Source organism: Schistocerca piceifrons, chromosome 5 (genome assembly GCF_021461385.2).
Source record: "Schistocerca piceifrons isolate TAMUIC-IGC-003096 chromosome 5, iqSchPice1.1, whole genome shotgun sequence".
Classification (NCBI taxonomy): Eukaryota; Metazoa; Arthropoda; class Insecta; order Orthoptera; family Acrididae; genus Schistocerca; species Schistocerca piceifrons.
This window is the reverse complement of record NC_060142.1, coordinates 558604885-558838751: the sequence shown is the minus strand read 5'-3', so window position 1 is coordinate 558838751 and position 233867 is coordinate 558604885. Positions and strand designations below refer to the sequence as shown.

Here is a 233867-nt window from a genome sequence, read left to right as displayed (position 1 = left end):
GCTGTTGAACCCTTCCGTATATTTGGCACCTAAATAATACCCCGTAACTCACAACTAACTGACACCAACTACCATGAGATGCGGAAACTTGGTGCACACCTCAGTACGTTCCCGTGACCAGTACCATGTTCAAAGCGCATCTCACAGATGTAGCTATCACGCAATCATCTCAGAGAAGTAGGTTGCATGATAACAGATCTATGTAGGCCTGATCCTAGTCTGCATTCATTGGGCCACGTCGAATGCATCAACTAAAGTAAACTGTAGCGTTTTCTTTTTCTTCTCCTATTTCAACTTTTTCGGCTATATTACGTTCTACTCATTTGCAAGACGCCACGCACTGTTTCCAAGTATATGACAAAGGTAGATATTCACTGGGGTGTTGAACATGCTCACTACCCCATTCTAATAACATGGCCGAATATTCAATAAGTCATGCTACAATTACTTGCTAGTAACTATAATTTTGCTAAATGGGATCATGCTACTTCTTACAAAACGCATATTTTTTGTGTAGGCCAATCTGAAGATGCCTGAATCAGGCAAAACGTGTTATTGCTAAATAACTAATAAACACATCCCTCGGGCCAAGACTATTTGTTTCTTCATCGTTTGGTACTGGTTGCTGTACCATCCCTGCCCTGTGTTGGAAAATCTATTGGAAAATACTTTAAACTTATCGTTAACGTGTTGATCTGCTGTAGCGGCTTGATAGGCTAACTCCTTTATTGATCGTCATAAATGTCGTCCATCATTCCTGATTGTTTAGTTAGTATCAGTCCATCCATTAACTACTGCATTGGCGTTGCTTTCCATATCAGTTCTCAAATAATTTCTCCTTTTTAATCATTACATATAAATACAAAACAGTATCAGAACTCTCTTTTAAAACATACTGGACATACAGCACTTGGTTTATCACGAAACCCTCCTCAGTTACTATCAACCATTGTCGATTTTTCTTGTGAAAATTTTTGGGTATTGTATCACTAAGTGTGTGTGCACCCATTTAAGGCAAGGCGATAGTTCGTAATAATAGTTGCAAACAAAAGACGTTAGTCATCTGGCTCTTGTAGATCTTTGTCGAAAAAAATAACTCGGTCATTTGAAAAAGTTTATGAGTACAAAAGCAAAATTTTTAGGCGTAGGCAAAAATTTTCCATGGTGAACCGAAACCTCAAATCAACTAGTACCATTTTATTTACATTTTGAGCTGTAGCTATCCTTCTTATAACGATGGTGAAGCAAAAGACACTAAAACGAGTTAATCTTCTTGATCATCAACGTCATTGTTTGTGCTACACCCTCTATAAGCTTTTCGAAATTGCTCACAACATTCCATATGGAATATACCTCAACACTTTGAATATATTTATGACATTCGTGGGCACTCATTTTTTCAGGACGTGTTTACTCACTGCAAAGTACAGGATCATTAGAGAACCCGCTAAGTTGTTAAAATTTATCTATGACAGAACCCTCAACGAAATGCTTTGCTTTCACTGGCCCAGAATAAATGCATCATACTCAGAAGTAATCCATTTAGAAGAGAGAAAGGAAATTTCATGTTTATTAGGAAATTTGTCCTTCCTAGGTTCTGAGAGGTAAGACTTTTTGAAACAGAAAGGCCACCACCATTTAAATGCTAATATATAAACATTATCAACAGTTTCCACTAAGAATTTGCTTGATGCCTTTTGAATCTATATGGCAGAGTCGTCAAATATATAGGTCATTCAATGATGGCTCATCAACTTCTCATAGTACTATCTCTATCATTTGAGAGAAAACTATGGCCCTAAATACGGAAGTAACGTTTCATCTTCTTAAATCTCCCAGATATCAAGCATATACAATCACAAGTCCAGACAGCACTACAGAATACGTCCATCACCTACCTCACTTCAACTAAGAATGCATCAGACTGCGCAGAGGCAAACATTCTGCCATGACAACACCAAAGGTTATTTAAATATAACGTAACTTGGAATAAAAGTAAATCTAATCTAATCTAATCTCTCCGATGTGCACATCAACGACGTACAAAAACCAAGTGACATGACCACATTACATATCCTCCACCTTCCCCCGGGGTTTGTACGAAGGTCATTTTAGGTAGGGATGAACAAGGACGGAATTCTAAGCATTATGTACAGAAACATAAGGAAAACGTGTTACAAATTCAAAGAGGAAAATTGTTTGACAAGAATAAGATTTCAATATCTATAAGCAAAGCCGTTATCCAGAATTCAAGAAAATGTGAATTTTGTATTTAAGTAATATTGGTGAGCTATGCAGTTTTTGCTTAGAGTGTCTGTATTACAGAAGGCCTACAATTCTGATGCACAGTCACATAAGGCAGTAATAAGCTGCATGGTGAGAATAAATAGAAGAGTGTTCTTGCCACCAAAGATCAAACTTCCTTTACCTCACTGCAGTAACGTCACTGTTGTGGGTCGTTATGGGGAAGTGGGCTCAGTGAGACTAAACACAGTTCTCAGCTGACAACCCCACATATGCACAAACAGTAAAATGTCGTAGTATATGCTTGAAGCAGACTGTAGATCCATTAATAACGCCAAAGGCCTCTTGTACTGTCGACGGGTTCATGAGGAAAGTTAGTTGCAGCTTGTATCAGCGTATTTGGCAGAATATGTTTCAGTATATGATCAAAAGACTTATTTCTTCTGCCTTGGCAAGAGTCAATCACTTGTGGTGAATGGTCAATCACTTACAATTTGTTGCATTTACAATAAACAATCACCTGTATTAAGACAGGAATAATAAGATTTGAGATATTGTATACATGGAATGCAGATGTAGTGTAATGGAAACAACACATATCTATGTACTTAGAATACTAAGAAAAAATGGTAACATGGTATTACGATAGTTAGATAAAGACACCTCAGGCAAGGAAATCATGTGAAACAAAGTACAATAATAAGCATGATATTAAACAATTATAATATATGCACAAAATGACCTTACAGAGGATTTTACATATATTCAAATAAATATGTTTATGGGGACACCAGTGAAATCCACAAAAGTATACAGTCCAAGGTATAAAGAGGTACATAAGGTTAGTCATCTCACACAAGAAATAAACACATAAGGGCAGTGGTCTCACACACAGACATAATAAGAACACAAATATATAATTAGTTAAAACAAGGATTAGGGAGTAATCAAGTTTCACATCAAAGAACACTTTATTCAGTCAGTAAAACGTCAGTCTATGACTATAACTAATATAGTCAGTAATTTGCATGCTATCTAATAATATTTCATCCTTCAGTTTGTGCACGTTGTAATCATTTTGCGTATAGTGTCATCAAACTTTCAACAAATACCACTATTTGCTGTACTTTTTGCTAAATTCTGTCATTTGTTTCATACATTCTCATAATCTCTTATTATTTAGATCCATTGCCCTATCTAACCGTTTGTCATCTTTGTCCTACCTAATCATTATTCATATTGTGTTGCCCTACCTAATCATTTGTCATATTTGCCCAGCCTAATCATTTCTCATATTTCGTTACCCTCCCTATAATTTCTCACATTTGCCCTACCTCATTATTTCGTTTTACATTCATCTTTGTAAGCATTCCTTAACTCTTTCTTACATTCTTCTCTTTGTTTGCTCCTTACACATCTTTCATGATTTCTTATACATCTGAAATGACTTATGAGAGCTGCCTACCGTGACTTTTGCAAACTTCGCTTGATTGTGGCGTCTTGTCGCCGACCGACTCATCCTCAGAATTTGTGTATTCATTACATATTGTTTGTTCCGTTTCATTTTTGTTCCCAAAACTGGTTAATAATTGGAACCGGGCAATTTCTAGCAATCTCATATAAACTACTAGTATTTGCTAATTGTTCAAGGAGGATCATCTCATCCTGTACCGACTCGATATTTTTCAATACCCTCTGTTTTGTTGTGCTAAGACGAGCTTTCATATTGTTTTCTGTTGTACCGGACATGACGAAATACTATTTCGCGGAAAAACTTAAGTAGTACAGCTACCAAACAAACAAAATTGTACTATCGTGCATGCAGATACTCAACAATGAAAGACATTCACACACAAACTGTACTATTATGCTAACTGTCCAAGCAACAAATCGGTCGATAGCCCTCACACGACACGAAATTTCACAAATTGAATACACAATTTTAAATGACAGCCTGAAAAAGTAAAATTAGCACAGCGGTATTTTTGCTTTCGAGAAATCCAACACTATCTGACTAGTGACTACGTATTGCCAAAGAAAGCAATGAACAAACAAAGCAGTGTCACCGTAAGTAGCCACCTTACTACAATTCGTTTGTGTATGGAATTTCGCCCAACTTTACCTACCACTATATGAAATCTACGTATTACCAAAAAGTGTACCCCCACAAACTGTTATTGAAAGTAAAGTCGTATGCTGAATTCCGACTAAACATAACGTAATATGAATTTAACAGTAACTGATCAGAATGCAACTTGTCTTTGTGTTAAACCCGCAACTAAAGTAAAAAAAAAATATCTGGCCCTAATCAGAATTTTCACTTACATAGCCTCTTCACAACTTTGTTGCAGATTTCTCGAAAGCACAGCGGTACACTGCGCAGCAGCTAAGCTGGATATCTAAGTGCTTATTTAAACTGTTCCATGTTGTAATGCGTAATTACAAACAGTAGGAGGGGAGGAGTAACTCTTCCTGTGAAATGATATTCGAAGACAACGATTTTAGAATGAAATATATATTCAAAAAGCTACTCATAATCTTCACGCATAACATAGGTCTGAGTAATTCTATGCTTAACAAAGTGAACAAGGATTTTAATAGGTTACAGCGTTAACAGAGAATTTCTATAAAATTCAAACATCTTAAATAAATTAATAGGTTAATATACGACTCAGGGAACTGGGGTGTTATTTCTCTCAACTGTTAGAAAGTTAATTAGCTGACGATAATTATTCCGAGCGTCGCAATGCTGCAGTCTTACCTCATATTCTTTCCATCGTTGAATTTACACATCATACTCATTCTTTCTGTTTATTACCTTATTCTTTTTTTGCCACATACCAACATAAGTCAACACAGCACTACTGAATACGTCCGCCACCTACCACATTTCAATTAAGAAAGCATCAGACTACGCAGAGTCGAAGGCTGTGTGTAATGTAATTTAATATATGCTATGAAGGCTTTTAATAAAATGACGGCAAAACAAAAGAGAAATAACTGTAATAAGATTATGATTACAGTTCTGTTAGATAATTATGCACTCTGTTTCTCAATGATTAATAATGCAACATTACTATTAACCCGAAGGTCATTAGCAATCAGCAAACTAGCTCAATACTGAGGGCGGTTAAAGGATTATAAATAATTAATTGTCTCTCTCCTGAATTATCACAGGTATTCCTCAGTATATATCAGAATTATAGTTAAAACGCATGTGCTTATTGCACCAGAAAATAATTCGTAGGTCAGTTCAATGTGAAGTAATAAAACAAGTAACTTCAGACCGTAGTTTCGTCTCAAATACCAATGTCAGATAACAAGAATAAACTTTTGCATCTGAAATCTTATATTAGAACCAGAAACCTGTGATCAAGCCTTTCTACCTGGGATGTTATCTCGCAACCTTGAGAAAATCTGAAACTGAAACACATTAAATTATTCGTAGCGGCCGCATAGCTCTTCGAATCTGAAAGAAAGTTTAGTGTGATAACTGGCGGCACGTCTCGAAGATGAGCTGACAGATAATTACTAATTATTTTCTAGTATGGCGCCTAACGATGGTCAATGTTCCTTTCTGGCCACGTCTACTCAGGACAAGCAAGGTTTAGGTTAACAAATAATTATAGACCATACACAAGTCTTAAGTCATGAACAACTATACTTTAGTTTCGCTTACAACTCACATAGACTGTTACAACAAGATGAACGTCAGACTATCGTTCTTTCCTCTTCGAGTCCAAGAACAGAACGAGACAAAAGAACAGAAAGTACAGACACAGATTCTCGAATGTCCTTGGAATATATTGCAACATAATGCATTCGTTGATTCTTTATCAAACATCGCCAGCTATTCATATGATAATTATCAAATGATGTCGTTTGCAATCTTCATACTCATGACCACCTCAGGAGATACAGTACATGTGCCATGACCAGACCAAATGTTATTTAATAGTAACGCAACTTACTTTCTCTCTCTCTCTCTCTCTCTGACGTGCACACCGATAACATACAAAAAACCAAAATGACATGACTACCATACAAAGTTTTCAAGATAGTTCAGCAGGAAACTGGCTCTCTGGGACGAGCAGACAACAGAGCCGCCCGACCGTGCCAGCCGTACCTGTGATACAGCGGTATTCTCTTCAGTTAAGGGTCAAAGCGTCCTTGGTCCCGTATTCGAACCTAGCCATCACTTTACAATAAAAATCGTCATAAATGGCGGAATAAGCACTCCTGTGTAAGAAGTCAACCTCATCTGGCAACGTTCTCGTCAAAGGCTTCTGAGGGTGATCAAAATATCAAGGTAATCTCTCGCCCTTGCGCTGAGAACTAGACCCTAGAAGATGGAGGACTCAACAATGATCAACGGCAAGAGGATGCCGAAGACAGTGCATACCACTGCATATAAGGCACACAGTTTGTGAAACTTCCTGGCAAATTAAAACTATGTGCCGGACTGAGACTCGAACTCGGGACCTTTGCCTTTCGCGGGCAAGTGCTCAACAAACTGAGCTACCGAAGCACGACTCACGCCCCGTCCTCACAGCTTTACTTTTGCCAGCACCTCGTCTCCTACCTTTCAAACTTTACAGAAGCTCTCCTGCTAACCATGCAGAACTAGCACTCCTGAAAGAAAGGATATTGCGGAGACATGGCTTGGCCACGACCTGGGGGATGTTTCCAGAATGTGATTTTCACTCTGCAGCGGAGTGTGCCCTGATATTCGAGTCTCGGTCTGGCACACAGTTTTAATCTGCCCGGAAGTTTCATGTCAGCGCACACCCCGCTGCAGAGTGAAAATATCATTCTGCACACAGTTTATATCTAGCCTCTATTAGCAAAAGATCATTGTTGATCTCTACCCTAGAAAAAAAGTTTGGTATTTCCCTCCATGGAGGTTTCTGAGAGAGGCATGTCGATATGGAGATAACCAAGAGGGAAAGATACAATAATCAACGAAAGTGTAACATCCCACGATTCGGAGCGTGGAATGTCTGATGCTCGTACGTGATAGGGAACCAAGACTTAATGAAAAATGGAACATACTCGTTTGGAAAGGCTCAGTCTAGACATAGCAAGGAGCAGTGAAGTAAAGTAGAAAGAAGAAAAAGTTTTTTTATTTGATGAATACAGAGTACTATCTGCAGGAGCAGAAATTGGTGTAACGGGAAGATGATATGTTACGAATAGGAAAGGAGGGCTGAGAGTAAGTTTCTGCCAACATTCCGTGATACTGTTGTTCTTATAAGAACCGACAGCAAACCAATGCCAAAAACAATAGTACAGGTATACATGCCGAAGTCTCAACCGTGATATGAAGAGTTAGAAAAAGTACATGAGGATAATTAACGGACAAATCATTATGTAATAACCATTGCCGAATCAAACGCGATATCAGTGTTAAGGAAAGTAGAGATAGTTACGGGTGATTTTGACTTTGGTACTAACATCGAGAGAGGGCAGGAACTGCATGAGTTCTAAAATTAATATTAGATACTAATAACGAATACACAGTTCAAAAATCATGAGACAACTAAGGATTCATGGAGAAGGCCAAGAGATGTAGGTGGATTATAGCTGTATAAATAAAGAAAACTGGAACCAGTCACATTTTTGAAATAGTTTTGTATTCCATGGTCCGGGTTTCGAAACTTTTCAGGCTAACCTTCAGTTTGTGCGCAGGTTATGTAAAAATTTTAAATAGATTTGTAACATCCCGTACACTGTCTGAAGACGAACTGGAAAGGCCTCTTAGTACATTGTAATTTGAAGTACCTATGTAACCTCCTGTACACCAGCTGAAGATAAGCTTGAAAAGTTCGAAAACTGGTTCATGGTATAAGTAACTATTTCAGAACAGTGACAGGTTGCCGTTTTTTGTATTTGTATTGAATAAGTAGTCACGGCTCCTTAAATATCCATAGTAGGTAAGCTTAAAAGATTACAGCTCGCCTAAATCGTGGTTATAAACATAGCAACGAGCAGATATTGACTACGTCAGTGTCCAAAGAAAAGCTATGCCTAAAGTATACTTACGCTGATGAGGTGAGTTTGAAGATTTCTGAGTTTATAGGTGATACGATAATACATACCACAGTAGGCAGTTCAGTTTGAATTGAATGAAAATACCTGAAAGGCAGGTACAATAGCCGGACAGAGTAAAAATGTGGAAATAAGGTAGCTGCGGTGAAACAGTGAGTAAGAGAAGATATATTTCAATCGATCGCCGAAAGAAGAAAGTAAAATATTGCTCAGCTAAATTTTTTAAAACAGTAGTACATATCACCTAGGAATGAAGTAAATAAGAAGTGCAGGGAAAACAAGGCGAAGTGACTGATGGATAAATGAGGTGAATTGTAAAAAGAAATCATGTTTCGAAAGGCTGCTTCAGCATATGGAAAATCAAAACAGCCTTTCGGTGAACTTAAACGCAAGGGTGTCAACTGTAAGACAGTAATAGGAAATTAACTGTCAAGCGCCGAGGAGAAACTAGATGGGTAGAAAGAGTACACTAAGGGACACTATATGTGGGAAGATTGCTCTGTCATTTAACTGAGGAAGAAGTGGGATTCAGTATGGAACATGTAGGGGATCTACTGGTACATCCCAAGTTCAATACATTTTTTGAAGGATTGCGAACAAAAAAGCAGAAGGGACTGACAAAATTCCTTCGCAAAGGCTCAAAGCAGTGCGAGAAGTCACTGCCAATCTATTCTTCATGTTTATGTGTGAAATAAGTGAACCTGGGGGCATATCGTCTGATTCTTCGGGAGAACGTCGTCTACCCTGTAACGAAGACAACAGGGGCAGATATGTGGGATAACTGTTGCTCAGATAACGGAAAGAAAACTGATGATATGTTAGATAACAATCAGTTGGCTTTAGGAAAGGCAAAGATAAAAACCAAGACACGAACACAGGATTTGTCGACCTGGAAAATATCTTTCGAGTACGTAAAATGGTGCAAGATGCTGGAAATTCTGGTAAACACAAAAGTAGTGTGTAGGAGAAAACGGAAAATATACAATACGAACAAGAACCATGGGGAAACAATGGCAATGGAATACTAAGAACTAACACTCTTTTTAATCCGAAAAGGTGCAATACATGGATGCAGTCTTCCGCCCCTGCTACTCAGTCTATACATACTAGAAGCAGTGATGGAAATTATACAAAGGTACATGAGTGAGGTTAAAACTCAGGGTGAGAAGTTATCAATGACAGGAGTCACTGATGACATTGGTGTCATCAGAGAAAGTGAAGAAGGATTACATGACTTGTTGAATGAATGAACAGTCTGAGTACAGATTACGGACTGAGAGTGAATTGGATAAAGAAGAAATAGACGAGAAGTAGCAAAATTCAGATTAGCTATAAACGTGTAACACAAATTTGAACACCTCGACGTAGAGGAATTTAATGAATTCTGGTAGCATAGGAAGCATAATATCACATGACCTACGTAGGAAAGGAGGACATAGAAAGCAGTTTAGCATAGACAAAAGAGGCATTCCCCGCCAAGAGAAGTCTGGTGGTTTCGGAAATGGGCCATAATGTCAGCAAGAAGTTTCTTCTGTGTGAAGAGTATGGAGAGGTTTGTGCAGCCGTGCTACAAAATTACAAAATGATGTTGAAAATTAGGTGGAGTACTGACATAAGGAACTCAGAGGTTGTTTCACAATCGGGGAAAAAGGCAATATGTGGAAGGTGCTGAAAAAAGAAAGGACAGGATGATAGGATATGTGATCAAAGAAGCTACCGCACTTCATCGGTCGCTAACAGCCAATTTGTCGCCATCGACAGATGACAGGAGAAATTAAATTGCTCTTCAGAGAGCCTGTAACGTCCTACAAACTCAGTGATTGTGTCGTGTACGCCGCTATAAAGTGCCTTGAGATCAAAGGCCCTTAATTTAATTTCCTTTGTTAATGAAAATTACTTCTAAAGTTACTACCGCTGTTCACCTCTTGGTCTATTGCAGACTTATAGTAGCGGAAGAGGTGACAACCAGTTCTGACTGACGAGTATGAAGCGTGGCACCGTACAAAAATTATTTAGTTCACTACACCTTAGTACAGTTTCAATTTACCGTATTTTAGGCATACATCGAAGAACATGATTCTAGACCAAAAGCATTTAACAAGGAAATATCTCTTTAGTTACGTTTCTACATTTTTATCTTACATTTACTGTCGTGATCCGAATGTAAGTGATTATTAGGCAATGAGTTACCTGTCGAGTTTAATATACGGCATTTTCTTTAAGGTAATAATATAACAGCCTGTCGGCAACATGACACAGATTGGCAGGTGGACAACAGTAAAGTCTTTGGTCAGATCAGGATCAAAAGTATCTGCACTGAGAATGGATGAATAAGAGTGATATAGAAACAATTAAGTTGCTTGAAATTTGATAAAAACAAGGCCGATTAAATAAGTAAGGTTTCCGTACAGCTCATTAGGGAATAAAGGACGTCATCCATGTACGGTATACGTTCTTTCAAAGTACCAAAACACAGTAGTAGCTTAACTCGATCGTTTGGAGCCTCGTCTTTCTTCATGTATTGTACGTTAAACACACCTACCGCTAGCGATACAGGAGACGTCAAGCTAATCATAAATGCATCTGCTTACGAGTAAGTTGAATGTCATCTACATTGGTGATACGAAACATTGTGACCAGCTGCTCAATAAAGTTTTGTCCGGGTTTTGACCGAGATACAGCAGCAGTTGTTCATGACATCGAATCGAAAAGTCCACTGTAAGTTTTCCGGAGGCATGTGACCCCATAGTCACAGCACACATCAACCCAAATCTCATAAAGTACGGGCCAGTGGTTTGTGGGTGTGCAGTTGATACTTGTCAGCATCCCATATGTGTTTCATTGTGCTCAGTTCAGGCGAATTTCGTGATTGAAGCATCAACGTAAATAACCAACGTTTTACTCAAGCAACGGTAATATGATTCTGGCCTTCTTACACAAGTAGGTACCTACTGGAAGAGGTCATCAAGGGATGAAGGTGATTCGCAATATTATTCACCTAGTATACGGCTGTCTTCATGCTTCTGAATACTGTAGCAGGTCCTGCAAAAGACCAAATGAATGGCACTATCGCTTAGTACTGCCCACAACGCGTGCAAGTTTCAGTATCCTTTCACCTGGATAACAGCGAATCCAGAAACGACCATCGACGTGATGTAAGAAGAAACGTGGTTTACGCGTCCAGGTGATACGTTTCCATTGACTGTGTAATCCATTGTCCATTGAAATTGCAACAGACTATGTCATTAGATCAGTACGAAAAAAACATAGGCGTCATTGCCGCGGAGTCCCTTGTTCAACACAGAGACAGGTGCATACTGGACTCGCATTCGGGTGGACGAAGGTTCAATCCTACGCCCGGCCATCATGTTTTAGGTTTTCCATGATTTCCCTAAATCGCTGCAGGTAAATTCCGGGTTGTTTCTTTAGAAAGGCACGGCCGACTTCCTTCCCCGACCTTTCCTAACCCGATGAGACCGATGACTTCGATGCATGGTCTCTTCCCCTAAAACAAACCAACCCAACCCTTGTTCAACAACGTGCAGTGAACGGTGTGCTTATGCACCAGCATTTTATTCTGTCGGCAGATGTGACACAGATATCCACTTGACAGAGCGGTCAAACCTCCGAGACACACGTTTTGTAATGAGATGTGAACGTTTAACACCTTGTCACCGACCCGCAGCTGTAGAGTTATCGAACAGATATCCAAGCTACATGCTGAAGACAGTAGCAAGCAAGCAGCCAACCAGGTTCGCCATTTTCGAGATGATAGGTCCCAAGCGCCGGTCTATAATAATCTTCCCTTTGTTAAAACCACTTACGTCAGTAGAATGCCTCATTTGCGGCCAGTGTCACCACTAAAATGATTCACTTTCCGTGCCTGATACGTTTGTATAGTGTTCTTGCAGCGTCACATGTTAATCAGTATCACTACTTAATATAACATTAAGTAGTGATGCTACCATTTTCCTGTTCTTACCCCAAAGCGTATCGTATTGGTGGCAGTAGGAATGGTCGTTTGGGGCGGAGGGGGAGTTGAAAGGGATGACTTTTTTGAGTCGCAAGCAGTGTTGTTCCTTGTTAATATGATTACTGTAAATTTCACGGCCACGGAGCCTCAATTAGTTTACACTTTGTACTTTAATGTCAAATGGATATAATATATAGAGCTAAAAGGCTATCCACAACGGTGGAAGGAAAGTGAAGCGAGCTTTCCCTAAGCCGTTTAAAGTTCGTCATATAGGTTTTAACTATTGGGCACTTCTTTCTCTGAAGTCGTGAGCGTTCTTCGCAGTGTGTAGGTGGAGTTAACATAAACTAATACCGCTCGTCACTTGATTTATGTGGCACCCAATGCCAGCGGAAAGCTTCAGTTTGTTTCTCGTTAGGAATGGGATGATATTCCAACTGGTATTTCATGGAGACATTTGTCAAATCGGTCTGAAAATAGTCTCCCGTTCTTTTAGTTCGACATGGACGGAGAAAGATCGTGAAAATAACCAGTACTACACAAGGCCCGAGTCGTGCAATTGCATGGCGATTGCCAACGGATGTCGCTGGTCCGCACAGTTGATGGGGAATGTCGGGTCTGGAGGATGTGGCGGAAAAGTATTTACCAATATCCCGAAGTCATTATCAACAGCATTACAGACTAATCAGGTGCAAAATCGAATACTAGTACACGATATTTTCTGAAGTTTCAGTTTCGATAAGCCTAATGCCAAGGATTCGACTATACCTTGGGATTAAAGGCTGCTAGCTTGAATGTCCTCAAGCACTTGATTCATCAGAGTACACTGGCCGCGTCTTCCTGTTCCGTCTGTCCCCGTTTCCTGCACCACCCGCGCTGCATTTTCTGACCTATACCTGTACGCTGCTCGTAAACCTTAGCTCTTGGTCATTACTGTAAGCCTTACCTCTTGGTCATTACTGCGCGCCTCGGTGATCCCCAAGTGGTGGCAGTGACACTGCCTTATTGTAGAGCCCCGCTATTACACTGCTACTCGATGACTTTCAATGGCTCCCGATCGTAACGGCAATATCCAGCTATCTCTACACGCTCAATTACTGTGCCCCTCTAAACCGCTTCTCCTCGTCGGATGCACTTCAGTACATCTGCACGCCCCTACAGATATGAGCACGACTTTGGCGTTATCGGCCCTAATCAACTCCATCGGTATGTAGCAGCAGCATAATGGTACATTATCTGAGAAGAAACGCTGTTTCGAGCAATATCAGGAGAGGTGATAACAATAATACAAATGAATGCTGTACTAAAACTATTTTCATACATCATTCAGCCCCTACTCATGCAAGTTTGGTGAGCTGTTGGATAACTTTTCTGTATGGCAATATTTGGGAGGAAATTTCCAATTCCGGCATTCGTCAAATGACCAAGGGAAACTTCTCTAGGACCATGATTTCACGTATACTTAATTCACTTATGGCAAAATGTCATCCACTGTCGGAGATAATTAAAATGTGTGTGTGTGCGTGTGTGTGTGTGTGTGTGTGTGTGTGTGTGTGTGTGTGTTACGTAAGTGGAATAACGAGACATATTTAGTTTGCGACTGGATTTTCTGTCACTGTCCACAATTCAGTTACTTAACAAACCCGTAATTCCCCGATAGCCATTAATGACTTCAAATTGGGTCTCTTTAACAGTTAGGCAGTTCCATTCTTTTTTTGAGATGGAGCATAACGTACGTCGTTGACACTCATCGTTAGAAAAATAGGAATTACCTGGCTATTTTTAGCCATTGAAAATCACATTAAGTTGCAGCTATGTTTCGAAGACGTGCTAGAGTCTACGAACAGAACTCCGACACACTTCCCCAGAACACATTCTTCATTTATCTCTGCAGTTGACTTCCTGTGAAAACAATGGCATTATTTGTAGTTGGGGCATCCAGATGTAATCTGTGTTGCTTTGACCTTAAGGTCACTGGCGATGTGTAATCACGGAAGCCACTCGAGGAACTTTATTCATTTTAATGTAAATTTCAGATACTACAATACACCACAGCTTTGACTGCTTATTGTAGCACTTTGAAAGACATCATCGCCACCATCTAGCATTAAAGTTATGTGTTTTTAAAATCCACTGCTGCAATAGTGGCCATCAACAAGTGGAACGCAGCTAAAGTTTTGCGCTTGAGAACATGTCAAAATATCAGACGTCGCATAATTCACTTCCTTTGTTGGAGTGAGCCATGTGATGCCAGAATATATAAATTTGTGACAGTTTTAAACTTTTAGGATGTGGAAAAGCACAAAATGCCTGCTGTGCTCAGTTCAAAATTACTGAAGGCCATAATAATAGGGTATTATGAAAAAAAAATTAATTTTTAACAGTCTCTCATGTCCTAACACATGATAGAATGAAGACAGGTGTTACGAGTACGTCTGCAATTACCGACCGGTTAGGATCATATGCAGAAAGACAAATTTCCAATTAAGGAACTATGTTTGAATAGATCAGCAACAAAAACTGTCGCAAGGCTCGTACGAAAGGTGCAGATTTTGAGACTCGATATGAAGCTCGCTGCAAGTTACTCATGGAACTGAGGGGCCTGAGAAACATTATTTACTAGCAATAAGACAAACTACTACACGGACAGCAAATTCTAAACGTTGCAAAAAGCAAAGAAGGCGTCTGCTTCCCCTGTGGAAGTAAGTCATTGAAACAGTGGGGTGAGTCTAACTGAAGTGGCGAACACTAGCATTCTTCAGAATGAAATTTTCACTCGGCAGTGGAGTGCGCGCTGATAGGAAACTTCCTGGTAGATTAAAACTGTGTGCCGCAATGAGACTCGATTTCGGGACCTTTGCTTTTCGCGTACAAGTTGTCTACCATGTGAGCAACCCTAGCACGACTCCCGACCTGTCCACATAGCCTTACCTCCACCGATACTGGTCTCCTGCCTTCCAAACTTCATAGAAGGTCTCCGCCTCTCTGGTGAAGTAACGCTGTGCGGACAGGATCTGAGTCGTGCTTGGCTAGTTCAGGTGGTGGAGCACTTCCTCGCGAAAGGCGAAGGTCCCGAGATCGGGTCTCAGTGCAGTACAAAGTTTCAATCCGCCAGGAAGTTTCACTAGCAGTATTTTTAGTAAAAATTTTGAGAACAGCACTCCAAGTGAGTAAAACGGACTTATCAGAGCTTACCGAGGCTGGCAACGAGTGACGCGGAGTTCGAGACCCAACAGTCTGACTGAGATGGCTGTAACCACTATGGGACTTAGCATCAGATGTGATCAGTCCCCTAGACTTATAACAATTTAAACTTAACTAACTTAAATACATCACAAACATCCATACCCGAGACAGGATTCGAACCTGCGACCGTAGTAGCAGCGCGGTCCCGGATTGAAGGGCCTAGAACCGCTCTGCCACAGCGACCGGAAACATGGTTGAGAACTCGGTCTGAATATAAAAGCATAGGTTTTAAAAGGATCGTGGCGGTGCACTACTACACTCTTCCTATAGTCGGCCCACCAATCTACGGCCAATTAACAGGAAAATTTTGGATATTTGTGGTAAGATGTTATGCGATCAAACTGCTGAGATCATCGGTCCGTAAGATCACTCACTTTCTATTCTCGAGTTGAGCCGCTATGGACTGCGTGGTAAAAACCAATTTCATTTTAATGTCCAGGTATTGTTCTTGTTCCAGCTTTGACTTCCTGCCAGTATCTTATGAGCCCACCAAGAACTGCCTGTTTATGCTCTTTGGAAAATGGTCGTCTCCGTTTTTTGGACGTTGATTCCATTTGAAACCTTGGTAGTTGTTCACCAATCTTCTAAATTTGTTCCTGTCAGGAATTTCTCTCTCTTGATACTAATCTACCTAAAATCTTTTACACATTCTTCGAACCATTTTGGCCTGATTTTCTTAGATTGGATGAAACTCCATATTCTGTTTGTTATTCGGTCACCGTCCATCCTCATGAGATGATCGTGATATAACAGTCGTCTCTTCTTAATGGATGCTTTGATAGGCCCAGTCTTGCTGTACAAGTCCTAATTTGCTCTCATTCGCCATTGTCCATCAACCCATCCATTACCTAGGATTTTCCTTAAAATCCTATGCTCTCGCTTTTCCAGCCACTCAGCTTGACCTTATCTATTCATGGTCAAAGTTTCGGGTGCATATAAGTCCTCAGGTTTCACAACTGTATCATAATGTCAGAACTTGGGCCCTATACTCATAGACTTTTTCTTATAGGTATACTTTGTCAGTTGGTATGTTTGTCCTAACTTTCTCAACCTGACATTAATTTTTTCTTCTTCTAATCTATTCACCTGGACGACTTCACAAAGATACCTGAAATTCTTAACTCGTCCGAATTTTCCCGGATTGGTGATCATCCATTCAGGTCCATCACAGATGTTCGTCATATACTCTGTCTTTTGAATAGAGATATGGAGTCCAACTTTTTCAGAAATTTCTGACAGCCTATTGATCTTGTTGACTGCTGACTTTATGTTGTTAGCAAAAACGGGCAGGTCATCTACAAATGCCAAGTAGTCAATGTGCACCCCTTTGTCCTTAGCACCAAGTGTGAACCACTCTTCATTTGTTTCTTCTTAGGCTAACAACTTTCTCCACTCTCGAATGTCCTTTTCCAAGACGCAGTTCAAAAGTAATGGGGATAGTCCATCTCCTTCTCTTAGGCCCGTTCTAATTGTAAAGGTTTCTGATATCACACCAATAAATTACGCCCGTTCTGATTGTAAAGGGTTCTGATATCACACCCATAAATTTTACTTTGACACTGTGTTAGTGAGAGTTTCTTTGATAAGCTTTCTTGATGTATCATCCACCCCAAACTCTTCCAAAATATTCATTCATGCCTGTCGGTCGATAGATTCATATGCCTTCTGAAAATCAACAAACAGACCACGCAGTCATTTCCTCCAGTATTTTGTACCTGATGATGTTCTTCAGGTTAAAGATCTGTTCTGGCCAAGAACGGCCCTATCGGAAACCAGCTTGATATTCTCCAATCCGTTGGTCTAGATGACCTTCACTTCTGATGTGTATCGCTTTGGAGAGAATCTTATATGGAACAGATATTAATGAGATTCCCCTATAGTTACTGGCATTGTTTTTGTCGCCTTTTTGTGTAGATGATGGATTAAAGCTGACCGCCATACAGTTGGTGTGATCGGAGTTTTCCACACCTCCTCAAAAAGTTGGACTAATACATCTAGAGTTTAATTATTAGCCAGCTTCAGTAGTTCCGCCACTACTCAATCCATTCCAGCTGCCTTATTATTCTTAAGATTGTTTATGATCTCTTTAATCTCCTCTGTAGTAGGTGAACATGAATTGGGTAGTTTGTGGCTCGGGGCACATACAAGAATCGTTCTTTTGGTTCATTACAGTTAAGTAGGTTTTCAAAATAACGATACATGATCGTGCAGTTTTTTTTTGTTGGTCAGGCCGAGCTTTCCATTTTCGTCTCCAAGACTAAGGGCTTGGTACCCCTTCAAATTCGATTTGAACTTAAACTAACCTACGCTAATGACAACACACACACGCACCTGCCCGAAGGGGGAGTCGAACATCCAACGGGGGAAGCTACGCGGACCGTGACGAGGCGCCTCAGACAGCTCGGTTACCGCGCTCGGTTGAATTAACAGGCTTTGGCCAATCTGGCTCATGGCTCTCCACCTCCCGGGAGCCTATGGCAAACCACATTCAGATTCCACCCCTTCTCCAACTCAGTAAGCTAAACAATAGTGTCCATCCTCTAATGGTTAACAAGAACAGTATTTCACGTCACTTGGCCCCTCCCATATGCCACTAGTTAATGGGTACCGCTGTAGTAGTACTCTAACCTGTGTAATCCCACTGACGTTATGATTCTCAAGGACAAATATCAAACTAGCAGACTCTGCTAAGAGATGCCTTTTTGTGTCCATCTTCTACTGCAACGTCCTAATAAAGCGCCTGAGCGGTGAGTGGAGTTACCAGTTAATTCTCTGAAGCAAAATTAGCTGAGAGAACTTCGCAAACTCTCTGCAGTTTACAGGTCTCTATTGTTACTTTTAACCTGTCGTAACCTAAACGCTACCACTTTTGCCCGCTATCTCGTTGAGTCTCTGATTTCCCATCTTCGAGTGCCCTTGCTGGCTTCCAACAGCCTTAAGCTTAACAGTATGTAAGTCACTACATTCTCAATATAAGACAAGTGGAAGGTAGCCACGACATATGTTGAAATGTATTATTTGACGATGGGCTCCACACGTTTCTTAACAGCGCTCGCCTCTGATACTTGGCATGGCAGATACTACATGTGGTCATTAATTCTGAACTGTCAACACAAAGTAATAAATATATGAAATTGGCTCGAGTACTAGAATTCGCTCAGGGAGCTGTAACGTAAAATTCCTGAGGAGGTGCTTGTAGCTATGGTAATCGAATTTTTCCATTCATGCAGCAGAATCCTGGTGCTTCTCTACTGAAATTTTAGGTGTTGCAAGATTGGTAGATGTTATCCATTTCTCCGATTACGACGTGTTTGAGTTTGTTACACGCTTTCGTTTGGGCGTAGTGAAATGCTTCGTTTGTTAGGTTGTACTGTTTACTTGTCCTTGTCCGTGCTTCTCGTAGGGCGATATTTTCATGGCTTGCTTAAGTTCGCTGTTAATTAACACAAGATTATGTCACAATTCTTGGTTCTTCAGTCCGTTCATTTCGTTGTTCTTCGGTTTACCTACTTCTCACGATGGCCATTCTAGTTGCTTGGCAATTCAAGCGTGATTCGCGCTCTTCATCATTTTCGTTTCAATTTGCTGTTCTTTTTGGTTTCTTGATTTTTCTACAGAACTGGCAAGATCTCCTTCTCTTTTACATTTAGGCATAGTTTTAAATATAAATTAGATAAACTTTTGATTAACAAATACACTAAGTACACTGTACATAGTTTTCTCACTTTATTATCGATTTATAATCAGTCACTGTGTCACTTTGACTACTAATACTTCACTGTTCGTTTTTATTCACTCACTGGAATGCTTATTCGGTTCCTCCCTTCGTGACTGATGAGAAACTGACGTTAGAACTCGCGATGGGATTGCTTTATATACCTCTACTAATAGATGGCCCCACAGTGGCGAATCCAGAACATAGTAAAAAGGCTTCGAATGGTCCAAAATCTTCCAGAACATTCCACAATATTCTGGGATGTTCCGGAATGTTCCCTAACATTCTGAAATCTCAGCGAATGTTCCAGAATATTTCAAAACATTCCGGGTCATTGTGGAACATTCTAGAACATTGTGGAATATTGTGGAATGCTTGCGAATACTCTCGAATGTTCTGAAACTTTAACGAGTACTCTCCAATGTTTTGGAACGTTCTAGAAATTTCTAGAGGGCGAAACTTTCCAGCCCTTACATCTTCAAAAGCACTACCTTGAGGTAGAAACCGGAACCTTCTTAACAGATGGGGGATAGATAGGTATCACACCATCTAACTCCCTTGATCGTACTGGGATTCGTTTCTAAGTTTTAGCGGCACACATGTTCGAGACTTACTTTTATAATATACATTGATTAATTTCTTGTTTGTTTTCTAGTTGACATCTGCTGTCCTGGCACACGTTGATATTCGCAGTACCATAGTATCAAAGCACCGTAACAGCCACTCCGGACGCTACAACGCATTGTCACAGTCCGTCATCGCTTTATTAGGCTACGGTACCGCAGCGCAGGTACTTCAAAGTGTACCGCGACTGCAGACAGATGCCCACCAACATATGGAACATTTTCAGTACCTTACTGTTTGTTGTTTTGAGGTGATAATTAAAAATTTATCACTACCCTTTGTATTAATATATTTTCTATTTACATCATTATCACAAGTCCATCAGCAACAGTGATAGTTTGTGATGAAACTGATTGAGTCTAGTCAGTGATGTATATTGGCCCGATATCAGAATCAAGTGTGTACGTGTATTTGTGAACTTCGGCATGTCCTTCAAATTTGATGAAGTAATGTTTAAGAAAGAAGTAACAACATAGAAAGTTAAAGCAAACGAAAATGTGATATAAGGACAAAGTTTCGTTACTGAATGAAGCCTCGGACGGCAGCGCTGATAGCCGCTTGGTGGTTGTGCCAGGTGTGTTCCTGGCGGAACCGCAGACGACTCCGGTGGCAGTGGCGCGTCCGCCACCCGACCCGGAATTCGACCCCGAGACCTCCACCAACGTGTCCGCACGGCTGGGAGCCACCGCCTCGCTGCACTGCCGGGTCAGAAATCTGGGCGAACATTCGGTAAGTGCCGTCAAAATGTTTTCGTTAATGGATATTTCGTCCTCTGCAGACGGTTTGGTTCTTAATGTACATGCAACCCTTGCCATATCTCGTTTCTACTCGCTGTGTCCCGCCTCTGATTGTACCGCTTGTTACTAATTTGAGTATTTTTTTGTATCAATTTCGTAGAGGAAGAATGTTTTATGATGTTTTCAAAATCTGTACTATATCAAATGAGCAACATAGTCTCTCGAAGATATTTCAGTTGTCCCTGATTCTTGTAAAAATTGACGTAGAGGTCACATTTGGGTGTGATGAGGATGAAGCAAACATCGTCACATTAGTACTCCTATAGGACAGCGTAAGTCGTTAAACGTGGAACAGTGGCTTGCGCACTCGTGTAGCATTCGTCAAGAGCGAGTTGACTATTCAGACAGAATGTTTTTCGTTTCCGTAAATCTCGTAATGCGAACGTTCAGACAATTTCTTTCAATAGGACTGCCAATTCCCTTCCTGTGCTTATACACTACGAGCTTCTGCTCAGTGTCTGACTGCCTTGCCGTCTACGAGACGTTAAATCCCAACAATTCGTTTCTTATGGACTCCTCTTCATTCGCGGGAACAAGAAATCTCACCTACGCAAGTGATAATTTTCGTTTTCATGAATTCTACAAATATACATAAAAGAGTTCTCATCTCAGAGACTAATTATACAATCCATTTGAAGTAAACGTTTTTTAATAGCGTTAAGTTCATTCAACGCTCCAAATACCCATCTCAAAAAAGTAATATGATACAGAGTTTAAAAATGAAAATTTTACGAACTTCCAGCATGCTGGAGTAGCTGTGTGTCAGCAACTTCTCTTAATCAGTACAACGAAAAACCTGTCCAAAGTTGTAAATTTTACTTTTTTTACTCACTCGCTGACTAGTTTCGGGTCGAGACCCATTTTAAGAACATCGTAACACAGTCAAAGATGTACAATGAACAGGTGAAGCGTATACAAACATCTGTATACGCTGTTACTGTTCGTTGCACATATTTAACATGGTTTCACAACTTCTAAAATAGCATTTTTGACAGTTAAATTATAGAGTGCAGCAATCAGTCGCCTTTTTTTGGATTTTTTATGCAAATCCAGATTTCGGCTAGTAGCTAGCCATTCTCAATGCCCTATTTTTTATTTTATTTATCGTAGTATTCAAAGAACTGTGACTGACGCCCGAACAACAGGGACTTACATGCATTGAGGATAAAAAAACAGCGCACTGATATTGGCAAGCTACAAACCGAAATCTGGATTTGCATAATAAAATCTAAGAGGGACGACTGATTGCTGCACTCTATAATTTATAAGTCACAAACAGTCGCTGAGTGTATCCGCTTTCCGAATGGAAGTTAACCTGATTTTTGACTGTGTTACGATTATTTGAAAATGGGTCTCAACCCGAAACTAGTAATCAACTGAATAAAAAAGGTAAAATTTGGATTTTTTGACTGGTTTTCGCTGTACTGCAAATGAAAAATGCTCAAAAATTTTAGAATTTTCTTGAAACGTCATGATAATGAGAGAAAAGTACAGCCATAAATACAAATATCGGCCACGAAAGTGTGGAGAAAGAACGTGAGAGGCATAAAAGCAAAGCGCTTTGCTACTGCTAATGCAATAAACGTAAACATTCTCGGAAAATTCAAGAAAGGAGTAGGATTTCGTTGCTAATGAGAGGGAAAGATCATATGGTGTGACCAACATCGGTAGTCAGCAGCATTTTAATCACAAGAAAGTGAAAAGTGTTCTTAACTAAGTGGTGGTCTAGAATTCTAAAATTAAACCAGTTTTCATACCCTAAAACATCTAGACAATGCTGTAGATGGGTAGCTTCAGTATTGCTTGATTAATTTGCTTCCATTTCATTTTTGCAGATGTAATTGTTGGTAAGCATTCGAAATATATGTAAGAAACTCCAGACATGGTCGTTAGTTCTGACATTCGCCGCCAGGATACAAAAGATGAAGCCGATGAATCATGCTCACGTTGCGTTATGTTTGTTACATCTGTGAGTTGTTGTAGGTCCGTGAAGGTTTTCCTTTGTATGATTTCAGACGAATAAATGCCTTGTACTACTTCGCACCTTTATAAATAGCCCGAATTCTTATATCTATGGTGAGTCAACTCTGACATAAAAATTTAAAAATCCTGAATCCTCTTGCGAAATTATGTTGAACTTTATCTTGGGTCCAGAATTGATGACAAAGCTGAAAACCGGCCCACACATAAGCTGTTTCACGTGAGTTACTCTCTTGATAGGCTGGTTAAAAGCATCACATCATATGACCTTTGGTTTCCCCATTATTTCAGGCAACCAACGCCTCAAACAAGACTGTTTTTCCTGTGTTGAAAAATCAGCTGGAATCACCTCTTAAACAGAGAGAACCATGCAGTACTCTTATTTACAATCATCTTTAAGATTACTGGTATCATCGCTTACTAATAATGTGACTGTAAGTGAAGATGAATACAGAGACGTACGCCTTGAAGACAAAGAAGAAGATATGCATTCACTTCCAACATTTCGCTTCCCCTGTGTATCAAATGAGATACATTTTAGTTCTCAAGGAGATTTCAATGATCTTATTCTTGATTTAAAATTGTCAAAGCATCATGCTGAGCTTCTAGCTTCACGAAAGAGGGAAGCGAATCTTCTTCCTCTACGAAAGTGAATGTCTACCATGACCCTCTTGCTCTTTCCTCTCAACATTTCTCAAGGAGGGTGATATGGATTTTTTTGCAGTGACACAGAATCTGTTAAGAAAACCTTTTGGTCAAGCTTTCGGTGTAAGTGATTGGTGCCTGTTGATAGATACTAGCAAATTTGGGCTGAAAGCAGGAATTCTCCACAATGGAAACAAATGTAATTCTGTTCCGATTGCTCATGCTGTTCACATGATGACACATGAGTAGTTTCACTGCTACTTACTGATATCCGATGTAAGAGATACAAATGAAATACACACATCGAAAAAGCCTTCATTGTATGACATCGAAAAATGTTTTGAATCACATCGGTTCCCAGAACTCCTGAAGATAGATGTTGACTGTGGATATTGTATCACAGACACAGTCCCTATGAATGTTCAGAGATGTCACTAAACCCATCAAAGATGTAAACAACCATGCATGAGCAGCGCCTATTAGACGGAGGGGGTCCGACAGCCGATCAGTTCCAGTCATTCCAGCAGGAAGGAGGTACACGGCTCTTGTTTTCTGTAGTTCTGCCATGCCTAGACGGTCAATAACGCGTTTCGATCGCGTCCGCATTATTACTTTGTACCAGGAACTGCCCTCAACAAGAGAAGTGACCAGGTGTCTCGGAGTGAACCAAAGTGATGTTGTTCGGAAATGGAGGAGATAAAGAGAGACAGGAACTGTCAATGACATGCCTCACTCAGGCCGCCCAAGGGCTACTACTGTAGTGGATGACCTCTAGTTACAGATTATGGCCACCATGTTCAATAATGCTTTTCGTGCAGTCACAGGAGGTAATGTTACGACTCAAACTGTGCACGGTAGGCTGCATGTTGCGCAGCTTCACTCTCGGCGTCCATGGCGAGGTCCATCTTTGAAACCACGACACCATGCAGCCTATACAGATTGGCCCAACAACATACCAAATAGACCACTCAGGATTGGCATCACGTTCTCTTCACCGATGAGTGTCGCATATGGCTTCAACCAGACAATCGCAGGAGACGTGTTTGGAGGCACCTCGGTCAGGCTAAACGCCTCAGACGCAGTGTCCAGAGAGTGCAGCAGTCCCTGCTGTTTTGGGGTGTCAGTATGTGGGGCCGACGTACGACGCTGGTGGTAATGGAAGGCGCCTAATGTCTGTACGATGCGTGAATGCCATCCTCCGACCGATAGTGCAACCATATCTACAGCATATTGGCGAGTCATTCGTCTTCATGAACGACAATTCACGCCCACATCATGCACATCTTGTGAATGAATTCCTTCAGGATAACGACATCATTCTACTAGAGTGTCCAGCATGTTATCGAGACCGAACAAGCATGGATAGATTCAAAAGGGCTGTTTAAGGACGACGTGACCCATCAACCACTCTGAGGGATCTACGCGGGATCGCCGTTGAGGGGTGGATCAATCTGGACCAAAAGTGGCTTGATGAACTTGTGGATAGTATGCCACGACGAATACAGGCATGCATCTATGCAAGAGGACGAGCTACTGGGTGTTAGAGATACCGGTATGTACAGCAATGTGGACCACAATCTCTGTAGGTCTCGCTGTATGGTGGTACAACATGAAACGTGTGCTTTTCATGAGCAATACAGAGGGCGAAAATGATGTTTATGTTGACCTCTATTCCAATTTTCTGTACAGGTTCCGGAACTCTCGGATCTGAGGTGATGCAAAACTTTATTGTAGTGGGTATAAGTGAATGTCTCGAGGTTATTGTAATTTTGCTCGGCCTGCAGCTCTAGTGCACGAACAACTGCTGCTTTATACGCGGTGGGACAGCAGAGGCAGACAAAAAGCTTACTGTGGGAAAGAAATGGCCTGCTCAGAGAGAACTGCTCCCTGGAGAAAAGAATGTGGCGATGACTACTATTGTTGACTGTAAAAATATTTACCTCCCACCGCTGCATACTAAATTGGATCTAACGAGAAACTTCGAGAAAACCACAGGTAAAACATCATATGGATTCATGCATTTGCGAGATAAGTTCCCAAGGATCAATGAAGCAAAACTTAAGGAAGGAATATTTGTAGGACCGTAAATTAGGAGATTAAGGCTGATGAAGATTTCCTTGACTTGTTATGCTGAAAAAGATGGCATTTATATCTTTCGTCAGTGTTTATAAGAGCTTTGCAGGCAACCATAAGTCGTAAGTTCTTTGCGATTTTGTATAAGAACAGGTGACATCAGACCACCATATGGCCCGTAATATGTCGCTTAGGACACTTTTGTTGAATGACCGCTTGGACTAGTTCCTGGATAACTTTGTTGCCATTAGTGATAAATATGGGGAACACTTCCGCCAGGACATTTCTCAAATGGAGAAGCGTTATCAAGGCAACTGGAGTACAGCGATGTTACCCGCCTACTGCTGTACCTGACGCAAAAAAGGTTCCTGAGGCAGAGTATCGTAGGAAATCAGCAAGAGGATATTATTAGGCATGTTTATTCACTTTTGTTTGATCCTTTGTTGTATTTTCTTTGGGCATCACCACGGATTTTTTCGTTCTCCTTTCCTCAGAAATATACAGTATGATGCATTAATAAATAAGCTGACGTCAGAATTTAGGGTAACCAGTATCGCATGGAAACTGAGAAAGGTACAGCAATTCTAAAATCAGATCTGAATTCAGGGACCAATTACGTTCGAGAAAGATGGTGTTTTGTTTTCGTGATTTTTAGGCCAGAGTATTCATCCGATCCATCTGGCGTACGCTACATGACTGCGGGGCTTGAAATTGAATCTTAGACCGCGCCGACAAAGTTTTTATGGAATTTGTCCACTCGTTATTACATTTAGCACGAGCATTCCTATTTATTTGTGGAGTAGATTTAGTTGTCAAAGAATGTTACACTATTTTAAGTGAGCGTCGAATTTTATTTCTTATTCCACAGATAAAATGAAAGCATAGGACATCACATACAAAGGAATTCGTAACATGCTCCGGCAAGGATTCACACATTGACTTTTACCTTCAGACAAGCTTTTAATCAGCTGTCTTATAATTATTATTCAACAGTTACAGCCGGCCGCGGTGGTCTCGCGGTTCTAGAGGCTCAGTCCGGAGCTGCACGACTGCTACGGTCGCAGGTTCGAATTCTGCCTCGGGCATGGATGTGTGTGATGTCGTTAGGTTAGTTATGTTTAAGTAGTTCTAAGTTCTAGGGGACTGATGACCACTGATGTTAAGCCCCATAGTGCTCAGAGCCATTTGAACCAAAAGTTACAACGCGTTAGAAATGCCACTTTCTACAGGAAAACGCCGAAATCACCCTGACAATACTGTTTTTATTTTCTTTACAACGGACATAGACAACTATTCTAATAAGTGTTAATTACTCTGTTTTAGTAACCCTGGTATCACTCCGCGACCACGTAGCTATTATCACCCTACGCATTTATATGCACAAGTGCTGGTGACTGAACTTAAGTCGTTACTGTGGAATTTGATGGAAAAAAAGTCTTGTTAATGTTATTAGTGTAGCATCTAGTGCTATGATAGACTGCTTACTCTACTGACCATGAATCCTTACTAGAGACCTAGCGAGGTGGTGCAGTAATTAGCACACTGGACTTGCATTCGGGAAGACGACGGTTCACACCCGCGTCCGGCCGTCCATATTTCCCTAAACCGCCTCAGGCATATAGCGGGATGGTTACTCTGATAGGGCACGGCCTATTTTCTTCCGCGTCTGTCCATAATCCGAGCTTGTGCTCCGGCTCTAATGGCCTCATTGTCTGTTGGACTTCAAACACTAATCTCCTCCTCCAAATCCTTAGTAGAAAGTTTCCCTGTCAAAGCCTTTAGTAGACCAGATGATATCAGACAATAGGTCAACCGTGATATGAGTGTAAGTCAGACAGCAAGACAAAAATTTACCTATATTATACGAAAATTTGGGAGTTGCGTGCGCTGGATGCTGACCTAGCACATCCTGCGAGGCTTACAGTACTTGGTTCTCTATTAGTAACCCGATCTGGCAACCTAGATTTCAGATTTTCGCACGTTGCCTAAATCACCTAGAAAGATGCGGGGATGGCTCCTTTTATAACGACACTGTCGATCTTCCTACCCATCCTTCCTGATGTAGGAGCTTGTGTTCTGTTTCTAATTATCCAGTCCATCGACAACGAGACGTGAAAACCTAATCTCCATTTTCTTTCCTTCCAGACTTCATACTATTTTCCAAGATTACAGGTAGCTCCTCCGCGACATAAATAGCATACTGATATAGCGAAGCTAATGTAATGGAAAAATTTTAAAACCACGCCTTCGTATTATTTATCTGTATGATCACCATTGACATTTACTTACTTACAATAAACAAAACGAGTTGAAAATTTCGCTCTGCCTAAAATTTTAACACGTCACACTGCAGCCACATTTTGAAGTTATTAGACGGATCGAAATCGTTAGCACCCGAGGCATATCGTCAAGGGCATCAAGAGGTTGAAATGACTGAGAGTCAATAGTAAACGGTTGTGAAAACACACTTCACCTGTTAGCAACAAGTAATCCTGAGATAAAAACGAGCATCAAATCCGATACAGGGATTAGTGAACACAGGGTTGTCGTAGCGAGATTGAATGTTCTAATCGCCAAATCCTCCAAAAGTAAGAGAAAAATATATCTATTCAAAAAATCAGATAAAAATTCACTTGACGCCTTCGTGAGAGACAATCTCCACTCGCTCCAAATTAATACTATAAATGTAGTCCAGATGTGGCTTGAATTCAAAGAAATATTATTAGCAGCAATTGACGGATTGATACCAGATAAATTAACAGACGATGGAGCTGATCCTCCTTAATACACAAAACGGGTTATAACATTGTTGCAGAAACGACGAAACAAACATGCCAAATTTAAACAGACGAAAAATCCCCAAGATTGGAGATCCATTTCAGAAGCTCGAAATTTACCACGGACTTCAATGAGAGATGTTTATAACAGATTCCACTACGAAACTTTGTCTCGGAACATGGCAGAAAATCCAGAGAGATTCCGGTCGTATGTGAAGTATGTTGGCACCAAGAAACAATCAACGCCTTCTCGGCGCATTAGCAATGGAGATACTATCTATGACAGTGCTGCCAAAGCAGAGTTACCAAACACAGCCTTCCGAAATGCCTTCACAAAAGAAGACGAAGTAAATATTGCAGAATTCGAATCGAGAACAGCTGCCAACATGAGCAATGTAGAAGTAAATATCCTTGGAGTAGTGAAGCAACTTAAATTACTTAATGAAAGCAAGTCATCTGTTCCCGACAGTATACCAATTAGGCAGGCCGAAGTGGCCGTTCGGTTAAAGGCGCTGCAGTCTGGAACCGCAAGACCGCTACGGTCGCAGGTTCGAATCCTGCCTCGGGAATGGATGTTTGTGTTGTCCTTAGGTTAGTTAGGTTTAACTAGTTCTAAGTTCTAGGGGAGTAATGAACTCAGCAGTTGAGTCCCATAGTGCTCAGAGCCATTTGAACCATATACCAATTAGGTTCCTTTCGGACTATGCTGATGCATTAGTTCCATGCTTAACAATCATATACAACCGTTCGTTCGACGAAAGTTCCGTACCCAAAGACTGGAAAGTTGCACAAGTCACACCAATATTCAAGAAAGGTTGTAGGAGTACTCCACTGAATTATAGGCCCATATCGTTAAAGTCGATATGCAGCAGGATTTTGGAACATATATTGTGTTCAAACATTATGAATTACCTCGAAGAAAACTGTCTATTGACACACAGTCAACATGGGTTCAGGAAACATCGTTCCTGTGAAACACAGCTAGCTCTGTATTCACATGAACTGTTGAGTGCTATTGGCAAGAAATTTCAGATTGATTCCGTATTTCTGGATATCCGGAAGGCTTTTGACACTATACCACATAAGCAGCTTTTAGTGATATTGCGTGCTTATGGAATATCGTCTCAGTTATGTGACTGGATTTGTGATTTCCTGTCAGAGAAGTCACAGTGAACTGAAGGAAAGTCATCGAGTAGAACAGAAGTGATTTCTGGCGTTCCCAAAGGTAGTGATATAGGGCCTTTGCTGTTCCACATCTACATATACGATTTGGGAGGCAATACGAGCACCCGTCTTAGGTTGTTTGCAGAAGACGCTGTCGCTTATCGACTAATAAAGTCATCAGAAGATCAAAACAAATTAGAAAACGATTTATAAAAGAGATCTGAATGGTACGACAATTGGTAGTTGACCGTAAATAAGGAAATGTGTGAGGTCATCCACATGAGTGCTAAAAGGAATTCGTTAAACATCAGTTACACGATAAATCAGTCTAATCTAAAAGCCGTAAATTCAACTGAATACCTGGGTATTACAATTACGAACAACTTAAATTGGAAGGTACACATAGTAAATGTTGTGAGGAAGGCTAACCAAAGACTGCGTTTTATTGTCAGGACACATATAAAATATAACAGATCTACTAAGGAGACTACGCTTGTCCGTCCTCTAGAATACTGCTGCGCGGTGTGGGATCCTTACGAAATAGGACTGACGGAGTACATCGAAAAAGTTCAAAAAAGGGCAGCAAGTTTTGCATTATCGCGAAATATGGGAGAGACTGTCACAGAAATGATACAGGATTTCGGCTGGACATCACTGAAAGAAAGGCGTGTTTCTTTGCGACGGAAATTTCTCAAGATTTTCCAATCACTAACTTTCACCTCCGAATGCGAAAATATTTTTGTTGACGCCGACCTACTTAGAGAGAAGCGATCACAACGATAAAATAAGGAAAATCAGTGCTCTTACGGAAAGATAGATAGGTGTTAGTTTTCGTTCTTTCTGTACGCTTTACGAGATTGGAATAATATAAAATAGTGAAGGTGGTTCGATGAGCCCTCTGCCAGGCACTTAATTATTATTTGCAGAATATCCATGTAGATGTAGATGAATACCAGACTGTGGCGCATCTCGTGCAAAAACACGACACTGGTATTCACGGGAAGGCATCGCTTGCCTTGAATCGCTCTTCTCAGTTTCTTTAATGTCTCACAGCAGGATGCAGAACAGATAGCTTTTCCACCTGTAAGACACAATAACTTGTTTCTCCCAGCGACCAAACACACGGTAAGAAATAAGCTTCCTAACGCACAGACTCAGGAGTGCATTTTTTGCCTTGTTAGACTTGGTAGTATGAACCCACACCGTTGACTGCTGATTTGTCTTCGTGTAAGCGTAGAAAGTCCGTGTCAGCAGTCACAGGTATGACCAGTAACGTATCCCATTTCACATCGTAATGAAATGAAGGTCTGCTTTCAGTTATCATTTTGTTCAGTGGTGTACACAAATGATTAATGAAACCCAAAGAGTAAAAAATTTGTGCCGTCTTTGTTTACTCACAGTCCGTAAAGGAGCACCCCAAGACACCGGTGCCAAGGTGTTCGGCAGTTGAGATACCGTGAAAATCCAAAATTTATTAGTTTCCGACTACCGGAACAGTGTTCAGGAACTGAGAAAGGGCGACGGGGAAGGAGGTTTGGAAAGAAAACACTGCTGCCAGTCAATATCCGTTACTCCTCTACTTGTCATCGATGTGATATTAAATTGGTTCGTCTGTCAGACTCAGTTTGGTAGGATGCGACTTCGGTTTGCGAACACATATTCTCTTTAAGCGAGAGAACAGCGGCGTGTGTCCTTTCGTACTACAGACGGACTGACGCTTTTGTCTTCAATATTACATTTCATCCTTCCTATCTTAAACAAAAGACAGTATTGAAACACAAAACATTGACTCGTGGTAAGATCCATAGAACAGCTATAGTAGGAGAATCCAACGAATCGTTTGCGCTTCGCAGATCGAATCACAGTGAACTAAGGCTTGAGCCGGAGCAGTAACCGTTCACCATTCTACATTAAAACAGAGATTAATTTTCGGATAGCCCACAAATGTAATTTTTGGGAGAGCTAATTAACCGGAACTATTGTGCATCAAAGACTGAAATTAGATTTCATCAATTTATTACCAGAAACATGGAGTACTCCATTAATCAATACTGGATGTTCGAAAAGTAAAGAGCGAATACTTTATTGAAGCACAGTGTCCAAACGCATAACATTTCTTTCTATGGCTAGTATATACTGCAATCTCTGACAAAGTACAACGTCCCAAATGGAAGAAAAGCTCAAATGACTTGTGCGTACTGCGGGATCCAAAAAAATAATAATGTTAAATAAATAAAAAAAATAAAAATGTAAATTGTGGCCCTAAATTGCGTACCCTCAGAGTTGAAATTTTAAAAGTTTTCACTGGTTTCGTTTTCCATGAGCTGGAATACGTAGATGCCGCGTTACATGCCAAATACTGCTCAGTCTACAGTATACAATACGAATAGACACATAAATCGAATGGTCGAAGGTTCCTATGACTCGGAAATTACGAATTTTGAGTGTAACATAGAAACTTATAAATGAAAGATTGTCATTAAATAAAATCAGCAGGTCCTATTTTAACGACTTTAAATGATAATTACAATAGCAGAAGTACTTTTAAGAATGCAGGTTTATTTCTGCAATACACTTATTGGTGTCGATGGTCCAGCTGTTAAATAAAATAGAAATTGAGTAACAGGAAAACAATAGATTCCTACTTCACGTAATTACTTATGAACAACAACATAGCTCGTGAGATACTCACTTCTACACGCATACTACGTCTTCACTGCAGAAGGAAATATCGGAAGTGCATAAGTCGGGACTACAAAATATTTCTGTCTCCCGCGACCACGCGAACTTCTCCATACTCTCCGAGTACATCCTGCGACCGTCCGTCGCACCTTCTCTTCCAGCACTCCCTCGTATTCTGACCCGATGCTCCTCCCCCACTTCCATACAGCCTCTCCATTGACTTTGGTAGTCACCTACCGTAGAAACGAGCCTGTGATTGGCTACAGTGCTCCTCCCATGTCTCCAAGCCAATGCACGCTCACAAACATATTGAAACTCATACAGAAACTGGATTTACATTTAATAACTTGAAATTAAATAAATATTCATATGGTTGGACCATAAACACGCTTTAACACACATTATGAAATACATAAACAAATGAAATAAACATATGTCGAAGGAATAAAAGTAAAATTAGGCCAGTAGCCTAAAATGTCTGTGCTTTCTAAAACACAGTAAATATTTGACCAATTTCATCATAAATAGTATATACTGGACATAAACAAAGACATAGACGAATAAATATATATTTATAAGCATGCTGCTACCGTTTTTTCGTGTAACAGTGGAGTACATATGGCCTGATGCGATCAATAGTCATCGGCCACTTGGACCTTCAATAACTCATGTACTATTCAAGTTACATGTCTGTAATAGCTTTCTAAAGACATGTCGATCGCAAAATCAGATGAACCGTTTAGATTTTGGAAATTCGTTGCTGGGAGTGTATAATTTACTGTTAGATACTAAACTTTAAACTAATAAACATATTGAAAATCTGATTACACCATCAGAATCGTAATGCAAATAATGGCAATATACGTGTTCCTTTTTGTGGTATCATGATTTCTCCGGCTACTATTAATTTCTACATGACCTGTGAAATGTCTACCATCATGGTTTCACAAAGTCCGCCATCTTTGGCACTCCCAGCATACAATTCTCCTTCATAGACACAAAGCCCTTTTCTCGACAAAGCGTCAACATGGATTTCCCCACTTGCTGCGGCTACTGTTCGGCACCACGCGGTTGCTGACGCGCCCCGACTTGCTGATCGGCCCGCGCGGCCACGCCAACTCCGAACTCATAATATTTTCAGGGCCCCACAACTAGCCCGTTACCTCACGATACCATATGGGTAAAAGAATGGATCAGCAGATTTGCAAAACCGTACCACTATGTCCATTTTCTGCACAATTCTAGGGCACAATTTAAATTCGATTATAATATGGTGATATATGTAGAGGATGACTCACCTAAAATGCTCACCGCAAATTTTGTGGAAATGGAAAGTGCTATAGATGTGTGGTTTTCTCAGAATTGATTGGTAGTCAGTGACTAGTCTTGCTAGCCATCAACAGGTTTTAATAGTACGTAGAAGCTTATTTTTTGTCAGACATACACTTTCTAATTTAGACAATGCCTATTAACATTCATAAACTAAAAGGAGGGTAAACTAGAATATTAGTGGTGTTCGTTGCAGGATTTTAGTGCGAGTCATTAACGAGATATTGTTTTCTGAAAAGTTCCCACAACGATGTATTTACAATACATGTGTAGCAGACACTAAAGAACAACAGAACTGCGTACTCAACTTATTTACGTTCTGGCAAATAACGAGACAATTGATCATCACAGTACGTATTCAAAATGACCACAGGTAGCGGCAGTACACGCTTCCAGTGTGGTATGCAACGACTGCTGCACACGCATTAGCGAAGAGGTCAGAGCAAGCAGAAGTAACACGTCGTTGTGTACCATCGGATGTAGTTGGTGTTTCCTTGTTGACATCGTCTTTCAGCTCTCTCCAGAGAAAAAGTTTACAGGTGTGGAATCCGGCGAATGGGCTAATAAAAGTACAGGTCTCTGAGTCCAATCCAGTGATTTAAAACAATTCGCGAAGATACGCTGCAGTACTTCGTGCGCTATGAGCTGGACGTCCGTGGTATATATACGATATGGACGGAACGTATTTCGATGGAGAATGCGTAGTACATTTACTTGACTCATGCCGCTTCCTCGGGCGGTTGAGCGGGAGCTAAGGTGCAGATCAATTGCAACATCAGCAAGAACATTAAAATCCCGCTTTTCCTTGTGTTATGTCATCTATGTTTAGCACCAGACATCCACATACTTGTTTTCAGAGTTGATAAATAATTTCCGAGATGGTTGTCTATTGGAGTACCTTTCCGCACAAATCGTACAAGAATGAACTGCATTCTGCCTACACTCTCAATATACAATGAGTATTTGGGCATTTTCTGCATTAGTAAATTTTATCGACCACTCACAACCTGCTTGGATCGGGTGGGTCACACGATAACTGACTAGCAAATCGCTGCGCACTCAAGGAAAACACAAGCATACCATAAGCTAACATAACAACTTCGTACCTAGCAACTGCGCAGGTTGAATGGCACAATCAAGTGTCGGTGTGGACACTTTTGAAAATACGATATCACTTAAACGACTCGCTGTAGAATCTGCAACAAACACTACCGACATTCTAATTTAAATTGCTTTTAATTGTTAACGTCGATAGGCATTGTTATATTTAAAACATTGTATGTGTGCATAAAAAGTACACTCTGTAAGCCGACGGAGGTCCGAGTCCTCCCTCGGGCATGGGTGTGTGTATTTGTCCTTAGGTTCATTTAGGTTAGGTAGTGTGTAAGCTTAGGGACTGCTGACCTTAGCTGTTAAGTCCCATAAGATTTCACACACATTTGAACATACACTCTAGAAGTGTCGTTACAGTCTGTTTACTGGCTAACAATACGAGCCCGTTACTACCAGTCGATTCTGCATTTTGCATTCCCGCGATATCTGTGGTGCAAGATTTAGGTTATTGACCCTTTGTATATATATATGACAGAACCGAGCCCAAGCATAGGTTTGTGTGCCAGGGATCCTATCTATGAGCGCAACGACTCTTACAATTAACGGCTCTTACAATTATTTCAGTGCGGATGCATACCATGTCCGAACTCCTGTGGGCACCAGGCTGAACTGCCAGCAGGAGGAGGATGGTCAGAGACGCTACTACTGTACGAGAGAACGGAAATTCGGGTTGGATGTGTAGCGTGCCAGGGTAGCCGATGCGGTCAACGTGCACGCACGCATTAAGCGAAAAATCCGGCTTTGAGGCCCAGACCATCGTAAATTATCATGTGGTCAAACGATTTGTTTCAAAGTCCAGCTGATGGTGTTGGTTTGTATTAATTAATCGATTGTAATGAATTTCCGTAGAAGAGAGAGGCCAACAAATCAGGATAGATTTAGAAACAATCAGTCCTGCGTATCTCAGCTTGCTCTTTTCTCGCACGATATCATACGAACGACAGATGAAGGGCTACATACCTAGATTTTGGGAAGCGTTGGAAATATTGCCGCACAGCAGACTTTTACCGAAGGTGCGAGCATATGAAACAGGTCCTCAAATGGTTGAGAAGCTCAAAGACTTTTAGAAGTAACAGAGTGGTCCAGGTAAGTGTGATAGAACCTCTCCTATCCTCTAGACGATATGACAGAAAGGGTGAGCAGCAACCTGCTATTGTCTAGTGATGAATATGTAAGTGTATGGAAAATGTCGTTGATCGGGTCTAGGATAATACGGGATACATTAAGCAACATTTTTTTTTGTTTTTTGTTTGGTGGATGACCATTAGCTCGAAATGCGGAAAAACGTAACATAAAGGAGAGGAGTAAGAAAAACAATTCTTCAGTCTTCGAATACAGAATCAGTTAGTCTATGTGCTGCTTGAAACAGTCAAGTCGATTTCATATCTAGGTCTAGTGTTGCAAAGAGACGTCTACATTAAAAAACACTTATCATCGATCGTGTTTTATGGTTCATGTTTCGCGACTTCAGTTGCAGGTTACTCACCTAATGACTCCCGGCTGCAACAGAGACGTCATTTTCATTCTTTAACATAATTATTAACTCGACTGAAAAATTTAAAATACTGTAACAATATACTTGTTGGGAGGTATTACCTGATATTAAAGGTTTAACACAATGAAAGAATTAGTCTGTTCCCTTTAGAGGTTGTGTATATCTTTCTAGTTAACCTAACTAAATGAGTGCAAATACCAAGCATATATTCATGTTATATTTCAGAATGAAGCCCTTGGTAACTTGCTGCTTGGAAAAGGTTATGAGATTCGTGTTAACTTATGTTCGTGTCACTAAAGATACAGTTTTGAACACGGCTGTTATTCAGCAACTGTATACTAGTTTCAACATAACAGGTTGCGCATAACAGGTTGCGCAAACATAACAGGTTGCGCATAAACGTTAGGTACATTGACCTAGGTTGCAACACCTACTGGGGGTGTCTTCATCGAAACGAACAGTTGTTAAATCGTAAAATTAGCCTGCTAAGGAGCAATTGTCAGAATTGGGGCAGATATGCTAAAGTCAAAAGTAAAACAATACGTTTTAGACCGTTTCAACGTACCCAGCTGGGAATACCATCAGACTCATCGGCCCAGTGGCTTACATTGTTGCCGGCCGTTGTGGCCGAGCGGTTCTAGGAACTTCAGTCTGGAACCGCGCGACCGCTACGGTCGCAGGTTCGAACGTAAAGGACAGAATGACATGAAAAAAATATTACAAACAGCTGTACAATCTAGTAAATATTTGCATGAAGGTAACTTTAGCAGCACATACCCATGTGATTAAAAGAAAATAACGTTCCGAAACCGGAAGCACGAAAAATATAATAAAATACAGAGGAAACAGAATTCCACGAGGAGTGGATTTAAACCACTGAAAAAATATTTATTACGTACTTGTAACTTTTCGTTGAGGAGGAGAGGAATGTTCCTAGAAATATGCTTGAAAATCACTAACTCTTCGATTACGTCGTACTTATGACCATTCCTTTCTCTATGTAAAATGTAAATTTCTTCGGCGCGTCTCGGTTTGGGACCGGAAATTAGCAGATGATCAGGACAAGCGGAACTGTTTACATTAGTGCCTCTTTTTCCCAGCAAATGTTCCTTGTTCCTGACACTAAAACAACTTCCGGTTTTCTCTATATAATAAATGGGACACGTATTACAAGTGATTTTATACACTCCTGAATTGTGTACGTAGCAACTGTGGCCTTGAGATTGTGGATTTCTCAGTAAGCAATTGTTCGTTTAAACTGGAAGTTTAAATCCGTATTTTTTTATCAGAAATTGTTCCCAGCTGAGTACGCGAGGCAAAGGCTACAGCGTTTTGTTTTACTTTTGTCTTGAGCACAGGTGCTCCATATTCTGACCATTGATTTTTATCAGTGTAATTTTACGATTTAGCAACTGTTCATTCCAATGAAGACACCCCTAGTAGTTGCCGAAACCTAGGTCAATGTATCTAACGTTTATGTGGAACGGGATGGCTTTTTAATCTTATATTGTCACTAAGGATACTCCAGATGTAACATAATTTCAAGCATTTTCGAAGCTTGTCCTGCTGATATCCCCCCTCTCCCGCCCACACACGCACAAAATGATGAAAGAAAAAAAAGTTATCGCTTATTACATTTGTGGTGTTTGTGCTGTAAAACTGCCTGATCATGCACGTGTTTACAATTTGTTAATACTTTACTAATACCCCTATTAACAACACACCTTGCTGATGGTGACTTCACTTACTACTGAACGTACCCGCGAAATTATATAATTATAGTTGAGGAGATATTTCACAAACACTGAGATGCGTGATAAATTAGCTTTTTTCTTTAAACGGAATGCAAATTAACCAGACCATTGCTATCTGGGTTCTGATAATAAGAGCACATAGCGACTTCCAACGAAATTTAAACATAATTTCTAAACTTTTCTACACTTTCATTCAATTAAGTGCTTGTCGTCAAGTACCTAACGCATTAACTCATTTTTGAAGCAATCTGAAGTTTGAAGCTGTTTTATCTGTGGGAGCTCAGTTCCTGAAAGAATTTGGGTTTTACAAGTGAAATGTAAGGAAAACATTTGGCAGGTTATAGGGAAGGTGAATGGTCTATTTCTCTTGGTTGAAAGACTTATAGGAATACTTCTCGCAAACTGTCCAACAAGTGGTGTAACACAGAATTAAAAAGACTAATTAAATTTGAATAATTAATCCCCACTAACGAACAAATATGTATAAGTCACAATCATTATCGGTACTTAACTTACGTAGTTCACATTTTCATACTGAAATGCATGCTCACTTAATAAGATGACACTATGGGAGTATGATCACCTGGTCTGTGAGCAAGTGGATATAGAAGAAATAGCCTACAAGGGGACCGCCGCTGAAGAATTCACGGATGACAGTCACAGACACCTGCAGGGGTCACAATCTTGCGTTCAGAGACAGGGCTGTACTATAAAGAGGTACTGTGGACACTGGTTACTTAATATTACAATATGGACCGCATTTTTCACGGTGCCAGAACACAGGAGTCTGTTTTTAATGAGCTATGTATGGCAGGGAGGAACATGCCGTTTGTGGCAAAGACTCAGAAGTATTGTTTTCCCAAACGTACAGAGAAACCATGACATCTTAAAAAAAAACGGACACTGTCATAGATAACATCTGAGTGCGGAGTGAGGAACAGGAAAGGTAGGAAACCTCTGATCGTGGGACACCAAGCTGAATCAATGCCACGCGAAATGCTGAACAGGATGTGAAAACTGTCACAATCGACAAAGATAAATAATTTGGAAGTGAGAGAGAGAGAAACATAGTTGTGCTGCAGCGATCCGTCCTCACTGGGCGTAGAGAGAGACAGAGACTGACAAGGACGTAGTTTTAGAGCATCGTACGTCAGGTTGCTTGTTATTGGTTAGCCATCTGGAATGAGAGTACAATATAGGGACCAGCTCCTTTTGAGACAACTTTTACCTAGTCGCCGCTCCGAATATCTGTTGTTCCACCAATCAGCATTTCACGACGACAAGAAAACCCAGAGACACAAGTCTTCTTAGTAGGTGGCAAACGGGAGTAGGTTACTTTGCAGACAACAGAGAGGACATATCACGGGACAATCTCTTCGCACGAGCGTCTCCGCAACGAGGCGCCTATTCGAGCAGACTTCGTGAGCTGCGGACTTCGGCGTTTTTTCCATCCAATATGAACTTAGATGCAGATGCGAGTTGTTGGTACGAAACCAGTGGCTAATTTTCCAGCCACAATAGCCTTCCCCAGCAGATTAACGAGGTGAGGTCGGGACCCGACAGAGAGAAGAATTGCACGGACTGCAAGTCATTGTTGGCGAGTTTTAATGATTTCAAGCATCCGCCTGAAGACTTGCTTGCAGCTTATGGATTACATCTACAACTGCATACATGCTCTGCAAGCCATACTATGGTGCGTGGTTGTGGATACCCTGTATCACTCGGGTTCGATTCCTGGCGAGGTCAGGGATTTTCTCTGCCTCGTGATGACTGGGTGTTGTGTGATGTCCTTAGGTTAGCTAGGTTTAAGTAGTCCTATTATCTAGGGGACTGATGACCTTAGATGTTAAGTCCCATTGTGCTCAGAGCCATTTGAACCATTTGAAACCTGTATCACTACTAATCTTTCCCTGTTTTGTTCCACATGTTTACAGAGCGAAGGAAAAATGACTAATTGTATGTCTCCGCGCATGCCCCAACCTTTTCATTCCCAGCACGCGAAATGTACCTTGTCGGCACTAGAATCGCCCTGCTGTCAATCTAAAACGCTCATTCTATAAATTTTCTCAATAGTGCTTCTCATTTGAGTCAACGAAACATTTCCGTAACACTTGCGCGTGGTCGAACCTACCATTAACAAATATATCAGCCCGTTACCGAATTGCTTCGTTGTCTTACTTTAATCCGACTTGGTGCGGTTCCCAAACATTCGAACAGTACCCAACAATGGGTCGCACTAGTCTCCTATACTCGATCCCCTTTTCACATGAGCCACACTTTCTTAAAAAAATTTCCCAGGAAACTGAATTCGGCCACTCGTCTTCGCTACTATAGTCCTTACATGCTCATTCTCTTTCATACTGCTTTACAACGATACGTCTAGACATCAAAATGTCGTGACGGTGTCAAACAGCACTCTACTGATACGATGTTAGAACATTATGGGTTTGTTTTCCCATCAATCATCTATATTAAACATCGTTTTTTTTTTGGTCATCAGTCTACTGACTGATTTGATGCGGCCCGCCACGAATTCCTTTCCTGTGCTAACCTCTTCATCTCAACCTACGTCCTCAATTATTTGCTTGACGTATTCCAATCTCTGTCTTCCTCTACAGTTTTTGCCCTCTACAGCTCCCTCTAGTACCATGGAAGTCATTCCCTCATGTCTTAGCAGATGTCCTATCATCCTGTCCCTTCTCCGTATCAGTGTTTTCCACATATTCTTTTCCTCTCCGATTCTGCGTAGAACCTCCTCATTCCTTACTTTATCAGTCCACCTAATTTTCAACATTCGTCTATAGCACCACATCTCAAATGCTTCGATTCTTTTCTGTTCCGGTTTTCCCACAGTCCATGTTTCACTACCATACAATGCTGTACTCCAGAGGTGCACCCTCAGAAATTTATTCCTCAAATTAAGGACGGTATTTGATATTAGTAAACCTCTCTTGGGCAGAAACGCCTTTTTTGCCATAGCGAGTCTGCTTTTGATGTCCTCTTTGCTCCGTCCGTCATTGGTTATATTACTGCCTAGGTAGCAGAATCCCTTAACTTCATTGACTTCGTGACCATCAATCCTGATGTTAAGTTTCTCGATGTTCTCTTTTCTACCACTTCTCATTACCTTCGTCTTTCTCCGATTGACTCTCAAACCATACTGTGTACTAATTAGAATGTTCCTTCCCTTCAGCAGATCATTTAATTATTCTTCACTTTCACTCAGGATAGCAATGTCACCAGCGAATCGTATCATTGATATCCTTTCACCTTGTATTTTAATTACACTCCTGAACCTTTCTTTTATTTCCATCATTGCTTCCTCGATGTACAGATTGAAGAGTAGGGGCGAAAGGCTACAGCCTTGTCTTACACCCTTCTTAATACGAGCACTTCGTTCTTGATCGTCCACTCTTATTATTCCCTCTTGGTTGTTGTACATATTGTATATGACCCGTCTCTCCCTATAGCTTACCCCTACGTTTTTCAGAATCTCGAACAGCTTGCACCATTTTATATTGTCGAACGCTTTTTCCAGGTCGACAAATCCTATGAAAGTGTCTTGATTTTTCTTTAGCCTTGCTTCCATTATTAGCCGTAACGTCAGAATTGCCTCTGTCGTCCCTTTACTTTTCCTAAAGCCAAACTGATCGTCACCTAGCGCATTCTCAATTTTCTTTTCCATTCTTCTGTATATTATTCTTGTAAGTGGCTTCGATGCATGAGCTGTTAAGCTGATTGTTCGATAATTCTCGCACTTGTCAGCTCTTGCCGTCTTCGGAATTGTGTGGATGATGCTTTTCCGAAAGTCAGATGGTATATCGCCAGACTCATATATACTACACACCAACGTGAATAGTCGTTTTGTAGCCACTTCCCCCAATGATTTTAGAAATTCTGATGGAATGTAATCTATCCCTTCTGCCTTATTTGACCGTACGTCCTCCAAAGCTCTTTTAAATTCCGATTCTAATAATGCATCCCCTATGTCTTTTAAATCGACTCCTGTTTCTTCTTCTATCACATCAGACAAATCTTCACCCTCATAGAGGCTTTCAATGTATTCATTCCACCTATCTGCTCTCTCCTCCGCATTTAACAGTGGAATTCCCGTTGCACTCTTAACGTTACCACCGTTGCTTTTAATGTCACCAAAGGTTGTTTTGACTTTCCTGTATGCTGAGTCTGTCCTTCCGACAATCATATCTTTTTCGATGTCTTCACATTTTTGCTGCAGCCATTTCGTCATAGCTTCCCTGCACTTTCTATTTATTTCATTCCTCAGCGACTTGTATTTCTGTATTCCTGATTTTCCCGGAACATGTTTGTAATTCCTGCTTTCATCAATCAACTGAAGTATTTCTTCTGTTACCCATGGTTTCTTCGCAGCTACCTTCTTTGTACCTATGTTTTCCTTCCCAACTTCTGTGATGACCCTTTTTAGAGATGTCCATTCCTCTTCAACTGTACTACCTACTGCACTATTCCTTATTGCTGTATCTATAGCGTTAGAGAACTTCTAACGTATCTCGTCATTCCTTAGTACTTCCGTATCCCACTTCTTTGCGTATTGATTCTTCCTGACTAATGTCTTGAACTTCAGCCTACTCTTCATCACTACATCGTACCAACCCGAAATTTTGCCTAAGCCATCTATTCTCCTCCTACAGTCGCTCAACGATGAGACCTATATATACACGACAGCATCATCAGCAAACAGTCGTAAATTGCTGGTTACATTATCCTCCAGGTTGTTTGTATACATATAGGAAGTAACGCCGTTTCTGTCACACTACCCTGGGGCAGTCCTCACGATTAACTGGTCTCTAATGATCAGTATGCTTTCAAGTCTGGCCGTAGATGAACATGCGTATCCTTTTCCACCGCTTTCCACTAAATCTTCGGCAAACACGTGTGACTTCTACAAAAATAATAACCATATCCTGATACACGTTCGTTGAACCATGCCACTGGTCCCTTGTTCACCCTTGCCGAGGCGTTAGCTTGTCTATGTCACCGTTAATGTAATAGACCGAGTTTTGTGCTTCTTTATATTTCGTAGATAGCGCTTTCCTTGGCCAATGATTTAATTATGTCAGATGAACCTCTAACTTAAATAACAAGCATTTCTCCCACCAGTCCACTTAACAAGCTCTGGGTATCGCCAGCAAACCGCTTTAGTGATCCACTCTTGAGTAATGCTCGAGTGTTTGAGATCCACAATATTCAGAGGCAAGGTTACGGGTATATTTGGTCAACACCTAAGTATTACAGAAATGTACCGTAAGCTCAGACTGGAATCCGTAGTGTGAAGAAGCTCTTTTGGCGAAAAGCTACTGAGATTGTTGAGAGAACCTCGTATATGATAGACTACAAAACGATTCTGCTGCAATAAAGGTACAACATGCTTAAGGACCGCCAAGGAGTAAAATTATCGGATGTAGAAAGTACTGGAAGCCCGTTGCGCGATATGTATGTAGATATAAGTTTTCTTTAGTTAAAACAACATAATTTACGCTATTGTAGTTCAAATGGTAAAAAACCGTCGGCTCGGAAAAAATTATTGCCCGTCACAGGTGGTAACAGAACGACGTTTCACACTGGTGCGTAGTATGTATAAGACTGGCGACATAACATTAGATCTCAAGATAAATGTCATCCCCACACTAACCGAGATTGGAGGGGACGTCAAATGCGAGAATTATCGCACAATCAGCTTAACAGCTCATACATCCATGTTGCTGACGAGAATAATATACAGAAGAATGGAACATTGAGGACATCTTAGATGACGATCCGTTTGGCTTTAGGAAAGGTAAAGGCACCAGAGAGGTAGTTCTGACGTTACAAGTCTGAAGAAAAGTCAAGATACATTCGTAGGATTGGTCGACCTGCAAAAAGCATTCGAAAATTTAAAATGGCACAAGATGTTCGAAACGGTGAGAAAAATAGCATAAACTCCAGGGAAAGACGGGTAATACACGATACGTACAAGGAACAAGAATGAACAATAAGAGTGGGAGATCAAGAAGCAGGTGAATCTTAACACTGGTCTCTTCTCACCATAAATGGAATGAATTATCTAATGACTACAGAGTATGGATTGAGAGTAAATCGAAGGAAAAGGAAAGTAATATGAAACAGGAGAAATGAAAACAGCGAGAAACTTAACACCAAATTGGTGATGGCGAAGGAGATAAAGTTAAGGAATTCTGATACCGAGGCACCAAAATAACCCATCAGGGACTGCGCACGCAGGACATAAAAACCAGAGTAGCACTAGCAAAAAGAGCATTCCAGGCCAAGAGAAGTTTACTAGTACCAAAACTTTTCTAAGAAGCACAGCACCGTACAGCACTGACACGTGGATTGTGGGAGAACTGGAACAGAAGGGAATAGAAGCATTTCAAATATGGTGCTACAGAAGAATATTGAAAATTAGGTGAACTACTAAAGCAACGGATGAGGAGGTTCTTCGCAGAATCGGCGAAGAAAAGAATATATGGAGGATTGTCAAGAGGAAGGGAAGGGATGATACTACATTTGTTAAGACGTCAAGGAATACCTCCCATAGTACCAGAGGGAGCTTTAGAGGATAAAAGTGTAGGAGAAGACCGATATTCGGATACATCCAACCAATAATTGAGGAAGTAGGTTGCAAGTGCAGCTCTGAGATGAATAGATTGCCACAGAACAGGAATTCGTGGCGAGCGTCAAAGCAGTCGGAAGACTGATGACTGTAAAAAAGAAAGAAAAAAAATCACTTACTATACTGATATCGCCAACACATGGTAAAGATAGTTTCAAGACTGTGTGTTTCATCTCGAACCAACTCCATCACACGAAAAATTTCTCCACGTAGTATTTTCAAAACATAGGCGATATTAACGGTTAGTTTTTTTGTAAAATAGTAATTTTAAACTATAAATAGCGCCGGTTATTCGGTACATTGAGCTGGTTCTTCCCCACGATGTTAAAATATGTCTGAAACTGTAGAGAAACACACTGAACTAATATTTTGCGAAATAACGTAGTGAAGTTCATGGAGGACGCAGATTATGCGTAAATGTAATTAAAGAACAATCTGAATCAGTAATTGCAAATCTTCACTTAAACCACAGTATATGGAATGAAAAGAAGAAATTTTCAGTATCTGAGATATATATTTTTCCTTTTATTATTGTGAAATAAAATTTAATTCCTTGAAATAAACATATCGTCCAGTTTGTTAAAATTTTTCTAGATGTATCAAGCAAACTGAGCTTTGTAAAATTAACACGCATCATAAAATGACCGTTAGAGCTGCATTAACACTTTGGCATAAAATTAATGTAGTTGTTAATATTCAGTAAAGAATCACGACTCTGTCAAGTGGAATTTTATACATCGCTTGAGACATATCTCGTTTGCCACGTGAAATGGCTGTACATTTCGTAAGGACATATATGTAGTGTGACAACGACTCCATAGCGTTATATTAGATATGAGTCCTTATTTATTCCACGACTGAAATACAGGATAAACTTGTAGGGAGGCGTTCGAATGTGTATCTCCTTTCGAGTGTCCGTGGTTGGAAGCTTGTGGGAGAAACTCCAGCTAACGCAGCTGCTATTACAATGGGCTCTCGACAGATGTGCTTGGGTACCTAAGAAAACAAGGGTGCTTCATTAAGCCAATTGCGCTGAAGGGTTTGTGCCTCACATTGGCTGAGGTGTTTGCACAAGCTGGGTTCACTAGCACTTCAGTGGAGGTGTCAGTGTGCCAGGTAACCAGTGGAACATGCACTGTTGGCCCAGCAGAAACACGTCAGTACTGGACATGTAAACGATGACAGTCATTCTGCTTCACAGATAGGCGTCTTATTCAGTCAAGCAAGTAACGACCTAGTTATCAATTACATATACTAATTACAGCTATCCGAGGTCATAATGTCACTGGTCGATGCTACCATCTGCCTTGGTTCCCTTTTTACTTATTTATTTAGTTGAAACAATGCGCATTCATAATCTGTTGGACACCGTCAAACAGAAGACAGAACAGCCAGTCAGTGTTCAAGATTCCATATTAATTGTACTAAATAACGAAATTGTGATTGATAATTCACACGTTGCAATCCTAAAAAATCCCAAAAAGCGAAGCGCATATGGGGCTGATGGAATTATAAACAAAGTTCTGAAAAGTTGATCCAACTTATTAAGTGCTGTCCTTGATGATATATGCAGTGTATCACTGGCACAGGGAATTTTTCCATATAGATCAAAATATGCAGTTATTAAACCGCTTCATAAGAAGGGTGACACGACATTTTTTTCCAAATTATTCGAAAAAGTGATGTACTCAAGACTAGTTGCACAATAAAATGGAAAAGTTTAACTAGCGCACCACAGTGTGTGTTCCGGAAGATTTGCTTGACTGAGAATGCTAATACATTCGTTCCTCCTATGGCACAAGCCTTAAATAATAATAAGTCGCCAGCTGGTATTCTTTGCTATCTTGCAAGGTGTTTGATTGGTGTAGATCATGTTAATCGCTTAAAAATCTGAAATTTTAGGAATATATTGCTTTACATACAGCTGGTTTGCATTGTACTTAACAAACAGACAGCAAAAGATTGTACTGAATAATTCACACAAATTGGGAAGGTAGAAAATTTTAGTGACCGCGAAAAAAAGGAATCGCAAAGCGAGTCCCACATGGTGTGATTTGATCCACTACTATTCCTTATGTATCTGCATGACCGTCCACTTGACATTCAACTAGAAGATTGGTACTTTTTGCAGACGATGCTAGTGTTATAATAAATGCCATTAGATTGAAAGGGAAAAATATAGTGGGTAAATGGTATTTTTCAAAGAATTATTAAGTAGTTCGTAGAAAATCGATTTTAACTAAATTTTTGGAGCAACATATCACATCGTACAACATATAGTCACACCAAAAATTTATGTAGCGCTTGAGCGTGTATTAGTAAACAGGGTAGAAGGTCCCAAGTATTTCGATCTACATATTGATGAAAATTTGAACTGGAAGATACATATTACTGAGATTCTCAAATAATTAAGTTCAGCTACTTTTCCTCTTCATATAATTTTCCAATCTTGGAAACATACTTATCACCCCCCTGACACATTTTTTTAATATATATTTCCGCTCAGTAATGTCTTAGGAATAATTTTCTGGAGTAACTCACCACTTAGAAAGTACCGAATGCACTAAAACGAGAAGTTAGAATAATAATTGGTCCTCGTCCAAGAACGTCATGTAGGTACCTCTTCAAAGAGCTAGGCATTCTAAATACGCTGTCCTTAGACATATTACATTCGCAACTGAAATTCGTCATAAATAATCCATCAAAATCGGAGAGGAAGACTGTTGCCCATACCTACCTTTATTACTCATCTTTAAAGCTGTCAGTGTCTCAGAAAGAAGTACAATATGCAGCAACAAAACATTTTATTGTGATTTGCTCAATAACACGAAGCTTGTAACAGTGAAGCAAGTTTTAAACTTAAATTAAAATCTTCTTTATTGGATAACATCTACCATTCCATTGACGAATTTCTAATTAAAAATGATAGCCATTTAAAAGAAAGAAAGAAAGTGTATTTGCGAGGGGGCCACTAAGAACGTGTTCATTAATTTTAGCAATAATCATTTATAGTGTAACCTCCCCACCAAAAAAATAATAAAAAATTAATATGAATAATGAATGTGATTCTAATTAAGTGTAACCTCCCTACTGAAATGCATTCACATTTAATATACCCACAAAATTGTTTTCTCATTTAATGTAAGCTCGAAAAGAAAAATTCCTAAACCTCGAAATAAAAAAAATTAATTCAGTAACCTTGTAAATTTTTGAACGACAGCAGTGCTGCGTCATGGCCCTGTAAGATCATTCTGAATAATAAAGCAAGAAAAAAAAATTCGTACCTCAAAAAAAACGGCGAATATATCTGTTCTTACCTAAAATTTTTCCGACACAGCCCTGTGCAATGCTGGCCTATACATTTCTGATTTATGAAAGGAAGCCACTGATTTTTCTTTTGGAACAATCAGAATGATCATGGATTGGATCTTTAAATTGAAATGAATGCCTGTTAGAAATTACTTTATATGACAAAGATTATTATTAGAAAATTTTTTTTAAAGGATTTACATGGGAGTTCACATAACATTACTAGATATGCGCGAGACTGCTTTACCTTATACAATAATACTCAGGCTCCAGCATCGCTGCACCACAACCGGCCCAGCCAACACGATACACCAGACTGCTCGCTAGCTACTACACAGTTTGTACTGCAGTCAACACTGCTCTTTGGTCTCAGATTCTCTTAAAGCTTACATATCGCAGGCAGCGCATACCTCTTACATAACCATCCACAGGGGGTTCAAAAATTTGGCAGCGATGGTGAGTCAATTGGACTTGCCATGAGCAACAAATTTTTCTAAAATCTACTTCATTAACTAAGTTGACAGTCACAGAGTATATACATATATATAAGCACGGAACATAAAAAGAAATAGAGTGCACATGCACTGAGTACAGAACATACCAAGAAATCACAAAATGTATACACAATTTTTCTTAACTAACTAAGTTTACATTCTTAGAGTATATACATATATATAAGAGCAGAACATGAAATGAAAAGGAGTGCACATGCACTGAGTACATAACATATCAGGCAATGACAAAATGTATACGCAACGAGTACAAAACATATTAACAAATGACATAAAGTGCATACGCACTGTAGTATTTTTTTTTACCAATTTACAAGAACTAGGATAGGAAAGGGAAGGGTTGCATCATGGTTGCAGCACAGTAGGTTGCACGTAGCTGCACTGAAAGTCCATATCTTTCTACAGAAGCACAACACCAAGTGAGAAAATCTGAAGTTCTCTTCCTGAGGTATTTATCAGTGTAGCCAAGACACTGAAATGTTGTATTAATATTCCATGTTATCATTTTGGTAGTACATTAGGTACACCAAACAGTGGAACCATAATAACATCTCCATTGTTCAAGGTGGTGGACACCATGATGTGTCAACACCACACTCTTTCACCAACGTAGAATTATTGCAGAAACCAAATATTGTGCTCCATGATCATAAGGATAGGCAGGACAAACGTATATTGCAGTAATTTCTGGTAATTAGGTTAGAAGGTGAAGGACATTAAGTCTCATGCTAGTCATCATTGAGAATTACACTAGTCTATCAACCGATTTGACTAATTGTTGGCACTCATTGCCTAGTTACTAAATATTTCAGCACTATGTATGGAGTATTATGAATATTATTCATAAGTCATCTGATGACAGTAAATATTGGCACTCATTGGCCAGTTACAAACCATGTTTATTCATTATTTAAAAGTGATCATTCAAAGCAAGAGTTAATTAATTGCATACCATTTACATAATTCAGCAAGTTATAGTAATCATTGGCACTCATTGGCCAGTCACAAACCATCAGAAGTCATCATTCTAAACAGGAGCTAATGAGTGTAGCATCAAGCTACTGGTATTCATGTATTTAGCATGTAAGTGACATAATAAAAATTTAAAATATAAGAAACAGTGGCACTCATTGGCCTGTTACTAAACATATAGCAAGCATTGATTATTACAAAACATTTTTCATTATTCAAGTGACATACGACATATTTAAAATAATTATTGGCACTCATTGGCCAGTTACAAACCATCAGAAGTCATCATTCAAAATGAAAGTTAATTATTAGCATAGCATTTATACAATATCTCAAAAATATTATTTACAGAAATTATTAGCATAGTATTTATGCATTATTACAAAACATCATTCAGTGTTACTCAGAACTCATCATTCAAGTGACATAGGACATATTTAAACTGAACATTTCTGTACTATGTATGAAGTATTACAGAATAATGTTCATAAATCATCCAATTACAGTGAATATTGGCACTCATTCGCCAGTTACAAACCATCAGAAGTCATCATTCAAAACAGGAGCTAATGAGTGTAGCATCAAGCTACTGGTATTCATATATATAGCATGTAAGTGACACAATACAAATTTAAAATATAAGAAACAGTGGCATTCCTTGGCCAGTTACTAAACATATAGCAAGTATTGAATATTACAAAACATTTCTCATCATTCAAGTGACATAGGACATTTTTAAAATGCAACACACTATAACTATTACTCAAGGTCTGTGGTTAGAAAACATCATTCAGTATTACTCAGAACTCTCTTAAACTGGTAGCATTATTTGGGACTGGTAATACATCTTTCCTATTGTGCTAGCAATGCATTGCGTTGGGATAGATAATTAATTACTGGGGCATGAAAATATTTGCTTTTGACTTATTGCTGCAAATAAGGATTAGTAACATCATTCGTCATGAGTCAGCTGTAGCAAGGTTATGAAACAAGTAGACTATATGTGATCACATTCATGAATGACACACACAAATCGGTAAAAAAGTGCAAGTACTAAAACAGGTTTAATAACTAACTGCTTATAGCACATTAATTTCATGAATAGCTTCTCCTAGAAAAAATACAAAATGGATTATTAAGCTGAAAGCAGAATCGCATATTATGCTGAAAAGTAGTGAACTTCGAATTAACAGGTAATGAATATGTATGTACTCTAGCTGTCCTTTCCAAAACATTCAGACATTATACCATGCGACATAAGACATACTGTCCAAATGAACTGCAACAAATACTTAAATAACTACATAGCATTTCTTAACCAACAGTAAACATATAAACTTCATCATTATTCACATCTGCCAGGAAAAACTTCATTATTCATATTACCATAACTTCATTACTATCATCACCTGCAAAGAAAAACTTCATTATTCATAGTACCATATTCTTCTTCACTAGTCATCATCATTCATTATCATCTGCAGAAAAGACACTTCATTACTCATTACTCATATTACCATATACTTCATACAACTATTCATAGTATAGAGTTACTTATTTCTAGCATATTTCATCACTAAAACTTAGATGTGTAGTTCTGTCTGACAGCCTGCATCAATTGCCTCGTATTCTGAAAGAAAAAAAATTAGTTATGACTGCTATCATACGATGTGTATAGTATATTCTTGTTAATGCTTGTTAATTCTGATCCATTTACTCTTCATGACGAGGTATTGCATTTTATTTCGTTCATTCCGAAGGTGAAATTCCCATTTCATAGTAATCCACTGTGGTTTGTTTAATTTATTTTTTTTACACGTTATTGCTTTCTGAAAACGATGAACAATGATTAATGTCTTGCATTTAAATCATATACCCATTAAATTAAAACTCGTTTCTAGTGATATAATTAAGCATACAGCATAGCATGACAGAAAACGTAATATGTCAAAAACATAAACAATGTTCAGGTGCAAAAATGTACACAGAGTATCATAATGTAGTAGCAAAGAATGTAAAATAGTCGCAATGTTGAGATATCATAAGGTAAAATGTCAAAGTCAACTGGTGTTTGTTACATCTTAAACATTTCATAGTGCATACAAACAAAACAGGAAAACAATCATACATACATGAAAAAAATGAAAAAATGTGCACAGTCTAATATATAGCAAGAGATGACTTTCTTTGTGTTCAGTTTGTATGTTGTGTAGTTGATAGAGGTGAGAGTTGAAGACTTTAATGGAGTAAGAATTTGATAAAATTAATATGTCACGAGATAGAATAGCATAATTGGTCGTAAAATATGTAAGTTTATCTGGAAAAATGTGCACGGTCTGACGTGTGACAACAAGAAAAGCGACCTGCTAACTGTACCTTGCCGGGCACTTGCCAGTAAAAAATACGATAATCATCAGCAAGTATTCATATAAATATAATTGCATAAGTGGTCATAATATGTGTAAGTTTTTCTGGAGAAATGTGCACGGTCTGATGTATAACGACAAGAAAAACCACCTGCTAACCTTTCCTTGCCGGGCACTTGCCAAGAAAAAATATGATAATCATCAGTAAGTGTTCATATAAATATAATTGCATCATTGGTCATATAAAAATAAGGAAGTGGCATTACAGTGTGATAAATCATAAAGTATGTTCATTCAATAAAGGGTTTAATATTGAAGACGTGGTGATTGACTTAGCTTTTTCTGGTTCTCAAAGTTTCGACGTTTACTACATTGGGGTGAGGAATGCTGCGGAATCGATTTGGACCTGCGTATAGAAGCTCAAATTTACTACATCTATTCTTTCCTCTATTGGATAAATGGTGTGTATGTACTAATATCTTCTGTCCAATGTGAAAGTCACGGCGAGTACAAACCTGTTTTTGCTGTCTTCTCCGGCGCTCTGCGGCACGTTTGATGTTGTTCAGCGCAGTGTCAATTATTTCATGGTGTCGTAGTCGACGAGATGTAGGAAAGGGTACTAATTCTTTAATTTTGTTAGGTGGTTCAACATTTTTCATTATAATAGTCGGAGATAGCATAGTAGATTCATTTGGTATGGAGTTAATTATATCCTGGAATGACAGTATGTGTGTATCCCGATCAGTATGTTTTTTATGGCAGTATATTTACACAGTTTACCAATTTCTATCATTAGTCGTTCACAAGGGTTCGAAGAAGCATGGTACCTGGATATATAGATCGGAGAAATGTTTCTAGCTCGTAACATACGTGTCCATATATCAGATCGAAACTGTGATCCATTGTCGGAAATTATTTTCAATACATGCTCTACATGAAATAAAGAATGTTTTACAAATGCATTCGAAACAGATTTAGCAGTAGCTTTGCGTAACGGAGTGAAGGTAACAAATTTCGAAGTGAGTTCAACAGCGACAAAGATGTAGCAAGAACCTCTACTAGTTCTGGGAATTGGACCAAAAATGTCTACAGCGGCCATTTGTCTCAATTTAACAGGTACAGTGGGATGTAACGGAGGACTATGTGAAGTTGTATCTGACTTAGCTTTCTGGCACATTTTACATGACGCCAAAACTCGTCGAATTCGTTTCTCCATATTGGCAAAATAACAGTTCTGTCTCAGTATAAGAAAACATTTTCTGGCTCCGTAATGTGCTTAACTTAAATGAGTATACCAAATTAATTTGTTAACAAGCTCGTCAGGAATGCATAGTAACCAGCTGTTGCTGTCAGGGTGAGAGCGGCGAAACAGAATATTATTGCGTACAGTGTAATGGTTTCTGTTGGTAACGTTATTCCTATCTTGCCAAAGGTTTTTATTTTCTTTCCACACGTTGTCTTCACTCTGCTCTTGTGCTACGTCTTGTAATGACGACGAAATGAAATTTTCAAATCCAACTTGTTGAATGTACATGACGCTGAAATTTTCTTTGCAGAAGTTGGTTGTGATGTCTTGCTGATTGTTGCTGAGAGAACGGGATAGTGCGTCTGCTACAATGTTTTGTGCACCGGGAATGTGAACAATTTTAAAATTAAATTCCTGTAAAGAAAGTTTCCATCTGCTTAATCTGTCGTGTGTAAATTTAGTGGAAAGTAAAAACTGTATAGCTCTATAATCTGTGTAAACGGTAGTGTGTCTTCCATAAAGAAAATGCCGAAATCTCGTAAATGCCCATACAACACATAATGTTTCAAGTTCTGTGGCAGAATAATTGCGTTCAGAAGGTGACAGAATGCGACTCGCAAAGGCGATGTTTTTAATTACTGTAGCGCCATCTTCTTCAATATCCTGAAAAATGTGTACACCTAATGCGGTGTTAGAACTGTCGGTGGCAATGGAAAAATTTCTAGTAAGATCTGGATGTGATAAAAGTGGTTCATTCAGCAAAGCTTCTTTCACGTTCACAAATTCAGAATGTGCTTGGCTATCCCAGGACCAGATAGTGTTTTTACCTGTCAATTGACATAATCTAGGGCTGTCTAAAGCAGAGTAATGAATAAATTTACGAAAAAAGTTAATTAAACCCAAAAAGCTGTGTAGTTGTTTATCGTCGTAGGTACAGTAATGTCACGTAAAGCTTGAAGTTTTTCCGGGTCAGGCGCAATGCCTTCTGCTGAAATTACATATCCAAGAAATTTTATAGAAGTCTTGCCAAAGTGCGATTTACTGAGATTAACTTGAGTCCTTGTGCACGAAAAGTTCGTAACAGTTGTTCAAGATTCAGAATGTGTTCAGACCAGTTAGCTTCTGCAGTAAGAATGTCGTCTACATACGTTGTGATTCTGTCTTTAAGTTCTGTCGGAAGTATTGTATTCAAACCGCGAATAAATGCTGCTGAAGAAATTGTTAAACCGAACGGTAATTTACTGGTAATAATCACCAAAACAGAGAAAAGCTGTGTACTTTCTACAGTTCGGGTGGAGCTGAATTTGCCAAAATCCCGATTTCAAATCTAATGTGGAATAAATAGCAGTACCATGAAATTTCTGAAGAAGTTCTTCTAGTGTTTTTGGGCGATCTGTTTCATTAATAATAATGTTGTTGATGTGACGCGAATCAAGTACGAGGCGAAGTGAACCATCCTTTTTCTTAACAATATGGAGCGGGTTTATGTACGGAGTAACTGCCGGTTCAATAATTCCTTGGTCAAGCATAGCTTGCAATTCTTTCTTAACTTGTTCTCTGCGAATATACGGAATGGGATACTGTATGGCTTTAAATGTCTCGTGCTGTTTGACTTGAAATTCATACATAAACTCGGACATAGTACCAGGGACGTTGTCAGAAACTGGAGCTTGCTGTAAAAGAATTTTGCGGAGTTGCGTGCATTCGTCGTCTGTATTTGCACTGCACTGTTTAATTGTATCAGAAATCATTTGCATAATGTCATAGTCGGCTTCGTCTGAAGTATTATAGTTGTGTACGTACGTATCTGTGAACAATGTGGAATGACAGTCTATGTTACGTGATGCGGAAATGACCTCTGTACGGTTGTTTGTTCTTCTGCAGATGAAGAGTGCTGAAATTCTAAAGCCAGTTGTACATTTTCATCCTTTAACATTAAATAGGAGGTCTGGAAGTCAATAATTGCGTCGTGTTGTACCAGAAAATTCGTTCCTAAAATAACGTCTGTTGTCAATAAGGGAACAATCCAAAAATTTGAGTGAAATGTATGACTTGCAATACAAAATGATAAATGTGTCTGTAATTTTACATCAACTCCTTTACCAGATACTGCTCCTTTTACTTTAGTTTTGCCTGGTGGTAACGTAGGCTAGGTATTCTCTTTGTTACATTCGTTGAACGTTTCCTCAATTATAACTGACATAGGTGATCCAGAATCGATTACTGCTGAAAATTTGGATGATCCAATCTTTATCTCAATGACAGGGTGTGAAATGGTTTTCTGAATAACTGGTCTTTCCTGCAAAAGAGTGTCTCGGATGTCGTCAAAAGTAATAACATTTTCGTGAACAAGATTCTGTGTATCTGAAGTATTGCCTGCGTTGCTGGAAGATTCATTCTGCACTGCATCTAGTCATATTCTTTCTGACGTGCTGTTATTCGCGGGAGGATGCTGTGGCATTTCGACTATTTGAACTGTTATGTTATTTCGTCCTCAGTTATTACGTTCGGGATAATATCTACTATCTGGTTCATTCATGATAATCTGTAGTTGCGAATGATTTTGCTGCTGGTAAGACCAACTGTTATTAAACGTACGCTGAAAACTGTGCTCATTATTTTTACATCTGTCATGATAGTCATTTCTATACGGTGCATTGCGATATGAGTTGAAATGGTGTGTTTTCTGTACATACTGATTTCCTTGTTGCTGTGCGTTACTATTTGGTGTGGCCGACGCTAACCGTGTAGGCGGCGAAACATTAAAGCATGGTTGACCTTCCACATTACATCGTTGGTTGGGTATGCTAACCGGCTGGTTTTGTTGCTGTTGTAAGGAAAAACCTCTATTGTTACCAAAATGTGCTCGCGATTGCTGAAAATTTTGACGATACTGATGATTAAAATTCTGTCTGTTATTAAAGTTCTCGTGGTTGTCGTTCCTGAAACGTCTATTACCTTTTGCTATTGAAATAGTGTGGCTGATCGTAATTACTGTATGTTGGTTGGCCTTGGTTATGATGTGAAAAATTTTTGTTTATGAAGGAATAATCTGATTGCTGAACTTCCAAAAGCTGTAGCAGATCTCTAAATGCCGAAATATTTTCTTTCTGCTGTCCTGTTAAAAGTGATACTCTTAACGATCGTGGTAATTTGGAAATACATAATTGGATAAGTGCAGATTCACTGTATGGCTCACTTAAGTACTGGTTTTGTTGGACCATGTGTTCAAAAAATTGCGTGCCAGTGGGAAAATTTGAGTTCTCATAATTCGGTAAACTAATTAGTTGATCCTTGATTCCGTGCTGTGTCGTCTTCGACCAATACGCTGACAAAAAAGCATTCTGAAATTCTTCTACCGAACAGCATTGTCTCGCGATCGGTCTCATACGAGTTGCCGGTTCGCCTTCCAAAAAACTGCAGATAAATTCAAGTTTATGTGTTACGGGCCAAGTCGGTGGAAAAGCAAAGCTAAATTGTTGTATCCAATCCAAAGGGTGAATCTGTGTTCTGTCATTTTTTAATACTTGTAATCAAAATTATCATCTCTGTATGTATGAATAGGTTCAGGGTTGTATGCTAATCTGTTTGTCTGTTCGGAATCTAAGTCACGTACTCTCTGTAAATTACCTAAATTATACAGGTTGTGTGAGTGTGGGAAATGTTCGGAATGTGGCGTATGCTGTGCCGTGTTAGAAGCTGAAACATTTTTCATCTCTGTCACTTCTTGCTGTAAAGTTGACAATTTTCTACGTTATGTATTATTGGACGAACCTATCTCACTGATCGTCTGCTGTAAATTTTGGAATTCGGGTGTTTGATTAAGCGAAACTGGTGACGTGTCGTCTGATTTGGTGTCATGATTAGTTTCGATAACATCAACACGACTGGCCAATTCATCATATTTTTCAGTCAGTGCCTTTACCTGATCATCGTTTTCAGTATCACAAGCATTAATTTGTTTTTGTATTTTACGTGTGGTTTCGTTCAATTTTTTAACGTCTGCTTTGATGGCATCGGGATCCTGTATTAGTTCCAACTTTTCAAGTCTGTTGGTCATTGTCTGAAAGTCTAATGTGTGTGTGTTTGTTTTTGTTTTAAGATCGGAGATTTCATCATGCAATTCGGTGTTCAACTGTTTGATTTCGTCTGATACAGTAGCTATATTGTTGTCTATGTATGCTTTTGCTTTTGTAAACAATTTACGCTTATCTTCCTGTCTCTGTGCAGTAATTGTTTCCATGACTTGTCGCTTTACTTTATTCTGTTCCTGTATAAATTTACGGTAACGCGTTTCAGTGTTTTGTAGGTGGTGATTAAAACGTTCGTCAATTTGGCTGTTCTGTTGGTCAAATTTCGCGTCTACTTTCGCACCCAATGTGCGTGAAAGTTCTGCTGACATTAATTTAAACTCGTCGTGTAACTGTGTTGCATTGTTTAGCGACTGCACTAATTTCGTTACTAAGTAATTTAGTTGTGGCTGCATGTGTATTACTAAATTCTTGAGCCACAGATCTAATTTCTTCACTACTGCTCCTAGCACAAGCCTTAATTTCCTCACGTAATTGTTCTTTAGTATCATGACATTGCGCGGCTACAGCTGTAATCTGTTCACTAAGTTGTTTGTTCTGTGCCTTAAGTTGTTTGAAATTGTTGTCTTGTTTTTCATTCGACTGTTTAGAATTGCTGTCTAGTTTTATATTTAGTTGTTTGACATTTTCATTATTTTCATTAATTTGTTGTTTGAGATTTTTCATTGTTTTCATTAATTTGTTGTTTGAGATTTTCATTAAGTTGTAGCATTAATGCTATAACTCGATCCATGCCAAAATTAGCTACTGAATTCTCTGCGTTGTGTGATGGTGTATCTGCTTTTGTCCCGTTTTGTGTAACCATTTGGTCATTCTCTGATTCACAAAAAGGTTTGCCAATCGGATGTGCACTGTTGGTCACTACACCGGAATCAAATAAATCTGACGTGATTTGTGAATATTGTTCACCTTCGTTAGAAACAATTATCTGTTCACTACGTAAATTTTGCAAATTAGGCGTGTCAAACTGGGCAGCGTTCATTGTATCAGAACGTGGCGCGTCATCAGTTGTCGTTAAATGAACAGAGGACACAAATGAATTTGTTTGCTCATCATTAGAATTAAAATCATTATTAGTGGTCGGTAAGCACTGATTGTCTGTAAATGGAGGATTGTCATTATTGTTACACAAAGTGTCGCAAGTATTATCGGTCAAATTATTCGAGTCGGCTATTTCACTCATTACACATCGCGATATACTGTTAACGTTTTTTCGCGGCATTTTCCACAAATCAAAATTAAGCACAAAATGAAACAAAGACAAAGCAACATGGAACAAACACAATTACAACAAGGAGCAATAAAATGCCGATGATCTGTGAAAGAAAGAGTGACAAATTAGTAAATACGTTGCGCCAGATGCAAACTACATTTAAGTAAATAAGAGCAGATATATGACTACTTCTCAGAGATTCACAAAGAAATACGATCCTGGCCGGTTGTCGCCAAGTGTAACCTCTCCACAGAAATTAAAAATAAATTAAATACGAATAATGAATGTGATTCTAATTTAGTGTAACCTCCATTCTGAAATGCATTCACATTTAATGTACCCACAAAATTCTTTTCTCATTTAATGTAAGCTCGAAACAGAAAAATTCCTAAACCTCGAAATAAAAAAAAAATTAATTCAGTAACCTGGTAAATTTTTGGACGACAGCAGAGCTGCGTCATGGCCCTGTAAGATCATTCTGAATAAAAAACAAAAAAAAAAATTCTTACCTCAATAAAAACGGCGAATATATCTGTTCTTACCTAAAATTTTTCCGGCACAGCCCTGTGCAATGCTGGCCTATACATTTGTGATTTATGAAAGGAAGCAACTGATTTTTCTTTTGCAAAAATCGGAATGATCATGGATTGGAGAAATTAGTTAATTCTTTAAATTGAAATGAATGCTTGTTAGAAATTACTTTGTATGACAAAGATTATTATTAGAACACATCTTTAAAAGATTTACATGGGAGTTCACATAACATTACTAGATATGCGCGAGGCTGCTTTACCTTATACAATAATACTCAGGCTCCGACATCGCTGCACTGCGACCGACCCAGCCAACACGATACACCAGACTGCTCGCTAGCAACTACTTACTGCTACTGCTAAACAGTTCGTACTGCAGTCAACACTGCTCTTTGGTCTCAGATTCTCTTATAGCTTACATATCACAGGCAGCGCATACCTCTTACAATACATATCACGTAAACTGACTCGGTCCTGATTATTTCGATAAAAGAATCGTTCAAATGACCAATGAAACATGTAATTAAGTAACTGACTACGTTTCGGCATGAGTTATCGTCATAATTGATCACATAACAAGGAAATATGCAAGGAGAATTCAGCGGGCCATGTCGTATTTGATGTTTACACGTCTCCCAGAGTGTGTACGTTGGCCGCTGTGACTCCCGTGTCAATACACCAAGCAAACACAAGGATCACGATAAGGCAGCGATATTAATGTCAACTAGTTTGGTTTTAACCTAAATACATCTATTTTAACGGCTTTTGTGTAGCAGTAACAATGAAGTCATCAGTATGTCTTATAACCACTAATTTAGGAACAGAATTTTCTTTAATACAGCTTTTGTACACTTATGTAATAGAAAAGGGAACGAAAGGATTACGTTACGCTCTTCCACACAGATTATGGCGTCTATTCGTGTGGCACCTTTGTTACATTGCTCCATAGCATTTTTTATTACTTGTGACAGACTGCATATGTGAAATTACTGTATGACTGATGCTAAAAATTTTCAAGTGTTGGAAACATGATGTAATATGCGCATTGTGCTGACGCCACATTACGCTAACAGTTTCTCTTTCTTGTGGCAGGCTGCCCCCCACCCTCTCCCCTAAATACCACAACTCCACGACACGACTGGACGTGGGCATCGGAGGGGATACTGTGTACTATTATTTTAATATTCTTTTCTCCTTTTGTTTTGTATGTATGCAAGCTTGTGTCTCTGTGTAAAGGAACTTCTCACATGTTTCTTCGTTATTTGACAGATTATAAGGACGATGGTTTAAACCGAAAGGTGCAAAAGTGTATAGTTTAAAAGAAATGAAAGATTTATAAAAATCACTCCATATCAAAACCTCTGTTAACTATTGCATTACAAAATGATGTGTTACTGTCTAATGATGTCACTGAATGGTTTAATTTATATGCATTCAGCTAATATCTTGCATAATATCAGTGCCAACCTCAGCAGCAGAATATGGTCTCCAAACTCACGATAAAGAGTGGTTTAATGTTCGTGACTGTGCGAATGTACTGTGGGCTACGTATGAAACGAAACCGTCACATGTCACTGCCAACGGTTAAACCTTCAGAAGAGGTACAGACAACGACCACAGAGAATTATTTCCGTAACATGCCACATCTCTCGGTCCTGCACGTCTTCGAACTTGGACCATCAGGTCTTTCTCAGTTACCAACGACAAAAAGACAAAACAACACTCGTCATTCACTCGCAAGGTCACCCATAATAACTATTGCAGTGGTAGATAATGATTGTAAACAATGCTATACAAATTTAGTGACCTACACGACATTTTTTAGCTTTCACTACTTCTGATTCGAGAAATAATTTGTAACGGAACTTTTATTAGCTTTATAGAGCTTTTTTGTGAAATATGAAACTTTTGCAAGTCACCCGTTGCATCATACTGAGGTGATGTTGGTGTTATGATCGTTGGTGACTACTTTCCTAAGATTATTAGTTCTTTCTTCTACGTGATGTGTTAGATATTTCTTCGTTTCTGCATCTCGTATGAATCTGTAACACAAAAACGAATATCCTGAATAGTGTGGATGACGCAATCCTGGCTGACGAAAAACTTGTTGAAGCAAATATTGTTGATGGTCATTATAATACACACAGCTGGCCATTAAAATTGCTACACCAACAATAAATGCTGATAATAAACTGGTATTCATTGGACAAATATATTATACGAGAACTGACATGTGATTACATTTTCACGCAGTTTGGGTGCAGAACAACCACCTCTGGCCATAATAACGGCCTCGTTACGCCTGGGCATTGTCAGACAGAGCTTGGATGGCGTGTACAGTTACAGCTGCCCATGCAGCTTCAACACGATACCACAGTTCATCAGGAATAGTGCTTGGCGTATTGTGACGAGCCAGTTGCTCGGCCACCATTGACTTTTTCTGTTTGTGAGAGATCTAGAGATTGTGATGGCCAGGACAGCAGTCGAACATTTTCTGTATCCATAAAAGCCCGTACAGGACCAGCAACATGCGGTCGTGCAATATCCTGCTGAAATGTACAGTTTCGCAGGGATCGAATGAAGGGTAGAGCCACGGGTCGTAACATATCTGAAATGTAACGCCCACTGTTCAAAGTGCCGTCAATGCGAGCAAGAGGTGACCGAGACGCGTAACCAGTGGCACCCCATACCATCACGCCGGGTGATACGCCAGTATGGCGATGACGAATAACACCCTTCCAATGTGCGATCATCGCGATGTCGCCAAACATGGCTCCCTCCATCATCTTGCTGTAAACGGAACCTGGATTCATCCGAAAAAATGACGTTTAGCCAACCGTGCACCTAGGTTCGTCGTTGAGTACACCATCGCGGGCGCTCCAGTCTGTGATTCAGCGTTAAGGGTAACCGCAGCCGTGGACTCCGAGCTGATAGTATATGCTGCTGCAAACGTCGTCCATCTGTTCGTGCAAATGGTTGTTGTCTTGCAAACGCCCCCGTCTGTTTACTCAGGGATCGAGACATGACTGCACAATCTGTTGCAGCCATGGGGATAAGATGCCTGTCATCTCGACTGCTAGTGATATGAGGCCGTTCTGATCCAACACGGCGTTCCGTACTACTCTCCTGAACCCACTGATTCCATATTCTGCTAACAGTCATTGGCTTTCGACCAACGCGAGCAGCAGTGTCGCGATACGATAAACGCCGATCGCTATAAGCTACAATCCGACCTTTATCAAAGCCGGAAACGTGATGGTACGCATTTCTCCTACTTACACGAGGCATCACAACAACGTTTTACCAGGCAACGCCGGTAAACATCTGTTTGTGTATGAGAAATCGGTTGGAAACTTTCCTCATGTCAGCACGTTGTAGGTGTCGCCACAGGCGCCAACCTTGTGTGAATGCTCTGAAAAGCTAATCATTTGCATATCACAGCATCTTCTTCCTGTCGCTTAAATTTCACGTCTGTAGCACGTCATGATCGTGGTGTAGCAATTGTAATGGCCAGTAGTGTACAATTCGATACCACTTCAACATTCACTGAGTAAAATGTCTGTAATTCTTATCATTTTTAGTTTTTAAACTGTATTAATGGATAAGAATGGAGATGTTGGGATCTATCTTCGTAATCAGATTAAACACCACGTCTAAATCTACTTCCATTGATATGTTATGACTAGAAATTTATGTTTAGTTTTCCGTTAACTGTTATATTAACTACACTGACACCCGCTATCCAAAGTTCTATTCTTTTCCTAATGACAGAACACGGGCTACTTTCAAGAGAGCCACATACATGTGTCCTCACTGCCACTGGCTTAACTTACAGGATTTCCGTCTCGACGTCACGGCCCTCTTACGGGTCGCGTTCGTGTTTCAGTGAGGGGGGGGGGAGGGGGAGGCAAGGGGGTTGGACAGAAGAGGGATGGCAGGAGGCGAGGCGCAATGTAACGAGCAGAGAGTGCTGAAGTGGTAGGGATGAAAGGGGCGAACGTGGTTGAAGTGTGCTGCTGTTCTGCTTTAGCGTTGTTGACTGTTGACGAAAGCGTATGTGAATGTAATTTCCTTAAAACAATACCAATAACTTGAATTATATTTCTCCTACGTTAGAATGGGAGAAAAATAAATTCGTCAGTACACATAAATACGGAAATGTCTCCAGAATTAAAAACTAAATTAACTGAAGCCACAGTGATGTTTGGAATTGATCTCCCTTCGACTCAGTATACGCTCATGTCAGTACCAGTTCAGACTCATGCAAACACCCACGAAGGGAACTTTATGAGCCTACTCGGCGCTGTTTGTAGGGTAGCGAAGTTGCCCTCCTTAATATGCTGAATGTGAGTTTACATTGTGGTGTGGTTCCTGTATTCGGCTGAGTACGGTGTAAATCTACGGAAGAAACTATACTATTTTGGAAAAAATACTTTCTCAGAATTGCTGAGGAAAAAAATTTCGCCAGTATTAGAACGTATAGTTGAAATATTACCTGTTCTCTTCACTTACAAACATTCAATTAATAAACATTAGGCTTACTATTGGGACTATCTTTGTAGCCTTCCAGACTAAGAGACCATCTTGGCAAATTGAATATAGTTAAGTGGGTTGGGCAAATTCATTTTTCAAGCTCTAAAATCTAAATTTACCAGCACTGTAGGCAAGTTCTTCAAATAACCTATTTCGAGGGCTGTGCTACAACGTCTCATTACTATTAGCAAAATATGAGAACTCGATGAAACATCCCTATTACCTACTATTCAAGAAGATGTCTCTACGGTGCAGTCACATGCCGCGAGTCTCGGGACAGAATAAAGTCGATAGATAGATGAAACTCTTTAAGGAATCGATGATATGACGTCATTCAAAAGTGTTTTATTTGTGGAAGTAAGTGAAAGGATATTTGCAGTTATTAATAAATTTTAGCAATTAAAAATACATGCAAAATTTGATCAAAAGTATCCAGCAATGTCGGACTAACCACTGGATGCCACGAGTGGTTGACCAAGCGGTATTAAAGGATGTGAGGAGTACAGTCTTCTCAGCATAGAAGCACTAACTTCATTATGAGTTGGCCAGTGCATTATTCATTGGATGTCACCCAAATAACAGAACCACCAAGAACATTTGAAACCTTTTGAAACTGCCAAAGACGACAATTACCGATGTGACGTGGAATGACGATGGAGCAACCACAGGTAAACCGAGACCAGGAATTCTAACGAACGAGACAGTCGGTCTATGATTGAGGGGGGTAGTTGTGAAAAATTGTAAGAAATCTTCAGAAGGAATGACGTGAGTTCAAAGGCCCTACCAGCAGTCAGTTTAGCGCAATGACCGACCACAAGGAGTTACGAAGAATGGGATACAATAGTGGAGCAACTCGCCATACGCTGCACTTTTCCATAGCCAAGACAAAGCGACGCTTGGGGCGGTGTAAAGAGTGCTACCGCAAGACAGTGGTTGACTATCACGGTGTGATTTGGAGTAGCGAATCACGCCACACCTTTTCGAATGCGAAATGTTACCCACCAATCGTGAAGAACAGAGGAATTGATTGTGTTAGGGTATGGGAGTTTCTTCATGGTTAAGGCATGGTCCCCTTACTGTACATAAGAAAAGACTAGACGCAGGACGATTTTATCACGTTTTTCAGCATTGAATTGTGCGTACAGTAGAGGAACAGTTCGGATACGATGGTTGTGTCAGCATGACAATTCACCGTGTCATAAAGCAGCCTCTGTGAGGCTAAGGTTTGTGGACAATGACGCTCGTTAAGTGGATTCGCCTCTCGCGAGTCCCGACCTGATCCCTATGGAACACCTGTGGAATGAGGCAGAACGTCGATTACGCTCCAATCTCAAGTGTCCAACATCACTACTTTCCCTAGTTTCGGCTCTTGAGGAAAAAAGTGTCTCCCATATAGTTCATGTCTACAGAAAAGCGAACGGTGCATGCATTCCATATTAGAGTCCACTAGTAAGTGTACAGATACTCTACGTCTACAAGATAACAATGTAGTAGTTATGAAGACAAGGGTGAAGTTTAAGACATTAGTCAGGAAGAACCAATACGCAAAGAAGTGGCATACGGAAGTACTAAGTATGGACGAGATATGCTGGAAGTTCTCTAAAGCTATAAATACAGCAATAAGGAACAGCTCAGTAGGGAGTACAGTTGAACAGCAACGCTCGTCACTGGAAAGGGCCATCACAGAATCTGGAAGGAAAAACAAATGTACAATGAATGTAAATGGGTAAAAGAAGAAATAATTTCGTTGATCTATGAAAGAAGGAAGTACAAAAATGTCCAGTGAAATTCAGGAATACACAAATACAAGTCCCTGAGGAATGAAATAAGTAGGAAGTGCACGGAGGCTAAGACGAAATGCCTGCTTGAAAAACGTGATCAAATCGAAAAAGAAATGATTGTCGGAACGACTGACTCAGCATATAGGTAAGGCATAGGAACCTTCGGTAAAACTGAAATCTGGGGTGGTAACATTAAGAGTGGAACAGTAATAGCACTGTTCAATGCAGAGGAGACAGTGTATAGGTGGAACGAGCCCATAGAAGGCCTGTATGAGGCGGAAAATTTGTCTGATATGGTAGAAGATGAAGAGAGGGGAGCGAGAAGTACACTCAGAGTTTAAGACAACTATCGAGGACTTAAGATCAAATACGGCAGAAGAGATAGATAACTATCCATCATCGGGGAAGTGGGCAACAAATCGACTATTCACGTTGGTGTGTAGAATAAATGAGCCTGGCGACATACCATCTGACTTTCGGAAAAATATCATCCACACAATTCCGCAGACTACAAGAGCTGACGAGTGCGAGAATTACCCTACAATCAGTTAAACAGTTCAAGCATCCACGTTACTGACAAGAGTAATTTACAGAAAAATGGAAAATAAAATTGAGGATGCGATAGATGACGATCAGTTTGGTGTTAGGAAAGGTAAATGCACCCGAGAGGCACTTCTGACGTTGTGGTTGATAATGGAAGCAAGACTACAGAAAAATTAAAACACGTCCTTAGGATTTGTCGACCTGGAAAATGCGTTCGACAATGTAAAATGTTGCAAGAGGTGCGAAAATCTGAGGAAATTATGCATGAGCTGTAGAGAGAGTAGGGTAATTCACAATATGTACAAGAGCCAAGAGGGAATAATAATAATAGACAACCAAGAACTATGTGCTCGGATAAAAATGTGTGTAATACAGGAATGTAGACTTCCGCTCCTGCTGTTCAATCTTTATAGAAGATGCAAAGATGGAAACAAAAGAAAGTTTCAAGAGTGGGTTTAAAATTAAAGGTGAAAGGATATCAAAGATACGATTCGCTGATGTCGTTGTTACGACGAGTGAAAGTACATGATCTGCTAATTGGAATAAACAATATAACGAGCACAGAATATGGACTGAGAATAAATCGAAGAAAGACAGGACTAATGAGATGTAGCAGAAATGAGAACAGCGAGTAACTTAACGAGGACTGTAGGTCACATAGTGGATGCTGTTCAAGAATTCTACTACATAGACAGCATAACAAACAATGGCGGACGGAGCAAGAAGGACATCAAACACAGACTAGCACTGGCAAAAAGGGCATTCCAGTACAAAAGTCCACTAGTATCAATCATAGCCCTTGATTTTAAGACGAAATTTCTTAGAATGTACGTTTAGAGCGTAGCGTTGTATGGAAGTCATACATGGATTGTTGCAAAACCGAAACACGAGAATAGAAGCATTTGCGATGTGGTGCTACAGACGAATTTTGAAAATAAGGTGGACTGATAAGGTAAGGAATGAGGAGGTTCTGCGAAGAACCGGAGAGGAAAATACTATGTGGAATACACTGATAAGGAGAAGGGACAGGATGATAGGACATCTGTTAAGACATGAGGGAATTACTTCCGTGGTACTAGAGGGAGCTGTAGAGGGCAATAACTGTAGAGGAAGACAGAGGTTGCAACACATCCAGCAAATAATTGAGGAAGTAGGTTGGAAGTTCTACTCTGAGATGAAGAGGTTGACACAGGAGAGGAATTCATGGCGGGCCGCATAAAACCAGTCAGGAGACTGATGACTCAAAAAAACAAGAAAAGGAAAGAAGAAGAGAAAGAAAGCCTTCCGTGGATCGATGGCAAGTAAGAGGGTATGATTTCGGTGGAAAAAAGGAAGTGGTGTTGCCCACCATTCGGAGACACGAAACAGACTGAGGATCATTTTCAGTATCATTTTCACACATCCACATTTGCAGACATAACATTAGAGCAAAGCGTTTGTCAAATGAGGATAAGATTTTTTTGCTTTTGTCGCCCAGTGGACTTATGAAATAATATGTTGAAGTCCCAAGTCTCGAGGCAGTTATTTCCTACGGCATTATTATTATCATTGTAGTGTCGGAAACATGCATAAAACACAGTTTATACAATTTTTTACAGCTCATTACTGTTCATATTATCTTTGATCTTAGTTTGGCCACTTCCAGTGCATTGTCCCTTGCCTGGTGAATGTCATTTTCTGTGCAGGTGGCTGGACACAGTCGACACTGAATTTACGTTGAACTGTTTCTTCTTCCTCGCAGTCACGATGGGCTTCTTTTTTTTCTCTTCGATATATCCCCATTTTGCCAGGTTATCTCGTGATCTGCACTCAGCCTATTCAAGGACTTCCAGACTGCCCAATTCTCATCACGACCAGGGGGTAAGAATTCAGAAAATCTTTTCCAACCACGGGTGTGGGACGTCTTAGCTCTTCATAGTTTCAGCCTGGGGTCTTTATCGTGTTAGTTCCTCCGCAGTTCGGAATACATTTTCCTTAATCGTAGTTGTTGTGGGTGGGGTTGTTGCCCTTCAAGGGGATGCGTTTTTTTCTCCTCCAGTTTTGTTCTTTCCCTGCTTGCTACTACTTCTCTTCGAGCAGGAGGTGGTGCAATACCTGCAAGGTGGTAGAGCCATTCGGCTGGACTTTCAAGCAGCCTATTATTCTGCATGTGTCGTTTAGTGTAATATCTACCTCTTTGGCATATGTTCACTTATACCAGTCAGTACAGGCATACTCTGCAGCAGGGTACCATAATGCCATTGCAGAAGTTCGGATGGTTTCAGGTTGAGTGTCCCAATGTTATTCAGCCAGTTTTTATCAGTACGTTGTTTCTGGTGGAGACTTTTGATTTGAAATTCATGCAGTGTTTTTTGAACATTAGAAATCTGTCAAGTATTATTCCTAGGTATTTTGGAGTGCCACAATCTTCCAATTTATTCCATGTAGTTGCGGGTGGTTTTCCTATTTCTCAGCTGGAAAGCACACAATTTTTTCTTTGATTGGTTCGGTTTAAGGTAGTTTATTCTGTAGTTTTTTGGCAGATCCTCAAGAGCATTGTTTAGTGTTATTTCTGTTGAATACATATGAACGCTTCTATTTGTTAGCCAACTAAATGTTGTGGTACTGCTTTCCCCTTCGTATTTCATTTCTTTTGAATGTCTGGATATTTCACTCGAACAGCCGTTGACTAGTTTTGTTTGTTAGCCTTACTTCTCGGAGCTTCTCCTTTGTCTCCGATGACACCGCTGTCGACAGTACTTAGAAACCTCACTTTCCTTTTTCTGCCACTTTCACTAAATATCTGACGCTGTGCGAATTTATTTGGGAAACTGACGTGACCTCGCTTTTATTTTATATATACCAATACGCAACAGTCTTTTATGTTGTGATTGTTTATGGATCGATGCCTTCCAAATTTGATATCTGAGAGAATTCAGTGACACGTCACACACATTACATCTGCTTGGATGCTTGGATGCATCAATACACACGAGTAGGTGCGCACACGTTAATCTGCTTATTGCCGACACCGTAAAAAAATGTTCACTCATGCTTGCCTGTTTTCACATGCAAAATGTCTTATGTGTCCAACACTTCTAGCGACGGTCAACAGGAGGTGTAGCGCGGTTTTCTACATTTACATGTACCTGGATACTCTGCAGTTCACAATTAAGTACTTGCAGAGGGTTCATCGAACCACCTTAAAGCTATTTCTCTACCGTTGCACTCTCCAACAGCGAGTGGGAAAACCGAGTATTTAAATCTTCCCGTTCGAGTACTGATTTTCTTATTTTATAATGACGAACGTTTCTCCATATGCAGCTGGCCGCCAACAGAAGATTTTCGCGCTCTGAGGAAAACGTTGGTGATTGAGGTTTCATGAGAATATCCCGACGAAACGAAAATCGCCATTGTTATAACAATCGCCACGGCAACTCGCGTATCATGTCCGTGGTGCTCTCTCCCCAATTTTGCAACAGTACAAAACGAGCAGCCTTTCTTTGAACTTTTCCTGTGTCCCCGTCGATACTATCCAATGCACGCTCCACATCATCAGCAATATTCCGGAAGAGAATGTACGGGCGTAGTGTAGCCGGTCTCTTTAGTAGACTTGTTGCATTTTCTAAGTGTTCTACCAAGAAATCGTGGTATTTGGTTTGTTTTACCCAAAGCATTATCTATGGTATAAGTCCAACTTAGGTTATTTACAATGGTAATTCCAAAGTATATAGTTAAATTAACAGACTTTAGATTTTGTGTGATTTATCGCGAACCGAAGTTTAGATGATTCCTTTTAGTCCTCATGCAGATGACTTCACACTTTTCATTATTTAGAGTCAACCGCCACATTTGACACCTTTCAGGCATGTTGTCTAAATCGGTTTGCAACTTTTTTTGATCCATTTATGACTTTATAACACGGTAAATAACAGCGTCATCTGCAAACAATCTAAGAGGGCCACTCTTATTGCCTCCAAAGTCGTTAATCTAGATCAGGAACACCAGAGGTCTTATAACACTCGCATGGGGAACGCCAGATATTACTTCTCTTTTCTTCCGTCATTTACTACGAACTCGGACCTTTTTGACAGGATATTACAAATCTACTCGCACAAGTGATACTCCGTAGGCACGCAATTTGATCAGAAACCGCTTGTGACGCATTGTGTCAAAAAGCCTTCTTAAATATAAATATACGGAATCAGTTTGAAATCCTCTGTCCATTACTTTGTGAGAAAAAAGAGATAGTTGTATTACACAAGAACAATACTTTCGAGATCCGTGTTGGCTCTTTGTCAATAAACCGTTTTCTTCCAGATAACTCATTATGTTCGAACACAGTATGATTTCCGAAGTCCTACTGTAGGTCGATCTCAGCGATATGGGTCTGTAATTGAGCCGATTATCCCTGTTTCGTTTCTTGGCTATTGGTCTGACTTACGCCAATTTGCAGTCTCTAGGCACGGATCCATCGACGAGCGAGCGGTAGCATATGGTTGCTAATTACGGAGCCCGTATATCACCATAACCTGAGAGGAATCTGACGAGGATACAAACAGGACCGGAGGCCCCACCTTTATTAAGTGATTGAAGCTGCTTTACTACACATTGGATATCTACTTCTAAGTTACTCGCGTTAGCAGTTTTTCTCGACTCGAATTCTGAATATGTAGTTCTTTTTTGGTGAAGGAATTTCGGAAAACAGTATTTAGTAACTCTGCTTTAGTGCCATTGTCTTTAGTAACATCGCCATTGATTTTGCGCGGTGATGGTTTTGGTTTTGTGTTTCCATTGGTGTACTTTACAATGACTAGAATCTCTTCAGAGTTTGTGCCAGATTTCGGGACAGCGTTTCGTTGTGGAAAGTATTAAAATTTCCCCACACTGAAGTTCGTCCTTCTTCAAAACTTCTACGATATTGGGTGTTTTGTGTTCTTTTAAATTTGGCAAAAGGTTTCCATTACCTCTGGAACAGTGTTCTCGCCTTTTTAGTGTACTGTGGAGGATCAGCACCATGTAATATTACTGTATTTTGTATATATCCCACAAAAGCCGGCTCTACTATTTCTTTGAATTGAAACCACGCCTGGTCTAAGCCTACATATTCAAATTAGAAAGAGTGAGAACTGCATTTATGGAAGGCCTCAAGTGAATTTTAATGTGCTTTAGTCAAATATATTTTGAGTTTATTTCTGGAGGGTTTGAATGTTACGTTATTGAGTCTCGCTGCAACTAATCCCTGCATCCGTCATGATGCTCCCTATTTGCTCAAAATTGCATGTTGGTAAGAGGTGAAGTACGTTTTCGCAACCATTTACATTTCGAGTGGACTCCTGGATAATTGTTCAAAATAATTTTCTGAGAAGCGTTCACTACGATTTCTGACGACAATTTATGCCTAACAAGAAAACATATTTTATGCATGTATATTCACCAACATATCGAGGGTAGATTGCAGTCACTAACGATTATTGTATGAGTGGGGTATCTAATTCAAACGAAACTCACATTTTTTGTCAACTGTTCACCAACTCTATCATCTGAGTCAGTAAAAGGAACCAATTGTTAATTCATTCCGGTTGTCAAATATAACCTCTATCCTTACAAACTCACAGTAAATATCCACATGAATTTCACTACAATGCCAACTACTTCTGACAGCAATAGAAAAACCACCATCAGCTGTATTTAATCTATCCTTTCTGAACAAGGTTAGATCCTTTGTAAAAATTTCGGTTATCTTATTTCCGGCTGTAGCCAGCTTTCTGTGTCTATAACGATATGAAATCCAGTGCTTTGTATTAGGACTTGGAGCTCTGATTCCTCTCCGACACCGCTACGACAATTTACAACTACCTTACCGACTGTTTGCGTTTCTCCTGAACCCTTCTAGACTGACGCCCTATCTGTAGTTTCCCAGATCCTCTAACCTAAAAGCCACCCTGTCTCCCTCCCCCCTTGCCCCCTCCACACCACACACACACCCCTCAGTACCTGTGTAGTCGCTTCCTGTGTGTGGTGGACATCTGATGTATTAAACAGAACCTAGAAATCCAACAGCCCATGGCGCATTTCGACAAATTTGCCGTCTCTTATTCACACCTTCCACTCAGCCCTGTACCAAAGCACCAAAGTCGGTTCTGCTGCAGATGACGAACTCCGCCTTCAATAGCAAGCTAGACTGGCAGTCTTAACTACTTCAGGTAGCCGCCCAAAACCAGAGGGATTCTCTTCCAACATAAAGAGACACACGTCGTTGATTCCAACAAGACACAACCAGCTGCTGGCTACAACCTGTGCTGTTCATGGCATCCGGAAGCACCCTTTCACATCCTGGAGTGACCCCTCCCGATATGCACACAGAGTGAATACTAGATTTCTTTCCCTCCACCGGCCGAAGTGGCCGTGCGGTTAAAGGCGCTGCAGTCTGGAACCGCAAGACCGCTACGGTCGCAGGTTCGAATCCTGCCTCGGGCATGGATGTTTGTGATGTCCTTAGGTTAGTTAGGTTTAACTAGTTCTAAGTTCTAGGGGACTAATGACCTCAGCAGTTGAGTCCCATAGTGCTCAGAGCCATTTGAACCATCTTTCCCTCCTTGGCAGTCATATCCCTAAAGGGATCCATTACACGACTAACGTCAGAGCTCCCAGCTGCTTTGTAAACCCACACCCTCTGTGAATGCCCAACCCTTGTGGGTTGTTTGATATTTGTCGTGAGTATTTTTTCCCTTAAATATGTATTAAAGAGTTAGGTACCTAATGGCACGTCCGAATTAGAATTCAACGTTGTGTTAAAATTGAAAAACATTTATCAGCAACTCTAAACAAAGCAACATCTACACTTGTATAACGTTTCCCTTTTTATTACATATACATTACGTATGTAGAAGATGGCGTTCCCGTAAATACATAAAAACACGTAAGTATTCGAATGCAATGTTGTGTCAAAATTCCAAAGCAATTCGTGACAAACTTTCGGAGATATTTTGAAGAAAGAAATATGTACTTTGTACTTATACAGGAACTATAAATGTTAATAATCGCATATCTCCGAAAATTTTTACCGAATATTTTTAAATTTTGACACAACTTTCCATTGGGATACATGTGTGTTTTGTTTTAAATCTACTTTTATAATACGTCTAATACATAAGTTCTTCTAAATTTAATAATATGGAAACAATCTCAAATTGTTACAAGCACACACGCAGACACACACACACACACACACACACACACACACACACACACACACACATACACATACACACAATTGCACACACCTACATTTATGCTGTTCAGAATTTCCCGTTACAAGTTTCTAGGACTTGTACAGGGGAGTGAGTACGTAATATTTTTCCGCTGTACACTGTTTCAATTGAACCGTTTAATTCATCCATTTCTCATTGAGAAATTGAATTACGCATGACGCAGTACTATTATTAGGTAACAATTCGAAGGGAAACATAACGACACATCCATTTATTACTTAACTACATTTGTATTATCACTTAAATATTATGTGTAGGTACAGTATGCTGGACTATTTCTTCTTTTGGAATGATGTAAACACGTAATGTTCACGCGTTAAAAAAACGGGATCCTTATAGGATCACTGGGTTGCCCGTCTGTCTGTCCGACTGCTATAAGCCCTTTCTCTCAGGAATGGCTGGATGTATCAAGTTGAAATTAATGTCACATCCTGAGGTCTATGGTCCTTTGACTGTGTACAAATTGAAGCTGCTAAGTCAGTATACACAAAAGATACTGCGCGTCCAATAAGCAGAACGCTATCTGAACACGAGACATATACCAGTCTCAAACAGTACAACAAATCAGCGGTGGCAGGATACCAGAAACAGTGCAGGATGAAGATCTAATTTCGAGAGACTCGCATACTCTCGAAACTGCCGTTTAGCTTGAGGAGGAAGATCAGAGAGGCTATAGGAATAGCCAAGCGACCCGTCAACGTGAATAGAGAAGACGGGTACCGACTTCCAGCTTTGCGGAAGGACAACTCTCGCAAAGCAACAGGCGCGCCGCAGGCCACAGCCACGGAGGGTACACAGAATGCTGACACCTCATAGTCTATAGCAGGCAGTTACTAAACAGCGCTACGCTGCAGTAGCCGCTCATTTTCCTAGTTGCCGATTTCCACCAAAGGTAAGTAATAAATGAAACTCGAATGGAAAACGCCTATATCCGCCTGTGGCAACACGTAATGCAAAGACCAATAAAAGAACACCTAATACCCTTCCTCCTCACCCTCAGATCAAATGATAGCACTACACCACTGTATGTAAGTAATGAAACTAAAACCCTTTCAGCATTTAGTGATACACCCTGAGAAAGGCGTCTTGCAATAGACGCCGAAACGTCGAAATTTTAGAACTGACAGTGCGGTCCCAAACCCAGAAGAATTTCATTGCCTGCATCAATATGCAGTTCATATCGCATACGAAAGTCTATCGTCATTTGACGGTCATTCCTTGTGTAAAGTTTGACTTTTACCATTGCGACCCTGTCTGCCTGAATGGAGAAGTACTGATTATTATAAAAATGGTCGCCTGCTTCCGACATGACTTTATGTCACAGTTATATTGTTGAAATTAAAACATTTTTGAAAATCTTCCAATCCATAGGACCGACACCTTGCCAGTATTAATAACAGACAAATGTGGTTGAGATTCTTTATTACTGGAAGGGATGAACTCTCAATATATGTAATTAAGGTTTTACGGAATCCTCAACTCACAAAACCTCACTCGCATCTCGCCCGTTTTGTTAAACATGTGGCAACTCATTGTTGCAGTTGGATATAATGTCTTTTGTACACAAGGTTCCACAGCCGCTCCGATTTTCTTTACGGAAGTCATTTTTCAACATAGGCTGTAGTTTTAGGAATAGCCAATTTGTCTCATGCGTTAAGCATTAGCACATTTGACCTCCCCCTCCCCCCAACACCAAGAGTACTTTCAAGCCGCCTCTGTTATTTGTGTAAAGGTGAAGAGCTGTAACCGTGTTGTATCTTACATCTTATACTAGCTGAGAAATACGGCGGCGTCCAAGCATTTATTTTTCTAATCTTAATCCATCCTCCCCTCCGTAGTCTCTGTTTACCTCGTCCTTGCCGTCTCTCTATACACCTCGTCTTCGCCCTTTCGCTCTTCTCGTTGTCACACTCACCCCATTAGGAGGCAGACGGTTCCTATCCCTACAGTGCTTCTGTCTAGATTCGTCTACAGCTACTCCATGCCCGAGAAGCCACCTAATGGTGTGTAGCGGAGCGTACTTTCGGTACCACTATCTGATCCCTCCAACCCTGTTCCCCTCGTGAATAGTGCGCGAGAAGAATGATTGTCAGTAAGCCTCTGCATTGGCTCTAATTTCTCGATTTTTCTTCTTGTGGTCAATACGCGCGATATATATGGGGGAAAGTAATATCTTGTCTGACTCCTCCTGAAAAGTGCTGTCCCGAAATTTCAATAGTAAATCTCTCCGTGATGCTCAACGACTCTCTTGTAACGTCTGCAGCGGAGTTTGTTTAGCATCTCCGTAACACACTCTCACCAGCTAAACGGTCCCTTGACGAAACGCGCCGTTCTTCGTTAGATCTTCTCTATTTCCTCTACCAGTCCTACCTGATAGGTATCCTTGATAGATGAACGACACTCAAGAATCGGGTGAACTAGCGCCTTATCAGCCCCTTCTTTCGTGGATAAGTTACATTTCATTAAGATTCTTCCGATGAATTTGAGTCTTGTGTCTGCTTTTCCCACTATCTGTTTTATATGGTCATTCCGCTTAAGGTCGCTATGGATAGTTACGCCAAGATATTTCACGGTAGACAGTGTCTCCAGCTGTTTGTCATCAATAGTGTAGCTATAAAATAGTGGATTTCTTTTCCTATGTATGCGCAATATATTACATTTGTTTACGTTCAGGGTCAACTTCCAGTGTCTGCACCATTCATCAGTTCTCTGCAGGTCGTTCTGCAAATACTTACTATCTTCTGGCTCTGCTACTTTGGTATAAACAACTGCATCATCTGCGAATAGCCTTAAAAATCATCCGACGGTTTCGACCTGATCATTTATATATATTGTGAACAGCAACGGCCCTATCACACTTGCCTGTGGTACTCCGGATATTAACTTTACCGCTGTTAATTTAGTTCTGCAACGAAGTCTTGAATCCAATCGCAGGTCTGCTGCGATACTCCGTAAGCTCGTATTTTTTTTCATTAAGCGGCAATGCGGGACTCTGTCAAATACCTTACTGAAGTCAAGGAACATGGCATCAGCCTGAGCGCCGTTGTCCACTGCGCTGTGGATCTCATGGAGGAATAGAGCGAGCATAGTCGTAGGCTCTCTGTTTGCGGAGTCCGCCCCGATAGCTGATTGGTCAGCGTGACGGACTAACGTCTTGAGGGGCCCGGTTTCGTTTCCCGGCTGGGACGGGGATTTTCTCGTTCAGGGACTGGATGTTGTGTTGTTTTCATCATCATTTCATCCCCATCCGGCGCGCAGGTCGTCCAGTGTGGTATCGAATGTGATAACACTTGCACCAAGGCGGCCGGACCTGCCCCGTAAGGGGCCTGCCGGCTAATGGCGCCAAACGCTCATTTCCATTTTTTCTGTTTGCGGAATCCATGTTGACTTTTATAGAGGAGCTGTTCATTTTCCAAAAACGTCATAATTATTGAGAATAAAACATGTTCCACATTTCGACAACAGATTGACCTGAACGATAGAGGTCTATAATTGTGTGGATCTGTCTACGGCCTTTCATAAAAACGGGAATGACCTGCGCTTTTTTCCATTCGTTAGGTACCTTTCGTTGCTCAAGCGATTTGCAATAAATTGCTGCTAGAAAAGGAGCAAGTTCTTTCCAATAATCTTAATAGAATCTTACAGGTATCTCATCTGGTCCTGACGTCTTTCCACTACTAAGCGATTGTAGCTGCTTTTCCTTTCCGAGATCGGTTATCTCAACATCTGCCATTTCGACGTTCACACAACGATTGAAAGGAGGGACAGTGTTACAATCTTCCGCGGTGAAACAACTTCGGAAGACAGAATTCAGTATTTCAGCCTTCTCTCTGTTATCTTCCGTGTCGGTGCCGGTGTGGTCGCTGAGAGAATAAATAGATGATTTTGACCCACTCACTGATTTAACATACGACCAAAATCTCTTAGGATTTTTACTCAGGTCGGTTGACAAGGTCTTTTTTTCTAAGTTATTCAACGCTTCTCACATTTGTTTTCTTACGGTCATTTTCGCTTTGTTCAGCTTTTATTTGTCAGCTAGGTTTTTACTTCTCTGGAATCTGAGAAGAAGTGCTCTTTGTTTACATAGTTCTTTTCTAACACGTCTATTAAACTAAGGTGGATCTCTCCCATCCCTTAAAACCTTACTCGAAACGTACTTGTCTAGGGCGTATTGAACGATGCCTTTGAATTTTTCCATTCGTTCTCCACATCTTCGCCCTCATCACAGAACATTTGATGCTGACTGCTGAGATATTCTGAAATTTGTAGTCTGTCAGCCTTGCTGAGCAAATATATCTTCCTACCTTTCTTAACATTCCATGTAAGACCCGTCATCATAGATGCTGTCACAGCCTTATGAGCACTGGTCCCTTCCTCTACGTTAACTTATTCGATATTTTCAGGTATGCTTGTTGCCAGGAGGTATAAGATGTTACCTTCACGATTTCTCTATCTGCTCTAGGTAATTTTCGGACAAGACATCCACAACAATGCCACACAATTCCCTGTCTCTGGCACCAGCTTTGATGGTATAACACACCCAGTCTATACCTGCAAGCTGAAGTCACCTACTGTTACAATGGCATGATAAGGAAAATGACTAATGATATGATGCAAGCTCTGTCTGAATCGCTCTACAACTACAGATCCTTCCCCAGGTGGTCTATAAACTCAACCGATCGCCATTTTTAACCATTCTTCGATACTCAACTTCACCCAGATTAATATACGTTAGGAATCAGTGATAACCTCGCTAGATTTTTTCGAATTTTTTGCTGCAATAAACACACTGCCACCACTGGCGACTAACCTAGCTTTACGATAAACATTCTAGTCTGAACTTAGGATTTCATTGTCATTGACGTCTGGCTTCAACCAGCTTTCCGTTCCCAATGCTATCTGTGCATTATAACCTTCAATAACCGATACTAATTCTGGGACCATTCCTTGGATGCTCCTGCAGTTTACTAAAATAATATTAATTTTTTCTATCTCTGATCTGCAAGGACCAAGATTATATGAGCTCGCTGTGGCTGCTTTAACAGGCACATCGTGTTTGCTCCCAAGGGAGCGGTCCTCTAAACTAAAAAAAACCCATGTGCACGCCACACGTACTCCGCTACGCTAGTAGCCGCTTTCTGCGTGTAGTGCACGCCTGACCTATTAAGGGGAACCCTAAAATTCTGCACCCGCTAGCGGAAGTCGAGAAATTTGCATCCGATACCGTCGCAGAGCCGTCTGATCCTCTGGTTTAGAACTTATACTCTGCTCCAAACCAGAGGACCGCGATGAACCCTGGGTACGATGCTACAAATACACAACGTAGCCTGCACCCCGCGTGCATTGCTAGTTGCCTTCACCAAATCAGCTAGCCGCCGAAAGGAGGCGAGGATGGCCTCAGATCCCAAGCCGCAGGCGTCATTCGTTCCGACTTGTGCACTACATGCATCCGGTAGCACCCAGTGCCCACAATAGCGGCTGGCAGCCAACCCCCCCCCCCCCCCCCCCCCCGCCCACATCAGGGATGAGATCTCCCGGCAAACATACCGAATGCAGTAGTATGTGTACAAGATTTTATTTAAATTTTTCCAGGGGATTATCCGTGGATTTACTGGCATACGCGTATGAAAAACATATTTCGCATTTATTTAAGTCTGTGTATGTAAACGAATTTCGCCCCGCTGTTTCATTTTTATACAGCTTAATGTTTGTGATGTTCTACCTTCTGAACTATGAGTTGTACAATGATATAATTTCGCAAGTGCTTCCAGTGTTATATGTGCCTATTGTCTGCGAAATGTGTGTGACTGGAGTTTGTACTAAAGAAATAATAAACTGAAACGCCATGAACGATGCATCATTTTGTCACACGTCTTAATGTTTATGACGTGATATCTCCTGAACTAAGTCTCGTACAGTGATGTATGTTTTCTGGTACACTGAGTGATGCATGTGAAAACTGTCAGGAAAATGCATCATGAATATAGTTTGTAGTAAAGAAGAAATAAATTAAGCTGTCAAGCTACATGCTGTCATGCGTACTACATGAACAGCAAAAATGTAGTAGTGATAACCTGTTTTTCTTTCATAAATGTGTGGGAGACGTCAGAAAGAAAAATTTAAGTAAAGGTTTCAAATTGTGAGTACAATTTGTTGCAAGCCTCTAAGTTTTCTCATTCTGAAATGCTGAGTAACTAACGTATGATTATTCTCGTGTGGTCGGATTTTTCACCCCACCATCAACCTTCTGATAGGCGAATGGTTCTTAAACACATAGTGATAGTTTTCAGACAGTGAAGGATATATGTGGCAAGTTTGGGTGAAATTGGTCCAGTGGTTTAGGAGGAGATGTGAAACATAGATGCATACATCCATACATTCGTACATCCATTTTTATAATTCTTCAAGGGTAGCACCAGGGAATCTGACAGAAGCGACTCCACGTATCAATTAAAAACCAAAATATGGGTCGCCTCAGGTGATTTGAATCTCTTACTTCCCCAGTGGGCAACCAGTTTTCCTAAGAATCCTCCCTGGCACGTGTTCACAGAGAAAAATCGGGGGACTCGAGTGCCGTATGCCGTTAGGGACAGAATTGTGCTGGTGATATTCTTCTGACAGAAACTGTTAATTCAAGGGAAAATTATTGTTGATCGATTTCGGGGAGAATTCGCTCTCGGGTACTACCTTGTCGCATCCGTATGACCTATTAATTTCGCACATGGTGGAACTGAGAGAGGTAGCGCTAAAGATCATGGACTTTCGTTGTAGTGTATCGGACTGAAATGTCTACCAATCAACGTGTTACGGTTTCAAAAGTTCACTTAGAATGGGTGGTTACATCAAATTTGCCCTCATCTTGTCTACTTCTTACCAGTGCTCCAATGAAGATATCGACGGGACGGTAAATCCTATGGAGTTTTCTTTTTCCTGGAGAGAAAATAATCTTTCACATCAACAAGAGCTTTGCCGAAGAGCTTAAGGTGTTTAAAAGGGGATGACGGATCCCTAGTAAGATCGAAAATTAGTACAGTAGTTACAGACCGTCGTATCTAAACTTCCTCAAGTGTATGCTTTGTGTACTGTCCACCACAAACTCTTCAACAACTGTGGGATGCACCTACGCAGCCCCATCAGCAGCTAAATGTCTCTATTCCATGGTTCCCTTACGTGCTACCAGCAACGACTTCACTGGAGACTAACAAGATGTCGTAAGAATGCTGCAACGATTACCTCTATCAATAAATTCTAAATCTCATCTTGTGTAACGTTGGGTGTTTTGCACGTCTACGATCTGCTGTTGCCGAGTTAACAAATTCATCACGCAATTCGGTCGTGATAGACCATTATTTCTTTGCATATCTTCATATGCCAGTCGAACCGCAACTGCATTAATTGGAGCTACTACTACAAACAGCAGAGGACGTAAAAACGAATAGAGATAACACTGAAATATTTTTTCTCTATTCTCTGCTTCAAGAGTTCCATTTTCGAGTCCACACATTCATCGAACTGTCAGCTTGGCAGCTAATTCGAATGTTATCACTCACAAACACATTCGTTAATGAGTATGAGTGGTGAGCTTCCCCGCAATCAATGACGTATCGTTTAGAGCTGTGTTGTGTTATCATAAGTGTTAACATTATTCAGGTTTACCACCGCAGTCGCGTGAACTTTTATCCGTAGCGTACCATTTTGTGATTCTCTGCCTACACGGATTATGCTCCGTCCAATTGGACATTAGTTCCAGTAAATGCCTCTATAAGAATCCTTCGAGGAGTTAAAGACTACAGCCTCCATCAGAAGAAACGATAGTGTTGCAGTGTCGTAACTCATATAGAAACCGTTCGAACTGGCGCGGCATCATTTAACGTTTATATTTGTTACTTTACTGTAACGTTTTTAGTTCTATGTAATTTTTCGCCGTTTCTATCGTCATAGGGCTGTGGTGTTTTTTTTAAATATTTATATTTTGATTAAATTATGATTCTCTTGTGAAGATTCAGAATTCTGTTGTTAGTTTTGCACCACTTCTTGGCGGGAACTGCAAAGTTTTTTCAAACACTTAAGTACTGCATGTTATAGTTTATATGTCACCTGAAATCGTTTGCAGAAAGTGTAGCGTTCTCAAGATTAAGAAGAGAGTTTGCATTGCCACTTAATTTATTTTAGTCGCGATCATGTTCGATCACGACCGGATGTGAGACACTGCCAATCGAACAGAAGAACGTAAGGGACCAGACAGAGCTGGAAATTTTCTTTGCTATACTACACCACACGTTAATAGAAATTGGATTTAAATCACAAACAAGGTAAATGGCAATGCGACTTCTGCCTTAACTACGACGTTTGCCGACATGCAGTCGACCCCTGGTAGCTGTATGAAAACTATAAAAACACCGATATTTCTGTCGCCATTAATAGGAGATGGATAGCATGGAAATACTTTAAGCAATAAGCAGGCACTACAGCATTTGAGAGCACAATAACGAATTTAATTACCTTAGTCACGATTGCTAACTATACGCTCCGAACAATGTCAATTTTTTGTCTTGCTGGCTGTTTCTTTAAATAAAGTCGTTTAACATCTTCGATATTTAATCTTAGATGCACACATAAATTCTTACATAGCACTGAACGATAGTAATATTTATAATAAACAATTAGTGATTCCGGACCATGCCACATACGCGTTCGCCGTCTTTAAAAAATATATCAGGACTGTGGTAACAGAAGAGGATTACAATTCTTCAGCTGCCAAAAAATAAGATGCACAAAATATCGCTATCGATACAAATTATGAACAATCCGTATTCTGCCCCGTGGCGAGTAAGATATTCCTTGAAATATCAGGTGGTCGCTACTCAGCGACGATCTAAGAAATTTTTACACAAATTGTATGGCTTTTATGAGCCCCAGGGAACTTCATGTAGTAGTTCGCGTGTGGCATCCGTGGGGCCCCGAGCTGAGCCTGACATTGCTTCCATTTAGTTGTGTCAGACCCCTCCTGTTTTCTTTCCTGTCGGCCTCCCTTGGCCAGCTCTTGCTTTTCGACCCCAATGGTATTAGGTTTTGAGACCCGAGGGTGTCTTTCAGTTTCCTATCTCTCTCACCCTAGCATGCGGGGTTTGATGCAGGACCCTAGCCCAAGGTTGTGGGTGAAGTCCCCAACGGCAGCTGCGGCGGAGGAGGAGATCTCTGGTACGGTGCAGTTGCAGTTGCAGTTACCGGTTTTAAACCTTGCGCTGAGGAACGTGAGTGCGGGCGCCAGGGGTGACTCTCGTCGGTGCGATAGCCCATTGTGGCTAAGTGGCTGGTTACCGCCCGCCTCAAGCTGGGCTGCCCCCAGCCAGTAAGGTAGCAGTCCGTCCCCCACCTTGCGCTTCTATGGGTGTATGCAGCAGCAAGCATCTCGCAGTGCTTGATACAAGGTGGGTTACTGAGGGACCTGGAGAAAACCACAATAAAGAATCTCATATGAGCAAAACCAACTATTCAGTAACACAATTTACAACCTGGAATGTCAGAACTATGTTAGCCGGATATGACATTCCTACAGATACTGCCCCTATAGTCAGAAAAACAGCCATAATTGACAGAGAACTCCTGCGTCTTCGCGTTGATGTGGCTGCATTACAGGAAACTCGCCTCTCTGGGGAAGGCAGCCTGCGTGAGGATAATTACACCTTTTTCTGGAAAGGGAGAGAAATTGGAGAAAGACATGAACACGGTGATGGCTTTGCAGTGCGAAACAGTCTTCTCAGTTGCTGCAAACAACCAAAATCTATGTCTGAACGATTAACAACTTAGAGATCAAACACAACAGCAGGCCCCGTCACATTAATCTCTGCATATGCTCCCACTACGAAACCGCCACCTGAAGTCAAAGACATGTTCAATGAAGACCTGCGGAAATGCCTTGAGAATGTTCGTGGATCAGATAAACTCATGCTACTGGGTGACTTTAATGCCAGGGTTGTGAATAAACGGAACTACTGGGCCAATTGGATTGGCCCATACCGCACTGGAAATATGAATGAGAACGGTCAGCGACTGCTGGAACTTTGCACATCTCTTTTAGAGTCCTGCATGACCGAGTAAGTGAGCACAAAATACGGGATGGGGCGAGCACACCCTAACTGGATAGGCTACCCGCACTAGTACTTGTGACCGAGCATAGAAGCCGTGACCGAATACGTAGCACATAACTTCAAACGCATTACACGTGTCATTATCCGTGTGACACTGCAGCCAGTACGGGTTTCTTATTTGTGGTGTCTCTCTCTATGTAATCATGCAGCACGAGGAGGCCTGTGTAGTAAGACGTAAGATTGAAACCAATGTTTACACATTAAAGAAACGGGAAGGTCTAAAAAGCCAAGTATGGAATACATTTCTGTTGGTCGTAGATGAAAACATTGCGTCTACTGGGTGCGTATCGTGCATAAACTGCTCCACTTTATTGTTTTTCCAGTCGGGAACCACTCATTTAAAGAAACACAGTTGCAAGAAACCTCACAAAGATCGTTTCTTTGGCCGTCCTTCCGTTATCTTAATATGCTTGAAATAAGTGAAAAGCAGGAAATTCTTAACAATGTGCGACAAATGTGTGCTACGTACGCAGGTACAACATTCAATCATTAACATAATCGTTTTTGCATAGTCAGTGGAAAGTGTATTATAGAGAAACGAGAATGTTGTGACTCGTATAATATTTCATTAACGTAAAACATCTCGTTTTTATGGGAATCTCATTCTGGAAACATCCCCCAGGCTGTGGCTAAGCCATGTCTCCGCAGTATCCTTTCTTTCAGGAGTGCTAGTTCTGCATGGTTCGCAGGAGAGCTTCTGTAAAGTTTGGAAGGTAGGAGACGAGGTACTGGCAGAAGTAAAGCTGTGAGGACCGGTCGTGAGTCGTGCTTCGGTAGCTCAGATGGTAGAGCACTTGCCCGCGAAAGGCAAAGGTCCCGAGTTCGAGTCTCGGTCGGGCACACAGTTTTAATCTGCCAGGAAGTTTCATATCAGCGCACACTCCGCTGCAGAGTGAAAATCTCATTCTGGAAACATCCCCCAGGCTGTGGCTAAGCCATGTCTCCGCAGTATCCTTTCTTTCAGGAGTGCTTGTTCTGCATGGTTCGCAGGAGAGCTTCTGTAAAGTTTGGAAGGTAGGAGACGAGGTACTGGCAGAAGTAAAGCTGTGAGGACCGGTCGTGAGTCGTGCTTCGGTAGCTCAGATGGTAGAGCACTTGCCCGCGAAAGGCAAAGGTCCCGAGTTCGAGTCTCGGTCGGGCACACAGTTTTAATCTGCCAGGAAGTTTCATATCAGCGCACACTCCGCTGCAGAGTGAAAATCTCATTCTGGAAACATCCCCCAGGCTGTGGCTAAGCCATGTCTCCGCAGTATCCTTTCTTTCAGGAGTGCTAGTTCTGCATGGTTCGCAGGAGAGCTTCTGTAAAGTTTGGAAGGTAGGAGACGAGGTACTGGCAGAAGTAAAGCTGTGAGGACCGGTCGTGAGTCGTGCTTCGGTAGCTCAGATGGTAGAGCACTTGCCCGCGAAAGGCAAACGTCCCGAGTTCGAGTCTCGGTCGGGCACACAGTTTTAATCTGCCAGGAAGTTTCATATCAGCGCACACTCCGCAGCAGAGTGAAAATCTCATTCTGGGGGTCGGGTTGTTTGGGGGAGAGACCAAACAGCGAGATCATCGGTCTCTTACAGGAATTTTTCGATGATTTTCATATCAGTTCTGTATTACTTGTCTCTTTTGTTTATTATCATAGATGCTTCAAGAACTGTGTCATCACCACCCAGAAAGAGAGCTCGTTTCAAGGAATGGAGGAACAACAGATCATCCGCAGCAGCTGAAGTAGATCTGTACATTTTAATGCAACCCGGAGATGATGATGACATCTTAAAGTGGTGGAGCAGACATGAAACAGATCTGCCAGGTTTGGCTGCAGTTGCAAGACGTATTTTATGTATCTCAGCAACAAGCGCACCAAGTGAAAGGTGCTTTAGGTTCAATGGCTCTGAGCACTATGGGACTTAACTACTGTGGTCATCAGTCCCCTAGAACTTAGAACTACTTAAACCTAACTAACCTAAGGACATCACACACATCCATGCCCGAGGCAGGATTCGAACCTGCGACCGTAGCAGTCGCGCGGTTCCGGACTGCGCGCCTAGAACCGCTAGACCACCGCGGCCGGCAGGTGCTTTAGGAAAACCGGCATGTTACTAATAAATTGCCGCAGCCAATTAAATCCGGAACGCGTTAGTGATTTCCTGCTGATCAACAATAACTATAATTTTGTTTATGTTGCAAACAATTGAAACGTATGACAAGTTACGTCTGTAAATATTTAATGTTCTTTGCATGCTTTCTTTATGAAGTTGGTTGTCTTCTAGATTACAGGGAAAGCACTTATTTAATGTTTCCTATAAATGAAAGGAGAAAATCTCTCTTTTGTTTGGAAATGAGACTCGTCTTCTATCCGCGATTGTATTGAAATATCATTTTACTTTCCAGGTGCTTTATGAATTTAGCTGTGTCACGTACCCGTTCTTGCAAATGTTACTTTTGTATTAAAAGAGGGAGAGAGAGAGAGAGAGAGAGAGAAAGAGAGAGAGAGAGAGAGAGAGAGAGAGAGAGAGAGATAGGCGTTGGATTTGTACAGTAAAGTACAGTGCAGCGAGCCGGGGCGAGGCGAGGTGAGACGTCAGCGGTGACCGGTCATGCTCGGTTATCCGCGTGTCCGGAATCCGGACAACAGACATGGGGCGAGTACGTGACCGAGCCGAGTCGTGTGGGGCCGGACACGAGCTGCTCGGTCCCCACGTCAACAGGCGAGCCGTGACCGGTCAAACACTGAGCGTTGCAGCACTCTAATCTCTTTCTCTCTCCAAAACTAACACTTACTTCCAGAACAGACACGTGCACAAAGTAACATGGGAACATCCACGTTCAGGCCATTGGCATCAGCTCGACTTCATCATAACCAGAAGTAGATACCTACGTCATGTTCTTAATTCCCGCACATATCACAGTGCTGACTGTGATACTGATCACTCTTTAGTTATGACCAAATCACGGTGCACACCAGAGATGATTCACTCAGCTGAGAGCGTTTGTCGAAGAGTGAAGATCAACACCAAAGCCATTCAAGATGATGCGCTATACAAAAAGTTCAGTGAAGAAATTGATATGAAACCGAATCCTGAGCAATTTATAACTGCACAGACGCCGAAAATATGTGGCATCTAGCTAAAGAAAATATTATGCAGACAGCTATCGGAATATTTGGGAATAGGGTTTGACTAAAAGTGACTGGTTTACTGAATGAGAAAGTGAGTTGCTTCCATATATAGACAACAAACGTAATGCTCATATACAGGTTATGAATAATCCTAAAGACCAACGAGCAATAGCTGAATACAAGGCCTGCAAATCGGATCTGCAACAAGTTTCTCGCCAATGCGCAAATAGATATTGGACGAACCTTTGCAAAACTATTCAGATCTGCCGAGACAAAGGAGATTATAGTGGCATGTATTAGGTATTAAAAAGGCCATTGGACCAACAAGCAGGAAGTTCCCTGCAATAAAAGATCTAAATGGAGACCCAATCAACAATAAAAACCAACAGCTAGATAGATGGGTGCAGCACTATGCTTAACTATACTCAGAAGAGCTAAACATTTCTTCAGAAGCTTTGGGTACTCTACCAACTTACCCTGTCATGTCTGAGCTTGATGATCCTCCCACTGTTGACGAATTAAAACTCGCACTTAAGTCTAACGCTAGGCAAGTGTACAGACCGTGATAACTTACCAGCATCAAACTTGACTGCGTTTTGCCGATATTGTGTCAAATCCTACTGCAGTGCTGTGAAGAAGGCACAGTACCTCAAGAAATATGATATGCAAATATAGTAACAATCTATAAGGGAAAAGGCCACATAGGTAATTGTATCAACTATAGAGGAATATCTCTCTTGAGCATTGCTGGAAAGGCGTATGCAAGAGTAATCCTGAAGAGAGTGGAAACCTTGGCTGCTCGGATCTACCCTAAGTCACAGTGTGGATTTAGAACTGGCAGATCCACAAGTGACATGATATTCACCTTGCGCCAACTACAAGAGAAGTGCCGCGAACGCAGAGTACCATTATATGTGGCTTTTGTTGACCTCAACAAAGCCTTTGACACCGTCACTAGGGAGTGACTTTACAGCATATTGGAAAAAAATGGATGTCCCCCAATTTTGCTGTCTTTAATAAGATCATTTCACGACAATATGCGTAGCTCTGTAATCTTCGATGGCAGTACATCTAAACCATTCAGTACGAACTGTGGCGTAAGACAAGGCTGTATGTCGGCACCTACACTTTTTGGAATTTTCCTCTCGGGTCTACTCCAAGTGGTTTTCGAGAATCGTAATGTTGGAGTACATCTGCATACTAGGAAAGATGAAAGGCTTTTCAATGTCAGTCTTCTGAAGAGTAAGACAAAGCGCTACGAGATATTCGCTCGTGAACTCCTGTATGCTGATGATGCTGCAATTGTTGCGAACTCCGCAGAAGAGCTGCAAGAGCTAGTATCAAGATTTAGTGACGCATGCCACTTATTCTCGATGAGTGTAAACAGCAGTAAGACCGTAATTGTAGTTAAGGGTGCTAACACAAAGCCGAATACCACACTAGATGGCACTACTCTGCAACTCGTAGATAAATTCTGCCATCTTGGATCTACTATAGAATCAAACATGTCTTTTGACAAGGAAGTCGATGCTCGCATTGGATGAGCTGCGACAACCTTTGGCAAACTCTCTACACGTGTTTGGAAAAACAACAAACTTTCTTTGACCACCAAAATTCTTCTATATCAAACTTGCGTCCTCAGCGTCCTTTTGTATGCATCGGAAACATGGACTACCTATGCCAAACAAGAACGTCGCCTTAATGCTTTCCACATGCGGTGCCTGAGATCCATCCTCGGAGTAGCGTGGAAGGACCGAGTGACCAACGAAGCAGTGCTATCAAAAACTAACTGCAACAGTATTTCAGTTATCTTGAAGTAGAGATGACTCCGCTGGCTGAGACACGTCCACCGTATCGATCCTGACAGATTACCACGTGAGATGGTGCTTGGAGAGATCTCTGTAGCCAAAAGTCCTGTAGGACGTCCTGTATTGAGGTTCATGGACTCCTTTAAACGAGATATGGAGAGCTTTGGAATCGACAAAAACAGATGAGAGGCACGGGTTAGCATGAGACCAGAGTGGCGTGATGATATATCATCTGGAATATCGAAGCACGATGAAGGCTTCTTAGACAGATTAAGGCAGAAAAAGCTTCACAATGCTACCACTGCTCTTACCTCAACAGACAGATACACTTGTGACAATTGCTGCAAGAGATGCCGTGCTGCCATTGGCTTGACAAGTCATATGAAAAAATGCAACCCATAAACACACAGACACTGCTACAATCATCTACCAAGATGTCGTGGGCAATATATATATGAGCCTGCATGGTTATCGAAAGTAAGTTTATTTAAGCTATCGAAACAGATCCTAATATTACAGCGCGTTCATTGCATTGTCTACGACGGAAAACACCGTATTAAAATAGGAATAACATAGTGTAGCATTTTGTGATTCTATGCCTAGACGCACTATACTCTAACTAGACATTAGAAAAAGCACTCCGTCTTCTGACCATAAGTGGCCCATCGGGACCATCCGACCGCCGTGTCATCCTTATGCTGAGGATGCGGATAGGAGGGGCGTGGGGTCAGCACACCGCTCTCCCGGTCGTTACGATGCTTTTCTTTGACCGGAGCTGCCACTATTTGGTCGAGCAGCTCCTCAGTTGGCATCACGAGGCTGAGTAAACCCAGAGAAATGTCAACAGCGCATCGCAGCCCGGATGGTCACACATCCAAGTGCCTGCTACGCCCGACAGCGCTTAACGTTGGTGATCCGACGGAAACCGGTGTATCCACTGCCGCAAGGCCGTTGCCCTAATTAGACATTAGCTGCAGTAAATGACTCTAAAAGGAACCTCTGAGGTGATAAATACTATAGCCTCCATCAGTAGAAACAATAGATGGTGTTTCAGTGTCATTCCTCATAAATAAATAATTGGTACTGCTGCCAGCATCATTTTAATATTTGTATTTATGAGCTTACTGTCACTATTTTTGGTTCTACGTATTTTTTCGCTGTTCATTCTATCACAGGGCGTCTATTGTCTTCTCTAAGACGGGAACATGATATTAATACACCACACTTGTCATTCATTATTTTCTCTCAATAAATCCCTAAATTATAGTGACAGTTTCTAAAGATAATAAAAAAATTAAGTTTCTCTGAAAGTGTAGAGATTGGTCTAATACAGAATTCAAGCCACTCGAAATGTAACTAAACTGCTGAGGCTACACAAACTTCTCATTTTATTTTGCCACAAATTCTGAACTGTACGCTAATAGTACATGAACAATTGTGAACTAGATTACGTTATGAGAAAGCCGCGATTACTCCTCCAGGAAGAGCAGAGCCCGTTATGTCCAGCACCTCCCCCCCCCCCCCCCACTCTTTTCTCTATCCAGTCAAATACCTGGCAAGTTCCGAACGCTTTCAGTTGCAGCTGTATTTTTAAATGTCGTTGTACTTCCGTAATAGTGCTTAATAGTGCTGAAATACAGTTCCAGAACGACTCCTTCGTCACAATCACGGCTATTCCTCATTACAAGCCTTTTCCAACGATAAATGTGCAGCATTGGCAGTGTCACATAAGTTAGCCTCTATTCCATGATCATCCACTTTCTTTCAGAGAAACCTGATCTATCAGGTTGTCTTGGCGTAGTTCATTAATAGTGTGCTTTCGGGTCTTGTGCCCTGTTGTTGTTTCAATTTTATGCACAGTATGTGGGCCCAGCCGTCTTCTTTATGTCGCTGCTTCGAGTGCAGCCAGATTGTGAACTACCGTTGGTCTCACGGCGCCGCTTGTAGCCGGCTTCGATATCCAGTTATTACAATCACGCCGCCCACCACATCCGAGAGAATTGGGGAACGCTGTGAGAATTTACGTTTGACGCAATATGTGTGCGAAGCCTGGAAAACAAAGGAGCGTCAAAGGGTTGAGTGGACGTCGGAAATCGAACTCAGCTGAAAATAGAGGCCTCAGACCAATAATAGTTTACAGGCTTGCTGGAGTCCATGAAGAAGGTACACATAACAGCAACAGTCGCAGCATCTGGAGAAGACGGCTAGGTCGGTCAAGGAAGTAATGCGCATAAGACGGAAACCACAGTTAGGCAGATCACCATGAAGCACATTTTAAAAGAAATACTGTCACTTGTTTTAATAATTGTGTTTCGTCACACTTCGTCAATGCTAATGATATCATAGTTACAGGCTCTACGGTGGATCCACATCTGAAGATATGTACAAATACCAGAGTTGGTCCATTTCACAGCTTTTTATTAACTATGATATCAGTAGCATTGACAAAGTCTGAGAAACACAATTGTGGAAGCAGTTGCCGGTTCTTCTTTAATGTATTGCTTCTGGATGCATCCAGAATGAACTTAACAGTACGTGCAGTTTGTTTCATAGCGTTCACACACACCAAAAGGTTTGCTTTACTTGTTGTTTTTGAAGGTTAGTTATTTACGAAAACGGGAATCCACCCAGCAAATTACACAATTTTCGGAATGATGAATAGAGACAGCTATATCCGTCAGAATATCCTGACACGTTACACAAAACACCATCGTCACGTTCGTCCATCAGACACGAGGTTCAAGAAGTCCAGAAGTGTCACAAAGGGGACGATTTTTGGCCGTTCCGGCACGAGAGCGCTGACGTGAAACTGGTGCAACGGGCATGATGGGCCGTACGTGGTAGAAACTGGAATATTCCTTAGATATCCTGCATGCTATAGATGAAACATACACTGATATCTCTGAAACAGGTAGAAAAACGTTATATCAGTAGAAGATTATGCCACAAATCGCACCTTTCTTCCTTTCCTCCATTCTGAAATATACGTGATCTAAGTGTGAAGGCTGATTTAGGAATATCATACATTACTTAATTTAATTCAACAATATGAAATATTGAACGTCAACATTTTTAGAACTTTTTTCCAACACTTAGAATCTAGGCTGCACCTTCATGTTTCATTTAGCTTCATAACGTCATGGTTGTGTGTGAGGTTTTTATATCAATCTTCATTCGATTTTCGGATGCTTACAGTAGATGAGAATCAACGAAGTGACCCAACATTTCCTCTAAAATATATTGAATATAAGTTATTATACATTTAATTGCAGTATTATGCTTTGATGCGTAATTAATCAGCGTTGGAAGCGACTGATTGTGTTAAAGATACTTCCGTCTTTCTGACACTGCAGCGTTGACGCACGGTAATAAATGCCAATTAATTTCTGAATACAACTCGAAACCCGTGGTCTCCCATTACAAAATTAGACTAAATTACATTTCCTAAAATCGTGTACATATTTTGTCCGAACTAATAATTTCAACATTCAGGGATGGAAAAACCGCAGGTTATTCAAAGTATTGTCCCAATCATAGAAAAATAAATGTTGAAACACGTATGTATTCATTACCAGCGATGGCGAGACATGACAGAATCTCTGACCAGAGAGTTATTTATCGTTGCTAGTCTGCGCTTGACCGCGCTAGAGTTCAGTAGTGTGTGGCGAGTGGGTAGAGAGAGTAGACAGTTGGAGAGTAGTAGCAGTCTGATGTAGTAGTCGGTGCTAGTCTGCGGGAGTCGACATGTGTCGACGGCGTGCTGTTCTTCCGAATCTGGTCAGGATTGTGGTGGACGATGTGTATTATTGTAGAAGGTAATGAAGCAGCATTGCGCTCAGCTAATAATGTGTGGTAATTGTAGTTAATTTGTTCAAGAAATGCCCCAATAATAATTTTTTTTATAAAGTAAATCTTTTAAAGATTAGTAATCATTTCAATTTAAAGAATTTTTCCACTCTTTTGAAGAAAAAGATTCATTTAAATTAAAAGAATATTTCCTATGCATTCCCTCCAAGAATCAAAATTAAATGTAGGCCAGCATTTCACGGAGCTGTGCCGAAAAATAAGAGCAGATGTAGATGCAGTTTTACTGAGGTAAGAATTTATCAGGTTTAATTATTTCACAGGGCCGAAGGTCAGCGCTGCTGCCCTTATAAGTTTTATCAGGTTTAATTATATGTGTTGAGATGTTACATCCAGATCATGGCTCATTACTTAATTAACATTATTGTGGATTTAATGATCAATTATTATTCCTTAATTTTGTGGGGAGTTTACGCTTGGTTTCATTTCCATCTAACGATATGTGGCACCATTTACATTTACATTTTTTATTGTCAAATTTCTGCGGGGAGGATACACTTGGCGACATCCGGACCAGGATCTTATTTCTTTGTGAATCTTCTGATAAGTAGTCAGATATCTGCTCTTATTTACTTAGTATAATTAGCATTTGGCGCAACGCATTTACTAATTTTGTCACTTTCTTTCACTGATCATCGGCAATTCGTTGCTCTTTGTTGTATTTATGTTTGTTGCATTTTGTATTCTCTTTGTTTCATTATTGAATAATTGTGATTTGTGCTAAAATGCCGCGAAAAACTGTTAATAGTACATCGCGAGGTATAATGAGTGAATTAACCGACTTAAACAACTTGACCGATAGTACTTGCGACACGCAGTGTAATGGTGACAATCCTCCATTTACGGACAATGAGTGTGCACCGACCACTAATGTTGATTTTGAGCCTAGTGATGAACAGACGAACTCAATTGTGTCCTCTGTTAATTTGACGACAATTGATGACGCGGGGCGTGCTGTTGCAATGAGCTCTGCCCAGCTTAACACAACCGGTTTGCAAAATTTACAGACAAATTTTTCTAATGAAAATGAACAGAGTAATCAGAGTACGACGGATTTATTTAATTCCGGAGTAGTGACTAACAGTGTACATTCGATTGGCAAACCTTTTTGTAAATTACAGAATGACCAAATGGTCACACAAAACGTGACAATTGCAAGTACGCTATCAAGCAGCACAGAGAATAGAGTAGGTAATATTGGCTTGGGTCAAATTATGGCACTATTGCTACAACAAGTTAATGAAATCATTAGAAAACAAGACAACCTTAAAGAAGATAACAAACAACTTAAGGAAAGTTTCAAACAATTGATAAAAGAACAAGACGACTTTCACGAACAACTTGCTGAAGAGAACAAACAATTACGAGAACCAAATAAACAATTTTCTGAAAGTCTTAAACAGCCGAACGAAAAACATGGCAACCTTAATGAACAGAATGAACAACTTAGTGAACAGATTGCAGCGGTTACCGTGCAATGTCATGACACTAAAGAACAATTACGTGAGGATACTAAGGCTTGTGCTAATAACAGTAATGAAGAAGTGGGAACTGTTGCACAAGAATTAAGTAGTACACGTGTAGGCACAACAGAATCACATAGAGACGAAATTAATGCAGTCGCTAAACAATGTCCTAAAAACGCAACACATATACACGACGGGTTTATTTTAAAGTCACCAGAACTTTCACACACTCTGAATACGGAAATCGATAATAAATATGAACAACAGATCAGTCAAATTGACGAAAGTATTCAAGTAGCAGAAATGAAAATTATTTCAGTTAATAACACGTCACAGAATACGCCACGTTGCGAGCATTTGTCACACTCACACAGCCAATGTAACTTAAGCAATTTACAGAGACCACACGACTTAAAATCCGAAAAGCTACGCGACTTAAAATCTGAAAAGCTACGCAACTTGACAAACAGATTCTCACACAAATCTGAACGTGTTCTCAAATTCAGGGACGAGAACGTAGATTACGAGCAAATTTTATCCGTAAGAAAGTCTAAGGAACTTAATAATGACAGAGCACAGGTACACGCTTTGAACTGGATACAACAATTTATTTTTGTACTTTCACCAACATTTCGTGTAATGCAGAAACTACAATTAGCATGGATACAGCAATTTATTTTTGAATTTTCACCGGCATTGCCTGTAACGCAAAAGCTAAAATGTATTTGCAGCGCGTAATAGACCTCAGGGGATTCATTACGCTTTAATGAATATGTGCCGTAGCGTGCACAGGGACCCGAGCTGTAGTAGTGCTGTTTCATGTTTAGTTTTCTGCACTGCTGCCTTCTCTTCTATTATCCTTTATATCTATTAAAACAGCTCTTCAACTATTGCCCTATCTAGGATTAAGAATGTGTAAAGAAAACCCGATAAGACAACTTTTGCCGAAAGTGACTATTTTTCATTAGACGCTCTAGAAATGACGATCACGAGAACTTTAATATAAAAAAAAATTAATCATCAGTATGTGTAAAATTATCAGCAACAGCAAACACATTTTGGTAACAATAGAGGTTTTTCACTGCAACAGCATCAAAGCCAGCCGGTTAGCCTACCTAACCAACAATGCAGTCTACAAGGTCAACCAAACCTTAATGTTTCGCCGCGTGCACGTATAGTCCCAGCTCCAACAAATAGTAATGCACAGCAGCATAGAAATGACTATCACGACAGACGTAAAATTAATGAGTACAATTTTCAGCGTACATTTAATAACAGTCGATCTTATCAGCAGCAAGAACATCAGCAACAACATATTATCATGAATGAACCAGACAATAGGTATCATCCAGAACGTAATACGTCAGGAAGAAATAATAGGATAGTTCAAATATCGAAATGCCACAGAATTCTCCTGATAATAATAACACGTCAGATAGAATTTGATTAAATACAGTACAGGTTGTATATTCCAGTAACGCAAGCAATACTTTTGATATGCAGAATCTTGTTCACGAGAATGTTATTTGAAAATTGCTTTGTTGAATGCACCACTTTTATCGCATCCAGATCTTACTAGAAATTTTTCCATTGCCACCGACAGTTCTAACACCGCTTTAGGCGTACATATTTTTCAGGAAATTGAAGAAGATGGCTCAACAGTAATTAAAACCATCGCATTTGCAAGTCGCATTCTGTCACCTGCTGAACGAAATTATTCTGTTACAGAACTGGAAACATTATGTGTTGTTTGGGCTTCTACAAGATTTAGGCATTTTCTTTATGGAAGACATACCACTGTTTACACAGACCACAGAGCGAAACAATTTTTACTTTCGGCTAAATTTACACACGATAGATTAAGCAGATGGAAACTTTATCCACAGGAATTTAATTTTACAATAGTTCACATTCCCGGCACACAAAATGTTGTAGCAGACGCGCCATCTCGTTCTATTGGCATCAATCAGCAAGACATGGCAGCCAACTTCTGCAAAGCAAATTTCAGCGTTATGTACATTCAACAAGTCGCATTTGAAAATTTCATTTCGTCGTCATTACAAGACATAACACAAGAGCAGAATAAAGACAACGTGTGGAAAGAGATTAAACACCTTTGGCAAGTTAGGAATAATGTTACGATTAGAAACCATTACACTGTACGCCATGACATTCAGTTTCGCCGCTCTCATCCTGACAGCAAGAATAGGTTATTATGCATCCCTGACGAGCTTGTTAACAAATTAATCTGGTATACTCATTTAAGTTACGCACATTACGGAGCCAGAAAATGTTTTCTTATACTGAGACAGAACTGTTATTATGCCAACATGGAGAAACGTATACGACGAGTTTTAGTGTCATGTAAAATCTGTCAGAGAGCTAAGTCAGACACAACTTCTCATATTCCTCCATTACATCCCATTATACCTGTTAAATTGAGACATATGGCCGCTGTAGACATTTTTGGTCCGATTCCCAGAACTAATAGAGGTTTTTGGTACATCTTTGTCGCTGTTGAATTCACTTCAAAATTTGATACCTTCACCCCATTACGCAAAGCTACTGCTAAAACTGTTTCAAGACCATTTGTAAAACATTTTCTATTTCATATAGGGCATGTGTTGAAAGTAATTTCTGACCATGGATCACAGTTTCGATCTGCTATATGGACACGTATGTTACAAGCTAGAAACATTTCTCCGATCTATATATCCATGTACCATGCTTCTTCGAACCCTTGTGAACGATTAATGAAAGAAACTGGTAAACTGTGTAGAATATACTGCCATAAAAGACATGTTGATTGGGACACACACATACACTCATTTCAGGATGTAATTAATTCCATACCAAATGAATCCACTATGCTGTCTCCATCTGTTATACTGAAAAATGTCAAACCACCTAACAAAATTAAAGAATTAGTAACCTTTCCTACACCTCGTCGACTACGACACCATGAAATAATTGACATTGCACAGAATAACATCAAACGTGCCGCAGAGAGCCGGAGAAGACAACAAAAACAGGTTTGTATACGCCGTGACTTTCACGTTGGACAGAAGATATTAGTACGTACACACTATTTATCCAACAAAATAAAAGGTAGGTGCAGTAAATTTGAACTTCTATACGCAGGTCCATATCGGATTCGCAGCGTTCCTCACCCCAATGTTGTACACGTCGAAACTTTGAGAACCAGAAAATCCAAAGGAAACCACCACATATCGAATATTAAACCTTTTATTGAATGAAGATACTTTATGATTTGACATGCTGTAGTGCCATTTCCTAATTTTTATGACCACTTATGCAATTATATTCACATGAACACTTACTGATGATTGTCGTATTTGTCTTGGCAAGTGTCCGGTAAGGTAAGGTTAGCAGGTCGCTTTTCGTGTCATTACACATCAGACCGTGCATATTTTCCAGATGAATTTACACGTTTTATGACCACTTATGCAATTATATTCACATGAATACTTACTGATGATTGTCGTATTTTTCTTGGCAAGTGTCCGGCAAGGTAAGGTTAGCAGGTCGCTCTTCTTGTCGTTACACATCAGACCGTGCATATTTTTCCAGATAAACTTACATATCTTATGAATAATTATGCAATTTTGCCTAGTGACATATTAATTTTAATTTTATTAAATTCTCTCTCCATTAAAGTCTTTAATTCTCGCCTCTATTAACTACACAACATACAAGCTGGACACAAAGAAAGTCACATTTCTTGTCATCATTTTTTTTTTGTATGTACGATTGTTTTCATGTTTTGTTTGTATGTACTGTGAAATAGTTAAGATATAACACACACCAGTTGACTTTGACATTTTTTGCCTTATGATATCTCAACATCGTGACTATTTCTACATTTTTTTCTTTTTTTTTTTTTTTTTTTTGCTGCTACATTGTGATACACTGGGTACATTTTTGCCTCTGAACACTATCTATATTTTTGACATATTACGTTTTCTGTCATGCTATGCTGTATGCTCAATTATGTTACTATAAACCAGTTTTTATTTAATGGGTATATGATTCAAATGCAAGACATTAATCTTTGTTCATAATTTTCAGAAAGAAATAACGTGTAAAGGAAATAAATTAAACAGAAATGGAATTTCACCTACGGAATGAACGAAAGAAGATGCAAAAACCTTATGAGGAAGAGTAAATGGATCAGGATTAACAAGCATTAACAAGAATATACTATACACATCGTAGAATAGCAGTCTTAACTAATTTTTTCTTTCAAAATACGAAGCGATCGATGCAGGCTGTCAGACAGAACTTCACATCTTAGTTTTAGTGATGAAATATGATAGAAATAAGGAATAATTGTATAATGAATAATGATGTGACATTTTTGCAGATGATAATGAATGATGATGAATAATGATGAAGAATATGCTACTATGAATAATGAAGTTTTTCCTTACAAGTGATGATAACAACGGAGTTATGATAATATGGATAATGAAGTGATGGATAATGAAGTTTATATTTTTTTTTTTTACAGATGAGGATGATGTTGAAGTTTATGTATTTATGCTATGTAGTTATTTAAGTATTTGTTGCAGTTCGTTTTGAGAGTATGTGTTATATTGCATAGTAGGATGACTGAAGGTTTTGGAAAGGACAGCTAGGGAACACACATATTTTTTATACACATTTCACTACCTGTTAATTCGAAGTTCACTACTTTTCAGTATGAAATGCGTTTCTTCTTTCAGTTTAATAATCCATTTTTCTATGTTGTGCAGAAGAAATTATTTATGAAATTAATGTGCTATAAGCAGTTGTTCATTAAACCCATGTCATTTATGAATGTGATTACTTATACTCTACTTGTTTCATAATCTTGTTACAGCTGACTCAAGACGAATGACGTTACACATCTTCATTTGCAGCAATAATTTAAAAGCAAATATTTTCATTCCCCAGTATTTACCTAACGCAATGCATTGCTAGCAAAAAAAGGGATGGCAATGATTACTTTAATTAGATTAGTTATGTGCATTATTCTGTAATACTATGATGACTTCTAATGGTTTGCAATTAGGCAATGAGTGCCAATGTTCTCTGTAAAAACAATTCATGAATATTATTAAGTAAACATTATTCTGTAATACTATAATGACTTCTGATGGTTTGTAATTTGGCAGTGAGTGCCAATGTTCTGTGTAAATGACTTCTGATGCTTTGTAATTAAGCAATGAGTGCCTATGTTCTCTGTAAAAACAATTCATGAATATTATTATGTAAACATTATTCTGTAATACTATGATGACTTCTGATGGTTTGTAATTAGGCAGTGAGTGCTAATGTTCTCTATAAATGACTTCTGATGGTTTGTAATTAGACAATGAGTGCCAATGTTCTCTGTAAATGACTTCTGATGGTTTGCAATTAGGCAATGAGTGCCAATGTTCTCTGTAGAAACAATTCATTAATATTATTATGTAAACATTATTCTGTAATACTATGATGACTTCTGATGGTTTGTAATTAGACAATGAGTGCCAATGTTCTCTATAAATGACTTCTGATGGTTTACAATTAGGCAATGAGTGCCAATGATCTCTGTAAAGTTACTCATGAACATTATTCTGTAAAATTACGTACATGGTACAGAAATGTTCAATAACTGGGCAATAGTGCCACCCATTACTAGTGTAATTCTCAATGAAGACTAGTATGTGACTTAATGTCCTTCACCTTCTAACCTAATTACCTGGAATTACTGCAATATCCGTTTGTCCTATATATCCTCATGATCATGGAGCACTATATTTGGTTTTTGCACTAATTTTACGTTGTTGTAACAGACAAGAACGTGGTGTTGACACGACATGCTGTCCACCAACATGAGCGATGGAGATGCTATTATGGTCCCACTGTTTGGTCTACCTAATGTACTACCAAAAGGATAACATGGAATATTACTACGGCATTTCAGTGTCTTGGCTACGCTGATTAATACTTCTGGGAATAGAACTTTAGATTGCCTCACTTGGTGTTGTGCTTCAGTAGAAAGATATGGACTTTTAGTGCAGCTGCGTGCAACCTTAAGTGCTACAACCATGACGCAATCCTTCCCTTTCCTATCCTAATTCTTGTGACATAGTAAAAAAAAAAAAAAAAAAAAACTCATTTTGTTATCATGATTTGTATTTATGGCCTATACATTTTTTTTGTGATTTGCAAATATGTTGTGAACTACAGTGCATGTACACTTTTGTCATTTGTGATTTCTACTCATTGCATATACATTTTTTGTGATTTGCTCTCAACTACAGTGCATATGCACTTTTGCCATTTGTGAATATGTTCTGTACTCATTGTATATATATTTTGCCATTGTCTGTTATGTTTTTACTTTATGTTCTACACCTATATATCTGTACATTCTGTGATTGTAAAGTTAGTTAGTTAAGAAAAAATTTGTTGCTCATGGCAAGTCCAAATGACTCACCATCGCTGCCAAATTTCCCCCCCCCCCCCCCCCCAGTGGAGAGTGGAGGGTTATGAAACACGTATGTATTCATTACCAGCGATGGCGAGGCATGACAGAATCTCTGACCAGAGAGTTATTTATCGTTGCTAGTCTGCGCTTGACCACGCTAGGGTTCAGTAGTGTGTGGCGAGTGGGCAGAGAGAGTAGACAGTTGGAGAGTAGTAGCAGTCTGGTGTAGTAGTCGGTGCTAGTCTGCGGGAGTCCGCATGCGTCGACGGTGTGCTGTTCTCCCGAATCTGGTCAGGATTGTGGTGGACGATGTGTATTATTGAAAAAGGTAATGAAGCAGCATTGCGCTCAGCTAATAATGTATGGTAATTGTAATTAATTTGTTCAAGAAATGCCCCAATAATAATTTTTTTTATAAAGTAAATCTTTTAGAGATAAGTAATCATTTCAATTTAAAGAATTTTTCCCCTCTTTTGAAGAAAAAGATTCATTTCAATTAAAAGAATATGTCCTATGCATTCCCTCCAAGAATCAAAATTAAATGTAGGCCAGCATTTCACGGAGCTGTGCCGAAAAATTAGAGCAGATATGGATGCAGTTTTACTGAGGTAAGAATTTATCAGGTTTAATTATTTGTGTTGAGATGTTACATCCAGTTCATGGTTCATTATTTAATTAACATTATTGTGGGTTTAATGATCAATTATTATTGTTTAATTTTGTGGGGAGTTTACGCTTGGTTTCATTTCAATTTAATGATATATGGCTCCATTTATATTTACATTTTTTACTGTCATATTTCTGCGGGGAGGATACAATGTTTATTTTTAAATTAAGTGCTCTGAAGACAAATAATAAATGTGTGTACCACATGTAAGTAGATCAGAGTTGCATTAAGGGATAAATTGTGATCTAGGGATTTGACAGGCTGAAGGGGGCAGATCTATGTGGTAGAAGCACAAGGGAAGGTTGGTCCCCAGATTGTGTTCGTGCACATGTCTCCAACAAAGCTCTGCAGACTGGAGGGCGAACAAGTGGTCTCCCACTCTATCTACCCCACTACGTCGCAGGTAGAAACGACAAGGTGTTTCGTAAAATCGTCAGTCCCTCCAAAGTTTGCCTTATGCATCTCTGGGGACATAGTGTGCAGACTTGCACGATAAGAGTTGCGTTAAAACTACATGGAACGCTACTAATAAATTGTCTCCCTCTGTAACAGAAGTAGGTCACCTAGGTGTTGTAGAAATTCAAATATTTCGACATAAGTCAGGCAATGCAATAAAGTAGATTACAATTCTACAACTGAATGTAATTAGTCCCACTCAATCAGAGGCATTAACTCCAATCTTGGGAGACATACTGGGCATGTGTATGGTAAGAGGCTCCACTCTACACTGAGGTGACAAAGGTCATGAGATACCTCCCAATGTCTTATCTGACCTCATTTTATCTAGCGTAGTGGCAGCAGATCGACTTGTCATGTACTCAACACGTCATTGGAAGTCACCTGAGCATGCTGCATCTTTAGCCGTCCATAATTGTGAAAGTGCTGACGGTGCAGGATTTTGTATACAAATTGATCTCTAGAATATGCCCCGTAAATGCTGGATTGGATTCAAATAGGGCGATCTGGATGGTTAGACCTTTCGCTCGAAATGTCCAGAATATTCTTCAACCAGTCGCGAATAATTGTGGCCTGTGCCTGGTGACATGTCGCGTTGTCGTCCATAAAAATTCCGTTGTCATTTGGGAACATGACGTCCAGGAAGGGATTTCGATTTGTCTCCAAGCAGCTTGACATCCAGAGAACTCAGTCTATTCCATGTAAACACAGTTGCTCACACCATTATGGAGCAATCACCATCTTGCACCTTGCCTTGATGACAAACTGGTTGCATGGCTTCGTGGGATCTTCGATACACTCGAAACCTACCATCAGCTCTTACCAACAGAAATCGGGACTCATACTACCAGGCCACCGTTTTCCAGTCGTCCAGGATCCAAATGACACAGTCACGAGCACACCAGACGCTTTGCAGGCGATGTCGTGCTGTTATCAAAGGCAGTAGCGTCGGTCATCTTCTGTGACAGCCTATTTAACGCCATATTTCGCCGCACTTTCCTAACACATACGCTCGTCATACGCCCCACATTGGTTTCTTCGGTTATTCCACGCACTGCTGCTTGTCTGTTAGCACTGGCAACTCTGCCCGAAAGCCGATGCTCTCGGTCATTAAGTGAAATCCATCGGTCACTGCGTTGTCCTCCGGAGAGATAAAACCGGAAATTTGGTACTTTCGGCACTCACTAGACACTGCGTCTTGGGGAATATTGAAGTTCCTAACGATTTCAGGAACGGAATGTCCATGCGTCTAGCTGCAACTACCATTCCGGATTCGCAGTCTGCTAATTACCACAGAGAGGCTACGATCACGTTGGGAACCTTTTCAAATGAAGTGCCTGAGTACAAATGACAGCTCTGTCAGTCTACTGCCCTTTTAAAAAAATGCGTAATCGGTACTACAGCCACCTGTGTTTGTGTATATATGCACATTTGTCGCCTCAGTGTACAAGGGACGACAATTCGTGAATGGAAAAGAATCATGCAGTTTAGCAGTAACACAAAAGTAGGAGAGAAGTGCAGTAACTGTTTGGACATTCAGTACCCCACCCCGAATGTTACTATAACACTAACCTTCTGTGACACAAGCTAATGTTACCCTCTGAGAAGATTTTGAAATTTTGAGCGCGTGTGTGTCTAACGGATAAAGGTATCAGATTGTAACTTTGAATATAGTGAAATTACCAGGAAAACTAAACAGACTTTGGTTCAAAAATGGTTCAAATGGTTCTAAGCACTATGGGACTTAACATCTGAGGTCATCAGTCTTCTAGACTTAGAACTACTTAAACCTGGCTAACCTAAGGACAGCACACACTTCCATGCTCGAGGCAGGATTCGAACCTGCGATCGTAGCAGCAGCGCGGTTCCGGACGGAAGCGCCTAGAACCGCACGGCCACAACGGCCGGCAAAACAGATTTTAACTTTGGAGTTAGTGAAAGTACTGAACTTCATATACGAATGAAAATAATTAACGGTTGCCAGCCCAATTAGGCACATTGTTTTGGAAATATATGTTTAAGAAAATTGAATATCAGTTATTGAAGTTACTTTCATTAGCACTCCCTTACAATAGCACACAGGATACAAACGGTCACAGGGCTCTCTGAGCTGTGGGTAGCAATAGTTACCAGTAGCGCGCGAGATTAGCCGAGCGGTCTAAGGCGCTGCAGTCATGGACAGTGCAGCAGTTCCCGGCGGAGGTTCGAGTCCTCCCTCGGGCATGGGTGTGTGTGTGTTTGTCCTTAGGATAATTTAGGCTACGTAGTGTGTAAGCTTAGGGACTGATGACCTTAGCAGTTAAGTCCCATAAGATTTCTCACACATTTGAACAATTTTTTGTTCCCAGTAATGCACAAACCATTAATCATAGAAATAAAAAATGTATCAAACTCATACTAATAACAGCTACACTCGTGACAATTACTTGAAGCAATACTGAAATGTTACTGCAAGAACTGCAGAACTAAATCTGGAAATGAGGGGGTTCTGTCTTAACTGACATGTAAATACAACAAATAAAAATAAATAATACCACAACTATACTGTTTATAGTCCTATTTATAGAAATGTATCCGTATTCCTTAGTAGTAAAAATTGTCCAATTATGTATTTAATATGCGAAGAATAGGATGGGGACCCATAAACTGGTATAGTGTCACTTGTCAAGCTTTATGATTATTTAAGTAGCAAAGACTTAATTCAAACGAAGTCACTTCTTAACATCATTTGGGATAGGTTATACTTTACCTTTCAAGTAAAATTATTCTACAGTGAACTCAATTAACTTACAAAAAGTAATTCATGATAATAATCAAGACAAAATAATTTTTCAAATGAGTTTAACCTATCTGCCTTTTTCATCACCTGTGAAGCAGGTTTTTCTGACAGTAACATTTACAAACTCTGGCACTGCATTTTTGCAAAACGATACTTTCTACTAAACTGAGAGAACTTCAGCAAAATTCTAACTAACCTCACTTTTATGCTATCAACTTCAACTTTTGCTAATCCTTGAACATTTGCCAAACGTAAATTATAGCTTTAGAACACTTTAGATCATTTGAAACAGGATACATTGCTTTATAAACACTTAGGACGGGAACCTGCATAGGTTCATGAGGATAGAAGATATGGTTCCAAACACAGTTTTGTAGCATTTTGATTATTATTAAAATCACTCTCACAAATTAATTGGTTCATGCTCTGGTACATATCTGTATGTAAGAAATTAGCGGAGCAGTGGAGAAGTTGTGGTGGCAAGTGATATGGTGGCTGACTTTTCTCACGGCTCTTGATGTTAGAATTATCTATGAAAATTTTTCTTGGAGACGGATATTTAACGTATTAGAGCCATTCCATATTGCCGGGAATACCAAGCTAAATCCAAATCCACATCTGAGGCAAAATTCCTTGCAAAGTGCCTTCCAGTTGTCTCCCTTGGTACCGTCGATGTGTACCCAGCAATGCCTAGCTACTGACTATGTACTGTTCACACCAAGTAGCTGCCCAGTTCGACCGCCAAAACCCCCTTTTACATCTCTCCATGCCACTTCCGTTGTAGGGGCACTTCACTACATCTTTTACATTTCACAATATAAGTGCCCTAAGCATTAACCAGCTTCCGATATGCATTGTTTATATTACAAACTTACACATACTATAAAATGTCATTATTTTAATCAATCATTTATCTTTTCCGCATATACCTTACAAACTTTAAAGTTCCTGTAATAATCAATAACCTTCCCTAACAAAGAATAAGTACTTCATAACTACAGTTACAAAGTTACATAATATAAACCTCCTTCTAATTGATATAAGTGTTACAATTACACAGTTTCATAATTCGCTGCCAATGACAGACAGCCGTAAGGTGCCACATTTAGCAGTCCAACCCCTTTCCCACCAGCACAAAACAGTATTAACAACACAACACTTACAAATAAAATACACAACGTATTTTACTTGTAAGATCACTTTACAATGGTAAATAATTACTGACTTAATAAATTGAAAATAACTCCATTACGTAAACAAGAGCTTAGTTACGTGAGTTTGTCTAATCCCATAACAGGAATAAAATTGTTCCACCCCTAAGAGGGTGAAACGGGGGATGAAAGGCCGTTTGGAAATATGTTGCTGTTAAGGCACTATTGTGGCTAGACTAACAAACAAGTATTTGTTTCCATATATATGAGAATTTTTTGAAATTCAATCACTACGGGAGTAAAATAGTGAGTGAAAGCTTTCTTGAAAATAATAGTTAGTAAAGCATCTTTAAAGCTACAACTGTAAGATGTTGGTATTCGGCTTCTCATTTACAAATAAGAAGAGTGTTTCACAGTTTATATCAATTCAACCACTAATGGGGTGAAACAGAGGATGAAAATTTTTAATAAAAGTATTTCATCACATTAATACTTTCTGAAAGCTAAATCTATGAAAATTAGTATTTGACTTCTCTGTTGGATGTGACGAAGTATGTGTGCTGGGGGATGAAAATTTCCGTGGAATATCAGCACAATGCTTGATGAAGAAGAACCTTGAACTTCAGGTACAACAACCACTTTTTGTTTAGATTTCGAAAAGACTTCTTCTATGACCTTATTTAGTGTGAAACCTTTAGAAGGTGTTGGAACTTAAGAATAACATAAAAACTCGATTAAATTTAAAAAAAAAAAGCGTCTGTGGGTACAGTGCAGTACACGCGAGTGAAGCAATGGCCGCTAATTTGCTCTAGAGGAACAAATGATGAATAGGGCTTTTTTGTGTAGGAAATTTAAAGTACTTTAATTTTGTACTGAGAAACCATTTCGCTAGATTCTTCGGGTTTCGGGACATTAGAGGAAATCTAAGTAACCTTGAAACCCAGGCAAATCTCGGCGCTGACACCCCAACGGTCAGGATTTTTAGTACGTTGTACAAGCCTTCCTAGTAAGGGGGAAAAATTAGCGAATACATGATTATTTCCGCTAATCGAACTGTTTTGGCCTTCGTTGAGTGTGGTACTGAAACATTATCGTCATTGCCTACCGCCATATGCAATAGCAACTGACGGTGTTGCGGGCACGTGACTTGGTAGCGAAAGCGTATAAGCGGCGCGGAGACGGATGGGGGAATTATTATAAGGACGACGTGGGTCGAAAATGGTGCAATATATTTTTAAAAATATACATTTTAATTTGCACCTATCAATTGTGACTTGTATTCCGATCTTTGAGAATCTTTTTCCCACTACAAATATTGATTAATACTGCCTGATTATTATAGTTTATTGTTCTGTATTACAAATTAACATTTGCCTCGGTTTCCGTGGGACATCTGGTAATAGTTGAAGACGCCCTGACGGCTGTGGAGTGCGTGAAAACTCTTACTGACAACTTTCATCCCTTCATGGTTGAAGTCATCCCCAACGACGATTGCATCTACTGACTGGACCACTGCATGTGTCAGAAGACCAGAATCTAGCTACAGTGACACTGGACTCGCATTCGGGGGGACGACGGTTCTATCCCGCGTCCGGCCATCCTGATTTAGGTTTTCCGTGATTTCCCTAAATCGCTTCGGGCAAATGCCGGGATGGTTCCTTTGTAGGGGCACGGCCGACTTCCTTCCCCGTCCTTCTCTAATCCGATGAGACCGATGACCTCGCTGTTTGGTGTCTTCCCCCAAAACAACCCAACCCACACAACCCAACTCTAGCCTTAGTGATTTTAACAGCATGATAGAGAATTCACATATAAGATGTAACCAACTAATTCGCCTGACCTGAACCGTTGTGTGAGGATGTCGGAAGCCATCTCTGTGCCTCCTAACCACCGGCCTGTATCGACGGGATTTGCATGAGCTATGTGTAGACAACTGAGTAGCCCAGATGCAGAAGCCGCTAATCGCGTTGTTTGTAGATGTTGAATCGAGCACCCTGGTGTATGCATTTTTTCAGGGCCTGCACGATGGAATAGGCTTCATGGTGCAAAACATGCTTCAAACCGTTGAAAATGGTTGTAGAATATCGTATTCGGTTGCAAAGGCCAATAACTGCATATTGTCATTGGGAGAAAAGCCCGCTAAATGTCCAACGTTAGCAAGAATCGCCATGTTCAACAGACATGGCCGTCCTAGTGCCATGTCCGGATGCAAAGCACGCCAATTTACAACAGACTTGCCAGTGTTGACATTCAAAGCTAAATTACAGTTCCTTAGGATTAGATGGGATATTTGTCTTATCCAGAGTTAGGTTTACTGCCCCTTAACCAACGCGTACGCAACAGTGAAGCTCTTGCTGACGATGGGTTGACGAAACATACGCCGGTAAGCACAGTTCAGGTGATGAGCGGCTTGTGTGTTGACGTACTTGCGTGGGTTTCTTTGAAGAAAATGAATGATTTTGTCGACGGTTTAAATGCAGCAGACTGTACAAACCAAGTTTGACTAATTGAAATAGAGGAATACTCAAAGAAATCATAGTAGTAGTAGTAGTAGTTGAAAACAGTTGGGAGGAGACCGAGGGTGACGGTCCCTCCTTGGAGAGGAAGCGGCGTCCTGTTCACTGGTAAAGAAACGTTTCCAAAACAAAAGGTAAGGATATGAAAAGTGTTATTAAAGCAATGATATGCAATGAAAACTGTGTAGACACTGATTGTTATGACATAAGCGGATGGCTTAGTGAAGGCGACTAGCAACTCGAGATTCAAAAAACAAAAAAAAGTCGTTTTCACGAAAAGCAAAAACAAGAACCTAGGTCTAGTTTATGGAGAAACCTTCCACAATTTTGAAACTGGAGAAGGGAAAACACGCGGAAGAGGGAAAGAAAGTTCAGCAAAGGAAACGGCCCAACACCAATCATTGCAGGTGTCGAACTTTCAGAAGCCAAACTCACATTAAAAAGCTTTTGGACTTTGCTGAACGCTCGGTAACCAACGACATTCTACATTGAGTTATTAGACGATCAGGAAGGCACTCCTAGAGTCGCTCCTGCCACTGTCAACCCATAGAACTAGAAACAAGCTGGAAGCGATTTTCAGTTGATGGACAGTGTTTAGGTCGATGTCACTTTAAAGCAGTTTTTAACTAGTTTCAGTTTCTAGTATCTGTTTAGCTGCTTTAACTAAGATGCAACTTTCCGCCAGTTTTATCATTTCCTCAGATTTTGTTCTTGTTTTACTGAGATGGAATGTGGAACTTATTTTCTTTTCTATATCTTGTGATGTCGAAAGCTGAATGCTATTTTTTAACAAATGTTGAACAATCATTTCTATTCTCTTTTTGACGTTAAATGAGTCAGTTCTTCCAGGCAAAATAATGTCACCTTCAATTTTTGTATACCAATTGTGTAGGATTTTCGGGTTTTCTTTGAAATAAAACGCATTTTATTTATATTCACAATAATTCAGTTACACCCCTCAGTCATTCCTAACATAACCGAATAGCGGGTTTTGCAACCGATATTTGTTTTGTAATAGGATCAATAAGCTTGCAAAACTTGCTAGCTGCATAAATGTGGTGCAAAACCGCTAACCCATTATTTCAATTAAGATTTCAACGCATAAAACTTAAACGCAGATTTCAGCCATTAATAAAGAGAAATTAGCTATTTCTATACAGTGTTTTAAAAAAGAAATGAAGTTCAATAGTTTGTGTGGGACAAAATATTTCGATTACCTTAGTTTTACATATCATCCAGTTAGCGGGTTTTGCATCTGGGCAACTCAACTGCTACCATATACCTCAGGGAGCATAGCCAGATTTGTCAAATCCATGCAACATATAATCTTTGACGTTTTTCATTCGAAAAATGGACCTACACGGTTTCAAGCAATAGCCATAATGCTTTGGATCATCAACGTAATTAGTGCCACCTAACAAGAGTTCCATGAATATCTTCTTTTCGTCAGCGTTTGCCCAGTCAAGTGGGGGACCAACTGTACTCAAGTTTTGGCAATTTCTGTTTTTCTTTAGCTTCCCGGTTCGACGCCCTTGCTGTCAGCGCATTAATAAAATACGTAAACGAGGGAAGGTCGTGTGCGCCACCCGTCTGTCAACATCGTAATCTTTTTACAGTATCTCATCGTATTTTATGTTTCTGTATTGTGTTTCCTGAGGGGGATAATGGGGACCAGCACAGAATTAGTGTAATCGCGATTGACCTACCGCCTAAAAATCACGCTCAGGATGACCGGGTAACCAGCCTCTATTACACGGTCGTTAAACCTCTGCTTCATTCAATCCTGGATATGTCCGACCTTCTTGACTCACAAGCTAGAAGACTGCGCATTACGCTATGCGAGTAAGTAGTGAGAGTTCCAAGCTCGGTTACATGAAATAAGACCGCAGCCTACAACAACGTAGAAACCACGATCCACGTTCGTATAAAATAGATCAGCGGAAAAAGTAAACCATCTCACAAATATAGATAGGAAACGTAACAGAATTGTAATGACATACAGAGAACAAAGGAATTAGAGGAAAAAGAAATTATTACAGAGTAGTGAAAACGAATAAATTTAGCAACGATAGACGGCGGAATAAATTCTCAGAAATTTAATATTAAGAACGATAAAATTAAAAACGAATGTAAACTAACCCATTATTTTCATATGAATTGAACGAAGTTCTAAAATGGTAACTGAATTATTGCCATGTTGTAGAGAGACCGTACCTGTGTACACTGCTATAATGCAGTTTAGCTTGTCACGTACCTTAAGCGCCTTCATATCTTGTACTGTTCACTGTCGTGGACGAGACACGCGGATCTTTAGCATTTCGTCATAGCCAGAGCGTGGATGCCCGGAGCATGGGGTAATCCGACGTTGTGTGGGCACTGGGTTATTCACATGACGCACATGGGTACACTGATTTTATGAGTATACAGCCAGCCGAAACAACATCGTCATGTCACGTATCGACGTTGATCGCCACGGAAAGTAACCGTAGCTAGGTCGCTCACACTACAGCCGGTCACTTTCTAATTCAGTGCTGGATAGCAATCATACCACCCAGTACCACTTCCTTGGTGTGAGACGTAGACTGTATCTTCTCATGTCACTTTACTTAAATCCGCACACTACGTGTTAACGTTGATCATTAAAGTTTAATACATTCGATGTATAATTTCATAAAAATGATTAGTAGAAATAAATAATTTACTGTTACTCTTGTTCAACCTGGTGATTGCTATTGTGGTTCATTCAATAATATCTATTTTTTCAGCGATCTTACATTGCTGCAAATGTTTTTAGTTGTACCTTGATTACTTCCCCAATAAAAAGAACTAATTTCTGTAATCTATATTTTCGTATATGTTCGTCATTATATACGCTGCTCAAACATTCACGAACGGATTTCCAGTGAAACTACTTCGAACCGCAGATAGACTGCATTTTGGCTTACGTGGATCTTTTATACCTTTTGGTAACGATTCTTATAAATGAGGCGTTTTAAACAGATAAATTTTAAGTTACAATTACGTAATATTACTTTCACGTGATAACAAATATTTTCATGTTTGACAAACGATTTGCAATTTATTTTAAAAAACAGGCATTTTAATTTGCACCTATCAATTGTGACTAGTATTCCGATCTTTGAGAATCTTTTTCCCACTACAAATATTGATTAATACTGCCTGATTATTTTAGTTTATAGTTCTGTATTAAAAATTAACAAAAAAGGTTAGGATTTATTTAATGATGAAACTGCCTTTTGACAATATTGTTTAAATTCGTGCTGCACGACATAAATATTTCAATATCTAGCTTCGCGTCCAATGTTATCAAAACCATCACAATATCTTTTTATGACAACGAAATTACGTAGTTTTCATTTTATTACTTTTCAAAACGAAATAACTGATTCCTGAAGACATAATAAGTGATCTTAGTCAAGAACGTGAACTGAGCTTTTTAATTCCCGTTCATTGTAAATTTTACTTTCCTCAATCAAGTCGCAGTTAAAGTCTTGGCTGAAAATGATGTCGATTAATTATGCCATTACTAGGTAGTAAAACAATAATAAATTTATCTTTCTGTGGTTAAAAGGTCAGCATATCTCTACTCACTGCACGGCTTGGGACATGAAGATTTGCGTGGAGCAACAGTGTGATTGTGTTATCTAAACTTGGAAAATAGTTGTCTGTAATGAAGAGGCATGGTATGCTTTGGTAGATGCTAATGCTACAGTACGAGTGTATCGAACACTATCTAAAGTGGTGTAATGCACTTCCCAGAAGGGCATTATTCAGGCAAAAAGTGAAGATACCATAATGTATGGTGCATTATGTGGCGAACAGATACGTCTGCAGTTGTCTCTGATTAGCAAACGTGATATCACATGCATCAGGCTGTTCACCTATGTCACCAAGCATGGCACCTGCACGTGCCTCATGACGGTTCACCAACCCTCGGCCTCCACACTGTGTGAGAATATTTTTAGGAAGTATCCTTCAGTTGTAGACAGGATTAGTGTAGTCATTATAGAATAAGTCTGCCCGCTTGCAATCAACTACAATGATCTCGTATGCAGAGCACCAAAATAAACGTACTTTACTGTTGATGAAATCTTCTCGGGTTGACAGCCGATTCAATGTGCTGTTTTCCAGCAACGTTTCAGCAAGTTTCCTACTTGCCATCTTCAGGCGAAGACTTAGCCTGAAGATGGCAAGTAATATACTTGCTGAAAACTTGCTGGAAAACAACACATTGACTCGGCTGTCACCCCGATAAGATTTTGTCATCGAGATTCGCCGAGAAAGCCAGCACTCTCATTTACTTTACTGTTAATTATTGAAGAAGGAGAGAGCGCTTTCAGCGCTTTCTGGTTATTTAATCATTCAGCGTTTGGATGTAGGGATGTGTAATAACAAACAGAAACAAGACACCAGTTTAAAAGAATAAACGTTTTTCACAACAACATAGATATAAAAGTAATTACATGCCAACGTTAAGGTGGTCAGTCCCTTCTAGCGCCGATGTACATACTTGCAGGAAGTCAGTCTGCTATAAGAGCACACAGGTCATTAGTCATGAGGACGCATATTAGGTAAATATTTACTACTGGCTCACAGAGAGACAAGTTAGTAAAGAGGAATAAAGCAAATATATTCCATGTAATGACCGATTTTACCGAATACACAGTAATAATTCGAAACTCTCTTGTACACTTCATTGTATATATTCCCAAGGTAATAGTGACACAGTAAAAGTGGCTCCCATTACACATTCCAGACCTAGTACCACAACGTACCGAGAAAAGCCAAAAGTCCGATAAATTATCTACCTTCGTACACACGTGAGCTCACACACTGAGTGTTAAAAAGTACATGCAACTTAGCATAATGGTTCTGAAATCGGCAAATAGTTACTGCCACACGTGTCTATAGATATAATACAACTCCGACGCAATGGAATAACTGATGCATTAACTGGGGCAACTGGCGGTACACCACTTGGATCTGACAGAGCATTTCCAACAAGGGAGCACCCAACCACAATACAGGCGGACATAAAACAATTTACAAAACTTACTAAAGCACAGCTCGTAACACTACGTAACGCGACAACAGTACATAGTGTGTTAAACGATAAAACAGATGTTAGCGCACAGGCATTAATTCAGCTCGTCAAACATTTAACAGGCCAAACATTTAACAGGTAAATAGTGTACCGCTTCGGGTAGCTACAGGAACGTGCAGGCCAGAGCAATTGCCATCTACATTTAGGTGGCCACAATACGTCCACAGACTGTTTGATGTGCGACGGTAAATCTCTGCATTTCCCTATATGAAAACAAGAATGCACTCTCTTGATCGTCACACGTTAACAGTCAAGTGCATAAAGAACGTTAATTTGAATTAAGCCCGTAGATTATATGTACGTCTGCTATATGCTCTTAGGGAATGGTGGACATCCATCGACGACAAGGACATTAGAAATGGGGAAAATACTACACTTCAAATGACCGCGGAATGAAACCGGTGACGTCTTTCAAAAGCAAACCATATCGGTATTCCGCTCGTGATATTCGAGAGCAACTAATGAAAAATGTAAACATTGAAAGCTGGGTGAGGATTTGTAATCTGATCCACAAATTTGCTAGTAAGCAGCCTCACCAACCTCCAGCTAGAGAATTAAGATTTACGGCTCAGGTATGACGACAAGTACTTGAGGCTATAATAACAGCAACAACCCACCCAGAAATGGAGTAGTTGCACTAACGCTGTTTTGAGAATAAGATAGGACCGGCCTCAAACCTGTTATGATGACCTATGTAATACGAATGAAGTTCACTATACTTCATTTTCCATAAAAGAACGTGGAAACGGCCAATTTGTCATATATTAAAAGGAATTTGGCAAAAGACATCTGATAAACACAATATTCAAGATTAAGGCAGTATTATATTTGATCGCGTATGTAAACTGAAACAAGTGATTTAATGACCACCTGTGTAACCGGATAGCTAGCTAAGCCACTTTCCGTTGTGAAAGACCTGGTTTCCATTCCCGGTACCTCCTCGTACTTCTCGTATTTTTCTGAAGTAGGGAGGTGTGAAACTGTATCCACCCAGCCTCGTGAGGTCATATCAGGAGCAAAACGAATCGTCACTATTCTTCTGTTGGCAATAACGCCTGGAACAATTGGCGACATGGTGATCACATGACCCACGATCATACACCGCTTTTCGTATTGCCTTACAGGCAGCAGTGGGCCAGTCGGAACATGCCTAAGGCTCTATGCCTAAGTGATGTTTAGGTTTACAAATAATTTAACAACAAAATAATGTATGCTTGGTTTGCTTCTACAACACTTCGAAAACTCAATCAAAAACTTCTAATAAACACAAGACTAAGGCAATATTAGATTTATATATCGTATTCAAACTGATATACGTAATTTAATAACAAAAATATTAAATTTAATACCCTGAAAACAATTTTGAAGTGCAATATATGCTGCAGAATGTAAGAATGATCCACATGTCAAAAATTGTAAAATTTCTTGTGTTTAGATTTATTTCACAGAAGGCCTTTAAACATTAACATTGTGATATTCACTTATTCCTATCGGTAAGGAATAATACAAAGAGGAAAACGTAGTTTCATTGCTAAAATTAGCAATTATATGTGTTCAGATAACTTAAAATCCGAAGACTGAAGAGAAAAGGATGCTTTTTCCAGGCAGAATACCAAAATCGATACGAGAGAATGGTAAGCCTGACACGTAGAGAAAATTATATATGCAGTATTCATATCATACCAAGAACTACCACATGCCACTTGGCCAGCCGTTTGTCGACATTTGTCAACCAACTGTACAGAAGTCGGAATCATTACTTATAACTAAGATGAAACAAAAATAAGTCATACTGCTCGTGTTCATATCTATACCCACTAACGTTTGCGGCTGAGAAGAAATACAGTGGCCTCAATTTATACAAAACACTACGTGACTGATAAGCTAACTGATAAGGGTGTACTATCACCAAACATTACCAATATTTATGCTGATAAAGAAGCTATTGTCTCGCATTCTGCATTGATCCCAAATACAACTAGGAGACCCTCTTATTCGTACATATTCTCCAGTATGCGAAAAAAGAGAAGCTGTATTATTGGCCCATTAGATCCCTGCAAAGGGCGCAACATCCGAAAGTACAGTCAATGGACATGGACACAGCATAACAGACAGAAGCTATAATAGTAAACATGAAGCTACAAAAAAGTAGCACATGAAAGTATGATGACATCACACGCATACACAATGCAGCATATGTTATTTCAATATGTGATGCCGACGTGGCTTACAAAGTGGGAAAAAATTCACATGTTAATTATTTAGTAATTAAACTTTCAGAGCGGAAATGAACAGTGGAACATTTGCAATAATAAACTGTACATACCTCAGAAAATGTCAGTGAAAAATCCAGCCTTTGACAGTTTCCGAACTTATGAAGGGAGCGAAATACGTCATTCTCCAAAAACACATATGGGTCAGAATATTCACAGCTGCTAAAAGCAGACACATTAATCTTCTAGAAAATTACGACACATAATCAGCAGTACCATAAATCCAAATATTTGGCAAACAGTCTCAAAAATTTCAAATCAAATAAGTGACAGAACTGTACAGGTCCGTATCTGTCTATTCAAGGAAATTCAAGCCGTATGAGACTAATTTAAAGTTTTAATTAAAACCTAGAAAAAATCAAGCTGTGAGCATTCCATAGTAACTGGTGATAACGTTAGTTCTCCATATATTCACACTACAACAAGACAGTCTTAGCAACAGGGGACTTCTGGGCAGAGATCTCGTTTGTATAAGTCTACATTTTGTTTGTTAAGAAAACGTTCCACCTCGAGAAACACCACGTTGTCATTGTGAAAATGCTTTCCACGTAATGATTTGTTATTCTGAGGAAAGAAAATTGTCCGTGGGAGAATACGAGGGGAAAGCAAAATTTGATAGCCGAAAGAAGCACTCTATCCAAACGCGTGTGGTGCAGAACGAGTTGGGGCCTTGTGGTGGAGTGAAGACAGACCGTCGACAGCTTTTCACATCATCTTGACAGCGCATCTTGACAGCCTTGTACAACCTCTTAAAAAATTTATAGTATACTCATGTGACCCTTACGAGTATAATCAGTTAGCATGACACGATGGCGGTCACAAAAAGCCATTCGGTATCAGCTTACTGCACGATGATCGTGACTTCGCTTTTTTGGTGAACCTAGGAACCTGGGTGCTGGCACTGCTTGCTTCGCTCTTTTGCCTAGTGCTATAAGGCTACACACGGCATGCATCTATCGTAATTCCGTGACTAGAAAGTCATCTGGATTGGCAAACACAGCTCCACCACTTCCGCTGCTACAGTTCGGTGGGCTTTTCGAATGACACTGAATAGTTGCGGAACACTTTACGCGGCAAATTTTGTCGAGTTCAGAAAGTCGCACAAGATATAGAAAACTGTATTCACTTTTCTCCCAACCTACAGTGTTTGGTTCGGTCCATCTTTGAGCCCCAGGACTTTCAACTCGGTTCCGACCCCCGGTTCATGACAGAAATGTTCTCCATCATTCAGACTAGTTGGAGCACACAGGAAGCATCGGCGCCACCCAACAACTGCATCGTTACAGTACATTTCCATCTACTCTGCAGCGACTGTTTAAGCATGGTTGCCCATGAAATGTCAGAAAGAGTTACCGCCTGATACACCATTTTAAAGCTACATATGAATTTTTTCTCTGAGTCCTCTAGCGGCTCTACTCGGGGAGTTCAGTGGGTACCAGCACATCCGACACGTGGCTGAAAACAAACTAAATACTAATTAAGTAACTTTTTTGAGGTGTCAATGAATTGGACATTTTGCTTTGGTTCAAATCAATTGCATTTACAAACTTCAAAAATGTGAACAGTAAACCTTTGGGGCTATACCTCCTATTAGTTCTATCAGCTGTCTGATAAACAGTCACAATTGCGAGCAAATATTTAACTTGCTGTAGGAAACAGGAAAACTGTGGTTACCAAAAATCTTCTTTTGTTGCTTTGACTCTGCCTGTATTATAAGACTTTCTCTTGTTTTATAGTCTCTGTACTCACAATAATTTTTTTCTTGAAACACTTCCATTGGTGCGTGTTTGCATAAAAAAAGAAAATAGGATTGTGAGACTGCCTTGATGAGAAAACCATCAATGGTTTTATCTCTATTCTTATATACTTGAAGTGACAGCACGGTTTTTACATTTGTTGCTCTTATTTCCGGCATATTTTCTTTCCGTTTTTTTTAATTTTTTTATTTTTTTGGTGTTGGTCGTTATGCATAACGTCATCTGCACGTTCATTGCTCGCCTTGCGGTGGCTTTTAAACAAAGAAAAACAAAGCTTTTGCAGTTTAGTTGTGATTGAAAGCATAAAACCTACTACAACATTTTCAGTTTTCCTGTTACTGTGCAAAAATTAATAGTAGCCCACACAATGAATTTCTACGACTCTACTCCTGAATGCCAGGATTCTATAAAAAAGTAAATCATGGACAGTAACACCATCAATTTAACTTAGTTGGTACTAAGCAACTGGAAAGTGTCGTAGTTTTGGAGACGTATAGTTGGTAGCTTTGCTTGATTACATGGACAGTAAGTGTAACCCAGTTCTCCACTCTTGCTCATCCCTCGACTTAACAGCTTCAAAAATTGCTAATGGCAAACCTAAGAAGTGAAGAGAAAATGAAGATGACATGTAATAGGAGGGATTGATGATTGAGTATAACGTCCCGTCGACATCGAGGTCAGTAGAGACGGAGCACGAGCTGGATTGTGTCAAGGATGGGGAAGGAAATCGGCCATGCCTTTTCAAAGGAACCATCCTGGCATTCACCTAGAGCGATTAAGGGAAATCACGGAAAATTGTAATCGGGATGCCCGGGCCCGGATTTCAACCGTCGTCAAACCGAAAGCGAGTCCAGTATACCAACCACTGCTCCACCACGCTCGGCAGAAGGTGTAAAAACAGTTACACATGTAAACATGTGTGCTCGTCACACAGAGGGGTACGGGTGGTTCTGCAGAATGGCAACAAGGACTGTAAACATTTCCGCTTGTTGACAGAAGTTAGCAGTGAAGAGTGGATCCTGTTCTTCAGACAGTATGGCCGCACTGTGTAGGTTATTCTGACAATCGGTGTTTATTATGGACCACAAGCCTTTCTGAAATCGTTTTCTTTTCGAATCTCTATGGTTAGTTCAAAATAATTTCACAGTGATATCACGAAAGTAGAACCCTAAGCTACTTGTAGAAGCACGTCTTTAATCGTCCACGTCTGTAGGTAACATGTGATACTGGCCACCTTGCTTAGTATGCGGTTCCTCTGTCCGACGTACTTCCTGATCCCAATATTAAGAACAGAACCATCAGTCGGGTAAACAAGGCAGTAAATGCTGGCCTCGTAAGCGGAACACCATGTAAGTATCGTTTTCCAAGTCCCTTGAAAGTAGTTCTGTTCAGAATATTTCGTTGAGTATTTCAAGGGTTGGAGGCCGGCTCGGGCCTTCAGAAAAAGGTAATGCAATCACGAAACGATCAGAATCTTCATCAAACTCATAGGATTCTTGCGACCTCTCCCATTGTGACAGAGCTAATAACCGATATTCAAGATGTGGATGCATCAGACTCTAAACATGCAATCTGCGTGGTTTGTAAAGAAAAGTTTTGCGAAGACACTTGCGGAGAACAGTGGTTGAAATGGCTCTGAGCACTATGGGATATAAGATCTGAAGTCATCAGTCCCCTAGACTTAGAACAATTGAAACCTAACTAACCGAAGGACATGAAACACATCCATTCCTGAAGCAGGATTCGAACCTACGACTGTAGGAGAACAGTGGGTTAAATATGTTATATGCCAAGGCTGAAACAGTAATTTATGCTTGCGACTTCTTTCAATAATTCTTTATTTGTTATTCATTTAAAATCCGTCAACACGCAGGTTGCTCTGTTAGACTAGTCTACCACTTTCTAATGTTTTATCCAACTTCGTTAAAAATTTTTATTATTTTTTGGTGGGCGTTGGGGGAGCCCAGTATTTTCAAACCATTTTTACAATTATTTTCCTAAATTTTAGTCATAGAATATAAAATATTAATCAGTGTTTGCCTTACATTTTTCAGTTAACTTGTTATAGTTTTTAGGAAGGTAATAAATAAAGAATTATTCCAAAAGGACATGTCTTTAACTTCAAAACTAAAACCGTGCCTGTATTACCTCTCCTCTATCGTAACGCTAGTATTAAAACTTAAATTTTGTGAATATATAGACGTCAGCAATTGTTTAAGAAGTAATTTAATTACCACAGAGCCTTTGCGGTTGAAAGAAACAGGAACATGCCTTACGTTTATATAACTTCACCCGTTAGTGGTTTGTAAAATGGATCAAGGCAGTCGGTCATCGCTCTTAATACTTAGACAATAATTTAGCATGTGATTCAAAGCGACAACATACAACGCTGTACAAATGTCGTCCACGATGTACACCTGTTCGCCTGAATCACGTGACATCACTCGCTGTATAGTTGTGTCTTTTCTGTGCTACACTCATAGTAGAAGGGTAAAAAAAGTAATTTTAAATTCGTTTTGTTGCCTTGGAAACATAATGACTTCAGATTTAGTCGGTGTCATACACAAGAGAATATGCGTACATCCATAGGCAGAGTATGGCAGCGCAAGCAACGCCTGAGAAGTTATCATATGACTTTGGTATCTCCAGAGTACTATTCAGAGAATGCCTCGTCTGTCTTACAATGATTATCCTCGTAGAACTATAGGGTGTGTGGTTCTGCTACGTAGTTCTCAATATCTTCTGTTTAAAAGGATCGTCATTTTCTGTGTTGTGTATTTTTGTTTAGTGAAGCAATTAAAACTGTTGGGAGTACCACAGAATTCTCTAACAGTGTGGTTCACAGAGGTTCTCTTTTGGGAGAGATATGAGGGGTAGAGGCCATTGTGTGCGTATTCAACTACTGTCGACCTTGATCTGCGTCCCCACGCTGTGACCTAGTTCCACAAAACGGATCCGTTCAGCAGCAGTGCTTGGGCAGCAAACTGCTTCAGGGGTTTCGCTGAGTTCCTTCGAAACGACGGCGGAGCTCCTATGCATCCTCATGGAGAACGAGATGCATAAACGGTGTGAACAGCGGTTACAGGATCGAACGCTCACGCATTTGAGTTCAGTTGGAATCTGTTCTGTAGACGAAGATATTTCAGATTTATTCACATTTACAGTTTCTTTTGATTATAATCTCGTACATCAAAATGTTCGCTTACTTTTGATTTCAGTGAACTTGTAGAGCCATAACACAATTCGAAATCTGAGATCAGTCTTGCTTTAATAGACCAGAACATATAACCCTTCCTTAATGCGAGCAGTCTCGATGAGTTTTTGACATATATTGAGTCTTTCATTATCCTCACAACCTACATTAGAAAGCAAGGGTACACACACACGCACAAGTACACGTGGGTACGGCATCAACCACGCTTCTCGGTTTGAGAATGTTCATGGAGAAGGGGAGAAAGAGTAAAATACATAATCATAAGTTGTAATAGTGCGAGGCTCCCAAAGAGAGTTACACTGCGAGACATACCAAGGAAAGTGACTCAACTTAATACACATTACAAGCAAAACATCTTTTATATAACCACAAGGAGTGAAGTGCTAAAATTGGACCTAAATTCAGAATTTATAAATATATATTACAAAAGTAAGTGTACAATGTGCGTTCCGCTAAAACTCAGAAACGAGTTCCGGTACGATCAATGGAATTATATAGCGTAGCCCTCAGTTCCCCATCTATGAAGAAAGTTTCCGTTTTTACCTAACGGAAAAGATATAAAGTCTGGGACGTTTTGCCCTCTGGAAATTTCTAGAACATTCGAGATTATTCGAGAACATTCCAGAATATCCGAGAGACTTTCGAAACATTTCAGGATGTTCCGGAATGTTCCACAATGATCCGAGATGTTCTGGATGTTCAGGAATAGTCTTAAACATTCGGGAAGATTACAGAATGTTTGAGAACTTCCCAGAAGTTCCCAGATCATTGTGGAACGTTGAAGAACTTTCTCTAATGTTTTAGAATCTTCTGGGACATTGTGGACCATTCGAAGCCTTTTTGCTATGTTTTGGAATTCACTAGTGATGGGGCTGCCCATTGGTAGGGGTATATAAACCAAGGCGCCTCGTGAATTCTGACGTCTCTTTCTTACCAGTGAGGAAGTAAAGAACCGAAAAAGTAGAGCCGTGAGTGAATGCCGTACGAACATACAGTGAAATGTGAGTAGTCAAAGGGATACAGTTACTGAATATGAATTGAAGTGTGAAAAGTGTATAAATTTTACTTAGTGTATTTTTTAATAAACATTTGATTTGATTTATATTATAGACAACGCTCAAACGTAAAAGAGGAGGAGATCTTGCCAGTTCTGAAGCAAAACGGCGAAAACAAAAAGATCAGTTAAATAAACGGAACAGACGAAGAGCGCGAAGCATCTGGAAGGGCTGAACTTCTAATATTATCTTCTGGGGCGAATTTACAATGGCACATAAAAAATCACTCGAAGCAGCTGACAGAACATTACAAGACCTGCGAGGACACTCTGAAGTGATGATAGGCGCTCTACCTATACTCTCACAGGAGATTTTCGACAAACTCTCTCAGATATCCCCTAGTAACTCCAGCAGACGAAATCATTGCTTGCTAAAAAAATCACATCTCTAGCCACACATACAAAAATGCCACTAACAATAAATATGAGAGTTTACCAGTCGAAAGAGGAAACAACACCATAATTTGCTGAACTGCTTTTACGAACAGGTGATGGAACATATTGTAATGACTAGACGACCTGTCACATTAGACTCAACACTGATTTCTGCAACACAGCCACTGCTGAAAGTGAATTCATGGACCAAGTATATCCAACCATGTTCACAATTATACAAGTCCAGACCGGCCATTTGAAACTGCAATTTTAGCAACTAAAAATAACATTGTCGACGATATCAACTTTAAAATTCAAAAGAAAGTTCGCGTTGAAGAGAGAATACACAAATCGTTCGACACGATCGTAAACGTTGAAGAAAGTGTGAACTTTCCTACGGAATTTCTAAGCTCCTTGCAAGTACCGGGAATTCCATTACACTGTCTTGGACTTAATATTGGATCGCCGATAATGCTACTCAGAAATCTCAACTCTTCAAAACTATGTAATGGACCAACGATGATCGCCTAACAGCTATTGAATAACTTCCTGGCAGATGAAAACTGTGTGCCGGACCGAGACTCGAACTCGGGACCTTTGCCTTTCGCGGGCAAGTGCTCTACCATTTGAGCTACCCAAGCACGACTCACGCTCCGTCCACGCAGCTTTACTTCTGCCTGTACCTCGTCTCCTACCTTGCAAACTTTACGGAAGCTCTCCTGCGAACCTTGCAAGGTACGTAGCTTGTTATCGAGTGGGATATTCGAAAAATTTCTGTGTGTGTACCTCGGAGAACGAAATGAAATTTTTTTTATAAACAAGTATCATAAATAGTTGCAACATGTTTTCATTAAAATTTTTTTTCCTCTTATGGTTTAAGAGATATTGTAAATAGTTAGAATATGTTTCCAATAAATAAATTTACTCTTTTATTTCAACTACCACACAATCTCACATTAACTCTCTGAGCGAAGCCAAGTACCCCTGCTAATAATTAATAAAAATACACATTGTGTTGAATATATGAGACATCTCCATAACAGAGGAAAGTCATCCTAAGCTTACAAAAATGTTGAGAACTTCATATAAAACGTTTCAGAATTTTCAAAAAATTTCTATGTATTGCGTCAGTTGTATTTAATGTTAAAAATGTTTACACATTGATGACCAGTTTTAGGAGTTTAACTACCATACCTAGCTTACGCTGTATGTGACAGTAGTTGAAACGTGGAACCTGTACGGCGCTGTAATTTATTTTTAATTCAGTGACACGTCTGTGCAGATATTTTTGTTACAGTCAGTTACTGCAGACAGAAATTGCCTCAAATAGTACTGTAAATGCAATTAGTAGTGTAAAACACTGTTGCATCGCCCAGAACATTCTTATTGTAAAATCTGCAATACGTTATGCACAGCCACGCTATCGGCAACAGCAATTGGAAGAAAGAGGCTGTACAGGCTAGAAAAAATTTTATTCATTGAATGTGTATTTTAATGTCCGAATAAGTCTCTCAGTGCGACAGTGTTGTGTATAGGTTTTATGTGCTAATTTTGACGTCAAGTGCAGATTATATGGCAAATCTCGGTTTTTCTGTTATTGACTGTTACTGAAATTAACGAAAATTATTACGGCGTCGTATTGGCTTCACGTTTTAATTACTTTCACAGCCATCTCCAGATGATAGTTAAACCACCGAAAGCGGTCATCACTTTTAAAAATACATATTGTCTTCTTGGGTCCATTAATTACGCTTAATCACAGAAGAAAGAAACGTGGGAAGGGAAACTAGCCAGTAACTATACTAATAGCACATGGCTCTGAAAAAATGATTGCATTATCACCATGGTCTGTCTATACAAAGACAATAGATCCGCAGAATTTAAGTTTATGATAGTGTTAACAGCAATATTTGTAACTTCACTGGAGCATTTCCTGCTGAGGCAAAGAGCAATTATCATATTTTCTTAGAACATCCTGCTCCATATCAAATGGCCCACTCAAACAGCTTTGTAATCGTGCTCTATCTTAACTGGTCTCTGCGAACCAAATTATTTTTATGCTTTCAGCTGTGTCGGTGTTGGTTTGGTAGCTGTATCCTACACAAAACAATGTGACGTTGATGCGCACTTGCAATGCCATTGTATTCGAACCAGTGAATATTTCCAGGTGTCGTGGGTGAGGAAACGTGACTGGCACATTCTCACGTCCGGCCTCTTCACGTACACCAACGACGACCGCTTCCAGGCGTCGCACTCCAACAACGGCGAGGACTGGAGCCTCCACATCAAGTACGTCCAGAAGAGGGACAATGGTACTTACGAGTGCCAGGTATCTCCAACTTTTTTAATAACACCGTAACACTTGTCTTATTTCACCGCTATAACAAAATTATGCAAATGTTTTACACTACATGACAGTAGATATTGCACTTTAGTCTCTACATCATGATTACTACGAAATAAAACAAAAATAGCGGATGCACATCAAGAGCAGTTGGCGGGGCTGTTTACACGAACCGCCAGTACCTACAAATGATAACAAAGAATACAAAGTTCTAGTCGAACCATTGGTGAACTATGTCAACGAACATTCATTACGCCAACCTACTGACAAGATTTTCACCCGCCCCATATGGCAATGTAGAATGTGTTCGTCTCCCTCTGGCTGATTAGAAGTCCTGTACTCCTGTATTATCTTCTTATTTCAGAATAAGTTTCGAGAAGCCTTGATTGGGCGTATCGTGTGACTCCTCTTTTACCCGTACCTCATTATTGGCTTACGAATTTCGAAAAGTGAAGACAGTGTAGATCACCCTTACCCCATAGGATGCGTCACACCATGCAAAGTCTATGTTTGTGTCATTTATCGCAACAAAATTACTATTTATCCGTGTTCGATACTTCTACGAATATGTGTAAAGTTCTTGCACTGGCGGTGATGCATACTGAGACCATGTGGTGCTTAGTTTTCAAGGCCCAATTCATTTTTCGCTTTTTAAGTATTTATCACTTATTAGCAATTTCTTGTTATTCAGGATAATAATTAAATTATGAACAGCCGACCAGTTGCAATGTATAAATAAATTCTTTACCTAGGTTTCGACAAATATAAATTTGTCTTCTTCAGAAGGTAACAATTTTACATTAGTAAGGACTAATGTACCATCGCCATTATTACAATTGTTGGCATAGATGCATGTGTCAAAAATAAAATATAGCCCTAGAATTAGGGTTTGTCACGTTAATATAAAATAGCTCATGGATCTTGCAGAGCTCACAACCGTCTCATAGATAACGGCGATGGTACGTTATTTCTTACTAATGTAAAATTGTTACCTTCTGAAGAAGACAAATTTATATTTGTCGAAACCTAGGTAAAGAATTTATTTATACATTGCAACTGGTCGGCTGTTCATAATTTAATTACGATTCGTAATCCAAAGGGTGTTGATAATTCTCAGGAAATGTCATTTCCAGGTGCGCTGTTTCGTGTTAAGTCATTGAGTGCTCTGTAAAATTCTTCTCGCAGTAACTCGTTATTCATTTCATTTTCATCCACTTCTTCTTATCCTTCCCTAACATTATCTTCAAGCATCTTTCCTTTATAAAGCCCGTCTAGGAGCCCTTGTAATTTTCATCCTTTTCTTGTTTTACTAGCATTGGTTTGCTACTGGAGCTTTTAATGTTCCTGTTGCTGCTTCAACTTCGTCTTACCGTTTCTTTACTTCTTCTTCTTCTACAAGCGGCACTGAGCTCGTATCCACACAGCCTTTGACGGAGTCACTTCTGCGTTGGAGTTTTCAGTTTCTCTGTCTCATATTTTAGGAACCTGTATCTCATTTTAGCTCTTTTATTTGCAGCCCTTTTATATTTTCTCCTTCTATTTAATAAATTTTAATATCATCTGTGTTACCCAAGAATTATACTCGGCATTGTTTCTGTGACAAGTTATTTCATTGCTGCCTTCCGTATTTAAACTCTTTGCTAAATTTACTACAGTGAAGAATGGTTCCATTTTTGACTGAATTTGATTAGGATGTAAGCAGACATTGGTGCAAGTTATACTTGCAGTTTCCTGAACTAAATATGTATCACCTACATCTAAGGTATATATTTGGCAGTTGAGCAATCACAAAGTTTTAATGGCTTTTTGCTATCACAGAGCGTTTATGTAGACGTTATTCGGTAGAAGATAACTCTGTATTACAGTAGAAAGTTGTTGTAATACAAATGGGCGGCTAAGTTTAATTTTTTTTTTCATTCAGAGAGACACTATTTCTTACTACGTCGCTGTTTCTGGCTATTTATAAATGGTTTACAATATTACACCTACTGGTAATCTGAATAAATGGTGTTGTTTCTACGTAAGTATGGTTTGTTTGGTGAAAATGGTAAATACTGACACAATGTTGCGATAATCGTTAGCTGTGGCTGGTCAAGGTGTTCGTGATCAGTTTAGATTCTTCGTAAATGATTTTGAGTAAGTAAAAGTCATAAATACAGGTGACATTTGGATAAGGATAATCAGAGGAAATTACTGTAACACATGTGCAACTAACTAACTGTGAGGCTCTAAACTAAATTTTTTATCACCAATTGTTTTAAAATTTCACTTCACTATCGCCTAAATGCAAACTCCTGTACTACTTAGACACAGTGTAAAATACGAAGCTGCTTAGCAACAGCCCTGCCCCATATTTGTTCATGTGGGGCTCATCTTCCGAATTTCCAAACGTTATGTCTCTGTCATTATGTACGATTCCATAAAAACAGTCACATGAGAGTACTGATTAGCTTTAGTCTTGATGTACATTTCTATGTACTTATACACTAACCTAGTTACATAAATTCTGTCAGTTCAATAATTAATGATTTCCTGTTGTTGAACAGGTGGCGACTGGCAAAGGCACGATCACGCAGTATTTCCACCTGCACGTCATATACCCGACTGCCTTCATCCTAGGCAACGGGGAATATCACATCGGCGAAGGCAGCACCATCTCTCTCGTCTGCATCATAGAATATGTACGTTGAAATAATTGTTACTTCTTTCCTAAGGATAATACAGTTAAAGTTTCCTTGGTAAATGGCCTACAATACTGCTGTTTTGGCGATTGTTGCTAATTCTTGTGAAAACTGCTATTTGTGATGGATGCAAAGGTTCCTACGACTCGTAATGGAGCGTAAATGAAAACGAAAAGTGGTAAGAGACATCCTGAAATATGATCCGTAAGATTCTTCAGTGGACGAGGAGGTAGGTTAGCTTCCTCGTTTCTTTGAGATGTTTCGTACAACATAGTGAGAAACACACATTTGAAACTTGTACATATAGTTGACGATTTGTGAAACATTACATAAACTGCTGTTGGTGGAGCGATTTTGAACATTAGAGCTCCTCAGAGAGTTTTTAGTGTAGAAGTTATGACGAACATGAGGAAGGCGTGGAGTTATGGAGCGAGTAATATTCCAATACCAGTACTTATTCATACTAGAGTGTCCAGATATAAAATAAAAAAAAAAATATTGCTGTAGCGTGTAATCACCCCCATATCCGTCTTTTGTATATTTAGCTCCGAGTTCTTTTCTATTCCTATGAAGTAGAAGTTTTTCACCCAGTATTATATCGCAACTGCTTGAGTCTAAATTTCATTTGCACAAAACATTTTCCACTGTAAGCGAAGCAATCAGTGCGAGGTTTGACAAGACGATGACGGTATCAAATTTTTCCTATTGGTATCCTTCGTCATCGTCACCCACCATTTCTAGTAAAGTCCGTTGGTGAAGGGCCCAATAACCTTGTATCTAGGTAACCGTTCCCAAAGATAGAATCTAGACGTTGGTGTTGATCAGATTGTTAATTTGTGACTAAACACATATTTACGTGAATTATTTTGCTTAGTATTTTGGACGTTAACGTTTTCTTGTTTATATTTGTTGACCCCTGAGGTTATTGTAGATGAAACTACGGACCAACAGCAATTTCCATAATGTTTTCAGCGGTCTCATCCGTATTGATTAAGTACTTCTTCCTGTGACAAATTTAGAATTAAAAAAATAAAAAGATTCTGTTCTGCATAATCACCTTTCTTACAGGAGTGCTAGTTCTGCAAGGTTCACAGGAGAGCGTTTGTGAAGTTTGGAAGGTAGGAGATCAGGTACTGGAGGAATTAAAGCTGTGAAGTCGGGTCGTGAGTCGTGCTTGGGTAGCTCAGATAGTAGAGCACATGCCCTGGAAAGACACAGGTCCGGAGCTCGAGTCTCGGTCCGGCACACAGTTCTAATCTGCCAGGAAGTTTTAATATTCAGCAAGGCTTGCATTTAAGTAACGTCAAGAAAGCAATACGAACGAGAGTAATTCGTGCATTTGGAGAGGGGAATCAGCTTGCTGGTGAAACATTGTTTGAAAACAAGACTCAAGTTCTACATAAATGTTCTGAAATTACAGTTGTGGCCAGAAAACAATCGTTTCTCAGTGAATTACCTTGCAGTGAACCAAACCTACCCTTACGTTTCTGTTCGAGAAGACGTTGTGTTAACAAGCCCAACGCGCATTGCTAACGGGAGGATACGTCGATGTAGCCTAGCAGGTCCTCAAATTAGGTCCCAGTGCGTAAAGGTATCGTCATTTTCCAAGCATCCCCCTTGGCAGAAGCTTGAAGCTGGTGTATTTGGCGGAGTGAACTTCACATGCTATACGAGCATATCAATACGTCAGTAAAATTAACCCTCCTTTCAGCTGCTTGCTTGTAGTAGGGGTGTACAGCAGGTGTTCGATATAGCGGACTAGAGGCTTCTCAAAGCATCGAACTGAGGTAAAACGTTACTCGATTGACTTGGAATGCACGTGATAAATTACGTTCATAGCTCTGCCTAACCATTACGACACAATGGCAACGATGGCGCTGGGTCGTACTTGCATGAATTCCTGTAGGCCGTCAAGCATCGTTGATTTTGTAGCTGAGAAAATGGAATCATTTAGATTGCACTGCCAGAAAAAGAAAGTGAAGCAACGAGAAGGGGATGGGGAAACGAAATGAAAATTCACAGGTTGAGAGGGTGTGTGGTGTTTTTTAAATTGTTAGATAATGGAGTTGCATTTCAAGAAAACCTGACACAATGAGCCCACTTGTCAGTATGAGATGCATCACCCTCTGGCACGAATGAGTTCACCGAATTGACAGGGAAGTCGCTCTATCCTCTCCCGAGGCAAGATAAACCACAACTCTCGTGTCAAGTCCTTGAAATCGAGGATCCTTGCACTGGAACGAAACTGACATTCGGCCTGATCCTACATTTGTTTTGTCTGAGCGGGGGAAGATCTGCTGTTGTAGCTGGCCATGCGAGTAGCTCAACATCATGTAAACGTTTCATGAGGCAGCTGCTAGGCTTGGACTGGCATTGTGAAGTAGAGAAATGACACCACGAGTGTGTTGCAACAGAGGTAATACAAGAGGACGCACGATGCGCGTGACGTACCATTAGGCCGTCAGGTTCCCTCAGTCACTATCATCCGTGACATGAAGTCACACCCAATGGCTAACCACAAACACGATGCTACCGCTATGCCTCTCCACAGCATTGGAAGAATGAGACGTCTTGCTTGGTCTCCACCACACGCCCCAATCGTGGTCATCCAAATTAGTGCTGAAGCGTAATTCATCAGTGAAGGCAATGAGGCAACAGCCATGAGCAGGACACGCTTCCGATCACAACACGTCTCCGCACCCAGACGCTTGTGTTGTGTTAACGGCGTAGACACGGGTCGGCAGTTCACTAGTCCGGCTGCTGCTTGTCTCCGGAGGGTGGGGGAAGGGATGTCACAGAATGTTGGAGAGAGTCCTTTAGATGTTATCGGATAGCTGCCGCAGATGCAAAAGTGTTACGATGTACCTGTTGTACCATACGCAATGGCTCGATGACGACCCTTCCAAAATCTGTCAGGTTTTCATAACACTGTCTCCCCCGATTCCCCTTTACATATTTTGACAGACAGTGTACTTCAAAGTGCTGTCAGGCGATCTTAATTTAGATTCCCAGGTTTTGAATGCACTACTTAAAAAATGCCAAGACGATCCCTTGAACAAAAGAACGTCTAATTTTCCTTCCTCCCTACAATTGTGACACGGAACAACGTTAAACTACAACCTTCCTTTTTCTGCTACAGATTCCCAAGTGCCGGGCCTGTGTCACAGAATATTAGAACGACACTGAATCTTAATCTATATCGTTCAGCTGAAAATTCCACATCTGTCCTGTCCACAATATGTTCCTCTCCAATTCGTGAAGAGACGTTGTGCAGTGTCAAGTGCCACTATTCATATTAGTTCGGAAGTGAATGACCAAAGAACAAAGACATCTGTAATGATTACAGAAGATAGACTAAGGACAGGCCGTTATCTTCAGAATGCCCTTCCGGTCAGTGATCATGTCTGGCACTACCTTTATGTACATATTTAGAAAAAGTCCTGGTAGATTAAAACAATGTGCCACATAGGTACCACAGCATGGGACTTTGTCTTTCGTGGGCAGCACTGTAAAGTGCTGAGCCACTCTAGGATGACTCGCCACCAGATATCACAGCTTCAGTTACCAGCATCTGTCCCCTACTTTGCCAACTTTACCTAAAGTTCTTTCTGTCACACTTCCCGGTGTATAGCTTAAGATAAAATATAGTTTCATAATAAGGTACTGTCCAGAAGGAAAGAGTCGTTTCATTCTTTTACGTACTGCTGTAAGTGCCACTAGGGTTACAGTTTGAAAGGTGCGTAAGTTCTAGAGATGAAGAATACCATTTTTCTAAGAGGTCGGATCACACCTGATTACTCACTGCTGTGAGCCATCACTTTTTAATGACTCACTGATCACCTATTACCTGCTAGAATAAATGAATGGATTACGCTATGCTTTTAAAAATTTATGTTTACTGTACCTGCATTTTTTCCTTAATTTAACTGTATTGAAAGAACTTATACTTAACCTATAATTAATTAAATTTCCGTTACCTCCCTTGTAGTCTTATTATTTCCGAAAAGTCTCACATTTCATCATTAGGAAAAACAAAAAAATTCGCGAATAATTTCTGAATATGAACTTGAAATTTTATTGAAAACATCATATAATTTACAAACTGCAATACAATTTAATTTTCTAGATCTATAAATAAAATAAGGTTGTTGTTTACAATCAACATGACAGTTTATGTGTCTAACCAGCAGGAACTGATCGCTGGTACGACTTACAAATAAAATTTTACCAATTTCATCGGAAGTTAGTCCGTTCATATTTTTGGCATATATCTGTCCTCAGTTTGGAGAGGAATCCTCACAGGTCGCCAACGTAGCTGATATGTGTAGTATCTTCAGAACTAACTGCTTAAGCGGTTGATACATCAGTCATATGGATTTTGCAAATTCATAAAATCAGTACTTATAGGAAAATATGCCAAAAATGAATATCTGTCTAGAGCATGATATTTTCACTCTCCAGCGCAGACTGCACTGGTAAGAAACTTCATGGAAGATTGAAACAGTGTGTAGGACCGAGACTCGAACTCAGAGCCATTGTCTCTCGTGGGTAAGCGCTCTATCAACTGAGTTACCCAAGCACGAGTTTCTACCCGTACTCACAGTTTTAATTCCTACCTTCAAAACTTCACACAAGCTCTTACGCATAACTTGCAGAACTAGCATACTTGGAGAAAAGGATATTGCGGAGACATGGTTTAGCCACATCATAGGGAATGTTTCCAGAATGAAATTTTCACTCTCCAGCGAAGTGTGCGCTGATATGAAATTTATTGGCAGAATAAACCTGCTTGCCAGACCGAGACTCGATCTCGGGACCTTTGCTCTACCGCAAGGCAAAGGTCCCGAGTTCGAGTCTCGGTCCAGCACACAGTTTTAATCTGCCAGGAAGTTTAATATCTATAATTTGACAATTCAAGATTGTAACTTCCTTGGAGCTGACTGACGGTATCATCGGAGTTTTGTTTTATTTTACTTATTTTATTTTATATTATTTTCCTATTTCATAAAGTTTTATAAAGGAAAGCTGTCCTTTTTAGAAAAGCATAACAGTTATTTGGAATAAAATGTTTTGTACTGCGTGACGCACAACGAGATTTAAGCAATGTGGAGTATACGGGGCATGCGGAAAGTCCCAAAACATGACAGCTGATTTCATGTTTTAAGAGTCGTTTGTTATTGTGGCAGAGACAGAAAACTCCGTACGAAGTCATAGCAGCCCTCACCTGATTTTAAACACTTTTGCAGTGTGCTTTCTTCAAATTGAAAGCACTCTAGAAGGTGAGATTTGGGATTTTCTCACGTATAAAACGTGCTATGAGTGCACAGAAACTAATATTATTTGCAGTTCTCTGACTGTTGTTGCATTTGGAGAGGTAAGATCATTTTTAACGTTACCAAATAACTGCACGTTAGAGAGTCTAAGATCATTTCCAAAACGTGTGTCATATAATATGGGCAAAGCAAACTTCCAAATTTTGCTAAGTTGTGATTCTAATGTCACGATTTTTTTAATGTGATGAAATTTTTAATTCCGAAGGATTTAGTTATTGGTTGTCGTAGACTAAACCGTTTTGTGTGAGGCATCACAATAAAAACCAAGTCTACATGTAGTCGGGTACAAAATGATAAAGGTTTGATGGATAGAGATTCAGACTAATTTTGGCTCTGAGCATTGAGGAAAATATTGAAACAGAACTCTGAAGAATGTGTCCTCTTTTCTTGTACTTTCATTGGGTGACAAAAGCTTGCATAACAATAAATTACATAAACGCACGTACTCATATCGTCTATCGCGCATTTTTTTCTGTAGTTTGGGAGGAGTTTCTTACTATAATGGTTTATGTCATAGAACAAATTCAGCATGTTCTGTGGGACGTCATTACAGCAGAGTACCATAGAATCTTGGTTCCACTCACTGACATGAATGAAGAACAATTTCAGATCCGAAGAGCTACTACTTGATGCCTCGAATTTACTTACAGCTCACCTACCACACACACGTGTAGGCTTCGAATCTTTCCAAGAGCCGATCGCCCATATCTAGCAAGTTTGTCTTAAATTCGATGTTTTCCACCACTACCTGTGACCGGCCGGGCACGTCCCTCGTTGTCCGAAGCCACTGAATGGTATGGAAGCAACTGCGTAAATTTAGAATAATGTACCTGTACGTTGCATCAGCCACTTGCATTGACACGACTGATTCTTACATCACAGTTGTATGCTTGTTACGTAAGGCTTCTCGAAGGCCATGCAGTCCACAATCTGCATGCCAATCACGCAGAATCTCCGTGAGTACTGAGGTAATGTATTCTCTGACGCACAGTGTTGAAGATAACCATTTGGTAAAACGCCTTGTCTTTCTGCGTGAAGAAGTCTATAAATGTCTGCTACAGATCCTCATTCGACAGGGAACGTCGACCCTTCAAGGAATTTTTAGGGTTCTGCATATCTATGAATAAAGAGGGGACCCCTATAAAATCACTTTGTTGTCTGTATGTCTAGCTGTTAGATTGTGCAAAATCCTTTCTATCAGAAGCGGGTAGACGTATGAAGTAGAAATTTATGTCACACATTAGGGTCTATAGTCCCTTGGCGGTGCAAGAAAGTGAAGCCTCTGACTTAGTTCAATCAAAAGGTAGGATCATTTTCGTCACTTTTTTTCCACTCGCAGATTCATTTATCAACACCTACACGGTTTATCTCGGTGACCTATAATCATGAATTTTGTCAAGAAGCAAGATTTTGCACTACAACTAAAGGGAACAATTGGAAAATTGTTTGGTGTAATTATATCACATTAAAATATTTTTTGTCATTTCTTACGTGACTGTCTTTGTGTCTGACCGTCCGTCCGTCTGTTAGGCCCACCTTTTCCTCCAGAACGGGTGGACGTATCAAGTTGAAAGTCACGTCACTTATTAAGGTCTATATCACTTGGCGTTATACTAAATGTAAGCTTCTCAGCCAATGCAGTTGAAAGGTACGGTAATTGATGTCACATATTTTCTTTCTCCCAAACTCGCTCATCAAAACCTACAGGGTAATTCCAGTTGATCTAGAATCATGAAATTTCCCAAGTAGCAAGGTTTCGCAGTGCAACCAAAGAAAGGAATCGAAAAGTTATAATTTGTAATTACAAAACACAAAAATTTTTTATTTGTTACCAGACTGTCTGTCGGTCCGTCTCCCAAGACTCTTTCTCTTCAGCAACGAGTAAACGTATCAAGTTCAAATTTCTCTCGCACACTAAGGCCTATGGTCCCCTGGCTGTATAATTAACGTTAGCTTCTTAGTCAATGCAATCAAGAAATACGGCAATTAAGGTCACATATTTCGATACTCGCGAACTCACTCCTTTATACGTATAGGGCACTTCCCGTTCGTCTAGAATCATGAAATGTCATAAGGAGAAAAGCTTCACAGTTTCACAGTAAAAATAAAGAGCAAAATCGGAAATTTTTAATTTTTAAACATATGACTCGATAAAAATATTTCTTTGTTCATTTGACTTTTTCTTCAGACATTAAATTAAAATATTTGTAAAGTTTTTGAATCCCTGGGTCCGATACCTTGGCAGTATATATGTCGACAACATGCAAAAATTGTCAGTGCACTAGATTTCCGTAATGGATGAACTGTCTGTCTACTCAAATTAGTTAGTTAGTTAGTGCGCGGGTGCTACTCGCACCCGGCCAATTTCTAAGGGACCGGAGGCGCTGTAATCCCATGAGGAGAGATCATACCTAAAGGGTGGGTCATCGAGGGTGTCCCACTTGATCTGGCGTAACGTCTGTGTTACATTTGCGATGCGAGGACGTGCGGTATCATGAAGCAGACGCACCCAACACGGAACTTGGCGCAGCAGGGTTAACAAGACGTTGGTCTTGATCGGAGGTATTTTATACTACCGTCGCCGTAGTTCACGTTTTCGCATTTACCACATGCATGTCGGGAAACACGAATGCTATGCTAATACACTGCCTACATGCTTGTGCTTCCATGCCCGCATCGGAGTCGCGCGTATATCGCTGCATCAATACCCTTAAACGGAAACTTTATTGACCAACCCGATGTGATTAGTATACGAGTCCACTTCCTACTTTATCTGGTACAGCGTGTGAGTGTATATACGTTTACCCAATAAGAGCAGACACACAAACGTTTTGTTAAAATGAAGCAATTACAATCTCCCTTTGAAGAGACTTTTTATTGGGTTAACTATTTCGTGGAAGAGTATTAGGAGAGTGGATTTGTATCATATGTCCGTCCAGGTTATTCTCCTTAAAGGGACTGATGGCAACAAATTTAACTAGGGAACTGATGTAAAATTTGGTTATGGCTAATATCTGTAATTGGTGAAATACATCGCTCCAAAATACTCGTATGTGATCGCCTTTCTTATTCCCTCCTAATGTCTCTTGTTCTATGAACGCTTCTTACTTGTCAGGAATAATTAGAAATATGATCACCTAATTATAATCAAATACGACAGGTGCGTCACCTTAATGATATATCTATTCTTGAAGTTCATAAAAATACGATGGGCAAAACAAAAGGATATTAAACACTCGTTCCGCTCTCATGTACGGTTAATCCGCTTAACGTTTTCATCAAGATAAATATGTAATACCATCGAAAATCATGCCGTATTTATTTATTCTTGTTGCTACAATACATTCCACGTGAGCAGGAGATATCTGTCATTACAAAACTGGGCGGGGTGTGATTTTCTTATTCCTAATAATAAGGCAGAAAATTTTTCAACTACGAAAAGACCTGACTCTGTTTATAATTGAATTAAAGGTGTATAAATCAAAGGAAAGCATTATGAACCAGACCGTTAGTATCATGTAAGGCTAAGTCCACTGGCTCGGGGAAGGGGAGGGGACGGGGGAGGGTATATTCCCTAGATCACCCTTACTTGTGTAACCACGTATGTGATGTTTAGAGCCCTCCCGTGAAGCCAGGGCGAGGAATTAGCTTATCAGGCTATTAAATCAACGAGATACACGCCCCGGATTACTAAGAGTAAATCTTCAGAGTTTAGCCTGGGAGGCACCAGAAAGCCGCATGAACACAATCCTCTACGGCAGCCGCCGGCGGTATCGTTGATAAGGAGGCTGACGGGATCTGCCACTGGAAGAAGAGCTGGTAACAGCCCAGTATGTAACACTATGGTTTGCTGGTACCTTAGCATGTTGATGGTATTTAATGCTCCAAGCAAGTATTACAGCATCCGAACGGGATATTTGGAAAGGAGTAACAGTCCTGGAAAAGTAAATAAATAAAGAGTTGCTGATGACAGTGTCATACGTTCAAAAACGGCAAAGAACTTGGAAGAGCAGTTTCATGTAGCGGATAGTACCTTGAAAAGAGCTATGAGGTGACACAAAAAAAAGTAAAACAAGAGTAATGAAATGTAGTGAAATGATATCAGATAGTGAGGGTACTGGGTTAGAAAATTTGTGTCTAAAAGCAATAAATGAGTTTTCCTATGTGAACAGTACAATAACTGACCGGAGTAGAGAGGATACAGAAAAGCAGACTAGCAATAGCAAAGGAAGTTTTCAGGAAAAGGAAAATGTGCTGTCTCGAGACAATTATTTAAATGTAATTTCTGAGAGTATTTGTCTGGGGCGTAGCGTTGTACGACTGATAAAAATGTACCTCAAATAGTTCATACGGGAAGAGGTTAGCAGCTTCTAAATGCGGGATACAGGAAAATATTGTAAATTGGATGGATAGATGGCATAACTGATGGAGAGATATTGATGTGAATTGGAGAAATAAGCAACAGGTGGTACAACCGGACTAAATTAAGGGATCGATTGATAAGACATATCCAGAGTCGCCAAGAAATGAGAAGTTCGTTAATGAAATAATCTGTGGTGGTAAACAACTGCAAAAGGAGAGCAAGGCTTCAATAAAGTAAGTTCAAAAGGATGTAATTTTCGCTGTTATGCGGTGATGAAGAGACTAGCGTGGAAAACTAAAGGAACCCATTCATCGTAGTAAATTCCACAAGAAAAACCAAGCAAGGCTTTGAAAACATAGAACATTAAGCTACTTGCCATCATCAAAAGATGATTTAGTCGGTTGTTGAGAGGCCACTTAGTCAAACTTGCAAGTTACACAACCAGTTACTACTACCGACTGCCGGATCTTCAGACCGTTGCTAATTTCATGGGGGCTTGCATAAGAACACAAGATGTAGTAGGCAGCAGTGATGGTGCACCAAATTTCAACACCATCTGAAGATGACAAACAGATCTGGAGTGAAACAAACTAATGTAGCGATATAGAGTCTCAGTGAAAACAGTACTTTTGTAATTTAACTAAAATCGTACAATTCATATACACTGACTGTGATACAGGAATTGTTTCCAAATTTCGTTTCATACTGCTTTGTACGCTTTCTACATAAATGTAAATGGTTTTGATTGCAGTTCTCGTGCATCAACACTTTTGAAGTCATCTAAAGATAGTATAGATTCTGTCAGTTGAGGTGTAACGTAGTAAAATCAATCACTAATGTCATTATATCTACCAGTTAATACTGAAGTTAAAGTGTTTGTGTAGTATGACACAGTCTGCTAATCAGCGGTACACATCACTTATATCTACCACCCTCGTTCAATTGGAAATAGTATCTTTTATTTGCTAAGCAATTGGATTATATCCATTTTTATTCTGTTTAGAGAAACTATCTTGTGTCCCGAAATATCAGGACCATTAAATGAAACCGATAATAAACGGGTAAATCGTCGATGGTAGAGCGAGAAATGAGTTTTGGAAAGACTTTGGGAGGACGACGCCACAGGTTTCTTGCCTCCCTTTGTTGGCTGAGTAAAGTCAAAGAGGAAGTTCTTGGACTGGTGGGAAATTTGACAGCAGTCTACCAACCACCCTGTTTTAGTAATTTCAGTTATTAATAAATTATAACTGTTATTATGAAGAGACAATTCTGAGGGCTACTGATTCACATGTATTATTACACGTACCTCGACAGTTTTTAATAATTGCAATAATGATACGACAAGAGTCAGCTCGTAAGTGGCTGAGACTTCAGTACGCGCTCTCTAGGACTACACGCGTCATTCCCATGTAAAAGTTCGAAGTAACGCTCTGAGGACTCTGGAACACTTTGACAAACTTTTAAACCTTGTGACCTCACGTGGGATCATTGACCTTGAATTAATGACACACTTAACGTCATTAAGATGGCCAATAGTGGGAAACTTAATAATTAAAGGATGCGTGATAGTGCTGACGGGGAACAATTTCTACTGCCCATTATAATGTTATATATGTTTTCCCCAAACCCCTCATGTCGGAAATTATGTAAGCACACACACGCGCTCACTTTTGTGCTATGTTCAAAAATAGTATCTGTAGCAGTATAACTAATTTAAAGAAAACAAATGTAATCACCTAAAATTCCCTCTCATCATTAGATGCTGTATCCCTCTTTGTAATTAACTGCAGAAGGGGAACCCAGGATAAAGCAAAACGAGAATGCGCTGTACGTAAATGTTTGTTATAAAAAGATTACCTTCCTAAGAAAAGTCAGATGAAGACTGTAACTGTGACAAGGAATAGTAATAGTTCTTACATTCTGTGTTTTACGGACACAGATCCGAAGTTATTACAAATTTTCATACCATAAATATACTCTATACATAAAATACTCCTGATCATATTCAAATCAAGCTGTAGAAAAGCGTGCAGCATATTTGAAATCAGATGAACTCAAGATAATTAGACCATAAGTTCCTGGAGAGCTTAATCTTGCCAATCTGAAAGGAATAAGTGAATTCATACCTGTTATAAAGGTGATAGTGTCCTAGACCAGCTGTAACTTACTATTACCATGAGCAACTTATAGTTTTCGTGAATGTCAGGTAAATACAGAAGCGCGCACACACACACACACACACACACACGTTATCTAAATTTCTCAAGCGTTCACAATAATTAAATTTCTAGCTATTTTCACTATTCACGATAAAATCAATCCTCATTATCATCATCTTCATTTTTCAGGCAATAATGATCCCAGTTCAACATTTGTAAATTTTATCACCCTTTACAGATAAACCGAGTTTGTGAAATGTGATAGTAAAATCGACATGAAATATAAAGCGCGCAGAGGTTTCTGCCTCCAAATACACCGCATGCAGCCTGTAATTGCTTATAGTTAACCTATTAACAGAAAGACATTTGAGACCTTTGTCCCGGTGCATTTCGTGCCCAGACTACTTCTTGACAGAACACATTTCTGCTCGTAGACCGACAATTTCTGTAACGGGCTCAACATTAAGTTCGTCTTTCATTTCGGTTTATCAGTAGAATAATACGTCTGTTGTAACTCTTCAGGCTTTCCCGGCGATCTAATGACATCTTGGGTAGTCGGGTGTTCTGCCGGATATCAGCGTCGTACTTGCACGATATTTCGGTCACGTAGGTCGTAACCTTCATCAGGTGCGACCTGAGACTGCTCCTCGAGTGGACCTGGTCCAGTATTTATGCCTATGGCCTTCCCCCTCCACCAACGGCGGACCACAGAGGAAGTGCCTGCAGCCGTTGGTGGAGGGGGAAGGCTATAGGCATAAATACTGGACCAGGTCCACTCGAGGAGCAGTCTCAGGTCGCACCTGATGAAAGGTTACGAGCTACGTGACCGACATATCGTGCAAGTACGACGCTGATATCCGGCAGAACACCCGACAACCCAAGATGTCAATACGTCTCTTATTAGCAGGGTGTACGGATGTATCGAATCGTGTGTGTTCATCGCTCCTGATCAGGACCGGTGAGAGAAGTATTTTTTTTTTCACAGAAGTGGCTTATCGCTCTCCTCCTCCCCTTTTTCCCTCGTAGAATCTCACCTGCGTCCGTTTCCACTACTAATTATCACACGCACCATACGCGAACCTTACACTCGGGCGACCCTGGCGCCCATGTCAGTTAGACGTCCCTTTTGGTCTCAATTAATTGTCCCTGTATGGGAATCACAGTCGTGGTGACCCTGGTGGCCCTCTCGGATGGTCGCTACAAACGGCAGCCTGTGTCGCTTGGGCATTACACCCCCCCTGCTCCTGATATCATCGTAGATGTTAGAAATTAAGCAACCGGTGTCGGTGTGTCACAGTTGTATTTGATTTGTTGGAAACTTGTTTAATGTCTTATGTATCGGCAACAGAATCCAACCAGAAGCGTTTCCTAAACACCTCTTCTGGTGCAATACTATATTATGTCTGCTCATAAAAACAGCGAATATATGTTCGTTAAAAGTTTATGTTCTTTGAAAAAATTGGTTTGCCAGTTAAAACGGCTGCTCCAAATCTGCCTTCCCAGGATATTGCTAATCTAATGTCCAAAGTGATTCACACGTTTTTATGGCTTTTGCAAACGCACTGTTTTTCATCAGCTATCAAAGTTCTTCTCGAACTCATTGGTTGCATTCGTGCGTTATCGTGCGTTAATGTCAATGTATTACTTCATTCAGACAGCTTGTCACAACGATGAAGTTTTATGAATCTTTTTTCTTGAGACCAGTTGATGTTGTAAACTTTTTTCCAATTTCTGTAGAGATTAACACAGTTTCTCATATCATGTAAGTTAGAATTAATTTCTTTCCTTAGTTGCTATCAGATGGTAATATTTTTATCGAGGAAAAGTGCAGATCCAGTTCTGAACAGAAATTGAACAACAATTATGTACAGTAGAAAACACAAAATTGGAAGACGCATTATGAGCGATCAGCGGAAGCAGAAATATTTCAGAAAGAGTAGGAGAAGGGTGTTATACATACATCCAACTTAACGTTTTCTGGAGGTTTGCTTAGTGTGCCGAATTTACCCCGCGATACATTACTTTGACGACAGCCAGTACAGATTTTCAACTACTGGCTGGCTCTGGGCACTATGGGACTTAACATCTATGGTCATCAGTCCCCTAGAACTTACAACTACTTAAACCTAAATAACCTAAGGACATCAGACAACACCCAGTCATCACGAGGCAGAGAAAATCCCTGACCCCGCCGGGAATCGAACCCGGGAACCCGGGCGTGGGAAGCGAGAACGTTACCGCACGACCACGAGCTGCGGACTTTCAAATACTGCTCTGATTGGTACAGCACATGCCAGCTGTGTAAATTCTGCAACACTGAATAGAAACAGGCATGTCTGAAGCAAGTAACCAACAGGTGAAAAGAAGTAAGATTGTTAGTAGCAATATATGGTATACTCACATTTTGCAGAGTTTCTCGCCGGTTCCAAGAATAAGGGAGCTTTAAACATCAGCTGTAAGGGTTCAGCAACAATAATTCGCCACGAACTACTGATATCGACATTGTAACCTCGTTTTAGCCGAGTCAGAAATTGCTGACGTCTGTGCATGCTCAGTGACGCAATTTCTAAATTTCACCAATTCAACAAGTTCACGCTACCAAAATGCGTAGACAAGAGGTTCAGGCTCAAAATAAATGGTTCGTGTAATGATCTGGCATTATTCCATCAGTAATCATACCATTAACTTACACACATACTATGAATGTCGATTGTGGTAAGCAATGGAGTGTAATTAAAACATCCATTAAACGGTTATGATGTTTTTTAACATAACACAAATTTTTGTTGTATTAAGACTGTTTTGATACTTTTGCACATAACCCAAAATTCAGATACTTTTAAGCATGACGGCTCATGTGCGTCGGCGGCAGTCGGCATATCTCGTAGTGTGTCACTACGAGCAACATTATCGGCGTGTCCGCCAACCCTCTCGCTTGGAGTACTTCACACGCACCTTGTCCAGTCCTCCATCTACCTCACGAGTGCTGTAAATTTTTCTCGATCGAACCTTATTGTGTCTGCAGATGCGTTTCGTATCATTTCGATGTGTCGATGGGTAGGTGGTGTACCTGTGTACCTGATCCACTATTCAAACAATATCTTCTAAATTTGTTTCTTACAATGAATATAGCATTAACTTCGAGACACATGGATTTCCTGACTTTCAGAATTTCACAGTAAATCTTCCTCGTTGCATATTAGGAGAGTGACAAATGATACCACGCTTCACATACAGACTTAAAAACGGGATAATACAGCGCCCTGAAACCAGTTCATGAGAAACAACAGCGTTACAAATAAATATAAGAACTCAAATCTTGAAAAGCAATATAAGACACAGGTTTTCGCACTTTGGAAAAAAAATCTAGAAAATTGCGTAAGTTCCTGCTGAAAATTGTTAAAATCACAACCCTGGGCCACAGAGCTTCTACTTCTATTATGTATGGCGCGCCAATAGTGAATAACGTTTTCTCACGAAACTTTATTGCTGATTTCTTGCTGTTGGTTAAGACTGTTTCGGTAAAATTCAGACATACACAGATTGTTTAAGAATTTCATTAATTTAATCAACACTTACTTCAATACTCTCTTTGTTTCATTTCATGTAATACCTTAAAATTTACGCTATTAATTTGTATTTTGAGACGCAATTTTACATACGAGGATACGGAAAGGTGTTTTACGTAAGATCTATTATGGGTTTAGTTATTAGAGATAGGACAACTGCTCTTATTCAGTCATTAAGCAGATTATGCAAGGTGAGTCAAAACTGACCAGTGATCTATTGTTTTTATACGAAAGTTATAAACTATGTCTGGGATATAAATGTCGTCTTTTCTGGATAAATTCTATCGTCGAGCCCCATTGAATAATATTCGTTAGATTGGTAGAGCGTTACAAATTGCACTGTTCAAGAAAAATTTATAATACTATCATTAATTGCAGTCTACGATACTAGAGGTCTCATTGACCTATGCTCTTCATACATTATCCAGTCAGAGCCAGCGTACTGGATGGTGTTTACTGCTGGTATGCCCTGTGGCCGTTTCTCACTCATGTAAACACACCGCTGCCGCAGCGGCACCCGGCGAGCAGACCAATATCAGCAACAGCTTCATTCAGTTTGTGTTCAGCGCTGCAGCAACATGTCACGTAGAAACATACAACTCTTTCATAGAGTCAGGGTAGTGGGTTTACTTTCAGTAGGTCATACACAGCAACATACACAACCACGAGACACTCTGAGTGAAGTGTCTAAGGTGTTGAGAATGCAGAGAGAGACAGGAAATGTGACCTATAGACCTCATAGTGGCACCCTCTTATAACAACTCCAAATCAGCATCGTTTCCTCCAACTGTCGGCTTGCAGACCTCCAACATCAGTTGTCAAAAATATTGGGAATGAGTTCCCCGGCCAACAGGGATTCCTAACTGAGACAAATAGCGCGGAGAAAACTTCATCAGGATGGTCTTCATTCCAGAAGAACAATGAGAAGTTTAGCAGTAATCCAACGGAACCGATACAGTCTACGGACCTGAGCTCTAGCACATCACAATTGGACCATTGCATAATGGAGTAATGTCATGTTTGTTTGAGGAGACCTGGATTCGTTTGCATGTTAGGGATTATAGGGACGCTAGACGACACTAGGAGCGGCAATACTTTCAGGAAGTCCATCCGCAAGAGGAAGTGTAATGTTCAGGGCGGCAATAAAGATGAGACGGCAGACCCCTATAATTCCCATCTACAGCAATTTCACAGGTCACCAACAACTCTAAGAGGTCCTACAAACGATTCTTAAGGACATAGAGATGTGCAGTCGATGACATCTTCTTCCTACACGAAGACAATGTAAAACCGCACTGTAATCTAGCATTTTCTCGGTATCTTTAAAGATGCAACATTAGTTGAATGAATTGGGCCGTACAGTCCCCAGCCATGAATGCAATTGTGCATGCATGGGACCTGTCGAATCTGGCCATTGCACAGCGTCCGATTCCAGCTGACAATCCTTAGGAGCTCACTGAAGCTACCATTAAGAAGTGGGACACTATAAATCAAGGCAACCTTGATGGTCTCTTTCAAAGAGCGCCTCGCAGAGTGGAATAATTCATCTTTGTGCGTGGAGGACGTACTCACTACTGATGCCTGATAATCATCATCATAAAATAAAGATTTTCGCTGTTTTCCTTTTCAAGAAGTAAGCGTAAGAGATATCCAGCAATGTTTTGTAATGATTTTTGGTAACTTAAGAAAATATTTCCTGTTTTCGGAAGGATTATGTATATTTTTTTTAATAAGTTATTGTAGAAACTTCAATGGATGTACTACACTACTGGCCATTAAAACTGCTACACCACGAAGATGACGTGCCACAGACGCGAAATTTTACCGACAGGAAGAAGATGCTGTGATATGAAAATGATAAGCTTTTCAGAGCATTCACACAAGGTTGGCGCCAGTGGCGACGCCCACAACGTGCTGATATGAGGAAAGTTTCCAACCGATTTCTCATACACAAACAGCAGTTGACCGGCGTTGCCTTCTGAAACGTTGTTGTGATGCCTCGTGTAAGGAGGACCAATGCGTACCATCACGTTTCCGGCTTTGATAAAGGTGTGGCCTATCGCAATTTCGGTTTATCGTATCGCGACATTGCTGCTCGCGTTGGTCGAGATCCAATGACTGTTAGCAGAATACGGAATCGGTGGTTTCAGGTGGGTAATACGGAACGCCGGGCGGGATCCCAACGGCCTCGTATCTCTACCAGTAGAGATGCCAGTCATCTTTCCGCATGGCTGTAACGGATCGCGCAGCCACGTCTCGATCCCTGAGTCAACAGATGGGGGCGTCTGCATGACAACAGCCATCTGCAAGAAAAGTTCGACGTCGTTGCAGCAGAATGGACAATCAGCTCGGAGACCATGGCTGCGGGTACCCTTGACGCTGCATCACAGGCAGGAGTGCCTGCGATGGTGTACTCAACGACGAACGTGGGTGCACGAATGGCAAAACGTCATTTTTTCGGATGAATCCAGGTTCTATTTACAGCATCATGATGGTCGCATCCATGTTTGGCGACATCGCGGTGAACGCACATTGGGAGCGTGTATTCGTCATCGCCGTACTGGCGTATCACCCAGCGTGATGGTATGGGGTGCCTTTAGTTACACGTCTCGGACACCTCGTCTTCGTATTTACGGCACTTTGAACAGTGGACGTTACATTTCAGATGTGTTAGGACCCGTGCCTCTACCCTTCATTCGATCCCTGCGAAACCCTACATTTCCGCAGGATAGTGCACAACCGCATGTTGCAGGTCCTGTACGGACCTTTCTGGATTCAGAAAATGTTCGACTACTGTCCTGGCCATCACAATCTCTATATCTCTCACAAACAGAAAACTTCTTGTCAATGGTGGCCGAGCAACTGGCTCGTCACAATACGCCAGTCACAACTCTTGCTGAACTGTGGTATCGTGTTGAAGCTTCATGGGCAGCTGTACCTGCACACATCATCCAAGCTCTGTTTGACTCAGTGCCCAGGCGTATCAAGGCTGTTATTGCCGCCAGAGGTGGTTGTTCTGGATACTGACTTCTGAGAATCTATGCACCCAAATTCCGTGAAAATGTAATCACATGTCAGTTCTAGTATAATATATTTGTTCAATGAAAATCCGGTTATCATCTGCATTTCTTCTTGGTGTAGCAATTTTAATGGCCTGTTGTGTATAAGAAGTCATTGTAGCAAATTCTGTGATACTCCAAACTTCTGTTGATGAATGTGTTTGCTAGTGTGGAGACGAAAGGAAGAGAGTATCGTTCGTTACCCATTACGTGTTACCCATTATCCAGCCACTGTTACCCATTACATCATGATACAGCCACAAACAGTCATCCGTTTACCATCACACATTTAGTGACATCCATTCGTTGTTTCCATACTAGTTAACTGTTACGGGGTTACCAATACCCTCTTTCCATTACCTCATTTACTCGTTCTTCTTTTTCTATTGCTACTGTAAACCTTCTGGGAGGGAATTTGTGTACCCCAAATGTCAGCATGTAGTGTTATCCATATTTCTAAGTTTTTGCCACTCATATAGCTGATGCGGATTGTGGGTACAAGCCCGGTATACACCGTGTCACTTGTGGAAAAGCGCCTAAAAGCCACACTCACTCGGGCCTTCAAACCGGACCCCACCGTTAATCCACCAGTCGGTTTTGATACGGGGCTGGCCCACCTTCCCAAACCCCTGAATCGGAGTGTCAACACTTACCATTACCCACTTACAGGCACCCATTTACCATTTACTGTATACTGTTTACCATCTACCGTTTGCTGTTACCAGTTACCTGTTCACCCAATTACTCAGTTATCCGTTTAGTAATTCGCATTTTGGAGATTTGTGAAATCATAGTTGAAGTAGCCCTCACAACAGGGAACTATGTATGTCTAATTCGTTACTACAGAGTGAATGTTTTATACTCCCTCTCATATAATAGAAATTCACATACACAAATGTATTATTAGCATGTGGTGGCAAGTGAAATTCGTCACAGATACAAACATTTTCTAGCAATAAATAAATTTCGTAAACCACCTTGCATAATGAACAGCCAGCGGAACATGAAATTGCGCTCCAGCTAGACAGATCTCAGTTACTTGTGAAAATTCTATACGCATCCCTCTGCGCCGCTGTTCCCTCTAAGTATCAAGAACAAAATTGAGATTTCAAAGCTAAGCGAGTTCATTCATGTTGCGGCGGGGTGCGTCGGTTTCTCACTATCCTTTAAACAATTTTTCTCCCACCTACCTGGATAGGCATCACGTTGTCTGCCCCTTCATTCTGCGATAGTAGATACAGATTTAGCTGATAAAAGCAACGCTGGTGAAAAATTACCTGAATATCTACCACTCAAAAGCCACGTAATTCCAGTCCATGGGCAACTTCTGAAAGTTATCTTAGCTATCAAGCGTTCGGGATACTTGCAGGACTCGTTTTAAAAATCTCTAAAATTTCCTGTAAGGAAATGAATATCAAGTCCTTACTTGGTATTCCGACATTAATTATGCAATGTTGCTTATTGTCTCTGTAACAAGTTCACACCCAGAAGCAGCCAGAAGGTATTTAGTCCGACCCGGTATTTTAAATGTCCTGAATAGCCACTGATCCACCACTATTTGCGACTTACCACAGTGAGACGTCCAGTAGACCTGATGTACAGAAGTGCTCCCCGTAATGTATCGTAATTTGCACGAAAAACCCCACGCGGAGTTTAAGTACGACTCCGAATGTTCACATGCGGAAATCTCCTAAAGTAAATCATTCACATAGCTCAAACTTTCTCAAAATTATCAACACTGTAGTAGCTTTTCGTCAACTCCACGTTAACCGATCAAACGCTTGGATTTCTTCATTTTGGTTCAAATTTGATCAGCTCGAATTAACATAGGTGTTAACCAGAAAAGGACTACCGAGGGGCTCTATCCACTCATACATCTGAGGCACCAAAGCCTACTCAAACGCTCAGGAAATGCTGGATTCCTATTCAGTAGTATGTTAAACAGCGAATCAGATCATTTCGAGCAATTCTATACTCGTGGTATTTCCAATATCAGCGGGTCAGATTACTACACGTAATTAAGACTCGAAATCTCGTAATTCCGAAACAAAATAAAATTTAATAAAAACAATAAACGGTTCCTTTCCACAAAATAGCTTACTAATAAATTTAATATTTTACGTCCTTTCTGGGTGCCCTTTGCAAAATCAAGCTCACGCACAAATTCCCCTATTACGCAACAACTTTGTCACGCTTACATTTATACAGTTTTGATAAAATATCGCATTTTCACTTTACGTATATCCTTCATTCACTGTCTCAGTCCCATTCTCTTCAAAATACTCAAACCACCAAAACACAATGAAATAATTATTTTCCAGTGTACTGTTAACTACATCAGTATTCTGTGGGAAAGAAACTAAAGACAATTCCAGAAAATTATATTATGTAAACCTGTCCTCTTGGCTGTAATTTCAGTTGATACTGTAAATTAATAAATTCCAGTCCCTACTCAGTTTCACAATGTCAGAACAGATACCACGTGATTTATACAGAAATACATATCTCTGAAAGTATTGAAGTTATTGCTGCCGGCCGGAGTGGCCGCGCGGTTAAAGGCGCTACAGTCTGGAACCGCACGACCGCTACGGTCGCAGGTTCGAATCCTGCCTCGGGCATGGATGTGTGTGATGTCCTTAGGTTAGTTAGGTTTAAGTAGTTCTAAGTTTTAGGGGACTTATGACCACAGCAGTTGAGTCCCATAGTGCTCAGAGCCATTTTTGAAGTTATTGCTTTGAAAGTTTAGCAGTATTGTTGTGTTATCCATAGAATTTCGTGCACTAAGTATGAAAAACGTTGATTAACAGTGCTTCTTCAGATTCATAGAGAGCGTGTGTAACGTATCGTACGCACCATTAGCGAAGCACACCACCGGCGGGCCCAGTAGCCACCGTCAGATATGTGAAAATGAAGTCCATCATATTCTCTGCTCCCAGCTCCACGGCAAGCTACGTTTTCAGCGCAAGGTGACAACTCTTAGTAAATTGCTACATTACAATGTGTTTTTTGACCTTTCGGGCTGAATTCTGGTTTACAGATAAGTATCATCGCTTCCACACCAATTGCTGTCTTCTTTTGAGCTAACATTTCATCAAATGCCTCTGAGTTTGATTTCATATGTTTAATGTCAGCAAGATAAGTACAGTAACTCCTTTTACAGATTATTGCACTAAAAACACTCGCACCTTAAAAACTGTCTGCATTTAAAACTGTTTCATCGACACCTAATGCATTAACAGAAGATTGAAAACTCCATTCAGTGAGATATTTGGAGTCACCTTTTGCCCGTTCTTTACCACAATAAATTCGATATCCCAAATATGCGTAAAATAATGAGTAGTGAAAGCTGAGTTCCCTTTTTTGAGAATATCGTTCACTATCGACAAAGAGATCTAGTTAATCGGCAATAGAGCCCATGTGTGCATAAATAGCGCTCCGCATAAATTTGAAGATTGTGGGCATTGTCAAAAAACTTTTCTTGTACTGCGACTGGTTGTACAAACTTTCCTGCAAGTGGTATACCAAATTTTTTTAAATATTACCAACATATTCAATTATTTAATTTTTTCACGGACTGTAATATTTAATATTTTAAATTTTCTACCCATCGCCATTTTTAGTTTTTAAGTACCTACCACCTTTCCAATTATCCACCACATTAACGTCCAAGCAGGCCGCTGTGGCCGAGCGATTCTAGGCGATTCAGTCCGGAACCACGCTGCTACTACGGTTGCAGGTTCGAATCAAAAAAAATGGTTCAAATGGCTCTGAGCACTATGGGACTTAACAGCTATGGTCATCAGTCCCCTAGAACTTAGAACTACTTAAACCTAACTAACCTAAGGACATCACACAACACCCAGCCATCACGAGGCAGAGAAAATCCCTGACCCCGCCGGGAATCGAACCCGGGAACCCTGGCGTGGGAAGCGAGAACGCTACCGCACGACCACGAGATGCGGGCGCAGGTTCGAATCCTGTCTAGGGCATGGATGTGTGTGATGTCCTTAGGTGAGTTAGGTTTAAGTAGCTCAAAGTCTAGGGGACTGACGACCTGAGTTGTTAAGTCCCATATTGCTTAGAGCGATTTGAACCATTTTCTTTCAGTTTGAAATTTCCCGCCATCCACCATCTTGGTTACGTAAAACATTCAGTGTAATTGAAAATTTCATGCACGCACGTTTCAGAGCCACAGATGACGTCAGGCAGTAAAGGTCGATGACTATACCTTATATTACAAGTGCTGAAGGTCAGTCAAAATGTTTCAGAGCCTTCGTAGCCTTACAACAGAAGTTATCACACTGCTTGCAGGTTTGTGAGCAATGCAGATATGATTTTAGTACAGGAAACTTAATTATCAAATTTGTGTAAAGCATATCATTATGATTTATAGGCGGTGTACCAATGACCATGTTGAGTGCTTGCAGTTATCGTGTTCCTGGGCTCTTGAATTCACAACGGTTTTAAATATTTTGCCCAATTGAGCTGTGCCAAACGACGAATTTTCAGCATGCAAATTTGTTCTTTCGATTTCATTTCCAAGTGCCATTAAGACAGTCTCTATAGTATTTTCATTGCTTCACATCACTTAGGTGCTATGTCAAAGGTAAGTACTTAAAGAAAAGGCAGCCACTTGCTGTCAAACGTGTGACCGGGCGCCTACAGTTGGCAGAAGATGAGCGGCCTTATAAATTTTGTGACTTTTGCCCGACATGTTCGTCAGTATCGTCTCCGCATGTAATGTTAAGTTGTAGCCACTACCCGCAGTCTCATGATTTCAGCACTAATATCGATCCATGTTGTGTCGTCTCGTGATCGTCAAAAATGCTCGACTGCTTGACACTAGCGTGACTAGATTTCAAAAACATTTGTCACAATTTGGTACCAGACATTTTAATCGAAGTCAGCTAGGGAACAGTCACGGTGTAAGCAAGGTTCCACGTCTCAAACATGTCAGCAGGATCAGAGCAGGATTGTTACGTTATTCGACTTACATCTTCAGACTGGTCTGTGACGTACACAGTGCAAGATATATTCACGACTGTTCATACAACTGACTGACCACAGTGCGCCTGCGCTGCACTGACGTCTCCGTGGAACTGCTTTGGCAGATATGTCAGACAAGTTGGTGATGTTTGGTTACTGTACCGAACATACATCGTGCATTCCCACTCTGCGACACTTCCTATTACATGTGTACCTCACATCTCGGATACTTCCTGTTGGAGAGGCATTCCTCTTTCTAGAGCCACGCAAATTAGTGTTTATTTTTTGACAGCTCTCACTATAACTTTAGCAGGGAGTGGGTTCGTGGGAGATGTGGTCACCCCGGGGTAAACTGACCCTCCCTTCTATCACCACCACCAGAAACCAGAAGATTACTTTAGCACCCTTCCAGGAACAAATCCATCGCTATAATGGCATCGCCGAAATACTTTTTAATCTGTTTCATGTATGCTCTTCAGTCAAATTATATTGTACACTGATGAGCCAGAGCATTATGACCACGTACCTAATATCCTACAAGTCCATCTTTGGCAGTGGCGGTGTGTCGTGGCCTGGAAGCAATGACGTCTTGATAGTTCACTGGATGGAGTTGGCACCACATCTGCACACATACGTTCCTGAGCTTGGGTGATCGGCACTGACGCCATGTTCAATCACATCCCAGACGTGTTCAAAATGGCTCTGAGCACTATGGGACTTAACTGCTGTGGTCATCAGTCCCCTAGAACTTAGAACTACTTAGACCTAACTAACCTAAAGACATCACACGCATCCATGCCGGAGGCAGGATTCGAACCTGCGACCGTAGCGGTCACGCGGTTCCAGACTGAAGCGCCTTTAACCGCACGGCCACACCGGCCGGCTGAGACGTGTTCGATCGGATTCAGATCTAGCACGTTGCGGGTCCTGCCCATCTATTGGAACACGCCACTGTGTTACTCGAACCGGCCATCACACTCCTAGACTAGTCATATGACGCAGTATGTTGATGTAAAATGCCACTACCGGCGGGAAACGTAATCGCCTTGAAGGGGTGTATGTGATCTTCAACCAGTGTATGAAACTCCTTGGTCGCCTTGGCGCCTTGCACAGACCCACTGGACCCATGGACGCCCACATGAATGTTCGCCAGGGCATAACGGAGCCGCCTACAGCTTGTTTCTAGTCCCCAGTATAGTTGCTAAGGAGCTGTTCACCTGGAAGGTGACGAATTCGCGCCCTTCCAATGGCATAACCAAGGAATCGGGATTCATGAGACCGGCAACGCTCTGCTACTGCACCAACGTTCAGTGCCGATGTTCGCGTGCCTGTTTCAGTTGCAGTTGTCCATGTCGTTGTGTTAATGTTGGCACATGCAAGGGTCATGGGCTGCGGAGACTCTTCATTAGGAGTGTTCAGTGCACTGTGTATTCAGACACGCTTGTACTCTGCCCGTCATTAAAGTCTGATGTCAGATCCACTACAGTGCACGGCTTGTGCCAATATAGCAGTCTGCCCAACCTACGACGTCCGGAATCTGTAATTAGATGTGACCGACCAATGCCCCGCTCAATCGTTTCACTTTGGTTTCGGCCACGTGTTGAAGACACTCGCCGCAGCATTCCTCGAAAACCCGACAAGTTGTGTAGTTTCCGAAATGTTTGTGCCGTGCCTCCACCTCATCACAACCTGCCCTCGGTCAAACTGAAGCAGATCGTGAACTTTCCCCATTCTACTTTCCCGGACGGCCCGCTAACTGATACTAAATGCACCGTGCCTGTGTCTGACTGGCAGTCGTTCTCGCCAGCTGACGATGTCTTCGTCTGGGATGGTTTATATTGATAGTAGGTCGGTGGTCATAATATATGGCTGATCAGTGTATATTGTTTGCTAAGGCCGACGAATCTACTCGATTATGGGCAAAGGATCAGCGACTTTATCCTATAAATAGCAAGATGCTGGTGCAGTAACACGTTGCAGCTAAGAGAACTTACTGCGCAATGGATGTAGAGGTGAGTCGTAAAAAGCGCAAATATGCTGTGATGTTTTGATTTAAATGTCTTAGAAGCTGACAGATGAGTGGAAAGCTAGCTACTTTCTTTTGTATCCCTAACTCTACAGTACATATTCAACTTGTGCTATGACTGTTTATTTCTTATTCTGTTGTCTAACTTTTATTCTACTTTTATTTGGACATTTGACCCCCATAGATTGACAACCGATGGATATTTTTGTTGACTCTGTCGACGCCTAATTAGATATAGTTCTTTGTATTGTGACAATGGCTTAAGCTTCCACAAAGCAAGAGAAAGATTATCAATTACATGAATTTGTCAACCTTAATAAAAGTTGGAACGATTTGCCCAAGTGCTTAACTGATTCACTTTAAAACGTTCTCATGAATTCAGTACACGCAAGAACTAATTTTACACACAGAATTTAGTACGACTTGGTACAAAATAAAAGATAAAGATTATTGGGAAGAAAAAAATCGTTTCGTTTTCATCTGTTTATTTACCTCCTTTCAAAGTTTGAACCGATCGTACAAGTTTTTAAGGTACATAAGTGGCGCACTACAAAACCACCCAGAAAAATGTGTTTTTAGCACGTAAAATCTAAACGAAGCAAGATAATTTCCTACGGTTAAGACTTATCTCAGACCGAAGTCCATTACACCGGTGTACCAAATATGAACAATCGATCTAACTCCAGCCCAGAATTATTTGAGGGTGACTGTTTTCGTACGTAAAATCTAAACAGTGCCAATACAAACGTTGTCATTAGCTTAGCAGTAATTGCAGCCCAATTAAATCACTTTCGAAAGGAACTAATCGATTCGCAAAATTTGTCTGGTCGTCGGCTCCCGTTCCTCTTTCTAACTGTCTTTAACATACTGTAACATCGCTATAGAAAGGCAGATGTTCGAATGGCCTTCGCAATGGCATATGTTCCTATATCAAATACGAACCGTGCACCACCTAGCTCTCAAACACTGACTCTGCTCGTGGCCTTTACATGCATCTTTGCTATTAAACCCTGCGCTGATGTTAGTTCAATGTTGATAATAAACGTATCACTTCGTTTGTAACTGCAAGTCCCTCCACTTACACTTCGAAAATAACTTAAATAACTTCATTTTTTCTAACGAACAATACGACTTTTTGTTATGGTGCAATCTTCTTGAATAACAGTTCGATGTAACCAAAAAATGGTTCAAATGGCTCTGAGCACTATGGGACTTGACTTCTGTGGTCATTAGTCCCCTAGAACTTAGAACTACGTAAACCTAACTAACCTAAGGACATCACACACATCCATGCCCGAGGCAGGATTCGAACCTGCGACCGTAGCAGTCCCGCGGTTCCGGACTGCAGCGCCTAGAACCGCACGCCCACCGCGGCCGGCTTCGATGTAACCACATCTGTTCTCTCTAACTGAAAAATTCGTACAAGTTATTCGTATCTTCACCTACGATCATTATAACGACGTATGTTACACAAATTACGCACGATTGGGCGTACTTTAAAGGTTTCTATACTCTCTCTTGAGTTCCTATAGACGGAACACAAAATCTAAGTCTGATAACAGTTTCGTCATAAGGAATAAATAATGTTTCCCGGACTAAACCTAAGCCTAAGCATATGTTCAGCAGTAACATTACGATGATCAAACTAGGTCTTCCATAAAATCTTTATGTTACCGTTAATTATAAGCACAATTTATGTGGGGAAAGTAAAACTAAATTTATTGGGGAATTTCTGAATGTTTCCCACCTTGTCCGATATTTATTGTCGAATTATCAGAGTATTCTCTTCGCCGTCTCGTTAGTAGTTAACTGATAAGCACACATATTGATGTGATTAGTCCTTTTACTGATGGCAGAAGGTGTGTCAACACGATAGTGTACGTATACATATTTGCTTTCCATACCATAGTTTGGTTCAAATGGCTCTGAGCACTATGGGACTTAACATCTGAAGTCATCAGTCCGCTAGAACTTAGAACTACTTAAACCTAACTCACACATCCATGCCCGAGTCAGGATTCGAACCTGCGACCGTAGCGGTCGCGCGGTTCCAGACTGAAGCGCCTAGAACCGCTCGGCCACTCAAGCCGGCATACCATAGTTTCTGTGTGCGGAAGCGCACCATGTATTCCGCCTCATGATCGATTGAAATATGATATAGATCGAAACTCGTCCCGTCAAAGAAACATTTCTCCGTGAACCATCGGAATACCTAAGGAGAAGGTGCTGCGTAGGAAGAGTACTTTAAGCCCACGTTTCAGGAATATCACAAGAGAGTCATACACTTTACATTTTAACATTGATTATAGTGGTTTCTTGTAGCGGATCCGTGATAGATTTTATTTTTTCAGTAAAATTTAATCAAAAATTAAGGATTTATTGGCGTTTATGACTTTTCACAACAAATGTCATATACCTATTTTCACATTCAGCATCCTTCTTACATTTCTATGTATGTCTTTAAATGTATGTTGTGATTGAAAGTCACGACAGTAAACAGAATGAAATGAAATGAGCGTATGACATTGTTGGCCGGGAGGCCCCATGTGGGGGAGTTCGTTCGCCGTATTCCAAGTCCTTTCTAGTTGACGCCACTTCGCCGACTTGCGGGTCGACAGCAAACAAAATCTATATTTTAATAATTATTTTATGGTGGTCATAAAGTACCTCTACTCTTGCTGTAGACATTTTGAAACATACATTGGTATTGCTAGGATTGTGTTAAAAGATATTTTCCCATTTTGGACCATACTAAAACATCAGTGCCTATTAACAGCATGTTGTTAAAAAAGTTAACAACAGTTAACGATATTTGTTATTTTCGACATTTTTCTAGTTTACATGAAGTGCACCCCCTGCTCCCCTCCCCCCCCCCCCCCCCCCACTCCCTCTTAGTCAACGCTATGGAAAATGGGTCGGTACTGCTAGAGTAAAAGCTGTGGCCAAGTTTTAAATTTAATCATGTTTATTGCTGCACGTCCAGATACTACACGAAACTGCGCTGAGGCCACTTCATTTTTTCTTGCGCAAGATCAATGATCATACTCCTTTCCGTTAATGCCTTCCTCGTTGTTCAGAGCTCTACACCATCGCAAGTTAGCGAATAAGACGTGAGGCCACAGTGCAACAGTTGCAGATTTAATTAAATTCGATCACAAAAAATGGTTCCAATGGCTCTGAACACAATGGGACTTAACAGCTGAAATCATCAGTCCCCTAGAACTTAGAACTACATAAACCTAACTGACCTAAGGACATCATACACATTCATGCCCGAGGCAGGATTCGAACCTGCGACTGTAGCGGTCGCGCGGTTCCATACTGAAGAGCCTAGAACAGCTCGGCCACACCGCCCTGCTAAATCGATCACATTTCTTGTAACATTTCGCCTTGTGGAAATAACGCGTGAACCTTTGCACGGGAGTCCGCTTCAAAGAAAATGTGCAGGCTGTTTCTGATATGATGTTATAAACATTCATAGAGAAGGGCAATTGTATCGATTTGAGATAAGGGACCATAGCCTGGGAGCGACTGCATGAAAACTTACAAGCGAAAATCATTTTGTTTCCTCTGATAGCGAAATATACGTACCGTTACCGTTGTTGCAAAGATTTTAGGGTAAGGCATTTCCGACGAGCATTTAGGTGTAGAGGTACACTGAAGCGCCGAAGATACTGGCATAGGCACGCGTATTCAAATACAGAGTTATGTAAACCGGCAGAATACGGCGCTGCGATCACCAACGCCTATTTAAGACAGTAAGTGTCTGGCGCAGTTGCTATATCGGTTACTTCTATTACAAAGACTGGTTCTCAAGATTTCAGTGAGTTTGAACGTGGTGTTATAGTCAGTACACGACCAATGAGACACAGCATCTCCTACATAGGGATGCGGAGATTTTCCCGTACGACCATTTCACGAGCGACCATGAATACCAGGAGTCCTGTAAAACATCTAATCTCCGACATCGAGGCAGCCGGGAGAAGATCCTGCCATAACGGGACCAACGAGGACTGAATAGAATCATTTAACGGGACAGAAGTACAGCTCTTCGCAAATTACTGTAGATTTCGATGCTGAGCCATCAACAAGTGTCAGCGTAAGAACCGTTCAATGAAACATAATCGATATGGGCGTTCAAAGCCGAAGGCCCACTCGTGTAACCATGATGACTACACGTTACAAACTTTACGCCTCACCTGGGCATCTCAGCACCGACCTTGGACTGTTGGTGACTGGAAACATGTTGCTTGGTCGGACGACTCTCGTTTAAAATTGTATCGGGCTTATAGACGTGTACGGGTATGTAAAATGGTTCAAATGGCTCTGAGCACTATGGGACTTAACTTCTAAGGTCGTCAGTCCCCTAAAACTTAGAACTACGTAAACCTAAGTAACCTATAGGCATCACACACATCCACGCGCGAGGCAGGATTAGAACCTGCGACCGAAGCGGTCACACGGTTCAAGACTGTAGCGCCTAGAATCGCACGGCCAACCCGGTCGGCGGGAATGTAAAGAACCTCATGAACGCCTGGATCCTCCATATCAGCACGGGACTGCTGAAGCTGGTGGAGGCTGTGTAATGGTGCAGGGCGAGTGCAATTGGAGAGATATGGGACCCTTATTCGTCTCAATACGACTCTCATAGGTGACACGTCCCTAAACATCCTGTCTGATCACCTGCATTCATTCACGCCCATTTTGCAATCCGACGGACTTAGGAAATTCCAGTAGCACAATGCGAAACTCCACACGTCCGTAACTGCTACAGACTGGCTCCAGTTTCAAAACTTCCGCTGGCCACCGAACTCCATAGACATGAACATTATTGAGCATATCTGGAATGCCTTGCAACGTGCTGTCCGGAAGAGGTCTTCACCCCCTTGTTCTCTTACGTACTTTTGGACAGTCCTACAGGATTCACGCTGTCAGTTCCCTCCAACACTACTTCAGGCATTAGTCGAGTCCTTGCCACGTCGTGTTGCGGCACTTCTGCGTGCCCACGGGGACCCTACTCGATATTAGGCAGGTGTTCCAATTTCTTTGGCTCTTCAGTGTGTAATAGTTGAAGTAATCCAATGCAGACAGCATACTGCGCACTGACATGACCAATCCTGGTGTAAAATATCTGTACTGCAGCAGACTGCAGTCTGTGTCGACAAGCACAAGTACGAACATCGACTGGCCGTAATCATATGGAGTGGTATCCAGTGGCGGTATTTCCTGACAGGATTATCGTGTATGAGCAAGAAACCAGAAGCAGCAGAGAAACAGAAAGGTTGTATAGGACCAAATATCCGCGTAGATGACATCCATCTCACACCCAGGACTGTTCCGACTATTAAGTATAACAGGGCAGCTGTTACCACTATATGACGACGGAGAAGGACAACGAGCTACAAGCATTCGCGACTTAGAAGATGCAGTGATCGCTAGAGTGGATGACGTGCCTGCAATCAGTATTAGATTAGTGGTAAGTGAAATAAATGTTTCGCAAGGTACTGGAGGAGAATATTACGGAAAATGCAGTTGCATCTATATTATCTATAGAAAGTGAATGCATTGTCTCCCACTGACTTCCGATCTCGTGTCCCGTTCAGACAATGGTTCTTGCAGCTCTTTACAATCGATTCTCATTTTCAGGCGTATCATGGACATTTCTCCAGAGCCGGAATGTTAATAAGCCGCAGTAGTGCTGTTTCACCCAATGAGAATTCCCACGGTACGATGGTGCAGAGCCATCAACATAGATCGTTGGGGGAAGTGTGGCCAGGCAATTAAGAGGATCGTTTCTTCCTTTTCCTCGCTTATATACACCAGTGTACACAGTGTACACAGTGCTTATCCTGGAAAAGAAACCGTGGTTAGTATGTATGTGTGTATGAAACAGGAGTCCTGGAAACGATGGAGAGGCTTCGTCCTGCTGTAGCCCTCAGTGGTTCACAAACCCACAACAGGCCACAGCAGTCCACCCCCGCTCCCTTACACCAAACCAAGGGTTATTGTGTGGTTCGGTTCCCATTGGAAATCCCCCCCCCCCGGGAACGTCTCCCACCAGACGAGTGTAACAGCAAATGTTTGCGTAGTAGAATAATCATCGTGCAGGCGTACGTGGAAACGGTGTTTGCCCAGCAATCGCCGAGACAGTATAACAGAGACTAAATTCGCCGAAGTAGACGGAAAACCGCCTAAAAACCATCCACTGTCTAGCCAGCACACGGGACCTCGACACCAATCCGCCGGGCGGATTCGTGCCGGGGACCGGCACGCCATCCCGCTCGGGAAGTAGCGCGTTAGACCGCGCCGCTAGCCGGGCGGGCAGAACTGTTGTTTACTCGTTACTGAATAACAACGTAGACGAGCAGTGAACTTTACAGATGGTATGGAAAAAAATTTGCTTCTGCCTTAAAAACGAACAACAGAAAATTGCAGGAGCACAGATCTTTACAGGAGACTGTCAGCCAAAGGTCATTCACCATAGCTACATTCACGCGCAAATCCTAGCTATTCTAGTGACTCAGCACAAGACTTCGAACGCGCGACCGCTGTTACACACTCGGTCTATCGTCAGACGTTAACGAGGCTGGGTGACCTTAATAAATAATACGATCATACAAAAGTAAGGACCTTTAACTTAAAAACGTCGTAGCGAGAGAAGTACTTTTATTTGCTGGCCACTTTCCTGACGTTACGCGACATTCTTAGCAGACTGGTGACAGAAATATTGAATAATATACAGGGTGTTTCAAAAATGACCGGTATATTTGAAACGGCAATAAAAACTAAACGAGCAGTGATAGAAATACACCGTTTGTTGCAATATGCTTGGGACAACAGTACATTTTCAGGCGGACAAACTTTCGAAATTACAGTAGTTTCAATTTTCAACAACAGATGGTGCTGCAAGTGATGTGAAAGATATAGAAGACAACGCAGTCTGTGGGTGCGCCATTCTGTACGTCGTCTTTCTGCTGTAAGCGTGTGCTGTTCACAACGTGCAAGTGTGCTGTAGACAACATGGTTTATTCCTTAGAACAGAGGATTTTTCTGATGTTGGAATTCCACCGCCTGGAACACAGTGTTGTTGCAACAAGACGAAGTTTTCAAAGGAGGTTTAATGTAACCAAAGGACCGAAAAGCGATACAATAAAGAATCTGTTTGAAAAATTTCAACGGACTGGGAATGTGACGGATGAACGTGCTGGAAAGGTAGGGCGACCGCGTACGGCAACCACAGAGGGCAATGCGCAGCTAGTGCAGCAGGTGATCCAACAGCGGCCTCGGGTTTCCGTTCGCCGTGTTGCAGCTGCGGTCCAAATGACGCCAACGTCCACGTATCGTCTCATGCGCCAGAGTTTACACCTCTATCCATACAAAATTCAAACGCGGCAACCCCTCAGCGCCGCTACCATTGCTGCACGAGAGACATTCGCTAACGATATAGTGCACAGGATTGATGACGGCGATATGCATGTGGGCAGCATTTGGTTTACTGACGAAGCTTATTTTTACCTGGACGGCTTCGTCAATAAACAGAACTGGCGCATATGGGGAACCGAAAAGCCCCATGTTGCAGTCTCATCGTCCCTGCATCCTCAAAAAGTACTGGTCCGGGCCGCCATTTCTTCCAAAGGAATGATTGGCCCATTTTTCAGATCCGAAACGATTACTGCATCACGCTATCTGGACATTCTTCGTGAATTTGTGGCGGTACAAACTGCCTTAGACGACACTGCGAACACCTCGTGGTTTATGCAAGATGGTGCCCGGCCATATCGCACGGTCGACGTCTTTAATTTCCTGAATGAATATTTCGATGATCGTGTGATTGCTTTGGGCTATCCGAAACATACAGGAGGCGGCTTGGATTGGCCTCCCTATTCGCCAGACATGAATCCCTGTGACTTCTTTCTGTGGGGACACTTGAAAGACCAGGTGTACCGCCAGAATCCAGAAACAATTGAACAGCTGAAGCAGTACATCTCATCTGCCTGTGAAGCCATTCTGCCAGACACGTTGTCAAAGGTTTCGGGTAATTTCATTCAGAGACTACGCTATATTATTGCTACGCATGGTGGATATGTGGAAAATATCGTACTATAAAGTTTCCCAGACCGCAGCGCCATCTGTTGTTGAAAATTGTAACTACTGTAATTTCGAAAGTTTGTCTGCCTGAAAATGTATTGTTGTCCCAAGCATATTGCAACAAACGGTGTATTTCTATCGCTGCTCGTTTAGTTTTTATTGCCGTTTCAAATATACTGGTCATTTTTGAAACACCCTGTATATACTGGATCATTCACCTAAGTTGTCCACTTCAGATAATTCCTGAAACGCTTAAGATGCATAATTGTGTTTTCACTTAGGTGAACTGTGGAAAGTCTCTTCTTATAGTTATTTTAATTTCAGCAATAAGTCCCAACGTCTCGTTTTAAATGGACTTACAATAATGTTTCCTGCTGGTGTCATGTTCCTGAAAGGAACTAATTCACTTGCATTCCTCTCTTTATACTGTGATAAGTAGCTTCGGAGATATTACCGTATTCGGAACTTAGGATTTATCTGTTGTGAACGTCAAATCGCTTTCTGTCTTATGCAGAATTTCGTGTCGATATAAGGAATTTTGCGCCAGACTGATAGGGTACTCCTTGCTGACACAGCCGCTGGCCCCCTTTCCCAAATGAAATGTAGGAGTAAATGTGAGTTTAAAACTGATACCACATTTGGCTACTTGCGGTTAGACCGGCACACTAAGTGGAAGGCAAGAGACGTGGAATAGATGATTTTTTCACAAGTTCTACGGTAACACTTCTCTTTCTGTTCCTGTCAGAACCCTGAAAGGAAGGTCCTCATCATAGACTGAATGGATTTGTACAACAGCCGATACCCGGCCGCTGTGAACATCACATCGAAAACTCTCAGAGCTTCATTGAGAATATTAAACAGATTACAGATGGACCAAACGATATTATAATCAGTCAGGATGTGGTCTCACTATTTCCAAAAGATCCTGTGGAGGGCACACTGAAACTGTTGGCAGAGCATTTGTCTCCTGAAACGATGAAGTTGTTCCGACATGTAACGACGACCACATACTTCTTGTGAGGCGGCAAATTTTATGAAATGACGGGCAGAATGGCTATGGATTCTCCGTTGTCTCCGGCAAACGCCACCTTTTTTATGGAACGTTTGGAGGGACGCGCATTAAATTCAGGTCCCCTTCATCCATCTTCATTTTGTCATTTTGTTTGTGACACCTGTATGGTCTGTCCATACAGCTTAGATGTTCTTGAGCACTTTCAGGAACATATGAACAACATGCACCCACGAATCCAGATCACCGTCGAAACAGAGAAAGAAGGGAGGCTGCCGTTTTTAGACGTTCTGGTACAACTTAAGTCGGATGGGCGTCTCGGCCACTCAGTATATCGCAAACTGGCGCATACTGATTTTTATCTGAGCTCTCAGAGTTTTCACTACCCAATAAAGAAGAAAGCGGCTTTTAAGACACTGGTGCACAAAGCAAAAACCGTTTTTGACGAAAACCACTTGGGTTCCGAAATCAATAATCTGATGTATGTGTTTCGGAAGTACGGCTATGGATCACTTGATATCAAGTCAGCAAGAACCGAGAAAAAGAAACGTGAAAATATTGAACACTCACGTATTGAGCCACCGTTCTCATTCCTTTCCCTCTGCGGCTCTACATCCAACAAACTGGGCAGAGTCCTGGGAATACGTGATGTCAGATCTGTTTTCCGACGTACTAAGAAGGTAAAGCAGATGCCGTGCTCTGTTAAGGACAGTCTCAACATTATATCATGTGAATGCGGAAGCACTAACCTTCACAGTTCATCCGCACCGTTTCCATCCCCTGTGCAGAACATCAGCGGCATATTAAAAATCGTGAGTTGGAGAAATACGCAGTTGCCGAGCAGAGCCTAACAAACAAACATAAAACACTGTTTCACGAAACAAATGTTTTGCCCCGGGTTCCCACATACTGGGACTCGAAAGAGCAGTCCACTGACGTCAAATGAGACCAAGCGATATATCATGCCGTCCTGTCCAGCGACGTGGAGGGAGCTGTGGGATGGTTTTGCTAGCCATAAGCGAATAATGAACTGGACAACCATCTTGGTGGTAACACGTACAAATATGCAATTCAGCTGATATTTCCTCTGCTGCCAGCTGCTAGCACTGCAATAAGAAACTGTGCATAGCTTTTATCCTTAATGTTACCTCAAACAAGTAACGACTAGTTACCTACTCTCGAATATTCCTGGTCTAAACGTTCACACTTTGCCAAATCTGATGCATAACTTGCCGCAGCCTTTGCGAATATTGAACAACATATTCGAGTTTTCCACCATTAGTAAATGTAGCTTCAACGGTAAAGAGAATTATTCGCAGAGCGAAAGTGTTGCGCTGAGTCGCATCAGAAATGACTAACAAAATTACATGCTTCTTTCACAATCCCGCTGGTAATTATGACACAAGATATGGACGGAAGTTCTTTGCGCGCAAAATTTAAACAGTCCTGGGCTGACTTATAATAAAGGTACGGAAGTTCCTCGAGAGTTGAACTGTGATTATGGTAACACCAGCAAGAACGTGTATCATTCGATCAGCTCGTAGCACACCTGCTCCTTACCCTAGACGCATTATTCCAGTGTTCTGCAAATAACAATGATTTTCACATTCCTTGAAATGGGATTCTTGTTGGACACCCTCTGTCGGGATACCTTTGTTCTTACCCCCATGTGTTCTCTTCAAGTTACTTTTGCGTTCAGTGTTAAGAAGTAAGATACAATTTCCCTTCGTTTGTTGGACGAGATTTACTTTTTATTGTTCCGTGCCTCAATCGGTAAAAATGGAACCCTTACAATATCGCTTTATTGTCTGTCTTTGTGTCTGCGTGTGTGTCCGACGGTTAAAAACCGTTATTCTCAGGAACGGGATGTCATCTCACGTTGAAATATATGCCATATACAGATATCAGTGGTCGCTTGACGTTGTAAACTATTGAAGCGCATTACTCAATCCAGTCAAAAGATACGGCCATTCATTTCGCATATTTTAATACTCACTCATCAAAAGCTATGAGGTACTTCCCGTTGACATATAATCATGAGCTTTGGCAAAGAGCAAGGTTTCAAAGTAGAACCGAAGGAAAGTTCCAAACTGTAAATCTGGAATGACGTCACACGAAACAAATTTCTGTTTCGTTTCTTATCTGACACACTGTGGGTCCGCCTTATCAGTCGCTACTTTCTACCGGCTGCGCAACCGGAAAATAATTTTTCTCCGTCACGGAGCAGAGTTAAAAACGGGTTGAGTTATGTAACGCAACCGCTTAAAGAAGCTGTTAATGTAGCGGGACTTGCTTTCTGGCTGGTTGGGCGTGGCACGGGCCCTGGTGTTACAAGGCCCGTGAGGGAGAAAAATTCATTTCCGGTTGCCAACTGGCTGGAAGTTGCTGTTGATAAGGTTGTTTTTTTTCGGGAACGTGTAGATGTGCCAATCTAAAATTTGTGTCATATACTAATGTCTATGGGACCTTGGCGGTATGAAAAACGTGAGCGTCTAAATCATCGCAGTCGGAAGGTACAGTCATTTATCTTACATACTTTGTTATTCGCAAACTCACTCATGAAATCTCCTAGAGTACTTCCTGTAGCAAATAAGAAGGTTTGTGTGATTAGAAGTAAGGGAAAAAATCTGAAAACTGTTAGCTTATTATTATGTCGCACGAATAAAAATTTTATTTTATCAGTTGTTATCCGACGTCAGTCAGTAGTTCTGCATGGACCCTGACTGTGGTGCAATATTAGAAATCAGGCATCAGGCAAGGAACGTCTTTGTTGCTCATATGACGCGTTTCGAATTATATCCACCATGAAATATCCAGGAGCGATTATGCACATCCATATCGTATTTCGAGCTGCATGTGAGACATTCGTTGACTAAACTCCTGAACCGCGTCATATGAGCAATAAAGTCATTTTAACTGTAAATGCAGTTTTAGGTTAGGCTTTACCGTGACTGTTATTGACATTAAATGAAACAACAAGTTTACTGTTACCAGTCATCGTTTTATTCCAACACATGTATTCGACACCTCAAAACAAACATCTCCACATCTTTAAAAAAATTATTCTATAATAATGTTGTTACGACGTATATTCTTTGTACTTTGCGATAATGTCTTCTCTTCTGCTGTACGAACCTTGCACGCAGCAGTTTCCAGACGCCATATTTGTTTACAAATATGACAGTATACATGTGATGTGTTATGGCAGCGAAAGGAACCTGTGACCACTGCAAGTATTCTGTTTTACTTATTTTATGTTTACCGTTTGATATAAGTTTAATTTTTTGTCAGAAGAATCCCGAAATCATGTTGTGAAATAATGTCTTATTCCTCCACTAGACAGTGCCACAAGTTCCTCCAAAAAATCGTAACACAACACACACACACACACACACACAAATGTCATACTAACTAATGTAAAACCATCTGATGATGGAGGTTTAAACCTTTGAAACGTGTCGTTTAGATAAATAAAACGGTGAATGGTAACAGTAAAAGTGTTGTTTCATTTAATTAAGTCATTACTTGTTTCCTGTTTGACTTTTACCATTACGACTCTGTCAGCCTGGATGGACAGCTGCTAATTATTGTAATAATGGTCGCTTGCCTTCTGCCTCTCTTTATGCCACATTAATATTATTTAAATCAGAACAATCTCGAGAATCTTGGAATCCCTCGGAACGATATGTTGCAAAAATGATAGAGATTCTCGAATCCCAGAATGGATAAACTTTCTGTATACATAGTTAAATTCGTACTGAACCCTCAGGGCTCTTATTATACTCGCATCTACTAATCCTTTTCAGCGCTCGACACACGTGATTGATACAGATAGGGTGAAAACACATTTTGTTTTTTTACTGTACCTCTTTCACACAGATATCGTGGCGGCGCAGCACTCTGATTCCTTACTACCCGACGCAACGTATTTCCTTATTGGATTATGAAATCACGAAGTTCCGCATATGACAGCAACTGGTTTCAGGTTCAAAACGGATACATTCTAAGTTTTACATATTGTTCTTACACCAGTATTAATAATCGGATTTTGAAGAGTATATCCCCGTTGAATTCTCCTGCTTGAAAACAACGATACTAGGAGCAGAAATTATTATAGTTCAATTTCAAAAAGCGAACTTGATGCACAGATCTCTGTAATTAATATTGCTGTAGGAAACAGAATATACGTCGTTTAGTGATGCCCTCTGACAATACATCTGGATGAAAAGAGAATTACAATGCCTTATACTTTTTTCTGAAAAATATGTAGTGAACAGTTTAGCTGAAGAGCCCTGTAAATATTAAGTGTTTAGGAAGATGCGCTGGTATTGCTAGGATTGTGCTAAGAGATATTTTCCGGTTACGGACACTACTTATGCATCAATACCTATTTAAAAAGTGTATTGTCAGGAAAAGTTAACCACAAGTACGAAAATTCGTTTTTATTTCGATTTATAACTGTGTATATATATATATGTAGTAACACCCCCCCCCCCCCCCCCCGCCCTTCATAGTTCACGTTATGGAAAATGCGTTGAAATTCCTTGGGTAAAAGATGTGGATGGGTAGACCCGTGGTCTAGGGGGTAGCGTCATTGATTGGTAATCAAAACGTCTTCGGGCCCGGGTTCGATCCCCGCCACTGCCTAAATTTTGATAAATAATCAGCATTGGCGGCCGAAGACTTCCGGCATAAGAAGTCAGCCTCATTCTGCCAAAGGCCTTGTCAAAGAGGGCGGAGGAGCGGATAGAGGTTCAGGGCACTCTCTTGTCCTAGGGGTGGGAAATTTCCCCTAAAGGCGGAAGAATCAGCAATATTCAACGACAGGAGGATGCAGAAGGCAATGGAAACCACTGCATTAAAGACACGTAACGTGTATCCACAGAACTTGTGGCCTGTATTTGAAGAAGTGTCATGATGATCTCTCCATTGGCAAAAGATTCCGGAATTGTCCCCCATTCGGATCTCCGGGAGGGGACTGCCAAGGGGGAGGTTACCATGAGAAAAAGATTGAATAATCAACGAAAGGATAACGTTCTACAAGTCGGGGCGTGGAATGTCAGAAGCTTGAACGTGGTAGGGAAACTAGAAAATCTGAAAAGGGAAATGCAAAGGCTCAATCTAGATATAGTAGGGGTCAGTGGAGTGAAGTGGAAGGAAGACAAGGATTTCTGGTCAGATGAGTATCGGGTAATACCAACACCAGCAGAAAATGGTATAACAGGTGTAGGATTCGTTATGAATAGGAAGGTAGGGCAGAGGGTGTGTTACTGTGAACAGTTCAGTGACCGGGTTGTTCTAATCAGAATCGACAGCAGACCAACACCGACAACAATAGTTCAGGTATACATGCCGACGTCGCAAGCTGAAGATGAACAGATAGAGAAAGTGTATGAGGATATTGAAAGGGTAATGCAGTATGTAAAGGGGGACGAAAATCTAATAGTTATGGGCGACTGGAATGCAGTTGTAGGGGAAGGAGTAGAAGAAAAGGTTACAGGAGAATATGGGCTTGGGACAAGGAATGAAAGAGGACAAAGAGTAATTGAGTTCTGTAACAAGTTTCAGATAGTAATAGCGAATACCCTGTTCAAGAATCACAAGAGGAGGAGGTATACTTGAAAAAGGAGGGGAGATACGGGAAGATTTCAATTGGATTACATCGTGGTCAGACAGAGATTCCGAAATCAGATACTGGTTTGTAAGGCGTACCCAGGAGCAGATATAGACTCAGATTACAATATTGTAGTGATGAAGAGTAGGCGGAAGTTGAAGACATTAGTCAGGAAGAATCAATATGCAAAGAAGTGGATACGGAAGTACTAAGGAATGACGAGATACGTTTGAAGTTCTCTAACGCTATAGATACAGCAACAAGGATTAGCGCAGTAGGCAGTACAGTTGAAGAGGAATGGACATCTCTAAAAAGGGCCATCTCAGAAGTTGGGAAGGATAACATAGGTACAAAGAAGGTAGCTGCGAAGAAACCATGGGTAACAGAAGAAATGCTTTAGTTGATTGATGAAAGGAGGAAGTACAAACATATTCCGGGAAAATCAGGACTATAGAATTACAAGTCGCTGAGGAAAGAAATAAATAGGAAGTGCAGGGAAGCTAAGACGAAATGGCTGCAGGAAAAATGTGAAGACATCGAAATGTCTGAAGGACAGACTCAGCATACAGGAAAGTCAAAACAGCCTTTGGTGACATTAAAAGCATCGGTGGTAACATTAAGAGTGCAACGGGAATTCCACTGTTAAATGCAGAGGAGAGAGCAGATAGGTGGAAAGAAGACATTGAAAGCCTATATGAGGGTGAAGATTTGTCTGATGTGATAGAAGAAGAAACAGGAGTCGATTTAGAAGGGATAGGGGATCCAGTATTAGAATCGGAAATTAAAAGAGCTTTGGAGGACTTACGGTCAAAGAAGGCAGAAGGGATGGATAACATTCCACCATTATTTCTGATATCATTGGGGGAAGTGGCAACAAAACGACTATTCACGTTGGTGTGTAGACTATATGAGTCTGGCGATATACCATCTGACTTTCGGAAAAGCATCATCCACACAATTCCGAAGACGGCAAGAGCTGACAATCAGCTTAACAGCTCATGCATCGAAGCTGCTTACAAGAATAATATACAGAAGAATGGAAAAGAAAATTGAGAATGCGCTAGGTGACGATCAGTTTGGCTTTAGGAAAAGTAAAGGGACGACAGAGGCAATTCTGACGTTACGGCTAAAAATGGAAGCAAGGCTAAAGAAAAATCAAGACACTTTCATAGGATTTGTCGACCCGGAAAAAGCGTTCGACAATATTAAATGGTGCAAGTTGTTCGAGATTCTGAAAAAAGTAGGGTTAAGCTATAGGGAGAGACGGGTAATATACAATATGTACAACAACCAAGAGGGAATAATAAGAGTGGACGATCAAGAACGAAGTGCTCGTATTCACAAGGGTGTAAGACAAGACTGTAGCCTTTCGCCCCTACTCTTCAATCTGTACATCGAGGAAGCAATGATGGAAATAAAAGAAAGGTTCAGGAGTGGAATTAAAATACAAGGTGAAAGGATATCAATGATACGATTCGCTGATGACATTGCTATCCTGAGTGAAAGTGAAGAAGAATTAAATGATATGCTGAATGGAATGAACAGTCTAATGAGGACACAGTATGTTTTGAGAGTAAATCGGAGAAAGACGAAGGTAATGAGAAGTAGTAGAAATGAGAACGGCGAGAAACTTAACATCAGGATTGATGGTCACGAAGTCAATGAAGTTAAGGAATTCTGCTTCCTAGGCAGTAAAATAACCAATGACGGACGGAGAAAGGAGGACATCAAAAGCAGACTCGCTATGGCATAAAAGGCATTTCTGGCCAAGGGAAGTCTACTAATATCAAATACCGGCCTTAATTTGAGGAAGAAATTTCTGAGGATGTACGTCTGGAGTACAGTATTGTATGGTGGTGAAACATGGACTGTGGGAGAACCGGAACAGAAGAGAATCGAAGCATTTGAGATGTGGTGCTATAGACGAATGTTGAAAATTAGGTGGATCGACAAGTTAAGGAATGAGGAGGTTCTACGCAGAATCGGAGAGGAAAGAAATATATGGAAACACTGATCAGGAGAAGGGACAGGATGATAGGACATCTGCTAAGACATGAGGGAATGACTTCCATGGTACTAGAGGGAGCTGTAGAGGGCAAAAACTGTAGAGGAAGACAGACATTGGAATACGTCAAGCAAATAATTGAGGACGTAGGTTGCAAGTGCTACTCTGAGATGAAGAGGTTAACGCAGGAAAGGAATTCGGGGCGGGCCGCATCAAACAGTCAGGATGTGGCGAGGTTTCAGATGTAATCCTATTCATTGCTGCACAACCGGATACTAAGCGAAATTGCGCTCACGCCCCTTTACATTTATTTGCGCAAATCGGTGATTACATTTCCTTCCATTAATGTCAACTCGTTGTTCAGAGTTCTACACTATCACTAGTCATTGAATACAAGATGAGGCCACTATACAACTGTCGTAAATTTAATTAACCTCAGTCACGGTTTTTTTAACTCTTCTTGGGGGAACAACAGGTGAATCTTCGCACAACAGCCCTGTTAAAAGGAAATATACAGGCTACCTCTGTGACCGTGTTACAAACATTCAAGTATGATAAAGAAGGGAAAATGCATCAATTTGAGGTAAGAGACCATGGACTGGGAACGACAGCATCGAAACTTATACGTTAAAATCGTTCTGATAATTCTGACAGTGGAACACATACACCGGTGCCGTTGTTGCTAAGATTATAGGTTAAAGAATCCCAAGGAATACTTAGGTGTAGAGGTTCGGATAATATTAAAAGTCACTCAGCGCCGATAGATTACTGCGTAATCACATAACCAGGCCAGCTGTAAAATGTCTGTACTGAAATTTACTGTACTCTGTGTTTACTAACGTCGATTGGCCATAATCAAATGGAGTGATACTGAGTGACGGAATTTGCTGGCCGGCCGGGATGGCCGAGCGGTTCTAAGCTCTTCAGTCTGAAACGGTCGCAAGTTCGAATCCTGCCTCGGGCATGGATGTGTGTGATGTCCTTAGGTTAGTTAGGTTTAAGTAGTTCTAAGTTGTAGGGGACTGATGACCTCAGATGTTAAGTCCCTTAGTGCTCAGAGCCATTTCAACCACTTTGAATTTGCTGACACGATTATCGTGTACGGGCAAGAAAACGGAAGCAGCAGGGAAGGAGAAAGGTTATACAGGACCAAACATCCGCCTATCCAGCTCACACCATATTTCCGAGATTGTTTTGACGATACAGTGATCTACTCAGTAGAAGGAGTTGCCATTAAGAAATTCTTTTCATTTCTTTTTTAATGCTATATGGCTATCTGTCAGACTTTTGATGATTAAGTAAGTGACCAAAGACTTTCGTGGCAGCATAATTTACCCCCTTCTGAGCCAAAGATAGATTTAACCCTGAGTAGTGAAGATCATCCTTTCTCCTAGTGTTTTTTAAATATTACCAAAACATTCAATTATTTAATATTTGCACGTACTGTACTATTTTATATTTTAAATTTTCTACCCATCGCCATTTTTAATTTTTAAGTTCCTACATCTTTCCAATTATACACCACATTTACTACCAAACCTGCTGCTGTGGCCGAGCGGTTCTAGGCGCTTCAGTCGGGAACCGCGCTGCTACTAAGGCCACAGGTTCGAATCCTGCCTTGGGCACTGTCCTACCTCTGTCCGTAAATGCTCACGACAGTGGCACGTGGACATTGGACCGGCTGCGCCGCTACCGAGATACTCATCCGTATGCATTGCGTAAAAATAATGTGGCCTTCGTTAATGTCACTTATCTCAACGGATTTCCCCATTTGCTGCCCATATCTTCGCTAACGTGTAACCCAGTCCATTTCTGCTCTGCTTCAATGCATTTGTTATCGCGCCACGTACCCGAAAAGCCACCAGGCGGCATCCAACGTTGCTGTGGGCAGTGGTCATAGTGTTTTGGCTGATCAGTGTGCAGTAATTCGTCTCTAATCTTCAGTGATATGTACTTACTATCAGCACCTGCTGTGCTAATCAAAAAATGGTTCAATTGGCTCTGAGCAGTATGGGACTTAACTTCTGAGGTCATCAGTCGCCTGGAACATAGTACTAATTAAACCTAACTAACCTAAGGACATCACACACATCCATGCCCGAGGCAGGACTCGAAACTGCGACCGTAGCGGTCGCTCGGTTCCAGGCTGTAGTGCCCAGAACCGCACGGCCACTCAGGCCGGCCTGTGCTAATCGCTTATTCATATTGATACCTTGTATGCAACTACCACAACGCATTTTCCGTCAACGATGCACACTTAGACATTTTCAGTTAACATACCATTAACTGTGCCATTGTCTTGTCTCTCTCTTGCTTACAGTGGTGACATGATGTCTGTGTGCACGATTTTAAACGTCTGCCTTCGTCACTGCTGCCGGAAACGTAACGATGTGGTCCGGTCGCAATTGCGAAACTTTTCACCTGGGCGTTGCAGGTGGACTGTAACTTGACAGCTCAAAAATTGGCTGGCAGAAATCGCAGCTAAACTTTTAGCTCGGTGCAGCACTGACGTGAATGAAATGCTGTAAGCCGTATTTTTTCAATTTATCTTGGGAAGGAGCAGAAGGGGAAGTAGTATTTTAAAACTTACATAAAGCCGATCTTACCGGTATTCCAAATGTACATTCCAAGAAGGTACAAAATCTTTACGGCAAACAGAATATGCTGAAACTATCCATAGACGTAGGCTATGATAACAGGATTGATATAAACTGATAAAAGGTCACTGTAGCTGAATAAACAACTTGCGCACTTTATATGCAAACTGTCTATTGTTCGAATCCATGTGAAAAATCTTTTACCCCATAAAGGAAACATTATCGTTCAACAATGTGTGGTCAGTGCAGCCTCCCGTTGAATTAAACAGAAACACACTAGCATTTCGCCGATGTACAGTTTATTTCCGACAGAACACGCGTCGGAAATTTCGCTGCGTTTAAGTGAGAGTCGCTTCTGATGGAGAGTGACCTGCCTGGAGTCGACAACTTAAATCTGCTAACTCTTTCTGACATAACATGTGAGAATTATTAACACTGTACCGTTTATCTCACGCGGTAACAGAGAGTTTGTCGCGACTAATGAAGTAAACAAACGCACCATTCGTTCTATATTGGCGAATGACATTACGCTAACAAGGTCAGACACCTGCCCCATATCGCTGTCAGTCTAGTCTCATTATTCATACGCCTTGCCTGATCATTAGCAGGCTATTCGTCACTACATCATTGCTCTTGTGGAGGAGAGTAATTTGGCGGCGTCGGATGCCGGTGGACGGCATGGCGCACCTGAGCGCTCTGCGTTACGATAGATAAATGGACAAAACGGTATCGATATACTGGTTAACCCAAGATTCGTGTGACTCCTGGACTCTGGCGTGTAACAGCACCTGTCTATTATAATGAGCTTGTCAACAAGTGGCAACCGCATTCCTTTTTTTAAAGAAAACTGGTGCATTTTAAACGTACAACGGCGTTGCATGTATCGGTGGATACGGTTCCGCGTCGGCATCGGGAGTGTGACATACTTTGCAAATGTGCCGCCATCCAGGATAGGCCCCATGAAGAACATCGACTCCACCGATTAGCTTTTGCCGAAAACACTGTCAATCGCGACAGGCGGGAAGTGTTATTTTCAGAAGAATGGCCGTTGTACTCACCGATCAATGGTTCACTACGAGTGTAAAGACCACAGGTGCCCTTCTCGACCACAAATACATCCGAGAGTTACCTTGTCGTGGCCGTGAGTCTGTGGCAGTTCGGGGCTGGATGTATTCCAGTGGACATGGAGTGCCTCACAGGGCAGATGCTCGGCATGGTACTGCCCAGTACTACCATTTGCATGTAATATTATCGACCCATCTGTGCGATAACTACAGCCTGAGAGAGCAATCTACTTGGCAGGTTTTATATCGCGTACACGTTTACGCGATCGGGCAGGAGGTTTTACAAAACAGAAAGACATTTCTCTTCTCCATTGGCCTCATACAGTCACAGAGCTAAAAGCCACTGAAAAAGTATGGCCTGAGAAGATGTGGACCGTACGAGAAAATTGCCTTGATTAGACGCTAAGAAACGATGATGACATTTGGAACATTTGAAGCCTTGGAAAAAAATGGCTCTGAGCACTATGGGACTTAACTGCTGAGGTCATCAGTCCCCTATAAGTTAGAACTACTTAAACCTAACTAACCTAAGGACAACACACACCTGCCTGAGGCCGGATTCGAACCTGCGGCCGTAGCGGTCGCGCGGCTCCAGACTCTAGCGCCTAGAACCGCTCGGCCACATCGGCCAGCGAAGCCTGGGAAAGATGACAGAGAATAAGCAGTCTATTACCGACTAAATTAAGTTGTTTCCTCGTATACTGGAGTTGAATAAAGGAAGGCAGCTTAGCACTTAACGTCCCGAGCTCGAATTGTCTCACGGATGTGGAAGGAAATCGGCAGTGCCCTTTCAAAAGGAACCACCACTGCATTTTGAAAATGGACACAGTCTCGATCGAAAAAAAACAGTTATTTTGTTGGTAACCAGTTTCAGCCAGATTTTGACCATTGTCACACCATTGTACCAAGATGGTAGGTTGTGGTGGTGAAAGGAACGGGTGTTGTAACTACACGGTCGGTCGGGGTGGCCGAGCGGTTCTACGCGCCACAGTGTGGAACCGCGGGACCGCTACGGTCGCAGGTTCGAATTCTGCCTGTGGCATGGATGTGTGTGATGTCCTTAGGTTAGTTAGGTTTATGTAGTTTTAAGTTCTAGGGGGCTGATGGCCTCAGAAGTTAAGTCCCATATTGCTCAGATCCATTTTGTAACTGCACGAACTGTAACTGCTGATTTGGAGCAAACGGCTACCATCAAGATAAATGTATTTTCGGTCGAGGCAGTATGTTTTCATTTTTAAAGTAGGCACTTTTAGCCACAGCGCTGTTCTCCACGAGAAATATTCTTAAAATAACTTTGACAGTATTTGCCTCGACCAATTTACGGAAATACGGATAATCCGCAGGTGTATTTGAACCATCGTCCTCCTGAATGTGAATCCATTGTGCTTACAACTGCGCCACCTCTGTTGGTGATTGAAGTTGAGTAATTTTGGACGGGATATTAAGTTGTAAAAAAGCTGCGTGCTGTCCTTTTTAGGGGGCCGAAAATATCCTAACAAGAACCATGAAATTTTCGTAGTATTGAACTCGTAATTTATATAGATTTAACACATTAACAGAGTAACCCAGAAAAACAACAGTAAGCCAGACGCGAACCAAACCTTGTCGACATGTAGCTGCCTATCACACCATCGAATATGTCACTGAATTATGAACGCATTATCCTACATTTGCGATCTTTTAGATACTTCTTATCGCTCTAGTCACCGCAACATGAAATGAAGGGCCTTTGTAAAAACGTAAAAACTTCTCGGCGCAGTTTTATTGTGTATTTCCGGAGGACGCGATCCTATGCTAAGAGTCAAAAAGGTATTATTGCTTCAGCTACACTCTCATTTAAAAGAGTTTTTTTAATTTTCATGAGCAGATCTGTGCACCCTGTCATGCGACTGGCACCTGCGTAACATGCCACGTAATTAAAATATCAGCCATGTCCATTTTCAGTGCCGTCAAGTGAATATTCCACGCGCTCACCACGAATACTCATTCCATTTCTCATTATGTCTTCTACAGTTGTCTCCCTTATGCAGAATAAATCGTTCAGTCATAGTTATAAGGCTCACGATAACTGCAGGGCGTATCACTGTAAGTTTAAGACGTTGTTCGGCTATTGGCAAGGAGTACTTGTATTTTCTTTGGAGACGCTGTGACACTATTTTATCTATCACGAGAACGTCTGTCACTCGTAATGACACTCACTTTGAGAGAAAAGCATATTATAATACTGTGGAATGAAATCCTTAGAATCTATTTAGACGAGGTGCGACAGTAAAGTAATGAGACTGATGTGAACAAAAAATTACTTACCGTTTTAGCCAAGTTTAGTGTTGTCTCCTTCAAAGTAGTTCCCTTCTTATTGGACACACTTTTTCCAGCGCTTCTGCCAATGATGGTAACATTTCTGGAACTCATCTTCTGTAATATCCTCCAAGACCCTCATCACAGCTTCTTGGACATCTTGTTTGAAAATGGTGTCCCTTGACCGCTGTTTTGACTCTTGGAAATAGAAGACAGTCGCACGGAGCAATATCTGGTGAATAAGGTGCTGTGGTAGTACTGAAATTGGTTTTGAGTTTAAAAAACTATATTGACACAGCAGTGTGAGATGGCGCATTATCATGATGCAGAATCCAAGTCTTTATCATACCAAGATCTTCAGTTATTATGAGACGAATCATTTCTCTATTCATGTTCAGATCCTCTGCAATCATTTTCACGGATTATCTTCGATCAGATCGTTCGAGTTCATGCACCCTGGCAAAGTTGACATCAGGCCGTGAGATTGATGGTCGTCCACTGCGGTCTTCATCTTCCATCAAGATTCGTTCTGCCTTCACCAAACATTTTAGGCCAACGAAAAGCTTGAGCTCTTGGCATAACTTCCTCTACAAAAGCCTTCTGAAGCTTACCGTAATTTGTCGTTGCGTTTTCACCCAATTTAACGCAAAAAGAAATGTCATACCGTTGCGCAATAATATGTGGTTCCATTTCCGTGACGAGAGACACAAACACGTATTAACTCATTACAGGACAACTGACAACTGAGCGGTGGCATTGATGTGTTGCTTGCACTAGAAGCAGCTTTTAGACCAAAGATATTGTGCCTACGCAAGCCTGGAGGGTTGCCACATGTTGCAAAGGAAATCAGTCTCATTACTTTATTGTCGCACCACGTACAAGGTCTGTCACAACATGCATGTTCACACTCAGGCAGACGCCACCCTTTGTGTCAGGCCGCCTTAGCTATTCATTTCGCAAAACCTAACAAGTTGGATGCCAGGGAAGGTAACACATCTTGATGAGATTGTGTTCTCGACTATGGATGGTCAGAAAAAGTTTTCCTCAGTCATGTGACGGGATGGGCAACACACACAATTCGTGATCATGACTCAATGTACACTGTCGGAGAAAACATTGCAGCACCAAACCATAATTAATTTATGGTAATGAAATTCCAGGAATACATTTGTCTAGGTAACACATTTAAGTGATTTACATAGTGAGATGCAAGCGTGAAGTAAGTGCAAATGTAAAAATTTTTGTACATTAATAACTTCTGTAACTGATAGAATGTTGAATGCGTGCATGCACTGTGCAGGTATCGGATTCTGGTATGTTTTAATGAAGAGAATGATTGTGTACTAGTGACTGGAACTTGATTATATTGTTTCTCAAATGGAGGTTGACATCATAATCATTAGCAGAACTGCAAGGGGCTTTCATTTCAGAAAGCAGGTTGGTTTTGATCATGATTCCAATACATCGCAATATATCCGCCTCTTTTGGCTACATAGTCCTATTTTTCAACATTACCTCCATTCAATGCGATGACCTTACCTCAACTTATTGGGATGGCCTGTATACCCCCACCGTATCACTCTACTGGTCGACGTCGGAGCCAACATCTTACTGCATCAATAACATCGTCATTATCTGCTACTGCTTCCCGCAAAGTGCATCGTTCATTGGGCCAATCAGATGACAGCTGGAAAGTGGGAGATCCCGACTGTAGGTTCTATGAGGAAGAACAGTCCGGTGCAATTTTGAGACCACCTCTCGGGTGCACAGACTTGTGTGAGGTTTAGCCTTGGTATGACGAAGTTCACTTGCATTTTTGTGGCGACGAACACTTTCAAGTCGTTTCTTGAGTTTCCTGAGGCCAGCACAATATACTCCAGATCTGAGACATGCACAATGAGGGACAACATCAGACGGAATAACCGCTTCAGTGTCCCAGAAGAATGTCGCCAGGAATTTACCGGCTGAGAGTGGGGCTTTTAACTTTTTCTTCGGAGGATAGTTGGTGTGGCGCCACCCCATGGATTGCCCCTTTGTTTCCAGTTTGATTTGATGAACCCATGTTTCATTGTCTGTGACCATGTTCAACAACAATTGTGGCGATTAGCCTCTTAACGCAGAAGGAGTTCCGCACATATGTTCCTTCGTTGCTCTTACGGTCTTCTATTAGGCCTTTAGGAACCCACCAAGCCAAAACCTTTGAATATCACACCTGCTGGATGATTGTGTCAGCGCTACCAACGAAGACTTCCAATATTTAGCACGGAAATCCGCCAAATAGCTGCGCATTTTGAGATATTATTTAATTTAGTTTTCGATACCAATTTCATCAATTCAATATGCCATCATCAGGCCCCATGTGCAGCTCCCAAAAATTGTAGATATTATTATACTTCGACCATATATTTCTGCATGTCGTGAATTCTCAAGTGCTTCCTTCTAAGACTCGAGTGCAGTTTGAGCTGCAGTCAAGTCTACGAGGGAAATATATGAGAGTTCACGACACCCAGAAACAGATGACACCAGTATCCAAATATACCTAATTTTTGAGGGGTGCACATGAGGCCTGTATAGGGCATATTAAATTGCCGAAACTGGTAACGAAAACGAATTAAAATAACTTCTGAATTCTCACGGCTATTCGGCTAATTCATTTATTAAATAATAGACCAGCCCTGTCCTACGTCCACAGTGCATCAACAGAGACAAGATGTCAGGTTATTCAGTGAGTTGTCTGAGTGAGAGTCTCAACACGTTGAAACATTGCAGGAGTCTCAGATATGTGCGGTCAGCTGACACGCGGAAGACAGGAAAGGCATTGCGAGACCTTGTTCTTATAACGACATATAACTCACTCAAATACTCACCGGGTCCTTTTTTTAACATCCACTCCCTTGTAGACATTTATTTCTTTATTTATTTACAAGTCAAGTTCTATAGGACCAAATTAAGGAGCAAATCATCAAGGACATGGAACGTGTCAGCACATGAAATTACAACATGAAAGTAATAACAGAGAAAAATAAATGTTTGTGAACCCGCAGAAAGTCAGTCCGTAACTTTAAATAAACGCAAGCAACAATACAACAAGACTCAGCATAATATTTCAAAGAACTCCTCGACAGAATAGATGGAGTGACCCATAAGGAAACACTTCAGATTGGATTTGAAAGCGCTTGGAGTATTGCTAAGATTTTTGAATTCCAGCGGTAGCTTGTTGAAAATGGATGCAGCAGTATACTGCACACCTTTCTGCATAAGAATTAAGGAAGTGCTATCCAAATGATGGTTTGATTTCTGCCGAGTATTAACTGAGTGAAAATTGCTTATACTTGGGAATAAACTGATATTGTTAACAAGAAATGACAGTAAGGAATATATAATGTGTGTGTGTGTGAGAGAGAGAGAGAGAGAGAGAGAGAGAGAGAGAGAGAGAGGCCAATGTCAAAATACGCAGACTTCTGAACAGGTGTTGACAAGAGTTTTTTAAATTTACAAAACTTATTGCCCGGACCGCCCGTTTCTGAGCCAAAAATATCCTTTAAGAATGGGAAGAGTTACCCAAAATATAATACAATACGGCACAAGTGAATAAAAATACACTAAGTCGACTAATTTTCGTGTCGAATGACCACTTACTTCAGATACCGTTCGAATAGTAAAAATGGCAGCATTAAGCCTTTGTACAAGATCCTGAACGAGGGCATTCCACGACAGCTTTATATCTATTTGAATAACTAGAAATTTCAACTCTTTTTAGTTTCACTAACCATATGCCCATTCTGTGAAATTAAAACTACATTTTGTTCAATTGTGTGTTAGAAACTGTAAAAACTGTGTCTTATTGTGATTTAGCGTTAGTGTATTTTCTACAAGCCATAAACTTAGGTCATGAACTGCACTATTTGAATCCGAGCCAGTGTTACACACAACATCCTTTACTACTAAGCAAACAGAAACATCTTACAGCTACCCGCAATACTAGAGGGCATATACTTTATATAATTAAGGAACAGCAGTAGCCCCACACAGTGATCCCTGGTGAACACTCACTGGACCATACCCCACTCAGACCCCACATCACAGCCGTTCCCAACATTGTGAATAGTGACAATTTGCTGTCTGTTTCTAAAGTAAGAGCTGAACCAATTGTGAGCTACTCCACTTATTCCGTAATGGTCCAACTTCTGGAGCAATATTTTGTAATCAACATAATCAAATGCCTTAGTTAAATCTAGACACAGAGAAAAGAGAATATAGCATTTTCAGTTGTTAAACGACTTCTAAAGCTGAACCGTACATTTGATAGAATACCGTGTGGCATAAAATAATCAATTATCCTTACACACACACGACCTTTTCAATAACTTTAGCAAACACTGCTGGCATACAAAGAGGTTTAAAATTATCTACATTACCCCTTTCTCCATTTTTATAAAGCGGCTTTACTACTGAGTACTTTAATCGTTCATTAAACTGACCATTCCTAAAGGAAAAAGTACAAATATTTCTAAATACATGGATAACATTTGCAACACTGTACGTTAATATTCTGCTAGACACTCCTTCTTAACCATGAGAGTCCTTAGTCTTCAGTGATCTGATTGACTCAATCTCCCTCTTGTCTGTATCACAGAGTAGTATTTCAGACATCAGTCTCGGAAAAGCATTTGCGAAGAAAGTTATGATTCCCTCTAGAAACGAAATATTTTTAATTAACCGGCAGTGGTTGTTAAATACTGTACATATATCAGATTTATCAGTAAGAAAAATATTTTTACTGAAAACTGACTTTATATTGTCGCCCTTGTGCTGCTGACCAGACACTTCCTTCACAACTGACCACATGGTTTTAATTTTATAATGTGAATTAGCTATTCTATTTGCACACCACATACTCTCTGCCTTCTTAATAACATTTTTAAGCACCTTACAATACTGTTTGTAATGGACTAATGTCGCTTGATTGTAACTACTTCTAACATTTTGATATAGTTTCCACCTGGTTCTACATGATATACATATCCCACCAGCCAGTCACCAGGGATGTATATTACTGCTAGGACCTCGTTTTGAACGTTCCAATGGAAGGGAACTCTCAAAGAGCATGAGAAATATATTAAGGAAAGCATTATATTTACCATTTATGTTATCGGTACGATAAACATCCTGCCACTCTTGTTCCTTGACAGGGTTTAAAAAACTCTCTATTGCCATTGGTTGGATTCACTTTGCTACTTAGTTTGTAATTACATGTGACATTTGTCTGAGTACAGAAGCCTTTCAGTGTCAAAATTTGTGCATCTTGGTCTGAAACGCCATTCACCCTTTTACTAACAGAATGCCCATCTAGTAATTAAGAATGAATAAAAATATTGTCTATGATTGTGTTACTATTCTCTTGCACCCTAGTTGGAAAAAAATAGCCTGCATCAGATCATATGAATTAATGAGATCTACCAACATAAAAAAGAAATTGTTCAAATATGTGTGAAACCTTATGGGACTTAACTTCTAAGGTCATCAGTCCCAAAGCTTACACACTATTTAACCTAAATTATCCTAAGGACAAACACACACACCCATGCCCAAGGGAGGACTCGAACCTCCACTAGGACTATCTGCACAGTCCATGACTGCAGCGCCTTAGACCACTCGGCTACCAACATCCTTTTTCTAGCGCCATCATAAACGAACTTTATATTGAAGTGGCTACATGTATCTAATTTCTGGTACTTCCTACAACGCGAATGGAGAACCCTCTCTAGCATTAGCAGAAATGCTCTGAAGTTAGAGTTATGGGACCTATAAACAGCACAATTAGAAGTTTAGTTTCACGAAATTCAACTGACCCCGCACAACACTCAGATATCTGTTCAGTGCCGTGATACGTCTACGTACTCAAATAGAATACTGTTGTTCCGTACATAGCCACTCCCCTACCAAACAAGGAACTCCCTGACAAACAGCCAGCTAATCTGTTTGCCAGTAAAGGAAGCCATTGAATTTTCAAATTCCTTAAGTTGTGCTCTTATATACCAATAATTTCTAATTCAATATCTATAAGTAGTTAACTAACTTTATCTCTGATACCTCTTATATTTTGATGGAGTATTCAAATTCCTTCTCTGCTTGCAAACATTACATCATCTGAAGGTGAGCCCTTAGTTAGAGGGCCTTCCCATAAGCAGGTATACCTATCAGCTGACTGCAATCTAAAGAAAGGTGCTCATCTAACACCAACTACTACAGGAATTTTTGCATGAGTGATCCCACTACCTCCACCCACTACGCTGTCACCTGTAAGCTTTGCCAGCCCCCATACCCAAACCAACTGGGGTTCAGGCCATGCCTAGTGAACCCCGATGTAGTGATGGTTCCAACTGGAACCACTGAGATGTGACCCAAACCCTCTGCCATCAGCGCCCTCCCCAGTCCACAGTTAACGCGCCTAACAGCCGCATTAAGATGAGGCCGATCATGACGCTGAAACAGACGGATGAAATGCACATTAGTGCCTCCAGTATGAGTAGCTACCTTTAACAGGTCACTACCTACATCATGAACCTTCTTCTTTCTGTTAGAATTTGCTACTGACTTAGGCTTCCTAACTGCTGAGGACTGCTGCATGTTCCCAATATCTACAGCTACACGAGGCTCCTCTCTACTCAACTCTGGCAGTTGCTCTAATCTATTGCATGTACGCAAAGTATAACAGTCTGAATACGTTATCTTCCTAGCTGCCTTCTTGCCAACTGCCAGTTTCCATTCTTCACCACCCTTCAGCCCCCTCAACCTATTCTGAAAGCGCCTTTGAATATCTATGACTCTCTCACCAACATCAACTCAGTAACAGCTTTCTGCTTGGCGTATAGCGCTGATAGCTGTCCGAACTTCAGAACTATAGGGGCTGAAGCGGGAATAACCAAGTTGTCCCACAATATTTGTTTTCTATCCAAACTAAAAATGTGATGCATAACATATTGGTCGGCAACGGCCTTGCCGCAGGGGATACACCGGTTCCTGTGAAATCCCCGAAGTTAAGCGCTGTTGGGCGTGGCCGGCACTTGGATGGGTGACCATCCAGCCGCCATGCACTGTTGCCATTTTTCGGGGTGCACTCAGCCTCGTAATGCCAATTGAGGAGCTACTCGACCGAATAGTAGCTGCTTGGGTCAAGAATACCATCACAACTGCCAGGAGAGCGGTGTGCTGACCCCACGCCCCTCCTAACTCCATCCTCCTCAGAGGATGACATGGCGGTCGGATGGTCCCTGTAGGCCACTCGTGGCCTGAAGACGTAGTGCTTTATAACATATTGATGGCCTCTCGTAGATCTGAAAATTTTCCCACATACTTCTTCCAACTTCGAAAGTAGTACATATTGCACAGCTGTTCTTGTACCATCGAGACTTTGAGTTCTACGCTGAGTCTGTTTTCTTTTTTTTCCATTGACCACCCACCTAAAATAGGTTTAAAACCGAAAGGATCGTTTACAGAATCGTACCTGGAGACAAAAAACTTATTTATTCATCCCAAATGACTCAACGGCAAAAGTTGAACCGAGGGATGCATATGGCTTTCTGTGCTGGAAGAACTTTAGAGAAGATTTCCAGCTTAGGTTCCGATTGTTTATGACGTCAGCCTCCACTAGAGCAAAAATAGAATAGAGCTGCAGTTACTATAACGTAATCAATGCTCTTCTCCAAGATTTACCACTGACTTAAACACACCTTATACGAAACCGGGTGTAAAAAGCAAAGTTATTTTTCAAACATATCTTTACTGATTATCATTACGAAAATGAGTTTGTATCGTAATAATGAGTCACGCATTATTTTGAATACATTAGAAAAGAAAGAAAATATCAATTTCAAAGAATTACAATTAAAACATAAAAAATATACAGGGTTATTACAAATGATTGAAGCGATTTCACAGCTCTACAATAACTTTATTATTTGAGATATTTTCACAATGCTGTGCACACACATACAAAAACTCAAGAAGGTTTTTTAGGCATTCACAAATGTTCGATATGTGCCCCTTTAGTGATTCGGCAGACATAAAGCCGATAATCAAGTTCCTCCCACACTCGGCGCAACATGTCCCCATCAATGAGTTCGAAAGCATCGTTGATGCGAGCTCGCAGTTCTGGCACGTTTCTTGGTAGAGGAGGTTTAAACACTGAATCTTTCACATAACCCCACAGAAAGAAATCGCATGGGGCTAAGTCGGGAGAGCGTGGAGGCCATGACGTGAATTGCTCATCATGATCTCCACCACGACCGATCCATCGGTTTTCCAATCTCCTGTTTAAGAAATGCCGAACATCATGATGGAAGTGCAGTGGAGCACCATCCTGCTGAAAGATGAAGTCGGCGCTGTCGGTCTCCAGTTGTGGCATGAGCCAGTTTTCCAGCATGTCCACATACACGTGTTCTGTAACGTTTTTTTCGCAGAAGAAAAAGGGGCCGTAAACTATAAACCGTGAGATTGCACAAAACACATTCACATTTGGTGAATTGCGAATTTGCTGCACGAATGCGTGAGGATTCTCTGCCGCTCAGATTCGCACATTGTGTCTGTTCACTTCACCATTAAGAAAAAATGTTGCTTCATCACTGAAAACAAGTTTCACACTGATCGCATCCTCTTCCACGAGCTGTTGCAACCGCGCCGAAAATTCAAAGCGTTTGACTTTGTCATCGGGTGTCAGGGCTTGTAGCAATTGTAAACGGTAAGGCTTCTGCTTTAGCCTCTTCCGTAAGATTTTCCAAACCGTCGGCTGTGGTACGTGTAGCTCCCTGCTTGCTTTATTCGTCGACTTCCGCGGGCTAAGCGTGAAACTTGCCCGCACGCGTTCAATCGTTTCTTCGCTCACTGCAGGCCGACCCGTTGATTTCCCCTTACAGAGGCATCCAGAAGCCTTAAACTGCGCATACCATCGCCGAATGGAGTTAGCAGTTGGTGGATCTTTGTTGAACTTCTTCCTGAAGTGTCGTTGCACTGTTATGACTGACTGATGTGAGTGCATTTCAAGCACGACGTACGCTTTCTCGGCTCCTGTCGCCATTTTGTTTCACTGCGCTCTCGAGCGCTCTTGCGGCAGAAACCTGAAGTGCGGCTTCAGCCGAACAAAAGTTTATGAGTTTTTCTACGTATCTGTAGTGTGTCGTGAGCATAAGTCAATGAATGGAGCTACAGTGAACTTATGAAATCTCTTCAATCATTTGTAATAGCCCTGTAAGTGAAATAAATAAACACAATAACAATATTTCAATTAGGTTTATAGAAAATACTCCTACAGCATATTGTCTACAGTTACTTTCCAAAAATGGTGTTTCAGAAACAAACTTTATTACACCTGGATGTTTGTGCTATAAAAGCATCTTTAATTTATATTGCGACTTAAGTTTACAGCTTTTGGTGGTAGTGTGCAAAATTTCACATGGATACAAACGCTGATAATAGGGTTTTCAATATATTTAATTACACATCAACGTCAAATGAGACACATTTTTAAATATCATTGTTTAGAAGATATTACCTCTTAATCTATTAGTGCAAATTCGCTTTCAGTCTTCGTTTTATCCCTCAAAAGTGAAAGAGGTTGTCAGGACCACATCTTTAGCTTACGGCAAATAATGGAGTAGTGTTACGAGTGGTACAGGGAATTGCATCTATGCTTTAGAGATGTGGAAAAGACATATGACCGGGTTCCTAGGAGGAAGTTATTGTCTGTCATCGAGAATATGGAATAGGAGGCAAACTTTTGCAAACAATTAATGGTCTTTACATAGATAGTCAGGCAGCAGTTAGAGTTGACGGTAAATCGAGATCATGGTTCAGAATAGTCTCAGGGGTAAGACAAGGCCGCAACGTGTCTTCACTGTGGTTCATATTATTTATGGATCATATGTGGAAAACAGTAGACTGGCTGAGTGAGATTAAGACACGTCAACACAAAATAAGCAGTCTCGCATATGCGAATGACTTAGTTGTGACGGCAGATTCGATTGAAAGTTGCAAAGTACTATCTCAGAGCCAGATCAGAAATGTAAGGACTATGGTATGAAGATTAGCATCTCCAAAACGAAAGTAATGTCAGTGGGAAAGACTGAGGGCCAGGAGGAACAAAGTTAGAACAGGTGGACGGTTTCAAGAACTTAGGATGCATATTGTCACAGGATGGCAACATAGTGAAAGAACTGGAAGCGAGGTGTAGCAAAGTTAATGCAATGAGCGCTCAGCTACGGTCTACTGTCTTCTGCAAGAAGGATGTCAGTACCAAGACTAAGTTATCAGTGCTACGTTCAGTCTTTCGACCATCTTTGTCGTATGGGAGCGAAAGCTGGGTGGATTGAGGTTACCTTATCAATAAGGTTGAGGTCACGGATATGAAAGTAGCTAGGATGATTGCAGGTACTAGTAGATGGGAACAATGGCAGGAGGGTGTCCACAACGAGGAAATCAAAGATAAACTGGGAATAAACTCTATACAGGGTGTTACAAAAAGGTACGGCCAAACTTTCAGGAAACATTCCTCACACACAAATAAAGAAAAGATGTTATCTGGACACGTGTCCGGAAACGCTTAATATCCATGTTAGAGCTCATTTTAGTTTCGTCAGTATGTACTGTAATTCCTCGATTCACCACCAGTTGGCTCAATTGAAGGTAGGTAATGTTGACTTCGGTGCTTGTGTTGACATGCGACTCATTGCTCTACAGTACTAGCACCAAGAACATCAGTACGCAGCATCAACAGGTTAGTGTTCATCACGAAGGTGGTTTTGCAGTCAGTACAATGTTTACAAATGCGGAGTTGGCAGATGCCCATTTGATGTATGGATTAGCACGGGCAATAGCCGTGGCGCGGTACGTTTGTATCGAGACAGATTTCCAGAACGAAGGTGTCCCGACAGGAAGACGTTCGAAGCAATTGATCGGCGTCTTAGGGAGCACAGAACATTCCAGCCTATGACTCGCGACTGGGGAAGACCTAGAACGACGAGGACACCTACAATGGACGAGGCAATTCTTCGTGCTGTTGACGATAACCCTAATGTCAGCGTCATAAAAGTTGCTGCTATACAAGGTAACGTTGACCACGTCACTGTATGGAGAGTGGTACGGGAGAACCAGTTGCTTCCGTGACATGTACAGCGTGTGCAGGCACTATCAGCAGCTGATTGGCCTCCACGGGTACACTTCTGCGAATGGTTCATCCAAAAATGTGTCAATCCTCATTTCAGTGCAAATGTTCTCTTTACGGATGAGGCTTCCTTCCAACGAGATGAAATTGTAAATTTTCACAATCAACATGTGTGGGCTGACGAGAATCCGCACGCAATTGTGCAATCACGTCATCAACACAGATTTTCTGTGAACGTTTGTGCAGGCATTGTTGGTGATGTCTTGATTGGGCCCCATGTTCTTCCACCTACGCTCAAAGGAGCACGTTATCATGATTTCATACGGGATACTCTACCTGTGCTGCTAGAATATGTGCTTTTACAAGTACGACACAACATGTGGTTCATGCACGATGGAGCTCCTGCACATTTCAGTCGAAGTGTTCGTAGGCTTCTCAGCAACAGATTCGGTGACCGATGGATTGGTAGAGGCGGACCAATTCCATGGCCTCCACGCTCTCTTGACCTCAATCCTCTTGACTTTCGTTTATGGTGGCATTTGAAAGCTCTTGTCTACGCAACACCGGTACCAAATGTAGAGACTCTTCCTGCTCGTATTGTGGACGGATGTGATACAATACGCCATTCTCCAGGGCTGCATCAGCGCATCAGGGATTTCATGCGACGGAGTGTGGATGCATGTATCCTCGCTAACGGAGGACATCTTGAACAAATCCTGTAACAAAGTGTTTGAAGTCACGCTGGTACGTTCTGTTGGTGTGTGTTTCCATTCTATGATGAATGTGATTTGAAGAGAAGTAATAAAATGAGCTCTAACATGGAAAGTAAGCGTTTCCGGACACATGTCCACATATCGTATTTTCTTTCTTTGTGTGTGAGGAATGTTTCCTGAAAGTTTGGCAGTACCTTTTTGCAACACCCTGTAGATGTAGCAGTCAGGGCAGACAGGCTTAGATGGTGGGGTCATGTTACACGCATGGGAGAAGCAAGGTTACCCAAGAGACTCATGGTTTCAGCTGTAGAGGGTAGTCTGAGTCGGGGTAGACGTAGGAGAAGGTACCTGGATTCGGTTAAGAATGATTTTGAAGTAATAGGCATAACATCAGAATTGGCGCCAATGTTAGCACTGAATAGTGGATCATGAAGGAATTTTATAAGGGGGACTATGCCCCAGACTGAACGCTAAAAGGCATAATCAATCTTAAATGATAATGATGATGATGATGATGATGATGCAGTAATACCGGACGCAAGAAATGTACTGCAATATTTTGCCTCTGCCACGCACCCGCCAAGTTTCATGAAGATCATTTACTTACTCTCGCTATAGCCAAAATTAATGAAATAAAAGGAAATGGGAGACTACAAATAGCGAGCAACGAATCACAACAAGACTGACCAGGAAGTGGGTGGGTGAGGTAATATTTTGACAATAGTCTATCAGAACGAAGGTTCGGAGCCAAGAGAGGGAAGGTTGAAGGATTGTCTCCCTGTTCCCCGGCACGCAGACACCCTTCTCCGACAGCCTACCGCTCCCCAAGCTTTGCGACCTCTCCCACGCACCCACCGCCTCGCAGCAGCCCAGTTGCAGAGAGTTTGATTGCGCCCTGCGCCGCGCCGCTTGCCACCTGCCGCCAGAGCCAGACGCCGCCGCAGCAGGTGGTGTGGTCGCACAACGGCCGCCCCCTCTCCAGGGACGGCGCGCGCGGCGTCGCGCTCAGTACGGAGCCGGGGCCGCGCACGCACTCCCGCCTGGTGGTGGCGCGCGCCGCCCGCGCCGACGCCGGCAACTACACCTGCGGCGCGCCCGGCACCGAGCCCGACACCATCAGCGTCTACGTCTCGGAAGGTGAGCACACCCAAAACCCCACTCTGCTGTCCACGTTCTTCTCTTGTCTGGCTTACTAACCCAAAATGTTGTTGTGGTGGTCTCCAGTCAAGAGACTGGTTTGATGGAGCTCTCCATGCTGCCCTATCCTCTACAAGCTTATTCATCTCCCATTACCTGTTGCAACCTACATCGTTCTTAATCTGTTTAGTGTATTCATCTCTTGGTCTCCCTCTACCATTTTTACCCTACACTCTGCCCTCCAATACTAAATTGGTGATCCCTTGATGCCTCAGAACATGTCCTACCAAGCCCCCTTTTTCTACTTAGGTTGTGCCACAAACTCCTCCCCAATTCTATTCCATACCGCCCCCTTTTTCTACTTAAGTTGTGCCACAAACTCCTCCCCAATTCTATTCCATACCGCCTCATTATTTATGTCGTCTACCCAAATAATCTTCATCATTCTTCTGTAGCACCACATTTCGAAAGCTTCTATTCTCTTCTTGTCCAAACTGTTTATCGTCCACGTTTCACTTCCATACATGGCTACACTAAACACATATACTTTCACAAACGACTTCCTGACACTTAAATCTAAACTCGATTTAACAAATTTCTCTTCTTCAGAAACGCTTTCCTTGCCATTGCCAGTCAACATTTTATATCCTCTCTACTTCGACCATCGTCAGTTGTTTTGCTCCCCAAATAGCAAAACTCCTTTACTACTTTAAGTGTCTCATTTCCTAATCTAGTTCCCTGAGCATCACCCGACATAATTCGACTACGTAGCATCCGTATATCCTGATTTTGTCCACATCTGTCAGTACAGAAGTGCATGTAGGAAATTCAGTTGTACTGGTGCTTTTATGCCTCTGCCAAGGTACTGGTCCTGTGCTTCAAAACAGTTACTAGTAACACCCCCCCCCCTCGACCCACCCACCCCGCTACCCCCTCCATCGTCAATACTATCGTCTATGCGAACTTTGGAATTAAAAAGGAATGCATTTAAACACTTCTGTTAGGTTGGTGTACACGTTCAGAGCATTTTTGTTTTTAATGTTAGTAATCAGATTGCCATGTGTTTATTTATCAATTGTCATTCTTCATTTGTAGTTCACTGTTCCTATTTGAGTTAACATTCTGTCATTATAAAACAGTGAGTGGAGATGTGGACGGTAGAAAATGGAGTGCTAAGTGGAGAAATCGGAATATTTTTGAGTTGCATAGAGAGGTGGCTGCCGGTGAATGCACCAGTAACATTTGCACCCGTCTGTAGGAATAATGCCATTGGACAGAGCACTGCAAGAATATTGTTTTAGTGACTCTTCATGTTCAGGAAGACCTTTAGGGTTCGATGAAGATCGGTCAAAAGCATTAATGCACAATGATCCATGCCAGTGAACTGGATAACTGTCATATGTAATCAACTGTAATCATTCTACCATCGTGCGAAATATGCATGCAATGGGGAAGCCTCGAAAGTGGGGGTATGGATCGCTTTCAAATTTTCAGCTTTAGCGCTCTCTGTGGAACCACCTTCAAAGAATTTCTTTCTGGAAGAAAACACGCTCCGCAGAAGGCTCACGTGTGGCTGGTGTGAGCGTAGAAGCAAGAAATGTGATCACCGTGGCAACTCATGGATTCGTTCAGATGAACTGAGCACCTGCTTCAGCTCTGCCCAATAGGAGGCCAGAAAGGTGAAGAGTGCATCGTCCAATGAGTGGAACTTGCAGCTGTGACACTCAAATAAAGTGATCTGCCAGACCATCATAAACAGGATCAAATGGCGCTGGTGCATGAAAGCAGTTCTATTTGAAGCACAAAAGGATGCACATAAAGTGAGTCCCAATGTATGTGACAACTGTTTCGGGCAGACCTTCAGTCGTAAATATCCAAGTCAACATTGGGATTGTATGTGCTTAGGATGTATAGGATATCCGGAAGACGTATGGGAATCTAGATTGAGCGTCCACTATGACGAGCCAATAATGACAAAAGAAGCAGCCCACACGGTCCAAATGGAGCTGTGACTGTGATGTCCATATCTCCAGCCGTGAGAGAGATCAATGTAGCAGCGACACTTTTTTGCTTTGGCAGAATGTGCAGGTTCCCTCAGCAGCTGCAATATCGGCGTCAACCTCTTTCCAATACAACTGTTGATGCTCCATGTACTTCGTCGGCATGATGCCCCAATGACAGGGGTGAGGCAAGTGTAGGGTCCAGTGCTGAAGGAATTATAAAATGACGACCTGAGTCCAGCCCTTTTCACCCTTGAGTAACTGGCGATTAGATGGCCAGTCCCACTGGACCAGAAGGAGAAACACATGAAGAATAGGGTCTTCTGCTGAACACTGAACCATCGGTTTGGCAATGATAGAGAGTGAGACAACGGCTTCTTACTCACTGGTGTCGAAGTGGCAGGTTAGATCGGGAACAGAGTCAAGAGAGGGCTATTGACCCACCGACACTGTTAGCATGGTGATACAGAAAATAGCTCTGGATTTCGCAGATATAATCTGTGAGACAAAAGGTCCATCGTTGAAAGCAGTGAGGTGATTTGGAGGGGATCTTCTCATAAAACAGGAATAACACCATCAGTGACTTGTGGTCAGTGAAGTGGGTAAAATGGCACCCTTAAAGTTTGTTGTGGAATTATTTTAAAGCAAGAGATCTAGCCAGTCCTTCCATTCATTCATAGTTTTACTGTGCCAATGCCAAAGTTTCCGAGACAAAAGTGACAGGCCATTATACACCGTCGCCTACGTAAGGGAGAACAGCTCCTAATCCATAATCATATGTGTCCATAGTGACAACCATAGGGAGCGATGGATTGGAATCCATCAGACATGTGGGCTGAGGCGACTTGTGGTTAAGGTCTTGCAAGTTATGATCATGTGCATGTCCCAATTCCATAGTAAGTTAGTTGGCTTATATGGACTGAAGTTACTTCTCACTCATCATACTTGGCAAGTCTGTGATAGACTGGATATATTGCAGAAAGAGTCTGATACCTGCAGCACTGGCGACATGCTCCAAATATTCGACTTAAGTAAAGAAAAGCTTCAACTTCTCCAAGTTACAATCAGGATTTGCTACCTGTACAATGAGAAAAGGGGCGTCCAGGTTATTCACCAGGTGTTGGGCGAACTGGCCTGCAATGATGATGTAGTCCACATAATTTGCTATGCCTGGCACTTCTCGCATAAGGTGTTCCAAATGCCTGTGGAACATGGCTTTCGTGAATGCAGTCCCAAAGGGCAGGCAATTGTAGCAGAACAAACTGTAGGGCATGTTTATTACCAGCAAATTTTGCAATGTCATATCGTGAGACTTGCTGTAAATAGGCGTCCTTGTTAACAATTTCAACAAAGGTTCTACCCCAGCCAACCGAGTAAGTATTTCGTCCACCTCTGGGACAGGGTAAAAGTCAACAATGGACTGTGCATTATTGGTGTCCTTGAAGTCACCATACATGCAAAGGGAGCCGTTGGTTGGTCGACCAGCATGATGGTGTTGCCCACTGAATGTTGGAAACGGCCTTCAAAATCGTGCATGGTGAATGGATCGTTCTGAGCCTCGAGAAAAGAGGACATGGTCATTGATAGGAGAGTGATGTGGATTTGAAGCCTGTGTCACATGTAATAGATGGCTCAGAAACCAAACGATACATATATGAATGAGTTTTGAAATACGAATTGTCTGTGCCAGGCTTGATGTTTTTTTTGCACTGTGGACTTCTAATCCCAAAGCGTCAAAGATATTAATCCCACAAATCCGTCTTTCCAGGCATATCAACGACAAGGAGACACATCTTGCATTTTGAGATACCATGTTGTATGAGGGCTTTGGACTGTCCTTTGATCAACCCACTACTTCAATGCAGTAACCACGAAGGTACTGGCCAAAGATCTGGAAGAACGGAGTGGTCAGTGACCGTTAAGTGCTCCACACAGTGATCGGCGATATAGATCCAGTGCCCACCTGGAGGGAGACTGGGTAGCAATTGAAAAACACTTGCAGACACACTTGTTGACTGTGGACTGGTAGCCCACATACATGTGGAGGACCTCAAGGTCTGCTACGTCAGGTTGCTCTACTGGGAAGGGGTCCACCTGAGAGTAATCCACGTGAATCTTGACGAAGGTTTAGCAGACATTTGTAATTTGTTTTGCCACATGAGGCACATCTGGCATGGCTAAACTGGTGCCTATGATGAATGACAAAACAATGGGTGTAAGAGGACAACTGTTGAGGGTGGCAGGCTTAGAATGCCAGTGTACTGGGAGCGAAGTACTCCACATACAGGGGGTCCGCTGGGTTGGCGGATAGTGGGAGGACCAGGTGGAATAGACCTAAGATGCACTGCGCAGGGATGCTGACACATGGAGGAACTGCTAGAATGCTGGAATGATTGACAGAATCCAACGTGAAGCCTTTCAGTTTCAGTTAGTCTGTCCAAATACCTTCTTCTGGAGCATGCACCAAAATCATGTCTCTAATGAGTGACAAGGCTTATGGATGTTGACAGTTGTCATTTATGCACCAAAAACGAAACTCCTCAGGCAGACCTCAGAGCATCGCAATCCAATCCCAACACGATTGCACCCGTTGATTACAGCAGCTATGAAATTTGTCCCACACCAGTTCGAGATGCATCTGAGAGTCGAAGACTCAAAGTACTACTGCCAGTGAAATATCCTCATTTGAGAGGGCACGTGATGCTTTAATTGCTGAAGAAGGCAGCAGACTTCTGATCCACTGTAGACAAGGAGGAATTCTCGACAATAGACTTCACCATAGGTGCCATAAGCCTTAATTTCTGTCCATGGCAGGCCAGGGTTCCGCTTTTCTGTCAAAGGCCAGAAGTAGGACAAGAGCTCTGCACAGGACTTTAGCCGTGGAGTCCATTTGAGAAGATCATTGTGATCCACCATCAGATTCTGCCATAAGGTCCATCTCCGTGTTTACAAGCCCCTGCATGACGTGTGGTATATCTTCCAGGTAAAACATCTGTTGCGTCACATCTGGGGATTATGGAACAGTGTTCGACCACAGAGGAACAAGAAGGTCTGATCTGTCGACCTGGGTGAAGTAAGGAATAGAAGAACACACATGCGACCACCTGGGCTCAAAAAACACCTTTTATCCACTGTTATAGCTCACATAGTGAGATGCACGAGAAAAAATACGTTCCAAGTCTGCATGAGACACGTCTATTACAATACAATATGATATTAATTAAACAAAAGACTACCTCTTACGAAACTTAATTATAAACTATCAAAGGCATCTATCATGCCTTCGCCTGGAAAACACCAAAGTTATATAAGATGAAGTGTCGTTAAAACTAAGCCAACGAAGTTCCCCAGTGAAAGGAAGGAGAGTTATTCGGCAGCAACTGTCTGAAGAGACTTCTCAGAGGCGACATTGGGGAGGTCTGATGACGTGTGGTAGGACCAGTATTAGCTCTCACTAGAGTTGTTCCAGAGCGTCGGCGAAGAAATGCAGACGATTGGAGCTACGTCGCTATAAATAGCCGGTGTGTAGACGTACACTTCAGGATCTATTTCCACGCACATGACTCGGTGGAGGGAAGTAGAACACCAGCGAGGAGCCTCGTGAGTGCCCTGGCTCTGCAATCTGTCAGTTACAATATGACTCTCACCATCGGCCGAAGTCCTGACACAGGTTGCATGGGAGGTAGTCATGTACGTGATGCTTCTCCATTTGCAGGGTTGCCTGTCCATCTGACGTTTTACTGATGTACGACGGTAGGCAGGATGTTAGTGGAGCCTCTTACATTTGTCCACACCCGTCATGCTCTTGGTGGCTCTCTGAGAAGTTTGCACCTCACAAAGTCCCGACAGGGCACGCTACTTTCGTATGTTCATTCTCACATTTTACAAAGAAGTAGGTCTCCTGCTTGCTTAGTCTTGATGTCACAATAGCGTAGGACAGCTCTCCTGCACATCCTCAATCCTAGCCAAAAGTATTGATTTTTCTAACTTTCCCTAACGGCAATAACCCACAGTTGCAGTGTACCTTAGAATTGTCATCAACTTATTGTATCTAAAGATTTACAGCACGACACAGGAATAACGTAATTATATAATTGGCAAAAATTTTATGTAGCACACATGTATTATAGTGTCACATACTTACATAGTCATATTATAGAGTTACGAAATACTGATAATAGTAATAATCTTTTAAAATTAATGTAGGAAGATAAGTCAATTATTATAAGCAAAGTAGCTATAAAACTTTATTGTAAACAAATAGGAAACGCACAAGAACATAATTTTTCGACACAAGTTTCCTGATGCCCTCATAAAAGAAGGTCCTAGGTTGAGCTGCAAGCCAAGAATGCACCGCTTCTTTCACTGCTTCATCCGAGGCAAATCGACAGCCCCTTAATGCCTGTTTGAGTGGACCAAACAAGTGGTATTCAGAAGGAAGAAGATCGGGACTATATGAAGGGTGATCCAGTACTTAAAATTTGAGTTTCTGGAGCATTTCAGCAGTGTGAGCAGCAGACGGGCATTGTCGTGCAACAACACAAAACCTTTCACCTTTTGACAGCAATCCTCGGCGTTTGCTTCGAATTGCAGGCTTTATCCTGGCACAGATACATCAAATGATCTCGTAGGCTGTAGTGTCATAATTATCGTTATCAGGAGAAATAAAACTGACGTTCTACGGAACGGAGCTTGGAATGTCATATACCTTAATCAGGCACGTTGGTTAGAAAATATAGAAAGGGAAATGGATACGTTAAAGTTATATCCAGTGGGAATTAGTGAAGTTCTGTGGCAGGAGAAAGAAGACTTCTGGTCAGGTGAATACAGGGTTATAAATACAAAATGAAGTAGGGGTAATGCAGGAGTAGGTTTAATAATGAATAAAAAAATAGGAGTGCTGGCAAGGTACTACAAACAGCGTATTGAACGGGTTATTGTGGCCGCGATAGATACAAAGCCTAAGCCTACCAAAGTAGTACAAGTTTATACGCCAATTAGCTCCGCATATGACGAAGAGATTGTTGAAATATATGATAAGATGAAATAAATGATTCAGATAGTGGAGGTAGACGAAAATTTAATAGTCATGGATGACTGGAATTCGATTGTAGGAAAAGGAAGAGAAGGAAACGTAGTAGGTGAATATGGAATGGGGGTAAGAAATGAAACAGGAAGTCGCCTTGTAGAATTTTGCACAGATAATAACTTAATCATGTGTAACACTTGGTTCACGGATCTTGAAGGAAGGATGCATACATGGAGGAGGCCTGTAGACACTGGAAGATTTCAGATAGATTATATAATGGTAGACAGAGATTTATCAACCAGGTTTTAAATTGTAACACTTTTCCAGGGGCAGGTATGGACTCTGACCACAATCTATTGGTTATGAACTGTAGACTAAAACTGAAGAAACTGCAAAAAGGAGGGAATTTAAGGAGATGGGACCTGGATAAACAAACAGAACCAGAGGTCGTAGAGAGTTTCTGGGGGAGCATTAGGGAACGATTGACAGGAATGGGGCAAAGAAATACAGTAGAAGAAGAATGGGTTGCTTTGAGGGATGAAATAGTGAACCCAACAGAGGATCAAGTAGGTATAAAGAAGAGGGCTAGTAGAAATCCTTGGGTAACAGAAGGTATATTGAATTTAAATGATGAAAGGAGAAAATATAAAGACGCTGTAATTGAAGCAGGCAAAGAGGAACACAAACGTCTAGAAATGAGATCGACAGGAAGTGCAAAATGACTAAGCAGGGATGGCTGGAGGACAAATATACGGATGTAGATATATACCTAACTAGGGGTTAGGTAGGTATTGCCTACAGAAAAATGAAAGACATCTTTGGAGAAAAGAGGACCCCTTGTATGAATATAAAGAGCTCAGATGGAAACACATTTCTAAGCAAAAAAGGAAAAGCAGAAAGGTGGAAGGAGTATATGGAGGGTCTATACAAGTGCGATGTACTTGGGGACAATAGTATGGAAATGGAATAGGATGTAGATGAAATGAAATGGGAGATACGATAGTGCGTGAAGAGTTTGACAGAGCGCTGAAAGACCTGAGTCGAAACAAGGCCTCAGCAGTAGACAACATTCCATTAGAACTACTGACATCCTTGAGAAAATCAGCCCTGACAAAACTCTATCATCTGGAGAGCAAGATGTGTGAGACAGGTGAAATACCCTCAGATATCCAGAAGAACATAATAATTCGTATCCCAAAGAAAGCAGGTGTTGACAGATATGAAAATTACGAACTATCGGTTTAATAAGTCACGGCTTCAAAATACTAACGCGATTTCTTTACAGACGAATGCGAAAACTGGTAGAAGACGACTTCGGGGAAGATCAGTTTGGATTCCATGGAAATATAGTAACACGTGAAGCAATACTGACCCTACGACTTATCGTAGAAGATAGATTATGGAAAGGCAAACCTACATTTCTACCATTTGTAGACTTAGAGAAAGCTGTTGACAATGTTACTGGATTATTCTCTATCAAAGTCAGAAGGCGGCAGGGGCAAAATACAGGGAGCGAAAGGCTATTTACAATTTGTACAGAAGCCAGATGGCACATATAGGAGTCCTGAGGCATGATAGGGAAGCGGTGCTTGGCAAGAGAGTGAGACAGGGTTGTAGGTTATCCCCGATGTTATTCAATATGTATATTGATCAAGACGTATAGGAAACAAAAGAAATATCCGGAGTAGGAATTGAAATCCGTGGAGATGAAATAAGAACTTTGAGGTACGCCGATGACATTACAATTCTGTCAGGGGCAGCAAAGGACGTGGAAGAGCTGTTGATTGGGAGGGACATTGTCTTGAAAGGAGGATAAACGTAAGATGGATATCAATAAAAGCAAAACGAGTATAGTGGAGTCCAGTCGAATTAAGTCGGGTGATGCTGAGGGAATTAGATTATAAAATGAGAGACGTAAAGTGGTAAATGACTTTTGCGATTTGGGGAGCAAATTAACTGATGATGGTCGAAGCAGAGGATATAGAATGTAGACTGGCAATGGCAAGGAAAGCGTTTCTGAAGAAGAGAAATTTGTTAACATCTAGTATAGTTTTAAGTGTCAGAAAATCGTTTCTAAATGTATTTGTATGGAGTGTAGCCATGTATGGAAGTGAAACAAGCGCGTTAAATAGTTTGCAGAACAACAGAATAGAAGCTTTCAAAATGTGGTACTACACAAGAAAGCTGAGGGTGAAATAGGTAGATTATATAACTAAGGAGGAGGTATTGAATTTAATTGGGGAGAAGAGAAATTTGTGGCACAACTTGACTAGAAGAAGGGATCGGTTGGTAGGACATGTTGTGAGGCATCAAGGCATCACCAATTTAGTATTGGGGGGGGGGGGGGGGGTCAGTGTGGAGGGCAAAAATCGTAGAGGGACGCCAAGCGATGGATACACTAAGCAGATTCCGAAGGATGTAGGTTGCAGTAGGTGCTGGGGGATGAAGAAACTTGCACAGGATAGAGTAGCATGGAGAGGTGCATCAAACCAGTCTCTGGACAGAAGACCACAACAACATCATTAACAAAAATAAAAATAAGAGTAACGAGAACTTTCTGTGTTTGAAAAATATTTTCTATAGAACATCTGCAAACAATAACATAAACTGTTGTGTTGTATTCCACAGCTGTGTCAGAGAAACGTGGAGTGGTATTTGTCAGTATTCTAACTTATTTGGTGTGGCCCGCCACGACTGTACTGATCTCTTTACCTCTCGGTAACAATATCAAGTCTTATATAGATGTATCTCAATCCTTGTTCTCCTATAAAGGTTTTGTTTTGCTATCACGTGAGTTGACTGCTTATGCCTTAGCTCATCTACTGTGGTCCTGTCCCTTTCTGAAGTGTTTTCCACACGTTTCTTTCCTCACCGATACTGCTGACTCCATGTAAAAATAAATGTATCCAGCACACTCAAAGGCATAAGTCCAGTTGTGTTTAAGGACACGTTCGGGCCCTCTTAGCCACTTTGCCGGATCCTCTCTTATCAGACTGGTTAATTTTCAGCACCCATCCGTAAGGCATCTCAAACACTTTGAGTTTCATCTTCTCTGTTTATCGTACAAGCCGTTATTCACTTCCATATAACGTTGTATTCCGTCCGTACACTCGCAGAAAAGTCTCCCTGAAAAGAAACCTATTACTGGTTCTAGAATTCTTGTGGCAAAGAATGCCCTCTTAGCCTATGTTATTGTTGTCATATTACCTCCTCATAGGAGAATCCTTTCATCCAATCACTTCCTTACTCCACTGATAGACGCCAAATATATTTGTGCTGTTCGTCACTACCTTCACCTTCATTTGGTTTATTGTCAACCAGTGCGACGCCTAAACCAGCTGAACACTAAGTTGAAGGGAAAAGACTGCGTTTCTGTAGCTACTGGTTCTTCCCTCGTCAGGAGACAACACGGCGGCGATCCAGCGGCAGGAGGCTTCCCGGGCGCGGCGCCTGCACCCCCACCTCGCGGCCGGGGCGCACGTCCTCTCCCTTGCGCTCTTCGCCGTCGCCTGCAGCCTCTACTGCTGACATCTGCCGGCGGTGTGAAGTGGTCCTCGGCTTCTCATGGTGGCCTTTGTGTTTCGGTATATGTCAGTTACACGTAGCATCCGCCACCCTGTGTCTTACTGTACCATACGGTTTTGCTCTTCCAGAGATGAAGGCACTCACACGGACCCCTGAATGTCCTCAAGAGGCTGTCGTCTCAAAGCGGCCTGCTCATCACAATACGCAACTGGACTGCCGGAACATCACTGAGGATCTGAAGAGGTAACGTGGTTGGTTACTTAAATCTGTCCTATGGAAAGTATCAACATAACAAGTACAGAAAACATAGGCAGAAATACACACAAATATAGTTATTACGTAAAAACTGATATTTCTGTTCCGGTATACATCCTTGCTACAGAAGGAACTCTTAAAGAGAAACATCTTTAATCTACATTTCGAAAAAACCTATTCCGTTTGTCGCAAATTTTATTTCCATGGTAGTTCGCCCGTTTCTGTGCTAAAGCTAAATCTATTATAGATCAATACAGATAATTTTTCCTTCTAGTGTTGTAATTATATCTGTTAGGCTCAAAATCAAATTGATTGTTGGCAACAGATCTCGTCATATACGTCAATAAATGTACTGTGAGGCTGTGGTTAATATTCATAGCTGCTTAAACACATATCTGCTAGATGTGCTTCTGTTAACTCCGCACATGATTCTCATAGCTCTCATTAGTGCAATGAAGCCTTTTGCGTAACTGAACTGGTACCCTAGAACATTATGGCGTAAGTGAGTGATAATAGGGTAAGTATGTTACTTTACCGACTTCCGCATCCTCAGATTGGTAATTCTGCTTATGGTTAAACTAGCCGAATGTAAAGATTTTCGCAGGCCTTGCACTGTGTTGTATTGTATTGAACTGGGGACCTGGAAACGACGGAGAGGCTTTGTCCCCACCGTAGCCCTCAGTGGTTCACAACCCCATAACAGTCGACAGCAGTCCACTCACCCCACCGCCGCCCAACACCGAGCCCAGGGTTATTGAGAGGTTCGGCCCCCAGTGGAACCCCCAGGAACGTCTCACCCCAGGCGAGTGTAGCCCCAAATGTTTGCGCGGTAGAGGAATTATCGAGTACGCGTCCGTGGAGACAGTATTTGCACAGCAATCGTCGACATAGTGTAACTAGGGCAGAATGATGGGAAACAGCCCACATCCGCCGAAGCAGCTGGAAAACCGCCTTAAAAACCATCCACAGGCTGGCCGGCACACCAGACCTCGACACTAATTCGCTGGGCGGATTCGTGGCGCGGACCGGCACGCCTTCCCGCTCCGGAAATCAGTGCGTTACACCGCACGGCTAACTGTGCGGGCTTTTCGCAGAACTACTGTATGGTTCGTCCAGTGAAGGTTTCATCAATATGCGCACCACAGAACTTAGAATTTTCTAACTTGTTTATTACTCTGACCAGTGACATTAATGGCAGAAGCAGTTGGCTACATTTTTGAGCTTGTGCTGCTGCGTGACGTGCGGGAAGAGTCTCTAAGATTCCGGAAGGTATCAATAAGGATGTGGAGCCATATCAACTCGAGTACCGTGACCAACTGCGCTGTGATTCTTGGTTAACTATCCATGACGCGTACAGCCCGATCGAGATGCAACCTCTTTGAAACACGAAAGTGCTAGGGAAAAACACACTAAATGTAGGGCTGGACATGGTCCCCAAGGATAGGTGCAGATTGTTGTTGATACCTCCAGCCATCCAGAATAACCATATCACGGAAACATTCCCCAGAACAAAACGCTCTCTCCCCAAGTAACTGTTGCACGTTGTTTTATTTCAAAAGTGTCACGCTGTGCGTGCCAGCGGCCATCAGTGCGATGGAACATAAAGCGTGAGTCATCTGAAAAGTACAACTGTCACCTCTCAGTGGACGTCCAGTTCCGGTTCTGGCGTGCAATTTGCAGCCTCCGTCGCCGATGAATAGTAGTCAGTATGGGTGCATAAACGAGGTGCTTGCTGCGAAGACCCAAAAGCGGCAACGGTTGCTGAACGGTTGCTGAACGGTTGTTCTCCCTTACGCGTGTCCGCAGCCGTCGTTCACTGCTGTCATGCATGACACGTGGTTTGCTACCGTTGGCTTAACAGCACTATTTCGCCCCGCTGGATATACTTTAGCTACGGCGGCACGCGAACAGTTTACAGACTTAGCCGTTTCGGAATGCTTCCACCTTTGGCTAGGAAGCCAATGATCATGCCCTTTTGGACGTCGGATAAATTTCTGCGTTTCCTCATTACTACAACGGCTGCACTTTTTATAGTCTCAACACCCGCCATCCGTAAGTGGTTACTGCAAGTTGAAGTCGAACATAGGCGGTGCTCACGCTGATGTGAGTGGACCGTGTATTTATTATATCCACAGAAAGTGGATATTTTTGACAGTGTGAAAATGGGTGAGCTACGTTTCTCAACGTTTCACTTTAATGTCTCTATCATCCGAAAACAGGAGTGATTGTGCCACTTCATTAAAATATAGTCGCAGGTCATTAACGTAAAACAGGAACAGTTGTGGGCCAACGATTGGCCCGGTGGTACTATAATGAGAATACATTCTCATGCAGATGATGGATCATCTCTCTTTCCAATACTCTGACAGCTTGTGGTAACTTTCTTCGTGCTTTTGCTTAAATAACAACTGATTCAAGCAGGTGCTGAATTGACTGTGTCACCAAAACTTAACTTCTATGATAGGGTGTTAATATTGAGAGTGAAACCATTTTCCAAGTGCGGCGTATTCTTTTATTTTCCGTGCAACTGACCAACTTCAACCGTGGATTATATTCAAGAACATGTCTTAATTTTCCAGTTTCATTTGATGTGAAACTGGAAACTTAATACATGTGCCTGAAACTCACCTGCAGCTGAAATTGTCAAAAAGCATCGAAAATAAAAATAACACTGTCTACAGAAACAATATTTTAAATTTTATGACTGACACAATCAAATGAACAGTTACACATAACATTAAAGCGCAAGAGAGTGGGGACTCTAAGGTGTAATGCTCGCCAATGTATTTCGTAATCTACTCAATCAGGTCGTGTAAAGAAGTTTGTGGACGTTGGATATCCAGCACAGTTTGCAGCTGGTGTAACACTGCTTCTAACAAATCGATACGGTTAAAGTTGACAGAGCGATCAGGACACGTACTTTAGCCTAAGGGATTAGTCGCCGTCAATCTTTATCCTTTAACTGCGGCTTATCCCTTATCTTAACGGGAGCGACGTCTTAATCTGGATTAGGCAGTGTTACTAGTACAGCCAGACAAGATTCGCTTCCTGTCGCTAACCTGGCATTGGCATATTAATCTAGACTTGCCAGTGTTACTGGTGCAGGTGGGGTGGCCTGATACTCTTCGCGTGACCACCCCCTTCTCCAGTATGGAATTTGTGTAGCCCTTTCTGTCTGCGTCAAATATTATCGACCTGAAAGTGGGAGAACGTTTTTGAAGTGTCTGGTAATCGTGTAAATGAGACAGGACGTATGTACCAGTTCACCTCGTCGGTTCTCGGAAAGGACACGAGCAACATCCAGGGTGGCTCGCACACCGCCCCACGTCATTAATTCGCCAGGCGGATTACATCTGCCATCAGAGCGGCTCCTCGAATCAAGGAATCGGCGTGCTGGCGTGCGAGGCTATCCGGCTGGGTGATTACGTGAAACAAATCCTCTGGATTTTTCTGAATTATCGTTGCAAGGCCGTAAATAATTCCCTTTGATAAGAATAACGCACTTGAATATGTAATTGTACAGTTTTGTCAAGATTTACGAGACGATCTAGTAGTGCTGGAGGGAATTTGTAATTTACCGTAGGAAATGTTGTAACATTGCATCAAAATGTGAGCACATGTAATCCCTTCTTCAGCATGTGCGAGTGTATTGTTAACTGCAACGAGCGGATTCAGTATCGTTTTTCTTGTTAACGTAATGGTTGAAATATGAGCCCAGTGAGATACGGACTTAGTTTAAATGATTCATATACATTTGGACTAACAAGTGAATATTTCATACTGAAAACAGTGGTGGCTGTAATGATACATTCGCAGCGTTATCTCGACAACGGCTCGTTATAGGAACACTTTTACATCTGTTATCGTATATTTTGACCACGTCAATCACGCTAATTATTATGTTGGAAACCTCTGGGGAATGGATAGAGGACTTAAAAAGAGGCAAAATGACCATATACACGCACCCGGGGGAAAAAAAAAAACAATATACACCTGGAATGACGACGTCGATTTTCATCCGATGACCCCACATGTCACCAGCGGGATAGAAGATGTGCGTATAATTGTTTCAGCGTCGTCCGTCAACAGACAGCGTAGTGCCATAGGTACCAGAGCGCCATCTGTGTCAACACATTAATAGCCAACGCTCACTGTCAGAAAGCTGGGTGTGGTGAAAACTTGTGAAGCAGGCAGACAATTATGCTATGGCGCTTCCTACAGTCAACTGATCGATCCCGAAAGGGGTGAAATTGTGCCCTTCCGAGTGTCGGTATAGTCCTTTTGAAGAACTGCCACGTGTTGCGTCAGTTGTGAAAAGATTCTGGTACCAGTGGTCACGTGAACATTGCTGCAACCGTAGACGGGGTTCTGGACGCCCATGCAGCACAGACGCCCGCCAGGATCGTCTATTTGTAAGGACACAGCCACCACAACACAAATAAGAGGGCTCGTGAGACTATGGGCACACATACTTCTAACCCGTCATCCACTCACACCACGACATCGACGTGCAATTCTCGACTGGTGCCGTCAGAGAATTACTTGGAAGATGGAATGGAACGACGTGGTTTTCACCGATGAAGGCAGATTCTCCCGGCACGCAAGTGATGGTCCTTTGCGTGAACAACATACACCTGGTGAGCACTGTCTCATAGAGTGCATTTGTCCAAGACACACTAACCCAACCCAAGGCCGTCTTAAGTGCGATAAGCAACTAATCTTCTTCAGCTTTGGTGTATCTGGAGTGGACGCTAATCAGTAATCGGTACGCGCAGAATTTTGTCAGAGCAATTCTCTTGCCGATTTGGCAACAGATGGGTGATGTGCTGCTCCAACAGAATAATGCTCGTCTACACATTGCCAACACGTGCTCTGCAAGACCTGCGGCAACTTGCCTGCTCAGCACAATCTCTTGACTTGTCCCCTTCCAAGCATGTGTAGGATACGATGGGACGAGAGGGAATCGTGCGTCTCGTCAGCCAATAAATCTCACAGAACCGTGCTACCAGATGGAGCAGGTGTGTCACAGCGTATCGCAGGACAGTATTTGCTATCTGTACGATCGTCTGGGTGCCAGGCAGTGCTCGGATCGACGCCCGTGCTGGCTGCACCGTATACTAATCGTGTTTCAGCACAGATCGATACCTGGTACCTTAGAAACAATGGCCCTACTGATCTGTAAATGTAATCATTTCATGTACTCCATATGAACCGTAGCAACAATAAATTTAGAGTAAATTAGAAACCTCAGAAAGGGTGCACGAATTTTTTCCGGCAATGTGCATCTGGTCACTTCTTTCTAAATTGCTTAGTGATAGACACGGAGTTTTTGTTACATATTTCTTTTTTTCTAGTCTTCTTGTTTTCAAATCTGATTCTACAGGAATTTTTTTCTTTTTAGATGTTGTCTTCTGATGCCCAGATGAGATGTGCAAAACGTCTATAATTATCTGTAACAGCCTTCTAAATGCCACATAGTGAGTTGTCTTAGTCGGTTCACACTGCAGGTGTCTACTGTGCCTGCTAATATCCTTCTTGAAGAAGCTGGCGAATAATGTTAGCAATCGCAATAGGTCGTCAAGTAGCTATGTACTTTACACGCCCCCCCCCCCCAATCCACCCCAAGAAATTCTATGACTCGAGGTCAGCAGATGGATTAAACCAAGGTGCTGCTGCCCAATACTTACAAAGGAAACTGATTTAAAACTGATCTTGCAGAGCGAACTGCACCGGTACCCCATCGTTCATGAACCACATGATCCACATCTTCCAGCAAAACGTTTAAGTGTTACGTGAATAACTCAATGTTTGATGGTCCACACAGTGTTTCATGGGTAATCTGTCCTTTTTTTGGGTCATCAGTCTTCTGACTAGTTTGCTGCGGCCCACCACGAATTCCTCTCCTGTGCCAACCTCTTCATCTCGGAGTACCATTTGCAAACAACGTCCTCAATTATTTGCTGGATGTATTCCAATCTCTGTCTTCCTCTACAGTTTTTGCCCTCTACAGTTCCCTCTAGTATCATGGAAGTCATTCCTTCAACTCTCAACCAGATGTGCTACGATCCTGTCCCTTCTCGTTATCAGTGTTTCACACACATTTCTTCCCTCTCCGATGTTGCACAGAACCTCCTCATTCCTTACCTTAACAGTCCACCTAATTTTCAATATTTGTCTGTAATACCACATCTCAAATGCTTAGATTCTCTTCGGTTCCGGTTTTCCCACAGTCCATGTTTGACTACCATACAATTCTGTACTACAGACCTATGTTCTCAGAAATTTCTTCCTCAGATTAAGAACCATGGTTGATACTAGTAGCCTTCTCCTGGCCAGGAATCCCCTTTTTGCCTTTGAGAGTTTGCTTTTGATGTCCTCCTTGCTCCATCCGTCATTGGTTGTTTTACTGCCTAGGTAGCTGAATTCGTGAACCTCATCTGCTTCGTAACCGTCAAAATGGTTCAAATGGCTCTGAGCACTATGGGACTTAACATCTGTGGTCATCAGTCCCCTAGAACTTAGAACTACTTAAACCTAACTAACCTAAGGACATCACACACATCCATGCCCGAGGCAGGATTCGAACCTGCGACCGTAGCAGTCGCGCGGTTCCGGACTGAGCGCCTAGAACCACTAGACCAACGCGGCCAGCGTAACCGTCAATCCTAATGTTAGGTTTCCCGCTGTCCTCATTTGTGCAACTCCTAATTACTTTCGAGTTCCTTCGATTTACTCTCAGTCCATATTCTGTGCTCATGAAATTGTTCATTCCACTCAGCACGTCATGCAATTCTTCTTCACTTTCACTCAGCTTTCTTCTTCAATTTTAATTCCATTCCTGAATCTTTCTTTTATTTCCACCATTGTTTCTTCGATATACAGATTGAACGGCAGGGGAGGGGGGAGACATCCTTGTCCTACACACTTTTTAGTCTGGCCACTACGTCCTTGGTCGTCAACTCTTATTATTCACCGTCTTTCCCTATCGCTTATCCCTATTTCTCTCAGAATTTCTAACATCTTGCACCATTTTACATCGTTGAAGGCTTTTCCAGGTCGACACAACCTATGAACGTGTCTTGATATTTCTTTAATCTTGCATCTATTATCAACCGCAACGTTAGAATTGCATCTCTTTTGCTTTTGCCTTCTCTAAAGCCAAACTGATCGTTATCTAGCACATCCTCAATTTTCTTTTCCATTCTTTTGTATTTTATTCTTCTTACTAGTTGGGATGCTTGAGCTGTTAAGTTGATTATACGATAATTCTCCTACTTGACAGCTCTAGCAGTCTTCAGAAATGTGTGGAGGATATTTTTCTGAAAGTCAGATGACATGTCGCAAGGCTCATACTATCTACACACCAACGTGAATAATCGATCTGTTGCCACTTCCCCCACTGACTTTAGAAGTTCTCAGGGAATGTTATCTATCCCTTCTGCGTTATTTGAGCTTAAGTCCTCCAAATCTCTTTTAAATTCTGATTCCAATACTGGACTCCCTATTCCTTCTAAATCAGCCCTCATAGAGACTTTCTATGTATTCTTTTCAACTATCCGCTCTGTCCTCTGCATTTAATAGTGGAATTGCCGTTGCACTCTTAATGTTCCAACCCTTGATTTTAAAGTCACCGAATGATGTTTTAACTTTCCTGTGTGCTGAGACTGTTCTTCCGACAATCATTTCTTTTTCGATGTCTTCACATTTTTCCTGCAGCCGTTTCGTCTTAGCTTCTCTGCACGTCCTATTTATTTCATTCCTCATCGACTTGTATTTCTGTATTCCTGAGTTTCCCGGAATGTTTTTGTGCTTCCTCCTGTCATCAATCTACTGAAATGTTTCTTCTGTTAGCCATGGTTCCTTCGCAATTACCTTCTTTGTAACTTTTGTGATAGTTCTTTTTACAGGTGTCCATTCCTCTTCAACTGGACTGCCTACAGAGCTATGCCTAATTGTTGTATCTATAGCCTTAGAGAACTTCAAACGTATCTCGTCATTCCTTAGTACTTCGGTATCCAACTTCTCTGCGTATTGATTCTTCCTGACTAAAGTCTTAAACTTTAGCCTACTCTTCATCACTACTATATTGTGATCTGAGTCTATATCTGATCCTGGGTACGCCTTACAATCCAGTATCTGATTTCGGATCTCTGTCTAACCGTGGTGTAATCTAACTGAAATCTTCCCATATCATGCCTTTGATTACTGCTGATTCTTCCGCCTTTAGCGGCTGTTTTCCACCCCTAGGATAAGAGAGTGCGTTGAACCTCAGTCCGCTCCTCCTCCCTCTTTGACAAGGCGGTTGGCAGATCGAGGATGCCTTCTTATGCCGGAAGTCTTCAGTCGCTAATGGTGATTATTAATCAGCCATTAAGAAGAGGCGAGATGTAACTCGGGACCGAGAAAGTTTACGTTACTAATCAAAGACACTGCCCCAAGACCACGAGTGCAACCAAAGCCGTTATTGATATATTATTTCTAAAATTGCAAATCGGTCTATAGATGGGTGCTGTGAAAATTCTGCACACCATTCTTGGCAAAGTTTGCTTCATCAGTCAGTGGTATGGTAGCAAGTGATGGTCCCCAGTAAACAAGTCCATTGAACACCGTAGAGTAAGCTTCCACTGTTGATTGTGTTCGCGATACTAAAACGATAAAAATAATGGGTATAATCCGTCACGGTAGCGTACTTCAGTTGCGATCTTGAGAGGGCCAGACATATCACCCTTGAATTGAACTTTCGATATTGTACCAGCCTATAGCTGTTCGATCAGTCGTAGTGTTTTTGGGTCGAGTGCATGATTTATTGAATGTTGAATAAGGAGTGTCAATCAACAGAATCGTATTCGTTCTTGAAATCTATGAAAGTGCACATGACTGGAGTATTCTTGATAGACCTGTGTGGTGTGCGTACTGTAAGACCTTCGGTACACACACCATCTGATTGTTTGACTTGTCGCTCTAACGAAGTAGGCGAGTGTCAGCAATATGTCTGGTGGTCTTATCGTGGCGTGTTTATCTTCTGCCATTAGGTCAGACGATAGAAATGCCACTTGCACGCTTAGAGTAGCAGATTGACGGTGACCAGCTTTAAACAGAACTTGATTAATTTTCACACATATTTATTAAAATAATAAAAAGCATAGAAATTACTTAACTTGATTCTGGATGCTGTTTACAATTGTTAATCTGAAGTTCCTTTGGTCTAGGTACGTTAATCTTATTCTCACATATCTCTGTTACTTGAAAAAGTGTCTATTCATTTATCTTCATGGCCATGTACTGGAATATGATAATCTTATTAGGCGCAGACTGAAACTTGACTACAGACAAATGCTGACTGACTAATCGGAGGTCTGTACACTCGTTATAATACCTCGCGCGTTCAGGTATCACTGCGCGAGTGTGATCCGCGAGGAGAAAAGGTTCTACGTTAGTAGCAATCTCATTGGCTGCTTTACATATTAATACGCGGATCGGCTGAAACAGAATTTGGTCCGTCTCTAAGACGGCGCCATCTCGTAGTGCAGAGACGGACCAACGCTGCGCCTGCGCTGTTGTGCTTAGCGGGGCGCGCTCTAGTGGGAAAGTTGTGTACCCGCTGACTACGAGAAACTATGTACACAACACCCTGTACTTTAGAAATTTTTTCAGATTGAAGATTTGTTCTGCGCTTGAACGACAGGGGCGGAAATCTGTTTGGTATTTACCCATTTTTTGTTATAACTGATCTTGCGTTGTCTGGGGTAAGCATGCCGAGAAAATTTTGGAGGTGACTTCTAGCAGGGAGATTCCTCTGTAGTTATTCAGATTCGTCCTGTCTCCCTTCTAGTGCAGCAGATGGGTAAGTGCACATTTCCAGTCGTGAGGAAGCTTTTCTGTTCGCAAAAAGTTTGTGATTATTTGTGTACGTTCCTGTAACGACTTTGGTCAGAGGTCCTTTTCAAGTTCTCCAATGGTGTCGTCAGCACCGGTTGTCCTGTTGCTCCTAAATCTCTTCAAATATTGGGGCAGTGATTCTAGGTGAGTGGATGTGCTGCCGTGTGTTGGGAATCTTGTTTCCGGTTCAGGGCAGTCATCGAGAAACAAAATATAAATTCCTAACAATTTTCTTGATTAGATAACGTAACTTTTCCATCTTATTTTCTGAAGCATACGTTTTAAGGTGTGTACCCGTAGACATCCCATGAGGAAGTCTTATATACCCCTATCAAAAAAAGTCTTACGTCACCCCAGTTCCCAGAAGTGCTGAAGATAGACGTTGACTGTGGATATTGTATCACAGACACAGTCCCTTTGACTGTTCAGAGATGTCACTAAACCTGCCCAAAGATGTAAACAACCATACATGAGCAGCGACTATTAGACGGAGGGGTCCGACAGCCGAATAGTTCCAGTCATTCTACCAGGAAGGAAGTTCACGGCTCGTGTTGTCTGTAGTTCAGCCATGCCTAGACGGTCAATACCGCGGCTCTATCGCGTCCGCAGTGTTACTTTGCGCCAGGTAGGGCTCTCAACACGGGAAGTGTCGAGGCTTCCTGGAGAGAATCAAAGCGATGTTGTTCAGACACGGAGGAGATACAGAAAGAAGGGAACAGTCGCTGACATTCCTCGCTCAGGCCGCCCAAGGGCTACTACTCCCGTAGACGTACTCTACCTAAGGATTATGGCTCGGAGGAACCCTGACAGACAGGACACCATGTTGAATAATGCTTTTCGTGCTGCCACAGGACGTCGTGTTACGGTTCAGACTGTGCGAAAGAGGCTGTGTGATGAGCAACTTCACTCCCGACGTCTTGGCCTGGTCCATCTTTGCAACTACGAAACCATGGATGGTTGTAGAGATGGGCCCAACAATATGTGGAATGGCCGCTCAGGATTGGCATGACGTTCTCTTCAGCGATGAGTGGCGCATATTCCTTCAACCAGACAAACGTCGGAGACGTGTTTGGAGGCGAGCCGGTCAGGCTGAACGCCTTGGACACACTGTCCAGCGAGTGAGGAAGGTGGAGGTTCCCTGCTGTTCTCGGGCGGCAGTAAGTGGGGCCGACATACGCCTCTGTGCCGTAATATCTGGACGGTACGTGAATGCCATCCACCGACCGGTAGTGCAACCATATAGGCAGCATATTGGCTAGTCATTCGTCTTCTTGGACGATTATTCGCGCCCCCATCGTGCACATCTTGTGAATGACTACCTTCAGGATAACGACATCGCTCGACTAGAGTGGCCGGCATACCTGCGATAGATTAAAACGGGCTGTTTATGGACGACGTGTCCCACCAACCACTCTGAAAATTCTACGCCGAATCGCAGTTGAGAGGTTGGACAGTCTGTACCAACAGTTCCTTGATGAGCTTGAGAATAGTATGCAACGACGAATACAGGCTGGCTTCAATGCAAAAGGACGTGCTACTGGGTGTGTACAGCAATTTGGACCACTACCTCTGAAGGTGTCGCTGTATGGTGGTACAACACGCAATGTGTGGTTTTCATGAGCAATAAAAATGGCGGAAATGATGTTTATGTTGATCTCTATTCCAATTTTCTGTACAGGCTCCGGAACCCTCGGAACCGAGTTGATGCAAAACAGTTTTTGATGTGTGTAATTCCCTCGTCTTATGGTTGCAGAAATTTTCTTCTACCTCGTCCAGTTGTTCCTTTATGTACTTTGTTTACTGCCTGTTTTCTGGTCTCGTTAAAACGATATATGATCCCAGGGATATTTTACTGTTGTATTCCTGGAAGGTTTGTTAGCGTCTTCCAAGTGCAATTTCATTTTGTGTCCTACCATTGGGTTTTGGTGTTTTTTTGTCGTAATATCAGTTATTTTTTCAATTTGTGTGATCTTTCTAAGGAATTCTTCCCATATGTTTGCATGTTGTTTTCCTCGCTCCTGCTTTGTGGTAGATTCCTTGAACTATTCCGTCTCAAACTTTTCTGTGAGTTTTCTTTTCTGAAGGATTTTCTTCGGTGTAAATTTGAGTCAGAAAGTGATCTGATACAACATTCACACCTCTGCGAACTTCAGTGTCATGGATCTCTTTCTGGACTGGGTACTGTATCGTTGCATGGTCTATTTGGGATTCTCCCATTTGTTGTATAAGTGACCTCTAGGTTTTCTTTATTCAAATGCATTTTCAAAGGGATGTTGACAAAATCTTCATGCTCGTCTGTTGTCATAGTTCAATGAGCGTCTTTTCATTTTTGTTTATAGGCGCAATCTTCCCCACAGTTCTGTGTTACATTTTTTCTCTATGCGTTGAAATCAACAAGAAAAAGTTTTATTTCGTCTTTGCAAATCTTGGCCATCAATGTATCTAATGGTGCCCAGAATTTTTCGGTTGGTTTAGGGCATTTTTGCTATCCCCAGTAGTGGGGCATATACTTTTTTATCACAGTATATTCTCTAATTGAGCTCTGAAGGTTTCTGTCACTATCCTGTTGGCAATGAGGGTGATTTCTCTGAGTTAATTGATTATCTTCTTGGGTACCATGAAGGCCAGGCTCAGAAATGTAGCACTCTGGTGATTCTTTTTTTCTTTTGCTCTTGAAAATACGGTAATTTGTATAATATGTTGTGTCTTCGTCTGATCTGCGTGTTCTCAGCAGGGCAAATATCATTACTTTCTGTTTATCGAGCTCTAATGTTAGGTTTGGATATTTTCCTGGTGGAATCACTGTTTTTATGTTCCAGGAAATACACGGGTTTTGTGTGGAAGTTTGTCAGAGAACGCCGACTTTCTCTGTGATCCTGTAATCCCCAGATTCCCCACAATCCGAGTTGCCGTCTGTTGATGGGTGGATGCGTTACCACCTGGGATACTGTTGTTATTTCTCGCACAAATCATGGTTGCCTGTAGTCTTGTTGGTCCGGTATTTCGCCTGGGAAATTAGAATCGGGGATTGTAAGATCCAGGAGCATTCATTTTCAGCCGCACCTCCTGGTGGACAGATGCTGACCAGGAAACCGCCCACTCTGGATATCATCGAGCCGGTATATGGTGTGCTACATACTGTTCCTAACCGAGTATTTTCTTTCCTCTGTACCCATAATACCTCATGAACGTATCTCTATGCGCCACCTGGGTAGGCGCCTAGCGTTGGAATAGAAACCCACCCGGTTTTGTGTATATCCTTCGCATTTCATGACCGGTCCAAAGCATCGACCAAGCTGTTGAAGAACATCTGTTCTTACAATTAATGAAATGCTTTCATTATTCAAAGCGCAATGGAAAACTCTTGAAAACATGAGCGTAGCGATAAGATACTTGTTACTGTTTGCGTTGAAACCTTCAGAGTCAGAAAATTACCCAAAAGCTAAGATGGAAGTCGGGCGACACTGCTCGTAGCTGTTGCGATGTGAAATCCACAAAATAGGGCTCTGACATCAGCTTCCACCGTCGAAGCTTTTCACCTAAACATTAGAAATAGTTTTCTTAAACCTAATATGCTATATCATACAGTTTTTACTACAGTCGTAGTTTATCCTGTACGTGCACTGTGTAAAGAAGGGTCGAAGACCTAACTTCTTCCAGCACACAACGACTGAGCTCTGTACGAAGATCTTACTTGGCGATATCCATGTAGCGATAGCAGGTCAAGCAAGTCTTGGCTTCCGATTTAACACAGAAGGCTATCGAATGGCTGAAGAAATCTATAACTCTATTAACAAAATTATACCATGTTGGCTTCAATATCTCGTTTGGCACAAGACTTACACGAACACATCAACAAAAGTTTTGCTTAACCCCATATGTCGTGCAGTTTATAACGTAGCTACAACAAATATTGCCTATGTTCGTCTGTGAAAATAGACTCGAAAGCAACATCAGCTATCAGTAAACAGAATCTGAGCTTCATAACACTGTGTGTGTGTTGTATGATTGTCAGTTTCACTGTCGTTTAAGTCCTCAACAGATCGTTACATGAAAATCTTAAAACTAACATTTCAATAAGGTATTTGACTGCGTGTTAGGTATCAATTATGGCTGAGTGCCAGATTAACAAATTAAATTAACATTTAATAAGCACAACATTTATTTATTTGGAGGATAAGAGCCGGCCGTAGTGGTCGAGCGGTTCTAGGCGCTCAGTCCGGAACCGCGGGACTGCTACGGTCGCAGGTTCGAATCCTGCGTCGGGCATGGATGTGTGTGATGTCCTTAGGTTAGTTAGGTTTAACTAGTTCTAAGTTCTAGGGGACTGATGACAACAGACGTTAAGTCCCATAGTACTCAGAGCCATTTGAACCATTTTTTGGAGGATAAGGATGCTTCTTTAACTGACAAGCAAAACACGCGATTATTGCAAACTCGGACTAACAATCACGAGGCTAACCCTGCAATATCTTATGCGCTGTGCTTGCGTATTTTGCCTTTAATTCCATGTTCAAGCGTAATTAAGCCATCTATATCTCTCCTGGCTCTATAAATGAAATCAGGCCATAAGTGTCGTAAGATCTACCGTCACCGACGCGAGGGCAAAATGACAGTGCCGATTACTGATAGCTCAGGTTGCTTATCGAGTCCATTTTCACAGACGAACAGTCATTGTCTAATATTGCTCATGATGACTCTGAAGCTTTAAATAGACTTAATTTATGATATCACTTCTCATAAGCTATCTAGTAGCTAACAGAACCCAAGCAAACTCCCTTTTATTAAATTCATTCTTAGTGCATATAAGTTTTAACCGCTACTGCTGCATGCTGCTGCGAATTGCTGTAAACCATATGGGAAAAGGAAGTCGTCTAAAGAGGCGAGTGCATAACTCAGGACCAAAACAGAGACACTGACACATCACAACATGTCGAGTAGCCTAATCCAGTAAATTCCGTCGCACAAGCTAGATGCTGTATCACTTGCAAATTCTTATACAAATACACAGTCAGAAAGCTTAGATATACATTGTTAGAGGTTCATTTGTTCCTGTAGTATTTCATATTCAAATACGCAGTCCGATAGCTTATCCAAATGATAGTTTTTCAAGTCGGATTGTAGCCTATAGCCATTGCCGATTATCGTATCGCTATATTGCTGCTCGCGTTGATCGAGATCCAATGACTGTTAGCATAATATAGAATCAGTGGGTTCAGGAGGGTAATACGGAACGCCGTACTGGATCCCAACGGCCTCGTATCACTAGCAGTCGAGATGACAGGCATCTTATCCGCACAGCTGTAACGGATCGTGCAGCCCCGTCTCGATCCCTGAGTCAACAAATGGGGACATTTGCAAAACAACAACCATCTGCACGAACTGTTCGACGCTGCATCACAGACAGGAGCGCCTCCGATGGTGTACTCAACGACGAACCTGGGTGCACGAATAGCAAAACGTAATGGAAAAATGTCACTTTTTCGGATGAATCCTGGTTCTGTTTACAGCATCATGATGGTCGCATCCGTGTTTGACGACATCGCAGTGAACGCACATTGGAAGCGTGTATTCGTCATAGCCATACTAGCGTATCACCCGGCGTGATGGTATTGGGTGCCATTGGTTACACGTCTCGGTCACCTCTTGTTAGCATTGACAGTGGACGTTACATTTCAGATGTGTTACGACCCTTGGACCTACCCTTCATTCGATCCCTGCGAAACCCTGCATTTCAGCAGGATAATGCACGACCGAGTGTTGCAGACCCTGTACGGGCCTTTTTGGACACAGAAAATGTTCGACTACTGCCCTGGCCAACACATTCTCCAGATCTCTCACCAACTGAAAACTTCTGGTCAATGGCGGCGAAGCAACTGGCTCGTCACAATACGCCAGTAACTACTCTTGATGAATTGTGGTAACGTGTTGAAGCTGCATGGGCAGCTGTACCTGTACACGCCATCCAAGCTCTGTTTGACTCAATGCCCAGGCGTATCAAGGCCGTTATTACAGCCAATGGTGGTTGTTCTGGGTACTGATTTCTCAGGATCTATGCACCCAAATTGCGTAAAAATGTAATCACATATTAGTTCCAGTACAATATATTTGTCCAATGAATACCCGTTTATCAACAGCATTTCCTCTTTGTGTATCAAGTTTAATGGCCAGTAGTGTATGTTACAAAGCGTGTTGTTGTGAGTGTTCCTGTACCAATAGTAAAGCCACCTCTGATGAGTGACGTCGTTTGTAACCATACACACAGTTACCATGCACGTCAGCTACGGGTTGGAGGTCGGACTCGATCTGACTGCAGCATTTCAGCTGAAACTAAACCATCAGTAGGGACGCCGTTAGAGACCTTTGTGAAACGCCAGAGCAAACATCTACGACGCCACGAAGGACAATAGTGACCAATTATCGGGTCTGCATCATCATGTTACACGCAGTCGATTTGTCAACCTGGGAATTTCCTCGACACGGGCACCGGATTCAGAGGGAAGGGGTATGGAATCCTTTCCTGTCAGCTGGTTGTGGTGAAGAGATACACCGCACAGGCCGTCCTAGTTCGACAGGTGCGCATGATATTCGACATCTACAATTTTTAAGTGAAAGGAACCGTGTGTTGAGTGCTCCGGAACTGAATTCGATGTTCAAAGAGGCTACAGGAAATCGCGTATTGCATTTATATTGTTACGAGACGATTGCATGATGCGAATCTCTATTCCCGACGATCACGGCTAGACCACGTCGTACACCACAACACGATGGACTCCGTTTGAGATGGACAAGAAATCATGCAAAATGAGCGACCTGGAATTTGCGTGGTGTGTTGCTGATGGACGATATTCGTATCTGTTTGTATAGCTCGTGCAGGATATGGTGGCTGACGCGCACTGAACAGATTTCGTCCGAAGCGTTGGTCAAGTTCATACGTTAACCGTGAAGGAAAGGCCGACAGTGCCTGAAACCTTTCGGCCAGTCGTCGATTACAGAATCGAGGCGCATACCTGCAATCTTTCTCAAAGAATTGCACAGAAAGCATTCGCTAAAAAAAATTAATTTTACTTTAATTATAGCTTTATATTTATGGTTCATGATGAGGTGCCCGTGATTTCCTTAATGGTAATAGTTATTCCGATATTTACTTGGAAGTGAAACACTGCACGATATTCCAAAAGTCTGCACAGAAAAATACAGGTTACTATGATTATGCGTTTAGTATATATTACATAATGTGCTGCAGAGTATGAAAACTATCTAAAGCACTGAATTTATCTTCAGACTTGGGTGGAAGTCTCTATTTGTTATCAATCGCGAGAAAATTGATCTGATGTAGGACACTCATTTGCGATCGCGCCACGCCAGAGGTAAAGCCAGAGTTAAAAATCTCCAACGTTCCTCAAATTTCATAAACGATTTGAGAAATCGAAATGAGATTCTGGAAAACGGTAGCACAAAAAGAGAACAATATTTTGCCATATGGTTATAACGCAAAACTTCATTACCTACCGTGTTATTCCACTAAATACAGACATTTTCCATGAAAGAATACAATTTTAAAGGGTTGTCGATAACGAAGAATGCTATGGGTTTTGGAGCAACATTAGTGAAGTCATTACACGCTTATTTAGCACCTAGGATGTGCTTTTTCGTAATCTGCAGACCTTACTTTCCCTCAGTTCCTCACTTAATAAATTTTATAAACTACTTTTTCAGAATTCTTTTGCAGCTGCTTCTGCACAACATATTAGTGAGGTGACACTGTGTAAAAACCACTGCGTTTTGACAAAAGAAGCATAATTTAACCTGGCAATCCGAGAAATATGTAAGTGTTACTCAAAATTTCCCACTCGTCACGCTTCTCTGAAAATTACAAGTAGTTAACAAACCAGACGAACAGAAATTGCTCCATTTTCGATAAAATTCTTTTTAGAAACTAACCAAAGCAGAGGTGACTGAGGATTTTTTATAACTGTGTAACCTCCCCACCGTAATTTAAAAGAAAAAGGACAATACTTAATACAAATGGGAGCCGAGTGTAACCTCCCCATAAAAATTTGAAAGAAAGAAATATGACGATATTTAATTATGAATGCTAATGGACACTGCTCTAAGCGTAACCTGCCCACAATGAAATGTACTGACAATGGCAACAAAATGTGAAATTCGCAATCTGACTCAAATATAAATTCTTCACCAAAAATTAAAGTCCATTCAGTGATAAGAAAATACAATTAAACCGAAATATCGGTCTTTGGCCCTGTGCAAAACAATCAGAATTAAAGTCTTACCTCAGAATAAATGGATGTCACATTTCTGCTCTTGTTGTTGCGCACCGCTTGGAGGAACTGCATTGCAAATAATAATATTCTCTTTTTTTGTGATTTTAGTGAAATTTTTCTTCAAAAGAAGTGGAATGAAATGGGAAGTGCAACGAAATCTTTAGTTCAATAAAAATTAAATTTTTGAAAAAATGCTTTTGAAATAAAAATTATTATTGGGGAACTTGTTGGACAATAATTACAATAAATAAAATTTTTCATTATCTAATGATTATATTAATTAACAGTATACCTTATTCACCATCTTGACCAGTGTTGCCGACCGCCTACATCACCCGCACTGGACTGCTATCACTGACCGACCGCTCTGCATGACGGCTACTAGCGTACCGCACGCGACGACTACTACTAGAGTACTGCTCTCAACTAGACACAGCTACAGACTCGCAACGACTACTGACTCGCAACGACTACTGACAGACTGAGAACCGCTCGCAACACTCACGCAGTCAAGCGCAAACTCTCTGGTCACAGATGCTACAATGCCTCGCCATCGCTGTTGCATTACATACGTGTTTCATAACCCTCCACTGGGGGGGCAAAAATTTGGCAGCGATGGTGAGTCATTTGGACTTGCCAATCGCGGCAAAATTTTTTAATTAATTAATAAACTTCTACAATTTACAGAATAATTAGATGTAGTACATAAAGTAAATGTTGTGCACACGCACTAAGTACAAGATATATCAGACAAAGACAAAATGTGAGTAGAAAACACAGCAACAAATCAGAAAAATGTATATACAAATTATTTGACAGATAACAAAGTGCACACGCACTGAAAAGATTCTTTAGCAAAAACAGAACAGCAAAAAAAAAATCATGTTGACAAGTGACATGAGTGCACATGCACTGCAGTTGAGAACATATCAGTAATTGATGAAATGTATGTACAATTAGTAACAAATGGCATAAGTGCATTCGCATTAAAGTATTGAATATACAGAATAGTAGAAAACATATTGAAAAGGAGATAAGTGTACAGGCACTGAAGTTCAGTAGAAAACATATTAACACCTAACAGAAGTGCACATGCACTGTAGTTCAGCACATATCATAAAAATAAAAATGTATATACAATATAAAAGACAAGAGTGTACATACGTATACTGTACTTCAGAACAAATCGAAAAATGTCTTTAGCATTTTCGCAATAAATAAACATAATGACAAAAAATCATGTCCAAAGTGCACACGCACTGGAGAAATGTCTTTAGCATTTTCACAACAAATAAACATAATGACAAAACATCATGTCGACCAGTGCCACAAGTGTACTCGCACTGGAATTCAACAAATCGAAAAATGTATAACCTATGAACATAAATGATGTTACCAAAAATTTTTTTTTTTTTTTTTATGTGACAAGAATCAGGATAGGAAAGGGAAGGATTGCATCATGGTTGTAGCACTTTAGATTGCACACAGCTGCTCTGAAAGTCCATATCTTTCCACAGAAGTACAACACCAAGTGACACAACTTGAAGTTCTTTTCCCATCAGAATTTATCAGTGTAGCCAAGACACTGAACTGTCGTAGTAATGTTCCATGTTTTCATTTTGGCAGTACATTAGGTACACCAAACAGTGCGACCATAATAACGTCTTCATCGCTCACGGTGGTGGACAGCATGTCGTGTCAACACCACGCTCTTACAAGGCACACCAATGTAGAATTAGTGCAAAACCAAATATAGTGCTCCATGATCACTAGGATAAACAGGACAAATGGACATTGCAATAATTCAGGGTAGTCAGCTTATGAGGTGAAGGACATCAAGTCACATAATATTGACAATTAGAGACTTAATTAGTTTGTGGCATTCATAGCCCAGTTATTGAACATTTCTGTACCAAGTATGTAGTATTACAGAAAAATGTTCATTAATTGTTTTACATAGAATCAGTAGCCTTCTTTTCCTGGTTACAAAGCATTATTAAATAATCGCATTCTTTTCAGTTACAGAGTGTAATTAAGAATCATTAACCTTCTCCTAATTACAGTTAATTAATCATTTGTCATTCCAATAATAATCATTAGCCTTTTCCTAATTACAGTTAATTAATCATTTGTCGTTAATTAATCGTTTGTCTAATTACAGATAATTAATCATTTGTCGTTAATTAATCATTTGTCATTCCAATAGTAAGAATTATTAGTCTTCTCCTAATTACAAAGCATTATTAAACAGTACCATAGTTAATTAATTATGTGTCATTCCAATCTATTAAGAATCACTAGCTGGCATCATGGGTAATCGTATTACAATAAACAGTGGCGGTCCTTGGCCAGTTACAAAGTATATTTAGTATGACAGAATAATGTTCATCATAAGTCTTAGTTGAAAAGGAGAGTCAATTATTGGCCTAGCATTAACATAATACATTGAGTGATACAAATTATTGGTACTCATTGGCCATTAACTAAAACATGAAAACTCAACATGGGAAAAAAGAAAGGGCTAATTAATGGCATAATTAATAACAATTCTTCAAGTGACATTAATTATTGGCACTCAGTGGCCAGCAAGTATTGAATAAAATCATCATTCAGTATTATTCAGATTATTACGAAGTCATTATTAAAAATCAGTTAATTACAGTCATAGCATTAATAATCACAGGCATTATAAGTAGTCTCATTACAATAAACAGTGTTCCTCATTCAGTAGTATTCAGATCATTACAAAGTCATTATTAAAATCAGTTAATTAGTCATAGCATTAGTAATCATAGGCATTATAAGTAGTCTCATGACAATAAACCGTGGCAGTTATTAACTAGTGACAAAGCATTATTTTAAATATATACTTTTTTTTTGTTTCATTAAGAAGTCATTACTCAAGTGACATACTATTCAGAGCTAATCAGTATTATTCAGAATTTTCTCAAACTGGTATCACTATTTGGGACTGGTAATACATTTTTTTTGTTAGCAATGCATTGCGTTGAGATCGATAATTAATTGCTGAGGCATAGCACAATTTGCTTTTGACCTATTGCTGCAAATGAGGATAGGTAACGTCATTCGTCATGAGTCAGCTGTAGCAAGGTTATGCAACAAGGCAGTATATGTGATCACATTCATAAATGATAAACACAAATGGGTAAAAAATAAAAAATGCAAGTACTAGAACAGGTATAATAAGTAACAGGTTTAGTAAGTATCATGAAAAGCTTCTCCTGGAAAAAATACAAAATGGATTATTAACCTGAAAGAAGAAACTCACACTATGCTGAAAAGTAGTGAACTTCGAATTAACAGGTAGTGAAATGTGTATAAAAATGTGTTCCATAGCTGTCCTTTCCAAAACTTTCTGTCATCCTACTATGCAATGTAACACCTGCTGTCAAAGCAAACTGCAACAAATACTTAAATAACTACGTAGCATAAATACATAACTTCAACATTATCCTCATCTGTAAAGAAAAAAACTTCATTATCAATATCATCATAACTTCACTATTATCATCACCTGTAAAGAAAAACTTCATTATTCATAATACCATATCCTTCATCATTATTCATCAGCATTCATTATCATCTGCAAAAAAAAATCACTTCGTTACTCATTACATAACTATTCCTTATCTCTAGCATATTTCATCACTAAAACTAAGATGTGTAGTTCAGTCTGACAGCCTGCATCAATCACCTTGTATTCTGAAAGAAAAAATTAGTTAAGACTGCTATTCTACGATGAGTATAATATATTCTTGTTAATCCTGATCCATTTACTCTTCCCCATAAAGCTATTGCATCTTCTTTCGTTTATTCCGTAGGTGAAATTCCCATTTCTGTTGAATTTATTTCTTACATGCATCATTTCTTTCTGAAATTGATAACAGAGATTAATGTCCTGCATTTAAATCATATACCCACTAAATAATGACTGGTTTATGGTGACATAATTAACCATACAGCATAACATGACAGAAAACGTAATATGTCAAAAACATTGACAGTGTTCAAATGCAAAAATATACACAGAATAATACGATGCAGCAGCAAAAAATGTAAAACAGTCACGATCTTGAGATGTCATAAAGCAAAAAATGTCAAAGTCAACTGGTGTGTGTTATATCCTAACTATTTCACAGTGCATACTAACAAAACTGGAATACAATCGTACATAAAAAGACAAAATGTGACGTTCGTTGTGTTCAGCTTGTATGTAGTGTAGTTAATCGAGGCGAGAATTAAAGACTTTAATGGAGAGAGAATTTGATAAAATTAATACGTCATTACATAGAATTGCATAATTATTCATAAAATACGTGAGTTCATTTGGAAAAATATGCACGGTCTGATGTGTAACGACAAGAAAAGCGACCTGCTAACCTTACCTTGCCGGGCACTTGCCAAGAAAAAATACGATAATCATCAGTAATTAGTCACGTGAAATAATTGCATTAGTAAATGGCATCATAGTGTGTTGAATCATACAGTGGTTTCACTCAATAAACGGTTTAATGTTTGAGATATGGTGGTTGCCTTTCGATTTTCTAGTTCTCAAAGTTTCGACGTGTACAACATTGGGGTGAGGAATGCTGCGAATCCGATATGGACCTGCGTATAGAAGTTCAAATTTACTGCACTTACCTTTTAATTTGCTGGATAAATAGTGTGTACGTACTAGTATCTTCTGTCCAACGTGAAAGTCTCGGCGCCTACAAACCTGTTTTTGCTGTCTTCTCCGGCGCTCTGCGGCACGTTTGATGTTGTTCAGCGCAATGTTAATTATTTCGTGGTGTCGTAATCGACGACTTTTGGGAAATTCTATTAATTCTTTAATTTTGTTCGGTGGTTCAACGTTTTTCAGTATAACAGTCGGAGATAGCATAGTGGATTCATTTGGAATGGAATTAATTACATCTTGGAATGAGAGTATGTGTGTATCCCAATCAATATGTCTTTTGTGGCAGTATATTCTACACAGTTTACCAATTTCCTTCATTAATCTTTCACAGGGGTTCGAAGAAGCGTGGTACTTGGATATATAGATCGGAGAAATGTTTCTGGCTCGTAACATGCGTGTCCATACGCTACTACGAAATTGAGATCCATTGTCAGAAATTACTTTCATTACATGCCCTACATGAGATAGAAAATGTTTTACAAATGCTTTCGAAACAGTTTTAGCAGTAGCTTTGCGTAATGGAGTGAAAGTAACAAATTTTGAAGTAAGCTCAACAGCGACAAATATGTAGCAAAAACCTCTGTTAGTTCTCGGAATCGGACCAAAAATGTCTACTGCGGCTATGTGTCTTAACTTAACAGGTATAATGGGATATAATGGAGGAATATGTGAAGTGGTGTCTGATTTAGTTTTCTGGCAAATTTTACAAGACGCTAAAACTCGTCGTATACGTTTCTCCATGTTGGTAAAATAACAGTTCTGTCTCAGTATAAGAAAACATTTTCTTGCTCCGTAATGTGCGTAACTTAAATGAGTGTACCAAATTAATTTGTTAACCAGTTCGTCAGGAATGCATAATAACCAAATGTTGCTGTCAGGATGAGAGCGGCGAAACAGAATGTCATTGCGTACAGTGTAGTGGTTTCTAATCGTAACATTATTCTTATCTTGCCAAAGCTGTTTTATTTCTTTCCACACATTGTCTTTATTTTGCTCCTTTGCTATGTCCTGTAATGACGATGAAATAAAATTTTCAAATGCTACTTGCTGAATGTACATGACACTGAAATTTGTTTTGCAGAAGTTGGTTGCTACGTCTTGCTGATTGTTGCCGAGAGAACGCGATAGTGCGTCTGCTATAACATTTTGTGTACCGGGAATGTGAACTATTGTAAAATTAAATTCTTGTAAATAAAGTTTCCATCTGCTTAATCTGTCGTGAGTGAATTTAGCCGAAAGTAAAAATTGTATAGCTCTATGGTCTGTGTAAACGGTGGTATGTCTGCCATAAAGAAAGTGCCTAAATCTCGTAAAAGCCCATACAACACATAATGTTTCTAATTCTGTAACGGAATAATTTCGTTCAGCGGGTGACAAAATGCGACTTGCAAATGCGATGTTTTTAATTACTGTTGAACCATCTTCTTCGATTTCCTGGAAAATGTGTACGCCTAAAGCGGTGTTGGAACTGTCAGTGGCAATGGAAAAATTTCTACTAAGATCCGGGTGCGATAAAAGTGGAGCATTCAACAAAGCATGTTTCAGGTTCATGAATTCAGAGTGTGCTTGTTTATCCCATGACCAAATAGTGTTTTTACCTGTTAATTGGCATAGTCTAGGCGTGTCTAAAGCAGAATGATGAATAAATTTACGAAAAAAGTTAATTAAGCCCAAAAAACTGCGTAATTGTTTCTTCGTCGTAGGAACGGTAATGTCACGTAGAGCTTGAAGTTTTTCCGGATCAGGTGCAATGCCTTCTGCTGAAATTACGTGTCCAAGAAATTTTATAGAAGTTTTGCCAAAGTGCGATTTACTAAGATTAACTGTAAGTCCTTGTGCATGAAAAGTTTGTAACAGTTGTTCAAGAATCAGATTGTGTTCAGACCAGTTAGCTTCTGCGATAAGAATGTCGTCTACATACGTCGTAATTCTGTCCTTAAGTTCTGTCGGAAGTATGGTGTTCAAACCGCGAATAAAAGCTGCAGAAGAAATAGTTAAGCCGAACGGTAATTTGCAAAATTGATAACAGTCGCCGAAACAGAGAAAAGCTGTGTATTTTCTGCAGTTCGGATGAAGTTGAATTTGCCAAAATCCCGATTTCAAATCTAGTGTAGAATAAATAGCTGTACCATGAAATTTCTGTAAAAGTTCCTCTAGTGTCTGTGGTCGATCTGTTTCATTAATAATAATGTCATTAATGTGACGTGAATCAAGTACAAGGCGAAGTGAGCCATCTTTTTTCTTAACAATATGTAGCGGGTTTATGTACGGACTAACTGCTGGTTCTATAATTCCTTGATCAAGCATATCCTGCAATTCCTTTTTAACCTGTTCTCTGTGAATATATGGAATGGGATAATGCTTTGCTTTAAATGTGTCGTGCGGTTTGACTTGAAATTCATACATAAATCCGGACATAGTACCAGGAATGTTGTCAAAAACTGGAGCTTGCTGTAAAAGAATTTTGTGTAACTGCGTTAGTTCGTCGTCTGTAGTTGCACTGCTCTCTTTAACCTTATCAGAAATTAATTGCATTACATCGTAGTCGGCTTCGTCTGGAGTATTATAGTTGTGTACGTACGTATCCGTGAACAATGTGGGATTACAGTCTATGTTACGTGTTGCGGAAATGACCTCTGTGCGGTTAATTGTTTGTTCTTCCGCAGATAAAGAGTGCTGAAATTCTAAAGCCAATTGTACATTTTCATCCTTTAACATTAAATAAGAATTTTGAAAATCGATAACTGCGTCGTGTTGTACCAGAAAATTCGTACCTAAAATTACGTCTGTCGTCAACAAAGGAACAATCCAAACATTTGAGTGGAAAGTATGACCTCCAATACAAAATGATAAATGCGTCTGTAATTTAACGTCTACACCTTTACTCGGTACTGCTCCTTTCACTTTTGTTTTACCTAATGGTAATGTCGGATACGTATTCTCTTTGTTGCACTCGTTGAAAGTCTCCTCATTTATTACTGATATAGGTGATCCGGAATCAATTACTGCTGAGAATTTCGATGAACCAATATTAATTTCGATGACAGGATGTGAAATGGTTTTCTGAATAACTGGTCTTTCCTGTAAAAGAGTGTCTCTGATGTCGTCAAAAGTAATTACATTTTCGTGAACAACATTTTGCGTGTCTAAGGTAGTGCTTGTATTATTGGAAGATGCGTCCTGTACATTATCTAGTCAGATTCTATCTGACGTGTTATTATTATTAAGAGGATTCTGTGGCATTTCGACTATTTGAACTGTCCTATTACTTCTTCCAGACGTGTTACGCTCTGGATGGTACCTACTGTCGGGTTCATTCATGCGAATATGTTCTTGCGTATGATTTTGCTGTTGGTGAGACCGACTGTTATTATATGTACGCTGGTAATTGTGTTCATCGTTTTTACGTCTGTCGTAATAGTCATTCCTATACGGTGCATTGCGATGGGAATTGAAATACTGTCTTCTTTGTACGTAGTTGTTTCCTTGCCGCCGTCCATTACTATTTGTTGGACCAGGGACTATACGTGCACGCGGCGGAACATTAAAGCCTGGTTGACCTTGTACATTACATTGTTGGTTACGTATTCCAACCGTCTGACTTTCATGCTGTTGCGGTGGAAAACTTCTATTATTACCAAAATGTGGTTCCTGTTGCTGATGATTTTGACGATATTGATAAACAGAATTCTGTCTGTGATTTAAGTCCTGATAGTTGTCGTTCCTAAAGCGTCTGTTACTTTTCCTATTGAAATTACGTGTCTGATCATAATTGCTGTACTTTTGTTGACCTTGGTTATTATAAGAAAAGTTTTTGTTTACAAAAGAATAACCGGATTGCTGTACTTCCAAGAGCTGTAAAAGATCTCTGAATGCTGAAATGTTTTCTTTTTGCTGGCCCGTTAGAAGTGACACTCGTAATGACCGTGGTAATTTAGAGATGCATAGTTGTATAAGTGCGGATTCACTGTACGGTTCACTTAGGTACTGGTTTTGTTGTACCATGTGCTCAAAAAATTGCGTTACACTGGGAAAATTTGAGTTTTCATAGTTTGGCAAACTAATTATTTGGTCTTTAATTCCGCGCTGTGTCGTCTTCGACCAGTACGCTGACGGAAAAGCATTCTGAAATTCCTCTACTGAATAGCATTGTCTCGCGATCGGTCTCATACGAGTTGCCGGTTCGCCTTCCAAAAAACTGCAAATAAATTCAAGTTTGTGTGTTACAGGCCAAGTCGGTGGAAGAGCAAAGCTAAATTGTTGAATCCAATCCAATGGGTGAATCTGCGTTCTATCGTTTTTAAAAACTTTAAACTTTCTCACTGACAGAAAATGTTTGTAATCGAAATTATCATCTCTGTGTGATGGAACAGGTTCAGGATCGTAAGAGAACCTATTGAACTGAGATTGTTCGCAATCTAAGTCCCGTACTCTCTGTAGATTACCCAAATTATACGCGCTGCGTGTATCTGACAAATGTTCATAAACTGGTGTCTGTTGTATGTTATTAACTGAAGTGTTTTTCATTTCTGTTACTTCTTGTTGTAAACTTGACAACTTCCTACGTAACGTGTTGTTAGAAGAATCGATCTCATTAATTGTCTGTTGTAAGTTTTGAAATTCAGGTGTTTGGTTAAATGAAATCGGTGCAGTATCGTCTGATTTATTATCATTAGCACTTTCGATAGCATCAATACGACTGGCCAATTCATCATATTTTTCAGTCAGTATTTTTGCCTGATCGTCAGTTTTAGCGTCAGTAGCATTAATCTGTTTTTGCAATTTACGCGTAGTTTCATTCAGTTTTTTAACGTCAGATTTGACGACATCAGAATCCTGTGCTAGTTCTAATTGTTCTAGTCTGTCGGTCACTGTTTGAAAATCGGTTGTGTATGTGTCTGTATTCGCCTTAAGATTGGAAATTTCGTCACGTAATTCTGTGTTCGACTGTTTGATGGAATTAATTTCGTCGGACGCTGTAGCAATATTATTGTCTACATACGTTTTTGCCTTCGCAAACATTTTACGTTTGTCTTCTTGTCTCTGAGCCGTGATTGTTTCCATGACTTGTCGTTTTACTTTGTTTTGATCCTGAATAAATTTGCGGAAACGCGTATCACTGTTTTGTATGTGAAGATTAAAGCGTTCGTCAATCTGAGTGTTCTGTTGGTCGAATTTCGCGTCGATCTTTTGATCCATTGTGCGCGAAAGTTCTATCGTCATTGCTTTAAACTCGTCCCGTAATTGTGTAGCTTTTTCAGAGCATTGTTTAGCGACTTCGCTAATTTCGTCTCTGAGTGTTTCTGTTGCGGCTGTTTGCATTTCCCTTAATTCTTGCGCAACAGACTTAATTTCTTCGCTATTTTTTCGTGAACAAGCCTCAATTTCGGTGCGCAACTGTTCCTTAGTGTCATGACACTGCGCGGCAACGGCTCTAATTTGTTCACTAAGCTGTCTGGAATTGTCGTCTAATTTATCATTTAACTGTCTGGAATTGTCGTCTAATTTTTCATTTAAGTGTTGTTTGAGATTTTCATTATCTTGTTTGTTCTGTTCCCTAAGTTGTTTAAAATTTTCATCAACTTTATTAAATTTTTTGTCCTGTTCACTAAATTGTTGTTTGAGATTTTCGTTATTATTGTCAAGTTTTTCATTTAAGTGTTTGTTATATTCCCTGAGTTGTAGCAGTATTGCCATAATTGGATCCGAGCCAAAATTACCATTTCTATTATCTGTACTGTTTACTGGCGTATCTGCAATTGTCTCGCTTTCTGTAACCATTTGGTTATTCTGAGATTTACAAAAAGGTCTGCTTATCGAATCTCCACTGTGCGTCCCTATTCCGGAATTAAATGTATCCTTCGTACTTTCAGTAGACTGTCCATTTTCACTAGAAAAATTTGTCTGTACATTACTTGGATTCTCTAAATCGGGTGTGTTAAGCTCGGCAGCGCTCATTACTATAGACCGCTCCGCGTCATCAATTGTCGTCAAATTAACAGACGGGACAATTGAGTTCGTTTGTTCATCATTAAGGTAAAAGTCATCACTAGTGGTTGGAATGCATTGATTGTCAGTGAACGCAGGATTGTCATCATTACACTGCGTGTCACAATTACTATCGGTCACGCTGTTAAAGTCGGTAATTTCATTCAAAATACCTCGCGATACACTATTCACAGTCTTTCGTGGCATTTTTACAATAGTCACAATTTTTCACAAAATAAATAAGCACACTGCAAAAACAACACACAAATACAACAGAGCAAAGAATTGCCGTTGACCTGTAGAAAGAAAGTCACAAAATTAGTAAAAGCGTAGCGCCAAATCCTAATTATATCTAAGCAAACAAGAGCAGATATCTGACTGTTGTTCAAAAGACTCTCAACGAAATTCGATCCTGGACTGGGTGTCGCCAAGTGTAACCTCCCCACCGTAATTTAAAAGAAAAAGGACAATACTTAATACAAATGGGAGCCGAGTGTAACCTCCCCATAAAAATTTGAAAGAAAGAAATATGACGATATTTAATTATGAATGCTAATGGACACTGCTCTAAGCGTAACCTGCCCACAATGAAATGTACTGACAATGGCAACAAAATGTGAAATTCGCAATCTGACTCAAATATAAATTCTTCACCAAAAATTAAAGTCCATTCAGTGATAAGAAAATACAATTAAACCGAAATATCGGTCTTTGGCCCTGTGCAAAACAATCAGAATTAAAGTCTTACCTCAGAATAAATGGATGTCACATTTCTGCTCTTGTTGTTGCGCACCGCTTGGAGGAACTGCATTGCAAATAATAATATTCTCTTTTTTTGTGATTTTAGTGAAATTTTTCTTCAAAAGAAGTGGAATGAAATGGGAAGTGCAACGAAATCTTTAGTTCAATAAAAATTAAATTTTTGAAAAAATGCTTTTGAAATAAAAATTATTATTGGGGAACTTGTTGGACAATAATTACAATAAATAAAATTTTTCATTATCTAATGATTATATTAATTAACAGTATACCTTATTCACCATCTTGACCAGTGTTGCCGACCGCCTACATCACCCGCACTGGACTGCTATCACTGACCGACCGCTCTGCATGACGGCTACTAGCGTACCGCACGCGACGACTACTACTAGAGTACTGCTCTCAACTAGACACAGCTACAGACTCGCAACGACTACTGACTCGCAACGACTACTGACAGACTGAGAACCGCTCGCAACACTCACGCAGTCAAGCGCAAACTCTCTGGTCACAGATGCTACAATGCCTCGCCATCGCTGCTGCATTACATACGTGTTTCAACTGTTACCATGCAAGTGTTCGCGAGGAGGGTCACCACTTAAAATTTACAGAAAATGTGAACGTAGGTTTAAGTTTATAATGGCACTTCCCCTGCAGCACTCGGCATTTCCCCTACAGCACCTGCCCCTAACCTCACTACTACCATGCTCCACAAATAAGTGCTGCCATCTGCGCATCTACAGGCTACTGTATTCTGCATGCACTATACCCTAGTATCAACAGGGAATATTTAATGAGACAACCTGGCAATTTCGTATGCTTCCAACACTGTGTCTCACATGTGCAGTGGGATGTTGTAGGATGGCATTACATAGGGTCTTTACATCTCTCATACCTGTTTAGGGCAATCTCTCTGCTCCATGGCAGAAGGACGAGATTCTACAGCTATTAGTGGGAGGATTGTATCACGATCATTTTTCTGATAATTATATCTTGACGAATGAGAACACGCGTGCTCATCGTGCTGCTCCCGTGATAACATTCCTTCAGGGTGCCAGGATCACCAGAACTGAGTGCCCTGCCTTTTCTCTGTGCCCATTCGATATTTGAGGGCTCGAATAAAATGGCAACACGTGCTCTGCACGACTTACACGGAATCACCATTGAAGAGGGGAAAAACTGGATCCATGATTGGCTTGATGACTGATGGCATGCCACATTGAATTAAAGCCTGCATCCGAACAAGACGACTTACTGACATAGCTCAAGAAATCTGTGAAAAACCACCCACAGAGAAAGACGATGTTCTTGTGAAGCTTTTGTTTTTTGCGATCTGAGCACATTGCAGATGAATTTATATGTATGCGTCACAGCCATTTTTTGTTCTCTGTGCTACGAATTTGGAGATAAAGGGATGGTGTAAAATTTTGTTGGTGCGTGTATACTACAGACAAAACAAATGATGGCGTAGGGATAGTCAACTGTTGGACTACAATGCGACAGAGAAAGTTAAATGTAAGCAGTGGGGCGCCTCAAGTCAAAAGGGATGTAAAGTTGGTACAAGATGTTTCAAGTTTAAAGAAAAGAATAAGATATATGTAGAATCTGGTGATACATAACATGTGCAAGAACAAATAGGGAACAGTGTTAAATTCTAAAACGACCGCTGGAGCGTGGTATAATTACGTCGACACTGCTGCTTCTCTCACCTCTATTCATTGAGAGACGGATATAATCCAGTGATTGATACTTCGAGGGAGCAATAATGACGCGTACTATGAACAACAGTTATTGTTATGAAGTCACGAACGGTACTATTTACTATTGTAAACAAGATACGGCAAATATTTTGAAACATTCACAGTTAACTAATATTTTGTGTGTTACTATATAATTTCTGTCATTTCACACGGAAACTCTCAAATGAAACAGTGCCGGCCCGTACATGTTCCCAACTCGACTGTGCGGTTCGCGCGACACATCTCTACCTACCGACTGTAGATCGCCAACTGCTGCCTAGCATTGGCGCTCAGAAGCAATAATCATCCTTTATTCAAAAGCATTGTCATTGGGCAACGATTACTTCAAAATTTTACTACGGCGAAACCAGAAGTAGCTGAAACATAGTCACTGCGATTAATCAGTTCTAAATAGTTATAAGTGATACTAAATAACTCGACATGTTATGATAGAGGATCCTCACAAACTGAAGACTGAAAGAGAAATGCTCGTATTAAAAAGATTGTATGGTTGCGATGCAGCCTGTTTTCGCATACGTTCGAAAGGAAAGACGGAAATAAAATAAATATTCAAAAGGTGAAATGATATCAGTGCTAAGGTACCCTGCTGACGTTCGGCAGTAGGAGAAATCTGGAAGTCATGAAGAACAAATGAAAGATGATTAACAACAAAACTGAGACAAAACTGTAGACCTAATAGAGGCTGAAGAAAGAGATTAGAATATACAACAAGTAATTGAGGACGTTGTGTGTGCTACTCTCATATGAAAAGCTTAACATATGTGAAAAAATTGTGGAGGGACGCGTTAGACGAGTCATAAGATTGATGGCCAATAACAGAAAAAAGTTACGCTGGACATCTCTGAAGCAGCTTACACACCACGATGCAACTGCTACTATAGAGTACATTTATTGTGGATGAGTGTTTCCAGTTTAGAAAAACCCCTCTGTAACCACTTTGTATGCCTATATTCCCAACCAAAAAGCGTTTATGGGCCACGAAGGAGACTTCCTGTCCTCGCAGGAGGTAAATATAGAATATAAACACCTAACTGTTCTGTCTAGAAGAGCTCAGGTTAAGACTCAACAGCTCTAATGTACTGAAACTAGTGACAGCCGAATTTTACTACGCGGGTGAACCTAGCTAGTACCGAATAGTAGCGAAATCTTTCATTTGTAATGGAAGGTGGGTCAGTGTGGAAATTCCAAAAGTATCCATAAAGACTGGATGGAATGAATTCACACACGATAGCTATGTAGATGTACCTCAGTAAGTAATTGCTATGGTAGGTACGATTGTACTCCAAGTTCCAGCAGTCCTCTGATGTGCTACGCAAAATCCAAATTATGAGCAGCCCTGACACGAAGTGAGAACGTGAAAGCAGGAGCAAATGAGTGCTTTGTCCAGACTGAATATGCGGACCAAGTCCGTATACCCTCGCCAAAGGTATTTGGATATGGAGCACTAAAACGGTTCTAGATGTCTCCATAATGACGGTTTAGCAACGTATGATATGAGCTGTTTCTTCCACAAACGCTTTAGCGTCCAACATCCACGTGATGGCCGTTGGCGGACTACTGAGTAGCAGAACGTTTTTTAGGACCGCTTTCCCTTACCTTGTCCTACATACGTTGCGTTAACCGCAGTGTGGCAACGTTGCGTTAGCCGCAGTGTGGCAGGGTACATTCACTGCGGACCACTTCTAAGTATGACGCTTTGGAGTGCCAATGGATGCACCGGTTATCACCTTTTTCATTTTGAGGGAAATCTTCACAGCAAACGCTACCATGAAGGAACTATGAAATGCAGAGGTACTTTCCCATTCCACATGCCATCGTTCAGGAAACAACGACTGCTCTTCTGAGAACGACAAGTACTACTAATTAAGAGATCCATTACTCATTAAATGGCTCACATATTAAAATAGTTTGAGAAACTGGTTGGTTGAAACCTATTCTTAACGTTGCTTCAGAAAATGTAGCTTTATACAATCTTGGACAAACCTCAAGGAAAGAGATATCGTTACATGTGTAAGCTCCTTTGAATCAATGATTTGTGTCGCAGTGTGTAAGAAGATCACAGAATTCACACATTGATACTGTGTAGTTTTCTAATTGTTTACATTTGAGTGTTGCCATGAATGTAATCTGTTGAGTGAAGCGCATTTCAATCACAGGTGTCATACTGGAGACGAACTATGTACGTGTACATGTATTTTTTTATATTTAGCCTTTAATCGTACGACTTTTTTATCTAGACAGTTCCATAATACAAGTATGTTGAACTAAGTATTGTCTGTCTTTATTTTCAGAGCGAGGAGCAAAGATGAACCAGACGCTGTCAGCTGTCTGAAGAGGACCTTGTGCATGGCAATTGCAGTTAACTAAATCTTAAGACATTTCATTAGGGAAGAAACTGGAAGAGCAGAGCCACGTTTTATGGGTCTTCAGAGGAATTACTGTATATTTTTTGTTACATTCTCAACGCAGACAGTGACACAAAGTCTATTTTTCTGTGCCCGTATGAGAAATGAGAACTATCGAGTGTTACGTCCATTTAGTTTACTACACGACGATGTAATTGTTAAAATTTTCTAATAATATTGATGAAAATAGGTAAGTTTACGAATGTTGCAGATAATCGAAAACAGTTCACTGTTTCTAACACCTGAGTTCACTGGTTGTGGTGCTCGGAGACATTTCTATATGTGTCATTGCCGTCCAATAAATATTCCAGTTACCTACTTCGTACTTCTTAATATCAGTTAGAATGTGACATAAATTTGAAAACCTGCTTCAAAAATCCACGTTAATATAGAAGGCTCACAATCACGTTTACTAATGGATTAGTGAGATCTTGCGTTGGAAGAAGATCAAATTAAGATGGTGGCTTAATGTCTATTGTGTTACTCAGTCACATCATCTGCTCAAGTCAATACGAAGTTTTTTCAAGCTTACTTAGGTGTTATGATCTGCAAAAATTATTGCAATCTACGAAGTGAACATAATTCTACGTATTTTTCGTGTTATACACACATCAAAAATAGTTTTTCATCACCCCAATCCCAGAACTCCTGAAGATTGACATTGACTGTGGAAATTGCATCAAAGACAAAGTCCCTTTGACTGTTCAGAGATATCACTAAATCAACCCAAAGATGTAAGGAACCATGCATGAGCAGCACCTATTAGACGCAGGGGGTCCGACAGCCCATCAGTTCCAGTGATTCCACCAGGAAAGAGGTACATGGCTCACGTTGTCTGTAGTTCAACCATGCCCAGACGGTCAGTACCGCGGCTCGATTGCGTCCGCATTGTTACTTTGTGCCAGGAAGGGCTCTCAACAAGGGAATGGCCAGGCATCTCGGAGTGAACGAAAGCGATGTTGTTCAGACCTGGAGAGAGAGAGAGAGAGAGAGAGAGAGAGGAGAGAGAGACAGGAACAGCCGATGACATGCCTCGCTCGGGCTGTCCAAGGGCTTCCACTGCAGTAGATGACCGCTACCTACGTATTATGGCTCGGAAGAACACTGACAGCAACGCCACCGTGCAGCTACAGGACATCGTGTTACGACTCAAATTGTGCGCAATAGGCTGCAGGATGCGCAGCTTCATTCTCGACGTTCATGACCATATGTCTTTGCAAACACGACACCATGCGGTGCGGTACAGATGGGCCCAGCCACATGCTGATGGACCGCTCAGAATTGGCGTCACATTCTTTTCCACGATGAGTGTCGCATATGCCTTCAACCAGACATTCGTTGGAGACGTGTTTGGAGGCAACCTGGTCATGGTGTACGCGTTAGACACACTGTCCAGCGAGTGCACAAACGTGGAGATTCCCTGCTCTTTTAGGTGTCATTATATGCATCGACTTAAGCAGCTGGTGGTCATGGAAGTTGCCGTAACGGCTGTACGTTACGCGAAAGCCATCCTCCAACCGATAGTGCAACGGTATCGCAACATATTGGCAAGGCATTCGTCTTCGTGGACGTCCATTCGCGACCCCATCGTACACGTCTTGTGAACGACTTCCTTCAGGATAACGACATCGCTCTACCAGAGTGGCCAGCATGTTCTCCAGACATGAACCCTATCGAACATGACTGGTATAGATTGCAAAGGGCTGTTTATGGACGACACGACCCACCAGCTGCTCTGAGGGAACTACGCCTTGATGAATTTGTGGATAACATGCCACCACAAGTACAGGCATGCATCAGTGTAAGATGATGCGCTACTGGGCATTAGAGGTACCCGTGTGTACAGCAGTCTGGACCACCACCTTTGAAGTTGTCGCTATGTGGTGATACAACAAGCAATTTGTGGTTTTCATGAGCAATAAAAAGGGCGGAAATGGTGTTTATGTTGATCTCAAATCCAATTATCTGTAGAGGTTCCGGAACTTTCGGATCCGTGGTGATCCAAAACTTTTTTTTATATATGTATTATGTTGGTGCATAAATACGTAGCAGTTTCACTTAAGTCAAACATAACGGACACACGTAACAAAGACTTTAGTCACCAATAATATGTTCAGCTTCACTACTTACAACAGTCTGCCAACGCTCAGATGACTTTTTGATTCTTGACTGTAGATATCAC

At 40.9% G+C, this 233867-nt stretch overlaps 1 protein-coding gene across 1 annotated transcript; it reads left to right on the top strand.

Moving 5' to 3' along the window:
- The first annotated feature begins 20275 nt into the window (after positions 1-20275).
- Positions 20276-197658, top strand: LOC124799138 (zwei Ig domain protein zig-8-like). Its single transcript, XM_047262675.1, has 6 exons — positions 20276-20314; positions 20358-20579; positions 123066-123227; positions 125789-125923; positions 186891-187101; positions 197531-197658. Exons 1-6 carry the CDS (start codon positions 20276-20278, stop codon positions 197656-197658), a joined length of 897 nt encoding a protein of 298 aa, XP_047118631.1.
- The last annotated feature ends 36209 nt before the right edge of the window (positions 197659-233867 follow it).

What these genes read in the sequence shown, in the direction of transcription:
- LOC124799138 (XM_047262675.1), top strand. Translation starts at nt 20,276, where the DNA reads ATGTCCTTCAAATTTGATGAAGTAATGTTTAAGAAAGAA. An exon ending in ATGGTACTTACGAGTGCCAG is followed by an intron (nt 123,228 to 125,788) that starts GTATCTCCAACT and finishes GTTGTTGAACAG; the next exon opens with GTGGCGACTGGCAAAGGCAC. An exon ending in TCGTCTGCATCATAGAATAT is followed by an intron (nt 125,924 to 186,890) that starts GTACGTTGAAAT and finishes ACCTGCCGCCAG; the next exon opens with AGCCAGACGCCGCCGCAGCA.